We start from the raw sequence: 288,358 nt of genomic DNA on the forward strand, positions 1-288,358 counted from the left end.
ACTCCCAGTAAGCATTATAACTCTCTTACATCAGTTCATCTCAAAATAGTCAGTCCAGAAAAAGCTGAATGTGGCACTGGAATATAAAGATATCTGCCATATTGGATTTACCTTATTTGTGTATTCTCTGTATTTACAATGAAAAAAGAATTCAAATACAACCACAAAGGTAGCTTTCTAGTTCTGGCAAGTGTCTTGCCGTCTCCTTTGATGGGACTATGAATACAAGTTGACTCCAGCCATCTCATGGGGGGGGGGCAGGAATAGTCAAGAATAGTCATTTCAGACTCTGTGTAGGCTTGTTTCACTGTGTTTGTGTGTGGCTTAGAGAACACCCCCCCACACATACCAATTAACCACAAGAAGCATGTGAAACAAGCCAGATAAAGAAGTGTTACTGAGTGGTGACCTTTAAGGATGGCTGAATCCACTCATACTTGACAAATACAGAAGTCCTCAAAAACAAGCATCTTCCAGGTTAGATTACCTTTGTTCTTCCAGGAAGCCTCTTTACCTCTTTACCTCTTGTAACCCACAAGCCTCTTCCTTCTTAACTTCCATTTGCTTCTCTTTGTGTTGTGTTGCCCACAGTGCTCACTAACATATAGGTCTTGAATGTCTGTCTCACCTCCAGAATCTCACGGATAATATTTTTTGTTCAAAAACTTTTTTAACAGAACAATAGTTCTTCCTCAAACAATATTTTGTGGAAAAATAAATGTTCTTGGAATTTTGGTTTTTCATGGAAACGTTCATTTTACTTTTTTTAATCAAACTCCTTTGTAAATTATGACTCAATAATGAAATCTTCTTGTTTATCAAAAGGGGGTATTCAGTAAAGCAACCTTTTTCATTGTAATGAAAAGTTCACAACAATTATCACAAAAGTTGCAACATGTTTTTGAAAAGAAATGAAAAACAATTTCAACATTTCATTTTTTCTGCAAAATTAGTTTTTTAAATTTTGAACCAGCTCTAATATTTTTCTTGCTGTGATCTCCATGTGGAGTCATCTCTACAAATAAACCTGCATAGACTGTAGAAATTGAATAATCCTTGTTTGCTTTCATTTTCAACAAAGAACTTTGAAATACTAACTACACTTTCAATGTGTTCACTGTCTAAAGGCTTTATTTAGTTTCCAGGACATCTTTAATATAAACCACAGGGGGAAAAAGCTTTGGAAGCTGCTAAACTGGGACATTTGGAAAAGAGAAACAAGACTGGAACTGAAACAGTCATGAGAGCAGTGAAGACTGTTTCCAATTAGAAAGGGATAGCTGTGAATATCAACATTTAACAATCTAATTAAAATGGACCTCGTACAGCATTTTGTGCAAAAAAATAAACAGTCAAGTTCTGTGGAGCTCACAACAAAGGTATGGCTTTAAAAAAATGTTTCTAGTGTTTTCAATTCCAGCCCAGTGAGAAAGCTAAGTAAAACAGCCATCATATGGAGGTCTTGAGGGCCTCTTTACCTATTCACCCATGCCTTGAAAGACTTTAAGAGTCCCCACAGGACCCTGCTCGCTCAGAAAGGAAGACTCTTCCTGCCTCTAAACTCAATGAACCTTACCCTTCTTTTAACCCCTCACACTTGAAAAATACCTGATGTCTCTCAATAAAAAACTGGGTTTGTTTAATCTCTAGGATTGTCAGCTTTTTCAAACCAAGTTATTTGTAATCAGAATAAAAATAATAGTCTAATTCTTTCCTCAGTTACACTAGCGTGAATTGGAAGTAATTGTTATTACACTCGGAAGAACCTCAATGGATCTAGAAAGATTACATTTACTATATTGTTAATTACTCCATAGATTGAATAGGTTAATGGGTCTAAATTCTGTATTCCTGTAATTTTCAGAATGTTAACAAATTCTCTGTGTTTTAGTGACAGCTGCACATTCAGTAATAAACATAATGCCTATAATACCTATGTTTGGTTTTAATAAGAGAAACTTTGGCTTTACACCTCTTCTCTAAATATTGACTCCTTTCTTATTTAGTGCTGCTATAGGCAGGGGCAACCTCATGGAAAGGAGGAGTCGTAAGCCTTTAATGGCAGTGCTAAATTTGAACCAGGAGACAAGAAAAAAACAGATAATGTTGTAAATTATTTTCAGGTAAGTTGCGTGTAGTATTCATTTGGAAAGATTCGCAGATTCACAGGCCCAGAGAGCAAGGTGGTGTGTTTACCCACAAAACACAGACTGACAGAGAAAGCTTCTCTGTGCCACCCATCGGGTGAGTGTACAACTGGAAGGGTCAGTTAGGAGGTGGGAAAGTAGTTTAGTCCCCTGGCCTACTGCAGTTCTCTTGTTGGCCTCTCTACTGAAGCTGCCAGTAGAAGGTTGTTGCAGTGCAAACACTCTCCTTTAGAAACTTCATTGAGAATGCATTTGATTCTGGACAGGCTGACTGACTGAAACCAAGCTAAAACAGACTTGTATCATAGTGCAGTGCACAGCTAGTTCCCTGAGTCATTCAGCATGCAGGATGAGATATCACTGACAGCAGCAGAAACCAAGATCCTTAACAGGCAAAATTCAGTTTTCAGGATGGGAAACACAGCCATAGACACTTTTCAGATTTGATGGTGTGGGAAACTTCCTACAGACAGCTTGGCTACGTCTACACTAGAGAGTTTTGTCAACAAAACTCGTGCAGCGTCTACACACAAAATGCGTTTTGCCGACAGCATTCTGCCTCTCTGTGATGAGGAATAATGCCTTTGTAGACAGTTTATATTGACACAAAAGCTGTGTAGATGCTCTGCAAGGCCCTTTCTCAACAGACATGGGTTCCGGTTCACCAGGCAGCCCCGTCTGCTGGCTTCCGGTTGGCTGTACTGTCAAGAGAGTGGCTGGGCAGTCTGGCCACTCTGTGTCTACAAAGCAGATTGTTCTTTAGATCTGCTTTTGTGTGTGGACATGATCTGATGATAGAAGGTTTGCTGGAAGATCTCTTCCAACAGTGACTTCTATCGACAGATCACTGTAGCGTAGACATAGCCCTTGATTTTATGATCTACCTGGAATCTGGAATCTTCAAGCAGCACTCTTTCTCTATATTGTCATTGTGAAGTCATAGTGCAACTCAGGTGAGAGAAATAACTCCTACACTGCATGCAAATGCACTTTTTCATTAGAAATCTTTTACCACTTAAAGAAAATCACTTTTCTGAACTCCAGCTTACCTACCAAATAACACTGGATTAATTGCAGAATAAATGTTCTAAGGAAGTGCATACCCAATGCTTTTATTGTATACAAAAAAAAAAAAAAAAAGAGGAGCTAATACTCCGTTGGTTCCCTCCTCCTCCCTCCCCCCACTGGGGGGAGTCCTGTGGCTGGGGTTGCCGAGGTGCCGCTACTCAGTACCAGTGAGTACTAGCATAAAAAAAGCACTGACAATGCCCCATTTCATATTGCTGCCCTGCAGCTCCTGTCTACCATTTAGCAATATGGAAGGACAGGGTCAACATGGTCTCCTGGCATCTGTTCACAACCTCTCTGAAGGTTGGCACTTCCAGACTGGGAACCCATAGTTTCTGGCAATCAACAAAAAATTTTAAGACACTACAGATAGGTCATGACTAAAAGACTGTGCTTACTTCTTTCAATTAGCTCTTTTTTCAGAATTCTTTGACCATTACAGGCAAAACATTGTGCTTATCTTTTTTCCACCTCTGGATTCATGTGACCAAGAATTAAAAAAAAAAAAATCCTAAGCTATAACTGTGATGTCTTCCCTTGAGTTGTTTGTACAAAGAGTTACATTTTTCAGACTCCTTCCTATGCATGCACAAAATTTGAATGTACATTAGAGTGAGTGAACTTGGCAACTCTGGAACTAACAATCCAGTTTTTACGTTCCGCTGCCTCACTTTGACCTTGGCGAAAACAAGTTCGTTATGCACAAACAGGAAAGTTTGTCCCAAAACGTCTGTCGATAAACCAAATGTTGTTGATGCCAAATAGCCGAAAGTGAACATTTCACTTTATTTGATATCACTTTTGACGGTAAAAAAGGGGTTTTACCAATTTACCCTTTTCCCAGTAAAAGCAATAGGCATTCCTTCATTGACTTCAGTGGGAAAAGGAGTGAGACCAAGGACACCAACAGCACAACACTTCTGAGCTTTCTGGAGCTCTGTATATGCCCAAGGAGAAGACTGTGTGATCCTTGAACATGATTTCTATGCAGACATAGTAGCATTATAATAGTAATTTGTTCTAATCCTTATTATTCAAAGTTTAGAATAGCCTCCTTATCACTGAATTCACTGTATGGGAAAGGCCAGCAACCTCTCACAGAACAGAGCCCTTACTGAGGGTTTATGTTATATGTTCCATTCACAACCACAGAGTTAATTATAGTCTAGGTTCAAATATTATCATTAGTTACAGTACATAAGATGCATGAAAGGGAATTAAGCATATATATCAGCTTCCTACTCTTTTAATTGGTTAAATAAGAGAGCAAAAGGCAAAGAAATTACATGGCACACTAAGTGGGTTTGCACGATAATTTGGTTCAAACCTTTTATTTCTGTCCAGGTCAGAACATTCACAAACAAAATTCTCACTCCTTATAGCTTATTAGTCAGAGCAAAGGCCTAGGTGCCAGATGGTTCCTGAAAGGCAGCCTCTTCTGAACTTCAGAATCATTGCATGGTTTTGGGCAAGCAACTTGATTGCCTTGCGTCTCGGTCAGCTTATTGGGGCAACTGATTAAATGCATAAAAACAAGCAACTCCCCAAAAGCTAGGTCCTGCTTTTGATCAAGTGTCCAGAGGGCTGGACTGGGGCTGCAGATACCTGGGTTTGATTCCTGGCTCTCAGACACAGACATTCTGAGTGACCTTAGGCAAATCACTTATTCTCCCTCATGCCTCAGTTTCTCATGTGCAAATAGGATTAATAATACCTTAACACTGGGCAAGTGTACACACACACACACACACACACACACCACAAGCCTGCTTATCCAGAACTGGGATAACTGGAATATCTGGTTAACTGGCATGCTCATCCAGGGCTGCCAGCTATGGTCCAGTGTCCAAGCAGGGGCGGGTGGGGCTGGTGTCCTGCTGACACTAAGCTAGCTCCCCACTGCCAAACTGGGGGATTGCAGGAGGAAATAAGAATGGGGCAAGCTGCCTGTTGCCTGGGCTGGAGGTTGGGGGTCAGAGTGGGGCCAGCTACCACCCCCAGCTCTAATAACCAACATATTTTATTATCTGGCATCCCCAGGACCCCAGGGATGCCAGATAACAAAGCTTGTACTGTATATGGATAATGCACTGTAAGGAGAAGAGGTTCCTGTTTTTGTTGGGCAGTGTCTTTCTTGTCATTTGCACGCTCTTTTAAAAAGCAGAGTGCTTTTGTTATAAAATTCATCACAACATCAGGAACATGGTTCATCTGGTTTGTTAGACTTTTTTTACTTGTTTTTTTCTAATCTGTTGACGTATATAGAATTCTCTCTTAAACATCTCTTTCCACGCCATCACCAACCCCAAATGCATAAGTGTTGGGTGAAGTCCTAAGAACATAAAACAGCCATACTGGGTTAGATCAAAGGTCCATCCAGCCTAGTATCCTGTCTTCCAACAGTGGTCAATGCCAGATGTCCCAGAGGGAGTGAATAGAACAGGTAAACATCAAGTGTTCCCTCATCCATCATCCATTGCCAGCCTCTGGCAACAGAGGCTGGGATGCTATTCCTATCCATCCTGGCTAATAAGTATTGGTGGACCTATCCTCCCTGAATTTATTGAGTTATTTTACTGAAGCTTGTAAAAATCCTAGTCTTCCCAATATCCTCTGGCAAGGAGTTCCACAGATTGATTGTGCTGAGAATGAAGAAATACTTCCGTTTGTTTGTTTTAAATCTGCTACCTGTTAATTTCATTTGGTGACCTCTAGTTCTTATGTTATGGGAACAAATAAATAACTTTTCCTTACTCATGTTTTCCATACCTTTCATGATTTTATAAACCTCTACCATATCCCCCTTAGTCTCCTCTTTTCTAAACTGAAAAACCTCAGTTTTTTTAATCTCTCTTCATGCGGCACCAGGTCCAGACCACTAATAATTTTTGTTGCTCTTTTCTGAATCTTTTCCAATACCAATATATCTTTTTTTGGGATGAGGCAACCACATCTGTATGCAGTATTCAAGTTGTGGGCGTACCATGGATTTATTCAGAGGCAGTAAGATATTCTCTATCACGGATTTATTCAGAGGCAGTAAGATATTCTCTATCACTTTCTGAAATGATTCTGAACACTCTGTTTTGTCTGACTGCTGCAGCACATTGAGTGGACATTTTAAGAGAACTTTCTGCAAAGACTCCAAGATCTCGCTCTTGAGTGATAATAGCAATTAGTCCCCATGTTTTTTCCAATGTAGATTACTTTGCATTTATCAGCCTTAACATTAATTTGCCTGACCTCACTGAAGAAAATAATTTCATTATTAAAATGATTTAAAAAATTTAACTATGATTAATAATTTCTGTTGTGATTGTGCCCTGATTTTGTGCCCTCATTTTGTGTTATTCTGACACAATCCTCTGACACACTGTTTTTTACTCTGTCGCTATAACTATGTTACACATCTCTTATGAATACATATTTAGATTCTGTGCAGAGCTTAACAGTCACCAAAATTCTAGCTGAGAGCCTCAAAGCAGCCTAAAAGATTTAGACACATATCTTAATAGTTTAGCATGTGCTTCTGAACTTTGCTGAATCAGGACCCTAGTGAGTTGCAATTTTCAGTAAAAATTGACCTCATGAAATACAGAGATAAACCCAAGAATAAAGTTTGAGGGAGATCAGGCTCTACTGAACAGATTCTATTAACTTTCAGTGTTCCATTGGCGCCAAATAAATCAGAAGATAATGATACTATAAGGCCAATCTGCTATAATGCAAATCTTCAGGCTACATCTGTGTAACTAGCATCACTGAAAAACTTCTTTTTTAAAAAAAGGTAGAAAGGGATATAAAAAGGGAAACCTCCTTTCAGAAATCTCAGAAGTAAACATAAAATCATGCTGTCAGGAATAATGGAACAAACCTACTCTGGCTGAATGACTACTCCAGTTCAGTTCCATTCAATTCTCTCTGAAGTTGATAAACTTGCTGGCCTCACAGAAACACAAGAAACATTGAATAAACACAGCCTCTTGCAGAAACCCAGTAGGCATGAACCCAGCTTGACACAAACTCTCTAGTGTTGGAACTATGCCTGGGCTTTTTCCCAGTAACACAAAAAGGTGCCCTCATGCTTATGACAGGACATCAATGTTAAATGAAAGAGCCCTAAGGGTTCAAGAAGCAGTCCCACCCCAGTACCGTACATCTCATGATGAAAGACGCAGCTAAATGAAAATGACCCTCCCTAGTTGCGGCAGCATAATTCCAGCCTTGCTGGCAGTTACAGAAGAAACCAAACCTTTCAATTTCGAACCTCAGCCTTTGACAAACAACTTAAAAGGCTCACAGTGCGGATTATTTTTTGTCACAAAAAACTACATTTAAGTGTCTGTCTTAAGCAGCAAAAGTTCCTCTCACAGTTTTCTACCGTGTGTAATGACTGCAAGGAGACTGACTGAACTGTTGTCATCTCAGACTAATTTATAAAGGGAAAATGTGATACACAGTGGGTGGTCTGCAAAAGCTTTCTTGAAACTTCATTCAATTCATAAGTAAAAGCCTATGCACACATAAAAGTAGTGTTAAAATGAATCACATAATTCCCCATCAGCATCTGCCTGGTTTACTCCAAATGAGAACATTGCGCAAACTCTTCACAATATTTTCCATCCAGATATTTGCACAGTTTCTAGTAACTTTAGGAACCCTACTCCTAATTCCACTCTCACTGAAGTTAATGGAAGTTTTGCCATTGGTTTCCATAGGAGCAGTGGGAGGCAGAGTGATATTTGGATTTTTAAACTAGTTAATCTCATCTGTAATATTGTATATCAGGGAGATAATGTATCTAGCGTAATATTGTCCAAAGGGGACTAAATGCTATAAAAACATAGAAAGAAACAGTATCTGCCCTTAATGACTTAAATGGTAAAATATCTGAGGAAGGCCTTGTCTAAACAAGGAAATTAACTAGATAGTTACTGAGGAATACATTTTGTGGGAGAAGTATTTTATTCCAGAACATAGACACTTATTTGGAAGAGAGTATCCATGAAGGAATAACTATTGCAAACTAGTTTATGCAGTAATAGCTATACTGGTCAATATGCCTGCGTAGACAAGGCTACACTATTTAAGAGCCAGTCCAGGATCCCATTAAAGTAAATGAAAAGGTTTCCATTCCTGTCACTGGACTGTGGATCAGGCCCCATATACTGCTTGCATTATCAGAGTAGGTACAGTAATAATACATCACGACAACTCCTGAATCCTTCATTCAGCTAAATCTCCCATTGCAAACAATGGGAAATGTGGTTCATTAAGACCATCAGAATTTTGACTACAAAGGTAAAGAGGTGAGTTCAAATAATGCAGAAGTCAGTATTACTGATGTATGAAATAAACCTACCCCACATGTACCTGGAGTGTGCAAGCCCTGCTGCTGAAGTCAATGGATTACTTGCCCAGAGTCCTGAGTCCCATGCTAACTGACTGTACTGGAGAATACCAGTGATTAAAATGATAACATCAGGTTGGGATGACCAGAGTGCAACTTTTTAAAGGTCACTTCCAAACATATAACCATCACAGACATTCAGAAAATCATTCTACCATGATATAATAATCGGCTACTAAAGGTCATCTTGAAGCCCTAGACCCTAGCTGCATTCCCACTTTACTGTAGAACAGGGCATACGGAAAGAGCAATCGCACTGGTAACTATGGGTGAATTCTGCTTTACTATTCGAGGAAGGCAATGATAATGTATAGCTTTTCCAGTTCTTCACTGTCGACATGTAATATGGTACCCAAATTCTGCGCAGGACACCAGGTGTGGCCTCACTAGCAGTTTATAGCCCTGTATGAAATTGCTTTTAGTTTCTCTCTGGGTGGAAACAGACTTCAAAAGTACCAAACTTTCCTGGGACTATACACACATCACTCCCACTGACATTAATAAGACATTAATAGACCACACAAAAATGGAAACTATGCTCCGTACGGTTAGACTGTGTGGTTTGTACTCATCCCTTGGACAGGGATAACATCCCAACATCAAACTTAGGTTTTCTAACTTGATGGCTTCAGCTCCTTCCTCCCGCCACCCACCATCCCCAAGTATCATTCACAGACTCCTCCCCAGCCACTCCCAGTATCAGTTTACCTCCCCCAGTTCCCACTCCAGCAGCTGTCTTCTAACAAAGTCCTGCCTTTGCCCTTATGTTGAGCTATCTCAATCTTTTTGTCCCACCCTCCAGTCCTGGCTGGGTACCTGTGTACCCCCAGTTCCCCCACGCAGGCTCTTCCCCTCCCTGGGCTGTATCTCTCCCCACCTTGGGTCACATCTCCCACACAAACAGCCCTGGCCAAAATCTCCTGCTGCCCCTCTCATCCTGCCCATCCTCCCCAAGATCACTCCAGGATCCGGTAACTACACCTCCTTCTCTATGACTTCCCCCATACTTGTTCCCACACAAGCCACCATACACCTGTCCCGAACTCACACCTTTCCAATGCCCCTAGTAACTGTTCCCCCTTCTCCTGGCACCCTGTGTCCCCAGCTCCCCTATATCGTCCTAGTAACCTCTCCTCAAAATCCACCCCAGCACCTCTCTTCTCCTCCACATCCCTGCCCCTACCGACACCCCACCATTCTGGTGCCCCCTTTCTCGCCAAATCCCCCTCCTCAGCCCCACACCACCTGCCCAGCAGCACCCCTCTGTCTGCGGACCCTGTCCTCGGACCCCCGCTGCTCCTCTGCCTCCCCGCGGGGACTGGGAGCTGTGGGGGCAACGCGCAGACCGCTGCCCCCTCCCCTGGCTGCAAATTGGAGCCCACGCCCCCCGCAGCAGGCCGGCCCGGGGTAGGTGCGAGGCGGGGGAGGCCGGCCGAGCGGGGACGTGCGCATTAACTCGAGTCAATGCGGTAGAGGCTTCCTCCCAAGCCTGTGCAAGGAAGTCTCCGGCAATTAGTCGAGCCCGCAGCCAGCCTGCAGCCAGCCAGTCTGGGCTGCTGCCGCCGGCGAGCGGCTCCGAGCGTGCTCGCGACCCTGCCCTCCCCGCCCCGCTCCTCGGGCTGCCGGGAGGATGGGGTTCGAGCTGGATCGCTTCAGCGGGGAGGTGGACCCCGACTTCAAGTGCAACCTGTGCCACAAAGTGCTGGAGGACCCGCTGACCACCCCCTGCGGCCATGTGTTCTGCGCGGGCTGCGTGCTGCCCTGGGTGGTGCAGCAGGGCCGCTGCCCCGTGCAGTGCCAGCGGCTCTCGGCCAAAGAGCTCAACCACGTCCTGCCGCTCAAGAGCCTCATCCTGAAGCTGGACATCAAGTGCGAGCACCACGCCCGCGGCTGCGGCCAGGTGGTGAAGCTGCAGCAGCTGGGCGCGCACGCCGAGATGTGCGACTACTCGCCGGCCAAGTGCCGCCACAAGGGCTGCGGCGAGGTGCTCAACTTGCGCGACGTAGACGCGCACATGCGGGAGAGCTGCGAGGCCCGGCCCGTGGGCATCTGCGAGCAGGGCTGCGGCTTGGTGCTCACCCACCGCGAGCTGCAGGCCGGCGGCCACTGCTGCTTGAAGGCCCTCAAGGGCCACAACAGCTGCCTGCAGGCCAAGGTCGGCGGGCTGGAGAAGGAGCTGAAGAAGGAGGCGCTGCGGGCCGGCAAGCGGGAGAAATCGCTGCTGGCCCAGCTCTCGGCCGTGCAGCTGGAGCTGCAGATGACGGCCCTGCGCTATCAGAAGAAGTTTACCGAGTACAGCGCCCGCCTCGACTCGCTCAGCCGCAGCCTCGCCGCGCCGCCCTGCAAGGTGAGGCAGCGCCCTTGGGTGCTCCCCCCACCCCCGCTGTGCCTCCTCTTTCCTCCCGGTACCCCAGCTCGCACCTTCACCCCCAGGGACTGGGGACCCCTCCCCAGCAGCGCCCAGACCTGGGCAGCTTGGTTGAACGTGGTTGAGGCACAGCTCGGGAGCAGACCCCGGTGGGGAAAAGTCCCTTCGAAACAAGCACCCATGTGCCAGACTTTTGGGCTGGGGCAGGGAGGGGATAAGAATGTGGCTGGGGCACCCTGTTGAAAGTAGTGCCAGAGGGGTGGCTGTGTTAGTCTGTGGTTTCCCAAAACAAACAAAAAGAAAACCAAGCAGTCCTGTAGCACCTGAAAGACTCACAACGTTGTTTATTAGATAAAGAGCATTGGTGGGTAAAAGTTCATCACCTAATAAATAAAACTGGTAGCCTTTAAGGTGCTACAGGACTGCTTGGTTTTTCTCCTGTTGAAAGTAGTTTTCTCTTTCCTCATTAGGAAAGGCTGGGAAGTAAGCAGGATTTCTTTTTTTCCTTTGAGACACATTTCCTCCCCCTCCTCACCCACACGCTTGTCTGTCAGCTGTAGTCCTTGGCCAGCTGGCAGGTCTGGGTGAAGGGCAAATATTTACAGCTTAGCTGCTCACCACCAACTGAAGAAACAGGACCAGCCATAGAGAAGAAAGAGGGAGTTATCAAAATCCTGGGGGAAACATAAGTATAGTTGCTGTGTTTGTCCCAGTACTTTAAACAAAAAAAAAAAAATCCAGGCTCTTGTCTTGGATTATGTTAAGTGAAATTTATTTCTGGGATATTGCAGTTTCTTTTTAAGCCAGTTTGTTGTTTTTGATGGTCTCTGTGTTGCCTTGTGATAGGGTTTTGGGAGGTAATGCTTTTCCACTGAAAGCTGGGGAAAAACTCTGCTACTTGTGCTTGTGACTCCTAGTGCTGTTTGATGTGTTTTGCGAAACTGACTTGGGGGTGGTAGAGAGAGTGAGGAATGTTATGCTTGTCATTAAGAAGTAATTGCTCTGATAAGTGAGTGTGACAAAAAAGTAATTTGAAACATGACGTTGAGTTCTGGTCTTTAATTGCCACAGTCTGTTTCTAAGTGTGTGTTTCTAATGAGCCCATCCCTGTAGTATCTGGGCTGAAGATAGATACTGCAATAATGGTCAAGTATCCAGGTCACAATATCTTTTCTCACTCCCCTTCCCAAACAGCCCTGTAAATATCACTAATGGGATTTTCAGGAGTTACAATGCTATTAAATCACCAGAAGTCAATTTACTGGGTGTAACACTAAACAGAATCACTTTCAGAAGACTCTTGGTGACCTAGTTCTCTCCAGGTCCAGCATTTCATAACCTTACATCGTGTAGAATGACTTCCATAATATGGCTTTCCCTAGTATGAGGTCACTAGGATTATCCTTTACACAATGCAGATGCACATCAAAATAAACCCTGCAAAATTGGTAGCCACTCTCAGTGAGCTTTCCATGTTGTGAAGCCAAATGGTGTGGAGTTTCACTGTATGTCCGGGCCATCTGCTTTCAGCTTCTCTTTTTCTGAACTAATTATAATAGGGTTTTCAAACACTAGACTTCACAACTTGACTTTCAACTATCTGGAATGGCCTGCTTTATGAAATCAAGAGGACCAAAAGCAGGTTCTTCAGGAAGCAGAGCTATGTAGCACAGGGTTTCAGTGACCCTAAACCATTAATCAGAACAAGTCCTCTGTGTGAGGGGAGCACCAAGAAACCTATTAACTTCCTGATAAAAGCCCTGAAACACGTCTCAGACTTTTCCCAATTTACCACATCCACAGATGCAGCAGCAAACTTCTTAAGCTCTCTTCAGGGAGCTGCTGTGACATCTTTGCTGTGTGCACATCAGCATCATCAAACTAAACAAACCAAAAAGTGTTTTTTATAATCTTATACTTCATTAGAAATTACTGGAAAGGGAAATAAAAAGAATCAGTAGGTGTCAAATGAAAAAACCTGACAACTTCTCAGTGAGGGAAATGTTTTTTTAAGATCTAGAAATGGTATCAGAAGATAGTGCTGGCTAATAACTAAATTAAACTAATAAAAGAAATCACAGACTCCACAATCAGTTTTCGAATTCAAGTCCGGTCAAAACTGCTGTTTTTAGAGCATTCCTTGGAATGTAAAATCCCACTTGAACCCCTAACTCCTAGTTCTGTTCACCTCTCAACCCTTGTTTCTCTCATTCTGCACCCTTCCCCACCCCCTCTGCTTATTTGGTCCCCCTTCTTGCTCTGTAATTGATGTGAAGTCCTTCTCTACAGCTCTCACCATCTGGAATTGCCTCTTTGTATCTCTCTACCTTATCACCTTTATCTTAAATCTGATCCAAATATCACATCTTTGCTCCATTATGTGGATTTCTTAATTTCTCTCAATCAGCTGATCAGTTTGCTGTTGCATTATTTAGCTCTGTAAAGTGCTGTGAAATTCAGTTTTATGAAATATGCCATTACAAGAAGATGACAATGTCTATAGTATGTAATTTCCAGCCATACTCTTAATCAGATCTCTGAATACAGCTGACCAACATGACTGGATTCATTTTCAGTCCTGCTACAAAAAGGCTGTTATGCTGTTTTCTGGAGCTTTGTGTAATATGCAGAAAGCCAAAAGGTGTTGTATCACCACAAACTTGTGGTCTAGCGGTCAGTCAATTACATGTCTTTCACAGCATTTTGGGCAACTTTCCAAAGTTAACAATTTGAGTCTGCCCAGATCCAAAACAAGTACAATCAGGAAACAGGTATTTTTGTGCATTAGAGATTTTTTTTTAAAGATCATGTTGACAAGGTCATCTACAGCAAGAGATGTTGCTCCAATTTGAGGTGTGGTTTGCTTCCAGTTTTTTTTTTTTTTTAAAGCCCTGGATTATTTATTCAGACACGGATGCCAGCGTATGTTCAGCCCAGGGTGAAGGCTATAAACACCTTGCTAGGGACACGTACAGGTTGAACCTCTCTCATCTGGCAACATCTGTGGTCCCCCATGATTTTAGCTGGATGTTAGCTGTCCTTACTGAAGAACTTTGGCGGGAAAGTTTCTTTTGTCAGCTTCCCTTACTCCTTGTGATATGCGAGGAGTACAGGTGTTGACTGCTGACCCCTGACAGGCTGATTTTGCGTGTCACAGCTAGATGCGCAAAATCAAACCCCAGAAGATCGACCCTGAGTGGCTTTGTAGACATGGCCTGAGACTATGTAGAATTTAGTAGCACAACAACTTGTGTAGTAAGTAATGTGGCTGTGGGCCATCCATCCACTGAGGAAAATGGAATTCTGTTCCCCATCCTACATATAGGCCCAGCAGAGAGATCTACGTAAAGCCTTGTTAAGCAGACATTTTATTCAGGTTCTTATACCATTTGATGTACAGAATCTTTGAGTACTTTCTAGAAGTGCATTCAGTTGCATGACTTGCGTGCATTCTTCCTCCTATTTCTTCTCCTCGAGGAAAATGTGAGGGTTGTGGGTTTTTTTATAAATAAGTATTTATATATTTCTTGTCTGCTGTGTTTGTTTATTACAAAAAACAAGGTCAAAGATGTGCGCCTTGAATATGAAGAGGAAGGCAATAAGGTATGAGGTGGTGAGAGGGGAGGGTTGTCGTGTGTTTAAAGGGGAACTGATGATGTGTTTCATCCAAAATGAATATTTCATTTGATTAATAAAGTCATTCTGAATACGTCAAAGTCTGAATACATCTAAAAGAAAAACCTCAGGCTATTTAAATTGTGCTTGATCTTCGTGGAAACATATCATTATTCAAACCCATTGATAAAGTTGGTCATATTCTGCCCTTGCATGTATGCACGTGGTTTATGTTGAAATCATTGGGAAGAAATGATCAAGGATGAATTAACAAGGTGTTTTGGAGGCTGGGTTCTAGGCCCCAGAACTCCCTTCTGTGCAGAGTCTCTCCTGAAGTCTCTCTTTCTTCAGCAACCAAAATGCTGCAAACTACAGTTGAACCTTAGAGTACTGAACACCAGATTACAAACTGACCAGCCAACCACACTCCGCATTTGCAATCTGAAGTACACACACAGGCTACATCTGCACTACCGTGGAAGATCGTCCTGCTTAGGGTCAGTCTTCCGGAATTTGATTTCATGCATCTGGTATGAACACTAGTAAAAATGCTAGAAAGCACTCAGAATAGACGGGGTAGAGAGCCATGATAGCCTACACCAGTTGGCATGGCACAGAAGGAAGGAAGTACGAACTCAGGAAATCGACCTGTCAGGTGTCACAGTCAACCCCGGTAGTCCTTGCAAGATGCAGTGAGTAAGGGAGGCTGAAGGGAGAAACTCTCCTGCCAAACCTCCCATGTATAGATAGAGGAGTTAGTCGAGCACAGATACGCCTGTTTTAGCTATGTAATTGGCGTAGCTAGGATTGCATCTCTGTGGTTGACTTTCTTAGTCTAGTATAGACATAACCTCAGGAACCAACAGAGGGAAAAAAAGACCACATAACAAATACAGTACAGTACTGTGTTAAATGGAAACTACTGAAAATCAAGGGAAAGCACTATTTTTCTGCTACACAGTAAAGTTTCAAAACTGTATTAAATCAGAGTTCAGTTTTAAACTTCTGTAAAAACCACAACTTTTTTTCAGACTTACAAACATTTGAGAGTTATGAACAATCTCTATTCCGGAGATATTCAAAACTCTGAGGTTCTGTAAACGCAGATTGTTTCTCAGGCCTAGTCTACGCTAGGGATCAAAGTTGATCGCAGATACGCAATTCTAGCCACACCATTAGCATAGCTAGAATTGACATATCAGGATCGACTTTCTTCCTTGGTCTAGATCGGGGATCTTTGGGCTTCTGCTGAAGTCTCTTACTCTATGCATCAGTATGGAGTACCAGGGTCGACAGCTGAGCCTAGAGAGAGTGATTTTGCTGCATCTTTACACATGCAGCAAAATCCATCCTTGGAAGATCGATCATGGTGTGTTGACTCCCCTCCCTGTAATTATAGACACATTCTTAGAGCTGGTCTATGCAAGGGCAGAAAGTCAATCCCAGATACACACTTCTAGCTACAGCGTTAGTGTAGCTAGAATCGACATATCAAGATTGACTTTCTGCCCCTGTACAGACTGGGGTTCTTTGGGCTCATGCCGGTGTCCCTTACTTCATGTGGTAGTGTGGAGTACCAGAGTCGATGGCCAAGCCCAGAGAAGTTGATTTTTGCTGCATCTTAACATACGTGGGAAAATCAATCCACAGAAGATCAACCATGTCATGGCTGATTGGCCTGTAATCATAGATTCACCCTTAAACTATGTCTCTTAGCACAGTTCTGTTCTCCTGTATTCTTCTATAAAGAGTAATAGAGTTTCTCTGGTTAGTAAGAAATATCTTCTAAGATACTGTATCATGAAAGAAAGGAGGAAGCTTCTGGTTTATAGAATAAAACACAGGAGGTTAATCGTTAGCTCCATAATAGTCAGATGACAGGGAAGAAGAGTATGGTAACTTCCAGAATTGTTTAAGAGCTTTATTCAGCTGTGGGAATACAGCATGCCAGTATATGCTGCAGAACCAGATGATGTGGGTGGAGCTAGGATGCTGGCCATTACATCTCCAGTCATTTCATCATACAATGATTGGTTCATTGGAACATAAGACATTTAAGGGAAAAAGAGAAAGTCGCCAAGGCCTAAGTGGATCATTCTTTTTGTGGCTTCATTAATGTGCATAAGATGTTTAAAGTCCTCCCTCCCCAATACTGAGAGAGAAATCTGCAAAAGTAACAAAATATAAAAGCAATGCATTGGAAGTTCTCTTGTGCCTAGATATTTTAGCCCATGTAGCAGAAAAATCACTTTGCAATGGCATATGCAATTCTTTACTGTAATACTGTGCAGCAAAAAGGGTGGACAATATATGCAAAGCCATTAGAACTAGTCAAGAGTTCAACAACCCCTTATCTCCAAAGTGATATGCAAAAGAAGACAAATATTTGGAACATATTTTAAGAATGAAGCGGAGAACGTGGTATGGAAGGAGTGCTGTTGGGCAGCTGGAGGAAAACACTAAAGGGGCGTGCTGCAAGACTGCCTCTGTCAAACGCTACTGAGAAGGAAGAATTATGAGGCACAGCATTGACAACATGCACAGAGCAGCCTTGAGTGACAACAGGGAGGGCAGATCTTGTAAGTGATGTCAGATGAAGCAGGAGAGATTCAGATGAGAGTTGATTGTAGTTCTTTAAAAATTGCCAAGGATATTTTTCATGAAAAAGTTTGGAAAAAAATTTTACCATTTTTTTTTTTTCCTGCGTGCTCCAAAATTCCCCTATGTGCTTACCTCTAATTGTAGAAATGGCTGGAGGGGGACAACAATAGTGGATGTGTTTTCCTCTGCATATTAAAGTATAAAATCCACTCCAACTCAGGAATTTTAGTGGACATACTTGACTCAGTTTTAATTACAGCAACCATTTTGAGAGCAGCATGGGCATTGTTACTTAAGTGAACTAGGCAGTGGTGCCGACAGCCACTGTGGGCTCTGGGGCAAGGTGGGACAGGGGCCTGGCTCTGTGCGCTCAAAGGGGTGGGATTAAAAGGAAAGGGCAGGGCCAGGAGCAATCAACTTTCAGCATCACGCAGGCAGTGGCACTGATTCCCCCCAAACCCTCTCCATGCACACGCACAGCCGGAGAAGTGCCGCTGCAATACTTCAAAGGGGCCTGGAGCTCCAGCTGCCACTCCTGCCAAAGTAGCTAAAAGGCCAGGCCTGGGGCAATTACCTCTTTTGCCTTCCTCTTTCACAGGTCTAGATCTAGTTGATTTGCCATCATAAAGCAGTATAATAGGAGACGTAAACTGTTCTTATGACACTGGCATGTTGAACTTAAAAGTGGTCTCTCAGAACTCAAAGCTTTCTCCTTGAAATACTACCTGATGACTGGGTTTGAAGATTTCTGGGAAAACATCGGGTATTTCATTCCTCCCTGCAAACCTGACTCTGGTGCTGAATATGTGCAAATCCACTTGAAATCAATGGGAGCTGTGGCTGCTGAGTACCTCCTGGGATCAGTTTCAATCTATTTATGTGATCTGCAGGAAGGAAAATGAACACATGCAACTGAGGAACATTATAGGCCGCATTCTCAGCTGGTGTATGTGGAAGCAGCTCCACTAAACGGGTGTTGTTGAGCAGCTGGAGGAAAACACCAAAGCAAGAAGAAAACACCTGAGTCAGTGGAGCTTTGCCAGGTTACAGTAGCAGAAAATGTGGTCCCGTCTGTGTTTTCTGTGAGTAGTTCAGCAATATTGGATTGCTTTGACATTTAGAGTATTTGATTGCCCACTTCATATTGTTATGGGGAAAGAAATGCACAAACTACATATGTGTTGTAATTTAGGTCATTAATTGGTTATGAAAACCAGACTTCTTGAAATTCTTCTGTTTGTACCTTTTTACTTAACGCACGAAATCTGCAGATAGCAAAGTGTACGTTCTTATGAGAACTTAACCTAGATTTAGATACACGCCATATCACTTGGAATATCTTCAGTCTTATCACTGTGATCCTTAATATACAAAAGTAGGGGTGCCCCCAACCCTAAGCTGCTATTATTAGCTTCTACTTGACTGAGACTGAAATGGATCATCATGAACAGTGTCGGAATTTAATATTGCCTTCCATGTAATATGACACACCTAACATGTATCACAGTGCTTCGACTTCTCCAGGATGTTGCTTATATAAGCCAATGACATTCCGATGTTTGGGCGCAACCTTGGGACCCAGGATAGGACAAGAGATAATATTTATATAGAGTATTTCCTTCACCTGTTCTGTACTACACACTATGCATAGAATATGTTATTCCTAGTAATCTGATCAGAACACTGCTACATGGGGATTTCTATTTTTGGGAGTTGGGGGAATTCTCAGTGAAGGAGGTTTTCTACTATTGTCACTGTCAAGTCTTTTAAGATACAATCCAGCGAATCAGCATCTCAGTGGAATTGTTCTCTGTAAGCTCACTTTGAACAACAGGAGCCTGGTGCTTTTTCTCAGTTTTGTCTGCTAAAATTTGCAAGAGAATTGCTGTATCATAACGCTTGTATCTGCTGTTGCTGTGGCTCACTTGGTGGGTCTTGACAACAGAATGTAACCAGCAACACAAAGAGGGGAACATACAAAAGCCATCCCTGGGACCAATCGCAAAAGAATCAGAGAGGACAGGTATTAAACTGTAGATGACTGAAGATTTTTCCATGCCACACATCAAATATTATCACATCAGATGGCTGTAACTGCTATACAGCATATGGACATTTTTTTTATTGCATTAGACTGTGGTGGTGAACTAAGCCACATGACACAGCAAAGCGTTCTCTTTGTTCCAGCTTGCAAAATAAAGCCATGCGTACATCTTAGCTTCTGGATTTTCAGAAGAGCTCCGCATTCAGCAATTCCTGGTGAGTGCTACAGAATAGATGGAATGTGGGAAGAATGGGAGTAGTGGGTGTTGAGCACCCTTGCAAATCTGACCATAAACAGCTTCCCCTGGAAGTCATGAGCAAACTAAATATTTAGATGAAAGCATGACTCATTTAGGCATCTGCCTATATGCCCATGGTTTAAATGCTTTTTATCTGTTTTTTCCCTAGGGTGAAGAGACTAAAGCACTGACTCTCGTCCTTCACCGTGACTCTGGCTCTCTTGGATTTAATATTATTGGTGGACGGCCATGTGTGGTATGTTAAAATGTGTTTGACTTTCCTGTTCGGGAGAGCATGCAGTTTAGTGCTGGGAGGAAGAAATGCAACTGACTACACATTTGGCTCCATGGGAGATGGTTTCAATGAACATTTGCCTTATATTCAAACTGGTACGGAGTGTCTTAGCTCATTACACACTCCTGGGTCCCCATATCACTGTTTGTCATCTATGATTGCAGCTAGTTACACTTTTAAGATGTGGATGTGCTGTCACTTCTGGATTGGGTAGACAGTGCTGGAGCACATAAGGCCCATTCCTGTAGGCCACACCCCTGTCAGTAAGTAGTGTCAGTGCTGACAGGATTGGGTCCTTTAAAATCCTGTTCCAAATTGCATCTGCCATGGGGGCTTTGGAAATTTAGCATTCCTTCCATCAGACACTAGCCAGCCCACTGTACTGTTGAAAGACTAATTTAAAAAACCCACAGTCCACTCAGTTCTGAACTCCTCGATTTCAGTGGAAGTTTTGCCATTGCACATGTTCAGGACTGAACTTCTTACAGGAATGCTTATTAGCATGTTTTCACTTGATGTTGAGCAGCTGGAGCCAACATCTTGTGATGTGAATTAGGTCAGGTGGTAGATTTTTAACTTGTCCTGTTAGTTCAGAAAGGAGACAGCTGAATTTTGATTGATCAGCGTCTCAGGAATGTGACAGAAATTTGGGCTTGTTCTTGGCAGATTCACATTAATATTTTCCCTCTCAGGCCTCTGAAACTAACAGATTTTAACTACACTTCTGCATCATCGCGCTATGCTGTTAGTAGATAGGGGAGCTCATTGTGAAGGCCTACTGGAACATAAAGAATAGCTTGTTAGGGTAAAGTAAGATAATACATAGAGGCAAGCACAGCGCAGCCAGCTCTCCTGGAGCCTGGCTATTCAAAAGCACCCAAGACTCCGACCACTGCTGCTACTGCAACAGTGGCCAGAGCCCCAGGCCTTTTAACTCGCTGCCAGAGTCCTGTGCAGCACATTCTGGGCACTTCCGAGGACAGCCTGTGGAGGGATCATGGGTCACTCTGGGCTGCATAGAGGGTGGCTGCCACCTGTTCTGCTTCTGCTCAATGCCCTGCCCCTTCCAGGAGCACTCCACCTTGCCCAGAGGCTCAGCAAGTCTGGTAGGCTTCCTGTATAGGTGCTTATTTGTGGTTGCATTTTTAAATGGAAGTTGTAGGTACTCAGCACTTCAGGATCTAGCCCATAGAAACTAATTACATTAGCTTGACGCTGAGCATTTTATCACTCATGTGCTGTTCCTTGCTAAGTTTCTGCGTGAGACAAACTAGAGCTGATGTAAGGTACAACGTTATGTTTTTCTTTTTGTCCCTAAAGGACAATCAGGATGGCTCATCTAGTGAAGGAATTTTTATATCGAAAATAATTGACACTGGGCCTGCTGCCAAAGAAGGAGGGCTGCAGATTCACGACAGGATTATTGAGGTACGGGAACACGTTGTCTGGTCTCTTTTAATAGGCCGGGTTCCATCTCATGTGTTCTGCAAGATAGAATGTGTGTTGTGGGATTGGCAGAGATGTACTGTGGTGAATGTTGTCTAGAAAAGATATTTGCTGAAATATCCTTGACTAGAGTCAATGCTGACCCTTCTGGCTTTACGTAGAGCTCTTAGCTAAATATAGAAACCAGATTATGGCTGGTATGTACATGTCCAGGCTTTCTGAGGAGCTAGCATCTATTTGGTATGCTGCAGTTATTTCTTTTTAAAGCTGGTGGAGACTTGTAAGTTATTTAGTTAAAACCATATGTGAAATATCTGTTGTATAAACTGTAACTTTATTTAGCTTGGTTTCTAAGGCATTTCGTAGGGGTAGCAAAATGCTTTGAACAGACCAAGCGCAAAAGTTTTTGTTACAGAATTTTGGTACAGATGGTTAGAGGCTTGCCTAAATAATTTTTAAATGTTATTCTGGACTCCTAATGTTGTTCAGACTGCAGTCTGAATTGTTTCTCATTTTCCTGAAGTCTTGACCTCACTAAAATATCCTTTCTGTTAAAGAGGCAGTTGCTTGAAATGTTTTTCATAAGTTGCAGTGAGTGATTTTTTTTGAAAGTGGGGGAGGATAGCAGGGTTAGATTTCATGAAACAGAAAGCAGTGTACAGAGAATAAGATTTGGCCATTTATAGTTAAAAATGTACCCTTACTGTCTTTTGATTTTCATAAGAGGGGGAAAGTTTGAGAATCCATTGTTCAAAAAGATAAGTACAGCTTTAGTTGCCAAGGATATCATGGAACAGCCAGTTTCTGTAAGTAATGGAATTCCATTGCTCTTATGTTTTCCAAATGAGCAATAAACAGCTGTTAAGGATTTTCTGTTGGCAAAGTACAATGTGTATTTGCTATCTTCTTCAATGTTATGGTAAACTGCATTCACAACTGAGTAGGTATAAAATATTAATTAATATTCTACATATGAGGGCGAAGAATAGAATCATGGTAGCATGACTACTAAAAGATGATAACTTGGCTTTGGAGTGGTTTAGAAGTGCTAACCCTGATTTAAGTTATACTTATAATGTAATATAACCACAAAGCATCTATGAAACTCTGAGAAGGGCTCTGTATAAAATCTTGCCCTATAGATGCTCTCTGTAAATCATGCTATACTGCTAAAATTTCAGTCAAATTAGGATTTTTAATAATATGACATTTTAATTCCCTATTTAGATACAGTGGAACCTCAGAGTTAGAACAGTAAAGTTACAAAATGACGAGTCAACCAGACACCTCATTTAGAACCAGAAGTGTACAAACAGGCAGCCGAATGTTGGGGAGAGAGGCAAATTCTATACAGTATAGTACTGCGTTAAATGTAAAATACTATAAGGAAGGGAGAGTTTAAAAAAGAAGATTTGGCAAGGTGCGGAAAATATTTCTGTGCTTGTTTAATTTAAATTAAGGTGGCTAAAAGCGGCATTTTTCATAATAAAGTTTCAAGCTTACACATTCAAAAGGAAAAACTATTTTATTTAGAATGTGGAGTATGTTAGTTACACCAACCTCCACTCCCAAAGTGTTTGACTCTGAGGTCTTACTACGTACAGTAGGGGGAGGGATACCTCAGTGGTTTGACCAGTGGCCTGCTAAACCAAGGGTTGTGAGTTCAGCCCTTGAGGGGGCTATTTAGGAATCTTGAGCAAATTTACAGCGGGAGAGATGTAAGTTGGATATTAGGAAAAACTATCCCACTAGTAGGGTGGTGAAGCACTGGAATGCATTACCAAGAGAGGTGGTAGAACCTCCATCGCTAGAGGTTTTACAGTCACGGCTGGGATGGTTTAGTTGAGGATGATCCTGCTTTAGGCAGGGACTGAACTAGATGACCTCCTGAGGTCCCTTCCAGCCCTAGAATTCTATGATTTACACACACTGCATTTAACGAGCATTAAGGTTGCAAAATCAAATACTGAAAAGTCAAGAAATGACATTATTGTGGCTCATGCAACATTAATTGAGCCTCTTTGTGTATGTGTATTATCATATTTAATTATACGATCACATACTGGTTTTTTTACAGAACACTTTCCTCATTCATTGTACAGCATTGTCTCAGGAAGGGCAGAGGAATACAGCCATTGTGTGCCCTTTGCTGGCATGAATGTTGCCGTATCTGTTTTTCCTTTCAAGCAACTAGTTCTGCTCCTCATCCTTCTTGCTTCTCCACACCCAGTTCTGATGTTATATCTATATGGGGAAAAAAGTGTGTTCCTAACTCGGGTTAGTTAATCTGGGTTAAAATAAAGTGGAGACACAGCAACACAGTTTTTAATTCATTTCAGCCTCCCTCCCCTCCACTCCAGGCTTTCCTATTGGTTTGAACTTGAGCTGCTAACTCAATATGTTCACGGCTGTTTTAACTTGTGTTAGCAGGTAGGGGTTAGCTAAGCCAAGTTAAGGACACTTCTCTTTTGTTTATGGTATAGACCAGGCCTACGAAGTAGGGTCAGTCCAACTTTATTTCTCTAAGGCTGTGTCTACACGAGCCCCAAACTTTGAAATGGCCACGCAAATGGCCATTTCGAAGCTTACTAATGAAGCGCCATGGGAATAAGGGGACTTCGAAGTAGGCGGGCTCCTTTTGAAAAGAAGCCCCGTCTGGACGAGCCGCGCGGCAAGCCGCGTCAATTTCGAAGCACCGCAGCCGCCCGCATGCTAATGAAGCGCTGAATATGCATTTCAGCGCTTCATTAGTAAACTTCGAAATGGCCATTTCGAAGTTTGGGACTCGTGTAGACGTAGCCTAAGTGACATAGTCAGAATGACCTAAGTAGGACTGCCAGTTTTCTACTCATACAAATCCCAACACCTTTATCCTGCCTCTCTTGTGAAGCCTCACTCTTGCTCACTTGATTGTGCCCCCTGTTGCTCCCCCTGCTCAGTTGCTCATTTTCACTGGGATACAGGAGAGGGTGAGGGCTCTGGCTGCAGGGTGTGGGTTCTGGGGTAGGAGCAGAAAATAGGAGTTGATGGTGCAGTGGGAGGCCCTGGGCTGAGGTGGTGTTTGGGATGTGAAAGTCTCTGGCTGGGGGTAGAGTCTCTGGGCTGGTTGAGAGATTTGGGATGGGTGCTCTAGGCTGGGACAGAGGGGCTTGGAGGGTAAGCACCCCATGAGGGGAGAGGGCTTCAGTTGGGGCTGGGGCTGGGGTGCAGGAGGGTGCACTGGGCTAGGATCAAAGCGTTTGGAGGTTGAAAAGAGAATCGGGGCTGGAGGGTAGGCTCGGGTGCAGGCTCCAGTCAGTGCTTGCCTCGTGCATCTCTCAGAAGCAGCGGCATATTCCCCTTCTAGCTTCTGCATGGAGGAGCTACCAGGTGGCTCTCCATGCTGCCCCATTTGTAAACGCCACCCCCACAGCTTCCATTGGCAATGGTTCCCAGCCAATAGGAGCTGCAGAGCAGTCACTTAGGGTGGTGGCAATGTGCAGAGCCCCCTGGTTGTCCTTGTGCATAGAAACCAGAGGGGGGACATGGAGCTGATTTTGGGAATGGTGTGGAGGTAGGCTCCCCGCTGACCGTATCTTAGCCCTGCTGAGCCATGGACTGCACTTTTAATGGCCTGGTCATTGGTACTGACCAAGCCACCAGGATAATTATTTCAAAAATTGGAAACTTGGCAACCCTAGATCTGACCCTTGGTTTAGACCACATGAGGCCCCCAGAAGAATTCTTCTATAGATCGACTTATCACCTCTCAGGGATGGGGATTCAATACAGAGAAAGGAGAACCCAGCCTGTCAGTACAGTGAGTGTCTATGCTGTAGTGTGTTAAGTGCAGACAGAGCTTGAGTGTTTATTGTCTGGCAGGGCTAGCAGAGGCTAGAATAAGAGCTCAGATATGGTGGCAGAAGACCTGGATAGAGCAGAGAAGTAGAACAGACTTATGGGATGAGCTTCTGTTCTTTGTCTTGAAGAGGCACAGCACTGAACTCAGAGCACAGTGGGTGGATCTAACCTACATTTGGGCCTTCCTGATCCTGGGCTGCTCTTTTGTACCTGATGTAATTTAGGCAGAGTTCATCAGCCTGTCTTGGGGTAGCAGTGCTGTTTGGATTCCCCTGCCCTCATCACACACCGCCTCCCCAAACTCCACTTGCCTCCCGTCCCAGCCCTTCCCTGTGCTAAGGCTAGTGAAGGGGTGGTGGGAAAGCTCCTGACTGCCTCTTTCAGAGTTGTTGTGTAGTGCCTAGGGAGCTGCCAATGACTTCTTCTGAGGTGACACGTCATTGCGGTTTTTACTTTATATGGTACTAATAACATACCAGATACATTTCAGGAGGTTCTGGTTTTGTTCTCTGGAGGACACATTCCGAGCACCTTGTGTTACCAGTGTTCCATGGCTCCCGACACACAGATAGCAAAGCAATGCAGAATTTAAATATGTGCAGCCTGCTGAAAATGGAACCCTGAAGTCGTCCTTGTTCTTTCTCTGTTAACTTGCTCTCTGTCTCCCTCAGTAGCTCTTGTTTCACCTGACTTATTCTGGTTTTTAGGTGGGATGAGTTACTGGTGTGAACCCAAATTCTGATACAGTACTACAAGCCAAATAAAGGTATCTCACAAATAGTATTACCGACTTCTGTCTGACCCCTACTTCAGGAGCTAGGCGATACTTGAGGGAAGTAAAGATATCTGAATCTGGCCTTTGATGTCTGTGGTGCTTTGCAGAATCCATACAGAATAGATTATCCCTGCCCTTGGTGCACAGGGAATAAGGACCCCAGTCCTCCCCTGCGTGAACCCCCTCAGATTGCAACTCCAGCTGCGGTGAGGAGAGCTGTTTTCCTGATACTCGCTGCTATGAATAATGGCTCAGGAAAGGAGCCCTGATCACCCCACGCCCACAGTTTTGTGCTGGAACAGCTGTTTAGCTGCCTAAAGGGGAGCAAGCTGCTCCACAGAAATGGTGACGCAACTAAATTCCAACTTAGAGCAAAGGAAGAGCAGGAGACTTTGAGTCATAGTTCCCGCTCTGGTCTGCTCCTAGGGTGCTGCATCTGTGTGTCACCCTTCAACAGGGTAGACTATAAAACCACCACCCAGCCATTTGTTCTGTGGTCATGTCCACATTTTTGAATTAGAGACCCAGAATGGAGGAAGCATGGCTATTCATTGTATTTACCACCTACCTAGATTTCATCAGTCACCCATCTGGGAACAGCGTATCAGCTGTGCTGACAGTATGCACAAATTACTAATTCATGGGCCCTTAAGCATGTGCACACCTTTAATCAAAATGTAGCATGGAGTTTCCAAAGTACATATGTTGCTCCCTCTTCATACAGCAAAATGGTCCCTCTGCTTTATCATCTCTGTGTTCTCGGTGTGTTCAATATAAACAAATACTTGAGGCTGCAAAGCTAAGACACACTTTCTGTGGAAGCTACGTTTCATAAATATTGCATATGCCGAATACAAATGGGGAGAGGAGGAAATTCTAGGCATCTGAAGTATGTTTGTCACCTTAGTATGCACTTCATGCAATCCAAACACCCAAGATGGTCTCATCTAAAGTCCAACAGTTAAGTCATGAAACTGTTTAATTTATAGAAAACTGTGCATAGACAGTGGAAAATATAGACTTAGCAAAGCAATAGCCATTGGCATAGCTATGAGGTAATTTTCTGAAGTTATCTTCATTCATGATTCTAATAATTTTTTTGTTTGTTTGAGGCTCAATTTCACCAGCTTTGCTCACGTTACGTATAGGTTGAACCCCTCCAATCCGACACCCTTGACCTGATTGGTGCAGCAGGAGGGAGTTTGCCAGATTACGGAGGTCAGTATTTTCTGGCAGCATTACCAACACTGCCACTGCTTACTAGACTCTAAGAAGATATTTAGGGGTCAATTACATCTAAATAACAGCACAGAACACTGAGAGCCAGGATTGAGGTGGAAACAAACTTTATGGGACCCTGGGAAACTTGGCCACACTCATAAGTGATTGTCCAGCTAACTAAAACCATGCCCAATTACGGATGTTGCCCAATGAGAGAGTCCTGGATTAGAGAGGTTCAACCTGTAGTACCTTACCCTGCAGTTATGCTCATAGTCTTCATAGTGACTACTTGTGGAGTAAGGTCCAATTCCAAGTGAAGTGGCAAAAATCTCTCCCTTATGTATCATTCTTGGTTGTATATAACTATGTTTCTTAAACTTTGTTCTGTGGGCTGCTGGTTTTCTGTGAACAACTTGCAGGTGTGCTGCGAGCGAGTGACACTTTTTTTGATATCTTACACTGGTGGTATATATTTGCTGTTGTTAAAACCAGAGAACATGTTGTTACTTCATTATTATGAGACCTGTTTAAATTATTTCCTTTTGTTTTTGCTGTATATGTTGCTGTTTTGGGTTTTTTGTGGTGTTTTTGTTTTGGGCTGACAGCAATTTTTTAAGAAAAAGTTTTCATAGATGATCTGCATAAAAGTATTATTGGTTTGTGTTCAGTGGTCTCAAAAAGTTTAAGAAACGCTGGTGTATAGAAACAAAAAAGCAGTCCAGTAGCACTTTAAAGACTAACAAAATAATTTATTAGGTGATGAGCTTTTGTGGGACAGACCCACTTCGTCAGATCATAGCCATGATAGTGCACAACATGTATTGAATAAACTTGGTCAAATATGCCTGAGGAAAAATCAGTCAGTCTGCCAAAATAAAAGGTGGGGTGAGGAATAGAATCAAAAAGGGACAGCTAATGAAAACAGGATAACAAATTTGAGTTGCCCAAATACAAAGCCCTGTGGGTGACTACAGCCTGGCATTGGTACCTTTTTATAAAGAGGTAGATTTGTGGAAGGATTCTGCTAAAAGAGAGGGAACAGCAGTAGGATCTCAATGGAACCTGAGGACAGAGTGCAGACTTATGTCAGTTGGTGACATTTGCCTTGCGAGCACAGTGGGTAGAGAACTGAGGTATCTCATTTCAGTGCAGTAAACAAGCCAAAGACACAAACTGTGAAGCACAGCAGCTTCAGAATTACAGTTCCGATCATAATGAATTTGCTGTTCCATCAAACGTGAATTGTGCCCTCTGCTTTTGGAAGCTTTCCTTTCTGCGTGTCATCTGGTAAATGCGTTCTGAAGAGCCTATTAATGAAGGAGTGCCATTTTTCATTTTCAGAACTGTCAAAAAGCTTCAAATTGCTGAGCAGGGCTTATATGGTTTTTAAGATGTGCAGACATGTAGTGGTATGTATTTATAACTGATAGTAAATTATTATGTCGCTATTTCCCTTCAAATGCCATCCCATGGCAGTTTGATATCAGGAAAAACTTATGAAAACATTTCAGATCATTTAATCTTGGCTTCCTTATGTAGGTTGGCTTTGGATTTCCTCTCTCATTGGTTTTAAAAAGTTAAAGGCAAAACAAGTAATTTTTTAAAGAAGTGAATATCCCCTTATCATTTTTTCAGTAACCTTAAAAATTATTTATTAACTGCTTGTGTATCACAGACATAAACAATGTCTTAATTATTTAGTCCCCCATAGTAAAGAAACAGCATGGAAAGAGTATACACCCCTACTGATAACCTGCTACCTATCCTGTAGACCAAGGGTCAGCAACCTTTTGAGGCAGAGTGCTGAAATTTGACCCTTGCACCTCTATATACAGTCTGAGTGCTGGTGATAATTTTTAAAGTCATTGATAGTCTTATTTACAACAGCTTCATTAATAAATATATTAGGATGCAGAGCTTTACTGTTTAGCTGGTGGCTGGTAGCATTAGCTCGTCTTTTATTAATCTTTTGGCGGCATAGCTTGGAGCAAGCCCCTGGCTGCATGGGGAAGGAAGGGCAGGGCTGAGCTGCCGCCTCATGTGCTGATGAAAATTGACTTGCATGCCACTCTTGGTACCTGAGCCAGGGGTTGCTGACCCCTGCTCTAGGTGAATGTTGCATGTTTCAGGAGTTCAACGTTACACACCATAGACACATAAGGAAAATTTAGGTCTTCTCTAGTGTTCCCTGTAAGCAGAGTGCTTGAGTGACTGCCTTGAGAGAGATTCAGGCACGCCCCAGCTGATTAGCAGAGCGCCCACTGCCGGCAGCATGTATTTCTGTTAGTGGCAAACCTCTTCACATGCCTGGATGCACATAGCGAAATCTGTTCTGCACATGGGTGGAAGAAATTAGAGACAACATTGGTCTTCTCTCTCTGCAAAATCCCGTTCAGTGTTTTGTTTTACAGTATCTGTTCAAAAATAATCATGGGTGCTAATATAGTTCTTAACATCTTCAAGTTGTATTGCAAGCATTAAGAAGTTAATCATTCTCGCAGGCTACACTATAACTGCTATTTCGGGATACAAATGTATCCCAAAATAGCAACTCCATAGCTAAACACCGCACTCGAAATAGCAGCGCTATTTCAAGCATGGTAGTCTGTTTCCACTCCCTCTTGTTGTTGTGCACGTTATTTCAAATTACATCTACAGTGTAACCATAGCCTGATTGCTTCTGTAGGGGAAGTGTTATTCCCATTTTACACATGGGGGAAACAGAGGTGGAGAGGAAGATGACTCCTGGAAAAAGCCAGTGTCCTGGATGATACATCCCTCAGTGGCTCTTTGCTAAGATGATTCGGGATGCAAACTCATGCTTTGGATGTCCTGTTCATTCCTTCTGAAGCATATGGCTTTGGCTCCTGTTGGAAGACATTGTGGCTGTTCTTATGTATGTTTTCAAAGGCTGAGTTCCTAGACCCCTGTCCTGTGTTCAGTTTACCTCTGTCTAGATGTCTGTTTCTGAAGTAAATTTGAATGGCTGGTTGCTTCCCCATTTTAGTCAATAGGAATTTTGCCCTTATTGCAGGTGAAGCAGTTTGGAAGGGTGAATGAAGGCAGAGATGAAAGGCACCTTAGGAACACCTATGTTTTTGTGGGGAGGCTATCTGTAATCAGCAAACATAATTGGTTGGGGGACCAAGATGACAGCTAATTACATCTCTGAATAACAGCCTGGTCAAGTTCCATAGGTGAGTGTGTTTTCTTTCCTCAGCTAGGTGGAGGCCAAATTTCCTTCAGTTTTTCAACACATCTGCTTTGAAGGATGGCAGGTTAAATATGACATTATTTGCTGACTGTTGCTAGTGCATCAACTTATTTAGCTTCTGTGCTAGCACAGGAAGGAGACTTATTAACTATCCCATGGACAAATACTTTCCATCACCATACTTTTAAACATATGGGGCGCATTGTTAGTAGGTGTCAATTGTCAGAACCCCACTGGCTTCACTAGAGCCACAAGACTGTGTCCTGACTGAGGGTATGCCCCATGTGTCATGCTGTCTGTTGGAGAGTTTATTATTTCAGGAGCTGGGGATGTGCTTGACGTGTAGAAGTGACTTGATTGATTTGCACCCCAAAGTACACTCATTTACTATGAATTATGGGCTGCTTATGTTTCGAGTGGTTTTCATCACCAATCTTCATATAAGTATGTTCACACATTTGAGCAAAATGTCCTGTGTGTTTTGTAGCTCTAGTTGGTCATTTGTTGGTTGGTGAGGTTAGCTTCAGAGCATTCTCAGTTTGCTCTGCAGGATCTGCTCCAATAGCAGTGCCATTTCTCGTCTTACATAGAGTACGTCATAGAGTCAACTGAATTTGGCAGCTGTGTTAACTATGCAGCCTGTGGAAGAACTCCAAAGTCAAGTTAACACAGCGGAAGCCCACCCACAGATGGATCACTCACCAGAAGGAAAGGTCACAAGAGTATGATAGTCAGTTCTTCAGGAATAAAATGTATATTTTGAAGAAAGTCTATAGCTGAAGTTGGGAGACAGGTGCTCTTTTAATTTTATCGTGACCTAAGATGCAGGGGCTCTTTAGTAATGACTTGCCACCCAACCTAGGGTGTGGTTTGCTAGTTTAGATACTTGGATTAGTTGCAGGTTTTCTTGGTAATATGTATGAGATAAGATAGCTGTCGGGGGTGGGGGTCCAACAGTTTCCTCTTTCCTCCCGTTTGCCTGGAGTAGCAGATTTCTTGCTGGCATTTCTCTGTGAATGCTCTTTGATTCTGATTCATATGTCTGTAGTGGGAAGTGAGAGCTGACTAGGAGCAGGAGCCTAAAGCACTTGGGGGCCTTAGGCAGACTTTGACTCTGGGGCTTCTGTAGCTCTGAATCCAAACCACCAGCAGCTCCCTCCTTCTCCCTCTTGCCCCCTGAGAGCTGTAGCAGGAGGGTCCCCTGTACTTACCCCAGCCACTGTTGTGCACCTATTGGAGAGAGCAGCCTCATTCTGATGCACTCATTTCCCTTCTTGGGGCAGTGTGGCCAAGCCCCAGAACAGCAAATGTTGTATGTAGGGCACGGCAGATGTCTGCCTCCATTAGATTTGGTTCATGGCTTCAAGTTTTATTTGGCCATTGGGGGATAATATAAATGAAAGCTGAGATTCTGAGGTATTTCCATGTAACTTTAGGAGCCTGGGCTGTACACAACCCTATTGACTCTGTCTTACTGCAGCTCTGAATGGGAGTTGATCAGTTGGAATGTTGCTCTTCCCCTCATACTGATGAACTCCAATGAAAGATGTCATCTAAGCCTTTTGGTCAGCCAGTTTTTCACATGTGCTTCTCTATGCAAGCTCAGATCTGCTCCAAGTGCAGGCAGGAAGGGGCTATGAACCCTTCCAAATGCCATCTTCTTTATAGGGAACCAAGCCCCAGCTGTAGACTAGCTTAGGTCAACCTGTGATGGAACTCAACCCTTCTGGAGAGAGAGAGAGAGAGAGAGAGAGAGGAAGAAGGGCTTCTTGCAGCTCCTCCTTCCCTTGCTGAACTCTGTAGGGCTAACTACTAATTTATCAACCAACTGCTAACTAATCTGACTCTTATCCTCTCAGCTAAAGGGTTGAATAATCTACCAGTAGATTAAAGCTAGTGTTCAAATCCTACCAGCAACGACTAAGGGTTAGTATGGGTGACAGACTAATCCTTAGTTGTTGCTGGTAGCATTTGCACAGGATCCTCTCCAGGAGTCACATTTTTGCCACCAGTCATGGACTAAGATACTAAACAAGAGCAAGGGCATCAGAATCCACCCCTGTTTCTTTGCAAATAATTAACAGTGAATAGAATAATTTGTTAGGTAAATTTAGCCTTCAGTTTCCAAATCACCCATGAGAATTTTACTATTTTCTTGAGAGGCCGCTTTAATTTGAAATTATTCATCCGTGCCTTTTATAAACACACCTCACTCTGTAAATTATTCATGAGATGTTCATACCAAGTGTTCGCTAGTTGAAATTTAAATTTCTAGCTGGTGTTTAGTTTTGATTAAATCACATGACATTGTTTCTGTTCCATGAACGGAGGCATGCAGCTCTTTAAGCTAGATTTCCTGTGCGGCTATGTGTGCTTACAAGTCTGGTTTTTAGGCGTGTTTTCAGACTTTCACTTAAAATTGGCTGTTTCAGCAAATGTTCGTGCCAGGATACTTAAGCACACTATGCCTGGTTGGGAGGATTCAACACCAAAAAGATGTTAGCAGAAACAAAATTCAGCTTTTTGATTTGCAGGAAAGTTTCAGAGACATTTACCCTGCCCTATTAATGACGGCTCTGAAAGGAGCAGCATGTTTGTGTCTGTGCTAAAGGCAGAATGGGGCAACTTGGCAGCTGATGAAAGAGAAAAGTAACAAATTTAAAGGAAAGCTATGGAAGCCCAAATGAAAAGAGGAGGCCTTGGGTCTTACTCTACCTCCCTCTCCTGCCCCCCATGAATTTGGTCTCTAGCTATAAGGACTCAGTGCTGCAGTCTCAGTTGGGACATGGAGCCAGGGAGTCAAAGAGAGAAGCCAAGCTGAGGAGTGGTCAACATTAAAAAATGAAGCTGTAATAGAATATCTTATATTGAATATTGTACTATAGTTCTTACCTGAAATGAAAAGAAAATAATTATCTCGACATGAAGATAAAATACTGCAAAGAAAGGAAACAATGCCCTTCTGCAGGCTTTGTGTTTTTAAACTCCTCTCTGCAAGTGTACGATTGGCATTCTGTAGCTGTAAGTATATTTCACGCCGTACCTTCTGAAGCAATACCCTCCTTGGGTCCCTTTTCGGATGCCAGCAACATTCCAGTCTTTGCCCGTTTTAATAAAAACCCACAGCGTGTTGACAGTATGCACATTGTGGGCATTTTGGCTCCATAGAAGCTTATAAATATCATCCTTGTGGGTATCTTTTAAATTAAAAAGTGGTAATGAAATCATCCAAAAAGAGTTCCAACCCCAGGAATAAACCAGAGACTTGCAGTGACTGTAAGTGGGCAGCCCTTTTCAGTTCCTGGAGCACGTATGGGTTTTTTTATTTTATTTCCTTTATATTACATAGTGTTAGAAAGGACCAGATCCTCTACTAGTGTAAATTGTCATGGCTCCATGGAGCTACAGTAACCGAAGATCCTGTTTCTCCTCCTCTATATTATGCTACTCGGCAGGACGGGTCAGCAACCCCTGGCACAGGTGCTGAGTGGTGCACGAGCCGACTTCATCAGCCCGGGAGGTTGGAGTTCAGCCCTGCCCCTCTTTCCCCATGCAGCCGGGAACTTGATCAAAGCTTGTGGATTAATAAATGACCAGCTAATGCTACCAACCACCACCTAAACAATAAAGCTCTGCATCTTAATTTATTAATGAAGCTGTTGGAAGTAGGACTATTAGGGACTTTTAAAAAGTGTCACTGGCACTCAGACTGTACATAGTGATCAAAAGGCCAAATATTGGCATTCTGCCTCTGAAAGGTTGCTGACCCCTGACGAAGGGTGTAGGTTCCAGACCCATTCATAGGAGTTACTTGTAGAACAGGATCAGTGGTTTTGCTTTGGTGCCATGTAACAGAAAACAAGTAAGACTTGAGAGGAAAAAGGAAGCAGTTAGATATAATGTATTCTCTAAGGTTGATTCTCCACTGTGTCAAACCTTGTCTAGCCATTTACAGCTCTAAAGGGGGTGCAAAATGCTCTTGGTATGATGCAGTAGCATTTTGCACCTGTGTTTAAACAGTCTTTGCACTGTGTACAGGAGGTAGTGGAAAATCTTTTGAGAGTCTTGCTTCTAGTGCAGCTATTAGTCTCTATAGCAGAAGGGGTAGCTCTTTATGCCATTTGGGAAGAAAACAGGATATGCTTAGGCTTTGATAAAGTCTGTTGTATGTCTTTTTAGTAGTAGTAGTATTTCAAACAAAACTGATTAATAGCTATTTCCTATTTCAGTCTCCAGGAGAAAATAGAAACGTGTCAAACTCCACTAAAATGATAGTTTCTTTTAATATGACATATTAAATATATAACAATAAGATGGTTTAATCTCCTTTTCACCTATGGTACAACTCCTTGAGCTTTAAACCATTCCCTGTTCAGATTTCCACATTTGAAGCCAAACCGTTATGATTTTCTGTTGGAGGATTCTTTTAATAGATTTGAAGTGCTCCAAGAGGCTTTGTAGAGAAACATTCACGATCCTATCTGTTACTTTCATACAGTTTGTGCATTTTACAATAATTGGGCAATCAGGCACAATCATCCTTAATTTAGTACATGTGCAATGAATTACTATTGCAATTGTATCAAAAGATATGAATAAAAGAAGCACAAATAAACTACCAACTATCTGTATGTTCAGATCATTGCTATTCAAAATGCTCTTGAATAGAGCTTGCATGGCTTCTTTTACATGGGATTGCATGGAGATTTTCTAGAGCATGTTACTATATTGGTGGTGTCAGTGGAACACAGTATTTTAGATCAACATTTCAAAGGGTCGTTGGTACTGATCCTGTCGTTGAATCTTGGTGGCCCCTGGGGGAACTGTGTCGTCTTTAGGGTTTTGCAGCAGTACAGGGCAGGCCTGGTGAACGGTGGTTGGGAGGAGTGGACAGGGGAAGTAGGAGGCAACAATTACCATGGGACTTGGTGATTTAAAAGGGAACACAAGTCCTGGTTGATACTACAGTGGCAATGGCAGCGTGTGGGGATGTGGGCCCTTTAAATTGCCACTGAAGTTCTGGGTGGTGTGCTCCAGGTGACACTGTAGGGTTGGCTGGGGAAAGGTAGTCCCCAGCCCTATCCCTACTGCCTGAACCCCTGCACGTTCCCGGAGCCCTGAGCCAGCCCTCCCACCTTACTCAGAGCCCTGCAAAAGTCTGTTGGCAGCCCTGGTACAAGGGTATACCCCTGCAGATCTGCTTGCAGGGTTGGGTTTATGCTTACTTGGTTTTTACATTCTCATATTTCTTCTGTATCATGTACAAAATGTAGTAAGTGAAATCAGATACGGGGTCTATTCCAGTAACAAAAATAATGCAAGATTGCTTCTAATTAACATTTGAAAGTGTTTGAATCAAATAAAATTCTTTCACTCCACAACACATGTAACCAGTACAATATGCAGTTGAGTTGGTGTTTTAGAAATTGCTAATTGTTAGCATATGGCAAGAAGTGGTTTGTGTTATAGACAAAAGGGAAAAGATGGAAATAAAGATGCTTGATTAGTAACTGATCAAATTTGCTGTGTTAAACTGAGTAGCAGTAAAGTTATTAAATTCATGTTCTCTTTCCTTCATGGCGCTTTTGTGCTTAATTAACTCTTTGCACCACAAAACAATACATCTGTTCATAATTAACTGCAATTCTTTGTCTTAAATACTCAGGAGGTGATAGCTTAACAATTTTATGTAATTACATGTGGTATTGTTGTCTGCTTCTGAATGTTATGCATGATGTTCTAATAATAGTATATATTTTTATTATTTCAGGTTTCACTACTAAGAGTGGCCACAGGGCTTGTAAAGTTGTTAGACCCTCATAAATATAAATGGTACTGGGCTGACAACATTAGTAGTTCATTTTTTTTGCTTCAGCACTGGGGCTTATAAACTGAATGTATTGCTTAAATTGGTACTTCCAAATCATCTGCATGTGTTTTAGTATCCAATATAAATATAATTGTGTTATATTAGCTTTCTAAAGATTTTATGGTTTTTAATAATGGTTATAGATGTAAAACAATTCTCTCTGTAAAGAGAGAATAAAAAAGTTCACCTGTTATCGTGAAAGTTGGTATTTCCAAGACTGGTTACTTCATTGGGCTGCAAAGGAAAGAAATGCAGGATGTCATAGGGTGAAATTCCTATCCCATGATGGCTACTCCAGACTATAGATGGAAGTACTGTGTTCAGTCCTGTCATCTGTGTGGTATGAAAATATTAGATCTGTCTATTAGTATTATTTGTTGGAGTTCTAGTTAGGAACTGTGCTTCGTGGTGTGTCAGCACCCATTGCCAGTCTACATCAGCTGACTTAGGCCACGGAGCTGTGAAAGTGTGATGTACACATTTGAGCCTATTAAGGAACGGGGCACGAGCTGCATGATTTCCCTCTATCATCCTAAGCCCTGCTTGGGGTCATCTTTTCAACAAGCTTCATTTGTTTTTTCGTAAAAGGTCTTGCTTACAGAGCAGACCTTTGTCTGGCTGTCTGCCATACTAATAAAAATTAGCAGTAGCTTTATCAGTGGCCACATCACATGACCACTTAGAGTTGCATCACTTCTTTTTCTGTATCACGCACAGAGATCGTATAATCTCTAACTTTGACGAGATTATGTGAACTATATTTCAGTAACCAGTTTTTAAAAAGGTTTTTCTTTAATGCTGAAATCTGAGATATGGTGGAAGATTAAGATGCTTCGTTAGATGTGCTGTGGATGCCTGCCAAACAGCAAATGGGGCGGATTGTTTATGCTCCCTGAACTCTGTTTGCTTCATGCACACAGTGTACTTGCTCCTGTCCATGGACGCAGTCTAATTGCAGCCTAATGATATTCAAAAAGTACTTTCAGAAACGAAGTTTCATTGCCACAGTTAGGACTTCTTGGGACTGATGCAACATGTCTGAGTGTTTCACCTGCTGGTGGTAACTGGTTGAGGAATGGAAAGCGACAGACTGGGCCACTGGTTGCCTTTTTACCTATCTTCCACTTATGCAATTGGAAGAGAGCCATTGACTTTCATGGAGTAAAACTAGTTATTTTGTAGTATCACTACTATGGATAGTAGAGCAGACAGCTTCTATGGGAAGGTGGCTGTGTGCCCCGAAAGGGGAATCGCAGTGTTGCCACTCTTACTTCTGTGTTGACATCAGAGCTGGGCAGTTGGAGAGCAGCAGCTGTTTGCCCCATGCCCTGCTCTGAAAGCAGTAGCACCCTGCCAGCAACAGCTCAGAAGTAAGGGTGGCAATCCATGTCACGCCAACCTTACTTCTGCGCTGCTGCCTTACGAGCTGGGCAGCTGGCGAGTGGTATCTGCTGGCTGAGGGCCCAGCTCTGCAGGCAGCAGCACAGAAATAAGGGTTGCAGTACAATACCATGTCAACCTTCTGCATTGCTGCTGGCAGCGGTGGATCTACTGTCAGAGCTGGGCTCACCAGCAGCTGCTCTCTAGTTTCCCAGCCTTATGATAGTGTACCAGCAGCAGAGCAGAAGTAAGAGTAGCAGTACTGCGACTCTCCCCTACAGTAACCTTTGACCCCTCTCAACTTCTTTTTGGATCCAGATCCATACAGTTAACAGCACCATGACATTTCTGATTTAAATAGTTGAAATAATGAAACTTACTTTTTTTAAATACAATCCTAGGACCATGAAATTGACCAAAGTGGCCCATTTGGTAGAGTCCTACTCATAGCCATATTAATATGTGGACTAGGGTCACAGCAAGACTAATGCTATGACCCACCTCCAGAGCAGCATTCGAGGACTTGAGTCCTTGGTGTTTGATGATGTGAGGTGAGCTGATTTGTGTGTAGACACAAGCAGGGATTGGACTCCAACATGATTTGTAGCCTGGGCTTAGTGTGCAGTGTAGGCACTCCAAGTGATTGCAAGATCTGGACCTTATTTAGAAACATAAATAACGATCTTGTAGCCTAAAGTTAGGCACCTATTTTTGATAATCTTCCCCAAAGAACTCTTTATTTGAATCTGATATCTTTCAGTACTTACCCCTCTGAAACCACCCCCCCACTTGTGCATCTGATGCTCCATGCTCCAAAATATCTGTTAGCCTATAAGGTGCCACAAGACTTTTTTGTTGTTTCAGTGCTTGTGAACTTAGATTTCACTTGGAACAAACGTAGGTGGATAACGTTCAGATGGAGGTGTGGTTTCCATATTGACCATGTTCCACTAACAAGTCTTGCATTATTTTCAAGTAATTTCATACAGCTGACTCTTGCCTTGTATTTTAAGGAGTCAGCACATGCACTTGCATTTTATTAAATTTTATACAACCCTTCCCCTTGCCACTCTTCATTTTGGCCTCTCTCCTTCCTTTAAAAGCTTTGAATAGAGAGCCTGCTCTGCATCAGGGGAATTGTGGGCTGTTTCTATTATGATTTCTTTTCCAGCAACTAGACTGTTTTTCAGTATTTATTAGTGCTTACCTCAGTGAACAGTTAACATAGGGTTCCTTTTTGTCCGCTGCTTTAAGATCCCTGAAAAGTGATTTTGTTTGCCTGATTTGTGGATTATACAACTGATGGTCATTTTCTTTGCAAACTTCAGGATTAGAAATCAGTAATAAACATACCAATGGATAATGGTGCCAAAAACTATGATAGGTCTAGTGAATCTTGAAGCTTTATAGAGTATGAAAGTTACTTTCACTGAGCTGCCACTGTCAATTTCTGTTGCAGGATTCTCAGCTTATCTTGATTATTTGTTAGTTCCCTGTACTCTTTAGATTACCCAGAAATATCTTGGTAATTTATTTGTGGCTGAAGATAGGTGGGAGCTTGGGGACTGCAAGGGAGGGGGAAGTGTATTGTTTCTGTAGAGTTAAAGTGAAATTCCCTGGGTAAGTAAAGGTGCTGGAGAGACCCCGTACCCAATGTCCCTCCATATTTGGAGAAATCAACTGAGTTCTCCTTCTCAGTCTCTGATGCTTTGGATTGTGTATCATCTTCTGAGTGTTGGTGTCATAACATGAAAATAGATAAGAAAACCAAAACCCCATAACCATTATCCATACTTGGGTAATGCATTTATCCTAGACTGCCATCCTTCCTTACATCGAACAGTGTCTTCTGTAGAATAAGGTTGTGTTCCCTGCATGAGTACAAGCAACAGAATCTGGCCCTGGCTTTTATTTCTGCTATCTGTGGCTATTGCATTTCCTTCCCTTAGAACAGTTTCCCAAATCATGCGCTAGGGAACACTGGTATTCCATGAGATGTGAATAGGTGTTCTGTGAAAAAAAATTGATGCTAGCTATATTTTTCCTTCTAAAATATTAATTATGAAATTGTGTGTGTCAAAATACTAAGGTATTTGAATAGTGTTTCGATTGTAGATATAGTTATATATAACACATTCATAGTAGTATAATAATTGAGTTAGCCATGTTAGTCTGTACTCCAACAAAACAACAACAAGTGCTGTAGCATCTTACAGACTAACAGATATTTTGGAGCATAAGCTTTTGTGGGCAAAGACCCGCTTCATCAGATGCATGATTAGTGGGGTGGTGTCAGAGGGGTATTTAAAGAGTGGGGTCCAGAGCTGACAAGGTCTATTCAGTCAGGGTGGAAAAGACCCATTATCAGTAGTATGTATGTAGAGAAGAAGAAACAGGTCAGGTAAGACGGGGCGGGGGGAGCGGATATGGCCTGTTGTCAGTCTAATGTGGAGATGTTAACACCTGGGGCAGAGAAGCTCCTTTTGTAAGGTGTGAGCCACTCCCAGTCTCTGTTTACTCCTTGGTTAATGGAGTCAAATTTGCAAATAAATTGCTGCTCAGAGATTTCTCTCGGCATTTGATTTTTGAAATTTCTTTGTTTCAGGGCTACCACCCTTAAATCTGCTACTGAGTGTCCGGGGAGATTGAAGTGCTCTCCCACAGGCTTCTGTACATTACTGTTCCTGATGTTTGATTTGTGTCCATTTATTCTTTTACGTAGAGACTTTCCAGTTTGGCCAATGTGAATTGCAGCGGGGCATTGCTGGCACATGATGGCATATATTATATTAGTAGATGTGCAGGTAAAGGAGCCCCTGATGGTATGGTTGATGTTAGGTCCTGTGATGATATCGCTGGTGTGGATACGTGAGCAGAATTGGCAGCGGGGTTTGTTGCAGGGATCTACAGTGTTGATTCAGATTGTTTCGGTGCAAGTTGTATTCAGAGAAATCTTAAGATGCTGCACCTGATATGAGGATCCAACTCTCCATGATGATTCCTAATATTAATCAGATTTGTAATCAGAAGATGGAACGATGTTCTTCTCATTTAAAAAAAAGTCAAATATTACTTATTTTTATTTTTTCTGTTTAAAAAAAACCCAACCAACCTCTAAATACGCAAAACTTAAAAATATTATTTCCATACCTAATTTGTTTTGCATTGCTGTTTCATAAACATGTTTTTAAGCTTTAAGGAAGGACAGTCCTATTCTGAAAAATATTTTCCTTTCTATTTTTGTGCAGAACACCACTAACCATCCTGCTTTCATCTGTTATACTGGTGTTTTGTTTTGGGTTTGTATTTAATTTTTAATTTTTATACTTAATTATAGGGTTGCTAACTGTTCTACTATCAGGGCATTCGTTGTTCATTCAACTAATTCAATTCAGATGATTTCCTCTTGTTGTTTTTTGTTCTTTGTAAAATAAAAGACATGTAGAAAAACTCTTTTAAATCAACTTTCGAGTACTATGTGCAGCAGTTTTTTGGTATGAAACCCTACCTCCCACCCAACCTCTGAACCAACATGTATGCGTTCCATATTCTAAGGCCAAAAGTGTTCTGTGGCCAAAGTAGTTTGGGAAATGCTGCTTTAGAAAGTCCTTGAAAAAACTTTTGAGCATGTATTTTGTGTTCCCGCCTCACCCCTCCACTCCACAGTTAGAAGTTTCCATACAGCTTTCAGGAAGTAATGCCTTTATCACTGTTGCTTAATTAAAGTGAGTTGTCAATGAAGCGATAAACCATGATAGAATTTGCTTAGGCTGTCACTGCAGCAGAATGCAAATGGCCACTTAAATGGAGGTCTTGGGAAAGGTCTTCCTGCTTTTTGCCACCAGACCAATAATCACTCAAGGTCGTTCCTATTCATAAGAAACTACATGAGAGACGACAGCTTCTAAGTGAGAAAAAGACTGTGGACCTAAGCACATGTTTATACTGTTAAAGAAATGCTAACAGACTAGAAGGTCTTGTTTATGTAATTCACCCCTGCTGTTTTAGCCAACAGACTGTTAATTGTAAACCACAGCATCTTAAATCTGCATAGTTCTCACACAAACGTACATCAGAAAACACATCTCTTTAAAAAAGAAAAAGCAGTATGCAGTGAGAAAATAAATTATTCTTTCTTAAAGTTGAATAGTTTTGTTTGGTTTCATTTTCTTGACGTTGTTCATGTTGTAGGGTCAGATTCTGATATGGTGTAAATTAGCATATTTCCCTTGGTTTCAGTGGAACTATGCTGTTATGTATTATGGGTGAAATCTAGGCACCCATGGATGTCAATGACAGATCCCCCGTGGACTTCATTGGGACAGTGGGTATATTACTCCAGGTGAGGATGTGGCCCTGCATCTCTTAGCCTCTCTTTACTAAGCAGCTACCTTTACTCACTCTGGACTACCTTGTGAAATGCTTATTCACAAAGACTATAACCTCATGTTAAAAGTAGTTCTATTAAGACCTGTAACCTAGGATAAGGTGCTGCTCAATGTAAGTAAAAAATTCACATTCTGGCCCATTGGGACTATTCTAGAAGTAAGACTGATCTGTGAAGCACTTAATGCATCTTCTTAATTTAAACACATTAGTCTTCTTGAAACCAAGGGGACTGTTCATATGCCCAAAACAAGTGCATGAAGAATTGAGGCCTAAAATACTATTAGCTGTGGGTGAAAGTGGCAGAATCTAGTACAGTATTGCCTTGATTTATGTGAGGGTTGGGTTCCCATGTACCCTCGTGTAACTTGAATTTCACATAAGTCGGGGGTGGCTTTTTCCCCTGGGCAGAACACACGTTCTGCAGCCAGGGAAGCAGCAGGAGCACCTGAAGCTCCAGTTGAAAGGTAAGTCCTGGGGTTTGTGGCGGGGGGGCAGTTGGGGAGGGTTAAGCCTGGCCAATGGTTGGAGCCATGGGAGGGGGGACGGGGGGGGAGCTAAGCCAGGGTGGGGGGGAGGTTAGGGCTGTAGGGAGTGGGGCGGTGGAGTTGAGCTGGAGCTATGCTTGGGTGGTGAGCCAGGCAGCAGATGTTTGAATTGGGGCTGCTTGTGGGGGGAGGGGGGGTTGAACTGGGCCTGCAGGGCAGGGTTCAACCAGAGCCGTGAGTGAAGGGGTGTGGGGGGTTGAGCTGGAGCCCTGTTTGGAAGATGAGCTGGGCCATGGAGGGGTTGAACCAGGGTGGGGAGAGGTTAAGCCAGAGTCGCATGCAGGGGGCAGGGCGGGTGTTGAACCAGGATTGCGGGGGAGTGGGGGTGAGATTTTTGAGTTGCACTTAACTTCCGTTAATCTATTTGTCTTTTTACTATTGCTAATACTAGACTTATCTAGAGCAGTGTTTCTTAAAGTACATTCTGAGGGACACAGGTATTCCATGACCAGCTCACAGGTGTGCGTGAGCATCTGATGCTTTTTTGATATGTTACACTGATGGTACATATCTTCTGTTGTTAAAACCAGATGCAATGTTACTACTTCATTGCTATGATACATGATTAAATTACTTCATTTTGTATTTGTTGTATGTGCTGCTACTGGGGTTTTCTGGTCTGACATCAGTGTGTTTTTTTTAAAAACAATATTTTCATGTGTTCTGCATAAAAATTACTATTTTTGGTGTTCCATGGTCTCAAAAAGTTTAAGAAACACTGAGCTATAGGACCTTAAGAGGGATTTAACAATTAAAAACATGACAAGCATATTCTTTTATGTTTTGCATTGTTTCCCCATTATAATAATAATCCATCATTAGGATTCTATCATTACAATAAAAAATGTTGCCCTTAAGATTTGCAGTTCTTAATTATTTATTAGATTTATGGCCAAATAACTACACAGAACTTGGAATAATTGAGAACTGGCATACACTTTGTAGTGTACTTCTTTTTGTGACTTAATATAAGTGTAAAACTTAGCATTACTGTTGTGTTGTTTTGATTTCTTCCAGCTCAGTTAGATTTCTCAGAGTAAATATTGTTTTATTTACTGATTGATTGTAAATTTACAGATCAGTGTAATTAAATATCTCTCAATTCTATGAGCTAATGGTTCAGATCCATAGTTAAACATTTCCTTTTGGCTAGGTGAATAAAGTAAGCCAGTAAGGCCAATCCTAGTAAAAATTTGGTGGATACCTTTGATTTTGCATGATGTCTCCTGGCAAATATTTTCTGTGTTTTTCTTAGGTCTTATGTTGAAAGAACAAAGTATATCTATGAAAGCACAAATGGTCTTGATTTTTGTTTTGCTTTGTAATTTATTATGCTGCACAGAAAAGATGTTCCACCCCTGCTAGTGAAAAGAAAACTGTTGCTGGCATTATAAGGGGAAAGCATAAAACTAATGGTTGATGGTTTAATGTTACAGACCACCTAGGAAGCTGGGTCTTTGGGTCAAGTTTAAATTCTAAAGGACTTAGATCCTGCGTAGCAGATCCATAAGCAAATAATAAAAGCTGGAAGAAATTTACAAATTTACTGGAAAATGATCTGGTTTAGTTCTGTTAGCTTTCTGGTACTCTTTATGACTTCACATTTAACAATCAAAATCATATCATATGTGTGGCCAAGTTTTCCATGATCCCATAAAGCTTATTTACAGCCATCAGTCCTGGTTCTCTGCGTTCGGTGCTGTTATTTAGCTGTAATTTACCCTAAATGTTTTCTAAGAGCCCAGTAAGCAGTGGAAGTGTTAGTAATGTGCTAGACAATATTGACCTCCTGTTGTCCAAAAAATTCTCTCGTCCGGCACCAGTCAGGTCTTGAGGGTGCCAGACGAGAGAGGTTTAACCTGTATCTGCTGTCACTGTAAAGCTAACCATGGAATTAGGTTAATAATATATATGTAAAGCTTTTATTTATGGGCTTAATATTCTGTGTTTATTTTGTATGTATAATACACTGTATTAGTCCAGTAAATAAAATCTGTGTATATAGTGTATAGTGCTTTTTATACAATAGATCAGGCCTTAACTTCCTCTTTACAGTTAAACAGGAAAAAATATTATCTTGTGTATATATAGTATGGAAAAAGGAAAGACAGAAAATTCTCCCCCAAGCTAAGTCTCCTCTAGTAAGGAAGGTAGAAAAGCTGATTGCTCCAGATGCTCTCGAGGGGACTTCACCAAGCAGACATCATGTACTTTGGAAGGGCTTAGAGAGTACAGTGGTAGACAGAAAACTAATAGGAGGCTAGCTAGCTTGACTGGACAGCTGTATCACTTCTAAAGTTTTGGGACCAGAACAAGGAATAATGGTCTGAAGTTAAAGAGGGAGAGGTGTAGGTTGGATATTAGGAAAAAACTACTTCACCAGGAGGGTGGTGAAGCACTGGAATGCATTGCCTAGAGAGGTGGTGGATTCTCCATCCTTAGAGGTTTTTTCAGTTCCAGCTTGTGAAGGTCCTGGCGGGGTTGATCCTGCTTGAAGCAGGGAGCTGGACTAGATGACCTCCTGGGGTCCCTTCCAGCCTGATGATTCTATGACCAAATTTTAAGTGTATCACCCTGAGTTTCCTAGAATATTTGCCAAAGTATCATCTTTCCTATACTGGTTCTGAATTCAGTCTAGTTATTTGTGCCTGTTGTTTTCAGAGAAGATGAATAAGGCACAGAAATGCCCAACTGAGAGAGATACTGAAACATGAGTGTTTTGCATAAAAATGTGGACTATATAACTCAACATTTCCATACTTTAAAATCATTGGCTACAAATTATCTGTGGGAGCTTGATGTGCTGTTTAAAAGGATCCCTGAACTTAAAAGTTTTTATTGTCTCAAAAATGATTACCTGTGTTGTTATAACTAACACTTAAAATAGCTATAACTGAAAGAAAATTGAAGAAAAGTCAGTTTGCTTTCTATGTATAACACTCTTTGCTAACTCATATGGTCAGCCATACTCTTAGCTTCCTGTGCTGTTTCTGTGGGTCATGAACACAGTGACGCAGGGAAGAACAGAAAATTGAAAATGTGATGGCAAAACCACAGTCATCGAGACATAAACACAGCTGTGTTACCAGAAACTTACATTTTTTAATGGCTAGATTCAGTTAATAGTATGTCATTAAATGAGCATCATTTTTATTTCTGTAAGTTCATTTGGCCTCTTTTATCTCTTCTTCACTTTCCTTTACACTGCTGAGTATTGTAGGCATTCAGATCTCCTGGTAAGGGGCACAAAATAAGAAATTAAACTGAACAGACTAGAAACTTTCATCCTCAAAAACAACAAATATATACAATTTAGCTCATACTAGGTCACTTTCACTGACTGTATCAGTGCACAGGGCCATCCCACTGTTTAAAAGACAGTATCCATTTTGTACAAAGTGGTGATGAAGAAAACTAATTCTTGTGCAATAATTCTTCTGTAATTATAACTAGAAGGGCTTTGCTTATTGCAGCTATGATGTATGCAGAATATTTGTGGACAAATCTACTAACACCTTAAAACAGGGATGGCAACCATGAATAGTGAGTGGGCTGCATGAGAGTCCCTCCTTCACCTCACTGGACCACAGCAGCTCATGGTCCCCTGGGGTTCCGTCTGCATCCTTCCTGCCTGCTTCAACTCTCCCACGGGCCTCACACACACTGGACACTGGAGGACTGTACTTATCTGCTTTTCCCCCTTCCTCCCTCCCAGCACTTTTGGAGCATGTGAATCACCTGGTTCATTCTCCTCCCCCTCCTTCCCAAGCTGGAATTTCACAAACAGCTGATTCACAGTGCTCCAGCTCTGGGATAGGGAGGGGTGGGGACAGATTGCAAATTACATGATTTGCAACTCGTAAGGTACAGGAAGGGAAGAGGAAGATGAAGGAAGCATGAGGCTCCAGTGCGTGAGAGGTGCATGGAGGCGTGCAGCCAAGCGGTCTGCAGACAGCAGGTAGAGCCCCAGTGGCCCACAAGCTACCTACCACTGTCTTAAAATAAAACTGTAGACGACATAACAGTATGCAAATCAAGTCAATACATGTGCAAGATTCACAGGCTGGAAAATGACAGTGTTCCCTTAGCAGTTGACAAACAGGTGTCTGAATCGTTCCTATGTTCTCAGCTGACATGCTTAGCTATTACTCTCTGAATGCTGTTTGGTTCAGTGAAGGAAAAGAGAGGTGCTCATGGATTTTAACAGGTGTTGCAAGAAGCCTTTTCACTTCTAAACTCTTCAGCCAACCCAAGCATTTCCTACTCATGCTGAGATTGTTACTAACAGGAATGAACATGTTTCTATTACTTTACAGTTCAGACAGAATTTCACATTAGATGAGTTTGAGTATTTAAGAACATAGCAACAGTGAAATCACCAGGTGTACAGTCTTATAGTTTAAAATGCCTCTTTTCAGAACCATCCTGCAGCCTCAGGATGTGGAAAGATACAATAATCTGTTTTGATTCCTTGCAGCAGGTGGTTGGAGTCACACTGCAGTTCATAAACATTGCAGTCTTTCCAAGATTTCCATTTCAGCTACACAAAATATGTCTGCTTTAGGTAGGTGTGAGGTACTGTAAGTCAGACTTAGGGCGCCTTTTTACAGTAACCGGTTGTGAGTAAATCTCTTGTTTCTGTCATTCGTGCGTCGTAGTGCATTTGACTGCATTCTATCAGACTCATAGGGTATCATTAGTGGCACACACAGTAGCTGGGTGTCTTGTTTAGACTTTTAAGCTTTGATTCAGCTCCCACTGAAGCAACAGAAATACTCCAGTGATCTCAGTATGGGCGGGTCAAACCCTAGAGAGGAAGAGGTGGTTACTTAATTAGCTGTGTTATCACTGTGTGATTTGTTACATACATTTGTATTGCACTCACCTCTGTGTGAAATGCTTCCATGGCCTTATGCAGTCTGGTAATATTAGTAAATGTTGTTACTGACTTCAAGGGGGCCAGGATCTTGCCCTTAGACAGGGAATGTTTGATTCTGTTTAACTGGTTAACAAGTTAAAGTTTAGGTTTAACCAGTTAACTGATCAAATGGGTTGCGGGGGCTGTGGAGCGGGGCACTGGGGAACGGGGTGTGCCAGAGACTGGTGCTGTTCCAGCCTGGCTGCCATGTCCCTGCCTACAGTGCTGCCAAGGATGGAGGGTACTCCAGGGTAGCCAGAGCAGTCCCTGTCTGCAGCAGCCCAGCCCTAGTACCCATCTCTTAGCTGATTTGTGGCCTTCCTAGCTGTCCCTCACCTGCCCCGGGTTCATGGACTGGGCTACTCTGGTATGACTGGAATGCCCCAGTGCCCGGTGGCCATTTGGGACTAGAACAACCCCCTGCTTGCAGCATGAGTGGGGGGGCTGCTCTAGCCTGTATCCAGTAAACCAGTTAAACTTTAACATCCCTTGCTCAGACATTAGAGTTATTGTACACTGGAGACAGAAAGCAAAATACCTTCCAATTTCCCACCATCAAAAGAGAGAGACAAATATTTTCCGTTAAGTTTCTTGTGCTAATGTAATCCTAGTTTTTGACTGTAATGGGTAGACATGAGTGATGAACTATGAAAGTTCCATAGATGTTAGCTACTCTGTTTTTCCTGTAAATTCTGAATTTTCTGGGCATGGTTTTGCAATCCTTCCTCACAGTGAATAATTCCATTGATGATAATGTAGTTGGCATGAATAGAGGTAGAAGAAAAAGCCCTAAGATTTTAATTCACTAAGGGGCTACTAGAGGGAGGCCGTTCTAGATTTGATTATAACAGATAGGAAGGAACTTGTTGAGAATTTGAAAGTGGAAGGCACCTTGGATGAAGATGATCATGTAGTCATAGAGTTTATGATTCTAAGGAATGGTAGGCGGGAGAATAGCAAAATAAGGACAATGGATTCCTAGAAGGCAGTCTTTAGCAAACTGAAGAATTTGATAGATAGGATCCCATGAGAGGCAAGTCTGAGAGGAAGAGCCGTGGAGAGTTGGCAGTTTTTCAGGGAGACATGGTTAAGGGCACAAGTGGAAACTTACACTGCCCGGGAAAGTTAGGAAGCATGGCAAGAGATCACTAGTTTAAGTGCAAGACTAAAAAGGTCAAGGCACAAAACAAGCTCAAAATAGCTAGAGACACAAAGAGTAACAAAAAACATTCTGCAAAATCATTACAAGCAAGAGGAAGACCAGGGAAAGGGCAGGCCCTTTACTTAAAGAGGAGGAGAAAATAACAGCAGGACATGTGAAATGGCAGAGGTGCTTAGTGATTTCTTTATTTCAGTTTTGCTAAGAATGTTGGTGGTAAATCGGACATACAGGCTCTGTCTAGATTGTTGAGAACTGTCAGCAAAAGATGGCAAATTGTGCAGTGCATTTTCATCTCTCCTGCCTGATAGCTCCGTCAGCAGAGGCTTTCCCGACATTTGGCCCATCCACACCTGGCCAAATGTCAGCAAAACTCCCTCTGCCAAAATGTCCCTTCTTCGTTGTGGAATGAGGATGTCAGCAGAACGCTCCTGGATCTGTAGACTTCTTCTGTCAGGAGTATGTGTTCGATGTATTGAAGTCACCAGAGCTTGATGAAATGCACCCTAGAATATTTAAGCAGCTGACTGTGGAGATATGTGAGCTGTTAGTTATTACCTTTGAAAAGTAATGAAAGATGGGAGAGATTCCAAAAGACTGTGAAAGGGCAAATATAGCACTCATCTATAAAAAAGGGAAATAAGGACAACCCAGGGAATTAGACAATTTAGCTTAACTCCTGTACCAGAATAAATAATGTAACAAATATTTAAGGAATCCATTTGCAAACATTAGATTATAATAAAGTGCTAAGTAACAGTCAACACGGATTTGTCAGGAACAAATCATGTCAAACCAACCTGATGGCTTTCTTTGATAGGACAACAGGCCCTGTGGACAAGGGGGAAGTGATGGATGTGCTATATGTAGACTTTAGTAAGGTATTTGATAGTCTTGCAGGACCTTCTCATTAACAAACTAAGGAAATACAACCTAGATGGAGCTGCTGTAAGGCAGGTGCATAACAGGTTGGACAAGTAGTTATCGATGATTCATAATCATGCTGGAAGGGCATAATAAGTAGAGTTCTGTAGAGAGCAGTCCTAAGACAGGTTGTGCTCAGGATCTTCATCAACGATTTAGGTAATGGCATAGAGAGTAATCTGATAAAGTTTGCAGATGACATCAAGCTGGGAGGGGTTGCTAGTATTCTGTAGGAGAGGGCTATAATTCAAAGTGATCTGTGCAAGCTGAAGAAAAGGTCTGAAGTAAATAGGATAACATTCCGTAAGGACTGTTCGAAAGTACTCCATTTTGGAAGGGATAATTAAAGAGAGAAAACATTTTGGTGCTCAGGCATGAGACAGGCCTTCGTGGGTACAAATAGGGGAAAGGGATCATCAATTAAGTCAGCCTACCTGTTTTGGGAGATGTACACACTCAAGGGGTATGTAACTCCTTCAGGACTTAACTCCTCTCTTTGGTCACCTCATGCCATCAGGTAAGTTAGAAGCCTGTGCCTGCCAATAGGCAATCTTTTCTTGTAGCTCCCCCCACCCCGCACACGATAGTCTCTCATGGAAGGAAATTGTAGTAACTGAAAAGAGAGAACTTTACACAATCAAAGGCAAGTGGGTTGGGTAGCTGTATTACTAAAATAGAAAAGGCAAAGAGAAGGATAGTGCCAAATACAAGGAGACAGCCAGCCACACGCAGGCCTACCTAGCTAATCTAAACATAGGTTTATCTGATGATACAGTTTGAATGAAGTGAAATAAATACTTTAGTTTGATATATTTAAATTAATTGGCTCCTTAAAAATGATGCTGTTGTTTCAGGTACCTAAAAACAAAATAAAATGATTGCTGTTCCAGAATGTACTGATGGGATCTTCTCATTATCTACAAATTTCCCTTTTTGAATTCACAGTGTAACAATATTGATGCAACTTTTGTTGAAATTTTGTATGCGATGCTGAAAGAGAGAGCCAATGTTGGCAGTAGTGAGAACCAGGTAGTATTTGTGTATTTGCATTGCTGTAAGTCAATAGGAGACCAGCACACTGGTGTTGAGAGAAACGAATGAGGCAACATGAATGCCCCACAGACTCTAGACTTTATTTTACCTACATGTTGAATAGGGTGACAGTTCTACAACTGGCTTGTTGTCTCTAACAACTGTTGCATTAGGATAAGGAGCATTTGCGCTTTCCGATTCTGGTCTTCTCACCTCCTCAGAACCACTCATGCCTAGAGAATGTGCAAAGAAGCTGTAGCTTTACATTCCATTTATGTTGCTTAGCAGATGGATATGTCTTGTCTCTTCCATGAGCCAAAACACAGAGCAAGATTTTTTCCCCCCCGTTACATTGTGGCATCAGTGTGTGTGTTTATTTTTAAATATTTACATTTAAAATATTTTATTTATTTGTCCCAGTGTCACATTCAGTGGGTTTATTTCAATAATCATAGCCAGAAAGAACAAGAAGAAATTTTTCTGTTACCACTGGAAAGCAAAGGCAGTTTCTAACTCACTTTATCCTGGAGCTTATTTGTTATAGGGTGGGTTTGGAGTTTATGTTCCAGCATTCCCTGTAGACTCCAACTGAGATGATGGCTGCAGATTGCTCGGTGTTGGGCAACATAAAGTAAGTGGCAGTTCCTGTTCAGCGTTCCTTGTAAACTGAGAGATTAAGCGGCCTCCAAGGAGAGAGTCAGGTGCTTCCCAGCTGATTAGCAGACTGCCAGTAGCACACAAATCTGTGTTTCTGCTGGCGGTGCACATCTGTACAGGCTTGGGTGCCCATAACAAAATTTATTCTGACCACAGATAGAAAAGGTAGAGGTGCTTCTGTCTCTGTTCCCCGAATCTTAGAAGTGAAATTGTTTGGACAGACAAACGGTGGAAGGAAAGTCGAAGCGGAAGCATGGAGAGGTTAAGTGACATGGAGAGGTTAAGTTAATGAATTTCGTGACTGAACCAGGAATAGGACCAGATCTGTCAAGTTCAGTACAGTGCCCTAATTACTAAAGCAGCCCACCTTTCCCAGAGGCTGAGTAACTCCCCACAATTATAGACCCCAGTTCAAACCTGCATTCTCACTTACACTGATAAAAATCCGGAGTAACACTGCTGAAGTCTGTGTCTAGGCTGGCATTTAGAGGTAGCTCAATGGACCATGTTAATTAACACATTCTAAAACCTGAATGTAGGCAGGCTGTGTATACTTGGTGCTAAACTACTCAAGTTAAAGTCTCTGGGGAATTTAGGTTTTAATTTGACTGGTTTAGCATCTGTTCAGGTGTACACATTCTTGTCTACAATAAAGCCATGTTACTTGGCATGTGTTAACACATTCATATGACATAATGAATATGAATAATATATGAAGATATACCTGTCTCATAGAACTGGAAGGGACCATCAGAGGTCATTGAGTTCAGTCCCCTGCCCTCTTTGCAGGACCTATTGCCCTCCTAGACAGATTTTTTTTTTTTTTTTTTTTTTTTAAATCCATTTGCCCCAGAGCCCTAAATCGCCCTCTTAAGGACTGAGCTTACAACGCTGGGTTTAGCAGGCCAGTGCTCAAACCACTGAGCTATCCCTCCCCCAAACCTTTTAAATATTAGTCTAGCTAAAACTCATGGCTTTACTTCAGTGTAAAAGCAGAGTAAAGTGAGAAGAATAAAATGCTGTGTAGTAAGGAAAAGTTTTTTACTTATTTACCAGTTCATTGCTCAGCTAGTTATGTCTTTCAAAAAAAAAAAAAAAAAAAGGGGGGAAAAAGAAACAAACAAAGGGCATTTTGCATTAGGAGTGACTGTATTGTTGATTCTGTGTATATTCACAGCTAACAGAGTTATGCATTAACAAATGTTTGAACAGTTTTCTGACAATGTGAAAATTGTGTTCATTTTTTATTAATGAGAGAGAGCCATGCTAGTATATATACTATCAAAACAAAAAAAAGCAGTCAAGTAGTATTTTAAAGACTAACAAAATAATTTATTAGGTAATGAGCTTTCGTGGGACAGATCCACTTCTTCAGACCATAGCCATACCAAAACAGATGCAATATTTAAGGCACAGAGAACCAGAAATAGTAATCAAGGTGGACAAATCAGAAAAAAAACAATCAAGGTGAGCAAATCGGAGAGTGAGGAGGGGGGGTGTCAAGAATTAGATTAAGCCAAGTATGCAAACGAGCCCCTATAATGACCCAGAAATTTCCCATCCCGGTTCAAACCACGTGCTAATGTGTCAAATTCGAATATAAAAGAGAGTTCAGCAGCCTCTCTTTCAAGAGAGGTTTTGGTTTTATTTTTGGTTCTCTGTGCCTTAAATATTGAGTCCGTTCTGGTCTGGCTATGGTCTGAAGAAGTGGGTCTGTCCCATGAAAGCTCACCTAATAAGTTATTTTGTTAGTCTTTAAAGTGCTACTTACTTGACTGCTTTTTTATTATTATTATTATTGTTCAGGTAAGTTAAAAAGGCCTAATGAGATTTTACTCATGCTTTAATAATAGAAAGTAATTGTTTACCTGTAGGTTAACAACAAACATGAGAAGTTTTAGCCAAAGGAATAATTTTTTTCAGCAACACTTTAAGTGCCTGAAAACAAAGACTTCAGCTGCAATTGCTTCCTCGAGCATGACCACCACCCCGCTAGTCAGATGCTATAAAAATAATCTATACTTGTTTTTCCAAGCTGAAATAAGCAGGAGCTTCAACAATGTTTTACAGTCATTATTCAAATGTATTTACCCATGAATTTTAGCTTACACAAATATTTTGTTTGAACAATGGTAATAAATTAGCAACTAATAAATACCACTTAAAAAGCAAACCAAAAGGGAGTCCATTTAGAAGTATAGAGCCCTATTCTTTATTTCTTTGATACCTAAGACTCACAATGGGAGATTTGGATGTGCAAGGAATGTAGATTGGGTGACCTGTCAAGAGAAATTTTAGGCATAACATATATAATGTTAATGAGGTCACATCCCCTCCCATTTCACAAAAGTTACAGGCATTTGGCATGGGATGGAGGCGGGAAGTAAGATCAAGACCCTGGTCCAGTTGTCCTTCCTTTTCCCTCCTCTCATCAGCCTGTTTTTTCATTCCCTTCCCTTTGGCATGCAATATTTGAATAACCTACCACCACGGTTTCAGTGATTTTTATAGCTGTGGCTACGTACTTTTTCTGAAGTGAGGCAAGTGCCTGAAATGCATTTAGAGGTTTCTATCCCAGGGAACGACTGTGTCAGTTTGGCAGCAGTGGATTTGATGGAAAAGGTATGCTGACAGTTCAGGGCAAACTTCATAACAAATGGCTTTGGTTTCTAAAAACCGTACTTCCATGAGAACCCACCCCACGTACATGTTTACTTAAGGATTTCAACATTTTGTTATGTCTGAGGGTTGTATTGAAACGAGTTTTTTTTCAGTGTGAAAGGAAATAAGCCAAATGTGTGTTAGACAAATATGTTTAGGGATTTATCATAAAAACATAATCATTATTCACCAAGGTTTCATTACTCATATAAGCTGCAGCAGTGACACATTATTGCTTGCTTTATCTGAAGTGAGCACAGTTACTGTGACACATCACTGCTTGCTTTATCTGAAGATGGCACTGTTATTGGGACCATGGAATTATTTACGTTGGAGTGGGTGGCTTGCGGTAACTTGAGGGAGGCTAGCCAAGCACAGATGAGTTTGAGATGCCAAGTTCAGAGTTGGCATTCAGGCACTCTGGTCTGGATTTCTAGGGTAAGCACATGCTGGCAGTGGATAGATTCTAGACTAGACTTTTTGTGTGGTTTAGGTTCAACATTTTATTTTCACCTCTTCTCAGTACAATACACATTACAATGTGAGAGACCTGAATACATTATAGAAGAGATCATTTCTGAAAAATCCCCCCCCGCACCCCGACCTGATTCTTCATTTCCGTATGTGGTCATTGATAAGAGTGTAAATGGAGAGTAAAATGGTACCCTTTTGATTTGGTTGTGACTGTTGTGACTTTTCTATACATGTCAAGACAACAGAGAATGCATATTGTGTAGTAATCCACAACATGTAAAAAACGATAGAGAATGTGTATTGTTGAAAGTGACTACACGTCACAAGACAACAGAAAGTGAGACCCAAATACCTAGATACTTTTGGGTGGAAAAGAGATGCCCTTGGATTACCTATTTGCTCTCTTACATATGTTCTCTACATCACACTCTTTATTTGCCCACTAAATATACAGTATTCATACAAACAAAGTGTTCAAAAATAGGACTGTCCCGTGATACTTCTATTTAAAAAAAAAAATCCAATGGAAACACAGGGTTTATAATAACCCAGAAGCATACACATACCTGTATAGAATTCAGCACTGATTAAGGCTGGGATTTCAGTAAGATGGGGGTGGGGGAATTGGCCTGTGATATGACGGCTCAAATCAGTATTTCGACTGGTGAAACTAAAGGAGTGGTAACTGTTCCGGAGAATGAGGGTGGGATTAGGCCTGTGCGCTAGCAGCTGTGGAAGGGAGGAAATTTGAATAGAAGAGGGAATGCAAAACAGCAATTCTAACTGTGGAACAGAGTTGTATGTGCAGCTTCACAGGCAGTTGGATCCATAAGGCCATAATAATTACATGGGAAGCAATCAACTAACAACCAACATTTATTTTGCCTCAAGCCATTTTTCCCTTCAGAAAGAAATTGTACACCTTCGTTTTCTAAAATGCAGAAGACCCAAATTAACGGAAGACACAGTGTTTCCTGATTTCTCAGTTCATGGTTTGTGATTCTAGCAGAAACTGATCTAAATTGGTAGTGAAGAGAACTTTGGATGTTCCAGGTTTGGAACGTATAGGTTTGTTTTGTGTGATGCTCGGCCCTTCTTCAGGTTTTGGTGGGTTCTTTATATGTTTCTTCTTTGGACTGGTCACATGGTTCAGATGTCTGATCACTGCTTCCTAAAACAGATTCTGTTTTCCAAGTTGAAGGAAGGACGAAGATGCATTGGGAGCCACATCTAACCATTTTTTCACATTACTGCTATAGTGTAGCTAGCTGATGCAAAATGTGTTGAGAGAGTACACGGGTAGATGGAAGAAAGAGACGTGCATGCAGGCATGCCGGAACAATTTGTACAGTGGGTGTGCTAAGAGCCAAAGAACCAAACTGGAAACCCTGTATGTGATGGAAACCACTCCAAGGCTAATGGTGCAGTAGCAACCCCAGTTTCAGTAAGGTTGAATGTCTCTGGTCCAGCACCCTCAGGACCTGATAGGTGCTGAACCAGAGAATTTGCTGAACCATAATAGGTCAATATTGTCTAGCAGCATTATCAACACTTCTGCTGCTTACTGGGCTCTTAGAAGACATTTAGGGCAAATTAGAGCTCAATAACAGCACGGAACACTGAGAACCAGGACTGGTGGCTGTAAACAAACTTTATGGGACTGCGGGAAACTTGGCCATGCCCATGCTTAGTGGTCGCCCAGCTAACTAAAATCATGCCCAACCACAGATGTTGCCAGACTAGGGAGTGCTGGACTAGAGAGATTCAGCCTGTATTTTGGTGTACATATTTAAGAATTAAGACCACTGTGGTGATCCCACTTAGGCAATCCGTGTCTGTCTCTAATTAAGGATACCAGTATTGCAGTATGTGAGTGTGTCACAGTCAATAAATGTATTTATTCTTACAACAGCCTTGAAAGCTAGGAAACAACCATCACCATGATTTTAAAAATGATGAGCACCTGAGGCATGGGAGGATTCAGTGTCTGATCAGTGTTATGCAGGAAGTCTGAGTAGAGCTGGAAATTAAGTTCCTCTGGCTTCTGGTTCAGTGTTTTTACCACAGGAGCAATTTTCTCCCAGGTTTTGAGATATCAGCAGTGTCTGGTTTTTTTTTTGTGCCTGTTTTGAACCGTTTGCTTTTTAAGTGTTCTGCTTCTTGAGTTTACCTGGTTCTTTTTAACCATTTTTTTCCAGCAGTCTTCTGACCTTTATTGTGGTCATTAGGAAGACAGAGTCAATAGGTGATGACTCTAGATTTCAAATGGATCCCTGACCTTCCCCTGGCTTTCTCGAGTGTTCTTGGGGCCATATGTGTCCTTCCCATTTGTCACATACAGAGAAACAAATGGTGTCTGAAGGCACACAGAAGGAAGAGGGGCATTGTGCAAAGAGGGAAAGATGACCACTTGGTACTATGGTCCCCACTTTTGTAGGCTTCTCTTTCCCAGAAGCTGAGACTGGGCAATGGGGAATGGACCCTTTGATAATTCCTTGTTCTGTTCATTCCCACAGAAACACCTGAGGGAAGACAGGACGCAGGGCTGAATGGACGAGAGTGGAGGCACAATGCATGTTTCATTTTTTGAGGCACAGCAATGAGCAGCATAGATGAATAACAATAATTGCTTCACCCCTACACCTCTGGAGGAGGTGGGATCTAGACAATAACAGGGCAGGCTGCTGGAGCTGGGGAAGGGAAGGGTCTGTGGCTACTATATGGTTGTTCCTGAGAAGAGTTAGTCTCAGCAAGAACTGTTTGCACACCCTGTAAATAGTTCACTATGCCGCTGGTGACTCTTCAGTGCAGTGAAGCCAATGGGGCTGACAGCCTTGCTGGGCCCCTGGACAAGACAGGTGGCAGGGAGCCCTGCTCTGTGCTCCTGGGAGGGGTGGGCCCTTGGGTGCAAGGGGCGAGGCTGGAGAAGCCGGCTCACGGTGCCATCCAGACAATGGCACCCCCCCATCCCAGCTCTTGGTTCTGTCCAGAGCGCACTGTGTGGCACTCCAGCCAGTGATTTAAAGAGCCCTGGGCTTCAGGCCATTTTGTGTTGCTGGGCCCCAGGGCAACTGTCCCTCCCCTGTCAGCATGCCTGAGTAAAGCAGAGAACTGTGCCTGTCTGGAAGTCTGTGGGGAGTGGGGGAGGAAGACGGCACTACTCATAAGCTGTGAAATCCATATTATTGTGCAAAGGGTCCCTGTTTATCTCAGATAGCTATAATGGAGTGAATGAATCAAGGGAATGTGTACGCATATTGTGATCATACACAAAAAGGAGAGAGATCTGTATGCTTTATGTTGTAACGTGTGCATTCCAGGTTAAATTAACAAGCAGAAAGTGTTTATATTGTGCATGTTTGATTTCTGAAGTAGGGTGTTAGTTGATTGTCATAATACTTATGTAATTAGATTAATATCACCTGAGAGTCATTAGGAGTTTGGTAAAGATCAGTGGACAAGGATGTCAAAACTGGACTTGATTAGCTGCCAGCAAATTCCAAGTGTATGCCACATGTTGTATCAGATGGTTCACACTGAATTCTTTACTGCCTGAAATGTACAATATGTGGGCACTATTGACAGTGAAGGATAGTGTAAAGGTATAGACTATATTATAACTCATTAAGCGTGCATTGCAAGAAGATGCCAGTTGCATTTGTTGCAGATTAAATCCGCCTACTGCAGCCGTGGTGATCAAAAATCTGCTTCTCTAAGCAGAGGCAAACTGCTGTGGTGTAGGAGAAGTGCCCAAAACAGCTGGGCAGATGTTCAGCAATTTGGGGCCTTTCAACAGGAATAAAGAAAACATGTTCAGATAGTAGTCAATTGAAAGAAACACAAACTCTCACTGAAATAACAGGAAAATTAGGCAGTTATAAGGAATTTGGGATCAGATCCTGTAAGGTTAAGTTTGAGACCATAGGCACTAAATATACTGCACTTCTGTTTACTCATACTTCAGATGTACAACACTTCCATTGTTAAACATTTAGTTTCAGCTATGAATGGAGGAATGTGAATGCAAAATGGATGATATTGCTCTGTAAATTGAGTTTCTACATTAAATATGTCTGTCACTAGTTCTGGTATAGCCTAGAAAAACATTTGTGACTGAAAAATATTCTCAGTATTGCAGAATTGCGAGTCTCCAGTGTTCAAAAAGCACACCAGACCACAAAAATATAATGTTTTCCTAAAATTACAAGGTTTTTTTCAAGTCTTTTCTACTAGCTTTAAGATATCTTAAGGATTCACATTTAAAAGATTTTTACCCAAGCATGAAGGCAAGAAACATATGTTTTTTGACTGAAAACTGAGATTCCTACTTAGTAACAAGTTGAGATGTTCAGAAAGGCACCAAATGTCATGAGTGTCATGCTAAAATCAAAAAAGTTGGAAACACTGTTTATAGATAGCAGTCCCCTGCTGACTGTGTAGGCAGACAACAGATTCCCCATAGTCAAGAAGAGGCCAGATGCATTTGTCGCCCATTAAATCTGCCTAGTGCAGCCTTGCTGATCAACAATCTGCTGGTCTAAGCAGAGACCAACTGCTGTGATGTAGGGGAAGTGCCCAAACAGCTGGGCAGATGTTCAGCAATTTGGAGCCTTTCAACAGAAATAAAGAGAATGTATTCAGAGTAGTCAGTCGAAAGCAACAGCAAAGACAGCGTTCGATGTATATAACATACGATACATAGATGGTGGGTGACAACGGTTGCTTGTTGCATTCTGTTGATAAAAGGATGGATAGTCTTTTGACTCTGCACTTGGCAGGTGTGCGTTAATTCCCACCTCTGCCATAGACTTCTCGTGTGGTTTTTTGAGCTAGGGATGTTAAAGTGTAACTGATTAACCAGTACAGATGAGGCTTATTGGTTACAGTTAGCTGGTGGGTGCTGGAGCAGTCCCCTACACACCATGGACCGGTGGTTGCTCCAACCGTGTATGATCTACTCTGGCTGGGATTGTGCCAGCCTGGCTGGAGTAGCCCCTGTCCGCAGAGGGCCCAGCTCAGGAGCATCACAGGCAGGGGCGCTTCAGCACACCATCCATAGTGGGGGAACGTAGCAGACTTCTGCTCCCCTCCCCCCATTTAATCAGTTAGTTGGTAATGCTTAATATTCAACTAATTACATGGGATTTTCCATCCCTGCTTTGAGCCAGTCGCTAAAGGGTTGAAAACCCACAGCAGTGAGCCTCAGAGCCTGGGTCTTTGGGGTTGTGGGGCTCCTATTACCAAGTGAAAAGCAGCTGCGGAGGTGCTGGTGCTCAGGCTGTGGAATCCATCTCTTTCCCTAGGCTTCAGAACCTGAGTCCGAACATCTACAGCAGATATTCTGAGTGCTGTAGTGTAAGCCCTGCTGTCTCTGAGACTCCCTGCGGTGGGTTTTAAAGCATACTCTAGACATACCTGTAATCTCTTAGTGCTACAGATCTCCATCTGAAAATACAGGTAATCCACTTTAATTCCTCCCCTCCTTTGATTCCCTCACCTGCCCCCCAACAGTTTGTAATCTCAGGAGATAAATTCCTTAATATGTGAACAAACACAGTTAAGATTTTTACTCACAATGCCTAGTGAAGTGGGGCCTTGATCTTGGCTGAAGCCTTTCAGTTCCTAACACAAGCGTGTGCATGCTCTCGTGTGTTTTTGATGCACCAGTGCATTTCTCGTAGCTCAAGAAGATAGCTTTTGGCTTTCAGGACCTCAGGATTTACAGCATATGCCCTGTGGAGCTATAAAATGCTTGGAGGTTTGGGAGATAAAATCACAAAGTTGCATTCCTGAATTTTTTAATTCAATCCATTTTTATAGCTGCTAATAGATATAATGGAAAACTGCTGTAACAACATTTCTGCGCAAGTACTGTTGTTGGAGAATAGAGTTTGCTGTCTGTAAGGCTTAAATGGCTTTGCAGTCAAGTGTTGTAGTCCATTAGTGACAAGAAAAGGTATTTGTCTATCGGTTGTGGTTAACTGCGTTCTTGTATTAGAAACAATTTAAGTCTCTTACGTGAACCCAGTGCAGGAAATTGTTTAGAGAGCGTCTGGCTTCAGAGTTGGAAAAACTTACAGGACTCAGAGCTCCCTTCCCCCAGCAGCAACGTGATGTATAACTGAACAGCGACAGCTAACAACTTAACCTTTAAGAAGTCTTGCTTAGAACAGTGCTCCATGCCCTTTACTCATGATTTCAGTTGTTTCAACCAATGACTCCTGCTAAGTAAATGCAAGTGTTAGGAAATACAATTTTGACACTATTGCTTCCTGGGCTCTTATAAAATAAGCCTGTTATTTCTTTTCCTTTTGTTAAAGTAAAGTTCAAATGTTGTCCTTTGATTTAATCTTTGCTCTTTTGACACACAAATCCAAAGTCTCTGGGCAAACAGTTAGAGGAATGGTGGCAGGTTAGGGCCATATGAAAGAGAATTGTAATATCCCTGTGGAAATAAACTTCTGAATGTGGGCCAGATTCACTTTTGAATGCCAAGCCAATTGGGTTGCATTCCCCTGGGCTTAGGAGCTGTACCTGGCAAAATAGGATCTAAATGTTTTGTTAGTCCTGGACTTCATCCTAAAATGCTTTTATGTCCAATATGAGTGTGTTTTGTAATTCAGCGTTATGAAGAAATGGAGAGAGACAAGTAAGCTATCCAGTGGTTACAGGCACATAACCATGTGATCAACACATAGTAGAGTATGATGAGTATTGCATATTATGGAAGCACCAACACTTGAGATGGAAAAGATGTATTCTTTTGTCAGATCCATTTCTCTGCCATGGGGTCACTGGCACTACTTGATGTCTCTTCCATAACAAATAGAATATAGAACTAGAAAAGAGCTTATGGATATATCTTAAACAATATTTATACAATGCAAGGTTCTCTTCTAAATAACTTTTATCCTTAGGCTGTTCTAAGTTGTGTTGGGAACAGAGCAAGTGTAGACTGACTCTTTAATGCCCATCTTCAATTCCACAGCACTGAGGGAGGTTTGATGCAAAAGAGACTCTAACTCTTTTTTGTCAAGGTCATGACATTTTCCTTGACTCATATTTATTCTGTAGGACAGTTAGGTAAGCTTCAGTTTCCACTTCATGGGTGTTGGTGCTAGGATTATTATGCAGAAAGGACCTTTGGCCGTGGGAGGGGGCTTTACGGTGTCTCCCTTGTATCTTAGGAGCCCACAGACAGGACTCCTGTGAGGGTTGGAATTTGCATACACTACAAAACGGAGCTACAATGACTGAGATGATCGAAAGCCAAAGAGAAATCCAGGGGACCCTTGAGCCACAGCCAAAGTGATAGTGGTGGGATGGGACAATGCCGGATGCCATATTTAGAGGTTAAAAATCACACACACACATTGGGTGCAGTCCCACGGCCTGAAATGAGCCCTGCTTAATGTTAGGTCTGCAGTCGTCAAGAGATTTCCTGTTTGTTCAAAGATTTTGCCTGATTCAGCAAAATCACTCAAGGACCATACTTAGCAAACAAATCGTAAAATGAGTACTGCAGAAAACCAAAGCCCAATTGTCCTACCTGGTACCCAGCATATTTGGTGGAAAAGCTTCAGGTCACAGGAAATTCAAATTAAATGTCTCCTCCCCACACCTCCAAAAATAAAAACAAACAAAACAAAACAACACAAAACAAAATCTCCACTCATGGCGTATACCTAGCAAACAAATCGTAAGGTGAATTCTGCAGAAGACCGAGGCCCACTGGTACACAGCAGTTGGAGAGGAAAAACTTCAAATTGCGCTCCTCGCCCCCCAGACAAAACAAAATCAAACGAACAAACGTAGATTATATAACTAACCCAGGGGAGTGAACAGAGGGAGAAAAGGAGAGGAAAATTCAGTGCATGAGGTTTGCTTGTTTTGCATGTGCCTCACAACACATGTAGGCATTATAGTAAAACAGAAAGTGTGGTCAGGGCCCACTCATCTTCCTAAATATAGTGGGGCCTGGGGGTGATACTGTATCACAAATAGCAAATAGTAATTCTCTTTTGAGGGAAATACCGGGAAACAATGTAATACCACAAACATGAATGTCATATTGATACGAAACAGTTAATAAGTATCTGTGACTATGCATAGTGATGTATGCATGCCTGGGATATCTGCTGTGTTCTTCGAAAAGATCTGCTCGAGGAATGATTTTTCAGGAGTTCTATTGCCTGTGTTCTACAAGGGGTCAGACTAGATGCTCACAGTGGTCCCTTGTGGCCTTGGAATCTACGAATCTATGTGATGTCCAGGTGTGCATAACAGCATGGGTGGAGGCTGATGCCACACGGTCTGTCTTCTTGAGAGAGTCAGAATGCTGTTACGGGTTTGATCCCTATGGATATGACTGTGGCTCAATGGTTTTGATGATATTTAGCCACATGCTGTCTTGCATCAATGGCCAGAAAAACACCACTCTAGGGCCAGGGTGGAGATTTGCAGGTAGAATACTGCATGTGGAGTGCCATTATTTATGTGTTTTTATGTATCATCTTAGATTTATTGCATCTATCAGTCATTGCTAACCACTTACCTTTTTTTCTCCATTGCAAATCACATATGTCAAATCAAGTTCTGTCCAACAGACAGCTGAAAGTATCTCCCCCTCAAAGGGCCTCCCCAGCCCTCAGGCAAAACAAGTATCTGACAAGCCCTGCAAGCCCTAAGGACACATACAGTATATAAGATGAAAAAAATCCTTCAGGGAGCCTGGGGCCTGTGGAGTCAAATCCACATCAGCTGAGTATATCTTCATGTACACCTCTGATTTTCCTCAGGTGTTATAGGTATCTAGTCACCTAGGCCAGCAGTGAGCAAACTTTATACGTTGGGGCCCACTTTTCGGCCCTGCAATCAGCTACCCACTCCAACCCGTTGGAGAACCACAGGAAGGGATGGGGAGGGGGAGGGGTGTTCAAGAAGGGGGTGGGACACTAGGGAAGGGGATGCTGGGAGACTCCGGAGGGGGGGTCTTGTGGGGAGGACCCCTGGAAAGTACCGAGTAGGGACCCCAGGAGGGTACCTGATCAAGCCGTGAACTTGCCAGATTGACTCAGGGTCTCCGTGCATTCTGCTCAGCCCAGCACTAGACACCCCCCCCCCACACACAAGATATCGCACTCCCCCATTTTGTGCACCCCTGGCCTAGGCACAAATTCTGCATTCCCCTTATCCAACCATTTTTCTACAGCCAGCTTGTTTACCTATCTGGTTCATTCAATACCATCAGCTGCTTCTGCAGTGTGCCATACTTTATATAATGGAGGTGTGAGCAGGATGCTGTGGTTACAGATATAAATTTCGTGTCCACACAGGTTTCTGTCTGCATCTGATATGTGATCTGCAGGTGTGCTTTGAAATATCTACAGATATAAAATAGATGTCCACAAATTTTCAAGGCACTACTGTAGAGGCAGTCAGGTGCATCTGAGCCTCCAAAAGCCATACATGAAGATGCTTTTGCAGCCTTTGTCTCTTCCTGTTTTATAGCACAAATCATCAATGAATCAATACTAAGTGTTTGTCGAGAATATTGATGTTTGTAAGAATTTGATGGGGGTGCAGGTTATATATTTCTGTTTTGCATTATATTTCAGCCTTGCACACTTTAAAATTCTGGAACGGATGAGTGAGTAATTAGATTCCTCAGCACTCACCTGCTAAATAAACATACCCAAAATTACAAGTAGGAAGGCCGTTCTCTTTTAGGCTGTAAATTAAATGGCATGAAATAGTAACTATAGAAGGGTAGACTTCAGGTTCCAAACTGTAGACGCAGTCAGATATAGAAAATAGTTTCTGGATTTTATACAAGGTATTGGACTATCAAGATGTGATTCCAAGTGTGTTCGTTCTGGAAGTCTACTTATGTGCAGCCAACTACTGCTTTTGATTCATGAAGCTTGTCCCCATTTTTGTATACAATATAGTTTTAACACATAGTTAACTAACTCCCACCAGAAGTATTGAAAACATGGTTTCCATTTATAGCGAAATGGATTAAGCTGATTTTAGAAATACAGTATGTTGACAGTACTCTTTAAAAGCATGTGGGCAATTTGCTTCTTTCTTCTTCATAACAAAAGTGAGTAATAATCATGCAATGCAGTGCTTCACAATACCTCCCCTTCCTTTTTTAAAATCATTACAGTCTTTGCAAAATGAAACACAAAAGCATCCTGTTCTGTTGTCCTTGAAAGGCTCCAAGACATAAATAGAAGCCTTCGCACGCAAAGTTAGTGTAAAGCTTTAAAATGCAGTTTTAAATTACAAGCCTCTGTGAGTGCAGTAGTTCACAACACCAATTGAGGTTAAGATTTGAATTGTTTACGCCTGATTCGCCGCTATGTTACAAGACTTTTATACTAATACTACTTCACTGGCTGTAGGAGAACTACACCAACATAAAATGTGCAAGACTGAGAAGATTTAGGTGCATTTGTTTTGCTGGAGCCTGCCTGGATTCTAGCTGTACTAAATTAAGCCTGTGTCTACACTACCACCTTCCTTCGAAGGAAGGATGGTAATTAGTGTTTTGGGAGTTTACTAATGAAGTGCTGTGGTGCATAGGCAGTATTTCATTAAGCAAATTCCCCCTGTGGTAACTTTGAAGCTTTAAACTTCAAAGTACCAGCACGCATCCAGTCGCGTCGCACCTGCCGGTACTTCGAAGTGCTGGGGCAACTTCAAAGTCTCCTTACTCCTCCAAGGTAAGCGGTGTGCCAGTACTTCAAAGTTTAAAACTTCAAAGTTGCCGTGGGGGGGAATTTGCTTAATGAAGTGCTGCCTATGCACGGTAGCACTTCATTGGTAAACTCCCAACACCCTAGTTACCATCCTTCCTTTGAAGGAAAGTGGTAGTGTAGACAAGCCCTAAGTGTAGGATCTTTTTGGTTATTTTAAGAACTGTGGAAACACAATTAGTAGTTTCAGTTGTATGATGTTCTTATTAAAGCATTATTGAAAACATGATATTTCGGGTGCAAAATGTCACCAGATCTCTAATTTGTACTGAAGTTATGAAGAAGGATTTTACCAAACAGAGGGGAAAGAAATCACGAGTCTCAAATAAAAGTCATCACTGTGTATCAATACATTTGTATTCTGCAATAGAGTCATGTAAGAAATGAAACATGGAAAAGTAGGGTTTTTTTGGCCTTTGTTAGAATAATATTTTCAAGAAAAAGTGTGGCAGAAAGAACACACAAAAATAAATAAATGCTGTTGTACTTATTGCACATTAGAAAATTTTTCAAGAATAAATAATCGTTTTTCGTAGGTTATTCTCCTAGGGCCCAGTCCTGCACTGTCACTCAAGCAAAACAGTAATTGCTCAGTTGAGTAGTCATACGGCTGTTACTTGCATCAGTAGATTTATATGTATGTAGAATTTTTTAAAGGTGGGAAAGAGGTTCCTGAACTTGATTCAGATGGAGAAGAGAAGTCAGTGAAAGGTTTTGAGCATGGGAGTTGGAGTGACAATGTGAATTATATTGCACAGGCAGGTAAGCAATGTTCCCTCTAATTTTTTCAATGTATGTGCAGATTTTTTCCATTCATATGTGGAATAATTTTTATGTGCACCAAGTTGTCTGTGGATGTGAACCACCAATACAAACATAAACCTAGCTGTAAGTGCGTTTGCTACTCAGCTGGGTGGCATTTGAATTTTTCCGGAGTGGGTGTACAAGCTCTCAGCTTACTGGAAACACCACAGGTAAGGAGATGGATTTGCAGTGAGTTGTGCAGGGGTCACTGCTAAACTAGGGAGGCTTCACATTTATCTGTTTGTTTTTCTTATACATATTTATAAAGCCCATATAGTTTTGTATGTATTTAGCAAATGTTTCAGAGTTCATGAGAACTCCTAAATTGCTAACAAATGTGCATGCCTGCTGAAGGAGAAACAGATTTCAGTTTCAGGCTTCTAGTACCTATTGCTGTAAACAGCATGTAAGAGAAGACTTTTAAAAACACAGGAAGTTTTTTCCGTTTTGAATGATTCTGTTGGTGCTAAGGGAGTACCTCCTTTAAAGACAGGGTTTGTCTCTGGTAGCATGATCAGATATCCTGATTTCATAGGGACAGTCCCAATAGTTGGGGCTTTTTTAATAGGTGCCCTTTATACACCACCCTCTGTCCTGTTTTTTTCACACTTGCTGTCTGGTCACCATAGTCTCTGGAGCAAGTAAACTCTTCCCAGTTGATGGAACTTTGTAAGCGTTCCCACTCTAATATGACAAGTACCTTATGTATATAGAAAACGGTAAGCATGTCTTTTCTGTCAGGAACACGCAGTCAGATTTGGGTGTGCAAAGCAACATTTTGCCAAAGGAATTCAATTTAGATATAAAAGGGCATTTATGTGTCCCACTCCTGTTGCCGGTCAGTCAGTTTGGGTTTACAACTCCCAGCTCTGCCTTTAAAAATCCCTGCCTTTGACTAAATGAATTGAGTGACAATAGTAAAACAACGTGTTCAGTGGACTGTCAAAATAGAAAGAGACTCAGAGGAGTAGGCATGTTTAGTCTGTAGCTTCACAAATAACAAGCACTTCTGTAGCTCCCGTAGCACTTAACGGACTAACAAATTTATTAGGTCAGGAGCTTTTGTGAGTATCTAACCAAATAATCTGAAGAAGTGGGTCTTACCTACAAAAGCTCATTACCAAAGATATTTGTTAATCTTTAAGGTGCACAAGGATTTCTTGTGGAAAGCAGAGTTTGCCAGTCAACTATTTTAAGATTTGCTACAGCATCCTTAGCCACAATATCTAAGGATTTCCTCATGAAAGTTGAATCTGCTTGATGAGATCCCTGTTGGACCTGAAAGAGACTTTTGCTTTTCTCCATTTTTCTGGATGAGAATAATACTGCTTGGGGAATAAGACAGTAGAAAGAGGCTTCTTCTCCACTCCGTTTTTTGTTTTGGTTTTTGGTTTTTATCTGCTGCTGGTGTCACTTAATCATCACGGTTTAGAGACGAATTGAGCATCTCTACCAGCTGTGAAAATGCTTGTCATGGAAAGAGCAACACAAATTAGAGGGGAATCTGAACTATGAGTGTGTGTGTTTAAATTCAGTGAAGAAAGCATTGCCAGCCATCAGAAAAGCAAACATAATGTCTATTTAAATATATACTGAGCAACTGGATAGCAACCAGAAGGAATGCTATGAGTAGTGCAGAAGATTGAAGGGCTGTCCTGCAAACTGCTTTGCTTTGACTGTATTTTCCTTCAGTCCGGATCACAAGATTGATAATTCTTGCATCATTGTTTTTTGTTTTCCCGCTATTTTAGGGGTCTCTAATGGGGGCTTTTTGAGGTGCCATGTTATCCCCCAAATGGAGTGCAAATGGTGGTTTTATCAGAACTTGAAGCAAGCGTTGCTTCCTAAATAGGTTAACATGGGATGTTCTGAAGAGTGAACTTTCACTCTCTTGTGATAGAGATCTCTCTAATTGTCTAAAGGAAAACATTTATGGAATGTTGTAAAATAAACATGTAATGATCTAATATGCCATATTTTGTCTTTGAATTTAAACAGTGTCAACTAAGCTTAAACTGTTTTGCCACTGTCTATTTTAAACGTATTTGAAATTTGATTCGGGGGGGGGGAGAGGGGGGAAAAAAACCCAAGAATGTGAGTGGCAATTCCAGGTAAAACAGATTTTTACAATAGAGTTATAGGGCCCTGAAAGGGAGATTTCATGGTGGAACTTTTGGTACAGTCTGAACTATGCCCTTATGAGTGGCAGAACATACACAGTATGATCCTAATAGCATTACCAAAAAACCTGTCCATTTTCATCATGTGCAGTACTACATATGTTAGAAGCATACTATAATTTACTGAAATAACCTGAAGAATGCCATTTATATACCCACACTTGGGATATGTGCATGGAAAAAAAATGTAACAATGCTGTAGACCTTTAATTCAAAAGACAAAGTAATATAAAACCAATGTCACTCTTTAGTCCCCCTTAAAAGAGAGAGTAAAGGTAAAAATATTCAGAAGTGACTCTTCAGAAATACAGGTGTCAAAGGGAAAATTTGCATTCATTACCTGCTTGGAACATGGTAACTCAGGGAAATGTACAAGGAATGAAAAAGCCTGTAAGTAATTAAAACTAATATTTCTGAAACTCTCTTTTCCCATTAAAAAAATGAATCCTTTCCCTTATTTTAAAAGGGGAAATACATTGTGTAGGTTGAGGCAAGAGCACCACTACCATTTAAGTAGTTGCTAAGCATAAAGTTCATGTGCTTTGTGTATGTGAAGAAAGAGAATTCCTTGAAGTGGCAAGTGACCTATAAAACAGCAATGGATCCATGGGACATTAACTGTTTTTTAGTGTCTCTTTATTTGGACAACCTTGAAGTAGAAACCTATAACTTCAAGGTTAAGCATTTGTAGAAAGTTGGCTTAAAAAAAAAAAAGAGCCAAGATTCTCTGCTGGCATATATCTATTGGTGTCGGTGGAAGAGAATTTGGACCTAACAGTAGCATAAAATAGAGCAGACCAAACTCTGTAAATTATGATTTAGTGGCTTACAGAATTGTTTAATCTCTTTTGAGGAAGCATACCAGGGCACTTAACAGATATCTGTGTAATCAACCTTACCATCAAAATCCTGGAAGTGCAACTGCCTGGAAATCTGATGGGCAGCTTCTAGCAAGCTACTTGACAACCAAAGGGATAACAATATTTCTCTCTCTCAAAGTAGAAAATGAGGGTATGTCATCAGTAGTGGGAAGATCTCTGCTGGGGTTGATCTCTCGGTGTTCAATTTAGTGCACCTGGTAGGGATGCACTAAATTGATCTTACAGGGCAACTGCATTGGTGTTGGTACTCCTGCCCCCATTAGGTTAGGGGAAGTTGACCAGAGTGAATGCTTCCATCAACCTCCCTTAGTAGAGATGGTGCTGAAGCCTGGATTAAAGTATGTCAGCTCTAGCTATATAATTAACATAGCTGGAACTGTATACCTTAATTCAACCTTTCTCTATAGTGATGACCTGCCCTGAATTTATTAGAACCAGATCACCCTCGTGTGGAAGAAGGCTGTGGAAGAGGGCAACTTTCCAAAGATCTCTGGCAGATTTTCAGTACTCCCTCTCATACTGCAGATCACGGGGATCTGCAGGAAGGCGGCTACTCCAGTAGCCTCCTGGCTATCAAGGCATTAGCGTGCTGCCATTGGTTAGGTCCATCCCTTTGGGCTGCTAGGTAACAACCACGGAAGAATCCAGAACTGGGATAAAGCTTCATTGCCTGCTGCCAGTATTCCTGTGTGGAAATCCAGGAGCAAAGCAGGGGCTAATGCTGCGTAGAAAGCTGCATCACCCCTACCAAGTCCACATTTGAGCCAAAAACATCCATGCGACTTCCTCTACTTGGAGCCCAGGAGGAACAAAAATTACAGTGGCATAACCAGCAAGGCACTCTTCCTACACCCGATGGGAAGGCGAAGATCCACATGGAGTGATTTGCCTTGATATTGGAAACTGTCCTTTGAGGGGCTATGTGGATAGGCATGTTTAGTATTTATGGCAGTTACCTTAAACTGGAAAATAAATCCCCTCATGCTTGCAGCAGCAGAGGATCAGATCCTCAAACTGGTGTAACTTCTCACAGCTCAGTGTAAGTCACTGGAATTGTGACAGTTCAGTTGCAGGTCTCCAAAGACACTGTTTATCTATTTGCGGACTGTAGCTGATTTATAGTGGGCAAATAACACCATGTGCTAGAATAGTTTACAGAACATTGGCAGTATGTTTTAAGTATACCTTGCACCTATTTGCATCCCATGCATTATTGGTGCAAAAACCAAAGTAACCATTTCTCTGATTTCTGATGATTGCAATGAACCAATCTGTGCTGGGAGAGGAATATGTTTGTCGGTTACCTATGTATTTTCTTCCCTTATGACTGTTACTCTTGTGACACAGTTTGATCCCAATCCTGCAGCTGCTCCAAGATGATGAAGCATCTACTACTCTTGGCCATGCGTGATGTGTATTAAGGGTAACTGTTGGCATCAATGCAGTTATTCAGAAAATGGACCATTGTGTTTGAGAGCAGAATTTGACCCATGTGTCTGCATATTCATCCAGACAACAAGCTAGGAAGGTGGCCACATGAAACTAAACCTGTGGAGCTGGTCATCAACTAACAATCTCCCATATTGTGTACCTGATTTTTAAGCTGAACACTCATTGTTTTAATGGCAAATTTTGATTAGGAATTGGTGATACAGCATAACCCAGTGTGATGAAATCCCTGAGTTATAGTTAGGCTTTAGTACCTAAGACCATGATGATAAACAGTTGTTGTTTTTTTGTTTTGTTTTGTTTATTTTTATAACCGAGACTTTTTTGTAAGGCAAGATCTAAAAATAATTAGTATTTTGGGATGGTGTAAAATATGAATAGTAGTAGCTCTTGAGGGAAAAAAAAACAAGGAATTTCCTGTTAATAAAGTTATGTACTATAAATTATGATCATTCGCATTAGTGTCAGAAAACTGGAAACAGACACTGAATCATTAAGGCAATGAAGAAAAGGCTATGTCAGCAAGCAGAATTAATATAGACAGGTATGTGCCAACATTTTCCAGACCCAGTGTCACTAACAAGGCTCGAATGAAGCTAATTTACATTCTTGAATGTAAAGCCATTTGGTTATTCACTGTTTACTAATGACCAGTTAGAGACAGGAATGCATATCTCATGAAAAGAACCGTTGTACAAAGAGCACTCCATGAAAATATCACATGTACAGTGATAAACATTTCAGAGTTTATGCCTCATGACCCTCACAGGAACGTTGGGCTCTGTATAAATGGTTTATAGTGGTTCTTGTCATAGTTCCTGCATCCCCAATCCAGATACGTGCTTCACAGTCTCCAGATGAGCTTGCTGTTTACCTTGTTACAGTACACGAAAGTGTGTGTTGCATATTTTTTTTTCAGAGCAATGATTTTATGATTTAACATTAGCCCAAATATAGATGCTCAGAGCAGCAAACTCAAAACATCTGACCCTTCAGATAATTCACATCAATGCCTCATTAGCATCTTCTGAACTGCCTCGTTAATATGCCCCATCTGAAAGCATGGGGGGCACATGTAGACACAGCCCCAAAGAAATCTCTATGGTAGATGCACCTCTTGCTTATTGTTCACTGATTTTAAAGTATTGACTTGCCTCTCTTGTGACAGGAGAGTAGGAGAACCATCTAAAGACTGGGTGCTTTATGGCAGATGCGTTTTATGGGCTCCCTTCATGTGGAAAACCTGCTTGGGAGCTGGGGCCCAAATTTTTAAATCCCAACAACTTTCAATGGCATTTAGACTGCTAAATGTCTCCATACCTTTTGGAAAATGACATTTAGCCTCCTAAATCAGTTGGTGTTCTGATGCTGAGGACTGTAGTGGCTAAATACCTTTAAAAATCTGGAGCTAGGTTACTCCAGTGATTTGAATTTCTTCTTAATTGTTAATTCATAACAAGATGCGAGGTCAAGGGCTGTTCCTACTTCAGCTGAAACTGCATCTCAAACCCCAGGATATCCCAAGATCCCACGGAGGCAATACCCTTTTGGGAATTTCAGCTCCTTGTCTAGTCTGGGGTCTAATTCCCAGAGCATGGCATGCTTCAGGAGAAGTGAAAGAAGGTGTCACACTGAAGAACAGCAATTTACAAAGGAATATGGGCAGACTTCAGTGTGTTCAGATGTCCTGGATGGCATCTGTTTTGTTGCACTCTATGATTAGGGGCTTCATACCGAATGATTCCAAAAACTCAGTGCAGATCAGCAACTGTACTGAAACCAATGATGGAGTCCTCTACTTGTTGTGAAAGTAAGCTGGGGAGATCAGGCAGCTTCTTTGCTCCAACTGAGTCTGAGCCATCCCTTGCTGTACCAGAAAGATTGCTCTTTAAACACAGCTAAAGACTAGCACTACTTCAGTTCTCCTGGTGGGCTCCCATCTGTAAAAGCCTCTGTCAACTGGATTGGAGTTATAGATCAGGAATTTAGAAAAGTGCCTTCTTCAGATTTACCACCCACCTTTCATTTTGAAGATGCAGTTTGCTCCTGCATGCAGGGAAGTTTGGGCTGAAGATACTGGGTTAGTGCACTAAGTTCCATCACATTGTCTCATGCAGTACACCTTCAGCTAAAACTCCCCCTTTGCTTCATCACATTAACTTCCAGCTTGCATTACAATTAGTACTACCATATTACAATTAAAATGGTATCTTGAAGTTAATTGTGATGAAGTTAAGTTCTGAGCGTAAATAAAACTTATATGATTTCATGCAAGTCTTCTCCTGTGTATAAGAATTCTGAGGCTTGGAGAAGTTTACTTACTGAATCTTGCTGAATATATGGAAACTATGCTTGTTCATGGAGTCCATCATATTTATTTGTATTCTTATTATAAATAAATTAAGAGCTTGAGAGAGCACATTTAATTAGCTTAGACACTCTTCACTCTGACAGTTGTTCATTTATGTACCAGTCTAAAATGTTGTATTGTGATTAAGAAAATAACTGAAGTTCTCTGATATTATTGGGGCATCATAGAAGAACAATATTTGGTTAACCATCTCTCCTGGAACTTTGAGCATTTAAAATAAACAAGTCCAACCATGCTGAGATGCTTTTTATTAGTGCTCAGTTAGTGACTGGTGCCAGGAGAAGAAAATCTTGGAAGCACTGGTGTAGCTGGCTCTTCTGTCATATATAGTCGTAGCAGAACAATGACTTACAAAGCTGAGGTTTGAGGAATAGGAAGAGTAGGTCTTGCTTATAAGATCAGTACTTTAGTGAACATGATATTCTCAGTAAGTGCTCTTGGCAGCCCTGACATTTTTCTTGGTAGTTCACATGCTGATTCCCAGGCCTAAAGAGCACATCAGCAGTCCCATGGGCTGGGTCTACAGGGACCTGTAGTGCTGGCAGCTTCATGGAGATGAGCAATCTCGCAGTTCCAAATGGATACTTGTTAGCATAATCATGAGGCTAATTAGCATAGATGTGCAAAATCTCTCTTCCGGCAGAGGCTGATGCCGGCAGTAAACAGGTCATGTAGCTGTCCCTCTGCTGGCAAACCTCCACTCTGTCACAAGTCCTTTATGCCGTGGTGACCCAGCCATGGAGTCTAGTAAACAGGGCCCCAGTGAAGGCTCATAGATTTTTCCCATTGACCTACATGCTGTATGTGTACACAATGTAAGCAACTTGTGTAGGATATAGACCTTCATTTCAGCACCTGTAGTGTTTCCTGGTAAACGTTCTAAGGTCGTGACCCTCTATTTCCCCTTTCATACATTCAAAAGGAGAGATGGGTAAAATTTGTAACCAGAACATTTTGTTTAGCAAAAACGTAGATTCAGTGATGCTAGAACATTTAGTGACTTGTCAGTTTTGCTGAGTTGTTTTCAATTGGGAAAATAAACAAACAGTCCAGGAAAGCATCTAAGCATTTCATTTGGCTGTTTTTGAAACAATGTTTTGATTTTTTTAATTTGAGTAACTTTTCATCTGGAAAATGTCTCTAATTCTTGTGGTGGTCTCCCCATGCTTTATGAAAATTGGCTTATGAGTATAAACATGCATAACTTGGAGACGCTTTGGACAAAATCTCATATGTAACCTTTTAATGTTCTAATTTGGCGAAGCTGCATATTCTATTTTGAAAGTGAATGTGTCACTCTTCTCTATGAAGTTAGAAATATTAAGTGTACATTCATTTGTAGTTTTAGATATACTCATGAGGGCCATTACTGTTGCCCCTGGAAACCTAATGACTGTGTGATCAGTATAATGACTTATAAACACCCTTGCTTATCCTGTAAGTCTAGAAGATGGTTGGTGCTAGAAAGACATGTGACCATTGCATGTTGTACTGAGAGCCATTTTGATCCAGTGTTTTTCCATGCGGAGGGGTATTACAGAACAGAGTTTTCACACCCTATGGAAGAGTCTATTTAAGCAATGGGAAGCTATCAGTTTTTCTCTTCCATCTGCCTTGAAATCTGCCTGACATGCCCTAAGAGGAAACAAAGAACCATGAAAGGCTGTTGACCCAAATCAGAGAGAGAAAAAAAAACGCTTTGGTTTGAAGATTCTACCTGACATGAGAACAGCGATTTAGGGTAAGAATCTACATGTGGTAAGTTTCTTAGGGAGATTGGAGCTAGCTATGTGCTTTCTTTTCATTTCAGTGTAGTAACTTTTGTTTTCATCTGTCTGTTTTCACTTAGAACCATTTAAATCCTACTGCTTATGCTTAATAAAATCCTGGAGGGGGTACCACTATGCGTCTCTCCCTTTCATTGAGAAAGAGGGCTTACCTAATGAGTCCTCTCTGTGAAAATCTTTTGCGCAGAGACATTTATGTGGGGTTTTGATCCCTTTTGGGGATTAGTTTCCTGGGTACTGTGTCTCCCAGAGCTAAAGTGGGTCAATGTCTGTATGGCTATCCATGGGGGCAGTAAACCCTACTGTGTGCCATGTCTTGGGGTGGGCAACCAAAGGCTCTGACCCAGCAAGACTGGGTGATGGGGAGCCCCGGAGAGCAAGAAGGTGGGTCTCAGTGGCATGATTGGCACACCAGGGAACATCCCCAGGGGATCTTCTGTTGTTATACTCCATGACAATTCTAAAAATTCAAACATAAAAAAATATGCAGAAGAAAAATATTTTGTGACTGAAGAAAATATTTAATTGGTCTGAAACTATTTTTTTTGCCAAAACATTTAATAAAAACTTTTTGTTTGACCCCAAGCAGAGTGCGTGTGCGTGTGCGTGTATTTTTTTTCCAGAAGAGGCAGTGAACTGAAAAATCCATTATTCACCCAGCTGTACTCTCAAGACAGCAGAGGAGTGCTCTCTGAAACTTGCCTAGGGTTAGAGACAAGTTAGGAAGAGAACTCAGCTACTTTCTTATATTAGAACCCCAATTCGTAGTCCTTTGCACATACCATTAAACCACACTTATTCTGGCACAGTAAGGTTATTTAGATGTTATCTACTATTTTTTCAGCCTTAAAATAGTAATCAGTTGTTTTTACCTTTTATTGTATGGGAGTTTGTTTGCCCTTTGACAGATTAGGAAGAGAGACGGTATAAACAAATTCTGTTTTACATTGTTAAAAATTATCTGAATTCCTGCTCAAGTTGTTGACTATTCATCTTCTCAGAACCCAGTTGCTACTCCCACTAGATTCTCCAGTGATCTCATGCTGTTAAGATGTTTATCTGGTGTAATATGACATAGCTCCATTGACTTCCCTGGAGCAATGCTGATTTACATCAGATAAGGATCTGACCCATAACTCTCTGATAACATCATAATGTATTTCATTAATAATGACTGATGCTTTTAATGGGTAAAACACATAAGATATGGGAGAGAAGATGAGCATTTTGTATTATTATTTTGAAGCAAGTATCCTTAAATTGGAAAGGAGAAACTATTTGGAAGAAAGCCCTTAAAAATCAACAACAACTTTGATGCCTTTTCAATATTAGGAAAAGGGCATGGAAAATCTGTTCAGCAAAATACTGATGATTCAAAAATCGAAGTATGATGTGTTTGAAAACATTCCTAAATATAAGCTATATATTATACAATCCCTTTATATCATTGTGGGGTTATAACTAAAAATTTTTCACAAGTGACACGACATTTTATATTATTTGAACATTTCTATCATATCTAGGGGTTGACAGTCATGCCTTGAAATTTAGTGAGATAAGGTGGGTGAGGTAATAGTTTTTCAGAGGGGTTGCCATGTTAGTGTGTATTTTTAATTGGATCAGCTTCAAGTCCTAAAGAAGAGCTCTATAGCCCTAAAGCTGCCTCTTTCAGCAACAGAATTGCATCCAGTAAAAGATACTGCCTCCCCCACCTGTTTTTCTAGTATCCTGGGACCAACACAACTACAATAACACGGCTACAAAAACACTGCTACCATATCTTGAAGTCTGTCAGACAAAATCCTGCTTTCAGCATCTACCTCTGCTAACAGGAATTAAGGATAAATTATGACCACCTGCTCAGGGTTGTTATTGAAGTCAGGCTGAGGAAACATGCTAAAGGAAATCAGATGAGAAATATTTCCAAATTTTACAACCTAAGGCTGATGATCAGGTTCCAAGAAAAGATAATGCAAATTTTAAAAACTCAAACCAGCTGCTTTTCTTAAAAGCTGCATACTGTTTTCCTTCAGAAATGGGACAGAAATCGTAACATGAAGAACAACTGTCTGAGTTGTTATTTTTGAAACAGCTGCCATTTATCTGCAGTGAACTTACATTATTTTAAAAATTGAGGCTATGGCCTTAAATTGCAATCTTTTGAAATGACATTTTAAAAGCTCCATTAACTAGAGCTGTGTGCGGTGGCTAAATATTACATTTATATTCATGCACACTCTGACAAAAGCCAGCACTACTTCAACATCTCATTCAGCCTACCCTCATTACCTGGAGTATAATGGACAAGGCTGTTAAAGGCCCCAATCATTAAACATTAACTGGAACACTTGTCAATGTCCTCTTATGGTTTCTAGTGAAGAGAATGAACAAGTCATTATAAAAAGTCACTTTGTTTTGTGGAATTCACAACAGCTGGGTTTTTTTTCCCCCAATCAGAATTTTTCATGTGAATTTATTGCACTTGATTCAGGCATCAGTTTGACAAGCCTGGAAATTAAAGTCCCTTAACGAGCCACAGAGTGACTTACTTGACTTAAACCCTTGTATTCCAGGTGGAGCGTAGGTCATCTACAAGTCTCTGCCGCTTTGCTCTGTCTCAGGACAAAACTTCTAGCTGACCCCAGGAGCTCCCCAGTTTTTGTCCTTCAGTCTCAATAGATCTTCTCCACATTGTCCAGTGTCTCCCTCTTTTCCATTTTTTCCCTGCGGGTTCCATTTGACAGCTTTATGGACTATGCTGCATGGTTTTCTGAGCGCGTGGCCTCAACATCTCCATATTCTCTTGATTTGAACAAGCCACTGAATAGGATGTGAGAAATAGCACTGTTCTATGTCCTTAAACCGCCTTCTGTAGCGACCACCTCTTCATCTCGATGTTCATGTTTAACCCTTTGCCGAGTCAGTTAACGTAGTACCGTTTGTGGTGGTGTGTTTGTGATGTGAAACTCTGTTTCTGATAGAAGCCCGCACTTCATGTCGCACAGGCACAGCAGCCACGAGGATACTCATTTTGGGTCACTTACTGTTATGGGCTGCGTTTGAAGAGAGGATAAGGCTTTCTCCCGAACTAGCACCTTGTGTATCCTTCTGATCAGGGTTGTTATTCAGTTGCATTGTGGGCAGTGCTCAGAGTCCTCCAATGAGATTGGGCCCCTTTATGCTAGCCACTGCACAGACCTGTAATGTTCACTTTCCACATAGTACTGGAAGGAGGGAGGAAGGGAGCATTATTATGCTTCTCTTACTGGATGAAGAGGTGAAGCACAGAGATGGACACATCTGTGGCAGAGCCAGTCAGCAAGTCTCAATCCTGATTCTTCCTCCAGTGCATTATGCACAAGACCAGTTTCTCCCTCTGTCTCTGCTTGTCCTCGTGTCTTGTGCTTTTCCAGAAGAGACCAGGGCCATGACAAAGTGGTTGGGAGGTCGGTGTGAAACAGTTTGCAACTAGGGTTGTCAACTTTCTAATTGCACAAAACCAAAACCCATTGCCCCTCGTTTCCTTAGGCCCAACCCCTTCTGGGGTTCAGATGGCAGGCCCTGCCCCCCACTTATCCAGTCCCTTTCCCTCTGTCACTTGATCTCCACCGTCCTCGCTTGCTCATTTTTTCACCAGGCTGGGGTAGCAGGTGTGGGGGCTGCAGGGGGTAAAGGTGAGGGCATCATCTGGGAGTGTGGGCTCCAGGGTGGGGCCAGGAATGCAGGTTTTGGAGTGCAGGAAAAGCTTCTGTGCTGTGGGGTTGGGCCAAGGTGTTCGATGTGTGGAAGGGGGCTCTGGGCCGAGGTGCTGGGTTGGATTGTGAGGGCATGTGGGCACTGGGTGCACCTGGGGGTGAGGATTTAGGATCCAGGAGAGGCTCTGAGCCTGAATTGGGAGGTTCGGAGTATGTGGAGGGTTCTGGGCTGAGTTAGTGTGTGGGAGGAAGGACAGTCTCTGAGCTGGGGCCACTAGAGAGGGGTTCAGGTTGCAGGAGGAGCTCCAAGTTGGGGCCAAGAGTTTTGACCTGCAGGAAGGAGTTACAAGGTGGGGAAGGAGATTTGAAGCACAGGAAGGGTTCAGGCTTTGGGAGGGAATTTGGACATGGGACGGGGTCAGGGCTGGAGCTTGGGATGAAGGAGAGGATGAGGGCTGTGGGGGGGCCAGTGGTGCTCACTTCTGACAGCTCCCTGGAAGCGGAGTGTCATACAGATGGTTCTGTGCATTGCATCCACCCCACGGCTGCAGTTCCTGACCAATGGGAGCTGCAGAGCTTGCATTCAGAGTGGGGGTAGCTCATGGAGCCTTCGTGGCTGTTTCTAAAAGCCAGAGGGGGATGTCGCTGTTTCCAGGGAACTGCACAGACCCAGGCAGGAAGCCTGCCAGTGCTGCACCAACCTGACATTTCATGGCCCACTCAGCGGTGCTGACCAGAGTCACCAAGGTCCCTTTTCAGCTGGATGTTCCAAAAACTGGATGCCTGGGAACCTTGTTTTGTAAAGGGCTCATGAGAACTGGTGTGTGTCTTCACTTCAGGTTTAAATAAATAATGTGAAGTGAAACCATCCAAGCTTCACTAGATTTTATGTCAAAATAATATGAAGCAATGAATTCCACATGTTTTATTGTGAAGCAATGTATTGGACTAAGTTTGCGTAGAGCTAGGCCACACTCACTCCTAAGTTTGGAGATCATAACAAAGCTTTAAACAAAAAAAGTTTTGTATGATCTCAACTTTAGCTAGTTTTGTTTTTTTCCTCTAACTCATGTCTTTAACAGCATAAGTTAGTTGACAAGGGCTAAATCCAGACTCCAGATTTTGTTTTTAAACTAGTGAGAAAGAAAATACCCATGCTTGCTTTTGGGTCCCAACCTGAACTTGCAGGGATGTCAGTTAAAAAGGAAGCTATGCTTTTTGTACGGTGTAAATGTGACAGTGTCTTTGTCTGAAGATATTAAGCAACTTGCGGTTTTCATTTAATGTGTGTCCAGATGAATGATTTCTGCACAGTATCAATCAAATAAAAGCAAGGTTTATTTACGTGAAAATTATAAGAGGGAGTGGAGGAATTGGTACCACCTGTGGGACAATTTTAGCTGAATGTGTCTCCTTTCTTTATTCCCTTGGAAGATTTCATTTTGCACCCTCCATCCTGCTGCTCCACCACATGCACGAGTCATTGGATGGTGAGGAGCACTTCAGGAGTTTGTTGTAACAAAAGAAATCCTCCACCGATTTCTCTTGCCATCCAGCCTTTTACCACTAGGTGCTTTTGCATTTGAGCTGTTTATGAGAAGGAAAGTCCTATGAAGAGAAAACATTAAAGGCCTTATATGAAGTTCCTCAGGACCTCCTACTGCTTAGACCCTGAATGTTAAATTCCAGACTGAGTTGGCCACCCAGAAAGGCTCTGCTGAGGGGGTAAGGCAGAGAGAGAAACCGGATAGAAAATGTGTGGGATTTGGAGGGCTTAGGGGGTGGCGGGGGGCTATCCCCAGTGAATTAGAAAGGAGGTTGGGGAAGGAAACACTAAACACTAGCGCATGAGTATGACTTACTATAGCTTCATTTACAATATTGGCTTTGAGCCATAGTAAACAAATGCAGTCTGCAGAGAAAAGATGCATGATGATTTAGTATATTGAGACGCCTGTTATTGTTTGTACTTCAGGACCCTGTTTTGTAGCTCTGTAAAAATACCTTCTGCATGAGAATTGTGCATACAACGTTCCATCATGAAAACAAGCTGCTTTCCAGGGTGTGTGTCCATTTGTTAGTTAAAAGAGCAAAAACCAAACTGCATTTCATGGTTTTCTGACATGGTCAGTATCTCCTTGTGTTTCAGGACCGTATAATAATCTTGATTTCCTGATCTAAAGGGTTATGTAGTGTTGTGTAGCTTTTCCAGGCATGTTCTATTTCAGTGGTGCGGAAAGTAGCATGAGAAGAGAAGTGATTTAAGCTCTACACCTGGTAGGACCTACCAAATTCACATGTTGCTGCCTGTGAAATATGATCTTTTTGGTGTTTTTATTCTATGCTGTACAGATTTTGTGGAGACCAGGATGGTCCTACAGGTGTTCTGACCCAAAAGTGATTGGTGGGAGGAGGGTTGGCAAGGTTATTTTAGAGGGTTGCAGTATTGCCCCAATTACTTATGTGCTGCCTTCAGAGCTGGGCGGCTAGGGAGCAGTGACTCTTGGCCACATGCACAGATCTGAAGACAGAGCCCTGTAAGCAGCAACACAGAAGTAAGAATGGTAATAACCATGCCCTGCCATTCTTCCTTCTGTGCTGCTGTCTTCAGAGCTGGGTGGATGGGGAATGGTGGCTGCTGCCTGATGGCTGAGCCCTGCAGGCAGCAGTGAAGAAGTCAGGTGGCAATAGCATACCATAACATCCTCCTTTCTGCCCTTTGGCTGGCAGTGACTCTTCCTTCTGAGGTGGGCTCCCAGCCAGCAGCTGTCACTCTCTGGCTGCCCAGCTCTGAAGGGAGCGCCAAAGCATGTTGCTCTTCCCTGGACCTTCTCTAGTTTGTCCGCATCTGTCCTGAAATGTGGTATCCAGAACTGATTGTAGTACTCTAGTTGAGGCCTAATCAACCCAGAGTAGAGCAGAAGAATTACGTCTCATGTCTTGCATACAAGTCCTGCGAACACATACCAGAATGTTTGCTTTTCTTTGCAAGTCATAGAATCATAGAACAATAGAGCTGGAAGAGACCTAAAAAAGCCATTGAGTCCAGCCCCCTGCTCTAAGCAGGACCAAACCCATCAGATCAGCCCAGCCAGGGCTTTGTCGAGGAGAGACTTAAACACCTCCAGGGATGGAGACTCCACTACTTCCCTGGGTAGACTGTTGACTCATATTTTGCTTGCGATCCGCTAAGACCCCCAAACCCCTTTCTGCAGTATTCCTCCTTAGGCAGTGCCTAGTAGAGATGTGTGAAATCGAATTATCTGGGCTCAGCAATTGACACCTTTCCCCCCCTACATACTCCTCAATATCACAGAGAGTAAGGGAGGTTGACGGGAGAGTTTCTTCTGTCAATCTCCCTTTGTGAGGACAACCAGGTGAGTTCATTGTAGAAAAGCTGATTTCTAGCTGTGCAATTACCACAGCTAGAATTACATATTTACAATAAGCTTTAATGTCTAGAGTGGACCTAGCCTATTTCTCTAGTCTTGTCTGTCTCTCCCCAGTGTGTGGCAGACTTTCTGAAAGTCCAGTTTTGATGCCTGCAGTAGACTGGCACTCCCTGCGCAGGGGAAGCCAAAACCCAGAATCTCTTTCAGCACCTGTTCATCCTGGCCTAGAGTCAAGATGATGAATTTGTTCCTTACTTTTTTGTGAAATCAAATATATATTTGGTCCAGTGCCGCTGCTCAGACTTTCGTGGAGATAGTCCATTTCCAGGAGTGATTTCAACAGTATAGATGGCAAAATCAGGTCCATAATGGCTATCTACACTAGGAGCTAACTTTGAAGTTAACATCGAAGTTAGGCAATACTTTGAAGTAGCCAGCAGAGAGTCTACACACGTTTCCCTTACTTGGAAGTTAGCTTCCCAACTTGGAAGTCCTTACTCCATTCCTGGGCTATAATGGCAAAGAAAAAGGAGGGTCAGGGCAGAACTGGGAGGCAAGATCAAATCAGTATCTTAGGTGCCTATATACAAATGCAAGGAGTATGGGTAATAAGCAGGAAGAACTGGAAGTGCTCAGAAATAAGTACAACTATGATATTGTTGGCATCACAGAAACTTGGTGGGATAATACACGATTGGAATGTTGGTAGGGAAGGGTACAGCTTGCTCAGGAAGGATAGATGAGAAAAAGGGAGGAGGTGTTGCCTTGTATATTAAAAATGTACACACTTGGACTGAGGTGGTGATGAACATAGGAAACGTGTTGAGAGCCTCTGGATTAAGCTAAAAGGGGTAAAAAACAAAGGTGGTGTCCTGCTAGGAGTCTACTACAGGCCACCTACCCAGATGAAAGAGGTGGAGGAGGCTTTTTTTAAACCTCTAACAAAATCATCCAGGGCCCAGGAGTTGGTGGACGGTGGGGGGCGGCGGGGGACTTCAACTATCCAGATCAGATATATGTTGGGAAACTAACACAGTGACACACAGACTATCCAATAAGTTCTTGGACTGCACTGGAGACAACTTTTTATTTCAGATGGTTGAAAAACCTACCAGCTGTCCTAGATTTGATTTTAACAAATAGGGAAGAACTGATTGAGAATCTGAAAGTGGAAGGCAGCTTGGATGAAAGTGATCATGAAATCATAGCCTTCACAACTTTAAGGAAAGGTAGAAGGGAGAACAGCAAAATAGAGACAATGGATTTCAGGAAGGTGGATTTTGGTAAACTCAGAGCTGGTAGGTAGGGTCCCGTGGGAAGCAAGACCGAGGGGGAAAAACAATGGAGGAGAGTTGGCAGTTTTTCAAAGGGACATTATTAAGGCCTCAAAAGCAAGCTATTCTTCTGCGAAGGAAAGATAGAAAATATGGCGAAAGACAGTCTTGGCTTAACCAGGAGATCATGTGATCTCAAAATAAAAAAGGAATCATATGAAAAATGGAAACTAGGACAAATTATGAAGGATGAATGTAGGCAAACAACACAGGAATGCAGGGGCAAGATTAGAAAGGCAAAGGCACAAAATGAGCTCAAATTAGCTAAAGGCGTAAAGGGAAACAAGAAGGCTTTTTATAAATACACTAAAAGCCAGAGGAAGACCAAGGATAGGGTAGGCTCATTGCTTAGTGAGGAGGGCAAAACAGTAGTGGGAGACTTGGAAATGGCAGAGATGCTTAATGACTTCTTTGTTTTGGTCTTCACTGAGAAGTCTGAGGAAGGAATGCCCAACATAGTGAGTGCTAGTGGGAAAGGGGTAGGTTTAGAAGATAAAAAAAAAAGAAGTCAAAAATCACTTAGGAAAGTTACATGTCTGCAAGTCACCAGGGCCTGATGAAATGCATCCTAGAATACTCAAGGAGCTGATGGAGGAGGTATCTGAGCCATTAGCTATCATCTTTGGAAAATCGTGGGAGACAGGAGAGATTCCAGAAGACTGGAAAAAGGCAAATATAGTGCCCATCTATAAAAAGGGGAATAAGAACAATGCAGGAAACTATAGATGGGTCAGTTTAACTTCTATGCCGGGAAAGATTATGGAATACCTAATTGAGGAAATCGTCCGCAAACACTTGGAAGGTGGTAAGCTGATAGGGAACAGCCAGCATGGATTTGCAAAGAACAAATCATATCAAACCAATCTGAAAGCTTTCTTTGATAGGATAATGAGCCTTGTGGGTAAGGGAGAAGCTCTGTATGTGGTATACATAGATTTTAGTAAGGCATTTGATATGGTCTTGCATGATATTCTTATCAATACACTAGGCAAATACAACTTAGATGGGGTTACTATAAGGTGGATGCAAAATTGGCTGAATAACCATACTCAGAGAGTAGTTATTAATGGTTCTCAATCCTGCTGGAAAGGTATAACAAGTGGGGTTCCGCAGGGGTCTGTATTGGGACTGGTTCTGTTCAATATCTTCATCAACGATTTAGATATTGGCATAGACAGTACGCTTATTAAGTTTGCAGATGATACCAAGCTAGGAGGCGTTGCAACTGTTTTGGAGAATAGGGTCAAAATTCAAAATGATCTGGACAAATTGGAGAAATGGTCTGAAGTAAACAGGATGAAGATTAATAAAGACAAATACAAAGTACTCCACTTAGGAAGGAACAATCAGTTTCACACATACAGAATGGGAAGCGACTGTCTAGGAAGGAGTATGGCAGAAAGTGATCTAGGGGTTATTGTGGACCACAAGTTAAATATAAGTCAACAGTGTGATGCTGTTGCAGAAAACGCAAACATGATTCTGGGATGCATTAACAGGTGTGTTGTGAACAACACACGAGAAGTCATTCTTCCGCTCTACTCTGCGCTGGTTAGGCCCCTGTTGGAGTATTGTGTCCCGTTCTGGGCGCTGCATTTCAAGAAAGATGTGGAGAAATTGGGAAGGGTCCGGAAAAGAGCAACAAGAATGATCAAAGGTCTAGAGAACATGACTTATGAAGAAGGGCTGAAAGAATATGGGCTTGTTTAGTTTAGAAAAAAGATTAAGGGGGAACATGATAGTGGTTTTCAGGTATCTGAAAAGGTGTCATAAAGGAGGAGGGAGAAAACTTGTTCTTCTTGGCTCTGAGAATAGAACAAGAAGCAATGAGCTAAAACTGCAGCAAGGGAGGTTTAGCTTGGACATTAGGAAAAAGTTTCTAACTTTCAAGTTGGTCAAACGCTGGAATAAATTGCCTAGGGAGGTTGTGGAATCTCCATCTCTGGAGCTATTTAAGAACAGGTTAGATAAGCGTCTGTCAGGGATGGTCTACACAGTACTCGGTCCTACCATGAGGGCAGGGGGCTAGACTTGATGATCTCTCAAGGTCCCTTCCAGTCCCAGCATTCTCTGATTCTATGATTCTACTTCGAAGTTTAAGGAATCAGAGTTCCTTTCCCGATTTCCCCCTTGCTCCAAGGTGGAAGAAATCTACTGCCTCCCCAGGCCAGTAATAACCTATGTCCCCCATCCAGTTGCTTCAGCTGTTCTCCATCCATGCTGCTCCCCTGCAGCAGGACATCCCCCTATGCCTTCTTGTGCACATTGTACACAGTGGTCTTGAGAGAGCAGAGAGTTGTGCCTAATCCTCCTATATTTTCCCTGCAGTGCTATGTGGGACAAGTCAAAGGCACTGTTACTTAGTAACTTTGCTGCTATAGCTATACCATGTGGACGCAGAGACCTGCTTTTTCCATGAAAGATACATATGGGTGGCAGGGACCTTCACATTTTCTCTCTCTCGCTGTGTCATTTTAGGCATATTGTTTTTAAGTGCTTGACAAGACTGTGCCAGACACAGTGGCAAGTGTTGATTCCTGGCAAAAGTAACTTGTTTCAGTAGAAGATTTAGACTTCCTGAGTTCTGAATGTATCTTCACTCCTGAGGGTAGTTTAGAGATCTCGCTATCTTCCCACTTGCCCCATTTCCAAGAGCCAGTCCACACTAAGGGCCGTTCTAATGCCTGGCTCAAGTAAATAATGCCACTGCTTCACGGAGACTGTTTGTATGAGTAAGGGCAGCCAAGCTGGACCCTGGGCCGTAATGAACAGAAGAATATAACTCTGCTATATAGAAGAGAGAGGTTAGCTTCACTCTCCCGTTCCCTCCCCCACCAGAGGCAGCAGCCTCTCTTGCCTTGTTGGATGGCTGTAATAAGATCTCCCAGCTACTCACAGCTCTGGACTTTTGTTTTTCTTGGCATAGTGCTGCCTGAGACACTTCAACACAGAGAGTGAGTCAGAGTGCTTTTGGCTTACTTCTCTGCCTCCTCTCCCCCTTTCCCCTTCTCGAAACGGTTTGGGAATAAAATGGTGATATTATCTCTCAGATACATTTACAGCCTAGAAACAGGAATTCTGAAAGCCTCGTATGAGTGTACAAAAGCGGCAAATGTTTGCGCGAACCGTAGTGGGAAAGGGCATTCACAATCCTAACATTGGAAACCCATGGTGCAGACTCCATTTTTGGTAGCAGTATGAATCCCTGTAGATCACTTAGTGCATATTTTAATGACGTGTAAGAATATCCAGAGACAATTACTATTTGAGAGGTGAGGAAGTATTTTGAAATAGGTTGGTTTGAGAATGCTGGTTTTGTGTTTGATTTCTAGCAAAAGATTCATCAGAGTTTACTTATGCATGTGCTGAGAGCAGTTTTTGGGAAACATACAGAGCGTTCAGATCCCACACATTTTTGTCCTTTTTGCCTAAACAAACTTTTCTAAGTACCTAAATGGCTTAGGTGCTTAAGCCCCATTTTCAAAAGTTACTTAGGCACTTAGAACCAAATTTTCATTGACTTTCAGTGAGACAGACTCTTAAGTCACTTAAGGTGCTTTTAAAATTTTTACGCTATGTCTAGCCTGAAGAGGGCAAGTTCAAATGTCTGGAAATCTGCATAAATCACTGGCAGCTCCTGGAGACTCCAGCGGCCTTATCCCCAAGGCCTAACAAGCCACCTGTCACCCACGTTTCCCAGCTCATTGCAGGGACTTTCAGAAGCCTCTGGGAGAAGGCCAGAACAATTGCTAGATTTTTCTGAATCGCTGCACCAGGTATCTTCTTAAAGAGAGTCCAAATGTCAACAAATCTGCAAGTCTTCAGCACGGTTCTGCTGATTTTCAGTGACTACCTGAACTGACACTAGCTAAGACTATAATTTATAATGTGCACACCAGAATATGTGTAACTAAAGTCAGCAAGATCAAGTGAACATATTGACACCTTCTTTGGCTTGTTTTATATTAAAAAAGAACTTAAATGCAAAAGATATTGTAGCACATTAATTTAACATTCTGACTAGAGGTTTGAAATGCACCTTTCAAGAAAATCAAATTTGTGCTTCCTATGGGAACCACAGCTTAGTCACTCTGTGTGTGTGTGTGTGTGTGTGTGTGTGTTAAATCACGTGTACTATCATGCAGAATACTACATATATATGTAAGGGCTCAAATTACTGCTGCTATGGGAACAATCACTTTAAGCATATAAATGTCTTTTAGAAAACATAGAGGAAATTCTTAAGAGGTTAACAACATGTCAGAGAGAGAAAAAACATTTTTAAAAAGTTCTCACATCTGGGTAATCCTCACATGTTTCATATTCATTGCTATTATTGCCGGGCCTGTCAGTTCTTTGCCAGGTTCTTTAATTTTATCTTGCATATGGCCATAGGGAGAATGGAAAGTTGTCAGAGAAATCAAAAGGATTTCATCAAGCTGCTACTGACTTTCATAACAGAAAAAAGGTGATGCAAGGCTATGATTGCATAGGTGTATAGGGAGAAATCTTACACTGCTGGGATTTTTAAACTGGAGTCTGCATTAAGCAGAATTTGAGGAAATGCTGATCGTACACTGTTACGGACAAGAAAGGAGCATGGTACAGTGCCACATGACTAGTATTACCATCCATATTAAAACATCACCAAAGGACTGAGGACATGGGTGCAGTGTATCTGTTGTCTGGCTAATAAACTCATCTGTCATGATTTAGAGCCTTAACACTGTTTCCCAGCATGATGCCTGATTTCAAACGATACTGGTATGCCACTAAGCACTAACAGCATAGCTCCAGAAGATCAGACACCACAATGTAGATGAAGTGTGCCCAGTATATGCTTGGATAGAAGGGAATTTAAAGCCTGTTCCCAACTCTTAATTAAGAGCTGTCTTTGTGGTCACTGTGAAACAGCTGTAGACTCCAGAAAGTCTGTGCTGCAGAATTGAAGGGACAAACTTCAATAAAAATATGTGTTCTCCAAAAGTATCGTAATAGATACACACACCCAAGAGTGGAAATGTCTGTCTGTAAGCTCTGGATGCTCTGATCCAGTTAAAAGTTCTTAGTTATGAGATCAGCAGTGTGCAACCTAGACTAGGGAGTGGGCAGCTATCCAGTGCTGGTCCTGCGCAGGGAAGGGGTACGATGACCAGGTAAATGGCTTGGTAAAGGACTTAAAAGGGAGATCTTTGTTAAAGGAGCAGAATAGCAGGGAGCAGGAGTGTTTGGGGCTGCGATTATATCTGCAATGGGCAACCTAGTCTAGCATCCCTGACCTGAGCTACCCTCCTTCATCTCAGTGGGCTGCAAGAGTCTTGCAACCAAGACTGAGGGACTGAGTGGTTTTGCTAACTATGCCTGCGTACACAGGATTTGCAGGGGTGTGTGCTAGCTGAGCTGCATCCGTGCTTTGATTGGATGCAGAGGGAGTGCTTGATTCTCACCCTCAGCATGGTGTGCAGGCAACAGACACTTCACGGGTGGCAGGCTGCCCAGCACTGTATTAGACTTTTTCACCACGGAACACCAAGCCTATCACAGCAGTAGGCAATTAGGTGAAGGCTGAGGGGTTCCTGTGGCCTTACATGACAGATGCTAACTTTCCATTCTGCAGGGATTCCTCCACATGAAAGCAAATTCTCAGGTGTGTGAATTTTTGTGCCCCTTGATGTCATTATTAGCATTTCCTCTGTGTGTAAAGTTAGGCTATTTACACCATGCTTACCAGGGAGGTATCTTAGCATTCATACATTTCTTTAAGGGAACACAGGATTTCTCTTCCTTCCCTTCAACCCCCGTAGAGTTTTAGTTTGTTTTTTAGTTTAATTGGGCTCTTCCACATGGTTTGGGTGATCAAAATTCCTAAAGGTTCAGAGGGTCCTGGTCCACCCCATCAGTTTTGGGTGGTTCGGATGTGCCATCTTTTCAAAGTGTGGATCAGGGCTGCTTGTGAGAATGGTATTTGCAGTGCCTCTGGAGACATTGGATGTGGCTGCTAAGTCAGAATGGTTCCAGCCATCCTCTCCTACAGCTTGAGTCAGCCTCTAGAAGCCTTAATTTGTCCTAGCACATCTAAGCAGCAGAGGTGCCCTGCAGACAGCCATAAAGAAGTCTGACTTTGAGGGCCACTCTGGTCGAATATTGAGTGTGTTTTGCTGTCTTGTCTGTGATTCGGATTCAAGGCTATTGGTTCCCTTTGCAATTCATTGTCTAGTATAAAGCTACAAAAATAATGGTCCAACTGACTTCCTAAAATTGCTCTTACATTCTCAATGTATCCTGCTGAATTAATGTAAAATTTCTATACATGTGCATGAAATATCCATATATATGGCCAAGTAATAAGCTTTTAAATAGCTTATTAAACACAGATGTCTAGTGAATAATAATGAAAAGATGAAAATATTAGGGTATGTGCATTTATTATAGAAAGGAAATAATACTGCACTTTCAGCGTTCAAGACTATATTTTTGTTTTGTAGCTGGTGCTATGTGTGGGACAAGGATTTAGATGGTTCTTGCACAGGGACTTAGGCACTTTCCCATCAAGATCATATATTCAGTCTAGCCCAGTGGGTCTCAATTAAAGGAGTATGAAAAGGTCTTCAAGGGAGTACATCATCATCATCTAGAGGTATTTGCCTAGTTTTACAATAGGCTACATAATAAGCCCTATCAAAGTCAGTTCAACTAAAATTTCATACAATTTCATACAAAAGGTTGAAAAAGCTACCAGAGGGGAAGCTGTTCTAGATTTAATTTTAACAAATAGGGAGGAAATTATTGAGAATTTGAAAGTGGAAGGATGCTTGGGTGAAAGTGATAATGAAATCATAGAGTTCACAATTCTAAGGAAGGGTAGAAGGGAAAACAGTACAATAGAGATAATGGATTTCAGGAAGGTAGATTTTGGTAAACTCGGACAGCTGGTAGGTAAGGTCCCATGGGAAGATAAACTGAGGGGAAAAATGGCTGAGGAGAGTTGGCAGTTTTTCAAAGGGACATTATTAAGGGCCCAAAAGCAAGCTATCCCGCTGCGTAGGAAAGATAGAAAACATGGCAAAAGACTGCCTTGGCTTAACCAGGAGATCTTGCATGATCTCAAAATAAAAAAGGAATCATATAAGAAATGGAAACTAGGACAAATTACAAAGGATGAATATAGGCAAACAACACGAGCGTGCAGGAGCAAGATTAGAAAGACTAAGGCACAAAATGAGCTCAAACTAGCTACAAGCATAAAGGGAAACAAGAAGGCTTTTTACAAATACATTGGTAACAAGAGGAAGACTAAGGAGAGGGTAGGCCCCTTGGTCAGTGAGGAGGGAGGAACAGTAACAGGGAATTTGGAAATGGCAGAGATGTTTAATGATTTCTTTGTTCCGGTCTTCACTGAGAAATCTGAAGGAATGCCTGACATAGAGAATGCTAGTGAAAAAGGGGTAGGTTTAGAAGTTGAAATAAGAAAAGAACAAATTAAAATTTACTTAGAGAAATTAGATGTCTGCAAATCACCAGGGCCTGATGAAATGCATCCTAGAATCCTCGAGGAGCTGATGGTAGGGGTATCTGAGCCTTTAGCAATCATTTTTGGTAAATCGTGGGAGATGGGAGAGATTCCAGAAGACTGGAAAAGGCAAATATAGTACCCATTTATAAAAAGGGGAACAAGAATAACCCGGGAAACTACAGGCCAGTCAGCTTAACTTCTGTGCCAGGAAAGATAATGGAGCAGGTAATTAAAGAAATCATCTGCAAGCAATTGGAAGGTGGTAAGGTGATAGGGAACAGCTGGCATGGTTTTGTTGAAAACAGATCATGTCAAACCAATCTAATAGCTTTCTTTGATAGAATAACGAGTCTTGTGGATAAGGGAGAAGCGGTGGATGTGGTATACCTAGACTTCAGTAAAGCATTTGACACCGGTCTCACATAATATGCTTATCAATAAACTACGCAAATACAACTTAGATGGGACTACTATAAGGTCGGTGAACAACTGGCTGGATAACCGTACCCAGAGAGTAGTTATTAATGGTTTTAAATCCTGCTGGAAAGGTATAACTAGTGGGGTTCCGCAGGGGTCTGTTTTAGGACCGGTTCTGTTCAATATCTTCATTAACGATTTAGATATTGACATAGAAAGTACACTTATTAAGTTTGCAGATGATACCAAGCTGGGAGGGGTTGCAACTTCTTTGGAGGATAGGGTCATAATTCAAAAGGATCTGGATAAACTGGAGAAATGGGCTGAGGTAAACAGGATGAAGTTTAATAAGGACAAATGCAAAGTGCTCCACTTAGGAAGAAACAATCAGTGTCACACATACAGAATGGGAAAGGACTACCTAGGAATGAGTATAGCAGAAAGGGATCTAGGGGTTATAGTGGACCCCAAGCTAAATATGAGTCAACAGTGTGATGCTGTTGCAAATAAGGCAAACATGATTCTAGGATGCATTAACAGGTGTGTTGTGAACAAGACACGAGAAGTCATTCTTCTGCTCTACTCTGCGCTGGTTAGGCCTCAGCTGGAGTATTGTGTCCAGTTCTGGGCACCGCAGTTCAGGAAGGATGTGGAGAAATTGGAGAGGGTCCAGAGGAGAGCAACGAGAATAATCAAAGGTCTAGAGAAGATGACCTATGAAGAGAGGCTGGAAGAATTGGGCTTGTTTAGTTTAGAAAAGAGAAGATTGAGGGGGGACATGATAGCAGTTTTCAGGTATCTAAAAGGGTGTCACAAGGCAGAGGGAGGGAACTTGTTCTTCCTTGCCTCTGAGGATAGAACAAGAGGCAATGGACTGAAATTGCAGCAGGGGAGGTTCAGGTTGGACATTAGGAAAAAGTTCCTAACTGTCAGGGTGATCAAACACTGGAACAAATTGCCAAGGGAGGTGGTAGGATCTCCATCACTGGAGATATTTAAGAAGAGGTTAGATAGATGGCTTTCAGGGATGGTCTAGAAAGTGCTTGGTCCTGCCATGAGGGCAGGGGGCTGGACTCGATGGACTCTCGAGGTCCCTTCCAGTCCTACTCTTCTATGATTCTATGATACAATGACTTGTTATAGCTATGTGTATCGTAGACTGCAATATAAGTATAACGTTTATATACCAATTGATTTATTTTGTAATCATATGGTAAAAATGAGAAAATAAGCCACTTTTCAGTAATAGCATGTTATGACGCTATATTTTTATGTCTGATTTTGCAGGCAAGTAGTTTTTAAGTGATGTAAAACTTGGGGTGCACAAGACACATCAAACTCATAAAAGAGGTACAGTAGTCCGGAAATGTTGAGAGACATTAATCTAGCCAGTACTAGTAGGGACCAAATTTAGTTGCCATCTGTTTGTTAATCAGTGGCCTCTGTAAAATTAGCTACCATAGATATGTTAGGCTAGGTCCCAAAAGTCACGTGTCTACAGCAGACATAAACATGATTGGCCTCTTTGTTGAGCATCTCAGAAAAGTCAAAGGATTAACTGTGCATAGACACTGAATTAAATCAGTCCTAGGTATTCCTCCCAGGTAGGGATTGAGACAAAGTAAGGTAAATTTGTACTGCAGCTTCTGTATTGGTTCTGTAGATTGGAATTCTCTATCACTGAGGCTTTGAACCTGAAACCTTTCATCAGACCATGGCCATACGTGGTGGGGGAGAACTGAATGAAAAATGATCAGCTGATGCAGACAGGAACTATAAAAATGTTTACCAAAGTGGCAAGTTAGTTACAGAACTCCTGCCTTTTAAAAACAAATTTTAAAGGTCCATAAATCGGGGGAAATGGGAGAACTTTGAAACCCACTGGGCCATGCTCATCATTGGGAGTGACAATTAACAAAGACATTTTGTGTTTTATTAGTGAGAAAATAATATTAATGTTTTTTGCCTCTGCATAATTTAGTAAAACGTTCATATCAACGGTATGCTTGCTTTGTGGATGGTAGTTATTAAAATCAGTGTGTGCCAATGGATGGTAATTATAAAAAATTAGTGTATGCCATACTCTGTCAGAATGGCTCCCTGTGGAATGAAGTGGCATTATTAATTATTTGCGTTTCTTGAACAGAAAGAAGATAAGGCAAAAGTCAGAGTAATGTCAAATGTGTATTTCTGTGGTAACGTTAGTCTTCAGTTGCTGGAAACCACTTTTTAACTGTTTAGTAAACGTGCAATTCCATGTATTGAATCTTGAGTTTTCCTTATTCTGCAAGTTTCCAAATATGTTCTCGAAGGAATAGGCAGACCTGCATCCCTGAGAGGAAGAACTCACCTTGGAGTTCACACCCCAATATTTGTGCTGTGACCACCTGTTGGTATTTTGCATGGGAATGTTCCAGTTCTCTAAAATTCTCAACAGCTAGTCTCATTGCAAATGACAGGGGATACCTGCAGGATCCTTTGCAGAAGGGAACCCATTTCAGTCCTCACCAAATAGCAGTGTACTGATTTCTTTTATGGATCTGGCTGCTGAAACAGAACATAGCTCAGTAGAGAGGGCTGCGAAAGGGCACGTTACCTGCTGAGGCTACTAACTGTTGGCTACTGTATTATAATAGAGATATGGGAGGGAAGCAAAGAAAAAAGGGCATTTGCGGGTAAACTGGGCTGCACAGAAAACTAGAGAAGGTGCTGTTCTCCTGCCAGTTTAGAGTACAATTGTGGGGAATATGCTTATTCAAGCCACATAAGTCTGAGCTCTTGGGCTTTAATATTAAAGTTTGTAACAAGACACATAGTCCATTAGCATTTCAACTCCTTGACAAAATATGTCATCTTCAGGAAAATTATGTTTTTACATTTCTTGCCTTCAAACACCTGCCCTGTCTTCCAAGCTCATCCTTAGAAGCAGGTTCCCCTTAGACCAGGACAAACCAATTCTAAATGCACCACACTCTGCCACAACAACAGAGCCAAAAGGTGCAGACATAGCTACACTGTTAAGAAGATTAAAAAATCCTTCAACACATCTTTCAGGATTCTTGTGTCCTACACATGCCTATCACAGCATGTGGTGAACCTCATCCAATGCACTAAATGCCCTGCTAAAAGTTATGTGGGTGAAATTAGACAATCATTATGCTGTTAAATGAACTCATGGCAGCAAAATATCACCTGTGGGCAATCACTTCTCACAGAACACTCCCTCCGTATCTGACCTCTCACACCGTATCCACAAAGAAAAATTGCGAAACACCTGTGAAGTACAGACCTGGGAGCTTAAATTCTTCATGTTGCTAGCCATTAAAAATCATTGTAGAGACAAGGGATATATGGCTGAATAAAACCATCTGTAATCTACTCTTCCTCCTTTGTTGTCCTATGACAGCCAAGGCATTAACTGGCCGCTTCACATTGAATGATATCTTGCAAGATATGTTAACTCTTTGTGTGAAACAATCTGGTTTATCCTGTATTTATCTGTGACATTCTTGAGTACTTTTCCCAAACCTTAAAAAGAGCTCTGTGTAGCTCAACAGCTTGTCTCTCTCTCCAACAGAAATTTGTCCAATAAAATAAATTACCTCATCCACTTTATTGCACCATTAGTAGGCAGAATTATTTTAAATTAAGTTTTAGATCATATATAAATGGATGGGTTGAATTAATTGTTTTAAACATCTGATCTCCAGGAAGGTTTCTCAAGAACTCGTTTTAGGGCATTGGATTTTTTATGGTAGGATCTTTGGTATCTTCCATCTGGCCTTCTTAATTTTATTTCTGGAAAGTCTTTGTCATTATTGGCGTAATATCCCGTTCACAAGGGATGTCTACATCCAGCTTCATATATGAGTAATAGTGAGGTTTCAGACATAGCTGTGTTAGTTTGTCAGCAAAAACAAGGTGTCCAGTGGAACCTTAAAGGCTAACAATTTTACTGTGTCATGAGCTGTCGAGACTTGCAACTTACTTCATCAGATGCATGGAATGAAAGAAAAAGAAACCGATAATAGGGGTACAGAGATGGCAGTGTTCCATGAGAGTTAATTCAGTCAGGGCGAATGTGGATAGGATGGTGAGAATACCTAAAGTGGAAATTTACTTATGTCAATGAGAAAAATTACTTGCGGTAATGACAGCTATTCCCAGAGAGTCACTGGAGAGCCACTTGAGGATATCCCTTCTCACAGAGCCATCAAAGAACCAAGAGTGAGAGCCAAATAACACATCATGGCAGAGAGGAATATTTGCACATACAGGGCAAGATCTGGAAGGGTTTTTAGATAGATCTCTAATGGGACTTTCAAAAGCACCTTAACTGAGTGAGATGCTTTATTCCCATTGACTTGCATCCTACCTCTATTCTATCTTTAACTTTGGCTTGAATACCTTTGGAAATTTGGCCCATACAGATTTGTTAGAGCTAGTTAGCATAAATTTCTGAAGGGAAGAGATGAGGGGAATTAGTTGGAGATACAACTAAGAGTTTGAGAAGAATCACTCATCTTTGCAAACTTCCCAAATTTGACCTTCTCTGAAGTGATTTCCCTCTGTGACAGTTCGTTCTCTCCAGCATGAGTCCTTGATGTCATCTCACAGGCTTCTTCTTCTGTGTTGTATTCAATTTCCTGCCCAACACATTGCCCCCCAGAAATTAAGGCATATCTGGAAGAACAGGGAAGAATTCAACAGGTGATCAAAAATGCCCGTTAGGGAGAGTTTTCTGCTTCTGTATGTCTTTTCAGATTCAAACCTATCATCAGGCTTGTCAGTCCCAGTTCCTCATGAGGTTTCAGTCAAACACAAACATGAATAACTGTTCTGTTGTTAGAACAGGCAAAATCTACCTGCTGTATTCTGCAGTTACTCTGAGCATATATGTCTAGCATTGTGAACAAGCACCAACTTCAGAGAGCGATAAACCACTCTTGGGCTGGTTTTGGTTTTTTAGTGAGTAGCAAACAGTTAATGCTCAGTGTGGCATGCCAGCACTTAGCCACACGACTTTCAGAGATGTACATGGGAGCCACACAGCTAAATATTTACATGCAAGATTACATTTGCATACCATTTTTTAGACATATACAAAATAGCCACAGAAGTGTAAACAACTCAGAGAATTGAAAGAATTATCCTCTAAAGTGCTACTCCCTGTGGGGCTTTAAATGAAAATCAGGGAACACGCAGGAGGCTGTTCCATGGATTTGTTGCTCCCACATATTTTCATTGATACCATTTATGTCTTCTACTAAAAACATCTGCTCATTAAGTCAGACTGTCAATATAATGGCAGTACTACAGGCTTCTTGATTCCAATTATTTAGAAGAAGAAAACTAATTACCTAAAGAATAACCTGTAGAAACTAGACTTTATAAAGTATGGCAAAAAAGTTAAGTACTTTAAAATGACAGTTTGAAACACCTGTCAGAGTAGGTAAACTTTTAAAAACAAACAAACAAACAAACAAACAAACAAAAAAGGTGGGTTAATATGCTCTCCTTTTGCTTAGGCCACTGTGCATTAATTCCTGCCAAAAATATTTAGGAAAACATACACTTAATTAAGACAGAAGGATTGATGTTGGTATTGGCCATATTTTTATAAAGCCTTCATTGATGCTTCATTTAACTTTGCCAGTGAATCTTTTTTCTTTGATGTTAAGTTTATAGGATAAAAATCAACATGTTAAGAGACAATTCATTATGATCAGAATTTTATCAAATTTGCTGTGTTTTTGAAATGGCACTTTAGAGAGTTTGTAGAGCAACAAAGGGTCCTGTGGCACCTTATAGACTAACAGAAAAGTTTAGAGCATGAGCTTTCGTGAGTTAACTCACTTCTTCAGATGCTAACTCACGAAAGCTCATGCTCTAAACTTTTCTGTTAGTCTATAAGGTGCCACAGGACCCTTCGTTGCTCTACAGATCCAGACTAACACGGCTACCCCTCTGATACTTTAGAGAGTTTGTTACTCTGTTAAAGCAGAAGGAAGAAATGAAAGCTTACCTGTTTCCAGCGAGCTGCACTGAATAGCAGTTGTAATTCTATGTCTGCGTAATATGTTGTCAGTGTTGAATTGATACATTTTTGAAGAAATGAGCAATCATGCTATGTACGATTTTTATTCCGTTAAATTTGACTTTGTAAATTACCTGCATGTCCAATGCTCTCAAACTCTGCAACACTTAGGACCTCAATGGTGAGTTGCTGGAAGCTGCAGAAGTGTAACAAATGGAAGTGAATGTAACTTGTAAAATAAATAAACAAAATCACACTAGATCCTTGCATTTGAATCTTTCTTGAAAACGACATAGAAACTGCTTGCTTGAGTTAATCAGGGAAAAAAAGTCTGTTGACCAGATTTTTCATTGTTATGTAATTACGTGGTAGTGGCAGCTGTATGTACATTTAACAGATCGGCTTGCACTTTGTGCAGTAATTACAATAGGCATGTTATCAAGAGTCTACTGTAATCGTTTGGAATCTTACCTGTGATTTTCTAATGTGTGAAGTTGCCAAGTTTTATGTCATTGCCTACATTTTACAGACCCTTATGTTGGCACTAATCTTGAGGTTAGTCACATTAATAGCAAACTCTATAACACTGTTTACTGCTGCGCAGAATTGAAAAGTAAAACTAAACATAGCAGTGGCTTCGTTATTTAGTAGTAGTCCTGTGTATCAATTTTATTTTTTATTATGTGGGTATTGTAAAAATCGTCTGTACTATGAACAACAAAAATATACCATAAACCTGAGTAAAGAGGCCAGACAACCATGCATAACTTCTATGTTCTAGAGTAACATAATTGCTTAGTTTTATGACTAACACCATTCAGTTGTAGTGTCATGTATGTATATATATATATATAAAGTAAAGCAAATCATGAAAAGGCACAAAGAGGTCAGCATTACATAGCAAATTTTAAATGTTACCTCAATAGCAAATGGCCTCAAAATACACTTATATCCAGGTACTTTACTTTGCTGTGTAGATTGCTAAAGGAAAAGGTTGCTAAAACAGAAAATGAGTTATTTTTATCATCCTGAAATGTTTATTACTAGAATATTCACCTGGTGTTGCTTGGATCCTTAACTCAGTAAAGTTTTGTTTTTCTCATTTAAACCTTTGCTCTAGGGTGGGGCTGGGGCTGGGGCTGAGAAGTTCAGTGCGTGGCTGTCCTGGGTAAAGAGGACTTGGAGCCAAGTGAGAAGTGTGTCTCAGTGGCCACTGCAGCTTCAGCTGGCACAGCTGGGGGTAGGGTCTATGTCTCTGGGCTGTGGCAGCTCTAGGTTCATATGCCCTTTGCGGTCCCTAGCCACCGTGAGGCGTGCAGCAAACCGTGTACTTTCCCCTCTCTCCCGAATGAAAGGGTACAGCCAGCAACGTTCCCGTCTGACTCCCTGCCTGCCCTGTTGGGGTGTGGGGGAGGCTGGGGGCTGGGGCAGTCCTGGGTGGAGGGGGCGCATCCCAGCCGACCCCTTTCACCTGCCTGGTGATTCTCTTTTCTGTCGAGTTTAACGAGAAGCAATCCCCTTCCAGGCACATCCCATTTTCCTGGCCCAGTCAAACCCTTACCTTGCTTTAAGTTATGATACTGAATTTGGTGGTCCAAGCTCCTCTTGCACTTAGACAGACAGACAAACTCTCTCAAACTGGCAGTAGATAAATGGGACAGACTTTCCCCATAGGGCATGGAAAGTCATTGAAGTAAGAAGAAAAGTGCATCATCTTTTAGCATTTTAGAAAATAACAGTAAGCACATTAGCAGCAGCTTGGCTTATAGCTCTGGAACACTTACAAATAAATGTGAATAAGCACATTGTAAATTTCACAAGTGTACTTCAGGCTGACAGAAAGCGAGTTTTCAGGGCATACATTCCAAATAAATTTTAAATGCCACCAACCCAGTGAGCCAAGCATTCATTCCAATGTGGGTAAGTGCAGCAACATTCAAACTTTATACTATAACGTCTTAGAAAGGTCTTTAGGGGGAAAAATCCTTCAATGCTGCTAAGCAGAACTGAAATAAAACACCTTAAGTGCCAGGAAGGAGGGAAACTGCAGCAGCCCTGGACAAAGATTTCTGTTGCTTAAAATGATGATTTGTGCATATTTTTGAATTACTTAAGCTAATCAGTAAACTAAAAGCAGAAACTACCATTAAAATGCCCAGTGAACAGTTTGGTAAGGAAATAATTCCCAGCAAGCATCTCCTCAAAATATATTTTCTCCTCATACTCCTTGACAGAACCTCATGGAAGATCTTCAGAGTAAGAAATAATTTGCAGGAAGTAATGGACTATGAATGAGACATTGCAGGTAGATATTCAGAGTTTGTTAAAACAAATAATCAAAGGGAGGCAGCTTCTAACCACCTATCCCTCCTCATCACCATTCCTGAGTACTGTTGTGTAAAAAGTACATAAACACCTTGATTCTAAAGCAACTAATGACCAAATAAGATTTTATGTTATCTTGTTCTTCAGATTGGGGGAATTGGGCTGATGGAAGGTAGAAAATGAACTTCAAGGAATGGGAAATACAGGCCCAAGATTTTTATTCTGTGGTTACTTTTACCTTTGAGCCGGTTTACAATAAGCATTTAGGCTGACCAGAGGACTGAGATAGGAGAATAATGTATGTTTGTTCTAGGCATCTTATGCAATAAGTACACGGGTGACATACTTATCTTTAGAGAAAATGTGATTCCCCAGGTTAATTAAGGTAAATATAGGAAAATATCCCATTTATATGGAAAAGCAGCTGTGCAATCTCAAAGGTAATGTAATACAGAAAATTTTATGGCATATTTTGGGTGAATAGAGGTGTTTGGAGGCTGACCTAGATTCCCTTTGGAGTTTCAACAGAATATAGAATAATTTTTACATCCTGTCCTTAATTTTTGTGTAATGGTATTGTATAGGTCGGAACTCTCTTGCCCAGCAGCATCTGTAATCTGACATGATTTTAGTTAGCTGTCCTACCACTTATAGGTGTATCCAAGTTTCCCGTGGTCCCATAGTTTGTTTACAGCCGCCAGCCCTGGATCTCTGTTCTGTGCTGTTACTTATCTGTGATTTACCCCTAAATGTCTTCTAAGAGCCCAGTAAGAGTGGAAGTGTTGGTAATGCGGCTAGACTACTGACCACCTGTGGTCTGGCAGATTCTCTCGTTCAGCACCGGTCAGGTCCTGAGGGTGCTGAACTAGACAGGTTCAACCTGTGTACTGTTGAACAGTTACTTCACTTCAGCATAGACCTGGCTGTTCTTCAAATGATCCCAGAAACAGGGGGCACCTCAGCACTGTGATCCCACCTGACAGCCAGTCATAGGGACTGGATGGAAGAAGTTCCTTTTGGCTAATGAACTGAGGAGTCTTTAATAAAGACACCAATATAACATCAATACCAGGCTCCAGACCTGATGACTAGCCAGGCAGCAAGGGATCTAATAGCGAGTTCCTTTTTTTATAAATATTAGTAAATACAGGGGAAAGAAACCCACATTTTTTCAGTCAGCTCTATAAACTCACACAACGCACTTCTAATTCTTTCTAAAATCCAGAATAAAAATTGGCTTTTGCAAAGCTTCCTGACCTCATCAAAACTGAGAAATAAAATGCACAGCGTCCATGTGATTCCAGTCACATGGGTGCATGAGTGGCTACTCAGGAGAGATTCAAATGCCACCCAGCTGATTAGCAAAGTGCCACGAAGTGCCATGGCTGACAGCAGTATGTGTTTCTACTGGCAGTGCACAGCTGCACATGTCTCAGTGCACATAGTAAAATTTAGTTTACGCATGGATGGAATAAGTCAGAGGGAACCCTGCGCCTGGCCAATCCCAAGTAACCCAGCCTGAAAAATGATGAATGAAATTCCAAAAAGCACAATAAAACCTTTGTGTTAAGCATCAATTGGGGATAATTTCATGTAGCGCTTGCTTAAAATGGGTAAAACTAGTATCCTTTTGCCATATTCACTATGCTCAAATCCCAAAGTAGGTACATTTGTATAAAATTGAGTTCATTGATTAAATAGGTAACAATAAAAACAGTATTGTTTGCATAATCTCTACGATTTTAGTGAACACATTGTTTAACTTTCAGTGGATTATTCTCACCAGTGATACAAGTGGTTGACACAAGTGTGGCATTAATTTAAATGATCTAATAGGAACCTTTCTGTAACTTTCTTTGTCTCCTGCACAGACTCTTGTGTTTTTGTACAGAGGTTTAATTTTTAACTGTTTCTCTGACAGCTGTCTTACAAATGTTTTGCTCATTTTGTGATTTTTTTTTTTAAATAGCTTCTAGTACATATAAACATGAATAGTACTGCTGTGGTCAGAATTACAAATAGCACATTTAATATATAATTTAGCAGTCTGAAGTAACAGGCTTTGTTTCATGTTCTGCATTAACTGCTTTCCAGCAAAGCAATAATAATTTGTGTTGAGTATTCCTTTATAATCTGTTTAGGCATTCCAGTTTTCATTAAGGGTTTATAAAAGCTTGGCTAAAGAGAGAAAAAGCTCTGAAAAAATCAGGAGGTAATTTTCTCCTTTGCTTTTCAGTATTACTCCAATTTTATGCATCATCTGTATTGACTTTAGTTCTCCTCTATTATTTTTGTTAAATAATCACTTGAAACTTGTCTGAAAATAATAAAAGTAAAATTTCCATATTGCTCATGTAGTTGTTTCCATCTTTCTATTGTGTGCAGTTACAGGCTATAAGCTGTGTAGCTGGTTTATTGTAAACTTCAAAAAGAATGCCAGGCAGTTTTAATCTTCACAGTGTATTGAATGAAAGGAGTAGCTGTAGTGTTTGAAGGATTAACTAGCAGGCGCTTTAAACTGGTGACTCATGTAAGCTAGTGTCCCCAGTCAAGCATGAATTAAAGCAGCTGAATGAGCAGCTGGCATTAAAGAGCACTCCTACATTGCATGGTTCTTTGGTTTTTAGTGGAAGGCCCTTGACATCAGAAAGGGTTGAACTTTGACCTTGACCCTGGCAACCTTGATATCAGTAAGAGTAATTTGTTAAGGGTTATTGTGTGTGCAGACCTGAGTCTCTTGAGCATTTAGCAACTTCTAAAGCAAACAGCGAGTAGTTCTATAGTGAGCTGTTAAAAGAATCTTACCTGAGTATTCATATATATTACGAAAAAAAAATAGGTTCAAAGAACATTAACATTGCAGACCCAAGCAACAGGAAGTTAGGAGACGTGCATATGCATTATTATAAACTTATTAATTACACAAATACACCATTTTTTTCTGCAGGGTGGACTATGCTCACTGGATGAGCAGCTGTTTTATATGGAGCTTTTCATTGTTTGATGTGTGATCCAATGCCTTTACTGCACACCACTTAAACTCTACTCAGAATGCAGAATTATTTTTTCCTGTGGGTTTGTATGGTACTCATTAATGTAGCATCTGAGTTTTATTTATTTTTGTATCACACCTGTTACATTAACGGGTATAGTATCGCCATCTTACAGATGGGGGACTGAAGCACAGAAAGATCAATGTCAAAACTCTCCTCTTATTTTGGATACCCTGTGAGATACCTAGGGCCCCATATTTCAGATTACTTAGCAATATATTCCTTTGTTATGTTCAAAGTTTGTTTACAAGTTGCACTTGTGAGTGGCCGGTATTTCTGCAAATTGAAGGACAGATCTCAAGTTGGGCACCCATAAGATGAGGAACTTGTAGCGAGTGGCTGGGCACCTGTTAGAAGTTTGGTTTCAATAAGCAGTTCTGACAGCTGCTGCAGGCCCTGAGGCAAGGTTGGAGGGGGGTGCCCAGCTGCTGCCCTTGAAGAGGGTGGTGCCAAGGGTGGAAGGGGCAGGGCTTAGGGCAATCAGTCATGGTCTCTTCCTCCCCCATGCCTGGATGCCACCAGGGGAGCATTAAGAGCACAGGAGTGAAGTCTCCCTGCTCTCAGTTCCTCTGCCTTCTAGTTATTTGCCAGGAACAATGGCAGGAGAAGTCCTGTTCAGGCCTGCAGCCTGGGCTGGAGTGCGCCAAGTACAGACAGAGTCTTCAGAGATTTTAGCAGCCGAATTGCAAAGAGACTCTACTGGGTCCATGTGGACTGAGGTTATTTTTTAAGCAGACAAAATTTGGGCATGTGGGCAAAAGGCACATCCTTGACCCCAGGGTGATACCCTTTACTAATTTCCAAGCCTTTTCTGCAAAGATAGTGCTAGAGCTTTGCATTTAAATGGTGGTGAAAATTTTTCTTTGAACAAGGGATAAAACATCCCCCCGCTGCTCCACAAATGTTTTTTAAGCTTAAATATATAGTAAAATATTTCCAGCTGAAGGCAAGGTTGGAGGGGGGCCCAGCAGGTCAAACAACATGAAATGGTGGTACCATGGCATCAGGGATTGCGAGGATCTCTCTACCTACTTGGTATTGTGTATAAAAAGAGTGAAGGAAATGGACATGCTGCAGCTGTTAATTAAACCATATTAATAATGATCAGTGAATTCCAGTTGAGAATTATTGCCGTGATCAAGAATACTGGAGTTCCAGAAAGTAATTTTCCTTCTCTGGTAAACACTCCTTCCTGAACTTGTATTGATAATCTCTAATTTTAATTATGACTAACACTAGCGTTATTTAAGTTCTGATCCCCTGTGTCAGGCCAACAAAGGCCCAAATACAATAATTCCTGTTCTATTAGCAAAGAACTGTGCATTACAAGGCTGATTTTTTTTTTCCTGTTGTTTCCTTGATAATGTCAGCTAAAAATTTCACAGGGAATACTTAAACAAACAAACAAACAAAAAGATCATGTGGTGACTAGAGAGGAATCAAACTAGATGCACTAGAAATCTTCATCTGCCTCTATGAAAGTAGGACTAAATCAAATTTTGGAAACCATTTCTAACGGCAGGTAGGAGTCTGTAGTCATGAAAATATGTCCTACTACTTTGTGTCTCAGATCCCATTTAGGAAAGAGGTCATTAACATCCTTGGGAGTATTGTTTGAGTAAAGGGCGTAAATTCTGTTCCACAGCCTTCAGGTTATTGGGATTAACTTTGGATAAGTTTTCATAGGTAAAGGTTGAGGAATAATCAAATTTTGTTGCTTCATTAGCAATACTTATCAAGAAAATTTCTCTTTAATTACTGGAAACTCTATTGCCCCAGGTTTGAAGGTTTCAGTCTGTACTGACACACATGTCAACTGGAACACACTGTTCAAGGTAGTTACCTGCAAAAGTGTTTGCAAGGTCAGGACCTTCATTTTTCTCATGGAAACAAATCTAAGTTGCAAGTTTGAGCTGAAAATGCATGTACTATAGCATCATGCCTGAATGCTCTATCATATGACAGCATAGTCTCAGAAATCCATAATAAATGTGAAGTATGACACCTGCAAATTCAGTTTCCTATATTGTTTCACTGAATAGACTCTCTGTAATTGACACAGATAACCTCATGAAAGCCTCTATGTATAGCCTGCAAGACATTCTTTTTACTGTTACCCATGTGCAAGGTTGCCAGATTCCACTAGTTTCCATCCATGTAGTTTTCTTCCGACCAGTATTACTAAGTTCATAAGCACATAAAGCCAGTGCAATGAAGTGAGGTGCATGCTGATTGCACACATCATTGATTGAGAGAGCTGTGTCCACCCAATCAAAGTGCTGTTGCAGTTTAATTGGCACACCCTGCAAATACTACGTATGCCAGTGCAGTTAGCAAAACTACCCTATCCTGGCAGACCCTCTTGGTTATCACAACCTTGTGGCCCACTGAGAGACAGGAGGGGAACTCATGTTGCCCACTCACTAGCCTAGGTTGTCCTTAGTTGCTTTAAACAATTTTTCAGATTTTTTTTTTCTGAAGCTTGGGTTTTTTGGGTTTGTTTTTTTTTTTAATGATGTGGTAAGTCAGATTGTGATGACTTTAATAGCTTTATGTACACTTCCGTATATTTAGCAGCTCCTGAAATTGCATAGGGCCAGATCCTGAACTGGTTTACATCAGTAGAGGACCCATTTCTCTGTTAGGGCAGTTGCAGAAGTTGGACGTGCAGTGTGTGTGTTGAATGGACAGTGGATTCTTTGGCATTTGAAAGGTTGGTTGCACTAAAAGGGAACGTGGAATTTAAGAAGCCAAAGAAGGGGGGAAAAATACTTCTAGCAATTATTTGAGGCAGCTATTATTTAGAAATTGCATCATCTCATGCCCAGGGAAATCAATGAAAATGCTCCAGTGGACATGAGTTGAGGCCCGTACTTCACTATGTGCACATTTTCATTTTACTAATTATGGCAACTGAATTATAAATTATTCAGCATTAGCCATCGTCATACTCAACTTTATTTTTCTGCCCTGTTTGACCCTTTGAAGTATTGGTCCCTTTCCAAAAGTTTAAAACTCGACTGAATAGAAGGCTTTTCATTTTGCATTCTCAGTTAAGAGTGCCATAACAAAGCACGTTCCTTCATAAATCTGAATTAATTAAATTAGAGTGCGCCAGTGAAAGTGGCCACTCTTGAATATACAACCCAGCTTGGTGGGTCTCGTCCTTGAAAATCCCTCTGATTCAGAATAACTGATCTTACATCAAAGCAAAGTGAAGATGAAGGGCTCTTTCATTTTTTAATAAAGAGATTTTCTTCTCTAAAAGCACACCTGACATTGTTTGCATCCAGAGCAAGTGGTCTGTAATAAGTGGTCCAAAGGAGATTTAAGCCTGCTTTTAAGGGTCATTGGCTTTCCTGACTGTTACTTGATCTGTTCAGAACTGGCTAATTTGTTCATCAGAAGGTGGCTTAGCTCTTACTGAGATTGCCCCTAAATGCTATTGCACACACTTGCAACATTTTTCAAAAAGATTACAGTATCAAATTTTGATGGTCTTTGCTAAAATGGAAGCTGTGGTGGCACCGGTATAATATCATGACTTGTGCCAGATTCCTACTTTATTTAATAATGTAGACTATTTAAACTTGAGACGTGAAATTTATTTACTTTCAAATTTTGCATCAAACAACTTGCTTCTAATTACACTAAGGATGTGTACTGTGGGGGGCGTGCCCCCCAGAGGGGGCACACAATTTTGTAGGGGGGTGCCATGCTATCTGTGCCCCACCAGCTTCTGATGCCTCTCCAGTCCTCTGATTTCTTCGATTGTGGCAGGAGCATCACCAAGGGAATCCTCCCCAACCCCGGGTCAGTCAGCTTGCGCAGAAGGCTGAGTCAAGCAGTGGGGCAGCCGCTGAGTTCCTGTTTGAAAAGATATCCTTCTGGGGTCCTCCCCCCGAGCACCTCTCCCCCATGGGGTGCCCCCTGGAGCCTCCCAGCGCCCCTTCCGAAGTGTCCCCCCACATCCCTTCCTGTGGTCCTCCTACAGGTTATGGGGGCCTGGCTAACTGCAGAACTAAAAGGGGAGTGTGACCTAAAAAGTTTGCTCAACCCTGTATTAGACCCAGTTCTGATCTCATTTCCGTAATTATGCATGAAATTAGAATTAGGCCATTCATCTCTTTATGGACCACAATAGAAAGTTAGAGAGTGTAAGAGCTCAACATGGTAGAGAATCCAAAGGCTTGTTTGCAGGAGGAAGTTCCTGTGGCTTAACTCAAATCTGTTTTTGATTGAAACTGATGTGCTTTCAACTGGTACAAAAGATTGTATAGACACACATCAGTGTAAAAGTGACTTGCTTCACTGTAAGTTAGAATTCTTCCTAACAGACTTAAATGAAACTGAAATAACCCCTTTTTATAACAAAATAGCTATGCCTGTGCTGTCTTTTTCATAAGTTTACCTACGTCAGTTTAAATTCACACTGTAAGTTCTACTGATACAACTTTCTCATGTGGACCAAGTTTCCTGAGTAAACACATGCACTCTGAATTAAAAGGAAATATGAAGGGGCTCAGTCACTGCTGTTGGAAGGAGAAGTAGGAGTAGGCTGCAAATTAAGTGACCTGCTTCTGAGAATATACCTTGTGTCCTGACTCGACTTCAGGGAGAAAACTTTGACAAAACATCAGCTGTAAGCAGGATTTTTCAACCCACTGGAAATCCACATATGGTTGAGGGGCTTCTGGGAAAATGAAAGACTATATTTTGGAAAGCTTCTTGGACAGACACTTGTCCTGACATTCACCCATTGATATCTGATTTCCAGCTTAGTTAGCATGCTTAGCCTTTATGAACTGGTGAAGTAGATGTCGTTATTGTGTGCCTTACATAGCCTGGTGTGTGGCTAGTTAGCTAGAAAAATTTGAGTTAAATCTTTAATAAAAACAAATACTATTGCAGTTGCACGTGCGGGAAACCTGGTTGCTAATCTATTCTCAGACCCATTGTAAGTGGAATGTTTGTAAAGAAAGGCATAGTTAGCAGTACCTCTCGGTCCTTGATTAGAGGATTGTGTTGGCATCATGCTCCTTATGTCATTTTGAGTACATCGCAGTTAGTCTTTAAGCCTGTCTGCACTAGATGGTTTTGTCGACAACACCCAGGGAGTGTGCAGATTCCCAAGGTGTTCTGTCAACAGTAAATGGAGAGAATGCAGCACTTTTGTGGACAGCCTTATACTTTTCCCCACCAGCCATAATGCCTCTATTAACAGAGATTTGTCAACAGAAAGCCGATCTGGAGTTCCAAGGGGCCTTCTGTCAACAGAAAGGGCTTCCAACACTGGGCGACCCTGTCTGCTCTGCTTGTGGTTGGATGTTGTGTTGAGAGAGTGGCTGGGCAATCCACTTGGGCAGTCTGCTCTTGTGATCCGCTTGGCAATTTGGCTACAATCTGTTGACAGAAGTTTTGTTGGAAGAAAACTTCTGACAAAAACGTATGTTGGCAAATTGCTGTAATCTGGACATAGCCTAAGTGATTGGTGGTACTTAAACAATAACAATGAGAGTGTTCATTTTATCAGGACCAGTGGCTAAAGCCGTTACAGACACCCATCATTCCCATGAGCAGGGCAGCTTTTCAATAGCTGGAGACTTTTCTCAGCATTGCAGAGTAGAGTAGGATTGTCAGGGAAAAAAAATCAATCAAGCCCTGCACCTCAGGTAGATTAAATTCTAAAGTCAAAGGTCTGTAAGTAAGGTTCATTCATGTTTAACGCTGGACGTTCACCATAACTAGCTCTATTTGGACTGCTGAGTGCTAAGGAGTTACTTCAGAGGCTTTTTAATGGTGGTGTTACAAAATGGAAGTAAAATGGAAGCTGCATATTTTTAACTACATTAACAGTAGTCTGATGGAGACTGGAGGAACTCTTGTTTACATCATCTCCCCAGCAGTGTTCCCTGTAAGCTAAACGCTTGGACGGACACCCAGGAGAGATTAAGGTCCCATCCAGCTGATTAGCAGAGAGCCTACAATTGGCAGCATGTATTTCTGTTGGTAGTGCTCAGCTACACATGCCTGGGTGCACATAACAAAATTTATTCTGCCCAAGGATGTCAAAAATTAGAACACTGCTCTCCTGCATCACCCATTAAAGGGTGGAGCTGACCAAAAAGACAAGGAGGATGACTAGATCTATTCAGAGCAGACAAAGTCATTGTCATCTTCTCCCACTCGCTTTGTACCTATGGATGATCATCTAGCCCCCCCAAAAAAAAAGGTGCGGGGAGAGATACTGAGTGCTCAGTTAGCAAATACAATCTTTGTGTCAGATAAGCTGTTGATCTCTCTGCAAACCATATAATGTGCCTACTGCTTCACCTCAGAGGGCTTAGGAAAGTGAATTCTTGCCCAGTTAAGCAGCTTTCTCACCTCTCACTTGTCTTCTTTCATCTCCGAGGACATCCTTTTCATATTTCTCTGTGTTTTGTGTGGGGCAGCGGCGAGGTTGTTATTCTGATAAACTGGCTATGGCAGCTGATTAGACAATTTTTAGGAAGCACTAGGAATTTATTTCATAACCACCTTTTCTGGGTAATGATCCATTCATTTCATGAATATTTCCTTGTGTGTTGTGGAGATGTAACCCCTATTTTTCCTGCGGTATCCTCATATAGGGTTACCTGGATATTCAGATATTTTTCATGAGTCTCTGAATGAATGGATTTATAAAATTAATTCCGGCTTTATAGATTGATGGCCATATTCCCCATAGTCAAAATGGGAAATAACCCAAGAACCGCTAATATATGTAGCATTAGAATGTACTAAGCCTGACAGATAGTCTCAGCCCATCAATTCATTTTCATTGTTTAGGGTCACATTTTGAAAAACAGCAACTAAATATGTATGCAGAAGTGTGTGCAAAACTGCAAACACAGACTGAGGAGTTACCCCGTGTCTACCTAGTCTGTGCACAAAAGTGGGCTTTTGCAGACACAAGGCTATGGGTGTAAATGTGGATACTGGATTGGAAGCTACTTACAGAATTTGGCCCCTCATGGTTGCATATGATTATGTGTATGTTGCATAAAAAGCCTGACCCTGCAGCAGTGGAGTGCAAACTGGCAGTATATTGGTACAGTAGCAATGGCAGACAATTGCTAATATTGGCCCATACCCTGGATCATGTGGCGTGTAAGAAACTGTATGAAAGAGATGACTGAGGAAGCAGATGAGGAGGCTGTTCCAGGCATTGGGGTTGGATTATAACACTTTACAAAGTACCAGGAAAGCATAACTGAAAAAACCTACAAACAGTACCGCATAATGTTGTTGTTGTTGTTGTTCTGAAAGAAGACGATTCAAAGAAGATTTTCAAAGCAGATGTCATATGATGTTTAAGAACAGGTTAGATAAATATCTAACAGGGACCATATAGATGGTGCTTGGTCCTGTGAACTGGACTTGATGACCTCTTGAGGGACCCTTCGAGCTCTAGTATTCTGTGATTCTGTGTATTACAAATACCCTGTAACATTAAATAACTGAATCCATAGTTTGTCTATTAGAGCAATTAATTCTGCATTTAAATGTACATAATCTCTAGATTTTTATCTCCTCCTTCCCCACTGGATTCCATTCCCAGTGATCAGAGTCACAGATCCACATTCTGTATATCACTTCTTACTACTACTTACTACTTAAAAAACCCTTGTACTCTGAGTGGAACTTACGTCATCTACAAGTCTCCGACACTTCACTCTGTCTTGGGGCAAAACCTCTAGCTGACTCCAGAAGCACCCCAGTTGTTGTCCTTCAGTCTCAGTAGATCTTCTCCCCATTGTCTGAGCTCTTCCTCTTTTGCCTTTTCTTTGCGGGTTCCATTTGAGAATTTGACGACTATGCTAGATGGTAGTTTTCTGAGAGTGTCTCCTAACCAGCCCCACTTTCTTCTCTTGATTTGAACGTCAAGTGGTTCTTGTCCTGCTCTGTTCCAAAGCTCCTCTTTTGTGACAGTCTTGCCATTTGATGCAAAGGATGTATCTCAGGCATCTGTTTGTGAATGTCTGTTGCTTGTGATTTGAAGCCTTTTTAGATACCAGGTCTCTCATCCATACAAGAGCACACTTTTCACATTTGTGTTAAAGATCCACAGTTTGATCTTTGCCAATATTATTTGTGAACTCCATAGGGGATGGAGAGTCTTGAATGCAACTGTTGCTTTCGCTATCCTTGCACTAATATCCCTTATCTGTTCCTCCATCTCTGTCCATAATACTACCCAAGCAGATGAACTGCTCCACATCTCCCAGGTCATCCCCTCCCATTGTGATAGTGGTGTTTGTTGGACTGGTTGATCCTCATTGTCTTGGTCTTTCCCTTGTTAATGCTCAGTCCAGTCATTGAGCCAGTTTTGTCTGATATTGTGATGTTTTCTTCCATGCTTTCATGTCAAGACACCATCCCTGCCCCTTGAGACCACACCCCTGTTTTTTCGTCTTTCCCCCAACCTATCACTCCTTGCTTTTCCACTCTGCCCAGGTCAGGAGGGACTCACTGGTGGAGCCAGTACTGATTGTTGCAGCTGCCCAATGCAGATAGGAGGTGGTCCCAACTGTGTAGAGACTGATACAGGTGATAATCCAGTGTCTCCCCCATTTGCGGTAACTAGACTTGGGGTGTCCAGTCAGTGGAACCAGCTGGACACTGTCAGGTTACCTTTTGAGTGGACTTTCCAGTAGAAAAATCAGCCAACTGACCACCTTAGCCATATCATTTTGCATTCTGGTCAGCTCAGAGGGTTGCACCCACTGTAAAGTTCTGCCATCTGTCTGTCAGGGAGGGAGAATGTGGATTTTTTATTTTTTAAACTTTGCAGTACTTAGGCAATAAGTAACTGGAAGGGATAGGATGAAACTTTAAATAGGTATAACAAAATGTTTGAAAAATTCAGGGTACTTTATACATCATTGGTGAGGAGCTTGGGGCAAAATTCTAGCATAAAAGCCACTGTTTTTCAGTTGTTCATAAACTTCTTGACCAATTACCTCCTGGCCAGGAGTTTTACGTACCTGATTTCTTGTCAAAATCGGGTGGCTTTTTCCCCCATGTTTCAACTGGGGGTAAGTTTCAGCAAAATAAGCTCTTCCATTTTTGATATCTGGTTGCATTTGAAAAAAAAAAACCATAGAAGCAATTTTGTTCAAATATGGTTGGGGTTTTATAGGCTTGATACAAGCCAATTCTGAAGGGAACTGATTCAGTAGTTAGTTTTCAGAGATGGAAATTACTTTAGCAATTGGTGGCATGTGCAAGATGGACTTTCTTTTTTTTTTTTTTTTTTTTTCATTTTTTCTGCTCAATCAAAATCAGCTTTTCTTCCTTAGATTTTTATATCTTGTTTTCCTGAGAAGGAAAATGCATAGAAAAAGAGACTCTGATAATTTTTTTTAAAAAATCATTTTTTCTCCCCCAATAGATTTTAAGAGAAACTCAGTAGGTATACTTTCATTTAAATGAAACTATGGATCCTGTTATGCCCATGGGAATATTAGCAAGTTTCCTTTAGAAGGGTGCTAATTAAGCAAGTGGACTATTAGAAACAGCTCCCGATCAGAATTCTATGTTAAAGATTAACTTAGTTGTAAGCTTATGTTGCAGAACACATGGAGGATTTATTTATCATTACCTTTAATCACAACATTTTACAAATCGGAAAGTACTCTCAGCTGTATCTCACAGTATTTCCAGACAGAACTGTCATTAAAACTGTCACATTAGTGATGCTACTTGACAGTGGTCAATAGCTATGGTGATGGCTGCACACAGATTTTGCACAAAATCTATTGTTCGGTTGGGTATGATTATTTTACCGTATCAGTATAAGCCATAATGTGTCCCCTGTACCCACATAAAGATCCCTTTCTTACAGGAATAAGCTGTGCCAGTGTAAGCATTTTTGTAACTGCATCAACAGTAGGGAGGCAGTACGGCTGTAATTATACCCATAGCTTTAAAGAGAGCCAATTGTGCACGTAAATAAAGCCACAGGCCTTCCTGGATCTCTTCCACTTCATAGGGGCCAGACACAATTCTATTTCAGTCAGAAATAATCTAATTTTCAAAAGAAAAAGCCCTCAGAATTTTAGAGGCTGTTTTGCTCATTTGCTTCAAGGGTGGGATCTCTGAAGAGGCACTGCTAATGAATAGTGCAGACAGTTCTGTCGACTCACTTTTCCCTTAGTGGTCTGGCTCCTGTATTAATTTGTTCTCACTTGCTCTCAAAGTGCTCACAGGCCAAGCTGTCCTTTATGAACCTGGACTCTATCTCCAGCATATGCTGACATACACAAACACCAGTGGATCATGTCTCCTGCAACGACTGGCCCTCAAAAGGGACTACTCTGTCTCTGTACTATTTTAAAATCTGTTTGTTGGTGAACTTCAGCACTTTGCAGTTCATGACCTCAGTTCAGGAAAGCATTCCAGCATTCCCTAACTTTAAACATGTGCCAGTGGAACTTACCCATGGGCTCAAGTTCTTTTCTGAGGAGGGCAGCTGTCTTGAATTGGGAAAGAAGTACCCAGGTTAACCTGAGAAAACAAATGTCTTTACGTTCAGATACTTTTTAAAGCGGTGTTTTAAGCTTCAGGTTCAGAATAACGCCTTGACCCATTCGTTGCTTTTAAGGCAAAACTATTAATGATCTCTGCTACAGTAGAACTTTCCCAGCATTACATATAGACTTTTACTATCCAGCCTCTTTGCCAGATGAGTTTATAACTGCTCATGGGCACAAAAAGTTCAAGTTGAAGTTTCACCCTCAACTCAAAATTGATTTGTTTCAATTAATTGAAATCTGATGCTAGTTGATGGCCCAATCCGCAAACTTTATTCCCATAGGCAGTCTCCCAAAGTTCAGTAGGAATAGATGTGTGTACTAGTTCTACCCATATGGACAAGGGTTTTTGGATCTGCACTGTTTAATTTAATTAGTGGCACATACAGGGTTTGCTTTCTAAATCAAGGTCACCAGGCAGTGGAATTCCTAAGTGCTTGTTTGTAAAGTAGAGTCTCTTCTCAGAAAACAAAACAAAATCAAGAAGTCTTGTCTTTATTTTAGTTTTTCAGTGAACAATGAAACATCATTGAAAAATCAGAGAAGAGAGTGAGCTACTAAGGTGTAACTATATCAGCATCTGAAATATTTAATTGATATATCTTATGGAACCACCATATGCCTTCCATGGGTTTTAAATTTCAAGTGTATTGTGAAAAATTCATTATGAATTTTAGGGGGAAATCTCACTGAGTAGAATTGCGTGTATTTAGTCCTGCCATACCAATGTTTATAAAACTGGTCAGAGAGTGTTTTACTGAAACAAGATGAATATTTATTAACAATTCAAAATGATCTGTTCCAAAACGTACAGTACACTCACAAAGATGTTTTACCACAGAAGTCCAGGTGTTTCCTGTCTGAAGTTTGGAATGGCTACTAGCATATGATAGGTTTACTAAGCAGTGCTTTTATAGCTTTAATATTCAGGAACAAAGTATTTTACTTTGTGTCCAACCCTTCAAAACTCAAATGGCTAAAGTCACTGAATGCAGATGTGCCATATTTAATAAAAAGGTGCATTTCAGAACAGGATGCATCATATATGCTATGAACTGTTACATTAATTACTTCTTCCAAGATCTTTGCTATGGTTTTCTAAAGGAGCGTGCTAACCCTTGCCAAGAACACATAAGCTATGGTTTCAAATATAGCTGCTAGTAAAAGGTTTACTTTCTGGTTCAGAAAGCAGTTGTGGTGTTAACCCCTCTTGTTTCTCTGAAATAGAAGTGTTAAGCATATAACTGGATGATTACAAGATGTGATTATAAATAGAGCCAGAATTGATTTAGCCAAGATAGGCACAATTTCCTCAAGGTTTGATTTAAAATGAGTATAATGAGGGGTTAGTTTTAAGTGTAATGTATTTGGATCCATTTATATGTATTTAAGACATACTTTTGATGTGATAAATCTGAGGAACTGTCCCAGATTGAGGTGTGATTAGAGGAGGTTTTGGAACAAATTGATAAATTAAACAGTAATAAGTCACCAAGACCATATGGCATTCATCCAAGAGCTCTGAAGGAACTCAAATATGAAATTGCAAAACTCCTAACTATCATGTAAGGGGGTGAGACTCACTGCCATGGGCTTCCTGCTGGTCACATGGGAATTAACTCCTCAGCCTCTGGAGTGCCCTCTTCTGCCCAGTGTCTTGCTCACTGTCACCGGTCTCCTGTTCTCCACCAACTTATGTCAGGACCCACATCCCTCCCAAGACCCAGGTGCCCTTCCCCAGGGTACTGCACTGCCACAGTGCCCCCTTTCTCTCTGGGATCCTCACTTCCAAGGGAAGCCCAAACTCTAATACCCACCTTGCCTCAGTGTCCCACTGCCTGTTATCATCTAGCCCCTTACCTCAGGGGCAAACTACACTCTCAATTGGCCACTCATCATTGGCAAAAGGTTTTGGACCTGCTGCCCTGGCTGACTCCCTGAAGCCTGAGTACCCTCAGGCCTTGTGTCAGGCCCTGCAGTCTGTGAGCTTGTCTGGCCAGAGCTCCGCAGCCCTGCTGTGTGTTAGGAAACCCACATAGCTTCCCTAGCAGCGAGGTTGCTCCTGTTCCACAGGTGGGGCAGGAGTCTTCTCTCCTCAGCTAGAGCCCTTGTACGCCTCCAGCAAGGCTGTAATTGGAAGCTAATTGCAGCAGTTGTTGGCACCTCAGTCCCCCCCTCTCCCAGGGCAGGTACCCCATTACATATAGTGGGTAACCTGTTGATTTAAATCAGCTTCTGTTCCCAATGACTGGAAGCTAATGTGACATCAACATTTGAAAAGGGTTTCAGAGGTGATCCTGGCCCTTAGGGACCAGTTAGTTAGATTTCAGTACCAGACAAACTGGTCAAAACTAGAAAAGAAAAATATTGTCAGACATATAGAGGAATGTAATTTGTTGGGGGAGGAAGAGTCAACATGGTTTTTGTAAAGGGAAATTGTGCCTCTCAGATCTACTAGAATTCTCTGAGGGAGTCAACAGACATGTGAACGAGGAGGAGCCAGCAGGTGTGGTGTACTTGGATTTTCAGAAGGCCTTTGGCAAGGTCTCTTCTCAGACTCTTAAGCAAAGTAAGTATTGGGGGTAACCATGTTAGTCTGTAGTCTTTGTCAGAAGCTCCAATAAATCTGTCATTCTCTAAGGTACCATAGGACGACTTGTTGTTTAAGCAAAGTCAGATGTCATGGGATCACAGAGGCAGCCCTCTCATGGATTGATAACTGGTTAAAAGATAGCAAGGGGATGAAAAAGCGTTAGTTTTCAGAATGTAGAGAACTAAATAAATGTGTCCTTCAGGGGTCTGTACTGGGACAAATCCTATTCACAGAATCCTAGAAGTTTAGGCTTAGAAGAAACTTCAGGAGGTCATCTAGTTCAACCCTCTGCTCAGAGCAGGACCAACCCAAACTAAACCATTCAACATACTTAAAAATTACTTGGAAAAAGGGGTAAACAGTGAGGTGGCAAAATTTACAGATGATCTAAAGCTACTCACGATAATTAAGTTGCAATCAGATTGCAAAGAGCTATGAAAGGATCTCTCAAAACTGGGTGACTGGGCAACAAAATGGCAGATAAAGTTTTAATGTTGATAACTGCAAAGTATGCACAGTGGAAAACATAATCCCAACTATACAAATGAAATGATGGTGTCTAAATGAGCTGTTGTCACTCAAGAAAAAATGTCTTGAAGTCATTGTGAATATTTTTCTGAAAACATGCACACAATGTGCAGTGGCAGTCAAAAAGTGAACAGCATGTTGGAAATCATTAAAAACAGAGGTAGATAAGACAGAAAATATCATATTGCCTCTATTTCAATCCATGGTACACTCACATCTTGAATACTGAATGGATTTGTGGTTGCCTTAGCTCAAAAGGATATATTGGAAAGAGTTCAGAAAAAGGCGACAAAAATGATCAGGAGTATGGAGCAGCTTCTGTATCAGGAAAAATTACTAAGACTGGAACTTTTCAGCTCAGAAAAGAGACAATTAATGGAATGCGTGGAGGGGTGTGGTTGAGGTCAATAGATTCATGACTGGTCTGAGGAACGTAAATAAAGAAGTGTCATTTACTTCTCAGCACAAAATCTTGGTGTTACCATAAGAAACTCATAGGCAGCAAGAACAAAGAAAAGGAAGTATTTCTTCACATGGGGCCCAGTCAGCCTGTGGAACTCCTTGCCAGAGGGTGCTGTGAAGGCCAAGACTATAACAGGGTTACAAAAAGAACTAGATAAATTCATCATTGATAGGTCCATCAGTGGCTATTGGCTAGAATGGGGAGAAGTCATGCCCTTAGTCTCTGTTAGCCTGAAGCTGGGCATGGGTTATAGAAGATGGATCACCTGATGATTACCTGTTTTGTTCATTCCTTCTGGAGTACCTGGCATCGGCCACTGTTTGAAGACAGGATACTGGGTTAGATGGACCTTTAGTCTGACCTAGTGTGGATGTTTTATGTTCTTACAGTCATCATTCAAAAACAGACCACTTTGTTACTCCGAGGGTAGGTTGCCACAGCTCTTACACAATCATGCGAGAGTACAGTCTTCATCTTGGTTCAGATTGCATTCCAGCCATGCAGGGGAGAGTAGGGGTTGCTCATCTGATATTCTCCCTGCCTCCAGCAGTTGCGTAAGGGCAGTGAGGGGTTCCTTCCCCTACTAGCCAGCCAGACCCATGGGAAGGCAAGCTGCTCAGTGGTAAGTGGTGAAGGGCTTAATGCCAGAGCAGTCAGGGAGCAGGAAAAGAAATGGGACTGTCTTAATGAGCAAAAAGGGTGGGAGTTTCCAGTCACAGTAGCTCAACATGGCTGAAAAGTCACTTAAGATGCAAATTACACTTCTTCAACTTATGCTACACAATATGTCCAGCTCACACAGCTACAGACGTGTTTGTCTGCATCCTGCCAGGACCTTTCAACAGCCTTAAGGTAACCTGATTGAAAAACAGCATTTTTCCTTATCTAGACAGGGCCTCAGTTACAATTCATTCTCTGGTCTGCTTCTGGAACAGTGCAGTTTAATGTCACCCCATACTGAGAGAGAATTGTAAAATCACAATCTAACCCTTATTCAGAACAGAGCCGCACCATTCTTCTTAACTTCAAATTTCGATGAGCCATTTTTGTATTCAGGGTTATAAATATCCATAAAATTTGATTTGTATCAGAAAACTGATAATACAAAGATTTGACTCTGGAACAAATCACCAACTTTTTCAGACAACAAAAATATGCAGTGGCCTTCGTTGTGACTTACGTTACTGTGGCCTGGACCCCAGCTGGAAAGTTTTACTTTAGGATTGCAACCACGTGATATGGTGAAATAATATGGACTTCTAAGAGGAAGTTAGGTTTTTGTTTATTTCTCGGTATCACAGATGGAGTCAATAAAACTCCCAGTCTTCGGAGTGTCTCACTCAGGGCCAGATTTTCATGTCTTCAGCACTCACAATGAGAGCCATATTTCCAAGAGTGCTCAGCACCAGTCATGCCCAATTCTGACACAATCCAAAGACCTTGGCTCTTTTGAAAATCTGGTGGTTGATTGTGGCTGCTGAGTTTCCCTGAAAATTCTGGTCTAAATGATTAGAAGAGTAATGGAAAGCAAGAATTTTGGTACATTGTTTATACCTGACGTTGATGTCACTGGGAATTCTACAGAAGATGATGGATAATATATTGAATCTTCATTTGATGCCCCTTCCCTCTAGCTAACAGATTGCATTGTTGATGGGATATAACCAAGAGCCCCAGTTCAGGATGGTGGGGGAAGGCAGTAGGCATGTGTACCAGGGCACTGCTTGCTTTTGTTCCTGTTCCCCTGACTATCAGGGAGTGAGGGGAAAGCACACAGATCATGTTAAATGTTCCTCTTGCCCCTCCTACCACCAGCCAGTAGTGAGCAGACTTCGCACGAGTTATGTAATTTCCCCTTTCTCTCTGATAGGGGAACAGGAAGAAGAACAAGCAGTGTCCCCATAAATGGCTGCTGTGCCATCCCAAAAACCTCCCAAAATGGCAACCTTGGATATACCCGCACCATGTAATGCACCCTGCTGTTCATTCTACATGTATTAATAATGAAAATATGCACTACCAAAAGAAAATCTAAAAAATATTATAATATAAATAGTAGTATTCATAGAACTGTAGAACCATCTTAGGGTTCGAAGAGACCTCAAGAGGTCTTGAAGACCCAACCCCCTGCTGGAAACAGAGCCAATTAAATCATCCCCGTCAGGGTGTGTCAAGCTAGAACTTAAAAACCTCTAGGAACAGAAATTCCACCACTTCCCTAGATAACACATTTCAGTGCTTCACCACCTTCATAGACCTCTTCATAGACCTCTCCCACTGCAACTTGAGACCATTGCTCCTCATTCTGTCACCACTAAGAATGGCCTCTCCCCATTCTGTTTGGAACCCCCCTTCATGCTGCTGTCAAATCCCCCTCTCTTCTGTGGACCAGTCCCCCACATTTAATCTCCAAAATTCTGTATGTCGCAATCAGTCAAGTTCACCTGACAATCCCTGCCAGCATCACAAGTGAGCCCTCTTTCTTCTCTTATTCATTACAGGTTATTTGTGTAACATTGTGACCTGTTACAGCAAGGCCTAGGGAGAGGGTAATTTTAGAGGCCTCTGTTTCAACAGTAGAAAAACACAAGGTTATAATCAAGTCATGGATGGCCATTAGTAGAGAGATCTATCACTCAGAGGCATTCTGCTTCACAGCCACCTAGAAGTGCATTTACCCCAGAGGGCAGATTAGCATATCAGGTGTCTTGCTTTAACAGCATAAGCATGCCCCAGACACAAACCAAAAAGGAAATAGTCACCCAAGGCAAGGGTGTTGTAAGGGAATAGGAGGAAGGCTGGGCAAGACAGGAGTTAAACAGCCTGTTTGCCCAGTTAGTCCCACCCCAGTTCACCTGCAGCCGGTGTCAGGCTTGGGGGGAATATAAAAGAGGAGGAGCCAGCCCAGTTTGGGTCTGATCAGCCAAGAGGCAGGAAATGTCCCTGGTGCATGCAGGGCTGGAGGCAGAGCTGCCAACAGGTCAGCCATCAGGGGAAGGAGCCTCTGAACCCTTCCCCAGGCAGAGAGAAGGAGGAACCCCAGAGAACCAACCCCCTTGCAGAGGGGAAGCTAGACTCTCGGGGCCATGCCCCAAACTAAGACCACAGCCCTTAGGAGTGGGCTGCAGACCTACAGCCCAGGCCTCTAGGCTCTGCAAGAGACCTAGCCACCAGGTACCCTGCCATCAGGGGGGAACCGCTTACAGGTGTACTGTACTCTTCATGTTCCTAACTGATAATATCCAATGTCCCAGTGACCCCTGCTCTGTGATTTTAGCCAAACCCTAAGATAGTACTGAAAGCTGGCTGTGAAAAATCATCCATTTTTGTGGATTCCAGAATTGAGCAATGGCGTCATTTTCAGCTGCACCAGTGCCATCAGGAGAAAGATCCCAAGTAACACTTACCTCAGCACTGTTCTCATCTTAGGCCTTGTCTACACTAATCTTTACCACCAGTCTACTTCAGCTACACGTATTACATAGCAGAGGTTGGCATACCTACCATGGTACATTCTACTCAATAAGGTCAGCAGGAGCTGCTCTCCCATCGACACCGGGTACTCTTCTCATTTTGCTGGAGTAGCAGCAACAACAGAAGCGCTTTCAAAGATTGATTTGTTGCATCTTCAGTGGTGCAGTGAATAGACACCCAGTGGATTGATTTCTGCTAGATCAATCCCCTGCATAAAGTTTGATTTCACTATCTTATCACTCACATGAGAGGTGCCAGCTCCTTCTGACGTGGCAGATTAGGTATACAACATGCAACATCACTAGATCACCCCATGTGCCCAGCTGGTGATACACACGTAATTGTTCTTTCACCACCACCGTCCGTCCAGGTGTTTGTTGCACAAACAAATCTGGAGGCCGCATCCTTAATAAAGCAATACATGTGGGTGACTAGTTTTCCACTATGTATACATGTCATTGAAGTGCTAAACCCTAATCCTTTTCACTGACAGACTTGCCAAAGCTCATGGAATGGAGATTGAGCATCTTGACCTTGGCTTACCTACATTACACAATTTTTTTAATATCTTTGTTTACCCATGCGATAACAAAAACAAGAACTCCCACAGCAAATCCATCTCCTTCACCTCATAAGAGCTACCAAATCCTATGCCAGCTTTCTCCCCAAACAACCATCCCTTGTGTGGGAAGTGTTCAGTCCCAGGAATGGTGAAGCATTTTATTTACTGTTCATGAGGATTAATAGAGAGTAGATAGGTCTCTTTCATTTCTCTCATCCGATATTGTACAAGGATGAACTCACAAGATGAATAAAACAGAACAAAAGAGTTCAGTGGAATTCAGCTTGCATGCACCTAATAAGATTACCATCTTTAAGCTCTCTGTGCTTCTTCAAAGGGGTTCTCTATCACACAACCCAATCAACATTGATAGGTTGCACATATTCATGCATAATACAAGGATTTATATTAGAAAGATGGTCATTTTGTTTCACTGTGCTTTCCATAAATGTAGTCTCTCTGCATTCTTTTGCTGAAATGCTGTCTAGCAACCCCTTACTGCAAAACTAATCCCAGCAAATATCTTCAGGGCTCCTAGAGTAATGTGTCGCTACAGAGCAGCAGGGTCAACAGCCAGTTTTGGCCCAGGGCAAGATGGGAGGTGGAGCCAGTTCCATATCCCTGGAAGGGGCAAGACCAGTGGGAGAAGGGGCAGGGCCAAGAGTAGTCAGCTCTTAGAGCTGCTTGAACCATGGTGCTGCCCACCCTAACCATCCCCTGTAGCCACTTGGAGCAGCACTGCTGCGGCAGTTCAAAGGGGCCTGGACCTGCTATTTTGGCAGTGGCAGCTGCTGGATCTCTGGGCCCCTTTGGAATGCCAGGCCTCTGTGCAACTGTCCTTTGCCCCCAGGCCCTGTTGCCAGGTCTGCTACAGGGTCTAATTTGCCCACCTCTCCAGCTCACCACAGTGGTAAAGAGCCCTCTCTCTAGTAAGATCTTCAGACTCAGTTCCAGAGATGTGGCTGCAGGCCTGATCTTTTCACCATACTCCAGCAGGAAGTTCCTCTGTAGTCAACCTTGATCATAGATAGCAGCCACTCTGTCGAGAAAATCGAGAAGTCAAAATTGGTGCTACTACCGTGGCAGTGACCTCTATATTTTATTTGCTTGTTGTACCATGCTGGACATGAAATAGGGGACGGGGCTTAAAAAAATCAAGATAACAATGAGAATGATGTGATTTTTAAGCCTTTCAAATGACCAGAGCTAGAAATCCCAGTATAAATTCCTTCTGGGTTAATACTTAAGTGCCCATTATGGGTCAGTGATATGAAAGAAAATAATTTGATTTTTGGTGTAAGGTTGGTTGTTAGGAAGACAAAAGGTCCCTCCTCTGTCTTCCACCCACTGAATTTCCCTATGGGAAGAGAGTCGCAGAAAAAGTGAGAAACATTCTGATCTATTGAGTTGCTCCTGTTGCAGCCACTGATCAAAAATGGCTTACCCAGCTTTAACGTGTGCTTCAGCTGTGGGTTCTACCGTAAGTGTGCCATCTGTCTTTTGTTTCAGAAGTCTTAGCCAAAACAAGAGGCTGCTGTGCCATGGAGTTTTTGAAGTAAGTGTAGTGGGTGGTAATAAATAAAGGAGTCTCAGGGAATTTCCTCAGAAACAAAAATGAAATGAACGTAAACAATGCGAAATTGGAAATTTGTAAGGTGTCATCCAGCGAAGAATTATTTTGATCAACATCAAAAGTTGTTGCCCCTGGAGACCAAGCAACAGTCAGCCTGACTGAAGGCCTCTTGAGTCAATGGAAATGCAATGAACTTTGGATCTGACTCATAGTAAGCGTTCAGGTGCCATATGGAGGAGGGAAAGCAGGAGTGTCTGTTGTTCTTTGCCTGAGTACTGTAAAATGTAATTCCATCAAATCTCAGGCAAATGGTTTCAGCTCAGGTTCAGAGCTGCTTTAAGGCAGCTCTCACGAATAAAACCCTCATTATTTCAAAGATTTACCAATTGTTGCCTGGATTTTGAACCCTGGAAATGAGAACACATTTTTCTCTTTTTGCTGACTCCAGTGTTTTTTGGCTTATGTGCTCTATGGGTGAAGTGGTGATTTGGTTGTCCGATCATGTAACAGCACAGGACTTAATGAATAACACATTTGTACTTTCCATACTCCATCTGAGAGAAGGCCCTATAAATAAAGTATATTGACCCTTACATCAAGAAACTGTTACATATAAAATTACTGCTAAGAATGTTAAACACTGTATAACCTAACCAGATGACCTAAGTTAATATCATTTTATAAATGCTTCAATTCAGTGAAATAAACTTTTATGTAATTTTTAAAATATTTGCTTGGTTTTCCCTAGCTTTCACAGTAAGTTGCTATGAGCCAAACTGAATTACAGAGGTCTTAGAATAGATCTCATACACTTCTAGTTGAATCACTGGTCACTCACAGTTAGTACTGGGCAGAAGCCACTGAATTAAATAATTGCAGGCTAATAAATATATTTTAGACAATTGTAAAACTGAATGTTAAACATGTGGTGAATTAAATGTTTGTTGCAGAAAAAAAAAATACATTAGCTGTTTTGACCTAGGTGCATTGTCATGGAAACAGAAGCCTTTCTTGTGCTGTAAAAATGTGCTTGTCCTCTGATTTGAGCCAGTTATTTGCAGAGGTGGTTTTCCTACCACACAAGTACTTAGTGAAAACAAATCTATTCTTCTTCAATAGTTCCATTGTGTGTTTCTATTACAATGTGTGTCATTTCTCTACCTGTATAATGAATGATCCATTATCAACTAATTAAATCACAATTAGGTTTTATACAAGCTCATCTGTCAAATAACACTTGTTTGCCTATCCTGTTTTCTAGGAGTGTTTAACCTCAGAATATTTTAAATTAATAGTGAAAATTAGGAACAATAGGTAGCATGGCACTCCACACAGGCTAGTGGAGATGTGTAAGTATATCCAATAGTAGTTCAATACCAATTTCCTTAAACTAAATAAAGCAGCCATAGGAATAATTGAAATCAGATTTCCAGTGTCTGTAAACTGGTATAAAATATTATGTGTTGCTGTCCCAAAAAAACTGAAACTTCAACTTCCAAAATGTCATCCAAAGGGAAATTCGCACTCTGTTGAGAGAGACTTTAATTTCATGCCTGATCCAAAGCCCACTCATGTCAGTGGAAGTATTTACATTTTTTTTCAAGGGACTCTGGATCAGAGACATGAGATGGCAATAGATTTTGATAAAAGCTTATAGACAAGTTTTCCTTTCTGATCATGAAACCTCTAGCCTTAAAAGTAATCATTTTAGCAATAGCAAAAAGAAAAAATATAGAAGTAGGATCTTTTTGATGGTGCTAATAGCTTGTCTTTAAGAGCAGGGTATCATTAAAAGCTGTGCTCCTTTTTTTGAACAAATTCTGTAATCAAATAAGACCAGGTTTATGCATTTTTCATTTCTCACTGAAACTGACTAATGGATAGCAGTGCCACTTAGGCTGTGTCTACACTGCAGAGATCTCTCAGAATAAGCCCTTCCAGAATATGTCTTCTGAAAGAGCTTCTTTCAAAAAAGTGCATCCACACACAAAAAAGCAGGTCAGTAGAGTGATCTGCTCTTTCAAAAGAGAACATCCACAGAGCCCCTGCTCTGTGGAAAGAATGGGCCAGGGATTGAAAAATCAGGCCCCATGAGCACTACTCTTTCAGGAAAAAAAGGCCCGTGGAGTGTCTACACATTTTCTTTGGAAAGAAGCTTTCGAAAGGGGACACTGTTCCTGAAATGGGAAAGAAAGGGTGATTTCGCAAGGAGCACCACATTCTTTCGATTTACTTTCAAAAGAACACTTTTTGCGTGTAGACGCTGCATGGTATCTTTGAAAAGAGCCCCCTTCTTTCAAAAAATCTTTCAAAAGATTTTGCTAGTGTAGATGCAGCCTTAGAGTAAAGGACAAGTATGCAGGACTACTAATTAATTTAAACTGAAAGACGTTTCAATAGCCCTTTAAAACCTAGCAGTAGTACATCATACTTCCTTAAGGTTTAAAAACGTGAAATCACCAATTAAAACCCAAGGAATCCTGCTCTGCATTTCCAGCTGTTTTAACCATCTGTTACAAATGAGAACTGGTGCCAGTTTATGACCTTAAAAAAGCAATTTCAGGTAAATAAGTCCCTTACACATCTGCTTATAAGCATAATAAATAATGTAAACAGCTGATTATACAAGCTGTAGGTTAGTCTACAAAATGGTTAAAATTAAATAAGGCTCTTTTGTTTCTGCTTGGAATAGTCTTAACAAAGACTTTAAGAACGAGGCTTTTTATTTGCAGTGGTATGTTAAGTCACGTACAGTTAGACCACCATAGGAAACCAAACATCATTCTAGGGAAGAAGCTGTAGCATAACATAAAATGAATCAAGAAGTTTCTTATTTGTGCTTTTACATGGGTCAGAGAAGGTTTTGTTTTGTTTTTTCTAATCAGCAACTGAAGTTTACACAGATACACAAAGAAAGCATGAACATCACTGAAAGATGATATATAACACATTCATGGTTATGCTTTTTGAAATTAATATTGTGCAGTTTAATAACATGGGAATAAATGTCTTCCTTGGACTGTTATAAAATGTATCTGCTGTGAATACAGTGTTACACTAGATGGCACTAGAGTACCATAAACCTTTTGAGCATACCATACAATGGAGTAGATCAGTTCTAACCAGTAACAGGTACAGTGTAGTTTAGTTGTGTAACATTGTGTTTCTCAACCAGAGATATGTGTTTCCCTGGGGATACACAGATGTCTTCCATGGGGTGCGTCAGTTCATCTAGATATTTGCATAGTTTTACAGTTGGCTGCATAAAAAGCTCTGGCCAGGTCTGTACAAAGCGACTTGGTTATACCGTTCTATATACAATTATAATGTAAATATAATATTTATATTTAAATCAATTTATTAAGTGGTAAAAATAAGCAGGTATGCCCAGTTTTCAGTAACAGTGTGCTGTCACATTTTAGTATTTCTATGGCCGTGTCTACGCTAGCCCCAAACTTCGAAATGGCCACACAAATGGACATTTCGAAGTTTACTAATGAAGCGCTGAAATGCATATTCAGTGCTTCATTAGCATGCGGGCGGCCGCGGCACTTCAAAATTGACGCGGCTCGCCGCCGCGTGGCTCATCCCGACAGGGCTCCTTTTCGAAAGGACCCTGCCTACTTCGAAGTCCCCTTATTCCCATCTGCTCATTTGCGTGGCCATTTCGAAGATTGGGGCTAGTGTAGATGTAGCCTACATCTCATTTTGTAAGCAACTAGTGAGACAAATCAAACTCCTGAAGGGGGTACAGCAGTTTGGAAAGGTTGAGTATACTGGTGTACTATAGATGAGATTCTGTTGTGACTAGTAATGTAAAAAATTAATCATGTTGTAATCTACATAAACACAAAGAGAGACAGAGAGAGAGCTCAAGCATCTCTCATCTTTGACAGAGACAGTTGCACAGGGACCCAACATTTCATGGGTGCCCAGAGCTCCAGCCACTACTGCTGCGACTTTGACAGTGGCCTGAGCGCCACACCCCTTTCAACTGCTACAGCAGTGGTGTGTGCTGTGGGAGCCAGCACCATGGTCTGAACAGCATTAAGGGCTGACTGCTCTAGCCCCACCTCTTATGCTCTTGGCCCTGCTGCTTCCAGGGTGCACAGCCAGGCCTTCCTCACAACTTGCCCCAGGGCCCATGGTGGCTGTCAGCCGCGCTGCCAATATGTAAAGCGCAGTGATAAGATTGAGGGAAAGTTTCAAACGGGCAGAAATTCAGCTCATAGGAAAAAGGAGAGAAGAGAGTTCAAGGAAGACTAGATGGGTCAGCAAAGGCATAAGAACTATTGCCTGTAAATGATCTAGGAAGAGAGAGGGGGCCAAGACTGGGGGATCGGACAAAATGGATGAAAAAGTAACTAAATGTAATCCCAGCGAGATTCTAAATGCATCAAGCAAAAACTCTACAGAGCTATAACAACCAGGGAGGAATTTTCCAATTGAATTTGGGGGTGCCTAGAAAGCCAGAGAAGGTGATATACGCTGGGGTATTGTATGTCTTCCTCCTAGAGTAAGTGAGTGGTCTGGCCACAATCCCTGAAATTTAGAAAATAAATTCTAGAGCCAGATCTTCCTCTGGTGTAATTTGTCATAGCCTCACTGATTTCAGTGCGTTTCACTGGAATATACCAGATGAAACTCTGGCCCCTAAATCTTAGAAGTGTTTACTAAGCAAGTATATTTAGTGGTAGCATAAATCTTTCTCTGAAGAATTCTGTTGAGCAACATGGATTTCCTCTAAACTGTATTAACAATGCAAAATGAGGTATTTGTGGGAAAGGACTCAGATATTCCTATTGCCGAGATTTTCTGCATTTTCTGAAACTGTTCAAGGCTATGCCATTTAGGCAGTCAATATTATGCAATTCCAAACAAATAAATGAATAATCCTGTTATAAGGCTGGTGAAACCCAGATTGTCGGCAGGAGAGAATGAACCTGTGACCTTAGGGGCTAAAGTCATGTGCTCTGCTGCATGAGCTAAAAGTCAGGTACCCTTTAGCCAAGGATGTAGAGCAGAGACTTCACTCTCCCTGGCCAGTGGTCTCTGGGATTACAGAGACAATTACGTGCAAAAAGAGGGCAACCCTATCTCTCTGTCCCACATACAGGACAGGGAGATATTCAGTGGAGGGATGGCTCCTCCTGGCTCCACCAAGGCCCAGGGAGCCGGGAAGGAGGCAGCAGTCACTGGTGCTCCCCAGAAGCCCCAGGGAAACTGCAGCTGCCAGCACTCCCTGGGAGCCTTGGGAAGCCAACAGCCACCGTCCCTGTCCTGTAGCCCCAGCAAAGCCGCAGTTGCCAGCGCTCCTCAAGCTCCCTGGAAGCTGCAGCCACAGGCCTTCCCCCTGCTTCCCCGAGGCTCCGGGAATCGGGGAAGTGACTGCTGCCAGCAGCTGCACCTGCGCAGCTACTGGAGAAAAAGGACAGCGGGAGGTGGGGACAGCCCACATGCGGGACAATTTGTCCCTTTTAAAAAATAAGGCGGGACGCCTCTTTGGTGTCCCAAATATGGGACCATCCTGCCCAATATGGGATGGATGGTCACCTTAAGCAAAAATGAAGCTCAGTGTGTAATACATAGAGTACTAAGACCTTCGTATGACACAGCACTTAAGTGCATGCTTAAGTCTGTCCCTGTTCAAGAAAGCATGTAGGCATGCACATAAGACTTCCTGACTTCTTCACGGGCCTTACTACCTGAGCCAAAGCCCAGGGAAGCCAATAGACAGCACTCATTGGCTGTGTCTACACTAGCAAGTTCTTTCAGAAAATCAGGCCCTTTTTCAAAAAGAACCCGCAGAGCCTCCACACACTGAATGTGCTCTTCCCACCCAAAATCTAAAGAAAGTGGCTTTTCTTGCAGAAGTCCTCTTCCACTCCCAGATCAGGGAGAGTGCCGCCTCCTTCTTTTGAAAGCTGCCTTTTTGTGTGTGTGTGTGTGTGTGTGTGTGTGTGTGTAGATGCTCCACGGGCCGTTTTTTGAAAGAGCAGTCCTCATGCTGTCGGATTTTTCGATCTCTGGTCCATGCTTTCGAAAGAGTGGGGACTGTGTGGACATGCTCTATTGAAAGAGCAGATTGAAAGATTGATCAGCTTTTTTGTGCGTGGACATGCTCTTCGGAAAGAAGGTTTTTTGGAAAAGCTCTTCCAGAAGATCATCTTATGAGAGATCTCTGTAGTAGAGATGCAGCCATTGACTTCAGCTCAAAGTAACAGTTAGAATTCATTTTAAGCTACCTGTTTTATATCAGTGAAAGTTTTTGTACATTTGCTTCTAGACATCTCCTGCTGGAAAGTACTATATTGAACCCAGGTTAATACAATTGCAAGTTTGACAGATTAAAACTTGTCCTATCAAGGCTTTTCTTTGGTTCAGGGTTGGCTTACAGAATAAACCATTATTTTAGAAAAGTACAACCCACCTATAAACTTCCCATCTTTTGGGGTGGGAAGGTAGCTGTGTTAGTCTGTGTCTGCAGAAACAATTAAGAGTCCTATGATGCCTTAAGACTAACAGATTTATTTGGGCATAAGTTTTCATAGATAAAACCTACTTCATAATCTTTTTCTTTTTTTGCTGGAAAAAGTATCAACCCTTTCCATAAAACTAAAGTTTTATCTCATAAGTACATCTCCAGTATACAGGGCTTTGCCTTCTTGACTTATCATTTTCAGGACTGTTGCATTTCTCAGTAATAGATATTTCCATTCAAATGAAGTTTCACTTACAGAACTTACTATGAAAATTATACAGCTGTTAGCACATCTGATTTTAGTCATGGAGAAGTTTAAAATAGCAGAAAAGATGCCAAAACTCCCAAATCTTTTGGCCTCAGAACCATCTTCCTTCTTCCTCTGACCCCAATTTCCCAATGAACCGTAATAACTGGCATAATGGGTCAGGCCAGTGGTCCAACTAGTCCAGTATCGTGTCTTCTGACAGTAGGCAGTACCAGATGCTTCAGAAGGAATTAACTGAACAAGGCAAATTTGAGTGAGGAAAGGGCAATTTCAATCCAAGGGCATCTTCAGAGTTAGAGGTCATATCCTTTCTTTCAGCCACCAAACCCCAGCCACCATAAGGAAGGAAGTAACATGAACTTGAAAACACTTCAAGTTCGTAGAGCTTCCTGATCGGGGCCCTCCCTTGACTTTTGACATAAGAGGGCACCATTTGGCCCATCGTTTATAAGACACTGCATGGTAAGTACAAAGGTCACCTGCAAGTTCAATTATGAGATTTTTTTCCTCATTTCCTATTGGCAGAAAATTCCCATTTCTAGCTCTGCACGTTCACAAAGTGCAACCAAATTTAAGGTCTGATATTTTTACACTTGGAATGCATGTTACTGTTCCAAGTCTGACAGCTGCTCCCACTCTGGGCCATGTGCCTAGGGGAAAGAGGAGGAAACTGGTCTTTGCAAGGCTGAAAGAGACAGCTTAGATGTTTGGAATGTTGACTATAGTCTCCTGGAAGATGGATTCATGAGGAGCAGGCAGGGGAGGCTCACAAAGATAAATGGATGACAGGGCATCACCATTTATGACTGGTAGGAATTTCAAAAGCACTTAGTGTAGCCTATTCGGGCATCAGTTGAAATCAACAGGATTTTTACCATTGACTACCTTGGAAACAGAGCCAAACAGAGCCTGAGCACTTCTGCATTAATATCATCTGCATGTCTGTGGTATCTATTACATACATTTACACATACAGACTGAGAGAAAACTGAACTCTTCAGCTGACACATGACCAAGTTTCACTGAACTATACAAATTCTTGGGACTGTGCAGTATTACATGGCTAAGATGTAGTCATTTTTACTGCTCATTACTAAATACCTAAACAGTGAAGGAAAGCCCCACTAATCAGTTCATAAGCATTGTGATTCCAAAAAGTTGCACTGGCAGCACAGTTCACCACTCTGTTTTTAAAAGCGGTGCACTTCTTAAAGTGTTCTTTATACAGTCAGCTAATTAACTAATCACATTTCCAAACGAACAGTGCAGAGGTTGTGTCTCCTCTGTATAAATATATCTAGTCCTCTCATTTTACTGGAGATTTTTCTTTGTAATCTCATTTAAAAGTGTGCAGTGAACACAAAACCATAATTTACCTGGTGTTGCAGTTTCATTAAACATCAAAAGGGTACTTGATGGAGTAGAATAATCCTATTCTGCACCCTTCATTGAATGTCTTTTCAAAATAATTTTATTCATTTAATTAGGTTTCTCTAAGTGAAGATTGCACTGGCTTTTTTTACAGTATCAGAATTTGCATTTGTTATCCAAAGCACCCACTATTTCACTGTACTTGCGATAAGTATGTTAGAGCACATGCTGGAAAATACTGGGCACATTTATTTAACGCTAACTCAAAAGAGAAGGAGCAAAGAAGCTCCATTACACCTTTAAGTGGAATTTCTCCTTCAAATCCTTGGATTAGTTATGGCAAACAATAAAATGTTTAACTCAACATTAAATAGGATTACAAAATATCTTTTCAAACTGGAAGATCATATACATTATTAAAGTCCCAATACAAAAGGACAGTGAATTACTTTTTCTCTGCAGTCTGCATGAAACAATGAATGTTACCGTGGCTGCTATTTTACTCCAAGGAGTTTGCTGACTCTCATGCCCAGAAAATGGGTTTAGATCATTTTAATGTGAAGGTGACATTCTTTCTATGATTAAAACATGCAGTTGTTGTAATGATGGTGTTGGAGAAGTTGGAATGGAGTAAATCTCTGTGGTCCTGTGAGACCAGCAATTTTGCAACCTCTGACTTAGGTTTGGAATATAGCTGTGGTTGTTGCTTTGCAGTTCAGCCACCATGATGACAAAAACTCTGTCGTTCCTGGTTTCTCTTCTTTTACCAGTTTCATTGGGCCTGACCTGACTGCCACTGAAATCAGTGGGAGTTTTGCTATTAGTTTTGATTTGAGCAGGATCTGACCCTTTATGTAAAACCGCATAAAGAATCTCCAGATGCAACCAAACTGAACTAACACAGGACCAAAGATCAGTTGTCCAGTCCCAGTATCTCATCCAGAAGGACAGGCCAGATTGTGCTGCATGGAATACTGTCATAAGAACATAAGAATGGCCATACTGGATCAGACCAAACATCCATCTAGCCCAGTGTCCTGTCTGCCGACAGTGGCCGATACCAGGGGCCCCAGATGGAGTGAACCAAACAGGTAATGATCTCTCTCCTGCCATCCATCTCCAGCCTCTGACAAACAGAGGCTTGGGACACCATTCCTTACCCATCCTGGTCAGCCACTTACTGCAAGGCCCTGTGAATTGCTCCTCCACCTGGAGAGCGCCCCTCAAAACTCCGTCCTGTTTGCAATCACTCTGGTTGCTTGCTAGCAGGCTGTATATAGCTCTGGCCTTCCTGATTGGTAGCTCCACATCTGGCTATGGCTCAACCCATGAGCAGACAATTGTAGATTTCGAATCCTGCCAGTCTTTCAGACAAGCAAACAACTTTGGCATCTTTCTCCTAACCATGCCACTGGCTACTGCACTACAGCTGTGTAACTGGGTTGACATGCACGAGGAGTGGGTAACCTGAAGACTGTTGCACTAGCTTGATATCAACTGTAAGCAGTGGAAAGGAGACAGAAGTAGAAACTAGGATCCAATAACTCCAGTCAAGGGCAATAACTTTTGAACATTCATACATTCAAGCCTGTGTGTGGGATAGGAGCACATGTAGGGCAAGTACTTAGTTCCATGACATTTAAGCTTCCTCTTGCTTTGGTGTGAAGATATGGTCACTTCATTTCATGGCCCATGCCAAAGAAATTGCCTGGTTTCCCTTAAGTAAGGTATATTTTTTCTTGAGAACTGTGGTAACTCACATCATAATCCCAAGCAAATGTACATAAATCGTAGATTTTTTTACTGGGAGATACAGTTCCAATTCTCCCCATTGGGTAAGGCAGAGAATGAAGGAAGAAACTGTGGTCCATCTGTATAGGGAGGTTCATCATTTTAATTCTGAATGAAGGAAAAATATTAGGGGGAAATGGTGCCAAACTAACAGGCTGCTGTGCCTTGCTGCAAGTAATTGAAGGTCTTTGGGAAGTGGGGGTTGGTTTATGAGGTCACTGGTAGTATTTTTAATTGACTTTCCAAGTTGTTGGCAATCCCACCGGAATGCAGAAGGTGCCAATCATTCACCTTTCTTGTCCCATTTCATATCAAGCAATGACAAGGGTGACTGAACGTTATTCTTTGGAGACTGCTGTAGAGAAGATTAAGTAAAATGCAGTTAGTAGCTCCTCTTGACATGTCACATTTTCTGGTGGACTCTTAATCAGATGACTCCTTCTGCCACATAAGTGCCTGTAACAGTTCCTTGCAGTCAGTAGCACCCAGATTGATTGTTGATTGAGTGAAGTATTTCTGGTTTTCCTCATCAACAGTTGTTTTATAGCATTGAAATACTTATGGGGAGGGCACCCAGTGTGGACACATCTCACCACTGCTTCACCATGTCTGGTGGTTTGACCATTTAAATATTGGCAGCTGTACTGTGGTTAACGCAGGGTAACACTTGTCAACAACAGATAACCATGCAGACAGGTGAATTCTGGACATTTGATTCCTTTATTAGTAATATCATCATGGAGGAATATTAGTGAAGAAAAGAAGATTTATTAATGTCAACCCATTAATCCTATACCTGGCAAACAGAAAACTGTACTCTCCATGAGTAGCCTAAACTCCATTTAAATCTTGCTTATGCCTTTAAAGTAGAAGTTGGAAGTGACGCTTAGGCCCAGTGCCAGGCTTTTACACACATGTGGATTTCCCACTGTCAGGTTTTGGAGGCCTCTCAGTCACTTGGTGCGATAAAAAAAATCTTTGTACCTACAGAGATGCTTCTACCTAGCACAACATGTAAAGACAGTGGATGGAGAAGAAACAGTGAACCTAAGGCTTTGTCGGTATTTACAGAGGCATGTAGATTGCCCCTAACGGGTATAAATAACAGCTGGGAGAGTGGGGCCCTTCTTAGGCGAGAGATTATATGTCAGTACTCAGGGTATTTACCCTACACAGCTCTCTACACACCCAACCAGTGTCTTTTCCATCTATGCTGCTGTTTTTAGTATCCAGCTGCCTCCCCACTACCAGAGCCTTTCCCTGCTGCTTCCCCGTCAGAGCTTTCCACTGTCACATGTTGTATTACATCACAGTGTGTCTGTCACGTAGGTAGAGTCATGTCTGTTACACCAGAACTTTAACCCGGGTTTGGCAAGCTGAGCATTTGCTAGTTTCTTGAGATGGGTCTTAACTGTAGTGTTAGTAATGCCAGCATCTCTCCACCAAAGAATATCCTCCCATAAACTACCACTTTGTGCGTCCTTGGAGGGGTGGGGTCCACTGGATCTGCACCCAGAAGGGTGCAGCATCACAGATAGACAATGGTTTGGGATATGATGGCTCAGTATGAACATTATATGCCATCTGCAGATGGGCCATTTGACTCCCTCCCTTCAGGTTACACAGACTCAGTGAGGCTAGGCTACAGATAATCTTTCCAGCACAGCTCTGGGCTTCAGTCTGCAATCCTGGGCAGTGTGGCCCTCCTGGACACAGATGGACTACAGGTTGAACCTCTCTACTCTGGAACGCTCGCGTCCAGCAACATCCGTAATCCAGCATGATTTCAGTTAGCCAGGTGACCATTTATCATGGGTGTGGTCAAGTTTCCTACAGTCCCATAAAGTTTGTGTGCAACCACCAGTCCTGGCTCTCAGTGTTTTGTGCTGTCATTTAGCTGTAATTTACCCCAATGTCTTCGAAGAGCCCGATAAGGAGTGGAAGTGTTGATAATGCTGCTAGAAAATATTACCATCCTGTAATCAAGCAAATTCTCTCATCCAGAAGTTGTCAGGGCCCAAGGGTGCCAAATTAGAGAGGTTCAGCCTGTACTAGGTTTCCCCAAATCATTCAGCAGCTTCTGGGAGGTGGTTTCCCTTCCCCTGGATGTTGTGTCTTGGCTTGAGCCCAGTTCCTGTACTCTGATCACTTTCCATTCCTATTAGGTTTTTCTCTCCAACCCAGGCCTACTGTCCACACAGTGGTCTGCCAGTTTCCCAGGTAGGGTTGCTTCTCTAGGCTCTTTGACACTTGAAAAATATCTTAGGTTGGAGCAATGGAGTTGGCAGAATTGTTTAGAATCTGTCAATTCATAACCTCCTCAAAAGTGATGACTCCCCAACCAGTTCCCTGTTTTATTACATAACCCCTAATTTGGGTTGACATGTATGTCATATCCCCTCTTTTTTTTAAGTCTGTGAAACTCTGCCCTATATTCTTCAGTGGGCAGTTTAACCTTTTGCATCAAAGCCTATGATCTTTATAGTATACTCCATCCACCTGAGTGAAAATGTCTGTGATGTTTGTCCTTGACAACGGTGGAGTCAGGTACCTGACCACGTCCTGCTGTCACATTTGCATTAACTCATGCCCTGTTTGAAAACCGTGTAGAAACACACCATGGAAATAATGCATGGAGCACTATGTGGTGCATGGAAAGCATGGAAATAATTTGGTGTCTATGCTACCTACTGGACAGGAACCGGGGGCTGACTCCACCTACCAGACTAGAATTTTGTCTTTCCATATCAAGCTGATCTTCTCTTCTTGTTGGGGCTGCTCCTCCCAGTCTTCCCTCTCTTGCTCCTGCAACCGCTCTTGTGTCTTCAACAACTAGGTTTCCAAACACAGTCTGTCCCTCAACTGTCGATCTGTCCATAATACTTGCTGCAGCTGTGCAGTTGGTCTGGATGGAACGCTGTTTCTCTGTCAGCCTTTTCCCTTCTTCCTTTTAGAAAGGTATATCAAAGATTTCCCCCAACTGTAGGATTCTCTGCTAGTGGGTTGATTGTTCCCTGCTGCCCTAGACCATCATTCCTTTTCTGGGCCTCTGAGGATGACAAGTGAATGAGCTATGCCTCTGTTGGCTCCTCAGTATTGAGTTGCTTTTCTCTGCATATCATAACCAGCTGACCTGGCTTCAGCTGATCATAACTCATTTTCCCCATCTCTGATCGCTGTTCCTTTCCCCCAAGAGGCAACTTTTCTCTGTGCTTTTCTCTTCCACCGTACTTGCTTTCACTCCTATTGGCATTTTACTGGCAGTTCCTCACTGTCATAGATCCCCTACACCCTGCCACCATAGTATTTATTTGCACTTTTCTCTCACTTGATTCATATACCAATCTTTGTGTAGCATTATGGCTAATGAAATTAGAGAGGGTGCAAAATTATGCCAAAAATCATACTCAGCCTCCCAGGCTCAGCACGGGTTGTAGACTGAGTCAGCATCTCATGGGTCAGGGTGTTTTTCCAGAGGTGGGCCATCACGTGTTCCAGAATCTAAGCTTTTGTTTATTAAGACAGTAATAATGTTTCCATTGTCTATAATGAGACCAGGATTTGCATGCAAGTCTCTGGGCTTTGTATGGTATGTGTTATGTCTCACATGCCACGTTCTTGCATGTCAATGTTCCCTTGTTTCCTGTGGCTTCCTTTGATATGACAAATGTGGCTTTATGTTATACATCCTTTTGTTTTTTCCCATTTTTTCCTGTATGAAATAAAAACATTAAAACAATATTCCATCTCTTCTGGCTACAAAGAAAATCTTCGGTACCTGTTTTGAAGGGCAGCTGTGATGAAGTGTTGTCTAAGAGAGGACAATGTGAAATAGCTCCCAGAGGAATGCGAATTGGCACCATTCATTGGAAATGGGTATTGATGCTGAAGAACAGTGGTAATTTAAATGTCAGCATTGTTAACTATTTCATTGCTGTCAAAGAGCATGAGAAAGAATGCCTATTGTATTATGAAGAGCTACACAATCTAATGTGAGCAGCCTTTCATTTCTGCATCACGCGTGAGTCTGTTTGTAGATGGAGATTTAGAAAATAATGGCTTGCTTACCCCTCCCCTCATCACCCTTCTCCCAGTACTTCTTGAAAGAACATCCATGTCTGAACATTTTTATTGAGATGGTCATGAAGAAGTTTCCTCTTTTTCCATAAGATCTATTTTCTCTGCCTCCAGTTGAAACCCTGCTTGAAAATGTTTGGTTTTGTTCAACAACCAAGTGGTTGCTTATAAGCTTGGAGGTGAGGTGTTGGAATGCATACTATGGTTTAATTCAAGAGTGTAGGTTGCACCAAGGCATCCTGTCTAACACGTTTATCGTTTAACGGCCTGCTTTTCTGTTATTTTGCAAAAGAAAAAAGCATTCCGCTATTCACAGCACAAATCCAATCCTAAATGAGCGGTGGGGACTGACGTTCATGACTATAGGAAAGGTTCATGGCCTGGGAGCTGCACGTCTAAGAGGCTGACAGTGTATTTGTTTGTATGCTTAGACGCATCCAATTTGGAAGTAGCTTTGTGCTGCATCTTTGGGTATGTCTAGACTACACAGCAGATTGACCTGGTCTGGGGTCAGCAGTTGACCCCTGTGCTCCTTGATATTGTGAGGATTAAGGGAGGTTGATGGGAGAATTTCTCCTGTCAACCTTCCTCTGTGAAGACAGACAGTAAGTTGATTGCAGGTAAATCGATTCTAGCTACGCAACTGCTATAGCTGGAATTGCTGTCTGCAATCAACTTACCTCCTAGTGTAGACTAAGCCTTTGTTTCTACTACAGTATGCCCAATGACTGTCAGATCTCCTTCCATTGGGCAGTCAGTCCTGGTGAACTATATCTGATCCTTCCATTTCTTATATAAATAATCTTTACTGGGGTTCTCATAATCAGTAGTCACAGGTCATTGCTGGGGCAATGCAGAGTTCAGTACAAAGACGTCAGGGGATTGGTCTGTCTCAGGCAAGCAAAATGTCTCTCAGAGTTCCTTGGGGCAAAGGGAGAAAGTGTCCTTTGCTACAGTAGAATATAAGGCCTGGTCTACACTAGAAAACAAAGTTGATCCCTGATATGCAATTCTAGCTATGCCATTAGGGATAGTGTGGAGCACCAGGGTCAGCAGCTGAATCCAGAGTGATCGATTTTGCCACGTCTTCACACACACAGCAAAATTGAACTCCCAAAGATTGATTGCAATGCATCAAAACGCCGAGTAAGTATAGACATACTGTAAGGTACAGCCTGTTCCCAGGAGCTTTCTCACAGGGTTCATTCCTACACCCCTTCTGAGCCATTCTGCTCCCTGTGAATGGACGGTGAGAGCTGACCATTGCCATAGAGAAGACCGCAACACACTGTGGTCCTGTTTCTTGTCCCCTGCCCTCCATCTGCAGCAGGGCTGCTCAAAAGAAGTGTAGCTGTGGATGTCCCATAGATGTCCCAGCAAACTATCTCCACGCTCCCAGTCAAGGACTGAAATTCTGCTAGGCCTTGCACACAGCAGCTATGTGTGTGCTATTGCTTGCCTGTTTCACCTCTCTTCTGGCACAGCCTCTTCAGATCATGAGTAAGATTTGCAAGATCAGAGTCTAAGGGATAATGAAGGCAGAAAAGGGGATAAAGGTAAACACAATGGCAGCTTCACCATTTACACAGTTGTTTCTAACAAACCCATTTTTGTCTCCAAAGCTCTGCAAAGCTTACCAAGCAATGAGACAACTGTTCTTGAATTATACAGTTTAAATTAATCATGGTCCAATGTTAAGGAAGTAAAACAAACACACAAAAAGCAAGCACTCTGTTGTGTTGTTTGGTTTATTATGAAGTTTGGAAAATTGGACCAACTGTGTCTTATTACCCACATCATAACGTGGCAGCAACTGTACTATTTAGTTTGTAACTCTTGTATATACTTGTGGTTGTTAAAATCTTGCCAGTTGTTTTATTTATTGGTCATTTTGACGAATGTCATGGTAAAATGAAACGCTTGGACTTAACTTGTGGTGCCAAAATACTCTTTTCTGCATGATTATTTTTAAGAGCCAGTTCAGTTTAATAAGCAGTTGGCCTAGTGTGTGGTTGTGAAATTAAAGATTCTTAGTGGTTATAATTTGCTTCTTGCATCATCTTCAGATTTTTAGGTAAATAATGTGCTTCAATTGGCAGTTGTAAACTCCAGTCTGTTTGCTGTCTTTTCCATTATCATTGCTTGATGGGTTTGATCACAGGGAGCCCCTTGAGACTGTCATGCCACTGAGACTGCCTATCTGCCTTCTGGGGGTGCCCCACTACCCTGCCCTGCTGGGAGAGAAGCTCTAGTCTGCCCCAGCTAAGGCACAAAGCTGGGGAAGCAGGGCCCCAGCAGAGCAACACACACACACTGATAACACCTGAACCCTGGGAGAGCTGCTTTAGAGTGAATGGCAGAAGAGAGAGACAGGCAGATTGACTGGATGAAAATGAACGAAAAGAAATTTAGAGTTTCCTTTTTTATGTAGGATGCTGCATTGCACATGAGGCTGAGATACATTTCTTGTTTACGTTACCCAAGATTCTCATTAAGGTGATGCTGCTTTGACCTGTGCCATTATAAAACAGACTCAAAAATAAGCAAACTTATACTAATGAGGCACAAGCACATCCTCACCTCTCTCAATTAGAACAAATTCAGTAGCAAAGCCAGATGGGGACCTTTTAAAGGTTTGCACAAATATACACTGGCTATAGATAATGGTAAAGAGTCCACAGTGGTGAATTTCAAGCACCAAATAAATGAACACAATAGCAGGGGATTTTTAGTGGGGGAAGGGCACATGAAGATGCTTTACAAGTGTCTTGTTTTGTTTTTTTAAAAATAAGTTTATTCTGCCATTGAACAAAAGCAGGTAACGTTGGTGCCTCTATCCTGCTAAAAGGAGCAGGTTACTTGCTTCTGCTGCATCTCCACTGCCCATCTCTGCATACGCATCTGCTTGCAGTCCCTCATTCTTCTCTTCTTGATCCTTTTACTTCTCCTGAGCCTAACTCCCATTGAATCCAGGAGCTTGTCTGGCCTCAGAGACATCTGCAAAGTAAGGGCAGAGAACAGAACTTGCGTCTCTAAAGTTACAGGCTAGTATTCTAGCTACTGGCTCATCCTTTTTCTTCCAAGTTGGTGAACTAACACTTGCAGATCAGGCTTTGAATCAAAGCCTTATTCCCAGGGTCAGCAACCTTTCCAATGCAGAGTGCTGAAATTTGACCTTTTGACCTCCTGTGTATCATCTGGGTGCCGGTGATAATTCTTAAAGTCTCCAATAGTTCTACTTACAGAAGCTTCATTAATAAGTGAATTCAGATGCAGAGCTTCACCATTTAGGTGGTGGTTGGTAGCATTAGATTGTCTTTTGTTACTCCACATGCAGCATTGCTTTGAGCAAGCTCCCTGCTGCGTGGGAGTGGAGGAGTGGAGCTGAGCTCCTGCCTCATGTGCCAATGAAAATATACTTACATGCCACTCTTGGCACTCATGCCAGTGGTTGCTGACCCCTTCCTTAGTATTTTTTAACTTTTAAAGAACTATTAAGGACAGTTTGTGACAGTTGCAGATTCCAGGCTGTGTCATGCAGCACCCATGCTAGTGGTTAATTTTTTGTCTAATAATGTGCATAAGGAACAGTGTACACAACACACAGACACTCCTGAGTGCCTGCTGGATGCCAGATGATAACAGGCACCAAATACGTATGAATTTTCCTCAGCCATCTTGCTAAAAAATGAGAAATAGTTTGAAGAGTTGGTATTCAGTTATTAATGTTGATTAATAGTAAGAACGGCCATACTGAGTCAGACCATCAGCCCAATGTCCTGTCTTCTCTCATTGACCAATGCCAGATACCCCAGGGGAAATGAACAGAACAGGTGATTCTTGTCTTGTTGCCCATTCCCAGCTTCTGGTAAAAGGCATCTCTGTGTAGAACCCGACCTGTGATGTAGTTTGGTCACCAAACTTGAAACATCTGTCTCTTTACCTGGGATGATGGAAGCTCTCAGTTACTTCATTTTCTGGGTGTTATTTAGCCACACACTGGGTTAATTAATGGTTATTTTCCCCCAGTTGATTTTAAATAAAATGAATCTACAGGGATGTGTTGCACTGGAACTAGAAAGCATGACAAACTCATGCAGTATTTGTCGGTAGACTAATTCAGCATTGGGACCCTCACCTCTACCATCCTGCCCATTGTGATCAGTGGGTTAGTAAAAAAGTAGTCTAGCTGCCACACCTACTCAGTCTTACACTTTCCTGTGAAGAATGCCAGTCAAGTCCAATAAGATTGTAAAATGCTGATATTGTTCATGATGTGCATCCCCTATGTGATAGGAAATGAACTGAGGCCATCTTTCTCATTTCACATAAGTCACCATGTAGCTTCAGTTGACAATAATGTTCAGAGTATAGTCCAGCTGAGAGTAAAGCACTCTGTAGAAGCATGTTTTGCAAACTCTTTTGGAAGCATCAGTGGCATCAACATCACATATCAACTTAGACTAAGATGTCAATCTGTCAGGTGGCAGTGATGTCTGTCCTTCTGCATGGCTCTGACACTTGGGCCGCCACAAAGGTGTAGATTTGCCAGCTGGACAATACATTGAACGTGAAATAGCAACACTGCATTGAAGGCATATGGTGGTTTTATTGCATTATGAATGAGGATGTAAAGTGTTGAACCAGCAGGCCTCCAGTGTCTTCCCGAATGACTCAGCAATGGCTCAAGTGACTTATGTTGGCTATATGTTGACCTCCAAGCCAATCCACCATATTTATGCATTTGACGCAACAAAACCTGGATGGAGAAGACCTCTCAGATGACTCATATGCACCAGATGGGTGTCATGGCTTCTGAGCATGCCTAGCTCACACCTTATATAGGCAGGCTCTAATACTGGCCAGACACCAGACTCTCTAGAAACAGGTGATCTAAAGCATGCACTCTATGGCCTGGGGACAGGAAAATTAGTGCATAAGACTGAAACTGTTGGCTTAGAGTGCAAAGTGTCATGTGTCATTACCAGTCGTTTTAGACATTCCTTTTAATGTATGTTTTCTCAGCGATAAGACAACTCCATCCATTTAACTTGTTTTCTTTGTTGCTGTCCATATCCAATGATTAAGATAAAAGTCTTATGGAGAAAAACTGCTAAGCAGTATCTCATGCGGTTTATTGGTGAGGGAATATTTTATAGCTTTTAAATTCATTTAAAGAAAATGGGAATGGTGAGTCACATGTAATTATTCCCAGATAGATCATTAATTATGAGATAAAGTTTCTACATAATGCTGCCTTTTGCGTCTTTTGCCATAATGACGGGTTATCTCTCACTTATCTCAGTTTGCCTGTCAGTTTTTCCAGTTCCCCTTCATTGCCTTTCTGTGAAATGTATGTAAATATTACAGATTGAGATTGATAAAGGTTAAAAAAACAGCGGTTGCTTTATTGGATTATGAACCAATTTATATGAAACTCATTTGATTATGGTGTCAGAATAGCATCATTTGTACCAGTACAATTAAAGCTATGTTGGTACCTACAGTCTTATTTTCTTAGGTTTATAGCTCAGCATCAGAAATATGCTCTTGCCTAAGAGGTGACATACAAAGACCTTGGCCAGGCAATGTCTTTAAAAATAAATGAAATTGATTTGATTTTTGTTAAGTCATTAAAAAAATCTCACCTGGTTAATTTCTGTTTGTTTGCTTTTGCATTTGTTGCTTCTCATGAGGAAGTAAAAATAACTGTAATGTGCATTGTACAAGGAATGTTAAAGTAGCAAGAACATTTGAAACCTATTGTCCTGTTGAGGAATAATCTGTGCAGGGAAAACCCCTTCCAAACAGAGCTTTAAATCTGTTTCCCACCCTCCTCTGAATTGTGATGTCCAGCCATACTAACAGTTCAGGAAGAAAGAAGAGGCATAGAACTGCTGGACAGGTTGCAAAAGTGCTGGGTTCACTGAGGTGGATGGAGTGCACTCCCTGTTCTGTGGAATTTACCAAAACTGTGTCTTCAAACATCTGTCAGCTTATAAATTACTGTGTGACAGCAGGTGTAAAAGAGGGCCAGCATCCAAAGGGTTATATTTATCACCAATGACAGACATCCCAGTTATGCCTCTGATGTTCCAAAAAGGCAATCAGAATATAGGAGGGTGACATGAAGATGTTCTGGTTGTTATCAAGTGACTGCTGAGAGAGATCCTCTGCACTATTCACGTCTATGTACATGATGGGTACTGAGCCTTAAAACTGGCTGAAAACAGTACTGGGCCACTTAGATTGCTAACAGTTGATGCTTGTTGCAGCTGCCTCACGTTATCCTAATCTGTGCAGCCTGATGTGCCCACATGATGAACTGCCATGCTAGGCACCCGCAATAAATGCCTAGAGAAAACATTAAACAGAATAGTGATAATTTGCTCAGTAGCTTCTTGTGAACCCAGGAAATAAATTTATCCTGCTCCATAAGCATTTGGATGTTTATGAGCACAAGTTGTGATACACCCAAAACCACTGTGGAATTATTGCTAAGATGTCATTACCTCAGCTCACTAAAATACAGGTGAAACACTGCAGTTCAGCTTTACTGTTCCGCATGCCACTCCGTCATTCTCCACATAAACAAATAACCTGACCAAAACACGGACTTTTGGAGAGCTGATCTCAAATATCTTTACTCTGAGTCCTAGTTGTTACTGTTCTCCAAAGATTATGTTCTTTCCCCTACAATAGAGGAGTATCACATTGCTAGCATGAGTAATATGTTGCTGTAATATTAATTACAAAGGTGATTTCCTCAAAGAAGATAGAACAGATTGTCTACTGTCTCAGTAGCTGATAACAAGACAGTCATGTTTGTTGCATATTACCCTACATCTGCTTTCAATTATTCTGCAGTTAATTTTAGGGATATACGACAGTAGCAAGTCTTAAAACTAAACAAGCCTTAGAGTTAAACGTGAGAAAAGATGTGCTGCTGTTTACTCTTCTTGATAGGTAGGCATAAGCTGTACATCTCAGACTTCAATAATGCTGTGCTAATATTCAGGATAGGCAATGATTCATTGATAAACCAGGTTTAAATTGGACAGCTTAGGTAGATAAGGTAAATACTATTCATAATCTGGAAAAAAAACACAATAGACATGGAGTTTGGATCAAATGTTGATCTGCTGGTGTTTGCACTGATTCTCTGCAATATCAACTAAACAAGAAACTATTTCCTTCTGCCTGATCTTTTCCTTATCTTTATGTGGATGCCACACTAACTTGTGATTTATCATAAAGCAAGTCTTGTAAACACTGTAAATGTGTGTGGAGTATCAAGGTAAGGTCCCAGGCTTAGAGTAATTTCCCTCTCTATTATGAATTTTCTAATGGGGTGGCAGGGGACAGCGTAGATTTCTTAACTCTGGGCTTGGCACCTAATGCAAATAAATACCCCTTTTATGTATGTGCTGGAGCACCACAGCATTCAGCACAAGGTGGCACGTTTAGCATTTCTTTTTCAAGAGACGTTCTGGAATGGAACTGCTGGTCACAGCTGGGGAGCACCAAAAGCAGTAAATTAAAAAGCCTGTAGTAGTGTTTGCAATGCTGTGCTCAACTGAGGTTCTGCCAGTGCTATCAAACCTTCTCTTCCACAATTATTTCCATGGCCTGTAAAATTAAAACAAGAACAGTTCCACAGTAGTTTGCTGAAATACAGTACCACCGCCTTAGATCAAAGTGATGTTCTTCACTGTCACAACACTATCCAGACAGAATAATGTATTTCAAGTACCAAAAAGGTTGTTACCAGGAGGAGGGGGAAAATAGTCTCCTTGACTTCTGAGGATAGGACAAGAAGCAATGGGCTTAAACTGCAACAAGGGAGGTTTGTTGGACTTTACAAAAAAAATCTTCCTAACTGGCAGGGTGATTAAGCACTGGAATAAATTGCCTGAGGAGGATATGGAATCTCCATCAGTGGAGATATTTAAGAACAGGTTAGATAAACATCTGTCAGGGATGGTTCTGATTGTTCTTGGTCCTGCCATGAATGCAGGGGACTAGACTTGATAACCTCTTAAAGTTCCTTCCAGTTCTAGTAGTCTATGATTCTATGATTATGTATATAAAAATGGCAGTGGCATTTTGGGTACAGTTGTTACAATGCCATACATTGATAATCTGATTGTGATGTACGCTGTGCTTGGTTATAAAACAATCCTGGCCTGAGCACTTCAGGGGTCTGTTACAGGAGTGGATGGGTGACAATCTGTGGCCTATGTCTGCAGGTGGTCAGACTAAGTAATCACGATGCTCCCTTCTGGCCTTGAAGTCTATGAATCCTTCAGGGAAGCTGTTGAAATTTCTAAGATGTACTTTGGATACTGTGGCCTGGTCCCAAGCCATTTGAAATCAATGGGAGTCTTTCAATTGCCTTAATTGACTTTAGGTTAGGCCCTAAGGACAGGAGTGGAGAAAACATGTTACATACCAGTGCATAAATGTTACAGGCTTTCCTGTCCTTACAACAAGAGTGTTTGTGTTTTTAGACGTCTCTAGTATCATGTGACCGTGATAGGGCAAACTTTGCAGTAAGAGGCAACTCCCTTCACCAGGCCACTTCAATAGTTATTTTCTCAGATGCATATCAGGAGTGCCAGTTGTGATGAGATTTTAATTACATTCACTAGCTACTGGTCTGAGCCCACTGAGTAACCTCACATAGACCATTGAACAGCTGTCAGGTGGTAATGACTTTCAGTCACTGGGATAAATTCAACCCAGTCATCTTGAGATAAAAGTCTCTTTTGTGATCTCATGGGGTAGCCAGTCTGCAGCCAACTCATGGTTTTTCATAATGGTGTGCTTAACATATGGCAATTTGGGGATGATCAACAGAACCCACTTGTGGGATTAATGCTGTTATATCAAAGTTGTACAGATAAAAGATGTACATGGTACACAGGGAATACATGGGGATGTGTGGTACACAGGCTCTGTCGGTATGAGTTTTGACAGCTGCTGTATCATACAAATGACTTACGTTGATAGTCCCAACTCCAAAACTTTAAACAATGACTCACCTTCGTGTATTCTGCATATGCCACATACTTTACAGGAAAAACAAAAAAATATTCAGGGAATGATTTTTATTATGATTTTTCATATCCATCAGCTTTAGACCCAGGTGTCTTAGGAGTGTTTGTGTCTACTGACGTGAATGGAAAGATTCACAGTGTCTTGAGTAGGGCCAGGATTTCACCTCCAGTCTGTGTCAAAGAACTGAATTTTTGACACACTCTCTTTCATTAAACAACACCTGTTTGTTTGAAATTGCTTTTAAAATATGAAATATAGAATTCCTACAACTTAGGGAGCTGGAGGAAACCCTCACATCATGCTTTGTGTTTCTTCACATCTTAATTTGCATCAAATTACTCTGAAATCATGGAGCTTTTATGTTACTTTTTTTTTTAAAGTATACATGAAATTATTGCTGGGAATGGTACATCTTTCAATCAGTTCTATAAGCATATCAGCCATATTTGTATTTTGTTACAAAAACCGTCTGGTGGCAGTAAATTGGAATTCAGTCAGAGTTCCCAGTGTTTTCCTGGACTTTTTGAGTTATAGTTCCCTGAGAATCTCTTGTCTTTTTCAGTTTTCTATTCAGCACATTAAAGGATATTTTTAATGTACCAGCCTGGTAGGTTTTGTCGTGTGAGATGGGGTATGGATGACAAAAAATCTTTCCAATGACTAGACACCAAAAATTCAAACCGGAGGTCAGGACCTTAAGAAAGTTCACATGTAAGTATCTGAGCCCAATAGTGCTACCTATATACATGAAGATGCTAGGTGGAAATAAAGATTAAAACATTATCCCCAAAATTTATTAATTAAACAGATCATAACTGGGTATTTAACCTTATGACCTATGCTTTAATAATGGTACACTTTTGCATTCAAGCCTTAAATATGTCATCATTTGTTATCCTGGGACAGTAGGCGTGTGTGCTGTAACTCTATAGTTCCAACAGCCACACTGTCTACTCTGGGCTCACTTCACAGCTTGCTCCCTTCATTCTCCCAGAAGATTTATCTTCTTTTTGCCATTCACTTGGCAAAAGTGAGTTTAAATAAATAAATAAATAAACAGCCTAGAATGAGTCGACCCCTTGCTGACTTGCTTTTGTTTAAGGGGAGCTGTTCCTTCAGCTTTTAAAAAAAAAAAAAAAAAAAAAAAAAAAAAAAAGACCATACACATAATGCTGCCAGAATTTGCTGAATGTTTTTATCATGAGTAAAGTTGGGATTGGAAGAAAATTATAGACCTACAACATTTTAATGCAGTCACCCTTTCTCCCAACTTAGTTTTAAAAATGAAGCAAGAGGATTTATGATCAGCAATAACATTTGTTTTATTATAGCTATACTGCAGTATAAAAAACCAGTATTTGGTTCAATGCAAAATATTACGTCACTCACCTTGTGTCTCTAATATTAGGTAACTAATTCATATTGCCAGTTTTAGCAACATGGAGAGTTTTGAACCTTGTGGTCAAGGGCAAATGTATTTTTCCCACTGGTCTGTTAAGGGTTGCTTGTTTTGGAAGTATTTCTGTGTTTGTATAACTTTTTCTAAAGCATATAAAAACATTGATAAATACTTTTAAAAAAACTTTTTTATTAGTCCACTTTTGCATTCACTTTACTAATTATTCATGAACAGGAATATGCTGGGGATCTCCTGAATGTAAGTGTTCAGTTTCTTTACGTGACGGTAGAGGAAGAAGTAGAAAAGTTTTTTAATTTTGCTGTCTGAGTGTTAAGGTAAAATAGTGAGCAGTTCTGGCAGGCTGGAGAAGGCAGACCATCAGTCTACTATCAAAGTGTGGAGTGGTAAATCAAACAGAAGGGGCCAGAGAGCTGGCTGTGGCACTTACAATTTTCCTTCAATAAATTAACTTATATTACCAATTTATTAATTCTTAAGTATAAGCTAATGTATTAATGCATAGAATGACTTTCTTTTTTTTTTCTGGACCTGTTTGCTCTTCTCTAATCATCAGGATTCAGCTGAATTTAAGGCAAATGCGTGACCCAAATACAACTTTTTTAATGGAAATATTTCAGTCTTCGATGCGATGATGCTCCTTTTTTGGCCTTTCAAATGGGAAACACTTTTGAATCTTGGTGTTTGCAACCCAGCACATATTTCTGTCAGACCATCTGTGTTGAACACAATTCTAATATTTTAGCTTTCAGTTATGAGATTGTTTCCAGCTACTGTCAATTTATTTTACACAGCCATGATGTAATCATTAAGGAGTTGTAATGAAGATTGAAGGTTTAATAATGCCAAGTGTTACAAATTTCTATTTAATCATTCCTAAATTGATTAGTTACCTTTACCCAAATGCCTCACCATTGAAATACAGGGAGCTAAAGATACAAACTGCTGTGGCCAGTTTTTGATAAATGTTACTTTGGCACAGTGGTAATTGAGTTATTGAATTTACTCATCTTCCAAATGAGGTTTGCATTGTCTCAGCCATATGTGTTTAGGGCCAGGGGAAGGTCATAAGGAGCGTCAGACCAGGGGCATGTTTGGGTTAAAGTGATTTTGAACAGCCAGTATTGAGCTTAGTCAATTAAAAGAAATAGCACAGTGAGATGGTACAGAGGGGCATGTTGTAGGCTGGTCAATTGTGAGATCCCAAAGGCCTATTTAAAATAGTCTGAAGATACTGTAAGTAAATGTCTACTCCTTGCCTCCGGCTGTGTAGTCATTGACACATTGCAGCTGGAAGCCTATTTTAAGTGAAGGGCACCTCTAAACAAATTCCACGCTTTTATAGCTTTATATCGCATAAGGCTGTAAGATGGCTAGGCTTCAACATTCAATAACAATACTTCCCAGATTTCATAACAAAAATGTATGAGAGATTTACAATAAGATTATCTCAATGATAGAAATATTTCTGTCATTAAGTCTGAGTATTATCAACAGATCTTTCTTTAGAAATGAAGTGACTAAGGCAAATGGTGCCAAATGTTGTGGAATGTGCTTACAGGAGATTCACAGTCTCATTCTCCTCTTGTGAAGCCGTCGGTTCCACCTCAAAGCCCCACAGACCACTTAAGCACACGGTCAAGCAATCCCTGTTCAGGCAAGCTCTTCAGCATGGTTGTAAATGCATATTTCTGAGGCCAAAGGCTGGTGCTATGACCCACTGAAAATATGTCCAATGTAATTGAAATAAAATTAGTAAATACTCTAGTAACTGAAAATCAGGCAACTTCTTGCAGAAGTTAAGTTGGTTAGATTTGGCAGGTACGGCTGAACTGCTGAGAATTGTCCCAAAGTACACATTTACTCTTTAAGGGAACTATTAGTATGAATGCTTAAGCTTTCTTACAGACCCTACCAAGATCGAAAGACCCACGTTTCAACCTATAACCTCCCCTTAGTTTATTATCTCTGTCTGGGGCAAGACATTTACATGCTTTGTTCCCCAAAACAATTCTTCACTGCCACTTACCTTTTAAATACATAGCTGTGAACCGTGAGTGCTAGCGTCTGAGCCAGCTCTTACTGAACTCAGTGGAAAGACTCCAGCAATCAGGTTATCACAGAGCAACCCAGCACCACAACCTGATGGAGGAAAATATATAAGATAGAAAAGTCCTGAATATCCACTGTTCCGTATGAAATCAGCTGGAACAGCCGGGGTTCAACCTCTGAAAATCCATCCCCTTTTATTATTAAATAATTAGCAGGTTGTATTTTCTTGGGAGCAAATTCCACTCCAGAAAATTCAGGGAAGTTCTTGTTTTCCAACAATTCCGTTGGTTGCTCTCTACTTCTTGGTATTTGATTTCTGTCTTCCACACACTATTTAAGTTGGAAGTGATATTTTCTAATTCCATAAAAGAAAACCAGGCTTAAATCAATAAATGTTTGATGAATACATAGCCTGAAGATATAACATCAACTGATAAATGAGAATTGTGCAAGTACCTGGCAGCTTTTGTGGTTAAACCTTTGTTTTTATGCAATTAAATGGCTGACTCTTTCAAGTACTGGCTAACTCTTAATGGTAATTGCACAGTGAGTACACAGCTTTAGCAGACTGTGCTGTGGACAAGTAAAACCAAAGACCTTTCCCTCAGAGCTAGTCAATGATTGCTTAAAACACTAGCATTGTTAGGCTTTGCATGGGACCTCACCTGCACACTCTTAGGGTGCAGGGTCAGATTCCCTGACCCCCAGGGCCTAGACAATGAAACTGAGCTGTCACCAGACCACTGTAAGTTGTGCTGCTGACCTCAGGGCCTTATTGGTTGTATGCCGCTAGAGGATTGCCATGGCAACATGGAGCTCCACTTTCCCCCTCCTTGTATTCTAGATGTACCTCTACACCGCGGGTGAGGTTGTGGGAATGAAGCAGAGGCACAGAGCTGGAACGAGTACTCTTGTACCAAGAAGACAGTTCTATGAGGCCAGAGAATTCTCTACTGGGCATTTGGGCACAATTTACTGATCCTTTTGTCAACTGAATCATATAAAAGGGGCAACTTGAACACCAGAGGGTCTGGTTCAGTGAAACTGCTGGAGCCAGGATTTGAATTCTTAGCCTCTAGTCCTTTGTTCAGGCCACTCTGCCCATCTGACCACATTGCTTCTCTAAAAAGGTCTCTCCTTTTTCCTCTCTGCACACATTCACCTCACTAGCCCTGTGATTGTCTTCTATGAGCCATATCTCTTACCGACTAGCTGCAGACATATTTCAATTTTCCCACTATTACAATAAATCTGTACAAAAGAGCCTTCCTCATTGAGCATTCTCCAAAGAGAATACCAGCAAGGTATCTCTACTCGCATTCAGTTTACTTCTTTTCCACACTTAGTAAAAACTTCATTACATCAAGTGTATTTTGTCAACTAAGTGTGGTTTCAAAAGAGAGATTTCACTTTATGTAATATTGTTCCCTGTTGTCTTTATTTTGAAGCAGCTAGGTCATTTGCATTCATTTCTGTTAGGGTATCATATGCCAAAGTTGTAAAATCTTGCTCAACATTGGTGGTGTTTGAGTTCCTCCCTGCCCCCATCAGAGAATTGCTCTTTAGAAGAGAAAAACAGAACTACTAATTACACAGCTTCCTGCTGTGAATAGACTGTTAATACATTCCCAGCCATCGGGCTTTACAGGCAAATGCAAATCTCTTTAGCCTTTCTCCCCATAGTAGATGGAGTTACATTATAGGTGCAGTCAAATGGGAAGTAAAAGTGAAAAATTAAACATTGAAAAGTGATCATAGTTTTATGCAATGCTGTTCTTAATATGTAGTCGTGTGTGTGTGTGTGTGTGTACTCAGGCAAAAGAGATGGACAACAGCTATGGACGGACAGGTAGAAGTGAAGGCAAAATTATTTTTATATTTATTCTTAATGGCTATTGAACAAATAAATAGAGCATTTTGGGATTCTGGTATATCTAAGATTCTGCGTATTTATTTTCTCTGTTGCTGTAGCCACAATTTCACCCAGGACTTTGTTTCAGATGACAGCTAGGCAATTAAGAAAAAATGTGTCCAGGTTATGCTCCCTGCCAGACTGAATCATGACCCTTCTTTTGGCAGCCCCATGCATGAATCCCTCTCCTTGGGGAACTCCAGACAGTGGCTGACTTACCAATTGACATATGTACTTTTTTGTGCATGTGTGTCATGATAGTGATATGATGCACTCATTGGAAACAGACCTTATATTTCTGCAACAATGCACTTCTTGAAATACTAATTTTTTTAGTGACTGAGGTCCAAGAAGAGAGAATATGGGCTGGATGCTTGATTGCTCTATTCCATGCCAGACTCCTTGGCAATTTGATATTTTTTATTAAAAATAATTATAAAAATCTATTTAGCTACAAAGCACATCAAATTATCTAGTTTGAATATAAACAACTGAGGACACAGAAGCCGAAAGCACCTGGGGAGTTGAAATCTACGGGCAGTTTATTCAATTAAAGTGTGAAATGTGCCTAAATAGTTACTTGAAGGGTTTCTGTTCACCTATGCCATTTCTGCTGTCCGCTGCCTGTTTTTTGTTTTTTTTTGTATCCAACCCCCATGGGCACACAGCTCAAGAAAGGATTGACAGTAAAATAAAATTTAAAAAAACTGCCCTGTGCTGCAGAAGGAGTTTTCCAGACGCACTCAAAAACACACATGGTCATTTGTGACTTCTCCAATGTACAGAGCAGATTGGAGCCATTTCGTGTTAAATATAGGACAGCTACTTACTAGGATTTAACCTTCTACATTTTTCCTGGGTAGCGAATATTTTCTGTTGTTTCATTAAGACATGGAAGCTATAGGAGTGATGTATGGGTTACAATTAAACAACATAATGAGAGAGAGAGAGAGAGAGTTTATTTATTTGCACACACCCATGTATTTCATTTCTCAAGACTCTGGCAATTGGATTCCACTAATCAACTGGCTAATAGCACTTATTCAGTAGTGTACTTCATTGTGTAATTACACACATGCAAAAAGACAAAACATTGGATGTATGGACATGAAAACTCCCGCAGAATGGGAATAAGGCTGCTAACTGTGCTCTTACTATAGAGAATCCATGTGCTGCATTGAAATAATTATCATTCTATATCAACATTTCCCAATCTTAAATACTTTTAAACTTGGAATAATTTTTTGGAACCCCATTCCCAGGCTTTACTCCCCTCAGCCCTCAAACCTACCCTCCATTTCCAGGCTTTACCCGCCTCAGCCACCAAACCCGCCCCCTACCACTAAGCTTCCCCCCGCTACATCCTACAAACCCACCCCCTATTCCCAGCCTGAACCACTCTCTGCCCCAAACCAGACTCCCAGGACTAACCCATCCATGGTGCTGGCTGGGGAACATATGTGCCCAGCGGAAGGAAGGCTGGTGTGGAGGTGTTGCATGGGGGGTGGGGGTGAGCCGAGCCACACCCACCCAAAGAAGTGTGGCCACTCAGGTAGCAGGCGAGTGAGGGGGTCTCAGCTGCTCTCAGCCCAGCCACCTCTGAAATAATGGAACTAAATTCAGTTGGTTTAATGGCTGAATCTCTCCCACCACCCTGCCATCCGTTAAGCCAATTAATTTTAGTTCTACTGTTTCAGCAGTGACAGAGCAGGGAACCACAGGGCAGTCAGCTACTGTAATGGAATTTTCTCGCAGAACCCTTATTTTCACTTTGCACAACCCCGGGGTTCAGCAGAACACCATTTGGCAACCACTGTTTGTTCTGCATCGATCACAGCCCCCCAACCACTGAAACTTTGAGACTAGAATCTGGGTTCTTTAGCTCCAAAATCACAAGTCTTGACACTCATGCTGGTCTGTCCTTAGCCGACACTAAAAGTCATCCTTTATTTTTGTGGACCAGCAATTGAAGATGACATCAGTTGCCAAGCCACTGCACGAAAGCCATCTCCTTTCTCTTACCATAATCACACACCGAAGAGAGAGCTCTCAAGATTGATCCAGTTTCTGTTAGAAAGTTCATGGTATTGCTGCGGTGTACCGGTACAATTGTCTAAGAAATTTGATGACAACAATAAGGCATCTTTATACTATGCCACCAACCAAAATAACCAGTGTGTTTGCAGATGTACTAGGTCATTTTAGAAAGTGACAGGCATCAGTCGACTAACTAATCTAGGTCCCCTGCATAGGTTGGAATTTGTAACACTGATTCAGTCTTCATGTAGATAACTGAATTCACCTGGTTTCCTATTCATATAAAACCTTATGACAACAGCAATAAACCCCTCCTTTTCGCAGGGAGATCTGAATTACACAATGCAGTAGCCTGTGGAACCAGCAAACCTGACACACAAATGCTACCCTGATGGTGCTATGCTGGTTTATACCTGCAAAGGGTCCAGCCCTTAATATTTGTCTTTTCTAAAGATCATCTCAAATTGCTATGTCCAAACATCTTGTCTTACCTTTACATACTGATGCCTTTATTACCCTGTGAAACTCTACCTGAAATCCAATTTACACCACCACCAAGTAGCTGTGCATTTCTTTTCCCTTCTCCCCTCCCCACACCACTCAAGAGTAATTGCAAGAGAATGTGACAAAAGGTCTGTCATTAACCACATACTCCAGTGTTTGAAAATGCACTTTATACAAGAAAGGAATTGTGACATTATTTCCACATATATAATTTGTGACTACAGTTGTTAAAACCCAGATATGGTGCCTTTAATCTAATCCACACCTATTGCCACTTCATCTTTTTTAATGAACTGTATTTGCAGAAGATGCAGTAATTAGACAGGATGAAACTGTGATCAAATGAAACCTCTTACTGGTGATTAGCGAAGTGTTTACACTGGAATGGATAGTTTACTTGAGAATACATTATTACTCAACGGTACAACAGCTGTTTGGGAAATTTCATAATATTTCAGTAGCACTTTTTATCTTAGTAGCGAGAGGCTGTTGCTCTGACTTTGTAGGGTATTATGTAGGGTTACCATGTAAAAAAGAGGACATCCCTGAGACGGAGTGTGTCTGTATCAGTATCTACCAACTCACTTTGTGTCATCGTGACTTGGTAGATACAGGTACAGATGACATCCCTGAGAGGGAGTGTGTCTTTTTTGAAAGGTCAAATATGGTAACCGTAGTATGATCATACTGGTGAGGGATAATATTCAAATAGTTAAAAAATTTCTAGACTCCCAGTATTGTTGTTACTTGTATTACAGTAGTTCATGTTGTACCTCCCTGGGTCCAGCACCTTCGGAGCCTGACAGGTCCCAAACCAGGAAATCTGCCAGACCAGAGGAGGTCAATGTTGGCTCCTCTGCTGCTACCAGCTACAGGTGTCTGCTCTGACAGCAGGAGCAGGCCATATGAACTGTGTAGGAGGAATGGGATGGGAGCACTTGGGGAAAGAAGCAGAATGGATGCTGGGGGCCACACAGGAACACTCTGAGCCCCATAGCACCCAAGCTGCTCTCCTGTGGAGCTACACAGAAACCCTGCCTCTGCCCTTGAGCATTTCCCATCTCTGTTCCTTCCTCGCCTCCCCTGAGCTTGAGTGCCACAAATGAGCTATTTGCAGCAGCCTGGGAGGACGGTGGAGGAGTTCCTGAGCCCAGGGCCCAGCTTTTCCCTGGGAGTGCTCCAGGTTGGGAGCACCTATGGAAATGCTGGGCATAGATGATGCCAGATTATTGAAGTCCAGACTATAAAAGTCAAACCAGTAGATAGGTGGTCTAATCGTGGGCCAGGATCCCATTGTGCTAGTGCTATATACACATGGAAAAAAAAAGTCTCTGTCCCAGAAATGTTAATCCCTAAAGCCAGAGGACAAAACTTTCTAGGCAAAGGGTGAATACAAAGCATAAGCGTGACTGGTTTCGTCAACAAGGACTAGAGGCAGCCCTCTGGTGAGACATCCAGCCTGCCTGCAATATCCAGGTGCTGAAAAGGATGATGGTACTAAGATTCTGTGTAGGTGTGGTCCCTGGATCTTACATGTAGGCTCCATCTTTCGTATCAGCCTCTGCGTCATTAGTGCTATATAATTTTTAAGCTGCTGGAAGGTAAAAGGAAATTTATTCTCCCCACTTCTCAGGCTCTTAGCTGCTCGAAGAAGAGAGGATCACCAATATGCAACCTCTCACTCAGCATGGGATAGAAATGCTCTTATGTCCCCTCTGCCTCTCCCCTGACTCCATTTTGTGGGTCATCTTCACCCCTAAAAATAACTCCATGCCTATCTCTGTTTACCACATGTATGAGCAGCTTTTTCATCTGCATTGCTCATAATCAGAACCAGATCACAATCAGGAATCTCATTGACAGTATTGGCCAGCTTTAGAGAAAATCCATCCTTCTCTTCTCTTCCTGCTGCTTTTGTTGATATGTAACAGCAGATCAAAGGAATGCCCAGTTTATTGGAGGCAGTAGTAAACCTTGCTACAGGAACCTGCTCAGACATTGGTTTCCAGCTGTTCATTGAAGTAAATCTCGTGCCCACTGCTGTATCAACCCTATCTCTATGCTTCTTTTGTCCACTTGAGCATCCAGAGTAAACACAAGTAATTTCCAGCTGTCAGCTCTCCTGTGCCAAACCAGTATGTCTCCTGCATGGCAGAAAGAGAAACTTTTAATGCCTTTACTACTAGCACAGTCTGAACTGGGGCAAGCAGGGATCTAACATTCCAGCTCTCAATGTGTGTAGTGCTGTTCCTCCAGAACCCATGACCATTTCTACTTGTTACTTCATAGTAACAGAGAGAAAGCTGTGCTAGTCTATATACTATCAAAACAAAAATGCAGTAAAGTAGCACTTTAAAGACTAACAAAATAATTTATTAGGTGAGCTTTCGTGGGACAGACACACTTCACTTTATTTGCTCTGTCCCACGAAAGGTCACCTAATAAATTATTTTGTTAGTCTTTGAAGTGCTACTTTACTGCTTTTTAGTTTTGTTACTTTATAGGTCTGAGTCGAACTCCAAAAAAATTAGTTTGTTTGATGACTGGCTCTATAACAAGCAAGTTTCAAATATACTCATTCGTTCGGCCAAGTCACGCTATCCAGCTTGTGGGAATACCAGGTCATCACCTGCTAGAACTGCCAGGTTCCTCGTTAATCTGTTTTCCTGCCAAAGGTAATTAGCTTGGACTTCTCAGATTTAAAATCTTTCTCCTAGACCAATGGTTCTCTCCAAGGCATATGCACGCCATTGGAGGTCTCCCAGGGATATACCAGAGATATCTGCACAGCTCTAGACTCTAGAACCCTGCAGTGAGGCTGAGATCTGGTGGGTCCCACAGGCGCTGCTATCACAATAGCAGGAGCAAGATAAAAATGCATCAAACAATGCTTGTGGGAGTGGGCATTACAGGACGGAGTGGGAGCAGGATTAAAAAAATAGTCCTTTTGCCTACAAACAACATGAGTGCGCCATGCAGCAGCCACCAGTCTCTAGCCAGAAAGCAGCAGCACTGAAAAGAGCAGCGCTGAAGGAAGGGTGGCAAAATCCCACCATTCCACCTTTACTTGTGCACTGCTGCTGGGAGTGGTGCTGCTTTCTGAGCTGTGCGCCTGGCCAGCAGCCACCATTCTCCAGCTGCTGAATGCCAAGGCTCACAAGTAAAAAAAACAGGCTCAGGGAGTCACAATGAAACATAAACACAATATTTATATTCCAATCAATTATTGTATAATTCAGTAGTTTAAAAAAAAGAGAGAAAGTAAGCCATTTTTAGTAATAGTGTGCTGTGACAGTTTTGTGTTTTTATGTCTGAATTTGTAAGCAGTTTTAAGTGTGGTGAAACTCTGAAGGTACTCAAGACAAATCCAGACTCCTGAAAGGAGTCCAGTCATCTGCAATGGTTGAGAACCTCAGTCTTAGACTTCCTGAAGAAGTTCGGAGAGTAGGATGTGAAATCAGGATACCAACTGGCAGCTATCAAAAAACATTATGATGTTGACAATGCTGCAGGAGACAAACTGATAATAGGGTGTCAAAGAAAATAATGCAAGGATAGTAAGGGGCAGTTTAACCTGCCTAGGATGGCTGTTGGAAACATATCAGAAACAAACACAAAATTTGGCCAGGGGTGGAGGAGGAACTGGGCCCAGGTTGGAAATGGAGTCCTGCCTGCGAAGGTGAAGGAATGCCTGCAATTTTAAGATGCAAGCAAGAGCAGTTTGTCCTCAATAAATTCTGCAACTGCTTAAAATAACAGTTAAGGTGCGATATTACTAATTGTAGCCCATTTCTTTAGTGCATTAAGCTTGGTTTGCATGTTTGTTTATTTGCTCAGTAATTTGCTTTGGTCTGTCTTCTGTCCCTTATAATCATTTAAAATCTACCTTTAATGGTTAATAAACTTTTTTTTGTTTATTCTAATACCAATTTGTGGAATTCCTAACGGGGTAGGGAGGGAAGCTGAGTGTTTCTTCCTCCACATGGAGGGAGGAGGTGGATTTCATGCACTTATGTGGCACAGATTTTATGCACTTATGTTGGGTTTCCATTCCAGAAGGGTGTCCACCTGAGCACTTGGCAGTTCCCAGTTGAGTCTTCCCTTGCAGAGCTGATCTCCATGTCTGTGCCACTCTGCAGCTGGGTATAGCTCTACCTGTTGTCACAGGGTCAGGCCAGAGCGCTGCTACAACAGGGGGCAAAGGAGCCCCAAAAGGAAGAGAAGGGCCAACTCCCTGGTTAATGACAGGTGGATTGCTGCAGCGAAAATCAGTAGCAGCTGGCAGGGAGCTGGCCCACGTAGACAAGGGCCAGCTGGCTCCACTCAGAGATCAGTTGAAGTTCTGTGGCAGACCTGTTACAAGCTGCCCCAGTTAGACGATGGCTGGAGAGCGAGCGACCAACACAAACAGCACTAGCCACTGTGAGTGGAGGGTAGCCAGGAGTGAGAGCTCAGAAGGAGTAGTCAGGTGTCTGCCCCAGAAAATAGCTGCTAGTCTGACCCCTGATGATGGGAGAAGGCTGCTGACCCAAAGACTGGTCGGGGAAAGGGGGCTCCTTGCCACACTGTGTGTGTGCTAGAGGAGACTTGAAGGCCTGGCTTAGCAGGACAGGGTGAGGCAGCTCAGGCTGGTGGAATGGGAGGATTCAGCAGATCCCCAATTTATCAGGTGGCACCCCAGTGTGGGGAGGTTAACCCACCATAGTGGGTCCTCTGACTTGCAAGAACAATGTGGTGCTCACAAGAAATAATTACTTTTTCTGAACCCTCATAAGAAGTGGTTGTTTAATTTATCATCTGTTAGAGCTCTGGCATGGCTAATAAAATTAATAAATAGGCACCTCGTGGCAAGCAGGGTGAAATTATTTTTTTTCTAATTAGTCTTCAGACAATGTTATATTGTGCAGTTAAGGGAAAAGGCGGTCTGCCTCAAATTTTAAAGTGGTGAATCTCAGTTTACTTCTGCTAATGGCAGTTATCACAGATGGCTAAAAAGAGCAATTCTCTTTTTTAGTTTTCTGCCACCTGTCACAAGTGAACTGTTTTCTTTAATTGTTCAAAATTACTCTTAATCACACCAAACAGATACTTAAATCCTAGTCACATACTGAAACTCGAGATCAAGATTTCGACCCCTGCATTATGGGACCTAAGGAACTATCATCATGGTTAAAGATAATATGCTCGCCATGTGCTCTGAGAGTTACAACTACATATCTTCCATCAACCAGATCTGAGCAGTGCTTGTACACTGAGCTGAGCAAATCCTATAGCCTAATCTGAGTAATTATGAGGGTAACAAGGAGGATATCTCCCTAGTTCCCAAAAGATGATAAAGACATTGCTGAGGGCAATGAAAATTATTAGGGGCTAGAGCACACAACCTATGAGGAAAGGCCGAGGGTCTTGGGCTTATTTAGTTTGCAGAAGAGAAGAGTGAGGGGCAATTTGATAGCAGCCTTCTACTTTCCTAAAGCAGGACGGCTGACAGAACAAGGAGCAATGGCCTGGAGTTACAGAGGGAGGGGTGTAGGTTGGAGATTAGGAAAAACTGTTTCACCAGAAGGGTGGTGAAGCATTGGAATGAGTGACCTAGAGAGGTGGTGGAATCTCCATCTATAGAGGTTTTGAAGTCCTGGGTTGACAAAGTCCTGGCTAGGATGATGTAATTAGGGTTGATCCTGCTTCAAGCAGGGGGCTGAACTAGATGTCCTTCTAAGGTCTCTTCCAGCCCCAGGATTCTTTGATTCTGTGTGCTCTTTCCTTCCTCAAGTTTACATTTTGACAAGGAACATTGTCAAATACGATTTAACAGAATGACCTGACTTACAGCTCCATTATGACATAATGGTATCTATTCCTGGATGAACCCAGTGGGAGCTTTCTGCATGTACCCAGGACAGTATTTGCATAGCTGTCATAATTTTGGTTGGGACTGTCTCAGGTTCTGTAAACTTTTGCTGGATGTTTATTGTCCCCACCAGTGTTGTAGAGACTCTGGTAGCTAGTGTTTTTATTACTTTTTATAAAAGCAGTTCTTGGCTCCCATCTCTAGGATATGTATGTTTGGTGGACAGAAGATCAGCCGATAATTCTTCCCATCACTCCCTTGGGTATTTGAATTTACAGTGGAGGAGAGTCTTTTGGAAGTGCACTCACAGACAGTAATATGAAGAATCTTGCACTTCCTCACCATGATGCTGAAAACAAGGAACCAAGATATGATTTGGTCACTGACTTAAACATAAACTTCACAGATGCATTTATGGACCTTGCACCCTTTTTGAACACCATAGCTATGTGAATACTCTTGTATACAAAATCTTAGAACAGGGTTCCAAGTTATTGGAAATTTCCCTTTTGCAAAATCCTATTATGGGGCTATAAAATGTCTATAAGTAGGTGTAAAAAAAAGTACAGAAACGTCCCCAATTACATCTGCATCAACATGTGCCTTTTCCCATAAGAGGAAGGTTAGATTAATAATAGTATTCACCTTCAATACTTAGTAAATAATAAAGTATTTCTGGATAAACAGCTGTATTGAAGGTGGATATCTAATAGTTCATTTTAATAGCTTTTTACGTGCTTTGCTGAGTTTTAGATCAGATGTACTAATAAGTTATTTTGAGAGAAAATAGCCTGATAAACGAAACATTTTAATGTATAAAAACCTATGAAACTGCGTAAATTTCATATTAAAACTGAGAATATTTCATTGGAGCATGTTAATATAGTCTTATTACTTGGCCACCAATTTCATATGTACTTGCAAAAATAGTAATACAAGCTCATATGATATGGACATGTTCTTTTAGTTTTTTCCAACAAACAGTAGGATTTTTAAATTGTTTGTTTATATTGGCCAGTCACCACACTCTGCTGCTCAGCATTCTGTTGTTGATGTTATACGGTGATAACAGGAGATGAAGTGTCAGAAGGGGGAAAAGATTAAACAAAATCAGTACATTATTGTGTGATAAGTAACAGGCTATCATAATTCAACTAAATAATGTAATATATTTTGTTTGAGTGACTCAGCTTTTTCATAGGAATTGTTTTCCCCTTTCTTCTTCAACAGATATGTATTTTGTTAATGCTATCAGCAATGCACAAATTGGCTCACGATTAATACAGACCCTGATCTCGTAGAGCTTACTCTAGCAAAATTTCAAATGACTTTAATTAGTTTTCCCTGAATAAGGATGTAACTTGTTCCATCACTATAACTTGAATCCTGTTACTTTTTGGCTTTGTTATACATTCAAAGTACTGTGTTAGCATTATTTCCTCTGAACAATTCTCAGGGTGTATTTTAGCAATATATTGCTTCCGAAGAGCCAGCTTGCAATCACCATGTTACTTGATCAAGCAAGTAACACAATGGGAATTCACCACCACCTTCTCACTCGTGATTCCTCAAAGGAGGAATGGCATAAACAAGCACTATAATGGCTCATAAATTTTTTATATATATTTTTAACCTTCACTCAGGACCTTGATCCCACTTTTGAATTCCAAAAGAAATTACAACTACTTAAGTAACTCCCTGGTGCTACTCGGGACTTTATTCACGCAGACATACCATCTGAGCCCCATCCTGGATTATTCTATTTACTTGCCAGAATCCACAAACCTGGGAACCCTGAACAACTTATCATTTCAGGTATTGGCACCCTTACGACCGGACTATCCAGTTATCTGAACTCTCTTCTCAAGCCCTATGCCCCCAACACTCCCAGCTGTCACCGAGATACCACTGACCTGCTGAGGAAATTACAAAACATCAAAAAAGTTCCTGACAACACCATCCTTGCCACCATGGATGTAGAGGCTCTGTATGCTAACATTCCACATGAAGACGGATTACAAGCAATCAGGAACACCATCCCTGATGTCATCACAGCCAATCTGGTGTCTGATCTCTGTAACTTTGTTCTCACTCACAATTATTTCTGATTTGGGGACAATTTATACCTCCAGATTAGTGGGACTGCTATGGGCACCCGCATGGCCCCACAATATGCTAATATATTTATGGCTTACCTGGAACAACGATTCCTCAGCTCTGGTCCCCTATTACCCCTCCTCTACTTAAGATACATTGATGACATCTTTATGATTTGGACCCATGGTATAGAGACTCTAGAAGAATTCCACAGAGACTTTAACAATCTGCACCCCACCATCAACTTATGCCTTGATTACTCCATGCAAGAGATACATTTCCTGGATACTACAGTACAAACCAAGGATGGCCTGATCAGTACCACACTCTACTGGCAACTCACTGATCGCTATACTTACCTACATGCTTCTAGCTTCCATCTTGCACACATAACTAGATCCATTGTTTAGAGTCAAGCCCTTAGGTACAATCACATTTGCTCTGATCCTACTGACAGAGACCAAAAACAACAAGATCTTTACCAAATGTTCATAAACCTGAATTACCCACTAGGAGAAATAAAAAAACAAATCAACAGGGCTAAACGAATACCCAGAGACCAGCTACTCCAAGATAGGCCCAAAAAAGCCAAGAACAGAACACCACTGGTTATTACCTACAGACCCCAACTCAAACCACTGCAACGCATTATTAAAGACCTACAACCTATCCTTAATCAGGATGCCACACTCCAGAAGGCCCTCTGTGACAGGCCTGTTCTCTCCTCCAGACAACATCCCAACCTTAAGAGGATTCTCACCAACAGCCACAGTCTATACCGCAGGAACACCAGTCCTGGGACTTTTCCTTGCAACAAAGCCCGCTGCCAGCTTTGTCCACATATCTATTCTGGGGATGCCATCACTGGACCTGACTAGGTTAGTCACAGAATCATGGGCACATTCTCACCTAACATCATATATGCCATCATGTGCCAACAATGCCCAGATCCTTGTGTATTGGACAGACTTCAAACTCTTAGACAAAGAGTTAATGGGCACAAAACAGATATAAAAACACTCCTGATCCACCAACCGGTCAGCCTACATTTTAATGGAGTGGGCCATTCTGTTAATGACTTAAGAGTTTGCATTTTACTGAAGAGACATTTTCACACTACTTTGGAAAGAGAGGCTGCTGAACTCTTTTATATTCAAATTTGACACATTTACATGTGGTTTGAACTGGGATGCGAATTTTCTGGGTCATTATAGCGGCTCTTTTGCATACATGGCTTAATCTAATTCTTGACTCCCGCCCCCACTTCTGCCCCTCTACTCTCTGATTTGCTCACCTTGATCATTTTTTTTTCTGATTTGTCGACCTTGATTACTATTTTTGGTTCTCTGTGCCTTAAATATTGAGTCTGTTCTGGTATGGCTATGGTCTGAAGAAGTGGGTCTGTCCCACGAAAGCTCACCTAATAAATTATTTTGTTAGTCTTTAAAGTGCTACTTTACTGCTTTTTTGTTTTGATTGTATATAGACTAGCACGGCTTCCTCTCTCTGTTACTAATCAGTGTGTTCAGTGCAGGTCATGTCCAGTTAGAGCACCTCTGGCCAAGCTAGTAGCACCTTTTGCTCTTTCTGAAGTCAATGGCAGTGGCAATTGCTCAAGACATGTAGTTTTGGGCCCTGTATGCAACAATGTTTACCACTGTAAACATATCAGATTTGAGATAGGACAGCATGTTGGTCGGCCAGATGTCTATTAAATTATTAGAAGGATTTTGTGGAGAACAAATACAGCTAACTGGCCATTATAAAAACAACAGATTGGCAGCTTGTTAAAGGAATCCAAGCAGAGTAGTACCAATTCAGTAATTCCCCAGCAAAAGGACAAAAAGCATCGTCAGCTTTATTTTATGGTAAATAAAATACATGTATTTGTGCATAGATACATACCACATATGACATATTATATATGCCAGAAAATACCTATTTTATACAGCATAGAAAATACACATAGGTACACAGTGGCTATGGTTACACTATTGAGTTTTGCCAGCAAAGCCAGTGGAATGTCCACACACAAAATGGGTTTTGTTCACAAAACTCAGCACTTTCACCATCAGCGTTCTGGCTCACAGCCATGACACACAATGCTACTGTTGACAGATTCTGTCAACAAAAAAGGTGTGTGGACACTCTGAGGGTGCCTTCTCTCCACAGACAGGACATCCAGAACCATGGGCAGCCCTGTCCGCTGTGCTTTTTGGCTGCCTGTGTTGTTGAGAGAACTGCCAGGCTTTCCAGATGCTCTGTTGACAGAGCAGAGCGCTCTTCCGATTGGCTTTTGTTTGTGGCCATGCTGTTGTCAGAAGTTTTGTCAGGAAATCTTTTCCGACAGTGACTTCTGTTGACAGAGTGCTGTAATGTAACCATAGCCAATGTGCATTACAGATAGAGAGATTTTCAAAAGTGCCCAGCGTTGGCCTAATTTGGTCCTCATTGAAATCAGTGGTACAAAGAACTTCAACGAGAGCCGAAGTTGGCTATCAGTGAGCATTTTTAACCATTCTCATTTCTAATTTATCAGTTCAAGTCAGCAGCTAAGTAGGCGTACATTTTGCAAAAAGTTATATTCTTGCAAGAGATGTATATATATATGAAATGCATGGTACACAAAGTAAAACATTCTTCGGAGAGGTAGATGGGAGAGCTTATCCTTTACATAGCTAAATAGACTAGCTCTCAGGGATGTTGAAAAGGCCAATGATATAATGACTCCCTCCCCCTGCTCTCCCCACTAGTCCCTCAGAATTCACTGTGCTGGATCTTTTTTCTTGAGTAGCCATCTCAAAGTTTACAAATGTGAGCCACCACTGTGCACTGTGTCATGTACTTTTTCAAGGCACAGGAGCTATTTTTAATATTGAAACTTGGCTTGCAACAAAGGCTTACCATTCACAGTCTTCCATGTTTCTTGCTCATTAGAAAACAAATAACATCAATTGCATAAGAAGAAAGAAATGGAAAATGAAGTACAGAGATGATGTAGAGTAGCAGAAATATTTGAAACTTGTAAGTATTCCTGAAATTTACATATGCTAAGGGCTTTGGAAGGAATCACTAATTAGAGAAAAAAAGGTGTACCAGGCAACATAAGGAAAAAAATGTTCATGAAGATACTTATTACAGTACCTTATTAGGAACCTAGCTTCTGGAAAAATAAAATATTTAGCATGAGTTTTTTTCCAGTGAGTTTTTCAAAACCTTTAAAGATTCATATTATGTAACTACTTCCAAAGAACAGTTGATGGATTTCACAGGTGGAAATGTCAAAGGAGTGAGGTTGAGCTCAGCATTTCATTTCCCAAATGAATATAGTGTACAAGGAAATGTTTGTTTCTGCTACTATAGGCACTTAACAGTAGAAACCAAAGACAGACTCGATATTCCAAAATACTCAGCCCCCAGCAATCCCATTTAGATACTTTTTCAGGAGAGTAAATGGGGCTGCCTAGCTGTTCCCTGTAAGCTGAACACTTGGGCAGCTGCCCAGGAGAGATTCAGCAGCCACCTAGGTGATTAGCAGAGTGCCCACAGCCAGTAGCATGTGTTTCTATCGGTAGCACATGTCCGCCCATGCCTTGGCGCAAATAAAATTTATTTGCCTGTCGATAGGAAAAATTAGAGGGAACACTGGTCTACAGCTCGTTGGAAAATCTGAGACTCCAGTCTTAATTTAACAAAACGATTGTGCACATTTCACAGTATAAATGAAATGGTGCTACTGACCTCTTGTATAATCTAGCTGCTTAAAACTTTCCTGTTGTAAATGCAAAAATGGTACCATGCTGTGTTCCAAATCTGGGACCCCACTTGAGAGGGGGTGGGCACTCTGGCAGATGGAAATGGTAGGAATATTCCCTCAAGGCCACACACCTCAATAGTACAGTACCCTCAGGAGGCCCTTGCAGCACTGGAGAAACCCAGAAGTATCTCTAATGCCCTGCTTTTAGATAGGAGGGCTAGAACTGACCCTCATATTTAACTCCCATGTGCAGGTGGTTTCTTGCTTATAAGGCAAATCGATTTTCTATGTTTCTACTGACATCCTGGTGAATATTTCAATGGATTTGCTCTTGAAAATGCAAAGTGTATTCCACGCCTCGTGATGTCCTTAGGAGTGGAGGGTGTTCCTTCCTCACCTTAGTTTAATAAAATTCTGTATAATTATAGGGTTTCAAACAAAATACATATATAATAAAACACTGCTGCAATCCCAAATCCTTTGCAGTTCCCTGTGAGTACATTTGATGGTTTATACAATTAAATCTAGCCAGATTTTACAATAAAAATTAGAAATACGCAATTTGATTACAGACACCCTATTGCTTTGCTTTAGTCTATAATTACTTTTAGAAAAAAAAGGTATGACTAAAGATGGGCATTGAGAAAATAATAAATATAAAAGTATGTATTGATGAAAATATATTTGAACTTGTAAAAACAGTATTTTAGAACACAGCCTCTCCTGATTGCTAATTTTCCACCAGGATTTGCTTTCTTTTTATTTATTTCCTTAGAACACTGGTGCTATCATACCACCATGACCAAAGTGACAGGCTTTTGTCTCTGTTGGATTAATCAGTGTGTTCTTTGATCCATAACATATGCTCTCCATAGAAATTTAAAGTCAACAAATTCAACATTCGTGGTCTGGCGCTTCAGCATCTGAAGTTAACCTAGTTGATAGACAGTTTATGTATGTGAATGTGTTTCATTAAGCCTCTCTCTCACACCCAATAGGTCATATTCAAAGTGTGCAACGTGTGTGTAGGGTTATATAGTTGGATTAACAACTGAGAATATCTACGTATTTTATCTGGATAACAGGACACAGAGAGGCCACCCATTGTTGTTAGAATACCAGGTTTCTGAAATACATCTGTATGCATATTCACCGTTGTATACATACACTTACTTACAAGCTTGGCCAGTATTGAAATCGTGAGTTCTCTGTGGCATCTGTCTATTGGCAAATAAAGCTAGTTCTCATGGAAGAGAATAGAGGCCTCTGGGTAGCACGAGTAATGACCCTAGAAATGACACCAAAGGGTGTTCCAAACCATTTAAGGGGCAGAGAATACACTACCCTGGAAGTTTAACCCACTCACAGTTGATTTTCCGGGCTTCAATTTTGCACATCTGATAGAGATGCACGAAATTGACCCATCAGAGGTTGGCATCAACCCCTGCACTCTTCGCGAGATGTGAGGAGTAAGAGAGGTCAACAGGAGAAGCTCCCTCATCAACCTTCTTTAGTGAGGATGGCCAGGTAAGTCAACTGCAGATACAGCAGACCCCCAAGATATGCCAGTTCAACCTGTACATTTCTCATTTTAACGCAAGTAGAGGGGGCCCCCAGCAGCAGCTGCAGCCGCAGGGAGCTGCCGAGGCCTGGGATTCCCCGGCCCCAGCGGCTCCTTGAGGGTGGAGCTGGTGTGTCCCCCCACCCCCGCCAACTTGCACAAAATTTGAATTATACCTGGTTCCCCAGGAATATATAATTTGCATGAAAGTGGGGATCTACTGTAGGTTGATTCTAGGTACGCAATTGCTATACCTAGACTGGTGTATCTGCAGTCAACTTACTTTCCCTAATGTAGACAAAGCATAAGTTACTACAGAATCTCAGCTAACACACATGCTTTAGTGGCCTGTGGGCTTGAGGAGAAGGGAGTTGAGAGGGACCTGCTGTGAAGCCCCCGGAGAGCACATCCAGGGGAAGAAGAAAAGTGAGATACAAGAAAGTAGGACTCCATCCCTCTTTCCTCCTCCCGCTGCCCCAGCAGGTATGCAGGTGCACCTGATCCCATCCCCAGATGGACATGGTGATGAAAAGGAGCTAAACTTACACTTCCCATTGTGGCAAATATTGAATAGATTGAAAATTGGATTTCCTAAAGCAGCACATTGACACCTGCAGAAGAGCTATGGCTGAGGAAGCTGAAGAGAGAGAACACTTGGCAAATGGGAGTTGGAAGCCCATTTTTCTTTGTAAGTGTATCGTTAAGGTCATTAATGATATTCAAACAATTTAATTATTGTTGCAATGAGCAGCATTATGCATGTGGCTGTGATTTATATCTTGGCTGCCCCTTTTGCTGAACATACTGCTGTAGAGCACAATGTAATATACTGTGAAGTATGGAGATATGAATTGCAAGTGTAAAATGAGATTAACTGTTCTCAGCCTCTCGGGGTCAGAGCCAACTGCTGCTGAAGTTAATGTTAAAATGACTTACTCATGAAGGATCAAGCTCTAATTCCACCCTTAGTTGCACACGTGCAGGTCCCAATGAGCAGGATATGTGTATGCAAAACTGTACCCAAAGAGAATACAGACATTGAAGATTTGGCACAGACGGTTTTTAAGCATGCCATCTTTTCGATTATAAAACTGCAAATGTCAGCTGTTCCCTTAGACTTTAGGACAGAGGAAAGTCTCCTGAGTTCAAGAGGAACCAGCAGATTGAAATGTAAGAGAATAACTGTGTTATCATCCCCTAAAGATTCCTTTTCTTGTGGGACTCAGATTTTTGCAGATGTGGCCCTAGGTTGCAACCTACAAACTAAAATGAGTTAATCCAGTCCGATGTAAGACAGGGTATTATTAAATTGCATATGCATGTGTGTGTGTGAAATTTAAAGCAGGATTGTTTTACAGAACGTCACGGGCGTCTTTCTTTTATTTGACAACACAGAGCTCAATGTGATTAACTACATGGCTGTTCGCAGCAACAAGAAAAATAATTGTTTGTTCAATATACAAGCTCCTTTAATAATTCAGAAATCAATATGCATCCTCAGAGAATTTTCCCCAGCAGTGGATTATAGAATTCAGGGTGGCCTGCCCTCATTTCCCTATGAATGTGAAGCTGTTGAGACCTTGGTTAGCCAGGAATTTAAAAGAGAAAATGTTTTAAGTATAACCACTGGGATTGAAGTCATAGCTTCCAGTGCCCTAATATGAATATTAATAGGAAACCAGGCCACGAAGTTCCTTGCTGAGTTTGACGGTTTAAAGGATCAGTTAGCTAATTAGAAGATAACATGGCACGTTGCATCCCTTGGCTGTGTCCTGCCTTCTGTCTGCTCTTTTCATTTTTGTTTTTGACATGTTAGATTACATCATTACTTGCAGTTTCACTTGTTAGCCACACCATGAAATGAGAATATTTTAAGCTTTAATTGTCCGTGATTTCTTCCCTTTTCTGCTATGACCTGACTTAACGCAAAATTCAAAAGGAAGCGCAGAAGAATCAGAGCTATAAAAGCCCGTGAATGTCAGCTTGATAGTTTGTAACATATCACATGCTGCATTTGAACAGCAAATAAAGAAAGAAAGAAAGAAAGAAATATTTTTAGACAGCACAGAAAACTGGGTTGATAAACATAACAGTGACTTGGTTTAAATATCAATTTGCCCCTTCCTCTCTTTTGTGCAATCTCTACTGATTTTTCCATGGATCTTTCTAGTGTTCAAGTTCCAGTAATTGAAAGAGCTCTTCCTCACTGCCCGTTAAACGAACCTGCTTCCTGAAACATGTAAATACAATAGGTACATTCATCGTCTAGTACTGTGTACAGAAAACATCCAGGGTATTCAGTATCATCTTGATAGAGTTGGACAAAAAGCATTTGAATACACAATGTTGTATGCTATAATGACAATCGCAGTTTGAGGGTAATGCAAGAGGAAACTCTGTGAACTAATGGGCAGTGGCTATTAAAACCTTCTCAAAACATTAACATAGTCCTTAATTTATGCTGTTACATGTCATTCCCAAAAGTTACACAAGTTGCTTCTTAAAATCTTTCAATAAGTACAAAAAGTTAGTATTAGAAGTTACAACCAGGTCGTAACACCTGTAACTTTTTCTGAAAGGCTCTATCAGTCTTTCATCACAGTTTTCCATCGACTTTAACTGAACTTGGATATGGACTAATACCATGGATTAGTGTTTCCTCTAATTTTTTCCATCGATGGGCGGAGTGTGCTTTGCTATACGCATGAACACCACCAATACAAGCGCACGCTGCCCTCTGTGAATGGCTGTGGGAGCTCTGCTAATCAGCCAGGTGGGACTTGACTCTCTCCTGGGCTGTCACCCAAGTGCTCAGCCTACAGGGAGCACTACCATGGATAGAAAACCATATTTTGCCAGTGGTCAAAAACCATTCCTTCCCCCTACGTCTGACAAATGGATAGAAACTATCTCCCATTTTTCATAGTACCTATGCTCTGAATAGTACATGTGCATATGGAGAAGACAATGTGCATTACTAACCTCTTATTGATCTTGAAAATAGCCTGTTTCTAAAAATGTAGATTTTATAATAAACTGAGTGAAGTGTTCAGCTACAAGGTGTCTAAGAGAGCGTCTGGCTGTAAAATAGTACTGCAAAAGGACAAAACCAAGGATTACGGGCTATATTTGCACCAATAGTAAAGATAATTATCCTTTAAAGGAGTTTTTAATGCTCATCCCCATAGCATCTGATTACCTGTGTACTTTCACATTTCTATCAACAGTTAGGCAGTGTTTTTGTATTCAGTTCAAATCTTGCCGGTCAATACTGACTATCAATATATATTTGGAGGAAGGTTGGGAAATTGTCTAGAAAATGTATCTACCTAATAAAGTTTCATAGTAAACTAATACAATAGACTGGTGAGGTAATTTATTATTTTTCATTAAGATAAATCTATTAACTGACATATTGATTCTCAGTGTTTCAGACACACACCATGCTGATAAAAACAAATGGACAGGGGAGCAATAGTTACTCTAGCTATACAAGACTGAGCTGGATAATGTCATCAGTAAAGAGAATAATGTTATGTCATCTCAGAAACCTGGAATTCCATTTTCAAAGTGATCAAGCTAGGCAGAAGGAGTGTACCTCCTGTGCTAAAAAATATTATTGCATTAGAGTATATTCTGTTTCATCATTATCACCACATGAATATTGATTTCATAATGAAACGTGAAAGGACCTGGTATAATTACAATTTCATATATTGATATGATTACACTGTAAACACGAGAGGGAAACCAAATGCACCATTTGTATTGAACTTGTTCTTTGATACACAAATGATGGAATATTGTGAATGCAAAAGAAAAATGAATAAAAAGTTAGCTTTCCTTTGCCTTGGAGAGAATGGATGATCTTGTGATTGAGGTACTGGCATAGTCCTTAAAAATTCTTGGTTCAGTTCCTACCTCTTCCACAGATTTCAGAACAGTGATTTAATCTCTCTGTGCCTCAGTTCCCCATCTGTAAAAAAGGTGTGATGTTCCCTTTCTCCCAGTATGTCTGTCTTGTCTACTTACATATCTGAAGCAGGGACTGCTTCTTATTGGGTGTTTGTACAGCACCTGGGCATGTTTGATGGGCTGTCTGTGTATTACTATAATAAAACAAAGCATGTGAAAAGGAAATAGGAGGAGCAATAATCTGAAGTTACAGAAGGAGAGGAGTAGGTTGGATATTAGGAAAAACTACTTCACCAGAAGAGTAGTGAAGCACTGGAATGCGTTGCCTAGAGAGGTGGTGGATTCTCCATCCCTAGAGGTTTTTAAGTCCTGGCTTGACATGGTCCTGGCTGGGATGACTTAGTTGGGGATGATCTTGCTTGAAGCAGGGGGCTGGACTAGATGACCTCCTTTGGTCGCTTCCAGCCCTATAATTCTAAAATTCTATGAAATACAAATTCCAAATTGCAAAGGGAGCAGCTTGCGCTTACACTTTCTGTTGCACTGAGAGGCCTTACTAAGTTCTAATAAATTTCCACTCCATCTTCTGAATCTTCTCAGAGTTTCTGGAACAGAATTAGCAGATTAATCACTGCTCAATAAGATCTAGAAATGACTACAAATATATGTTTAGTAACAGTGTTTGTTTCCTATTGGCCATTATTTACCATTAATCATTTACATTGATGCTCCATGAACACACTTCACCCTATATTGAAAAGTGCTACTAAGAGAAAGCTTTATTAGCATTTATTTTGCCCTCTATTTAAAGAGATAGGGAGGAAGTTGGCAGTTAATATCTTCCAAGATAGAAATGGCTCCACAAAGTCCTACGACATTGCCTCAGCATGGCATGAAGGTGACCCTAGACTCTTGAAGTCTATGCCAGTGGAGCATAGGCTCTAGTCCAATACACTTGCCACATGAGGTGACCAGGACACCGTGCTGTGGTGGTTCCTGGGCTCTGGAGCGGCATGTGGCTCCTCGGAGCCTTTAAATCTGGCTCCTCAGAGCCACAGGTGTGGCATGCCATCTGCACGCGCACCCCACTGCTTGGTAGAACAAGCGCATGGCGGCAGAACACCTGAAGCTCTGGCCCCAGCACAGCTCTTGTGTGGTTCTAGCAGCTACAGCTCCAGTGGCCCTGGTGGCCCTAGCATGGTTCTACCGGCCATGGCTCCAGCAGCCCTGGTGCAGCTCCAATGGCCCCAGCTCCTGCCTCTACAGCTCCAGCAGTGGTGGCTCTGCTGAGTTGCCAGCATTTACTTGGCAGGCAGGGGCTGGGGATACCTGGCTCTGGGGGAGTGGGAGGACATTTTTAGAATGGAGGGCTGTGGTAAATCTGCTAAGATGGTAACCACAGGTGTGAACAGTACCAGAGGGGTGGCCGTGTTAGTCTGCACTCCAACAAAACAAAGCAGCAGAAATATAGCACTTTTCAGACGAACAAAATGATTTCTTGGGTGATGAGCTTTTATGGGACAGACCCACGTGATGAAGTGGGTCTGTCCCACAAAAGCTCATCACCCAAGAAATCATTTTGTTTGCCTGGAAAGTGCTACATTTCTGCTGCTTTGGACTCCATGCTCTAGTAGGTTCTACCAAGCTGGAAAGGTTTCAAGTATGGTCCTGGTAGCAGACTGTGTGTCTGCCCTACAAGGACCAGGCTAGCAAAGTACCGAGAGGTTCGTCACCAGAAGGCTGGCCACCAGGTGACGATTTTGCCATAACAGCTATGAATACTATGAACATACAGCATGACCCTTGATCCTGCGCAGTCCCTGTTTGCTTCCATAGTGATGACAGTGGAGTGGTAGCTATGGAGGCAGAGGGTGCTAAGAATCTTGCAATATTGAGACTGTCCATTTGTATTAATTTATATGTTGCTGCACTTAATGTGGGATCCTTCTCAAGCAATGAGCAGGTCAATACACTGCTGGAAGAATTGCATCTCATTCGCATTGATAGTCTTTCCATAAGTGAAAACATAGGAAAAAGGAACTTGTGGCAGTGGAAGGATGGATCATGAGTTCTCCTGGGAGCAGCAGAAGGAAAAGTCAGTGGAGTTGGATTTATTGTGCACCCAAAGATTTCATGGATAATCTTATCACCCATGTTAGAGTGCTCACAATGAGCATAGGCAGGTGGGCCACCATGAAAATAATCATAGCCTTTGCACCTTTGCAGAAGATGAAGAAAATGAAAGGTTCTATAAAGAACTTGATAGGCTCCTCTAGATAAAAACAATATATACAGTGGTTCTTGATGACTTCAGTACCTTCTGATAATGCTGTGTGGCTGTGAAAAGTGGAATATAATGCTTACAGAAGAATCAAAGCTGCAAACCACCCAACGAGCAATCTAAAGATGCATGGTGGTTGTGAGTAGTTTGCATCATGTTACTATTGATGATTTACTTGCAGGAAGTGGTGTCAATGATATCATTCAAGTTATGTATGTCTGGAAAGGGAAATGGGTTGGTCATGTTGCAAGACAGAGAGATAACAGATGTGCAGCACATATACTCCATAGGTATCCACAAGAGGTGAAAAGAACAAGAGGAAGGTCTTCAGTATGTTGGGAAGATCTTTTATGGAGGATTCATGGAAGGGCATGGACGATAGTTGCACAAAACAGGACAGTGCGGAACAGTTGCGTTCTAAATCGGTGACAAGACTATTCACTTGGATGAAATCACAGGTATTTCCAGGTATTCCAAGGTAGAAATGTCTCAATTTTTTTTACATAAATATAACAGCTAAAGCACATAGACATTGAAAGAGTCTAGTCAGTTGTAATATAGTGTCAACTGGCTGTGGCTTTTTATTATTAAGCACTATTGTGCTGACCCTAAGGGGAGTTCACCTTAAGACATTAGAGTCAAAGAGTAGAAGCATGTGGACACAGTTAAATGGATTTTACACCTTCGTATCTTCCTGACATTACTGTTTTGCTTCAGCAAACTGGTTAATATCAGATATAGCCTAGTGGGTTCCATGCTAAATCACTTCAATTGTCTTTATCCCTTGGCTGCGGTCATATGATCATGATCTAAAGCTATCATAGGTTGTGATCTACTATTTTACTTGCTTATTTGTATTATAGTGAACTTTATTAGCTTTTGGGCACACGTCTATCTGTTTTAAAGATTAAGTATTATGTCGATAATTCTTACACAGCATTGAAGTACACTGAATCATTTTGTTTGCCCTCAGATTGTTAAAGCAATATTATTGCCTTTCCTGAAAACATTTTTATTTTTAAGTGAACAATCATTCATAACAGTCTTTGCTTACCACCAGCAGCTCTCTAAAGCAATATTTCATAGAGGAAGCACAACAGTATGAGAGAGTCTGTAAGTAATTTCAGACTTGATAACACATGAACCTTACAGGTACAGTAGAAGAGAGTTTCTTAAATTTGACTTTGCAGTGCTGCTCTTTCATAATTTGCTTTCCTTTGCTGAGCAGTTTAAATATCCCTAATTTTCTTTTTAAAATTATTATAACTCTGTCAAAATACAAAGTGTTACCATTCAGTTCCTCCATCAGATCCCTGAGATTATATTGTGCATATGTGTAGACATTTCTTTCACTGTAATGAGACAAGGTGCATGAGGTAATATTTTTCACTGGACCACCTTCTGTTGATGAGGGATGAACAATGACACAAGTTGATTAGTAAAGATAACAAACCTCTGTAATGTCCTGAATCCAGCATAGCTATAACATTATTGTCATTTTAACACAGTTATCTAATCAGTAGAAATGTTGACTCTATGGCAGGGAAGTTCAGTAAGTGGTCCACAGATTACAGTCTTTTGTGTTTGTATTCTGTGTGGGAGTGTCTGTGTGTGTGTGTATGTTTTCAGTATATATGAATGTGTGTGTGTATATATATATATATATAGAGAGAGAGAGAGAGAGAGAGAGTATTAATTTCAGCACTCGCTCAGTGGCATGATTAAAATACTGGCTTGCTTTCAAATGCTCAAAAGTGAACAAAGGACTTGGGGTGGAATCTCCATCACTGGATATTTTAAGAGTAGGTTAGACGGACACCTATTGGGGATGGTCTAGATGGTGCTTGGTCCTACTGAGAGGGCAGGGGACTGGACTCGATGATCTCTCGAGGTCCCTTCCAGTTCTAGTGTTCTATGATTCTACAAAAAACAATTGTTTAACAAGAGCTGCATTAATGTAATAATAATCAAACACATAGGGATTTATCAGTGGTTCATAATGTTGAAAATTCACATGCAAATAGACCCGCTGAACATGAATGCTGATAGAATTCACTCTGTGCATAAGTACAGCAACACTGGTGGATCTGACTGATTGGCTAAGCTTTAATGTGTACTGCCTACATTTTAAAAATGTCAGGTGTTTTTAAAGTGCTATTTTTTTGAAAGAACAGTGTTCTCTCCCACTCCTCCTTGTGGTCATCCTTCCTTTTTCATTGCCTGTGAATGTAAGATTTATTATAAGGTGGCAACTGTTCTCTGTCTGTCTTTCACTTGAGTCTTAAAAATTTGTAACATTAACTTTAATTAGATGGTTGATACATCAGGCAAAAATGGCTCCACCAGATCCTGCTTAAATAGGAATTACTTATTTTAAACAGAATCTGATAAGTATACTTACAGTCATATAGCTCTTAAATGGTTTTTACACACAAAAAGGTGTATTAAAAGCACAGTCGCATAGTTGCCAGGTCAAGCACTCCACGTTAGTCATGCCAGAATTACGGTTCCTTAGGGGAGTGTGCTCTTTGGCATCATGTTGCTATCCACACGGTTCATCAGCGGGCTTTGAAACCTTTAGATATGCTGCATTAGACCTGGTCCACATGAGCTAGAAGAGTGACTGGCAGCTGTAGCAAGGTCTCCTCCTCTATGGGGATCAGTAGTGCAGGAGGATGGGAAGTTTTTCTGGATATTGTCTGATAAAGGTGATTTGTTTGGGGATTCCAGGTGGGCACTGGCCACATACCCTTGCCATGGCCCCACTCCACCCACGTCCCATCTTCTCCTCACCCATATTTTGCCTATGCCCCTCCCCCTCTGACCCCTGCTTCGCCATGTCCCATCCTCTCCCTTCCCATGCCTGGCCCTTCCCAGCTGCGTCCCAGCCTACCGTGTCAGGCTGGTGCAGTCTGAAATCAGGGCAATCCAGAAGGCTATGCCACTCCTTGGGAGACCGCTTCTGGTGTGTGCAGGGGCAGTGTGGCACTCACAGTGAGTGCGGGGGAGGGCAGTGCTGGGAGTGCCTGTGCACCTCTGCGGGCTGACATCAGAGGAATGGTCAGACCCAGGAAGTTGGGTTCCAGTCAGGGCATGTGTTCTAATGGACTCAGCCGCATTGCCTCCAGCCTGTTCCTGATCAAGTCCCATCTCTTCCCCACATCCAGTTCCTTGCCCCAGTCCTGTTCTCCTCCCCTTGGCAATCCTAGTATCCACTGTGCAAGTGTCTCCTCCCCAGCACAGTTTCCTTGCCCGGACATTGCCAGTTCCTTTTACAGCTTTTCGTCCAGAGTGAATCTCCCCATTCACACAGCCACTGGCTTTTGGGTCTCCGCCCCCGCATTTCCTTCCCTGCTTTCCTGCCAGCGAGCATAAGTCTCTTCTCCCACTTCCCCATCTTCTTCTCCAGCCAGTCTCCCCTTCCAGCTCCCAGTCTCCCCCCACCCCCCCCCCCGCACATCCGACCACCACCTCCAAGCTACTGCTTTCCCCAGAGTAGATCTTGTTCTTGTCCCTCTGCATTCAGTCCACATGGTTCCTGCTCCAGGCTGCCTTGGCTCAGTAGACAGGGTCACTGATAGGACCCTCGTTTCATTTCCAGTGCCTGGATTCAGACTTAGCACTTCCTGGAGCAGCGGAGAACTATGACTGCAGCGGAAATTGTGTTCAGTCCTCTAGTCCCAGCTGGAACATATTTTGCATTGACTAAATCTCTAAAGATTCTAACTGGAAAAATCTAGTGAGTCTCCACTGAGCATACGTACACGGCAGTTTTTCAAAGACTTAGGCTTTGTCTGGTATGTCTACACTAGACACAGCAGTCGATGGCTTGTATGTGATTTTAACTGTGCCAATTGTGTAGCTAAAATTGACTTTTCAGCTGTCAGCTTCTGTGTCTGTCTTCACCAGAAGAAGGTTGAAAGAAGTGCTCCTCCTGTTAACCTTCCTTAATCCTTGCAGCTCACGAGGAGTTACGTGGTCGACACTGACCCCAGAATCCACAGTTTCACACAATGCCCTGGAAGATAGACCCTGAGTGGGTCGATCTTCCACAGTCACATAGATGTAGCCTTATAATAAACCTTTGCTGAATCTGAGCAAATTTTCACTGGGCCAGCAAAAAGACATTTCAGGTCCCAGTGTGAAAGAATGGGGGTTCTAGAGCCTCTCAGGGGACAGGATGCTGGGTAAAGGGGAGTACTCAAAAGAATGCACGGCACAATTGATAGGTCCCTAGTCTCAAAAAGCTGAACTATTTAAACAATATTTTCCAGAAATATTTCACTTGAGACAGATGCCATGCATGGAATATTTCAGCTCAAACATTTAAAGTTTAGAAAAGTTAGAAGAAACTGAAAACATGGTCTTATAGTCAGAAGTGCTGGGAATATCTCCCAATAGGCTGCCCTACCACCCCTGCCTATAACAGCAACAGAATAATATGAAGTGGGTTCAGATGATGGAAGACATCTGAATTTAGATCAACATTTCTGCTTGAATATCAGGATTACTTAGCAGAGCTCACAGCCCAGCCAACTTCACCTATTAAACCATATTGTTTGCTACTGAGTAGTATGTTTAATCTGTTAGCCAAGGACCCAAGAGGCGAGGTTTATCTGAGAGCTTTGCTGATCATTTGAAAAGCTTCATGCTTTATTGAAGTTACTCTTCTGGCCTACTTTCTGGGTTCTTTTTTTTAATTTTAATGTGCTCTTATATTCTAATGCAATCTGGCCCTGAGGGCATTTGTTGCATCTGATTAGATGTCAGCTCTGAAAGCCCATTGTACCAGGATGAAAAAATAGTAAAATGATGTTTTGCTACAGGGACTCCAGCTAAAATATATCATGCAATAAACTAACTTCTGGTTCCTTCGTCTCCCCCACCGCCTCCTTTTCTTCCATTTCTGGTTACATGGAGTTGCTGAAAATTTTCTCAAGGTGACAAGTGAAGTGTAACTTGTAAAGAGCAACTAATGTTTAAGGAGACACTGGTAACCTTTTCAGGAGCCAACATTTACATTCCATAATGGAAGGTACATTTGCATATGTATCTTTTTGGAAGAGGTAATATTAAATTGTCCCTTACCTTAAAATAACTCAAATATATGTATTTAAAGCCAATATGTATTTAAAGCTATATTGTTACAGTATGTTTAGGCCTTGTTCTTAAAAGCCATTCAGGTTTATCATCTCAAGCATTTTCAGAACCAAATCAAGCAGACTTCACTCTCCCTTTTCACTAGTCTTAGTTCCTCTGGGTTACACATACCATTATACAAGATCACATAGGTATGCATGTTAGGGCCAGAGAAATTAATTGTTTCCCTGCCGTTGCAGGGGACTTAAGCACTGGTGTCTCTTGGTTCCTCCAGTTTTCGTGCTGTGGCTCATAATAATCTAGTCTCTTGTGGGCTGTCACGCTTTCATCTAAATGTGCTTTATATGTAGGTGGTGGGGTGGGGTGGATGGCTGTCATGTACACAGCAGTGCTGACAACTACTGTGGGCCCTGGAGCAAGGTGGGAAGGGGTCCAGCTCCACGTCCCGGAAGGGGCGGGGCCAAGAGCAGAAGGGGTAAGGCAATGGCAGTTAGCTGGAGAGATAGCTGAGTGGTTAGAGCATTGGTCTTGTAAACTGAGGCTCATGAGTTTAGTCCTTGAGAGGACCTTTCAGAGTGCTGGGGCAGGTTAGATTTAAAAAAAAAAAAATCCATCAGGGATGCTGATAGGTCCTGCTGTGAGTGCAGGGGACTGGACTTCATGACATCTCAAGGTCTCTTCCATCTCTGAGATATGACACCTGGAACACAGCACTGCTTACACGCACATTCCCTCACAGCTACGCGCAGCTGGAGCACCACTGCCATGGCATTTCAAAGGAACCTGGAGCTCCAGCTGCCACTGCTGCTGAAGTAGAAGTGGCAGTGGTTGGAGTTCCACTTGGAAATGCTGGGCCTGGGGGCAACTGCCCCCTTCCTCTCCTCCCACGCCCTCCCCACAACCCACCATTAGAGGGCCTAGATGTACGAGAGGTCAGACTAGAAATGATCTGGTGGTCCCTTCTGGCCTAACAGTCTATGTCTAGATCCAAATCTCATTAAAGTCAACTGAACTTTTTGCATTGACTTTAAAGAGCTTTGGGTTAGTGCCACATTATTCTAAAATAGAGAAATACACCTAAAGTGGGATATTTTAAGGATTCCTCAACTTGGTCAGCACATAAGAAGATACAAGGACACAAAGCAATTTGACCCCTGAAGTTCTACTACCATCCTACATGGAAATTATCCAAAGTATCTCTCAAAGAAAATGAATCACCTGAAGGTTTATATCACAACCTTTCTATCCTGTGCCCCAGCATCTTTTTGAAGAAAGCATCTCTGCAACCATCACAGGGTTCACTGCAACTTTCCAAGTCTCCTTTCTGATTTCTCTGAATATACCTTGTCAGTTGTTCAGCAACTATTGGAAAGTGTTCCACTGTTTCACTACTTGAGTAGCATCTGCTACCAAGATAGACACCCTAGGTAAAATATCCATACCTACACATAGTACAGAAATGCCGTACTAGTAACAGTAGTAATCACTACTGAAGAGCACCACTTGGTTATTACAGAGTAAAGGAATGGGGTATGTCACCACTGCTGTTCAGGAAGGCACTTAAGCTCAGGGAAGGTACTTCTGAGTGACCAGAAATCAAGTGCTGTGACTCTAGTGCTTGGAAGACTCAGCAACTAGCACCCACAGCTGGCCCATGCCAGCTGACATGGGCTTACCAGGCTCAGGCTGTGGGGCTGTCTCATTGCTTTGAAGATGACAATGGCACAGAGTACGCGAATGGCATAGAGAGCATGCTTATCAACTCTGAGAATGATACCAAGCTGGGAGGGGTTGCAAGTGCTTTGGAGGATAGAGTCAGAGTTCAAAATGATCTGGACAAACTGGAGAAATCATCTGAGGCAAATAGAATGAAGTTCAATAAGGACAAATGTGAAGTACTCCATTTAGGGAAGAACCATCAGTTTCACATATACACAATGGGAAGTGACTTCCTAGTAAGGAATTCTGCAGAAAGGAATGTAGGGACCATAATGGACCACAAGCTAAGTATGAGTCAACAGTGCAACACTTGCAAAAAAAGCAAACATGATTCTGGTATGTAACAGGAGCGTTGTGAGCAAAATACAAGAAGTAATTCTTCTACTCTACTCTGTGCTGATTAAGCCTCAGTTGGAGTATTGTGTCCAGTTGTGGATACCACATTTCAGGAAAGATGTGGAGAAACTGGACAGGGTCTGGAGAAGAGCAACTAAAATGACTGAAAGTCTAGCAAATATTATCTATGATAGAAGATTAAAAGAATTTGGTTTGTTTAGATTGGAAAAGAGAATGCTTGGAGGGGACATGATTACAGCTTTTAAGTACCTAAAAGGGTGTGAAAGGAAGAGGGAGAATAATTATTCTGCTTGGCCTCTGATAATAGGACAAGAAGCAATAGATTTAAATTGCAACAAGAGAAGTTTAGGTGAGACATTAGGAAAAAATTTCCTAACTGTCAAAGTGGTTAAGCACTGGAATAAATTGCCTGGGTTGGTTGTAGAATTTCCATCATTGGAGATACTTAAGAACAGGTTGAATAAATATCTAACAGGGACGATATAGATGGTGCTTGGTCTTGCCGTGAGGGCAAGGGACTGGACCTGATGATCTCTCGAGGTCCCTTCCAGTTCTAGTATTCTGTGATTCCATGTCTAGGCTTGAGCTGGAGCCAGGGTTCTAGAACCTTGTAAAAAGAGAGGATCCAAGAGCTCCAACTCTAGTCTAAGCCTGGAAGCTTATATCTCAGTGAAACAGCCTGAGCACCACAAGCCTAAATCAGCTGCCATGGATGGGCCAGCTGTGGGCTTTTGTTTGCCACGTAGACATATTCAAAGAAAGAAGATCATGGGCTATTTGAAGCAAAGCAGATATTTCATGGTTCCAGAGTCCCTGCTTAGTGATCGGATAATTGGTTTATAGATGGAGGCACTAAATCATTTCAGAGTTCTTAACAGTGTTGTTTTAGCTGGATTGGTTCCAGCATATTAGTGAAACCAGGTAGTTGCAGTAATTATGTTTGACCAACTACTGTTGGTGTAAGACACAAGAGAACCTAAGAGTAGTCTTACTGTGTCAAGACCAATGGTCTGTCTAGCCTAATGTCCTCTTTTGACAATGGCTGGTGCCAGGTGCTTCAGTGGAAATGAACAAAACAGAGCAACTTACTGAGTGACCCATCCTGGCATTGAATCCCAGGTTCTGGCAGTCAGAGGTTTAGAAACACCCAGAGCACATGGTAGTATTCCTGATTGTCTTAGCTAATGACCATAGATGGAGCTAGTCCATGAATGTACCTTCTTATTTTTTGAATACAGCTATATTTTTGGCCTTCATAACATCCCTCAACAGGCTGTTCCACACGTTGACTACACATTGTGTGCAGGAATACCTCCTTATGTTTGTTTTAAGCCTGCTGCCTATTAATTTCCTGTGCTAACCCCTGATTCTTGTGTTAAATGAAGGGGTAAATAACAGTTCTTTGCTCACTTTCTTCAACTCATTTAGGATTTTCTAGACTATTATCATATCTCCCCTTAATTATCTAAGATGAAGAGTCCTGTTCTTTTTAGTCTCTCCTTAAATGGAAGCTGTTTCATACCTTTCATCGTTATTGTTGCCCTTCTTTGTACTTTTTTCAATTATAATATCTCTTATGAAACGGAGCGACCAGAACTACAGGTAGTATTCAAGGTATAGGCGTACCGTGGTTTAAGATAGTGGCATTATGATGTTTTCTGTCTTATTAGCTAGCCTTTTCCTAATGGTTCCTAATATTCTGTTAGCATTTTTGATTGATGTTGCACAGAGTTGATGTTTTCAGAGAATTATTCATGATGACTTCAAGATGTCTTTGTTGAGTGGTGACAGCTAATTTAGACCCCAGCAGTTTGTATATATAGGTGGAATTATATTTTCCAATATGCATGATTTTGCATTTATCAACATAGAATTTAATCTGCCATTTTACTGCCTTATCATCCAGTTTTTTGAGATTCCTTTGTATCTCTTCACAGTCAGCTTTTGGCTGAACTCAGGGGAAGGCAAAATATGACCTGTCAACTGGACCTGGCCTGGCAAGCTGTCAGATCTGTCCTGCAGACCACCTCACTGGGACTCTCAGGCACAGAACAGGAAGGTCCTTAAAGCAGCGTGGGGCTGCCCCTTGCTTCATTAAGCAGCTTCCTGATCCATGTAGCTCTTTGTTCCAAACCCTGGGGGAGGGGGAGGCTTCGCACACTGCCCGCATCCCCCTGCAAAAAATCTCTCAGTTCCCATTGGCTGATTTCTGACTTCAGGCCAATAGGAGCTCAGAGATTTTGCTGGGGAATGGAAGCAGCCCACAAAGCATCCCCTTCCCCTCAGCATCTGGAGCAGAGAACCACATGGAGCAAGCAGCAGTTTTGACTGGTATGGGGCTGCAGCAGACAGGGATCCTGCCACAGAGGGCTGATGGCCAGCAGCCACCTCTGTAAGCGCCTGGCACCCTCACCCCTCCCTCACCCCAGTTCCCTCCCCCACTTCACCACCCAAACCTCTGCATACTCCCCCCACCCCGGTCACATCTCCTTCCCAGACCCAGCACCCTCTCCCTTATCCCAGGCTGGAAACCTCTCCTGCACCCATACCCCTCCCAGACCCTGCCTCCCAATCCTCTGCCTGAAGTCACAACCCCCCTTCACCCAAAATCCCTCTGTCTCCCCACTGTCTCCTGCATCCCAGCCCCCTAACCTGAACTCTCTTCTGCACCCAACCTTCATCCTATGCCCCACACTCGTTCTGTAGAAAAGTGCAGCCTTTGACCACTTTCAAAATCTTGGAGTGCCTCCCCCAATCAAAAATTATTGCCCACCCCGGCTTAACTTGAGAGCTGTGTGTAAACTTGACTCTATCACCAACAGAAGTTGTCCCAATGAAACATAGTACTTCACCCACATTTTCTTTCAAAGATTTTAAAATAAAGTCAGTGAAATATGAATTATATGTCTCTAAAACTGGTTGGAAAATCTCACCATCTGCTCTGCAGTGCCACTCTAACCCACAGTGTAGATAGCTTCAACTTACGTAGTCTGCACTTGATCCCTGCACAAATTCACATTCATCCACCAAAGACTTGCACTTGCTGAGTGAGTGTGGCCCACGAGGAAGAACCCAGTACATCTACCTTTAAACACTGTTATCAAAGTGATTATATTTTCCTGCTTGAATTGAGGTTCCATTCACCTGTGTCTGTTATAACATAATGAAGGACTGACTAGAACAACTTGCAACTGGAAAGTGCTAATCATTTTTGGAGGGGTAATTATCTATTTATGGACAGAGTACTTGATCTAGATTCATTGTGCCTGGTAATTCAGTGACATGGAGTCCAAAGTATCTTTCACAAAGCTGTGAAATCTACGTATCACTGACAGCTTAAATAATTTTCATAGTTAGTTTGGCAGATCTTTGATTTGTTATTGTTATATACATATACTATGTCTAATATACACAGTTAGATGCACATCAAAATTGTGTAGCTATAAATATACCCCAAACATATTTTATATTTGGTCATCTCAATAGCAGGTAACATTACATAATAAGAGCAAGTAGCCATGTTCCAAAAGTTGCAGCTAGTAAATCTAAAACATTTAATTTGAAAATTGTAAACATGCCATTTTTCTAAACACCAACTATGCTTTATACCTTTTTAAGGGAATGTATTTTTGTATGTTTGTACAGCACCTAGCACAGTGAGCTTTTGGTCCATGCTTGCAGATGGTACATGCAGTTATAAAATAAATAATAACAGAGGATGTGACTTATCCATATTTAATGCTGAGCATGAGAGTTTTGTTGTGACTTACATTAAAATGTATTTCTATTCTGCTTAAATATGCTAAGAATTATCCTGAGGGACCATGGTAAAATGTAGTCATGTTTATTTGTAATTGCTACAAAATGGTTTACAAAATTGTTAGTGCCTTTTATTATGCCCTGCTACTGAAGCACTTGCTTGTTAATTAGAGAAATTTCAGCTGTCATAGCTGGCAATTATAGCTTCTGTATCAATGTCTGATATGAATAGTCAATGAGAATTGATTAATATGCATGAGTAGCAGTATATAGCATGTGCAGTGGACCACAGTACAGCAGCTTGACTAAAGCAGTAGAGGGAGTGTTGTGTACTGTGAGTGAAGAGGGGGAAAGACTAAAGAAACAGGCATAGTTGCTTTCCAACGTTCAGTATAATACCAATGTGAATCGTTTCAGTCCAGCAGACTCACCTAGGATATCTGTGTATATGCTTGTTAACAAATATTTCTGTGGCTCTGCTGGTGCATAAGGAAGATTTTCTCTGACAAGTAAATATGGGATGCAGTTTGTGCACGCTACAGAAGCAAGAAGAGCAGTACAAATTACTGTATGAAGTTTGTCAGGTAATATCATTGGATTTCATTTCTAAGACCAAATGTTCTCATCTAGTTTAGCAGTAATTGTTGTTGTAGGACAAAAGGAATGCAGAGACTGTTTGCAATAGTGGAAATCAAAGGGTTTGTCACCTTTTTTGATTCATGTGTAATTTTGACTCTGTTCTTATTCTGTGCCTTACCAGCTGTGCTTGTGGAAGATCAAATATTTAAATTCAGATTGGTACACAATTAAACTTGCTATGACTCTGCATCTCACAACCCAGTGTGCCAGAGTCATTTTCTCCAGCATATGTTAAGTAAAATGTCCCAAGAAGGGTCATAGCTTGGTCATGCACTCTCTGAACAAGTAAGAAAGACATGTGCAATGATTGATGCTTATAAAGGTTTTGTCTCTTTTTACAAATAGTTACAAGATACTTTTCTGAGAAATGTGTATTTACTTCTCACTTCAGTTTTTAAAGCAACTGTTCATACAAGTACTTTAAATCAAGTTTATGTTTAACTCTTACGGTTTCTGCTCCTGTGTGTGTGGAAATAAATGCATCAACTAACCAATGGCTGGACCTGGCAGAAAACTAGCAGTTGGCTCTCAATTTCCTTCAGAATTATTTATTCCCATCAAATTTCAGACGGCGCTAACATATTGATGTACTCTCTCCTGTTTTAAAATAAGTGCTACATTACATGTCCCTATTCAGAGTTTTGTCTGTACGCGTATCTGAAACTTGCTACTCTGTGTGCCCAAGTGAAATGTTCTGAGGCTTGGAAGAGTGGGTCTGCATTATGTAAAATGTTGGAAGGATACTGTGGGGGAGTTGCAGGTGTTTGTTTATTTTAGACCTCAAAAACAAAAGCGGTTTAATTTTTTTAGCATCTGAAAAATGTGACTTTTTGAAGCAGCATTGCATCAAGTACTCAATACTTGGAAATTATAATTATAGGAATGTGTATTATTAATTATTATTAACAGCCCATTTTAAGAACGTGCAACAATCGCAAACCACCACATAAACAGTATCAGATCCATTGACATATAAAATGTAATTTTCTGTGCTCACCAGCAGAGGGTGCTGAGTAGCACTTTGAAAGAGGTAACAGAGTAAAATCTTGTGGCCTTTGTTATGATGCTACCTGGATTTGATCACAGGATATAGTGTGATGTCCTTGACAGCATAGTGAATAAAATGTATCCTGTGTGCTCTGAAAGCAGGGGAGTGACTCCTTTTTAAACCCAGTTTTGATGTCATTTGGGTCAGCCCCATCTGGACAACATTGCATTGTAGAAAAAATACTTTGTTAAAACTAACAGAAGACATTGACTGTCATTTTTATTTATTCCAACTTACTCCTCCTTTTTTAAGCCGCAGTTATGCATGTCACAGTGGGAAGTATTTTCAAGCAAGATAACAAGATTTCTTGAACATCATTCCCCACTGAGCGCTAGCTTCTGAGGGTGCCTGCAACAGCAGGCCTGATGTTAATATTGTTTGTGTGAACCCTTCTGTTAAGATCAGGCAGTGTCTGTCCTAATAGTTCGTCTTACAGTGTCGCCAAGGTTTCATGCAGCCTGGGTATGATGCCTGTCGGTGCATTACATAGTCAGAAGTGCAATAAGCAGAACAAACTGAGACAGCAGCAAATTATGAATATTTTTAGTTGTTTGGGCCACCTGCCGAACATGCATGGGATCGGGAAGAGACAGTCTTTTCGGCATAGACTCATAGAAGAGGAAGGGTCCTCAAGAGATCATCTGGTCTAGTCCCCTGCGTTCATGACAACACTACGTATCATCTAGACAAAATGACATATCAGATACATGTCCCCTTTCTGCAATCACTCAAGGCACGTGTTTAAGGTTTGTCAGAGGGAGCTGTCGGTTGGACTACTCGCTCGCCTAATGTTAAAGCTGATCCTAGGTATTCGCAGGACCTGGAGTCCAGTGATAAATGGGGGCATAAGCCTGTAAGGTACAGAGGCCATGGTTCGACCAGAATTTAAACAGATTTGTAGCAGGTGATGACTGGTGACATGTGCCCCTACCCCACCAGTCCCTGCTCTGCCCATAGCCCAGCCCCTCCCCACCCAGGCACCGGCCCTCCCCTCCTCTGCCCTGCTTGGCCTTTTCCTTCATAATCGCCGTCCTGCTTCCAGCGAACGTGGGGTCAGTCTGCCCCTTCCCCAGAATGACACAGCCTGAGAGCAGCGTGAGGTAGGACTCTTGTGCTGTTCAAGGGCAACGTTGCTCTGGGGGAGGAGCAGAATGGCCCCTTGCATTCTCCAGAAGCAGTACAGTGCTGATGATGCGGGGCAGGATGTGGTGGAGCATGTGATCCCTGTGCACCCCATACACATCACCTCTGATTGCACATGCACATACACATCACATCAGCTCTGACTGCAGCCAGCATATTTAGATCCTTTAATGTCCTAGGCTTCCCCCTTATTCATAAGGAAGCAGTAATGATGTATTTATGCATGTTGTTGCGCACAATTAGTTTAGAGCTCAAAAAGCTTTACTATGATTTTATTTTAAGACAATCGGACTTATTATGCATACTGTTGCATCCTGGTAAGAGTACAGTTCCCACATGTGCAAGGACAGTGAGGTTAACTTTAAGAAATGTCAAAACAAAAAAGCAGTCAAGTCGCATTTTAAAGACTAACATAATATTTTGTTAGTCTTTAAAGTGTTACTTGACTGCTTTTTTCTTTTGATAGTATATAGACTAGCACGGCTCCCTCTCTGTTATTATTTAAGAGATGTATGTAGCAAGCTCTTATTTACGAACCCACATCCTTTTATTCAGCCAGTCTGATTTAGCAGCTAGTGAGCCATACACAGTCACTTGAATTTAAAATAATAAAATGAGGGAAAAAACTTGTTACTAATATAGCTCCTATAATAATATAACATTTAACTTGGTAACATTCATGTAAATCTAGTAATGAAACTAAAGGAAACATTCTTTTAAAAAAGCTTTGTCTGATAAAGTTTGCATAATTCAGTTTCATGAAATACTAAGTATTAGTTTAGATAAATCCCTTAACTTATTTGTAAGAGGTCAGCAGTTTGGCACACAGGAAGTCAGAAAACACTTGCAGCCATTAATAATAGTCCATAACTGCACTTGCTCTATTAGAACGAAAGCTTTAATGTGGCTGGGAAATTAGTGCTTCAGTAAATTACAATTCCAGAAGGTCCAGTATGTCTGGCTCTGTAAGTCCTCATAACAGGGAAAACAAAGAGGATCAAATATATCAGGGCTCGGGCTTTATCCCCTCCTTATCCACAGATAATTCAAAGAGATCTTCTTCATTAAGGGCTTTGGCACATTGCCTACAATTTCTTTTTGGGCGTCTGTGAGCTTAATGATGCAGAACAATGGGCTTCCCTCTTGTTGAACACATACCTTATTGTACCTTTAATCACACAATAAAAAGCAAATTAAGACACCTAGTCATTAAAGTGCATTGTGGATGTTGTGCATATCAGTGCTTTGTATTATGAATTTAAAGTGGACGGTGGCAACTTAAAATTTCAATCATCTATAATGGCACAGTTGTCACTGAAGACAGCTAAGCTTGTAGTAAGCAGCCAGTGCATGATTCTTTTTAGTCTTCTAATACCCATAACAGAAAATTTTACTCAGTCCACTATCTGCATAAGTCCTGGCACTTCCAAAGTAGTTCTGTATCTGCAGCGATTTCATTATCGTGTGCAGCATTGGAGATAAAGAATTATCTTCTGTTTGATGTTGTCTCCCAGCTGAATGATGCTTTTCAATAATATCACGGAGGGGAAGGGAGGGGAGAGTGGAAGAGTAGCTTTGTCCTGCAGGGGTATAATCAGAAAGCTCTTTTTCAGACCATTTTTCTCACTCAACGTCTTCAGCTCCCATTGAAGCTAATTGCGAGATAAAACTGTAAGCAAACCCTACTGCAGAATCATTATAGAAATACATTGTCTGAGGTGGATCTTAGTCTTGTTATGTCTGGTTAGAAATATACAAAGGCCCTAAGTGAGGAAGGCACTTTAAGTACATGATTAACTTTAAGCGCATGTAGAAGTCCTATGAGCTTCAGTGGGACTAAAGCACTTGCTGATGTGCTTTCCTGAACTCGGGATTAAATATTTCAGGGTTGGGAACACACAGTCTTTCAGCTCTAAGTGACAGGTTTATATTTGACCTAGGTGGCAGTAGCTGACAGCTCTTCCCCTGTGATTAGCTCTTCCTACTATGATTCTGGGTGGTCGAGCTCACACCAATGCCTCTAAGTGACAGGTGTCCATATCACACGAGCTACCCATCACAGTTGATGCTCTCAGCCCAGAGATCCAAGGCTGAATGAGCCTAAAGACTGTATATTTCATCTCACCAATCTGGAACATCCTTCTGGAACAGAACTGAAATGCCTTGGTAGCGTACCAGCGTACATTGCCACTGCCTTACTGTGTTTGATCTGGAGCTGGCATCTTTTAAGAGCACTGAAGTTCCCATATAAATAAATAATTGACATAATGACCTTTTTGTGGGAATAAATCAAACATGGCCTCAGACACTACTGATAGAAGTAAAAATCATGGTATTCAAATTGGACTCGTGATTTAAACTAGAATTAGCTGCTAAAGGGTCAGTGCTATATAAACTCTAAGGTCAATGTACAAATTCCTGTGACAGTGAGAAAATCGTAGTGATAAGGAGTTAACTACAGTATTCCTATGTTTTGTTGGCGACTTTCAGCAACACATTTACAGGAATTGTGAAGAGTCATTGCCTTCCTCATGCTTTAACTACAAAAACAATTATAAAGAAAATATTCAGACAAGTGTATTTTCCCATTAGGATCCCATATTTTCATGTACTTATAGTTGCTACAGTTAGGCAAGTTTAAATAATGAGGCATATAGTCACTGCAGTTAGGCAATTTTAAATAATGAGCCATAAAGAAAGACCCTCTTTTTGTTAAACACTTCCACCATGTGCTTAAGTCAATTTGACTTTCAGCTAAAAGTCAAATTTAGGTATATTCTTTCTGAATAGTGATACTTCCTTACATTGGGGTCAAAGTGCAGATTGAGAAAATAAGTATATAAACATCTATATTTAAAAAGAAATTAAAAGGATTAATTTGGAGAACGTAAGAAACGGATTAATTGTATGGTGGGGGTAGCCCAACATTTAATTAGGCAGAAACACTATGAAATTAGGTTAGATTTCAGTAGTTTTCAAAGTTTAGCTTCAAAGTGATGTGCTAACCATATTAAACTGACCTACTTGAAATATGTTCCCTGATCAAAAAATTATCACAATCAGACTCTATACATACAAATTTCAACTGAGATTCAGAACTAAGAACAGTGTTGAAGTTAATGGTAGTTAAGTCACAGAATGTAAACTTGACCTCAATAACACTGGTGAACCTGTCACACTTAGTTCAAAGTAGGCGTGTTTGCTTAAACAAGATGTTAATTCTGAAGGCTTTGTTCTAGGCAATTGTGTGCTGCTGAATTAGTTCAGCTGTAGGGAAAAGTCAAAAAAAAAAAAAAAAACCTCTGCTTGACAAACTGGACACCTGTACTCTTCAGAAAACTGCCCTGTAATGATTGTGGTGCCTGTCTGTGGCTCAGAAGTCCCCTTTCTTAATTAGACATTTACCAGAAACAGGCAATTGAAATTTTCCTCTTCACTTGACGATGAATAATGCAATGTCTGTGTTAGAATCTCTGTGGAAAATACTCTTTATTCCATGCTGCAGGAATATTGTGGTTGTTAAAGCAGCATAAACAAGAAGCAATATGCAAGACACCGAATGCCTTATGGTCGCTTGTGACACAAATGGATAATGTGACCTACTGCGTGGCTGAAATATTGTATTGTTCCTCATTGACTCTTTGTGGTTTTGCCCTTTAGTTCAAACAAGTAAAAATGCTGACCCAGGCACAGCTTTGTTTGGACAGTTGGGCTTGTTGTTTTGTGGTTTTTTTAATGATCAATGATTGAAATGACAGGTTTTGCGATGCCTTACACTTACACATCTGTTTGTTGCTACCAAGCAGGTGGCGAGGAGTTGCAAAGGATGAGGCACTAGGGACGATCGCTCAGTGCTTTACTGTCACTTGTCAGACATGGGCAAGCAAAAAGGAAACATATGGAACAATGAAAAAGTGCAGGTTTAATCACAGAGTTTTGTTGTGTTCATTAATAATGAAATGAAAGGTCATGGTTCATTTCAGTAGCGCAAGAGAATGCTACATTGAGCCAATCCCAGGTTATACCAATGGAAGCTAGTGGGGTAAAGGCAGATAAGGGTGTCCCTATTCAGACTCTCTGAACTGGTTAGCTAGTCCAGGATTGTGGAAGGGAAGGGGGACTGGAAAATATACACCTCCGTTGAGCAGCATTACAGCAGATTATGAACATGATTGTGGATGGTGCTTTTTTATAATTCTGGTACTTGCCAGTACCAAGTAAGAGCACCTTGGCAGACTCAGCCATGGGATTGGCTGGGGAGGGGAGGGGGCAGGGAGCCAGCTAAGTACCAGCACCTCTTTTACAGAAAAGGCACTGATTATCAGATCTGAGCTTTCAGGCTGATGCAATATTTGTTGAGCTAAAAGCAAGAAGTCATTTGTTGTTTGGTCAGCAAAAAATTATTAGAACAGTGTTTTCTCACCAGTCTCAGAGAAATGCTGATTCTCTAGTGGAATGTTTGAGGGACAAGGGGCCAAATGCTCTGTTTGCTTAAGGAACTCCAACATTGTTCTCAAACTGGAGTCACTGGCATTTCTGTGGGGTTTTGACTGAGTGAAATCGTACCTGTGTTGAGTAGCACTTTACTTCTCATATGTTCCCATTGGGAACACTTGACAAGCAAGGTACTGCACAGCCTGAGTGACAGCCAGAACTGAACCACAAACAGAATTTGTACTGTTGGCTTTGACTGTCCTTGTGGTGATTAGATCCCAGATATCACACACACAATGTTATCTCAGAAGAACTTAGTACTCAGACCTCAGATTTTGCTGTCAGTCAGGAAGCCATTCAGAGTTTGACTACTTACTGCCACACAACCCAGTAGCCATTGCTCTTTGTAGCAGGCTACATAGAATCTTAGATGATCAGAACTGGAACGGACCTCCAAAAGTCACAAGGTTCAGTCACCTGCTCTAATGGCAGGACCAAAGACCATATAGACCATTCTTGACAGATATTTATCTCACCTGATCTTAAAAATCTCCACTAATGGAGATTCCTCAAGATCCCTAGGCTATTTATACCACAGTTTAACTAGCCTGACAATTAGGAGGCTTTTCCTAATGTTCAACCTAAACTTCCCTTGCTGCAATTCAAGCCCATTGCTTCTTGTCCTATTATCAGAGGGTAAGGAGACTAAATTTTCACCCTCCCCCATGTATACTTTTAGGTACTTGAAAGCTGTTGTTGTGTCTGCGCTGTCTTCTCTTTTCTAGACTAACCAAACCCAGTTCTTTCAACCTTCCCTCATAGTTCATGTTTTCTAGCCCTGTAATCATTTTTATTGCTCTTCTCTGGACCCCAGAACCAGACACGTTACTCCAGTTGAGTCTTAATTAGTGCAGGGTAGAATGGAAGAATTACTTTTTGTGTCTTGCTTAAAATACCCCTGTTAATACCTCACAGAATGATGTTTCCTTTTTTGCAACAATGTCACACTTTTGACTCATATTTAGTTATGGTCACTATGACCACTAGGTCCCTTTCTGTGGTACTCCTTCCTAGACATTCATTTCCCATTTTGGATATGTGAAACTGATTAGTAGTAGTAGGCATCCTTCGATCCTGAGGGAACATGGGTTTGCGCCCCAGTTGGACTGATTCGAGCAGCATCTTCTGTGGCTGTGCAATCCAATCCAGGCGTGGCAGTCCTTTCCACACTGTGAGCAGCAGTAGGCAGATATTGCTCTGGTATCATGGGCACAGATCTTCCTGAGGGCTCTCCTGTCTTCCACTTCCTTCACCAAGGTAGTTTCATACATAGCAAGAGCTTCCTTCACTCCCTGTTTCCAGGCATGCATGTCTGAGGCGAGCGAATGCCAGGCGTTCACACTGATAGAGACAGCGCTGAGGTCATGCTTTCACGTGTCCTTGTAGCGCAATTTAAGTCGCCCTTTTGGCCTCTTTCTAGACTCCAGTTCGCCAAAGAGGAGGTCCTTTGGTATTCGGTCATGCATGAGACATGGCCCAGCCAGTGCATACGCCTCTGTTTGAGAAGGGTGAACATGGAGGCGGTGCCTGCCCTCTCAAGCACTGCGCTTTTGGGTACCATGTTCCTGCCATGAGATACCGAGTATGCGCCTAAGGCAGCGCATGTGGAATGTGTTGAGCTGCTGCTCTTGTTTTGAGCGCAAAGTCCATGTTTCACTGGCATACAGCAGTGTGCTCAAAACACAGGCTGTGTAGACCTGTACCTTGATGTGTACAGTGAGCTTATTGTTAGCCCATACTCTCTTCGTCAGCCTGGAGAACGTTGTGGTGGCTTTTCCAATGCACTTGTTGATCTCGCTATAAAGTGACAAGTTGTCCGAGATCGTCGAGCCTAGGTACACAAACTCATGGACGACTTCCAGTTCGTAGTCTAGCACGTTGATAGATGGCTCGTTACCCATGTTTTGGCTCATCACCTGGGTCTTCTTTAAGCTGATTGTGAAACTGATTACTCCTTCCTAAATGTAATACTTTGCTTTTGTCCCCAATTACCTTCATCCTATTTACTTCAGATCATTACTCTAGTTTGTCCAGATCATTCTAAATGATGATCCTATCCTCCAAACTACTTGCAACGTCTCCCAACTTGATATCATCTGCAAACTTTATATGTGACTTGCATTCCATTATCTGAATTATTGATGAAGATATTGAACAGAACCAGTTCCAAAACTGAATCCTGCAGATCCCCACTTGTTATCCCCTTCCAGCATGACTGTGAACCATTGAGAACTACTGTCTGGGAATGGTTATTTAACCAGTTACGCACTCACCTTATAGTAGTCCTGTCTAGTTTATTTCCCTAGTTTATTTATAAGAAGTTTGTGTAAGACTCTATTGAGTACTTTACTAATGTCTAGATATACCACGCCTACCAGTTCCCCCTTATCCACAAAACTAGTTATCCTACCACGAAAACTGTCAGGTTAGTTTGACATGGTTTGTTCTTGACAAATCCATGCTGACTGTTACTTACCATTTTATTAGCCTCTAGAAGTTTGCAAATAAATTCCTTAATTATTTGCTCCTTTATCTTTCCTGGTACAGAAGTTAAGCTGAATGATGCGTAGTTTCCTGAGTTGCCCTTATCTCCCTTTTTATAGATGGGTACCATTTTTGCCCATTTCCAGTCTTCTGGAATCCTTCCCATCTTCCATGACTTCTCAAAGACGTTAGCTAATGGCACACATATCTCCTCTCTCAGGCCCTTAAGTATTCTAGGATGCATTAGATCAAGCCCTGATGACTTTGAAACATCTAACTTTTCTATGCAATTTTTAACTTCTCCTTTTTAACTTCTGAACATACCTCATTTTTTTCTCCAGTATTAGCTATGCTATGTGTCCAATCACCACCACATCTTGGTGAAACCAAAACAAAAAAAGTCATTAAGCACCTCTGCCAGTTCCTCGTTTTCTGCTATTGTTTTTCCCTCTTTGTTAACTAATCAGCTTACCTGTCCTTGGTCTTCCTCTTGCATCTAATGTATTTGTAGAATGTTTTATTGTACCCTTTTTGTCTTTAGCTAGTTTGAAATTTTTTTGTGCCTTCACCTTTCTTATTTTGCCCTTACATTCTTTTGTTGTTTATATTTATCCTTTGTAATTTGACCTAGATTCCACTTTTTGTAAGACCCCTTGATTTTTAGATAATTCAAGATCTCCCGCTGACTGTCTCTTTGAAAAACTGACAGCTGTCTTCAATTGTTTTTCCTCTTTGGGAAAGTCTACACTTATCAGAAGATCGACCCACTGGCGGTCAACCTTCTGGGGTTTAGTTTAGTGCACCTAGTGGGGATACATTAAATTGAACTGTCATAGCACCGCTCTCAACCCTGGTACTCCTGGCAGTCATAATGTGTAAAGGGAGTTGAGGGCAGAGTTTCTCCTGTTGACCTTCTGCTGTGTGGACAATGGCAAAAATCAATGTTAGATACTTTGACTTCAGCTACACAATTTTCATAGCTGGATTTGCATATCTAAAATCGATTTTACCGCCGAGTTTAGACCTGGCCTTAGACTCACTTCCCATGGGACCTTACCTACCAACTCCCAGAGTTTGTTAAAGTCTGCCTCCTTGAAATCCATTGTCTTTATGTTACTGTTCTCCTGCCTACTTTCTTAGAATCATGTGATGCTTAAATTCATAAACTCCATTATTTCATGATCACTTGAACCCAAGCTTCCTTCCACTTTCAGATTCTCAGCCAGCACCTCCCTATTTGTTAAAATCAAATCTAGAAGATCCTCTTCTACAGGAGTTTTCTCCATCTTCTAAAATAAAAAATTGTCTCCAATACATTCCAAGAATTTGTTGGATAATCTACATCCTGCTGTGTTACTTTCTCAACAGGTGTCCAGATGGTTGAAGTCACTCATGATTTCCAAGTCCTGCATTTTGGATGATTTTTTAATTGTTTTTAAAAAAGCCTCATCCACCTCTTCTTCCTGGTTAGGCAGTCTGCAGTGAACCCCTACCATGACATCACCCTTAATTTTTTATCCCTTTTCTCCTTACAGAGACTCTCAACAAGTCTGTCTTCAATATCCATCTCAATCTCAGTCTAAGTGAATACACTTGTAGTATGTAAGACAACATCCCCTCTTTTTTTCCTGCCTATCCTTCCTGAGCAAGCTGTCCCCTTCTATACCAATATTCCAGTTATACATGCTATCCCACCAAGTCTCTGTGATACCAACTATATTGCAGCATTTCAAGTTCTTTCTACTTATTCCCCATACTTCTCACATTAGTATAGAAAAAAATAAGATACTGATTTGATTTTGTCCCCTAGTTCTGTCTTGTTTCTCCTTCAGCCTTGCTATTAAAGCGCATGCTCTCTCCAATTTCTGACCCACCTCCTAGGTGTCTGTGTTTATGACTTACCTGTGGGCTTTGGTCACCTGCCCCCATCAAACATAATTTAAACCCCTCCTCACTAGGTTAGCAAGTCTTGGCTGTGCCAACAGGATTGTCATAAATTGCAAGACCTGAAAACAGTCGGGGAGAGAAAGGGGTATTTACATGTGTTTACATTTTTCAATTATCAGTGTAGATGTCATCTCTTTGTCATGAAATGCTCGAAAATAAAAGAACATAAGAAAAGCTAGATTGGGTCAGATGAAAGAGCCATCTAGCCCCATGTCCTGTCTTCCAACAATGGCCAATGCCAGATGCCCCAGAGGGAGAGAACAGAATGGGGAATCATCAAGTGATCTCTCTCCTGTCATCCATTTCTAGTCTCTGACCAAGGCCGTGTCTACACTAGCCCCAAACTTCGAAATTGTCATGTAAATGGCCATTTCAAAGTTTACTAATGAAGCGCTGAAACACATATTAGCATGCGGGCGGCCGCGGCACTTCGAAATCAACGTGGCTTGCCGCCGCGTGGCTCGTCTCGATGGGGCTCCTTTTTGAAAGGACCCCGCATACTTCGAAGTCCCCTTACTCCCGTCTGCTTTACATGGCCATTTCGAAGTTTGGGGCTAGTGTAGACATAGCCAAACAGGGACTAAAGATACCATTCCTACCCATCCTGGCTAATAGCCATTGATGCACCTACCCTCCAGCACTTTATTAAGCAAATCATCCCCCCCCCACCCCGCTGTGGCAACTTTGAAGTTGCCCCGGCACTTCGAAGTACTGGCAGGTGCGCCGTGGCTAGACGCGTGCTGGGGGGGAATTTGCTTAATGAAGTGCTGCCTATGCAGGGCAGCACTTCATTAGTAAACTCCCAACACCCTAATTACCATCCTTCCTTGGAAGGAAGGTGGTAGTGTAGACCAGCCCCTAGTTAAGTCTCTTGTAAGAGCCCCTTCATAAAAAGCACCTTATACACACTTCTTGCCTCTTCCGTTATGTGCTTGGGATGGAGCAGTGAATTACAACACAGCACGCTGAGAGAGAGCTCTACAGGGTCCATCATCTGCAGCTCTTCTCATGAGGTGAAGAAATTGGGTTAATTGTCATTGCAGAATTCTGTTTGTGAGCAATTCAGCTGCCATTTATTTCTCACACGTAAATGTGGCTGATTGGCTTTCTCTAGGTCATGCTCATTAAAATGGTAGAAAGATCCATTAAAGAGGAGGGCCTGTAAACTTGTATCTGTATTTTATATGGACCAGACAGTTGTTAGCCTATTAAGCAAATACTCCAGAGATTACCTGATAGAATCTGGTAGATGGAATCTGCAGTTATTTTCATCTGCCATGTCACATGATAAACAGGCCACACAAAACCAAATATCTGCTTTTCAAACTAATGACTCTCTCACAGCATTGGCTTCCATTAAAGTCTGTGGTAAAACTCTCATTTAAGCAATTTGACACCGAGTCTGCGACTGCCACCAAAAATGTATAATTTCCAATATGCTGTGATGGTCCATGCACTGCATTGTTACTGATTAAGACATCTGAATGTTAACAGAGGTAGACTTTATTTTCTTCTCCCAAGCTTTTCCGTTTGCAAGCTACATTTTTTAGAAAACAAATGGATTGTGTCCTAAGTAAAGAATTTCCCTTTAGTCTTAACTTTTTGTTATGAATGACTCACAGGGAAAAGGGAAATGCACACACATGGAAATGGTCTATTACTAAACAATACGAATCTGTTTTTCTAAAAGCGAAAGTCCATCCATACTAGTGAAATAAAAGGAGGATTAGACTGAGCTGCATGAAGAATTAACCTATATTTTGAACCTTCTTTCTCCAATGCTTGAGGAAGAGGCGATTTAGAAAATAGGCTTTTTTGCTGTTACACTTTCTATAAAATCTTTAAAGTTGTGCTGCTTTTTTCTTAAAATGCAGACTTCTTAAGAACTTTCTAAAGAAGTGTATCAGACCATAAAGAGGGCTTTAAATGAGACACAGACATTTGTAGCCTGACAAAACTAGCATTTTTGTAGTGTTTCCCAAGGAGTTGCATGGTTTTCTACAAAGAAAAGCTGCCTACTCATTCTTTAGCAAAAAAGTTTTCCTCCCTGACATTTGTGAATTATGGAACAACCAACAAACCATATAATGCAGACAAATGTTGACTATTCGTGACATAAAACTAATGTATAGCCAACCTAATCTGACAACTGGGAAAATAACAATTTTCTTTCAATACTTTGTAGATTTACTGTAGCTGAAACAATATATTGTTTTTTCAGTTGTCTCCTAAAGTTTTTTTCTATAGCCAAAACAAACTTTGCAATCAAACAAAAACATAATATAAAACAAGTACTAAAATATTTTTCAAGAAATATATGTTCCCAGAACCATCTCTGCCTCTCCATATTTTTGTCATTCACTGATTCTAATGGCTACATATATGCATTGTGCAAATTCCTCCTTCTAAAAGGTAGGATGCACTTATAGCATCACACTCCTGAAAAAAATTGCCCCATATTACCTAAGCAGTTGCCCATTATCCCTCTCTCCCTGGCCAGAAAAGCTGCAAACAGTTTTTTACACTACTACACTTATCTAATAATTTAAATTCTTGCACAATGGATATTGGTAAATCAATTATAATATTATACTAAAAATTCTTCCCTCTCACAAGTTGTTTTATATCAAATTAAGGCCAACTTCTACCATGCTGATATTGTGTGCACTTATAATTGGCAACGTCTATAAGAATTATGTCCCAATGTTTCAAAGTTTGGCACTTATTTCGAAGCGCCTGCATCTATACAGCCAGTCTGCATTTTGAAAGCACTTTTGAAGTGCAACTGGCTTCCATTATGGTAATGAGGCACCAAATATGCACGTCAGCATCTCACTAACCTGTTCTGAAGTGCTTCCTTAACATGCCCATTCTGAAAGGGAGGGGCATGTGTAGACATGGCCTTTATGTATATCTCACTGATGAAAGAGAGAAGATATCTGAAAAGGGTAGATAGAGTCCCACAGGTAAATACAAGGTGGAACAGATTTTAACAGGTTAACACATGGCATGATATGTGATGTAGACCACATTCTGACAGCAATCTTTCCAGCACCCACTCTCTGTCCTTTGAATAATCCCCCCTGCATCAGAAGCAAGTTTCTCACAGACCAGAACAAACCAACTCAGTGCAGCACCGGAAAACCTGCAGACATGTCTCCACTGTTACCATCATCAGTGCACTCCACAACACACCTTTCCAGATCCATGGGTACTGTGCAACGCATTGTGTACCTCATCTAGTGCATCAGATGGCCCCAGAACAACTCTGTGTTCAAGACAATCACTGCTTGAATGAATTCACACAGAACAACGATAAAAGACAAAAGTATCCTATCACCTGTGAATGAACACTTTTCACTGAATGATCACTCCATATCTAACCATTGAAGCCTCAACCTCTAAGAGAACCTGAGCCTGGGAACTTAAATTCATAACTCTGCTAGATTTAATACACTGAGTTTATGGTTTATAACAGTCTTTAATCCACTAACGCTTCTCTCCCTCCTTTTTTTGTCCCATGACTGTAGAAGTGTTAAGTGGCCACTTCATTTTAAGTGGTCTCAGTTGTAATTATTTGAGGACAGCCAATATTGGTTCCAGTGTCAGTGACAACCAGGAGCTTACAGTTCATGGGAGGAATCTGTATTGATGCAAGTTTTCTTGGGCTTGTTCCTTTGTGCAATATACATTTCTGGTGGAGTGCCCTTGTTGAGCAAAGGCAATTTTAAATGTGTTAAAGTGTGTATGCCAGACTTTCTGCTCACAGCATGTTTTGTGGTATCCAAACGTCTGGCTATAGATAATAGATTTCCTGGTATGTCTAAGGAGGTTATTTGAGTTGTGAAGATAAGTGTGGTGTAGTTCTGTGTCTGTAGTCTGTAGGAATTTGTTGCTGAAACTGAGTGTGGCATCCAGGGCATGTAGGAGAGTTCTAGAGAGAGTATGATGGATGGAAGTGGTGGTTTACGTTGTGTTGCGAATGTATAAAGGAGTTTGTCATTTTTCCAGTGACCTATCATTGATGCAGCTCAGGTATATTATTGGTTTCATGGTACATTTTTTCTAGAAACTCTCTCTCAGGGGGCCCAAGAGAAGATTGGCATATTAGGAGCCATTCTCTCACCCCATCACTGTCCCCATGGTTTGGGCTCAGAATTTGTGTTAAATGCTAAGCTGCGTTGACTGAGGATGAATTGGAGGAGCTTGGCCGTGTGTTTGGAGAGGATATCTGAGCACTATCCATATCGTACTAACTCAAGTCCACATGTCCTGCCTTGCTTAGTCTATTCTCTATTCCTATAATCAAATGCTGTCATCCTTTCCTTTTCCTCATTTATTATGTTCTATTTCCTTTTTTCTTTTTCTTGGGAAGAAGAATTAATGAAAGCCATGTGACTTAGATGTCAGTTTAATGGATCATTTCCATTCACTTGGTTCAAAGGATTTTCCAGCTGGATTTGTGTGTTGCTCTCTCCTTCCACCCTCCAACCCCCTCCACTTATTTTATCATATTTTCTTGATTAGAAACATGTGTAAGTTCTCACTTAATAGACTGTTGTGTCATTTCATAGCCCTTCCTTGGTTTCCATTGTCAGACTCTGCCAGTGTTTCCATTGCAGGCTGATGGCTCAGTTTGTTTCATAACACCTTGCCTTGTTTTTTCTCTGTTGTGGGTATCTTTTTGTCTCATCGGGACCTAAGCAAAGGGCCACTGAGTCTCTTTGATTTCAGTACAGGTTGCACCTCTCAAATCCAGTACTCTCTCATCTGGCAACATCTGTTATCCAGCATGACCACTGATGCAGGAGCTCCAGCATGGCTGGGAACCGGAGCCCCCCAGCAGTGGGAGATGAGAGCTGGAGCTCCTGCCTGCTCTGCAGCAGTGGTGGCTGACATACTGGCACAGGCTGGGAACCAGGGCCCTGGCAGCAGGAGCCGGGAGCTGGAGCCCCCACCTGCCCTGCAGCAGCAGGAGCCAAGAGGCTGCTGTGGGGCAGCAATTGGAACCCTCACCTGCCCTGGAGGTGGGCAGGGATGGCTGGAGCCATGTGGCAGCCCCCAGGAGTTTGGGCGGGCCCCAGAACCCTAGGGGAAGGAGGCTGGTTCTCCAGCAGTCCCTCTCACCTTTTCTTATTCAACCAATTCTCTTGTTCAGGACCTGTTGGGTCCTGAACATGCCAGATAAGGGAAGTGCAACCTGTAGGTGTTGGAAGTGACCCAAACTACCATTGGAACTCCGACTACTTTAAAAAAACAAGAAAGGGGAAGTGCAAACTTCCTGCAAAGGATTGTACCTTGACTACTCAGTGTTTGTCTTTTCAATGTAGCCTTACCTCTTTCCCTTTATTGCATACCATTATAGCTCCAGCAGTACCATGTATATTGAAAGATAATTATATTGTACAATATTGCAGATTCTGAAACAAAGAAAAAAAAACTTGTTACTTAGTCACCCTGCTGCATTTCTAGTTTATTGTAGGTTCAGGCTTCATATAATGACGCGTCTCTCTGTCTCTTGTTTATTTACATTGTTTAGCAACATCATGGAGTTCATTGAGGCCTAATCTGCCTACTAATTTAATTGTAGCCACCTCCAAACCCAATATATTTCTAGTACATAAAGTACTAAAATTGTGGAATTTAAGCAATTGCATATTTTCGTCATGCTCATCTGTCTTTTTGCCATGAAAAAGTATTTTCTCTCTGCTACATGGTAAGCAAGTTTGTTAAGGAATTATGCTAGTTGTAATTATTATTTCAGACATAAGTATTTATTTTAAAAAAAGAATTTTGCTCCATACTGTTTACAAACGCTATAAATAAAATAAGCAGTCCTGTAGCACCTTAAAGACCTGGGGCTTAACAGAGATTTTCTTACGCATTATAAAGACATTTTCCACGCCTTTGGTATTCACAGGAATGGCGCACATCCCACTTAACTTAATGCACCTCTTCCACAGGTCCTATTAATGTACCTCCCCTACCCCTGCTCTTCACCCCTTCTTTCTCCCCCCAATGCCCGCCCCACTACAGACACACACACACACACACAGATATATCCTGTATTTTTATTTTTGTTCCAGATCTGATGAAGTGCATCCTTCCAAAGAAAGCTCACTACCTAACAAATAAAACAGTTAGTCTTTAAGGTGCTACAGGACTGTTTGCTCTTTTGTGAAGTTAGAGACTAACATGGCTACCCTTCCGAAAGCATAAATAACACGTATGTTTCTACAGCAAAAGGTAAATGTAGTTGTGTTTGTCTAAATTCGGCTTTTTCTACACTTCCAAAATTAAAGCACAGCCATGGCAGGAGCACTGAGTGAGAGGTTTTCCAGACCCCAATCTAAACCACAGTCCATGAGGAGAACAGCTGAGACCTGGGAGCCCATTTAGAGCGCTCTAACTTGCTGCATGGTGGTAAATGGAAATACTGATATTTGTCTTGTGACTCATGTTTTCCATTCAGATTTGATCAACACAAATGTGCCACTGTTATCTAATGTAGTTGAGGAAGGCCTTAAGCTCCTCTGCGAAAATTAATTTGATACGGAAACCAAAAAAGCACATTCCTGATATCAGCACAAATATATTCCCCGTGAACATTTTGTGATCTTTGTTTACAGTGCTAGGAATCATAGAAATTAAACACCAACACCAGCTACCCTCCTATAGAAGAATGGTTGAGCTAGCCCCCTGCAGACCTGAGTTTGGCAATTTTCATCAAAATGAGCCGCGAGCAGGTTTCTGGAATAATTTTAAGAGTAATCTGAAAATATTCCTGATATACTGACCTTAAACTGGGTATTGATGCCATGCAGTTCAGCTTTGGAACTCTGCCTGTCCCAGTACAGTATTAGAGAGAGAGTGTGTGTGTGTACACAATCCCTGTCCCAGCACAGTATTAGAGAGAGAGTGTGTGTGTGTGTATATGTACAATCCCTGACCCAGCTACAATATTATATTCCTGTAGGCTTGCTCTGAAGTGCTTTCTAAGCTGATCAATTAAGGACTCTTAGAATAATGAAACTTGCCTCTTAAATTAAAAGTTGTTTGGATAGGGCTTCATTTAATAGTAATAGTTATTATTATTATGTTTGTACAGTACTTAGTACAAAGGGGACCAGGTTCACAAGCAGAGCTCCTAAGTGTTGTAGCATAACAAAGAATATATAATAGAATTCTCTCACATCATGTACTGCGCTAGCTCTATGGTGAATGTCTTATCCTGAAGCACTTGTTGAAGTGACTTGTGAAAATTCAATGTCAATTGGAGGTGCTTGTATTGCAGCCTTGTTTAAACATTCTGCCAGTTAACGCGAGTCCTCAAGCTCGTGGTCTAACACAGTGAAATTTTCCTGTCTAGAAAAGTGTCTAGAACAGTGGTGTCCAAACTTTTCCTGTCATGCCTTCCCGCTTATCAGTAATGCCATCTGTCTGTGCCTCCTCCCACCCCCATTACTGCACAGTTGGCTCAGCAGCAGAGCTGGGGGCAGACCAGAGGATGAGGCAAGCGCTAGGGCTAGAGACAGAGAGAACGAGGGTAGAGCTGGCTGAGGGGCTTAGCAGCAGGAAGAATAAAACTGCTGCAGGGGATGCAGCTGGGTTGGGGGTGGTGGGCAGAGCTAGTTTGGGATTGGCCCAGGCCTTCTTCAAACATTACTCCACACTCTCCAGTTTGGAAGCCACTGGTCTAGAGTGAAGATTGGATCAGCACTTATATTACAATCCCTTGTTTCACGTCTGTCTGGAACGGAAACAATGCTAATGTAAAAGGCCACAACTGTGCTCTCACACAGAACTGAATTAATCAGAGTGGGCAAGAGATGAGTATCCACAGTAGTCTGGTTTAATTGCCTGTGACCAAACTGTCTGATCTCCTGTATAATACAGGCCATAAGAGTTCCCTGAATTAATTCCTGTTCCTTCAATAAATGTTTTCAGGAAAGATTAGTAGGCTGCAGCTGGGGCAGAGAAAGCAAAGGTCTGGGTCACCAGGATTCACCCATATCTCTGGCCCTTCACAACTCTGCCCAAGGCAAACTCTACAGCTCTCTCTAATGTGTACATCCATATGCGGAAAGAAAAATTTGTTATACACCAATATGGAGGAGATTTATGGTGGGGCTAGGGCCGAGGGCTTTGCAGTGTGGGAGTGGGGCCCAGACTGGGGCAGGGGGTTGGGGTTCAGGGAGACTGAGGACTCTGGTTGGGGGTGCTGGCTGTGGGGTAGAGCCAAGGATGAGGGGTTTGGGGTATTTGAGGGGCCTCAAGACTAGGGCAGGGGGTTAGGATGGAATGTGGGGGGGGGTGAAGGCTTTGATTGGGTAAGGCTGTGTCGTGGGACCAGGGATGAGGGGTTTGGGGTGCAGACTGCCCAGAGCCTGTGACAAGGAGAGAGGTCTGAGGGGAGTCCTGCATGCCCCAGTGTGCTCCCTGCCCATCCCCTCCCTCTCTGCTCTCCAGGCCCCATGCCTACATGGGTCTTGAGAGCCTGCTTTGTGGCTGCACAGCTTAGATGGAACTTGGCTCCCAGGCCTGGTGACACTGGCCTTAGGGATGTACTACATCAGTGGAGTAATACCAAGAGGATTTATTGTGGGCCAAAAAAATAACCCACGGATGTTCAAATCTTGCACTTGGCTTCTCAGATCAGCACGTAGGCACTGAAATGGTAAGTTGAGACACAAAGGGCCAAAGTGGGTGTTTTGATGTCTGCCTGAGTGCCCAAATTTGCAAACTGGGCCTATACCATCTGCTTTTTCCCAAAAGAATTTTCTAGAAAATATTCTGTATGGTCCCTTCGGTTTTATGAACTCTGTTGAAATTAATGGAGATCAGCTTAAAATCAATAACATAATTCAGACCCTTGTTACTATCATAATGTTCAACATTTTAAATTTATGTTTCCATTGATTTTAGTTTTGTTCCATAATAAAAGCAGTAGGGAATATCAGTTAGTACACCAGAATTATTTTCAAAATGTTCACTGAGTAAATCAGTGTAATCACCTTTCACAAGAAGGCTGTCTTTATAGACTATCACTACACATTTATTTGTAATTCGCTAGTTAAATACAAATCGAGTTTACATCTTAATAGATAAGAGGAAAACAGGATGTCTTAAATGTATCTATTACGCATGGATACTTGGATGAGTGTCTCCACAGAGACTAACTACTATAAATCACTTTATCCATATTGTCCTAATCAGCACAGCTGCACACACCCACGTCATCTTTGGTTTTCCTGTTAACGCAGCTCTCCTAGTGAACTATTAAGCAGGATTTCTGAGTGACATGGCCACCATCTTGAACAACTCTGAGAACTGAACTGGTGACATTCAGAGCTAAGAAAGTGAGTCTCTACACTTTTGAGCAAAGAAGCAGCTTCTGTAACAGGGAGATTAACCAACTCTCATCCTTTGTGGACCAAGCACAGATGGGAAACATAGCGTTCACTGAGCAATGATTTATATTACCCATTGATCTTATCCGTACTTCCTAACTATAGTTTATTGGCTTCTTGGGGAAAAAAACCAGTCAGCCCATTTCAGTACTTCATTCCCACTTAGCTGTGTTCGGCATGCCCTCGTTTTGACAGTTTGGAATCAGATTCTGACCTCAGCAACACTGAGGTAAATGGAAAGTGACTTCCTGACATTCACTTTTGTTGAACAAATGTTAACCCAGAGAAGCTAAAAGCAGAGTCTGGTACATGATCCCAAACAGCTTCTTTATCTAAGAAAGTATTTTCAAATTTTGAAATTTATTTTCTCCTAGGAAGAGAAGCATACTTTTAAACCAATTTGGACTACATTTATATCTTTATCTGTCTATCAACGTCCTAATCACATACTTAGTGCCAGCATCTGTATTTTTCAAAATATGCTTCTCTTAGGAGTAAATGCATATATATCACTACTAATTACTGTGGTTACTCAGTAGTTATCACAGTAATCAGGGTCTCATACCTTTAAAGGGGTATTGCAATGAAAAGATATCTAAGAAGGCTTTCTCCTTGACTGATGTACCACTTACACATCCACTGATTACACTGATTGAGCAGATAGTTGGATAGGTTAAGTGGACTATTAGTCACAGAATTACTACCTAGTATAAATTATCTGTGTGCTGCCATAAATATCGTCTTTCCTTGAACATCCAAAGACCAAAGATCATCTCCAAAGACCAAAATCTCAAGCTTGTTTTTGCATAGAACTAGGTTGCACCTCCCTGCTCCAGCATGGTCTGAACCTGGCTAGTCTCAAACAAGAGAATTGGTTGAACCAGAGGAAGTCCAGGGCTTCTGCCCCCAGACAGCCCATGCTCCCTGGGTTGCTGTGGCTCCAGCCTCCCTCCCCCAGGATTTTGGCCCCAGTCTGATATCCTGGGGACTGACACAGGGCTCCAGACCCAACTCCCGTCTGCTGTGGGGCTGCCAGGGGATTGCAGCCAATCCCACATTGCCACAGGACAGCCAAGGGCCTCCAGCTCTGGCCCCTGGCCCCACAAGGCAGGCAGGAACTCTGGCTCTGGCCCCTGTACTGCCACAGGGAAGGCAGGGTCTCCAGCTCCATCCACTAGCCCAATAGGAGAGGGACAGGCTGGGGCACTGGACCCAGCTGAGCTGCTGGTTGCCACTCTGGACTTAGCCTGATCCATGGACCCTCAGATACTGGTAGCCGCCGCTCTAGTACACTCTCATCCTGGCAGTGGAAATGTTGGTAATGTGCTAGAAAATATTGATCTCCCATCATCTGGCAAATTCTCTCAGCCGGCACCCACCAGGTCTCGAGGGTGCTGGACAAGAGAAGTTCAACCTGTAGTAACTATTTGTGAGAGTACAAAGAGTTAAGATTCAGGTGAGGAAATTGACCTTATATTTTGTTGAAATAAGTTATGCAGCAAACTAGAAATGCAAAGCCTCTGGTTCACATATTTAACATAAAAGAATTAGCTATATTTCTGGGGAGAAAACTGATCACGGAGGATTGAGCCAGTGAGCGCAGTTGGATAGTTTTACTACCTTTTTGTAGTATTAAGTTTGGAGCACATAAAGTTTGCCTGGGTGATTTCAGCCCAGAGCTCTCAAATGAAATACTTGATATAACTTGGGATTGCTTTTAATTTTGATTGCTTATTCAGCTTAATTGTTCACAAATTATTTTTAAAATCAATTTTAGGCTTTACACGGTGAACATCTGCAACATTTACTTTATAGTAAATAGTAAAACTAAGAACTTAATCAGCATTTCTTTAAACAGAAAACATTACATTGGACTTAATTTTACAATTTACAAATTATTTTAAAGTAATATGCTCAGCTGGGTGAGTTAAAGATGTTTAGTTTGACCAGGGCAAACTTTACATATCTTTCATTATTTTGAGCAATTAAAGTCAGTGTAACTGTTAGTGTAATATAAATGTAGTGTTAGCATATAATAAATGGTCCCATTCTCAGCTGGCTGATCAAAAAAGAACTGGAGTCATCACCTTTCTACATTTCTCAGTGATGAGCCTAAGCTGACAGTGTAATAAGTATGTGCACAAGATAATGTAAATGGAATGGGTATGTGAACTGACAATAACCTGCTCTCTAATGCTTTTTGCTATAGGCTATATGTTAACTATGGGACAGAAAAAGATATCATTGTCATGTGAAGTTACACCTTACTCTATATATAAGGCTAAGATTTTGTCATGGGTATTTTTAGGAAAAAGTCACCGACAGGTAATGGGCAATATAGAAGAATTCACAGATGCTCACGTCCTGTCTCTGACTTTTACTGAAAATATCCATGACAAAATGGGGAGCTCAGCTGCAGGGTCCCCATGCTGCCCACAGTGGTTGGGCATCTGTGCAGCCTGCTCAGAGCTCTAGGGCCTCCACCACCCATGGGGGCTCGAAGCTTTGGGGTTCTCATAGAGAGTTCTGGGGGCTCCTTGCAGAGTTGGTGCCCAGGAACTCAGGGAGGATACAACTGCAGGCAACAGGAGGACTCTGTCTGTTGTGAACAGAAGTTACTGAGGTTGCAAGAACTCATGCATTCCTTCATGGGGGGAAAAAAAAAAATCATAGCCTTATCTATAAGTAGTCCATTTGCATCATTGGGACAATTTGTGGAGTAAAGAAACTCTCCCATTGACTTCCCTTACTCCTTGGGACCCTGTGGAGTACTGGGCTTGAGGGGAGCACAAGCAGCAGTTGATTAAGCATGTCCCTCGTATACCTCCTGAATTGACCCCTGGGAGATCAATCTCCGTAGCATCCATCTCCCAGTAAGTGTAGAGAAGCCCTCAGGGTTTTGCACAGCAATTGTCACCACTGTATCTAAGCTGTTTGAAAAATAGGTTTAAATAACAGGGCATCAAGATGGAGAGCAGACTTTTCGCTCAGGGTTTTTCATGGGTATTTTAAACGAATAAGTAGAGAAAGGATGGAAGTTATCTCCTGTTATGTTCTAATTGTTTCCTTTGCACTCTGCCCACAGGTAAATGGGAAAGATTTATCTAAAGCAACACATGACCAGGCAGTGGAAGCATTCAAAACAGCCAAAGAGCCCATCGTGGTGCAGGTCCTGAGAAGAACCCCACGCACAAAGGCCTTCAATCCTTCTCATGAGTCTCATCTGGTAGATATGGGCACCCAGACCGAGATAACCTTTGAACATATCATGGCTCTCACCAAAATGGGATCCCCTCCTCCAGCAGTCTCAGTGCTAGATCCATACCTCTTACCTGAGGAGTAAGTAGCAGTTTTTGGTAAAGAATCACAAAAACACTGTTTCTCTCAACTTACCACATTAAGGGTGAGATTTTGAACCCTTCACACACACTGATGAGCAGTTACTCACATGAGTAGTCCCAATGAGTTCACAATCAGGCCCTATAAATCTTTTTTGTTTGTAGTTGTTTTAAAGGAAAAGGTTAATGTTGCTTGTAATTCCCCTCACTACCTCTTTTGGTTTGCTTATGTTTTAACTTTATTTTTTATGGCTGCCATAAATTGCATACTGCTAAGAACAGCTGCTTTCTGTTCCAGTGTATTAATTACTATATTATAGCCCTGCAGCAATGTTACTCACATAAATTATATTCTAGGACTGAAATTACTTACCGATGCTGTCAAGGATGTTTTAGAATCCAAATGTAATTATTGTTAATGGTAGTTTGATTCTTTTGTACTTACAAATAAAAAACTGTAATTATCTTCATACACACATGCATGATCCCCCACACACATTGTTTGAAGGGAAAACAGTTCTGTATAAAATCCACGCTAAGTGCCTCCACTCACTGCATATTTGCCCCCGTGGGCACAGAAGACACAAAAGCTTCTAACGATGTCAACTGTTGTAACATCCTTAAAAGAAGTGCATGGATATTATGCAAAGCAGTATTTATGTGCACCCTCAGGGAAGGTCTGCATTAGGGGATATAGTCAATTTAAGGTATGCAACTTCAGCTATGAGAATAACGTAGCTGGAGTTGGCACAGCGTATGTCAATCTTCTCCGCCATCCCCACAGTGGGAGGTCAACAGGAGAAGTTCTCTCATTGACTTTCTTTACTCCTTGCAACTCCAAAAAGTACTGCGATCAACAGGGATGACCTCAGTGTTTGACTTAACATGTCCCTACCTGATGGGCTGTATTGAACCCCAGAAGATCGACATGCATATGTGTAGACGTGCGCTTATTCTGGCTGTACAGCATAGGAGCCCATGGAAAGACATGAACAGAAGGTTTAGAGCTTTTCTACTCTTAAACCGGTATGGCTGAACCGGTACAGTACCGCTGTAGCAGTTAATGAAGATGCAAACTCCATCTACAGGAGAGCATCTCTTGTTTTGGTGCAGGCTGTCCACTTCCCCAAAAGGTAGTAACTTCGCAAGCGAAGCCCTCTTGTGAACATAGTGCTGCCTGCACCAGGTGGTAGGTCAGTATAATTCTAGATTTGCCACACCCCTAGGTGACTTAGTTATACCAACACAAGTTCCTGGCGTAGATCATGTCTGAGCAAGGCCAGGTTGGCTATGCACATAAAATTAAGAAACATGCCACTGTGCTGTGCCCCCAAACTCCTTTCAGAGGGTTCCCATAGAGGGGAAAGCTAGGGTGGGAATACACATCAGTGCTGTGCTACTCCTTGTGGGTTTTGTGGCATATGATCATGTATAAACTGAGCCAAAAATTGGACATGTGTCTGTAAGTGCATGGTGTTCTGAATGTTTCAGTGCTTAAGTGAGAGGGGCAGACCCACCGACCCAGTGGCAGCGGGAGGGAAATATAGGTCAGCTGCCCCAGGGTCTGGTGATTCAAGAGGGCTCGGGGTCCCTGCTGCCACCAGAGCTCTGGGTGCCAGCAGCTTTCAAGGGTTTGTGGGTGGGGAAGGAATCGTAAGCTGGGCAGCTCTGAGGGCTGGTGGCCCCAGCTCTAGCCCTTTCCCTCAAAGCTCTGCCTCTTCCAGGAGCCTGGCAATTCTATTAGTCCCTCTGGGGTCAGACATTTTTCTATTAACTGTCAGTTAGGAAGTCACTGCACTGCCTCCTTGTTTCCAGGCCACATTTTAGTTCTGCGCTGAGGGCTACTTTTGAAGCACACCAACAGTCAACTGGCTGTGAAGCTTAGAGCTCCTCTTCTTCTTCTTAGCTAAGTTACATTCCATGGAAACATACCCATGGAGGTGATGTCAACATCATTACAGTCTGTGAAGTGACATCTGCATGAATTTCCAGCTGTTAGGCCAACCAGTGTGATGCAGCTACTACACTATACACAGGGTAAAGAAGAGGAATTCATGGTAGAAGTAATTTAGGTTACAGTGTGCTTGCATAACAAGAGGCCCAGCAATAAGACTGGTCCTAACCCTGTCACTCACATTAGACATTGATTAGAACTCTGAGCACCATCAAAGGCTGGGTTTTGAGCTGCATCTGAACAGCTGTGTGTGTAGAATTCCTATTCAGCCAGATAGGAGCATTTGTGCTTGCAGAAAGCTATTTATACACCCCAGTAACCTAACTGTGCATGCAAATGACAAAATCTACCAATGGTTTTCATGCTTTTTTTTTTTAAAGTACAGGTTTAAAATCGATCCTTTATGTATAACTTCTCTTACTACCTGTTTCAAAATCCACTGCAATCAGTCTGACCCTTGAAGAATAACACAGGCATTTCAGCACAATAGCAGATACTGTTATTTAAATGGCCTCTCACTTACATAGAACCGTGCATCTAGTTAAAGAATCAAATGGAGTTCACGTCAATCTTAGAAGTAAATAAAGTTGCTGCATCTTCATTGGCGACCACCAAAGCATTCCCCTGTTGAAAATCCCCAAAGTGCAAGTAGTGTAGCTGTCTGTGGAGAGCTGGAATTTAAAAACATGCCAATAATGACTGGCAATTCAAAGAGAGTGGAGTGTGTTTTAATTGCTAATCATTAAATACAGCCCATTATGTTTCAATTGCCAATCACTAATAGCCTATTGTTTTAATCCTAAATAGATGGCAACCAAATAATAATACTTGGCATTTTGATAGTACTTTACATCAGCTAAACAAAGTGCAAATATTAATTAAGGTGGCAAAGGTAGCTTCACCTCTGCATACCATGGGCTGCAGTCCAACTCTGTGTATAAATAAAAACAAATCTAGCATTTTCATCATGCTCCCCAGTGAACAATTGGAAGTATCTGCTTAGCAGAAATCAGGAAAAAAAACAGCAGGAGTTTTGCAACCAAGAGCCAAACTGCCTTTGCAAAACTGTGAGTCTCCCAATATCCTTAGCTGCATCCTGTTGATCTCTCCCTTTGTGCTTAACCTTTCACACTCCAGCTTTTCTTGTGCAAAACTGTCAAAATTCTGATCTCCATAATCTCAGCCATATTGCATCTTTTCCTCAAACTGCCACTTCTAATCCTTTCTCAGCTATACTCACTGTGACCCCTTTGGCAAGTTATTTAACCTCTTTGTGCCTCAATATCCCCATCTATAAACTGCACCCCTCAGAGGTATTCCATGTTTTAGTGTATCCCAAGCACTCGGATGCTCTGTGTAATCAGATGCAAACCTGCTACTCTGCTGTGAAGGATATGTGCACTATAAGAGCTTTTCTGAAAAACTTAGCACTTTGCAGCCCTGTGTTTTTATTCAGAAATTCTAAACACTTATCTCTGCATGTAACATCTGTCAATCTATCAGCAGAGTGATGGTTTCATTTATCATACAATTTTGCCCTAACTTTACCAGTCCATCATTCAGCTCCCTTTCCCCCTTACCAACTCTTATTTGTTTTATGGGATTGGCTTCGCATTTGACGGGGAGGGGGGAGGAGGAAGGCAGTCGAAAATTTAAAATTTGCAATTATGAAACACTTTACAGGTCTTTTACTTTTGTCTTTATATTTATCATGTTCAAGGTACAGTAGAGTTTTTATATTTGTATAGTTTTAACTTTGTGTCTGTATTATTGTAAACAGAACACGCTACACCCTACTTGTTGGTCTGATTGTAAGTCTGTCATATTACAGATATCCTGCAATAAGATTGGATGGATTAGTGTGCTAATTAGAAAAAAGCATAATATCTTAAAACCTATTTTATTCTTCCAGTCATTCATCGGTGCATGAATACTATGACCCAAATGACTACATGGGAGGCATTCATCAAGAAATGGACAGAGACGAGTTAGAATTAGAGGTATTTAATAACAATTAAAAAATTTAAAATTCAAAATATTTAATATATTGTCACATGTCAAGGTCTTATTCAGCATTAAACTACAATTACACATGTAGACTGTCAAAAGGCGGTTCTAAGGATTATGCATAAGCATATTACTTTCCAATTGCTCTGCAGTCTGCAAATATTAAAGCCTGTATTGTTATGTCATGTAATTACAATTTAGATCCTCAGCTGCCGTAAACTGGCATTGTTCTATTGGAACTGTGCTGTTGTGCAGTAGCTGAGAGTCTGTCTATATGTAATTACATCATGTAAAAAAAAGTGATTTTGTAGATGAAATAACTTGTACCACAAATTCCTAATAGATCGATTTTCACACTTCAGTGTTTCAGTGGTATTATTTTTTTTTAAATATCTGTGGGACTGGAAACAAAGATTGCGAATTTTAATCATGTAAAGTTATTTTAAAACTGTAGGAGGAGATCAAAGTATACATACCTAATTACTAAGCTGCTCCATGCTCATCACTGAAAAGTTACAGCAGTATATGTATAGAATCAGACATTAAAAGCAGAACTGACATATGAGCGCATCTCAATCCTCCTTTCTATTTCTGTCTTTTTCCATCATTTTTAAAATGTCTTTAAGCAGTGAACCTTCCATGCTTTCACTGGGAATATTTTGCACATCCCAACTAGAAGTTTATTTTTCAATTTTCCTTTTATGAATTTCATTACAGGTTGAACCTCTTTAATCCAAAACTCTCTCGTCCGGTAACATCTGTAGTCCAGCATGAGTTCAGTTAGCCAGAAAGCCACTTATGAGTGTGGCCAAGTTTCCCATGGTCCCATAAAGTTTATTTACAACCACCAGTCCTGGCTCTCAGTGTTTTATGCTGTTATTTAGCTTTAATGTATCCCTATCTTCTAAGAGCCCAGTAAGCAGTGGAAGTGTTGGTAATATGCAGTCCAGCAAATTCTCTCATTCGGCACTGGTCAGCTCCCCAGGGTGCCAGATTAGGGAGGTTCAACCTGTATATCACTCCCAATCTTCTTGCTATTAAGAGTGTAATTTATATACATGGGGCATGATTCAGCAAGGTACCTAAGCATGTATCTAGCATTATGTTCATGTTTATGAGTAGCTCCATGGAGGATACTATTTTTACTTCAATATTTATTCTGGTAGTACATGTCGTAATATTTCTAGCCAGTGGCCACAATGTCTTTGTCACTGAAGTCTGACCTAGTTAATATATGCTTGGTTGTCCATGTGCTGATGTAACACAAGAGGTTACTCTCAATTTGTATGCACTACAGTTTTCTTACATCTCAGGCTGTGCCTATACTAGACATAGAAGTCAACTGCCGATACGCAATTGTAGCTATGCCAATTAGGTGGCTAAAATCAACTTATCAATGGTCAACTTCAGTGTCTGTCTATATGGAAGAAGGTCAACAGGAGCATTTCTCCCATCGACCTTCCTTAATCCTCTCCACTCACAAAAAGTCCAAGGTTGACTTTGACCCCGGAAAGCGTGGTTTTGTGCATGTATGAAACAAAACCACAGAAGATCGACCCTGAACAGGTCAGTCTTCTGCCATAGCATAGACCTAGCTTCAGTTCTACTAACACTTCACTTTCCAAAAAGATCAGTGCTGTCCAAGCTCTGTCACTGTTTAAATCAGTGCAAGTTTTACTGTAGAAATCAATGGAAGCAGAGTTAAGCCAGCACTGAGAACTTTTTGATAATCTCACTCCATGAGAAGTTGATCACCTACATTAGTGTTTGCAGGATCAAGGCCTTAATCCATACACAAAATTTACAAGATGACTAAAAACTACAGGTCTGGCTGTAATTGGTCTGTGTGCACAAATTCAAATAGAAATCAGATGAGAATCAAGAGATCAGTGAAATAAATTTCCTCAGCAGCTATCAACTTTTCTTTTGTTGCGATGTCTCTGTACAGTATCTTTTATACAAGACAGATTTCAGTTTTAAAGGCAAATGTTCTGCACCTGCATTTTCAAAATAGTGTCTTTAAAATCTAATATGGTGGATAAATTATATTACTCCCATTAGAAGATCAACCCATTGAGTTGAAAAATGTTTAATCATGTGCATTTCAGTAGCTGGTTGTTAAGGTGGTTTAAACCCCAACATTAATAATTTTGACATTGATATAGTACTTGGTGGCAAAAGGTGATCAGCTCAGTAACACAAGCAGCTGAACATTAGAAGCATCTCTGTAGCCTAATAGTATTTCTTAATACCCACCGACTATTCTTTTTCAAATCTTGGAAACCAAGATCAATGGAAGAGTCAAAGTGCTACCACAAAGACTCAACTAGCTAGATGCTTTTTTTGTTTGCCTATTGATAGATGCGCTTTTACAGACTACAAAGGCACTTGTTTCATTGACTGTAGTGGGAATGTCTAAAGCAAAAAAAAAAAAAAAAACATCAAGTCACCCTTCTGGGCTTTTATGTCCATAAAATGTGATCTGAATTTCAATCAGAGCTCCTTGTCTAAACTTTTATGACCTATAACTGTCTAGTTATTGACTTGTAACAAGTAAACAAGGTCAATCAGAGAAACAGTTTGGCAACATTCTGTAAATGTCTATAGAGTATAGCTTATGCTGGATTCATTTAAAAGACACCAACATTGTGTACCCACTTCATTTTCCTAAAGTTTCTCTCAAAAATTGATTGGTCTAAATTAAACTATTGCATGTTTAATTCAGTAAAAATACATAAACTAAAGGCATCTTTAACTGTTCTTACACAAGGGCCCCACTGAAAAAAATACGGAATTAATATTTCATTTTAAGTTAGCAAATACGTTTGACTTTGTAAAGAGACCCAGACAGAATTTATGTCAGGTTTAAAGGAAAACAATATATCACTGCAGAATTTCCCTGGATGTCATGGGTTAAATGTTCATTCACACCAAGTCAGCCCAGCTGCCAGACAGGTACTATAAACAGTTCCCCCAGTACATTAATTCCCTTGGACTATAAAGGAAAAAAAATCTGGATTGAGGGTATGTGCATTTGTGTACTCAGCATTTATTATGTTATTTCCCTTTCCAACTTCCCTGATTGTCCAAGCAAATGTCTTGTTCTCAGTTAAATTGTTATGATGGGTAAAGGGGACAGAAGACTGGTTTGTCTGTTTACTTAGAGCTAACAGCTCTCTGCTTGCTCACTCTCCAAGACCTTCAAAACAAAAAGCAGTCAAGTAGCACTTTAAAGACTAGCAAAATAGTTTGTTAGGTGAGCTTTCGTGGGACAGACCCACTTCTTCAGACCATGAAAGCTCACCTAATAAACTATTTTGCTAGTCTTTAAAGTGCTACTTGACTGCTTTTTGTTTTGATAGTGTATAGACTAGCACGGCTCCTCTCTGTTACTATTCTCCAAGACCTTTTAGACATGGAATGGGGCAATTGAATCAGGCAAAACCTGTTGGATGGCTTAACATCATCTCAGATGGAAAAATCTGATGCAGTTCCTGTAGCCTCTGATATAAAATCCCATCACTTTGGAATAGGCTAAGTAACTGCTCTCTGAAGCAATGGATGAATGCCCCTGGGAAAGCAGAGGTGACCCTTAAAAGATTTGAAGGACTTTTACCCTGGCAGGTCTCTGGTAAAAAAAATAAAATAAAATAAGGTTAACAAAACCTTAATTGAAAGGAAGACATTATGCATCAATTTATTCTCTCTCGTTTTAGAATTGATGGTGATTGTTCCCTGCAAAGCCATGTGTTTTTTATAACAATGTAGCCCTAGTGCCTGCTTACCTGTGAGTCTGCATTCCAGTGCCACCCTTATATAAAAAGCTGGTTTGGTCATTTTCCCTGACAAGAGAAAATTCCTTCTCTCCAACCTCCAGCCCAAGAGGACCAGGTTCAGGTATTAATATCTGCTTGGCAAGGGCCATCCTTACATGAGGTTCCTCGGCATGAAGAGGCATCTGTCTCTGACACCCACCCTCTCACAAAGCTCTATTCCCCCCATCTAATCATTGGTGACAGACACTTCAGTTACTGAAATCCACTCTGAGAAGCCTGAAGTGGGTCCTTAGTTGCTTTAGTGTCCACTTAGCAATCCGTATTTGAAAACTGGTATTTCAGCTTACAGTCTGTACAATCCAGTGTGCATTTATTCCTGGGTGAGGTCCCTCCACCTTCAGTTCTTCACTTCAAAGCAAGACAAGACACAGCTATTTGTCAGGGGTGGGGGAGGCAGTATGCTCAGACTCATACAGTTGTGTTTTGTAGTCCCCACGTGTATTGTAGGTTTTACTGTATTCTAAATTTATAGTGCCTTAATCCAGGTGTCTTTCTTCCAGAGGAGGAACGTCTGCTCTGAGATCAGATCAACCTAGAGGTTGTGTGCCATTGGCGTGTGCCTACCCAGTTGCCTAGCCATTTTGTGTTCTACTGGGGAGGCACTGGTAGCTCAGAAACCTCTCTTTTCCTAGTGCCTAGCATACCTGATTCATTCGCTCTGGGCATGGCCGCTGTGGTATGTCTGATCAGTGGGGGCATCTCATCATCCACCCACTTCTGGATGGCATGGCTGAAGACAGTGAGAGCACTGATGCACTTTTTTGTAGCTTAATGCATGGCTGAACAGCTGAACCAAGATTTCTTCCCGCTTCCTAGAAATATGTCTGCTCAAGAGCCACTTCTTCATGTGGCTTCTTCATCTTTGCACAGATGCACAGAGACACTCCGCTATCCATAGGCATGTTCTGGCTGTGCCTAACTGAATAGTTAAATAAGAGATTAGTTGTTAAAACTGAAAAAGCGAAGTATCAGAGAGGTAGCCTTGTTAGTCTGTATCTTCGAGAACAACAAGACGTCCTGTGGCATTTTATAGACTAACATATTTTGGAGCATAAGCTTTCATGGGCAAGACCTGCTTCAGCGCTTTCTTTGCCCACGAAAGCTTATGCTCCAAAATATCTGTTAGTCTATAAGGTACCACAGGACTTCTTGTGGTTCTCAAAGTCATCTAAATGAATATGTTGTCATTCTTCCAGTATAACACATCCAGAAATAGTTAATTTTTGCAGCTGACTGACAAATTTACTCTAGGGGGAAACTCTGTCTGGCACATGCTGCCTTTGGGACCCAGGTGAATAATGTCCGAGTCTTTCCATGGTCTTTCTAACTGCTTTCCTACTGATCATCTGCTTAGCTAGGGGAGTGACCAATCTGCAGGTTGTTTTGCAGAGGGATCCCAATGCTGCTTTTTATCTGGACAAGATGGTGCCTTTCTCTGGTCTGGTCAAGCTGAACAATTCACTTAACATTCTGGCTTTTATAGTGCATCTGAAAGGAATCCCGACCCTCTCCCCCAGAGGCCATGTTGGCACCCAAGCTGAAAGCGGCAGCAAAATACTTACATGTGTTTTAGCTTTCAAAACACAAAGCAGCTTTTTCTTTGCCACACATTGAGAAGGGAAAGAGGGAAAGATCAGCTTCCTTGTTAGGCACAAATGGGAAATCCTCATCAGCACAAAGCAGGGGAAACCATCTTATGCACCTCATGCAAATATAGGGACCCTGACATGTGCTAAACCAGTGTTCCCTCTAATCTGTGCATTTGTGCAGATGCATGAGAGAAATTCAGATGCCATCCATCTGATTAGCAGAGCATGCATGGCTAAGTTTTTGTTTCTCCTGGTGCTGCATATTCACACATGCCTTGGTGCACATAAAAATTTATTCTGCACGTGGATGGAAAAGACTAAAGGCATCATTGCTGTTTGCTCAAGAGAGAGCCCACAAAAGCTTTCTCCTCTTGCTGACTAAAACAACAACTATAGCCAGGTGGTCAGTAAGCACCTTACACTCTGTAGGTCTACTAACACTGTGGAAATAGGCAGAATAGGAGAACGCCTGTTGGTTCACTAGCTCAAAACTTGGCATACAAAAAGCCTCATTTTAAAAAAATGTGTTTTACTTCCAGCTTTGGCTAGACATCCAAATTGAATCTCTGAACTTTCAGTCACCACTAGCCATTTGTTTCCGAGGTCTAATGCTTATATTTTGCCTATTTTAGCAAAGGTCTGGGTTTTTTATAAATGTGCCAACTGGACATAATTTCATATCATCTGTAAAGCAATTCAATAATCTGTTGAGAATTAATGTCCTTTTGGATATAGAGATTAATTTACTGTTACCACTAATTCTGAATCTATTAGTACAAGTGAATGGAGGCTTAATTGTATCATGGTACATGTTCATTCTTTTTGCCTTGCTATAAATGTCAAACAGGTTTCAGCAACCCACTTTTTGAGCTCCCCTTGTCCTTACGCCAACAATTCTTTTTAGTAGTTTTCATACTGAATGAGAATATTCTAACATTTCTATTAAACATATATATAAATTCCACTTTTACCTGACATATCCAAGCAAAGGATAAGAGGTCATTTTGTTTATGTCTGTAAAGGTTATTCAGGATGTCTTAACATGCATGGTTCACGGTTTTCTTACTCTTGGTTTGCCACTTTTTGCTGTGCCACACCATCCCACACCGTCCCAAGCCTGTGACTAAGCGTGCTCACACTTTCTCAGAGCTCCCTCACCAACACATTGTGTTTGTGTTCACTACCTGGAAGATGGACCCTGTGAGGGTCGATCTTCTGGGGTTCAATTTTGCGTGCCTGGTAGGGACCTGTGCAATTGAACTATCTGGGCTCAGCAGTCAACCCTTGTACTCCTCAATCTCCCAAGGAGTAAGGGAGGTTGATGAGTTTCTTCTGTTGACCTCCCTCTGTGGCGAAGGCCAGGTAGACCAATTGTAGATAAGTCAATTCTAGCTACACAGTTGCCATAGCTAGAATTGCGTATCTACGCTTGATTTTAAGGCTGCTAAAGGTATAGCCAGCCTTAATTCAGTTTGCTCATGCTTTCTCAGAGCTCCCTCACACCTTGCCTTAATTATGGCATGCAAAAGAAAAGCGAGTGATGCACACAGTGGTCAACAGGCTAGGAAGCGAAAGGAGGCAATGGCATTAAGCCAGAAAGTTGAATTACAGGATAAGATGGTAAGTGCTCACATTGCAGCCTCAGTAGCTAGACATGATGGCATTAACAAGTCAACTATGAGTTATTTAAAACAAAACAAAAAAAAAGGAGCAAAGCATAGGGGGCAGTGTTGCTGCGAGGGCACCAACTTGTGTGAAAGTTTCATGTGTGAGTGGTGATCCCATAACTGAAAAAATGGAAGAGGTGTGTTGAGCATTTGGATTGAGGGCATGGCACAGAGATGAGCACCTGTAAGTGGTGCTGTGAATCAAGAAAAGGCTTTCAGATTGTGTAAGTATTTTGCACAAGCATCAGGTGATGAGGGGGGAAGTCAAGGCAATGCAGCATCACTTGTCACAAGCAGGGTGTGGTTTCACACATTGAAAAAGAGGTGCTGTTTGCATAATATGAAGTTGAAACTGATCAGCAGACCATAATGCAGCATGGGATTATCTCCTGCAACTTCTTAAAATCATTGAAGAAGAGGGTAATGTGTCCCAATCAGTTTACAGTGCCGATGAAACTGGCTTGTTCTGGAAAAACACGCCCACAAGAATGTAACCTTTCCAAGGAGGAAAAGCCAGTGCCACGCTACAAGACCGCAAAAGACAGACTGACCCTTCTCCACTGTGCTAATGGCCTCTGGAGACTGGATGGTGAAACCTACGTTACTGCACTGCACACTACACCCCAGGGTACTGAAGACAGAGAAAAAGACCAGTTTGCCAGGTTTTTGGAGGTCTGACAAAAGGGCTGATCTGTTTTTTGACTGGATCAACAGCTGTTTTGTCCCTGTGGTAGTAAAATGCCTACAGCTGGAAAGGCTGTCCTTCCAAGTGCTACTCCTCTTGAACAGTGACCCAGGCCACCACCATAGAGACACACTGGCACTCCACAATTTGCCCGTCCTGAAGTGCAAGTGGTTTTCCTGATATCCAGCCTCTCGACCAGGGTGTGATTGCTCCTTTTAGTGCTCAGATTCATAATTCACAGGAAGGTGATAAAACACTTGATCTCAGACAGCGCTGGAAGGACTACAGCATTGCTCCCTGTGTCACTAGTATCAAGGAGTCCATTGATGAAATAAAATAATCAGCCATCAATGTTTGTTGGCAAAAATTGTGGAAGGACTCTGTCAGTGAAATGTCTGATGCTCCACCTATCCATGTAGAGATTACAAGGATTGTCAGAATGATCCATGATGTGTGAGGGGAGGAGTCTGAGGACACAGAAGAATTGGAGGTTGAAGTACCAATTAAGTCACATTTAGAGGAATTGACTGATGAGGAACTAGCAGCACTCATGACAAATATTAGTGAGGATAAAGAAGATGGGGAAGATGAAACAGAAAAACCCTATTTAAATTTGGAAACACTAGCTAATTTCTTCAGCTGCAGTAAACAGCTCGCTGACAAAATGTTTGCGTATGATGCTTTGATGGAATAAAGCCTGAAAGCTAAAAGGGACATTGAAGCTGCAATGCTGCAGTAGCAGGAAATTTTAAAGGATTTAAAGAGCAGGATTAAAGAGCTTCCCATCACAGTGTTCCATTGTAAACCCACCCAGTTAACTCTCCTCTTCCAGAGTGAATTCAAAGAACTGTTTTAGATGATTAAGGTTGAAGTAGATTGTATTATCTGTGTGTTTTAGTTTTGACTGCTGTTAAGTTAAACCTGCTTTTTGACTGTTAAACAGTGGACAATAAAATGGTCTTTACAGACGTGTTGTTTTTGTGCCACAAAAACCTCTCCCTCTCCCTCTCCCCATGTGTGGTTTTTGCCATTTGCAGCTTTCTCTGGAGTATAACATACACACACACTCCTCTCCCTGCTGTTATGAAAGTTGAGGCCATCCTCTATTACAGCAATATACCTAGTATGTAATTCTGATTTGTATCATATGAACACACTCCTGACGTTACGAAACACCATTGTCCTATTTCTAATGTCTGTGTTTCAGATGTCATACGCATGCATGAGCTCATATTCCCCAGTGTAGGTAGTTGATGGGTTTGACAATATATGATTTAAATGGGGTTCCTCACCACAATGTCTGAGCACCTTTCCAAACTAAAATAACCCTCCGTCCCAGTTCTGTTGCAGAGTACCACACTAAACTAAAAAAAAATGCCTGCACGTCAGGGAGCCACAGAGCAATCCAGCAATCCCTCACATGAAACGAGTCAGCTGAACAGATTTCGGACAGAGCAGGATAGAGCCGTTTACCTGTCCTGCAGTATGGTAACTCTGAAGTGATAGGGAGGAGATACAGAATACGCAGGGGAGTCAAGTTTCAATTTATCCTTTCCAAAAAAAATCTACTTGCCAATATTAATTCCTAGACTTCAACATTCTCAGTACAAATGGACCACAGGACTTTGCAGATAATGACGTTTTCATATAACAAAATTGAGGCAATAAACAAAATGGAGGCTGAATATTGAAAATAGCCTTAGCTTTGAAGAACTTGGATTTGTGTAGTTAGACCTATAAAAATCCTTCAGTGGTTTATGATTACATTAAAACTTAAATGAAAAAGAGGCACATCAAAAACAGTTGTGTATTTTTAAGTACACAACATTAGCATATTTAGAGTCACGAGTCACATGAAATCCCATTTATTCTACTATTTTCCAGGGCTGGAGGGACTACCCCAAGGTAAGTCTATCAATTAATTAACTGTAAGAAAATCAGGTACTAAACACCTGCTCTGAGTCTCTTTTTGCAGGATTTCTTTTCCAAAAGGCCACCTGTCTAAAGATTGGTTACCTGATAAATAGTTCAAAATTCCCTGGGGTGATTTATCACCTTCCAAATATGTCACATGAGCTCTCCTGCGTCTCTATTAAAATGTACAATTACATAAAATGTATTGAAACAAATGAGCATCATTATTCAATATAAGCTACAAGCAAGAGTGGACAAATCCCTTGCCTCCCTCCCAAAAAAATAACAAAGTTTTAATCATCAAATAGGATCCATCTAACAAGGCTGAAGAGTGACACACTTTGTTGTATTCTTTCATTGCAGATATAACAGAGTGTATGATCCTGTGGAGCAGCTAAATATTATTTCTTATTCTTTTCTTCACAGTCCCTGATGTGTAGAGGGCATAAAGCGCTCTTAAAGACGTGAAGCCCCTTTAAAGTACACAGAAAAATGAATAACTGTGTTAAACCTAATATAGCGGCATAATGCCTGGTTCTCCCCCCACCCCCCATCCCTCTAAAATCAGAAATAAATCCATTGACATCAAAAGAAATACCTTGGATTTACACGAGCAGAACTGAGATCAGAATCAGCCCTGCTTTTATCTAATAATTCTTAGTGAATCATTTCAGTTTCCTCTCTAGAAATGGCAAAGCTTTAGAAATATGGGAAAATTCTGCAATTAGAGCAAGGTGCTCAACCTTTTTGTAACTGAAGAGGGGGGAAGCTGTAGTTCACCACGGATACTATTGATTGAAACCATTTAAATATCATCTCAAATGTCATTGACATTTACTGCTATGGTTTAAAAAAAAACAAATTACAGATGTTGACAAGTAAATAACAAGAGACTGCTGATCTTGGCAGCTGTCATCTAGGCAAGCCAATAAATTATTCATATCGGCTTGTTTTCATTTGCTTTCCCTTTGTGAATGGCACCACAGGTTGAAATTGAGAGATGTTCAGAAATAATGAATTGTGTTATCAAGACTTTTACGTTAGAATGGGCAAGAAGAAGCAAAAGTTGCTAGGAGAGGGAGGGTTTCTTCATGTCTTGTCGTGGGAAAGTTCAGGAATTCATACATGGGCTCACACCCTTATTCAGCTCCATTTTGCCCAGTTTTTCAGCTCCCTCTAATCCCATTTCCAACAGTCGTCAGTTTCCATCACAGTGTCTTTGCTTTGCATCCAGCCTGGAGCAGGCTGTGAAGAACATATGGCCCCTTTAAGGGCTGCACGCCATTCATCAGCTGTCAGAGCTTTCTAAAAACAGTTTGCATACCTGTCTTTTCCACCCATGTCCTTATTTTTTCCATCCATGTGCAGAATGATTTTTATGCACACTGAGGCATGTATGAATGTGCACCACCAGTGGAAACAAAACCTAGCTGTGGGTGCTCTGCTAATTAGCTGGGTGGCATTTGACTCTCTCCTAAGCAGCTGCACAAGAGCATAGCTTACAGTTCTGTATGTTTTGTACCCATTCCATTGCCTACCTACTTGTGAGGGGGTGGGATGGGAAGGAGGAAGGAAGTGTATAGAAAGGGCATCCTGCCTCTGTAATTAGTGGAAGCTATCTCAGGAATGAGGAAACAGAATCACAGATTAGCTACAACTAGCATTTAACACCAGGCAAAGGCCTACATCCAAGAACTGTGAGCGCCTGATTCTCAGCACACCACTCCTGAGACTGAAGCAGTGGGAGAAGGCAACAATGCAGACTGCGTCAGCTGGGGATTCGTACACTATGGAAAACCTCCACTAGGCATACTAACTGGCTTTACAACCCTTGGTTCTGACAGAGTGGTGCAGAGGTCCATGAAAATAGGGACAGTAACAGAGAATGGGTTCTTCACAGCAAATGTCTAGAATCTTAATTTTCTTTAAATTAAATCTTATGTTCCTCCCGGACGGAGTGTGCCACCAGAGCATGCTGACATGGTGTCCAGTGTTCCCTTTAAACTGAGCACTTGGGCAGCCAGCGGGCAGCTATTCAGGTGCCACCCAGCTGATTAGCTAAGCACACAGTCTCCTGCAGCTGGCAGCACGTTTCTACTGGTGGCACACATCTGCACATGCCTTGGTGTACACCACAAAATTTATTCTGACCATGGATAGAAAAAAATTAGAGGAAACAGCAGCAGCGTCATGTGACCTCCCTGCTCAATCCACACTCTGGCAAAGCTAAAACATATTTTTTACAAACAATGTGACACCCACTGCTGAAAATATATTGATTTTGCAGCTTTTTGTCCTTGTCTTAACAACTTATTAAGTCATTCCTCTTTGAAAGTTATGAAACGATGAAGACAAATGCACTATGGCAGGCGGCACTCTTCCAAATAAATCAGAAAGTACTGTCAAATGTTGCACTGTTCGTAGGAAAATATATTCAACCTATGGCAAATATTGAGATAATACTTTCTAAAATATTTTAGCATTGGAATTCTTGCCACCACATGAAATATAGGTAATTTTTCTTCTTTAAGATCAATAAAAGGTCCGTTTTCAAAATGACTTTATATTGATTGAAGGGTCAGAAATGCCCTAGGTATTGATTGTTTGCACATAATCCACTTTTCACTCAGTAAGTTAACATGGTCTTCACAGCCAAATGAAAAGAGATCCAGTATATCATTGAAGCAAAATATTTTCATTGCATTTAAAAAATGGCTTTCATCATTCACTGATGTCTCATTCAGAACTTCCTTTTCTTGGCCTAGGAAGTGGACTTGCATAGAGTGAACAGCCAGGACAAGCTTGGCCTTACTGTGTGTTATAGAACTGATGATGAAGATGACATTGGTATTTATGTTAGCGAGGTAAGACTGAGCTGTTTTACATATGGTACAATCTGTCTTTTAAACTGTAGTCTTGGGAATAAGAAAAATGTCAGCCCTGGTCCAATTCTGTCATGTCTGGTAATGTTCCAGAAAAGTTTGGGAATGGAATAATTAGAAGATTGGTGAAATAATGGGATCTTATTTTCTTTTCCACAATTAATAGGTAAAAATCCGTGTACCTTGAAGTCAATGGCAAAATTCCTATTAACTTTAGTGGGGCCAAGATTTCACCCAATATTTCAATTTAGTGCACAACCAAAGACAAGATTGTAAAACAGAAAACTATTTCCTTCTGGCGTTTCCTATCTGTGTTTCTTCTTCTGCATTCATGTCTCTAAGAGTTACATCTATTTATATTTCTACAATTTAAGACCCGTGCATTTGTTTTAGATCCACCAACCATGGAACTTCCTAATCTCCTTTAAAACCAGGTATTGTCCATCATCAATTAATTTGGCAGCAATTCACATTTACCCAACTTACAGTTGTGTTGATGAGGCTTCCATATAATCTGATCCTTCCCTGTGTACCCCCCAGTGCAACTACCCTTACCCACCCATGTAGTCAGAGGGTAACACAATGTGTGGCCCCCAGATGAGCTGCACCAACCCAGCCTTTTTTATATGCCATACCCCATGTTAATAACTTGGAGTGCAGTACATGTATGGACAGAGTATGTAAGTCTATGATAAAAAGTTTCACCTCAAGCTCCAGTGATTGGACTTTTGTTCTGTCCCATGGAACAACATTGTTCAGAGAAGCACCAACCATTGCAAAATCCCACAGTCACATGACATGCATGAAAAATGGGAAGGAGTCAACAGTATCTATACAAAAAGCCTGAGTCTGATATCCCTAACGTAAATCCCACAGAAATCTGTCCTTGGCTTCCCAAGGGAAGTTTATGTTCATTTTTTGTCAAAAAATTGCTTTTTCCTGTCAACATGGAAATTGCCACTGAAACTGGTTGATTTTCATGAAACTTTTCAGGTTTTCAATAAAAATCCAAACATTTTTCATGGAAAAAGTGCCGAGCAAAATGGAACATTGTTCATTTTCTTAGAAATTGTTCTCAGTAACAAAAATGTCTCAAGCACCTCTAGATGAGCCCCACAACATAACCTGGAGACAACGTCAGAGGGCAAAGCAGATGCTTTGTACTCTAGCCTTTTTTCACCTTCAGAGTTACTCCAGAACTGTTGCATAAGAACATAGGGTGAAGAGAATGGATCAGCACAATGGTCCTTCTAGCCTAGTATCCTGTTCTCCAGCAGAAGCCAATGTCATATGCTTCAGAGGGAATGAGCAGAACAGGGTAGTTATCAATTGATCCACCATCTATCACCCACTCCCAGCTTCTGGAAGTCAAGAGGCTGGGGACACCCAGAATGTGGTTAGGTCCCTGACTATCTTGACCAATAATAATTGACAAACTCCTTGAAGCTACCTAGTTCTCTTTTAAGCATCAGTTTAGTTCAGGCTTTCACAACATCCCAAGGCAGTGAGTTCCAGAGTTTGACTGTGGATTGTGTGAATTAGTAATTTTTTTGTTTGATTTAAACCTCCCGCCTATTGATTTTAGCTGGTGGTACCCCAGCTCTTGTGTTACTTGAAGGAGTAAATATTACCTTGTCTCTTTCTTCACACCATTCATGATTTTATAGACTTCTATCTTATCCCCCCCATTAAATGATTGTGCCAACCAACATGAAATACCACATCCTCTCTACCAGGAAATAAAAATACATCTATTTAGTAAAACAAAAAGCAGTCAAGTAGCACTTTAAAGACTAGCAAAATAGTTTATTAGGTGAGCTTTCGTGGGACAGACCCACTTAGTAGTGTCAGATCATAAGCTCCTAAAAATGCTGTCATTGAACATCACGATCATGACATTGACACCTAATGCTTATGTTTACTGTAATAGATCTATATAGTGTATTTAACTCCAGATTAAATTTGCCAAGAATTTGTAATGTTCTCTGCATCTGTTGTCTATTTATAATTGTTCTGACAGCCAAAATAAAAAGAACAAAATTGCAAGTGTTTTCATTAGGTTGCAACTGAATATTTCGTGCCTACTTGACATTCTGTGCTTCCTTTCATCCAACAGTCATTTATACACGGACTTAGCTAACCTTTTACCATTCATTTCAAATAAAATAGCTATTTAGGGAAAAACAAGCTTAAATTTAACACATTCCTCCTCTACAATATATCAAGTAGGGCCTAACCCTTCCGTTCTGGAAAAGATTTGCAAACATAGATCAGACAACTGCATTTGAAAATGAAAATGTTAATTATGAAAGCGCAAATGAGAAGACTTTTCTAGTATGTAACACAAGTCTGTCTTCTGTGGAGGCTCATGTCAGGAAGAAAACATTATACATTTAACCCAGTCATTTTAATTTCTGGTTCACCCTGTCTTATGAAAGCAAGGGAGCCTGCTAATAATTATGTATGAAGTTAGAAACCCTGAACCCAGCACTGAATACTGTCATCTCCATTCAGCCCACATTGCTTGCATTGCAGATTATCATGTGTAAATGGGAAGTGATTGAAATCTCTTTTTAAACTTCCATAGCATTTACAAGCAGGATTTTATTTGTGCCAGGCTGAGCCCTGGCACCTGTAGGCTGGGCAGTTAAGATGCATCAGTTATGAATGTCAAAAAAATTACTTGTACCCAAGCACTGGTTTTCATTACAAAATAAGCACTGTTTACCCTTTTTCTCGCTTGCAGATTGATCCCAACAGCATCGCCGCAAGAGATGGTCGCCTACGAGAGGGAGATCGCATTATTCAAGTATGTGTGCAAATAATTCAGAAATAACTTGCTTTCCAAGGTGTACAGTAGGCACTTGAACATACCTATCAAATTGGTTCACGCACTTTATTTTAAGATTGCTGCCATGAATCATTCCATTATAACCCTAATAATTTGGCACTCCCTTGTAATTTTCTTCAAAGATTTTCCTTTGAGCTACCATTTTTCAGATTTATGGCCTGTCTAGACAGAGCATCAAGATGGGATATAACTGATTATGCAGAACTCTGATGCTGTGCACTGAGAGTTCCCTTTAGTGCATGATAGCAGGTCCACAGTTAATACGTGGCAGGTTAGTGAATGATTGATTTACAGCTCACCTTGCTGCATAGTTTTCCCATTTGGACATGTCCTCAGTGCAAACTCTTATGGGTCACTTTTTGGTTGCATTGAAGTTGCAGTTGTAGTGTACTAGCCCAAACGGTTCTATTTTGAAAGACTGAGTAAAACCAGATATGCCATTTTTGAGTTGTGTGGCAGTGAAAAGTTAGCCAATATTCTCCACCTCTTTTTTCCATCTCTTTAACATACCTTCTGGCCTAGTCTACATTAGAATATTTTACTAGCAATACCTGGGTGTTTTTCAGCCCAGCCTGCAACACATCCTTGCTTAATTTTGTCTGCTGCCAAGGAAACCCTCCATTTTTTCCAACAATTATTCTCCTCTGTGGAGCATCATACAAACCATTCCTACTGCTGGTGGAACAACGTGGTGGCACAGATACTTGTACCACTGTAAGCAGTTCTCCCACAACACAACATCTACTGCAGGAGTGATTTATCTAGTAGTACTTTAGAACTCAAGCTCATACTGACTAGAAGGGTACTCCCATTTTAATTGCTGGTGTGGTCTTCACTGGGAAATTCTGTCCCTCTTAGCCATATCCACAGTTATTAAATTATTTTGGTTCCCCATTGTTGTGGTTCTGCTCATGTCTTACCCCTCCTCTCTGGTTCTAGCTCTGTGGTAAGACTCCTTCCATATACCTACACATATATAAAAACTATGAAAAACATAGGGCAGACACTAGGCTCAGGTTTTCTCCACCAAAATGTCTGCCATGGCCCTCTACATGCTCTGCTCTCACAGATGTGTTCAGAGACGATATGCATCATGTCTAAGATGAGACACTGTCCAGCCATACAGCACCGTGGATCCCACCACAATGGAACTGGAGCATCCGGATGGCAACATTAGTTCAGATTTTTCTCATGCATTTGTTTTTTTGCTATGTATATAATTTTAGATTAATGGCATAGCAGTACAGAACCGAGAAGAGGCTGTAGCACTCCTAACCAGTGAAGAGAGCAAGAATGTCTCCTTACTTGTAGCAAGACCAGAAATTCAGGTACCAAAAGACTATTATATACTTACTATGTGATTTTGAGGAGAATTGTTTAATTTGTTAAAAAACTAATATGCAGCTTGACTGGAGACACCCACAGCAAGTGAAATAAGTTCATGAACATTCACTATGATATTTTTGTCACACTTATATTAAGGTTCAATTTATAAAGGGTTTATAAATAATTAGCTGTGTAACTATATTACACATATGAGGAATATCTGTTACAGATGGTTATAGATACATCAGTAGAAAGTGTGAATAGTTGCATGCCATAGTTACAAATAATCTGTTGGTCTCTATGATATGCTATAGCAATTGATTAACCAGCACTTACTAATCATTTGTGAGCTCTGTGTGCACCATCTATAAATGGAGCCTTTATGTGAAGTGTGACTGATATTTTGGTCAGGTCTAACATAGACGGCTTTGTCCTCTCAGCTGCGAGACCTATTCGAAACTGAATGCTACCCTGCTTGCTCCCTGGGTGGGATTTGAGTGTCACACACATTCAGCAGTATTAGTAGAACTATAGTTGTCCTATGGATATGTCTCCGTTGCTCAAAACTGTATTGTGATAGTGAATAGGGAGGTGGGGGACATGGAATAAGGGTCAGGCTGGAGAATTTACAGCTACCTGGACACTTCTCTTCTTTCCTTGGAAAGCGGGGGAGGAGGGATATGTGGCTTCTTTCACATCCCTAGAATACAGAACATTACATCACATCCAAGAATGGCATCTACCTAGCCTGACCACCAAGGGGTTCAAGATTTGAGTCTAGAATTAAGATAGAGAGAGAGAAAGAGAAAGATTGATTGATTGTAGCCACATACAGAAAAACAGTAACCCACCTGAGAAGTAAATAAGTATATTCCCAGAAACAGCATGAGATTGGGGGCGTGCAGTAGTATGGGGGGGACTTTTGAGGAAACACAAGGAAAGATTTATTTTGTTTTGTTTTTTAGAATAGATTTGTATTCCAAACTGAGTGAATAGCAAAAATCTCTGATTACAGGCCTGATCCTGGTACTGGAATCTAATCAGCCACATGCCAAAAAGGGATTGATCCCAAAAGTTTGTCTTTGTGGCAGGTCATTGTTTGTACTTAGAGTAGCACATATGGAATGGCTGCATGTTCATTCCCATGTGTGCAGTGTAGTGGTAACTGTTTCAGTCCTGTGGTATTAGGGACAAGGTGGGGAAAGTAATACCATTTTTGGACCATCTTCTGTTGGTGAGAGAAACAAGCTTTGTAGCCATAGAGGTCCAGTCTGGGAAAGGTTCTCCAGCATCATGGCTAAATGCAGGGTGCAACAGATTCTTTAACATCGGTAGTTAGCGTAAGTAATAAGGGGCCATTCAAGTAAGAGTGGTTCATTAACAACTTTTATCTCATAAGACAACAAGGGGGTTAATGGGTGACATTGTAAAAGCTATAAATCCAGTGTCTCTGTCCAGTCCCTGCTTTTCAGTGTCTCACAGAGTAAGCAATTTATACTCCCAAGCTCATCACTGAATGTGTGTAACTGGAACCATCCCATCCACAAGGCGATTTGGCCCATTCCCCTCGCCTTTGGGGGCGCAACATCAGCTACCCCCGCTGTCCTATGGACAGGATGGGGGAGTATTACTTGGGGGCAGGTAGTGGCAGTAGCAGCAGCAGGTCTCATCCCCACCACCTTGCACTCATTACACGGGTGGCGCCAGCAGCAGCCAGCTCCGCTTGGCCATGCCCTTCCGGCCCCCTGAACTCCGCTTCTCTGTGGCAGCAGGAGGCGGCTCCCCTCCCTGTTGCCCATGTAGAAGCAGGTCTCAGCAGGCTGGGAGGACGCAGTTCTGAGCAGGCTGCTGCTCATGCTGCATGGTGAGTCTGGGGGGTAGCGGAGCCAAGGGGGGGGCGACCCCCTGCTGTGCCTCTGCTGCCCACCTCTGAGCCCTGCCCCCAGATAATCCCCGGTCTGGTTAGTCAGAGAGGGAGTAAGGGGGTGAAGTGGGGGAGGGGCAGGGCCCATGGCATGAGGAGGCTGTCCAGTGCCACACGCCTTCAGCACTGGGCAAAGTTGCCTAGGCCTTCCCCCTGCTGCTGGCCAGGACATACCCATGTGCAGGTTTCCTTTGAGGATGAGGACTAAAAGGTCAGGCATGGAGTGATATACAACAAGGCTGCAGAAAGTCACTTGCCTGATTCTCCTGATCATTTCCCACAAAGAGGGAGCATATATTTATGTCCCTTTTCACCCTTATGACAGCACTTGCTGGGTGGGTTTTTTTTATTTATTCCTTTTCATGTAGCTGGATGAAGGATGGCTGGATGATGACAGAAATGATTTTCTGGATGACTTACACATGGACATGCTAGAGGAACAGCACCACCAGGCAATGCAGTTTACTGCCAGCATGCTTCAGCAGGTAACACCACTCCGTTGTGCAGCGTTGTCAAAACGTCACACTGCCCTTCATGCACAGATACTGAACTCGACTGAACGAACTAACCAGTAGCTTTAAGGACAACTGAAGCAAAAAGGGGCTCTGCGTGATGCAGACACATTGCAGGACTATATCTGTAAACTGCAGAGAAGACTTCTGCTAAATAACGTAAATTTTCAGGTCTGCTACTGCCTATTTCAGTAGCCTTTTCCATAGGAATCCAGCATTCTGGTCATCATCACTGAGGTGAATAGAAATAGCTACATTATAGCTAGCAAGATGGACTGGAGGCAAAATAATAAACATAAATCTGTTCTGGAAAGAAAATTCTGGGTGTTTGAATTTTAAGTCAGGTTTAACACACTTGGGTGTGAAGTGGACAGAGAATGTCAGAGATATTATCACAGTAGTACCTAGACCCTTCTGCCTATAGTGCTATTCATTGTACTTACCTGTAGTACAAAACAATCTATTCCCTGATGTGCTTACAATCTTAGTGCACTGTAGAGGCAAAAAGGTGGGGAAAGGGGAGTATTTCTTTACAGATGGGGAAGTGAGGCAGAGAACAAGTGACTTACCCCAAGTCACACAAAAAGTATGTGGCAGAGCCAAAAATTTAATCCAGATCTCCCGGGTCTCAGCCTAGAATTTAACCACAACACCATCTTACTTCTCTGACCTACATATTTAGAATGCATTTGCAATTATGCTAATTCACATATAATTCTGCAATTCCAGGCCAGAATATTCAACACCAGTTCATTATCTACACTTGGTACAGGATTTTCAAGAAAGTTCTGCTCCTATTTCAGCCCCAGAAATAAGAAATCAAGTTCTGAAAAAGAGCATAGCACATTGTTGGCTCATAAGCCTCACAGTGGGAACTGCTAAATGAAGAGCGACATTTAAAATTTGGTCCTAATTTCAGCAACTGACTGAGATTGAGGATCTTTTGGCAATCTAGCCCCTAGCATAGAGGTTGCACAACTGAAATTCTGCCCAAGCTCCACTGAAAATCCAGCTTCTGGGAAGGTTTCCTAAACTCACTGGCTATGCCTACACTAGCCCCAAACTTCAAAATGACCATGTAAATGGCCATTTCGAAGTATACTAATGAAGCACAGAAATACATATTCAGCACCTCATTAGCATGCGGGCGGCCGCAGCACTTCGAAATTGATGCGGCTCACCGCCGCGTGGCTTGTCCCGACCGGGCTCCTTTTCGAAAGGACCCCACCTACTTCAAAGTCCCCTTATTCCCATCTGCTCACAGGAATAAGAGGACTTCGAAATTGATGCAGCTCACCGCCGCGTGGCTTGTCCCGACCGGGCTCCTTTTCGAAAGGACCCCACCTACTTCGAAGTCCTCTTATTCCTGTGAGCAGATGGGAATAAGGGGACTTTGAAGTAGGTGGGGTCCTTTCGAAAAGGAGCCCCGTCGGGACAAGCCGCGTGGTGGCGAGCCACGTCAATTTCGAAGTGCTGCGGCTGCTCACATGCTAATGAGGTGCTGAATATTTATTTCAGCGCTTCATTAGTAAACTTCGAAATGGCCATTTACATGGCCATTTCGAAGTTTGGGGCTAGTGTAGACATGGCCACTGGGTAATAAAGGACCATGCAGTGACTGACAGATTCAGAAAACTTAGAATGCATCAGGACTTTTATCATTTAAACTTGCAAATAGTTTATCTTCAGTGTTTACATTTATATATTTTAATTTTTGATCCTAGAAGAAGCACGAAGAAGATGGGGGCACAACAGATACTGCCACTATTTTATCTAACCAGCACGAAAAAGACAGCGGGGTGGGACGCACAGATGAGAGCACACGGAACGATGAAAGCTCCGAGCAGGAGAACAATGCCGATGACCACACCACTGCCTCCAACACTCTGGGAAGCCAGAAGAAGCTGATGTACGGTCATGACACCCTAAGAAGTGGTGACATGCCATTCAGCAATGAGTCATTTATATCTGCTGATGGCACAGACACAGACTTCCTCAGCATCCCGGTGGATGAGTGCGAGAGATTCCGTGAACTGCTGGAGCTGAAGTGCCAAGTCAAATCTTCCAATCCATACAGTCTCTATTATCATAACAGTACACTGGATATGAGTAAGAGTGACCATGAAAGCGTTGATAGGGAGTTGGAGATGCTGAACGAGGAGCTGCGGAACATTGAGCTAGAATGTCTGAATATCGTCAGAGCTCACAAAATGCAACAGCTGAAGGATCAATACCGGGAGCCCTGGATGCTCCACAACAGTGGGTTCCGTAACTACAACACAAGCATTGATGCGCGCAGGCATGAGCTCTCCGACATTACAGAACTGCCAGAGAAATCTGACAAGGACAGCTCGAGTGCCTATAATACTGGTGAGAGCTGTCGGAGCACACCCCTCACCCTGCAGATTTCTCCTGACAATTCCCTGCGGAGAACGATGGAAAGCCTCAGCGGTCAAGGTAGCGAGGGGGCAGTGGCATATAACGCCTCCCAGAAGAATCTGCTGCCTGGCTCAGAAAGTCACGAATCCAGCTCTGCTAAATCTCTCTCATCACCTAAAGAGCCGGACCTTGGCAAGCAGCTAGATGGCAAAGAGAGAAAAGCCAGTGATGGAAGCAAAAGCCCAGCTCAGAAACTGACTGGCTCCTACCTCTCTCCGTATCATCACTCTCCCTATAAACACGCTCATATCCCAGCCCACGCTCAGCACTATCAGAGCTACATGCAGCTGATCCAACAGAAATCAGCTGTGGAATACGCACAGAGCCAAATGAGCCTAGTGAGCATGTGCAAAGACTTCAATTCGTCGAGCCAGGGTGAGCCCAGGATGGAATGGAAAGTCAAGGTCCGGAGTGATGGAACTCGCTACATCACCAAGAGGCCAGTCAGGGACAGGCTGCTGAGAGAACGTGCCATCAAGATTAAGGAAGAGCGCAGTGGTATGACGACTGACGACGACGCGATAAGTGAGATGAAGATGGGTCGCTACTGGAGCAAGGAGGAACGAAAGCAGCATTTGGTGAAAGCGAAGGAGCAGAGGAGGCGGCGTGAATTTATGATGCAGAGCAGGTTGGATTGTTTAAAGGAACAGCAAGGTGTAGACGAAAAGAAAGAGATGAACATCATTGAACTGAGCCACAAAAAAATGATGAAGAAAAGGAATAAAAAAATCTTTGACAACTGGATGACAATCCAAGAACTCTTAACCCACGGCACAAAGTCCCCCGATGGCACAAGGGTGTATAATTCTTTCCTGTCAGTAACTACTGTATAATTGCCATTGCTGAATTATGTACATAAAACGCTACCATTGGGGTAGAAATCCCTGCCTCGTTCAATGTGGCAAGTTTTTTTGTATATAAGATACAGTCATCAACTTTATAATTAAAGTATTGAATTCTACAACTTTGGGTGCCAACATACTATTGGAAAGTGAAGGCAGAGTCTGCCCATCCCCTTTGAAGGCAATATTAACACAACTTTTTGGAATACCAAGTGTACTTTTTTATTCATTACCTTTTACCTGAAGTGTTTAAATATCGGAAAACATATTAACCATACTTAAGCACATAATTCATCGAACCTGTATTCATATAAAAAGTTACACATGCTTTTCTGTGCCTAAAAACACAAAAGCAACAGCAAATATGTATTTTTATGAAAGCATATTTTGTGATATTACTTTGCTGTGGTGCACTCTGCCCACACCGCTGTTTATCAACATTTAGCTCAAGGTTAATTGCAAAAGTATTGAACTCCTGATAGTCATTCTCCTGTAATATTTAACATTTATCATACCAGCAGGCTTTAGAGTTATGATCAGCATTTAAACATTTTTCTTTTTAAAGGTATCTAAAGGAAATATATAGGTTTCAGCTGAAAGGCCTGAGGCAAGGTACACTATACTGCAGCTTAAAGGATTTTAAAGCATGTTTGCAAATATTGCAACCTGTTGAAAGAATGTGCATGTACAGCTAAGTTGTTTACACAAAAGAGTTTGTGTAATTTGAAATGCCCATTGTAGTAACTGTTTTGCTTTGTAGATTTGAATGTACTGAATTATAAAAGCAGTTCCATGAAATCATTAGTTATGAACATTAACAAGTAAATAAATTATTGTTTTATATTTCATATGTTTTGAATTGTTTCTTTAACCCAAAGTCTTACTGAAGTTATATTGTACAATAGACGAGTCCTATGGTAAAGGACCAGTTGGATGAACGACTTGAGTCATCATGACAAAAAGGCATTGCAAATGTTTTACCTTCTTTGTATAAATCAACTACTGTTGATAACTTCACAGAACTAGGACTATAGTCATTATAGCGTTATTGGAAACTGAGGTCTGGGCTAGGCCAGAATACTCCACAAATATTAGAGACCTACTGAAATGGTGACATCAAATTTGATAAGAAAGGAACCAGGGAAAATGAATAGCAAAGGGAACAGAGGGTGGTTCAAAACTGGTTTGTTAATTATTTAACTTTACATTCCTGATACTTTAAAGGTTAAAAAGCAGAAAAAAAGTGAGTGAGCAAAGGAGTTAAGCAACCTTTCAAGGTCTATTTTGTCCCTAATCAAAGGACACGTACAAGTCCATTTTTAATCCTGTGAAAGTCATCTTGAAATGCAATAGTAAGTATATTGTTTGCTATGCCCTCAGCAAGTTACCCTAGGTATTATGAAGCAGATCCTCAGTTATTATAAATTGTCCTAGATCCATTAAAGACAATAGTTATGACAATTTACACCAGGTAAGGATTTGCCCAAAGGCTTCGTCCTACATGTTTGAAACAATTAACACCCCAGAAGCTACACAGTAGAATAAAACACCTTATTTTTATAACACTGTGTCCTCAGTAGAAGATTCCTACAACTGATTTCAAGCTGCTCTAATTTTGCTTCTCAAAGAGGAGCCAGGGAATTATAGACAGCCAGCCTAACTTTGATACCAGGAAACATTCTGGAACAAGTTATTAAATAATCAGTTTTTAAGGGCCTAGAGGAAAATAAGGGTATAAGGAATAGCCAGCATGGATTTGTCAAGAACAAATTACACCAAAGCAATTTCCTTCTTTGACAGGTTACTGGCCTAGTGGATAGGGGAAGACAGTAGCTATATTTTGATTATCATAAGGCCTTTGCCACAGTTCTACATGACAGTCTCATAAGCAAACTACAGAGAGGTTGTCCAGATGAAATTAATATAGAGTAGGTGCAAAACTGACTGAAAGCCTATTCTCAAGAAGTAATCATCAGTGGTTTGCTCTCAAACTGGGCAGGCATATCTCCGCACATCATCCTGGCTCTGGTACTCGTCAGTATTTTCATTTATGACTTGGATGATGGAGCAGAGAGTAGACATAAAATTTGTGGATAACTCCAAGCTGGGAAGGCTTGCAAGCATTTTGAAAGACGGGGTTAGAATTCAGAACAAACTATACAATAGGAGAATTGATCTGAAAGCCACAAGATGAAATTCAATAAAGACAAGTACAAAGTATTGCTCTTCAGCAGGAAAAATCAGAGATACATCTACAAAATGGGGAATAACTGGCCAGGCACTCATACTGCTGAAAACAGTCTGGAGGTTATAGCAGATCACACACTGAATATATATGAGTATAATGCAGTTTCATAAAAAGCAAATATCATTGAGATGGATTAATGAGATCGTGGTTAAATTTGAACATGGGAGGTAATTGTCCAACTGTATTCAGTACTGTGGTGATCTCAGTCTAGAGTACCATGTCCAACTCTGGGCACCACACTTTAGGAAAGAGTTGGGTAAACTGGACAAAGTCCAAAGAAAAGCAACAAAAATGATAAAAGGTTTAGAAAACCTGGCCTATGAGGAAAGGCTAAAAACAGGCATATTTAGTCTTAGGAAAAGACAACAGGCAGGAAACTGACAACAGTCCAGATATGATAAGGGTGGTTGTAATGGGGACAGTCCATTGGAATCTGTCCACTGAAGGTACGGTGGTGAGTATTAATGAGTTTAATCTGCAACAAAGGAGATTCAGGCTAGATATTAGGAAATATTTTGTAACTATAAGGATCATTAACCATTTGAATAGTAGTTGGAATCTCCAACAACAGAGGTTTTTAAGAACAGGTTAAACAAGTACTTGTCATGGGTGGTCTGGGTATACTTGATCCTGTCTCAGCACAGGGGGTTGGATCTGATGACCTCTTGAGGTCCTTTCCTCCCATTTTCTACGTAAACCGAATTATAACAACTACATCATCATATTGCTTGTTATAAAGTTCAGAGCTCTAGGTGGAAGGACAGAGCTATAATTACAGCAGAACCTCAATGAATAAGCCAGGCACAAGAAGATACTTAAACCCAGTTTTGTTTTGGTTTTTTTTCCTGCTCTGACCACTCTCTCAGTACTGTACCAGTGTGTGTTTGTGACCACAGTGTAATTCCTGAGTGGGACTTTTTGCTTATCATGGGACAAAAATGAAATTGAGATACATCCCATTAAAAAAAGCCTCAGAAAACATTCACACGTGATTTCTTTTGTCCTCAGTTGCACTAGTGCCAAGTATGATAATATGCAATAATAATAATTAAACAGCAAGAAAAAATATTTTGTTTGGGAGAAAAGATTTAAATACAGAAATAATAAATTAACCCAAATTGTAACAAATACAAGTTTCTCACTCTAAAATTCTTAAATCCCAGATTTCCTCTGTCTCCAATGCCTTTCTTGAATCTTTTTTCTACTAAACACAACCATGGTTTCTAAATCACATTTATCTACTGGAGCTATAATTTACATATTGATTGCAATCTACAAAAAAAGAGCAAAAAAATCAAATTTTCAGATTAATCATCTTTTCCAAAGTTCTCTAAACTATGGATTATGTAGCTCTTTAAATTTTCATTCCTCAGCTAGTTATAAAAATGTTTATTACCACCCTCTTTTTTTCTGGGTTTATCAAAGTCCTTACTGTAATGGACAAAGAGTGAATCCAGTCATTTCTATTGGTTAGAATGGGAATTTTGGGGATTACACCAATCTTGACCTCATTTACAAACGAGCTCAGCATTCCATCTATTATGCATACAGAAAGTAATGTTTACAGCAAGGATCTTCCCAGGAATCACATAAATTTGCATAGGACATTTGCTCTTGTTCTTGAAACACATTCCTACAAGAAAATCCAGGTGGTGGGAATGGAACCTCAGACGATACTGTTTTTCTACCCAAGCTGAAGTTATCTCTAAAAGCCAAAGGAGGGCACCTTGGCAGGCAGTCTAAGTGGTCAAGGGCAATGATCCAAATATCCTTGGGCATACAGAAATGATGGCAATGACAAACAGCTGCTTCTTCTCAATATGACCTGTTCATGCTCAGGGTAGAAGGAATCTCTGCATCAGAGAGATGTCACTGCAACCAGTGAAGCTGACTTTGTGCACCAGCTAAGTGAAGAGGTAGAACTTCTTTCTGGGTAAAATTTGTATAATTCATTTTGCCTGTTTTGCTAATGCCATGTTCACCTGTATGAATTAAGTGTTTGCAGATTATCACCAAATTTTGTCCACTTTATGCCCCCAAACCAACCCCCGCCAATAAAAAAGCTTTTTTAAGGGCTATTAAGAGTTAAAGTGTGTATTATTATATTAGAACATGGCTTCCCAAACTGGGGGTCATGAAAAAATTCCAGGGTAGGGGGGTGCTGCAACCCAGCTCCCTGGCACTCATTCCCCCCACCCAAAGAAAAAGCCAGCCCTTGCTTCAGACTCTCAGCCTCTGCCATTTCACATAGGTGACCCAGTACGCCGCTATAAAAAGTGAGCAGCCAGCGAAGGCCCATGTGGAGCTAGCTGCCGCCTGCAAAAGTGAGTGTGGGTGGGTTGCGGGGGGAGGAGGAGGATGGGTTAGATGAGGGGCTGGTGGTGCCTGGCTTGGGCTGGGGGGGGGGCCTCAGGCAGGTGGCTCACAGGCGACTGGGGTGGCTGACCTGTGGTAAAAAAAAAAGAGGTGCAGGGGGGCACGAGGGTTTCTCAAAAAGCAAAAGTGGGTGGGGGTGATGCCAAAACATTTGGAACCACTGTACTGGAAGTGGTATCTGACATCATTCAGGTCCTTAACTATAGTAATTTGTTAGGTTTTTTTTTTCTTTTAATTGAAAAGAAAATGTACATGCTGTATTTAAATGATTGTATACAGCGGGGTGTTAGCATGTGGGGCGCTCAGGATAGGGGTTGGGGGATGCAGGAGTCAGGAGAGGACTTGTGGGGCTCAGGGCAGGTAGTGGAGGGTGGCAGAAGTGAGGGCAGGCATTGGGTGCTCCTGGTAGCAGGTGGAGAACTGGAGGTGTGGTGGGGCTCAGGCAGGGGTGGGTGCAGTGAGGGAGGAAGCCAGCCTACCAGAGCCACTCACACTGGTGAAGGTGGAGCTAGACCTGGGGGAAGAAGGATCCACTGCTCAGCCCTAGCCTATCCTGAGGGGGTATGGGGAGAAGGGAGAGAGCAGCAGCTCCAAGCCCCGACATCTCTTCCGACACAGGGACCAGGCCACAGTCCTTTGCCCCTTTTTCTCCTCAGGTGTGGGGTGCCAGGCCACTGTTCCCCACCCTACCAGTGTCTACTCCTAGGGGGAGGTAGGCTCTGATTTTGGCCCTGGCAACTCTGGGGGTGGTCCCAGCAGGCTCTATGGCTGGGTGGCCACAGGGGTGGAGTCAGTGGCACTCCCCTCCATCTAGCAGTGCAGCCGAGGGCAAGGGCAGAGATTTGGAGCAGGGAGGCACTTACTGGTCTGGCAGTTAGCAGTGTGGAAAGACCCATCCGCCGCTGGCCACTGTCTTGGTGTGTCCATCCCTTTCTGTTCAGTCTGCAGTATCACTGTCCCCAGTGGTCACTCTGCAGTATAACTCTGCCTCCTGTCAAGCCTCCCACCCTCTCCGCAGGACAGAAAAAATCACCAGATTCCAGGCACATCCCATTGTCCTGCCATACCCAAACCCTGGCTTTGTGTTAAGGTAGGACAAGAGGAAGCCGCATACCAAATTTGGTGGTCCTAGCTCTTGAGGTGTTCTTGAGCAAATGGATAAACTCAGATGTATTCTAAAACAAGGGGAGAGACACCCTCAATACATAGTGCTGGTTACCAGCTAATATGCTTCCTTCCCCCCTAAAATGAATAAATAAATAAATCCCACATATGTGAAAACTATCCTACAAAAAAACCACAGTCAAGATGTTCGGAAATGGATGAACTTTTTCCAAGCGCTGATTTACACTGGGTGCCCAATCTTAAATTCGGCTCCTTGTTTTCTTTCTGCTGATGTATATGTACTGATTTTTAGGTTTAATTTAGTTTATGTTCACAAGATTTTAGTCCCAAGGTATGTCACAGTTCTAAACATTTAATATGAGTTTTTGAATAAAGGTGGAAGGAGTGATTGAGTTGGTAAGGGGAAAAGACCCTCTGTGGAGCTGAGCATGGGAGGGGCTGAGCGTACACTTATTGCTTACCCCAAAAAATGGACACAGAAGCACCTATGTTATTTTTTTCTATATCTGGCCTAGTTCCTCATCCCTGGACAATGAACAACAGTGAGGACATGAGTTAACCCAGGGTTTAAGGCCAGGAGGAGGCTTGGGGGAAGCCTAAGGGCATAGGTCCTCCTTATGGAAGGGGCTCAGACCCTTTACATGGAGAAGCAACACCACTTTTTAGAACAAAAGAAATGGAGAGCCTCTGCCATGTGAGAAATTCAAGATTTCCTCTCCCTGCTGCCCTCAGTTCCCCCTCCACACACACCCAGTAGAGGTGGCTGATTATTCCTCCTGCACTCACCTACCCCCATTGTTTGCCATGGTGGCATTGTAACCCTTACTGGGACAGACCAAGAGTTCTCAAACGTCATTGCACTGCAACCTCCTTCTATACAACCAAAATTACTACATGACAGTGGATCAAAGCCTGAGCCTGCCCAACCCCCAACACCCAGATAGCAGAGGTTGGGGGGGAATGTCTCAAACCCACTGCCCCAACAAAAGAGCCAAAGGCCAAGTCCTTCACCTACAGGCAGACGGCTCTAACTTGATCACCGCTGCACAGGACTGAAACCTTTTGGCTTCAGTTTTCATCCCTGGATGGTAGGGGTCAGGCTTTGGCCCTGGGCTCCAGCAAGTCTAAGCCTGCCCTGGTGAACCTCTTTAACTCCAATCTGAGGATCGGTAGGACAGACCAAACAGCTTGGGCCAAATTCTCCATCATGCGTACCCCATGCAGCCCCCAGTGACTACCTCACTGCATTAATGCATAACTTCTGGGGGTTGTGTAGAGGAAAGCTGGTGATGTTTAAAGGGACCTCACATATGTTTGAGACTGTGATTATTTATTTTAACATGTTGGACCAAATTCCAATTGGATCATGGACGCATGCTCTATGAAGCCCTATTGAAGTGGGGAAACAGCTCTTGGTCACAGTGTAAAGGATGAGCTATAATACTAGATATTCATTTGAATTGCTGTACAATCACAGAGATCAGATGCACATTGAAATGGAAATGCTTTGAAGCAAACCTAACAGCATTTTATTTTTATAAATTAAAACAAGAGATCTTGCCCATTAAAGATCACAAATAAGATGAGGCAGGACTATGAATCGCCTAGGGACTACTAGTTGGAGAACTAATTAGGATTATAAACTGGAAGTATGTAAATTAGCTGAAATATAATTATCTGCTAGTGGCCTTTGGAAGTAGGTTACAGGATACTTGTTAGCAAAATTGCTCAAATGCCTGGAAGCCATACAATGCAAGCCATAAGCAATTTAAAGTCCTCTTCTTTATTTTGTTTTCAATACAGTCCATACGTTAAGGGCTTATGTGGACTATAAGCTAATTAAAAGAAGTCAGGAAACAAAGGTAAGACACCAGAATTGTCACAGCAGATGCTGTAACTTGATGCAGAGGTTCCCTGTCTTTGATTAAATTCCTCATTGCCGCCAAAACGAGCTTCTCTTTGGGGTTCCATCAGGGCTGGATTTTAATTCTTAGCTGGCATGTTTTTCTTAAGCTTCCAATCAGTGTTAATCCTAATGAGAGATGTTTCTTGCTGAACACAAATTCCCAGGAATCTGGAGTTTACCTTTCATTGGCTAACAATTACAAAGGTGGCGTCCTTTTAAAAGGAAACGTGCGGCACTAACAGCACTCCAAAGAAATGTGTCTTTCAGGATGCAGAGTAGTGCTGCAGTCAGGTGCTTCCATAAGGAAACTTGTCTCATGCTCTGGCTTCAGCCATTTTCCAGGAGATGGGCAGCTGTGGGTGTGGGTGTGGGTGTGGGTGTGTGAGAACCATCAATACCTCGCTCCATTAATGCATAACTTCTGTGGGTGGTATAGAGGAAGGCTAGTGATTGTGACCTTGTGCTAGGGGTTCCTAATGTAGCTTCTCTAGAGCATTCATATCCCACAGCTGGAGAGATGAGGCAACTACAACAATGTAGTAGTTTAGCTTGGTTTTGAAGTAGACTCCACCCATCCTCCATACTGGTCTTTGCTGTGACCAGGGCTTTTTTTCGCAGCAGAACTGCATTCCACCCCCTTTTTCCCCAGCACCATTTTTAAAAGGGGCTGCTGATGCGCTGCCTCCCTGCTGCAGAGCAAAGAGCAGGACAACTGAATTGGCTTACAGGCCAGCTGGCCAATTAAACCAATTCAATTGATTCCTGCTCTTTCAGCACCGCAGGTCAGGGAGCTACTCCTGCGGCTGTAGGTGGGGGGAGCTATGCAGCCAGGGAAGCATCAGGAACAGGTGGAGCACCTTTTGAAATGTAAGCCCTGGGTTGAGGGGGGGCGACAGTTGGGAAGGGGTGTTAAACCTGGGTTAAGTGGGTTAGGACTGTGGGGAGTGGAGGGGGGTCAGGTGTTGAGATGAGCCAGGATCACTCAACTGTGCAGGGGTTTAAGCCAAGGGAGGGGGCCTGAGCTGCAGCTTCACAGGGAATTGCGCAAGGGTCCTGCAGCGTGGGTTGAGCTAGGGCCATGGAGGGGAGGTGATATTGAGCTGGGAAGGGGATGAGTTTAGGAAGTGTTGAGTTGGGGTCATGCTACCATGCAGGATGTTGAGCCAGGGCCATGTGGGGGGTGGGGAGGGGAGTTGAGCTGGGGCTGCATGTGGACAGTGGTTAAGTGGGGGATGATATGAACCAGGGCCATTGGAGTCGGGGGCTTGAGCTGGGGCAGGGCGTGGGTTGGGGGCATGTTGAGTGAGGGCCACATAGGGGCTTTTGTTCTAGCACCTTTTTGTGTAGGAAAAAAATCACCAGCCGGGACTGAATGACCTCATCATCCAACATGGCATTGCTGGACTGCCAAGAAGCAGAACTTGCTGACCAGGCGTATTAGCACTTGTGATGATGGGATCCTGGTGCTTGTACTGTTGACGCTCTGGGGGGTAGGGTGGTGCCTCATCTCCATCTTTTTCAGCTTGACTGTGAAACCAAAACATTTTAAGGTGGAGGTAAAGCTGTCCAGGGTTCACAGACAGCTCCTCCAGCACAGGATGCTGCAGGCATGAGTCCCTGGCTTCATCAGTCACAGTGGATTGACCGTTCAGGGTATTGTCAGATTTCTGCCCAGCAAAAGAATACATCACTTTTGCATATAAGCAGCCAGTGCCCATCTTCTTTGAGGACCTGGCCTGGATTTGGGGACATAGGAAGCACAGAGACCTTTACAGAAGGCCTTCACGTTGTGCAGGCTTCTGCTCCAACCACTGACTCTTCATTAGCCTCAATCAGGCACCACACACAGTCTGTAACGGTGGTTCTCAACCGGGCACACACATACCACTCATGGGGATACACCACTCAGCTAGACAGTTGTCTTTTTTTTTACATCAGGATACACAAGAAGCACTGGCAAAGTCAGTATAACTAAAATTTCATATCACAACTTGGTTATACTGCTCTATAAAGTACACACCAAGTGTCCAGTGACCTGCCCGGGGCTAACTTTGGTGAACTATGTCGAGCCTGTGGGCTGTTTGTTGCCCAACTCTGCTATATGTGCTGAAACGCAAGTACAATACGTATAGTCCAAGTTACTTATTTTATAATTACATTTAAAAATAAGAACAGACCATTTTTTTCAGTAATAGCATGAGGTGACTTATTTTTTGGTCTGATTGTTGTAAGCAAGTAGTTTTTAGTGAGGTGACACCTGTGAGAACACAAGTCAGCCAAAGGGCTAGGGAAGGCTGATCTGTAATATTAATAAAGGTTTTCATTCATTGATTTGTACTGAATATTATGCAATTCTAACTCCAACATTCTAGCGAAATGTTGCATTATAGCGCTGAGATTGTCGTCTCAGGTGACCAGAGGTCCCATTTTAAAGGACAGTTCTGTTTTTAAGCCTGTCTGCAAGTGTTGCAACTTCTTTAAAATGGTCAAACTGTCCCATACTTTGTCTCCTTCCCACTAGTACTGGTGTGCAGCACTTCTGGCTGGATCCCTGCTCACCAGCCACCTGCCCATAGGCTGTAAGCAATGTGCAAGGCTCGTGGCAAGACAAAGATACCATGTGTTGGCCTGGCCTCTCCTCTCTGCTGGTCTGTCAGCAGAGCCCTCACCCTTGGCCAGCAGAGCCCTGGCACTGGCTGTGCACAGCAACTGAGTGTGACCATGTGCCAGGCAGCAGCTGGTTACATGTCATTTCTGCTGCCCTCCCATCAGATGCTCCCTCTCCCTGCATTGCCCCTTCACTCCCTCCACCTTGCTGCTCCTCCATCTCCCCATGAGTTGCATCCTGTGCCCAGTGCTATACAGACAACCATCTACTGGTCACACCACTCAGCTCACCAGCAGCCTGGTCAACAGGCTCCTTCCTTCTCCCACTGTCTCTGGCTGGGCCAGCGCCCAGGAAAGCACAAGACCCTCCAAGAACTGGAGCGCTGGCTAGGAAGAGCCAAGCCTGGCATGTGTCAAAGCCCCTGGCAGCACAGGTACAGGGAAGCCTCCCCATTCCTCAGCTAAGCTCTGACGTGGCAGGGAATAAGCAGTTGCCAGCGTGTTCCCATCTTGCCCCGCCAGCTCCACAGCAGCCCCCAGGGTAGGGGCTTAGCATATGCTTCACCTGCCCACCCACCACTCCCCTCCACCTTGAGTCCTGCCATCCCCTGCTGAATCTCCTCTCTGGTTGTGTTTGCTGAAGCTCCTGCAGTGAGGGTGCCTGATCCCTGGTGCACAACGCATCCTCAGGGCTGAACCTCTTCCTGACTCCTCCGTGTCCATGGGGACAGGAGGCTGCCGGGTTATATCAGTGGCCAGCAGCAGCCTACAGCTATTAGTTGCCTTTTGACATTGTGTGGGCAGCAAAGGACAAGCTGCTTCTAGTCAGCAATCGGGGGACTCTGACACTGCATGCCCCCCTCCCCAAGTTCTTCACACAGTACTGAGAGTGGGATGCAACCCGCAGGGGGTGGGGCATATCGGGAGAAGCAAGGCTGGGGGTGTGAAGGGACAAAGCAGGGAGAATGCCCCAGAAGGGGGAGCCTGTAGAAGGCCAGTGGGTGGGCAGCAGAGGTGACATGTAACTACAAGTTGCTTCAGGAAGATGTGGCATGAGGTAACAGGAGAGAAGTCCATCTGGGGACCCAGCCAGCTATGCAGGGCAGAAGGCTCCAGGCAAGGAACATCACATCCCTCCGCAAGAGAGGAGCGAATGAGAGAGAGAGAGAGAGAGACCTCTCCCCATGTGCCCCTCCAGCTTTAAAGAGATGAAGGTGAATTAAAAGAATCCAACCCTGCAGCATGTCTTTTTAATAGTAATTGTAATGTTCCTTTTCAGTATTTTCTAACTGAGGTGAAATCTGGGGCACCCAAGACAAATCAACTTGATGTTAATTTGAATGTTTGTACTGCATAGTTCTGACTGATTGTTTGAATACAAATAATTTTACCAAGTGTCCCATGCTCAGTGTAGAGAAGGATGGTCACCCTAATTATGGCGGCATATCAAACATAAGAGCATAACTGCAAGACCTGTATTGACAAGTCCCAAACTGAAAAGAAATTCTACCATTTCTCTGTGAGAACCATCATTTTAATAATCATTTTAGACCAAGACAAATAAAAATGAAAACAAAATAAATACTGGTAACACCTTGCTTGGAATTTATATTTACAAATTTGCAAAGTCAAATGCTGAGATGACAGTTATTGGTGTAGCTCCATTTGAGTCAGTAGCCGGATTATAATCTAGGCCAGCAGCTCTAAATAACTCTTATCGTACCCCAATTTTGTTTGAAATATAACCAAGTTTTTCTAGTGACTTCTTCAGACACCTGTATTTGTAAAGAAAAGATCAAACTCCAGTCAGCCCAAACAGCTGGGATCTATCGCTCCCCTGCAGCTGAGGATGCTGGCCTCAGGCCAAAGGTTTCCAAAGATTTGCCCCAGCCTTGTTTTCCATACAAAAGTCAATCAATTTAATTTGAAAGAGCCCATACAGAATCAGCTCCAAAACTCTTTGGTTTCAATGAATGCAGTGGTGATCTGGGATCACTCATATTTGTAGGAAATAATTTCACGAGCTCCCTCCCACTCACGAATGCCAAAACAGGCTCTGCATTTTAAATTTAGGTTCGTTCTGAGGTACTAAACTAAAGTCTTAGTCTCTAGTAAACAGAGGGCTGGCAGAATACAAAATTTCAGTTTAAAATACAAACCCACTTTTTGATGGCTAGCAGCTGTTATTTTGAAATAACTGCTGTGTAGACCTACCCTAACAGTCACTTTGTAAAAGTGAACTCTTGGAGTCCTTCAGTCCAGTAAAAAACTCTCTCAGATTGGTAAGAGAGCCTCCTGGGTGTCACAGCAGAGCTTGGATTGGACAAGATACTATTGTCCCTTTGATTTTTGATAATCCATCCTTCAGTTTAGCACATATTGGTTAGTATCAAAGGCCATAAACAAGGGCAAAAGGCAAATCCAACTACAATTGTTTAATAAAAGTAAAATTGAAACAACGAATCAAATCTCTGTGTAGCTGCAAATAAGCATAAGTATCAAACACATACCAGGTTCCTGGGTTTGAGCAAAACAGCTCAAAGTGAAAGCAGGAAGATGGCAGCCAGCTGAGCTCCACAAGAAGCAAAAAGGCTCCAGCGTGTATGGATGTCAAATTAACAAAAGATCAAGCCAACTCTGCTAAACTATTCAAGAGCAAATTGTTCTGCTCTCTCACATGTGAAGTGCCTTCCAAAGAAATCACAAACTTCTCCCCTTCCATCTACTCAAAAAGAGAACCAGCACTGTGGTGCTTTCCTGGTAGATTCCATCATTCCCTTCCCAACATTTTTGTCCCAAATTCATCAGACTACTCTGTTTTGGAGGAACTGGTCCTTCTCCTATGCAGCATCTAACCTCTCTCCTGCTTCAGTGTTTTTCATCAGATCTACTAAATTTGCTGGGCTTTCTTACTCCCTGCAAATGGTATAAAATTCTCTCCGTACATTTGTATAACAGTAGTGCTCGGGGCAGAAAACACTAGAAAATATGAAAATAGTTCCTGCCCCAGGAGCTCGTAATCCAGCAGATAGACAAAACAGACATTACAATAAGCCTGTGTTGCACAATAGGCAATCGGTTCAACTTGCTACCTGCCCGACCACTTTCTCTAGGACTATTTTTCTAGCAGGTGGAGAACTAAAAATGGTTTTCTGCTAGTGTTCTCATCTTGTGTTAGTTTTCTGTGTACATGCGCTTGCAACTTTGGCCCACACCCAAAATAATTACTACCTCAAGAATATATGTGATGTAACAAGGTGACACTAAGGTTGCAAAAAAGACTCAGCGCTATTCAGACCAAGAAATCACATCAGAAACCTGCATCGTTGTCTTTTCTTGGTTCACTGTGTAGTCTCCGGGTCCTCTGCAGAAGAGTGGAGGGCAGGTCTCTGGGTCTGAGCCTGTTTCTTTTACTCGGTGGAAGCAGAATTAGTCCCCACGACTCCACAACCTTTAGAGTCCACACATCAAACTCCCTCACAAATTGCAACCAGATCCAAAACACACAAAAATCCTTTCCCTGTGTTTTCCAGTAACATAGACTCTGTTGACTTCAAAATTAAGTCAACAGTCAATATGGCATTGCCAGTTGCCTGCATATGGTGCTCACAAGCATTTCAGAAATATTTCCAAATTAAGTGGATGAACATCACTGTGCCGGATTAGTGCAAGGAGGAGTGGGCACAGCTGGTACTCTGTCTCCCAGCGTGGGCATTAGTGGCCTCATGAGGGGCATAGCATCCAAAGTCGCAGCCATTCTATTAACAGATTCATCACTAATTGTGCCTGCCAAAGAAGTGTGCACATTCCCAGCAGAGCTTTAGACATCAAGTCATCAACATCTTGCATAACCAGTTTATAATGTGAACTGTTTCATGCCTTGGAAACTGGACTCTAATTTTCCCTTGTCCCACAGACCTGACTTGCAGCTCTGGATCTGGAAGATTCGCTTGTAAGAGGTGAGTTGGTTGCTGTTGTATTAGGAACAGCCTTACAATAGACTGCAGGCTTATCTCCTCACAACACGGCCACACACATCAGCGACTGCAAATTAGCCTGTCGTGTTCTGTCATTTTGGTCTAACTACTTGGACAATTCCTCAAATGTCTCTCTTCATGTAGCACTTTGCTCCAAGCAACTGACTTGAGCCCGGGGTTCTCAGATTTCATGGCAGCATGACTCCTTTCTGACAACAAAAATTACCATACAATTGGTGTTCCCTATAAGCTGCGTGCATGGCCGCCCATCCAAGAGATGCCATCCAGCTAATTCCCACAGCCCTCGCAGCTGGCAGCATGTGCTTCTATTGGCGGTGCACACCCCCACATGGCTTGGGGCAAATAACATTTATTCTCCACATGGATGGAAAAAAAGAGGGAACATTGCACACAATCGGGGGGTGACCAATCCTTGAACTCTCCCGAGTCTTGCTGCTGCAAGTGGGGCAGACCAAAACCAAAGCCTGAACCTCCCTCCCCCACCCCAAAATACACACATCCCCAGGCAGAGGATCAAAGCCAAAACCCAAGACTTCGGCTCCATGTCTCAGGAATTCTAAAGCCCGCCCTGGCAAACTCATTAAAATGACATCTCAACCCACTTTGGGGTCCTAAGCCACAGTTTGAGAACCACTGATTTAGCCTAACATGGACCTTAAAACAACCATGTGTTTACTGGCTTTAAAAATGCAGGGACAAGGTTTATCTGCCCCCATATTTCCAAGGGAAGGGAAGACAACACGAGCGAACTTACACAAGAGGCGCCTTTCTTAGAACAGGCAGCTGAGCCAAACCTTGGAGTCCTCTGTCAGGCAGAGCTCCCACTGACACCACCTCCAGGACAAGTCTAACATGACTGTAATGAGGGTAGCCAACATGCTCTGATTAGACAATAGATTGAATCTAAACCTAACTATGTCACAGCCAAAGTGAAAGGCTGAACTTCAACCTGGTCCCAGATTTCACAACAGGGAACTTCAAGAAGTCTTGTGGCGCCTTATAGACTAAGATAATTTGGAACATAAGCTTTCATGGGCAAAGACCTGCTTCATCAGATGCGCAATCCATTGTTTACAGCCAGGCACTAAGGTACAACTGTATTTGCTCTGATCCATCAGACAGAGACAAACATCTACAATATATTTACCAATCTTTCTTCAAACTACAATACCCACCTAAGGAAGTGAGGAAACAGATTGACAGAGCCAGATGGGTACCCAGAAGACACCTGCTACAAGACAGGCCTTGCAAGGAAAACAAGAGAACACCACTGACCATCACATACGGCCCCCACCTAAGGCCTCTGCAATGCATCATCAGTGATCTGCAACCCATCCTGAACAACGATCTTTCACTCTCACACACCTTGGGAGGCAGGCCTGTCCTTGCCCACCGACAGCCCGCCAACCTTAAACAAATCCTCACTAGCCACTACAAATCACAAACCAGGGGCTCTAGGCCTGGAACCAACCCCTACAATAGTCCTCGCTGCCAACTCTGCTCACATAGCTACATCAGTGACATCATCACAGGACCTAACATCAACCATACCATCAGGGGCTCCTTTACCTGCACATCTACTAATATAATATATGCCATCATGTGCCAGCAATGCCCCACTGCAATTTACATTGGCCAAACTGGACAGTCTCTACTTAAAAGAATAAATGGACATAATCAGACACCAGGAACAGTAATGTGCAGAAGCCTGTGAGGGAACACGTCAATCTCCCTGGACACTCAGTAGCAGATTTAGGGGTGGCAATCCTGAAACAAAGAAATTTCAAAAATCAAATGCAGAGAGAAATCTCTGAGATGCAATTTATTTGCAAATTTGACTCCATTAACCAAGGATTAAACAGAGACTGGGAGTGGCTCACAGCTTACAAAAACAGCTTCTCTGCCCTGGGTATCAATAGCTCCCTGGGTGTTGGTATTAGACTCTGACAACGGCTCATATTCCCCGTCTGATCTGACTTGTTTTTTCCTCTTTTGATATGTACAATTGCTAATGGGCCATTTCCACCTTGCTGAATAAAACTTGTCAGCTCTGGCCCTCCCTTTTACTGGGACACCATTCTTTAAATACCCCTCTGAAACTACCCCCCCATGCGTCTGATGAAGCAGGTCCTTTTCCCATGAAAGCTTATGCTCCAAAATATGTATTCGTCTATAAGGTGCCACAAGACTTCTTGTTGTTCCCAGGACAAGAGAATCCCAAGGGTGGAGCTACCAGTATCCATGGGTCTGCAGGGGCAGCTTGGCTGAGTCCCAAGCCCCTGCATGACCCGCAGCAGCATAGGGGCTGGAGCTGGAGTCAGGGCCAGGGTTAGAGAGTCCCCTGGCTGCCTTGTGGCAGTGCTGGGCCAGCCCTGGAGGTTCCCCCTGCAAAGCTCTGGAAGCCCAGGCTGCAGTCCTCGGGTAAGTGGGAGGCTGGGGCAATGACAGCTCCTAGGATCAGGAGCCCTGGACCTTCCCTAGTCCAGCAATTCTCTTGTTTGGGACCTGTCAGGTCCCAACCAAGCCAGACCAGGGAGGAGCAACTTGTACCAGAAGCAAATACCTCCCCACATATTGCTGTTGCAGGCGATTGTGGCTTTTCTGAGGAGAGCTCTAAGGAAGGCGCACAGGCATTTGAACTGTCTTTGTATCATCATGCTGTGGTGAAAATCATAAATATTGTGGCACATTTCACCACCTCACAACACAATAGTGGCCATTATATTTTGTATCTGGGCAAGGTAGCTTTGATTTAAAGTGTCGAAGGCAAAGCTAAGAGTAAAAACAGAAGTGACATGACAAAAAGCACCACATGTCAACAACTGGTAGGGCTCAGCCATGGAAAAAATACTGTATTCACAAGAAGCGGGTGAGACACTTAGACTTTAAGATGGGATTTTGAGTCAGAAAAATAAGAGTGTCAGAGTATTTTCAGTCACCCAGGATAGACCAGAGATGACCATTCTTTGGAAACAGAAGTAGACAAATGGACAATAAGATGACTCTGGGAAAAGGGATGAGCAAAAGTGGATGGGAGTGAAAGAAGAAATGTAGAAAGGACAAAATATAAGAATTAGACTCTTACAGCAACAGTGCAGATTACCAGAAAACCAGTGAAGTTATGAAAAGAGAAAGGGGAGTTGTGAAACAAATACAGTCTGAAATTAGACAAAATGGATTGTATTTGTCTGTCTGGATTATATTTGGCTGAGGAGAAAATTTTGAAAGACCAACATAAGCAGAACCGATTTATATATCTCAAATGGAAACTGAAATCAAGTCCTTTGGTTGTTTTCCTTGGTTGTCTTTAATTGATGAGCTCTTAATATTCCATTGTCATCATTCTTCCACACTAGACCAAATTGTTACAAGCCTGGGCATCTCTAGGGCTGTGTCTACACAGGCAGTTTCTGACAACAAAACTGGGCTTTTGTTGATAAAACTCGCCAAGTGTCTACATGGTTAGAGCTCTCTGTTGAGAATTTGTTGACAAAACCCAGCTGTTCAGCTGGCAGCATTATACCTCTCCCCAGTCAGGTATAACACTTCTGTCGACAGTGTTGGGTTGACGGAGTGCCCACGTCGACACTTCTGTTGAAAAAGACGGCTTCTGGTTTCCCAGGCAGCCCTGTTTGCAGAGCTTCTCGTCAGCCATTCTGTTGAGAGAGGGCAGGGCAGTCTGGCTGCTCTCTGTCGCCAGAGCAGCTTGCTCTTTCGAGCTGCTTTTATGCATAGACGTGATCTGTTGACAGAAGTACTGCTGAAGTGTCTCTGTCAACAGTGACCTCTGTCAACAGAGGCTGCCTGTGTACATATAGCCCAGGAGAAGAGTCAGCTCATGGAAGACTCCTACTAGACAGTTTTCCCAAACATCTGAATCTGAAGAGATGGAAAGTGCTTCTGGAAATTTTTTTCCTGCGGGAAACTGCAAAAAAACTAAACCCAGGAGAGAACCTTATTGTCACAGTCTGACTTTGAAGTCATGTTTATGAAGCGCGGGCACGCACGCACGCGCACACACACACACGCACACAAACTTGAAGACGTCAATTTGAGCTGAACATTTCCTGCTCCTTTTGTTGAAATGGACAATGGCCTTTTCACACTTAACAGCAATCAGAGAGAAAAACAGTTTCCTGCCCTTGCAAAGGCACATAAAATCAGCTGAAGTAGAGGAATTTGATCATGGAGGAAATAAAAAAGGAAGGTTAAAGACACAGGCACCAAGGTTAGGCTTGACTTCGAGGGAATCATGAGAAAATGACCAATGGTGGCTTACAGTTTTATCTCAGTCTCGGTGGTTTTTCGCCTTTATGACTGTCTCAGTATGCCTGATGCTGAGGTGAGCACCACAGTATAGCCTTAATAGCTTCCGAAGAGTTATGATAACCTCAGATGTTGTGGATGATGAGCAAAAAACAGTGAAAATGTAATGAAAAGTATATATTTATGTCTGTGCTATTAAAGCTAAAGCTATAAACACAGGCGGCACTAAGAGTAGCGATTGCTATTGTCATTGATTAATGCCTTGTTTTGAAGACCAGAGAAAAGGATAACACAAGGATGGGGAAAAGAAAAATGTTTTTCTCCCCCCGTCCTCTGCCTTAAAAACAAAATTGCCTATTCTGGATAACACTGACACATCTGGTGCCATTTCACTCTTTGTGATGTGTCTATAAGGGGGGGTAGTCAAAGAGATCTTGTCTGGTCTAGAGTTTTTTTGCTCAGGTTGCCTAGCACATGTTAATTGCTCATGAAGTAGCATATGTTAAGGAAGAAGATTGTGCTTGCTACTGTGGACACTTCACAAATGTACAGGTCATGGCCTCCCTGTACATAACAGCTAAAACTTGATGTAAAATCCCAAGAGAGGCAAGGTATGTAGTTTTTCCCCCTGTAGTAATGAACTAAGTCAACCCAATAGTTCCTAACTATATTGAGGTAAAAACTTCAGTGCCCAGCATTTTACATGAGGTACTTATCTCAGGTTCGCAATCAATGTGAACACATTTTGTGAGGCAGGAACTGACTGTAGCCTCAGATTTATTCTGAATGTAGGATTCTAGGAACAGATTACAGCTTCAAAGAGTCATCAGAAAAGAAAGCCCTCACCAAACCCCAATTTTCATAGCTACCCTTCTCTGGAAGGCAGTGGCTCAAGATCTTTTACATTAAACATAATTCCATCCATCTCTCATTACACATGTGCATATTGTGGGCTTGTGTATTGCTCTCACTTTCTCCCACAAAACTACCGAACTCAGAAGAGCACATTTTTTCCAATGGAAGCTCTATCCCATTTCTGTTCCTGGGATAAATATGAAAAAAGTCACTCTCCTAATAAAGCTTTGTAAAATGCTCTCATTCCCCCAATTCTTTAGGACAGAAGTTTTGATTTAGAAGTTTCTGTTTGGATGAACTATTTTGTAAAATGTGTAGAGCTCAAAAAAAGCACATTGGATTTTCCTGATTGGAAACATCATCATATGAAAGATTTGCACTGTTCCACTCTAAGGCTCTGCCTACAGTAGAGCTATTTGTCGACAGAAGTTACAGTTGGAAGGTATCTCCCAACAAAACTTCTGTCAACAGATTGTGGCCAGACTGTAAAGTGGATAGACAGAGTGATCCACTATCGACAGAGAGGTGCCAGACTGCCCAGCCGCTCTCTCAATAAAAAGGCCAACCAGAAGCACAGCAAACAAAGCTGCCCGGTGTCCCAGATGCCCTGTATGTTACACAGAAGGTGCGTCCACCCCACCTGGAACCTCCAGACCGGCTTTCTGTCAACAGATCTCTGTCAGAGGAGTTCTGCCTCATGAGGGAGCAGCAGAATGCTGTTGACAAAAATGACGCATTATGTTGATTTATTGTCACCAGGACACCTTGGGAATGTGGATGTTCTGTGGTTCTGAGGAAAATATTGCCTTTTGACAAAGGAATCTTCATACTCTTGCTCAGATGGCAGTTTTGTCAATGAACCTCTCTACTGTGGACATACCTTAAGGCATTGATCCATTTCCCTCTGAACGTTTGCATCCCAATCTGATAACCACCTAGCAAAACCAGGATTACCGCTTATGTTTTCCAACAAAGACCCAACCCAACTGTGATCATCGATTGACGGATAAAGAGAAAGAATAGAACAAAGTCTATATAAGAGAGTACAGGGTGTGGTATTTACTCCTGAAAAATAGGCACCATGGACTGCCACAGAGGGAGAACCACTGTGTGGAGTTTGGGGGTACTGTGCTCTTCAAATCTAAAAAAAGTCACAGACAGCACATGATACCATCCACATTTCCCTGACAGACCCTTAACCTTTCTCCCAGTGCAAATCCATCAGCTGGCCCCACCCTGACCCTTGATTCCAAAAGAGCAGACTTCAACTCCCTGAGAGAACTGATGAGCAGGATCTCTTGGGAAATGAAGATGAAGGGGAAAAGAGTGCAAGAGAACTAGCAGTATTTTAAAGAAGTCTTACTGAAAGCACAGGAACAAGCCATCCCGCTGATTAGTAAGAAATGCAAACATGGCAGGCAACCAGCTTGGCTTAACAGGGAAATCCTTAGGCAGCTTAAACTCAAAAAGGATGCAAACAAGAAATGGAAATGTGGACAGTTGACTAAGGAGGAGTATAAACATAGGGCTAGAGAATGCCAGGGATTAAATCAGGAAGGTGAAAGCACAATTGGAACTGAAGCTGGCAAGGAATGTGAAGAGTAACAAGAAGGGTTTCTACAGGCATTTTAACAATAAACGGGTTATCAAAGAAGGTGTGGGACCATTACTGGATGAGGGAGATAACCTAGTGACAGATGATGTTGGAAAAGCTGAAGTACTCTATGCTTTTTTTGCCTCTGTCTTCATGGACAAAGTCAACTTCCACATGATGGTACTAGACAATGCAGTATGGGAAGGTGGGGGGCAGCCATCTGTGGGGAAGGAACAAGTTCTGAGCTATCTAGAGAAACTAGATGTATACAAATCCACGGGTCTGGATTTAATGCACCCGAGTGTACTGAGGGAATTGGCAGAGGTCATTGCTGAACCTTTGGCCATTATCATTGAAGACTCTTGGAGATCAAGGGAGATACCAGATGACTGGAAAAAGGCATACATAGTGCCCATCTTTAAAAAAGGAAAGGAGGACAATCCAGCTTTACTTCAATCCCTGGGAAAATAATGGAGGGAATCCTCAAGGAATCCATTTTGGAGCACTTGAAAGAGAGGAAAGTGATCAAAAAGTAGTCAACATGGATTCCCCAGGGGAAAGTCCTGCCTGACCAATCTAATTAGCTTCTATGACAAGGTAGAAGGCTCTGTGGACCTGGGGAAGTCAGTGGATGTGATATACCGTGACTTCAGCAAAGCTTTTGATACGGTCTCCCACAACATTCTAGTCCATAAGTTAAGGAAATATGGTTTGGATCCTTGGACTGTAAAATGGATAGAAAATTGGCTTGATGGTCAAGCCCAACGGGTAGTGGTCAATGGCTCAGTATCTCATTGGTGGTTGGTTTCAAGTGGAGTGGCTCAAGGCTCAGTTCTGGGGCCGGTGTTATTCAACATCTTTATTAATGACCTGGATGAGGGACTGGTTTGCACCCTCAGCAAGTTTGCAGATGACACACAACTAGGGGGAGAGGTAAATAAGTTGGAGGGTAGAAAGAGAATCCAGAGTGACCTGGATAAATTGGAGGACTGGACCAAAAGAAATGTGATGTAGTTTAACAAGGAGAAGTGTAGAGTCCTGCACCTGGAGCAGAAGACTCCCAAGCATTGTTATAGGCTGGGGACTGACTGGCTGAGCAGCAGTACGATGGAAAGGAACCTAGGGGTTACGGTGGATGAAAAGCTGGATATGAGTAAACAGTGTGCCCTTGTAGCCAAGAAGGCTAACAGCATACTGGGGTGCATTATGAGGAGCATTTCAGGTAGAGCTAGAGAAGTAGTTATTCTCCTCTATTCAGTCCTGGTGAGGCCACGTTTGGAACAGTGTGTCCAGTTTTGGACCCCCCTGTATAAAGTGGATGTGGATTTGCTGGAGCAGGTTCAGCGGAGGGCAACAAAACAATTAAGGGGCTGGAGCACAAGACCTAGGAGGATAGGCTGAGAGATTTGGGCTTATTTAATTTATAGAAGAGAAGACTTAGGGGTGATTTAATAGCATCCTTCAGCTTCTTGAAGGGGAGCTCTAAAGAGGAGGGTGAGAAACTGTTCTCAGTAGAGTCAGATGGCAGAACACGGAGTAATGGTCTGAAGTTGAAGAGGGAGAGGTGTAGCTTAGATATTAGGAAAAACTACTTCCCCAGGAGGGTGCCTAGAGACATGGTGGATTCTCCATCCCTCAAGGTTTTTAAGTCCCAGCTTGACAAGGTCCTGGCTGGGATGACTTAGTGGAGGTTGATCCTGCTTGAAGCAGGGGGCTGGACTAGATGACCTCCTGAGGTCCCTTCCAGACCTATGATTCTGTGATTCTCCCAGTATATCACATTTATCTTACTGTCAGAGCTTCCCAGCTCCTGTGGCAAAACCAGCACCTTCTTCCAAGTTGTCACACTGACCCAGGCCCTGACATCACTCATAGGATTTTCACCAGCTTTCCTCAGCAAGTGAAAATAAACCTTCACATCAAGAGTATGAAGATGCCTTTGTCAAAAGCCAACACTTTCCTCAGACCATAAAAAACGGTATTTTCCTCATCGGCAAAAGTGATCGTTCTACCTAATGCAGAGTAATAGGTACAGTAAGCCCTCAGTTTAACAGACCTTGACTTAACGGACTTTAGAAATAACAGACAGTGGCTACGTCTGCACGTGAAGCCTACATCGAAGTAGCTTATTTCGATGTAGCGACATCGAAATAGGCTATTTCGATGAATAAAGTCTACACGTCCTCCAGGGCTGGCAACGTCGACGTTCAACATCGATGTTGCACAGCACCACATCGAAATAGGCGCTGCAAGGGAACGTCTACACGCCAAAGTAGCACACATCGAAATAAGGGTGCCAGGCACAGCTGCAGACAGGGTCACAGGGCAGACTCAACAGCAAGCCGCTCCCTTAAAGGGCCCCTCCCAGACACAGTTGCACTAAACAACACAAGATCCACAGAGCTGACAACTGGCTGCAGACCCTGTGCATGCAGCATGGATCCCCAGCTGCAGCAGCAACAGCCAGAAGCCCTGGGCTAAGGGCTGCTGCACATGGTGACCATAGAGCCCCGCAGGGCCTGGAGAGAGGGCGTCTCTCAACCCCTCAGCTGATGGCCGCCATGGCGGACCCCGCTATTTCGATGTTGCGGGATGCGGATCGGCTACACGTGCCCTACTTCGATGTTCAACTTCGAAGTAGGGCGCTATTCCCATCCCCTCATGGGGTTAGCGGCTTTGACGTCTCACCGCCTAACGTCGATTTCAACTTCGAAATAGCGCCCAACACATGTAGCCGTGACGGGCGCTATTTCGAAGTTAGTGCCGCTACTTCGAAGTAGCGTGCACGTGTAGATGCGGCTAGTGACTGCCAGCCCTCTCCTATCCCCAAATATATGCTGGTGACTCCCCAGAACCTCCGGAGCCGCTGCTGCCACTGGAGTTGCTGGGGTTGGACAAGCAACTGCCACAGCTGGGGCCACCGGAATGGATTGGACCACCACTGTCACTGGGGCCACCAGAGCTGGAGGAACCACCAGAGTGGCTGGATCCAACAGGGCCTCCATGGCAGCTGGGGCCACCCCAGCAGCTGCGGTCATCAGGGTGAGAGGAGCCATCGGGCCTGCTGCAGCAGCTGAGGCCTGCTGTGTTTTTCCCTGTCTCAGATGAAGTGCTACCTAGAGGGCATTGCAAGGTGCCTCCAGTCTTGCGGATTTGGATTTAACCGACTTTTGGCATTAACGGACACCCCTTCCCCTCATTCATCCATTAAATTGCGGGTTTACTGTATAGCTTGTATTTAGTGTAAGCTACTCTCAATATCAGTGTGGGAGGGAATGTGTCCAGACGAAATAGCTTGGGGACTCAGGACACAGCTTTCCATTGCTGCTCTAGGGAAGAATAGAGCAAGGGATGTCCCCCCCGCCCCTTTAATAACTTGTATTGTTGTTGTTATTGCTGCTGCTGTTAAAGAGCTCTAGGGGGAGATGCGGAAATGGTAAGCTCCCCTGTGTAATGCCTGATATCAAAGCTGGAATACATCAGCTCAACATTGACTGCCTGTTACTGCCTTAAAGCTAGTTATTAAAAAACAAACAAACAAATAAATCACATCCCCACACAAGATTCATTACAGAGAAGGAACAGAGGGGAATTTAACCTAGTGGCGTGAGCAGTAGGCTGGGAATTAGAACTCCAGGATTCTAGTCCCAGCTTCCCAAAGATCTGGGCAAAGCCAGTGAGAACTGTTTACAATAGAGCATAATTCTGTTTAGATTCTGCACTCTTTTGGGAAGTGCATCCATAAGTGCAAAGTATTCTCATCCCATCTCCAACATCAGATCCACCCCTCTAGTGTGTGCAAGTTGACTTCCCAGTGTGGGATAAATCAATGGCAGAGATTGGACATGCGCTAAGTGTAGCATACTTTATTTACATGCACACAGAATCCCGAAACAGAGGGGTTCAAACAGCATACAGGAAGTCCCTTTATGCAGGCTCTCTAAAAACAGAGAAAGTGAGGAAAAAAGATTCACATTTCCTCACACACACACACACTAAAATTTCTGATATTTCCTCACTCTGTTCTCCATCACTTTTTAAAGCAAAATCCCTTCCTCACCTCCCACCCCCCCACACACTTTTTTTTTTAAACACACTTCAGCGGATAAAGGGCAGGATTTATGAAGAGGAAGGTGAGAGGAAGAAACAAAAATTCAAAATGAATGGGAGGGAGGGAAGTTACGCTAAATTATTCCACTTTCAATCTAATAACTCCTACCAGGATCCATTGACGCAGGCCCTTCAGCACCAGAGACCGAACATGGACTGCTTTACTTAGCGCACAAAGGCCATTAGCTAGTAGCATTAGCAGCATCTATTATTTATATTGCTATAGGGCTAGCAATGAACCAGGACTGCATTGTGATAAGGCCTCTACAAACACAGAAAAAACAAAAGGACAATACCTGTCTCAAGGGACTTACAATGTGCCTTCATGGACCAGCCACAGAAAGAGACACACAATGTTTCTAATATTGATTATATCACTGCTGAGGCATGCAGCATCTCTGAATACGAGGAGGCACATGCGTGGTGGATCACAATTCCCCCAACCTTGACTATCTGATGTTTTTCTTCAGAATTGAATTTAAAGCACACGCCAGAAAGAGAAAACACCAAGAAAACAAAAAAAGTCGAACGTAAAATGAAGTACACACACGTGTTTCAGCACAAAAAAAAAAATCAATCAAGAAGAAAGCTATCTTACAATACTTTGAGATTCCTGAGCATGTGATAAAGCTAGTCTGGAAATAAAGGAAAGGAACACTGAGCAGTTAGGATAGTAAAGAGCTGAACACAAATCTCTGCAAACCTTAGAATGAGATGGCTGCCTCTGAAACATTTTTAAAGACACAGAGCTCATCAGTCATTTCATGGACAATCCTGTGAAATGAGGGATTAGAGAAGGCTGGTATCTGGAGAAAAATGCAAAATTTCCTTGGATTTTTACAAATTTATGAAAGCAGCAGCTGGATTTTTGCTTTAATTCATTTATGTAAGGAAAAAACTTCTTGGAAATGTTACTCTGTTACCAACAGTAAATTTTGGAGGAAAAAAAAATCACCCAGAAAACAAAACGTCTAAAATGGAAGCTCTTTGCACATTTTGTCCATGTGATTAAATTTATTTTATTGTGTGATATTCAGCAGAAAAAATGCATAACTTAGATGTACAGCTTGCCATACAGATGAGTCCAAAATAAACCCCAAGATCCACACTGTTACCAAAATCAAGCCATTGGACAGTCTTCAAAATTGTATTTACTGGCAGATCTGGGCAAAATTAGTCATTTGTGGTCTCTGTATAACTGGATCAATCAATTAAATGGGAGACCCACGTTCTGATCATTCGTGGGCTTGTTTAGTGTAGAAAGGAGAAGACTGAGAGGGGACATGATTTACAAGTACCTAAAAGAGGGTTACAAGGAGGATAGGCCAAGAAGCAATGGACTTAAACTGCAGCAAGGGAGGTTTAGATTGATTATTATGAAAATTTTCTGTCCAGATGGTGAAACATTGGAATAAATTGCCTAGGGAGGTTGTGGAATCTCCATCACTGGAGATACTTAAGAGCAGGTTACATAGACATCTATCAGAGATGGTCTAGATGGTACTTGGTCCTGCTGTGAGGGTGAGGGCAGGGGATTGGATTTGATGACCTCTCCAGGTCTTTTCCAGTTCTAGTGTTCTATGACTCTATGATTCTACCTTAGATGTTTTAAAGGTATCTACCAAGTCCTCTTTCCCTGACAGAGCTGCTTTCTCACAAAAATGACACAGAGTAACTTGTTTATTGGGTCCAAGCTTCAACATTCAGCATATTCACAGCCTTGAGACACACTACCAAGTTACAAAGAGCCCAGAAAGCCTCACTACTACAGAAAACAGAAGAATTTTACATCTGGAGCTGATTGAAATGTTCCTGTCACACGTTCTTCAGTGGAAAATCAGGTTTTCGACTAAATGAAATTATTCACAAGCACAAAGCACTGAGTATTTTAAGGGATTTGCAGTATATACTGTTGAGTGAGTCTGGATACTAGAGAGACAATGTAGGTGAGTAATATCTTTTATTGGGCCAATTTCTGCTGGTGAGAGAGACAAGCTTTAGTGCTTATACGGAGTTCTTCTGCTCTGGACAGCCTTTTATACCATATGGTTATTTGCATTCATCATACAGTTTCATCATAGATTGGATGATGAATGTAAATAACTATACTGCACAAAATATTCCTCTGTCTAAACTCAAAAGCAGGTCCCTCATCATTTGTCTCTCTAATATCCTTGGACAAACTAGCTACAACAATACTGATTTTGGATGCACATGCATTCTCAGCACAACTACAAATGAGCAAAGGTCACTAATAATTTCTAAAGCTAGCTACTGCTCCTGTCTGGATTGGCCAACGATGAGATGGTCACTCTGGCTGAATCATCTTCAAAGTGCATCCATTCTATTAAAGTAACAATGGCTACAACATCAACTGGAGAATGTTGTTCTCAAATTGTCATGTGTGAACAATCAAAAGCATCCTGTTTGATTTTCACTTTTCTTCCCTTAATATTGACAGCAGGATAGGGTATGAAGTGAGCCTCATTTTTTCCCTGATTAATTCCTAGGGCTCTTCTGCATTCAGCTTTGCGGTTGTGATTCAGGGTATGTTTTTAAGACGTCAGCTTCTATATGAATCAGATCTTCTAGATTGTGAAGATTTAATGATGCATCTTGGGATAGAAATCCACAGGAATTAACACAGGGGATATTCAGAGGCCTAGATTTCCAAAGATGACTAAGATTTTCACGGCAAAGGTCCATCTTGGACTTACATTGCTCTGTCAGAGCACTCAGGGGTATACTTAGCTGAACAAAAGAAAGAGTAAGTTAGCCCTTCTCCAGCAGTATATCCCAAACTTACTCTTCATTCAACTGTTGAAGCAATATCCTCATTCCTGATAGTGTAGCTGGGGTAGGAACCTATCTCATATTATAAACCTCTTTGCATTTGTAATTCATTTACACTGTAAGGCTGTGTCTACATTTGCATTCTTCTTTCAAAAGAGCCATACAAATGAGGTGCATATTTCCATATCTAGCACCTCATTTGAATATTCTTATTTCAAAATAGCTTCTTTCGAAGGAAGAAACCCAGTGTAGACACTGCTCTTTTGAAAGTAAACCCCATCTTCAAAAGAATCCTTCTTCCCTTTTTTTATGGGCAGAAAAATTATTTCGAAAAAGCAGCATCTACACTGGTCTTCTTTCAAAAGAAGCTATTTCAAAATAATAAGCAAATGAGGTGCCAGATATGGAAATGTGCACCGCATCTGCATTTTTAATTTCTCTCATTTGCATGCCACTTTCAAAAGAGGAATGCAAGTGTAGATACAGCCTATATGTCTTGAGGGCAGAGCCTTGTTTTCATGCTGCTAATAACTGTACTAATAGCAATTGTTGACCAGGTGAGGAATTTAGGCAGGAATATCAATTTGGTGAATGGCTTGTCAATCCGACCTAAGACTCTCAAGGTTCTCCGTCCACCCTGGACTACAGCTGTTAAGAACTAAAAGAGCTCTTTGTCTGGAGGTAGGTCTTGGGACCTGCAGTCATCACACAACATCTGTAGACAACATCACAGCAGCACAATTTTCTTATAGACAATATCACAGCAGCACACTTTCCTTATAGTCAGTAGTGGAATTTCACACAATCAAATGTTTGAAATTATATTCACATACAGATTAGATTGCTCTGGTTAGTTACGTACATGTAGTTTGAGTATAAAATCATATAAACGCCTAGTATAACACCATACTCACTCTCCCTCCTGAGAGCACGAGGAGTTGAAGGACATGCTCCACTCCACTGTTGGTGAGAGTATTATTGTAGAGGAAACGTCAAAGATTTAAATTGGAACTAGTACTAGTAGGAGAAAAGAAGAATTTTAGAGAGGTCTCAGGAGATCTTTAGAAACCCTTGGAGAAATGCATTCCTCGTGCTAACCACCATGGGGTCTTATAGGCCCCCTTTGTGTCAATGTGACCCAACCTCCCAAAACCAAAACCAGACTTCCACGCCTTAATATTTTGAGGGTACACACATCTGATTGTGGATTAAGCTAACTCATCCTCTGAACATGCATAAATTATCTCTTCGCAACCTTATGAACAAATTCCTAAAATGGGCATCTATGGTTCAAGTACCAAGAAATACCACCTGATGACTTTAGTGACCCTTGCTTCTACTTTACAGTAAACAGGATGTCTGGTTTGCCCAGGACATTGTATTTTTGGCACTGAACAATACCACACAAGATTAATGCCACCTTTTACGTCAGCATACCGATCCTTTTGTAGGTAAAATAGCCAAGCTAGAAAGTTTACACTTACTAAGATTATCTCTGTAAATTTCTACATATGGTAAACTTTCAGATCTGGCAGCCCTGGGACCGGGAGGTTGATGGCTATTCAAATATTCTAGACCATGGTTTCCCAAACTGGGGGGCACGAAGAAATTCCAGGGGCACAAGACAACCCAGCTCCCGCCACCACAAGCATTCCGAAAACCCAGCCTTTGCTTCCGGCTCTCAGCCCCTACCATTTCATGTGGGCAACCTGGCCAAGCTGCTATAAAAAGCAGGCAGGCAGCGAAGGCCACATGGAGCTAGCTGCCTCGTGCAAAGGTGAGTGAGTGTGGGTTGTAGGGGAGGAGGCAGATTGAGTTAAATGAGGGGCTGGTGGTGCCTGGCTTTGGGGGAGGGGAGGGGCTCAGGCAGGCAGCTCACATGTGGCTGGTCTGTGGGTAAAAAAAAAAAAGAGGTGGGCGGGGGCGTGAGGGTTTCTCAAAAATCAAAAGGGGGGCATGATGCCAAAAAGTTTGGGAACCACTTATCTAGATAATAGAGGGGCATACCTAGCAATGCCTAACACTAAAGGAAAACACGATTAGATATTGAGAAACAAAAATATATACACTTTCTTTACCAACAACGGTAGTATCGTACACTGCATCTGCTGTATTTTTTTTTTATTTACTTTCACTATACTGTATTTCTGGAAAACGGAACTAGAATTTATTTATGGTTAAAATGCTGGTTATGTGAGTGTTCCAGATGATAGAATGCTGGTTAAGACAGAGTTTACTGTACTAACCCCTACTTAAAGGTTTTTAAAAAAAAGCAAAAGCTAACCTCTTACAGAGTATGATCCCTGTAGGTCCTTTGCATTACTGCCGAGATAGAATAAAACAAGAAAATTAAGGAAAAATAGACCAACCATGTTTAGGCTTGCAAGCCATAAATCTAATACACGTATCCTTACAGGCTACACAATGATAGCATCAGCTCTATACTACACTGTCATTATCTCTAGCACAGACAGGCTTGTAAAATATCCTTCCATTTTCCATTTTTTGTAGGTTATAATCTATTACTTTATATTTGCATTCTTGTTCTGAATATTTGCTGCTGTTGGCACTGCAAAGTATTCAAAATGCATTTTAATAATAGCAATTTCTCAGTAGGAACCTACAGAACATTTGCTAATATGCGATGCAGGTTAAGTGATATCTAAGCAATTAACATGAGACAACATGAGCATTTTGCACAGCAGTTCAGTAGCCAGAATAATGTAGACATGATTTTGAAGCTTTGTAACGTCGAAGCAGCACTGCTCATTTGAAATCCTTCCCCCGCGGAACAGCAGCTGAACCCCAATTTTGTACAACGTGTTATAAACATTTAAGGATACGCTGGGCAGGGGATGTACATCCAAAGCCCGATGGTGCAATTATTCGTACGCCATTTAGAAAATGATATGCTTTCACCCATTTACCATATGTGCATTTTTTTCAGTACAATACCTCTTGCCGTTAGCACAAAGATGACACTGTATGTGCAGCTTCTTGCTATATTTTGGCTGCCCTCACGTGTTTCTCAGCATACATGGGAAAAACTAAATGATCAATGATCAAAATTACTACCTCTGGACGCAACTCCAGAATTTGGTTTCCTAGGAGGAATATTTTCTTTGAATCATATATTTTCCCTTGGTGCTTGCACATTTGCTGTTGTTTGCAGCAGAGTGCAGGAAGCTCAACCACCAGCTCTATACATTTGTGCAAGACTGTCTATTTTAACGCAGCTTGGGAAAGGAACTGCAACTGGCTAATGAGAATTCTAAATTAATCATTGTGAATCACCACCTCAGCAGCAACTGCTGTTCAATATTCTTAACTGCCAGTACCAAAAATATACGTTTGCTCCACAATCAACACTTTTTATAATACCAGTAAGGCCACTCCAGGGAGTGTTATCATGAAATAATCATACCCCTGTGGGATGTGAGCGTTTGGTTGTGCTTTATGTCTTATAATGCTGGTGGGACTATGATTATATCAGAATAACAGCACTCCCCTGTTGTGCCTTTTTGCTTAAAGATTTTTTCTAAAGATTTAGGCACCTTGATTGAGAACATGTGCATAAGAATTGTAAGGGAAGCAGCAGCTGTGACTTACTTTCTTACAGCCATCTGTATTCATGTATTTTTAATGGATCACTCTGGCTGTTAATTCTCACACGCAAAAGTCTTAGGTTTGGTGCTTTTCTGTTCTGTCCTTACCAGAGTTGACAGCCCTGTTACAATAGTTAGTCTAAGTCCATATCTACACTAAGAGATAAAATTGACTTTATATACGCTACTCCTGCTACGAGAATTACCTAGAGTAGACATATCTAAAAATCGATTTTTGCTGCCATCCCCACAGTGGGAGGTCAACAGGAGAAATGCTCCTGTCGACTTCCCTTGTTCCTCATGACTGCCAGGAGAACCAAGGTCGATGGCTGCACCATAACAGTTGGATATAGCACAGCCCACAAGAGCTATGTCTACACGTGAATGCGACATCGAAATAAGCTATTTCGATGAATAACGTCTACACGTCCTCCAGGGCTGATGCCGTCGACGTTGGGCAGCACCACATCGAAGTACGCGCTGCAGGGGAGCATCTACACACCAAAGCAGCCCACATCAAAATAAGGGTGCCAGAAACAGCTGCAGACAGGGTCACAGGGCGGACTCAACAGCAAGCCGCTCCCTTAAAGGGCCTCTCCCAGACACACTTGCACTAAACGGCACAAGATCCGCAGAGCCGACAACTGGTTGCAGACCCTGTGCATGCAGCATGGATCCCCAGCTGAAGCAGCAGCAGCCAGAAGCCCTGGGCTAAGGGCTGCTGCACAAGGTGACCATAGAGCCCCGCAGGGGCTGGAGAGAGCGCGTCTCAACCCCTCAGCTGATGGCCGCCATGGCGGACCCCGCTATTTCGATGTTGCAGGACGTGGATCGGCTACATGTGCCCTATTTCGACATTCAACGTCGAAGTAGGGCGCTATTCCCATCTCTTCATGAGGATAGCAACTTCAATGTCTCGCCACCTTACGTCGATGTCAACTTCGAAATAGCGCTCACCACGTGTAGACGTGGTGGGCACTATTTCGAAGTTGGTGCGGCTACTTCGAAGTAGCTGGCACGTGTAGACGTGGCTTAGGTGTGATAAATTGAATCCTGGAAGATTGACCATCAGCACATCAATCTTCTAAGAAGTATAGATGTTTCATAAGTAGTAAGATAGAGGTTAATGCAGCAGGAACTGGACTAGAATTTGCAATGTTAATTTGACATGTTAAGGGACTGCTCCCACTGAATTCAGAGAGACAGCTGGTATTGACACCAATGGGAAGAAAGGATCAGGACCTTAACAGTAATAAAATCCTTTCTAACCATTTTGTTTCAGAGATAGACAGATAAATTAAATCCTACAGGGACCAGACTTGTATGATTCAAGAGAGCAAATTAAATAGAGACAATTAAATGTCCTGTTTGCTTTCATAGATTTTTAGGTTTCTACCCAAAGAAATCATTCATGTGTTATACAGTGATAAATATTGTGCAACACTGTTCATTGGCAATAAAAAAATTTACAGAAAATAGCACTGAAAGACTCTTGGAAATGGGGTGTAAGCTAGAGAACATATTATATATATATATATATATATATATATATATATAAAAACCAATAATTGAATAGAAACACTGCTTTAAAGAGACATGCATCAAGGAGGTGAAGTTTAGATCTGTATTAGTCAGAGATGGGTTCAAGGGCTGAGGGCAAATTTAGGCTAGGACTCAGATGTAACAAAGCTGAGACATCACCACCAGTATCCACGAGATTCCAGTCATAAATGGTGTAAACGAGACCATCAAAGCCAGTGGACAGCTCTACAAGTGTCAGAATCAGAGGTCCTTTCCTTGGGGCCGAATTTATTAACATAAAAGATGCAGGAACGTGGCAAAGCAGCTCAGAATGCTTGGCTCCAGGCACTGGGGGACTATCTAATGTTCAACAAGCTAGGATGAAAAGGACATTTCCCCCTCTGGCAGCTGTCCCTGCAACTGCTTCCTTGGGCTTTTATAACTCCACCTACATTACTGAAGCAGTAGGCAAAGAACTTCAGTCCTCCTTGGACCTGTTAAGGTTTAAGAAGTGCCTTCATGCCTTGTCACAGAATAGTACATCCAATATGAAATTCCTCATATTCTGAATGGTCAAAATCCCACAGTGTTTTTCAAAGATTTCACTCCATTGCAAACAACATTGCAAAAGAATGGCAATTTCTGCAAGATTTTGCCCATGCTCCAAAGGAATCTGACTCCTCCTTATTCTGTAATTGACCCAAACGCAAACCTAGAGGACAAATTTAGCTAGAAAGCCAAACTGATCCACAGCATAACCCCACTTATTTCTGTAGAGTTGAATTATTAATACATTTGAATCCTTTAGCCTCAAACAATACAGGGTAATGACTACTGTATCTTCATCACCATGACCCTTCACCTCATTGATAGCAAGCTTTCAGATGGCATCAAGATTGTCTATAGAAAGAACCAGGAATCTTTTCAATCTCAGGAGACTGAAGGCTAAAAGCAAGACCTCCATGACCTCTATCAGGAAGCTCCAGTACGTGAGTGACAATATGGTGTTTCTCCTGGAGCCCTTCAGACCATCTTAAGCACCCTCATCAAAGCATACGAGAATCTTGGCCTCACACTGAATACAAAAAAAACAAACAAAAAACAAAAAACCAAAGGTGCTCCACACCAACCCTCACCAATGCAACAATCTCATGCACTTCCTATTGAAGTCAATGGAGAACTGCTGGAAAATATGGATAATGTCCCATACCCTGGAAATCAACTTTCCACTAAAATTGACATTGACACAGAAATCCAGCATCATCTGAGAGGTGCAAGCTCTGTTTTCACCCACCTGAGACAAAGGGTCTTCAAAAACCAGGACATCTATTCCCAAGCCTATATATAAAGTGTTCTTTGGAGGCACTTCAACAATATCATCAATACTGCCTCAGGAGAAGCCGATCTCTCTCTTGGGAGGATAGGCGCATGAACACTAGCATCCTGGAAGAGTCGAACATGACAAGCACTGAAGCCATTATCCTACACCAACAACTTTCTTGGGCTGGTCACATGGTCTGATCAGTGCCTCCCAAAACAGATTCTGTTTTCCAAGTTGAAGGAAGGATGGAGGAGTGTGGGGCCAGAGGAAATGATATACGGACATGCTGAAGGCACATGCGAAAAAGTGCAGCATCATTGGGAGATGGTCCTTGGAAGAACCTTGCCCAGGACCATCCCCAATGAAGAGCGGTAATCTGTGAAGGGGTGGCACAATTTGGGAGGTCTGCAGCAGTGCAGATGGGAAGAGTTGGAGAAGAGGAAAAGATTGGCAAACCTGCCCTGTGCTCCTTCAACAGCTACCAACACCGGTCCGTTCTGTGAAAAGACCCGAGGCTCCAGAATCAGGCTTATCAGCCATCAATGTACTCACAAATAGGAGAGTAACATGAAGACATCCTACTCGTTATCAAGAGAGATACTGAGTTTGGCCCTTTTTTTAATTCTGCCAGCTCCTGCAGTCACAAACATGTAACACCATTTCATGAAAAGGCTGCACAGGTAGAAATGAGAGTTGAATTCCTTAAAAATAAGCCATGCACCCTGAGGAAGCTTTGGTATATTTACCTATTTATGGTTAGCACAGAAATGAACAAACAGGATGCTCATGTGTTTTCAAACTACCGGGCATTTTTGTTTGCTGTCTCCTAACAGCTGAAAACTTTAGTGACTGGAAATGGACAGAAGTGTAACAAAGTTCACCAGAGCTAATGTGGTAGAAAAAGGTTGACTGGTTCAGAGAAATGCACTGCCTTAAAACTAAACATACACACAAACCCCAATCATCATAAATGAAACAGGTACATTTGAATCTTGTAAACGCCATGGAAATCAGGGCTAACTTCACTAAACTTAACAAAATGCCCATGATGTAGAAAGAAGAATCAGGTCCTATAGCTCTATATATGCAGCATTTACTAGACGTAAAACAGAACTTAAATCTGTTTTTCTTCTATGAAGGTTAGATTTGTACCTCTTTACCTGGCAAACAGCTGTTACAAATATATTTAAGGAAAGTTCTGTACCCTGGCAAGAAAGAAAACAACCTGATCTACTTTAATCAATTCTGTTTTTGTAGTCTACCCAAGTGATAGATTTTAATTTAATTCAGGAGAAATTACCGTGTAATGTCTTCAACCTCCATTTTGATCATGAATTCTCAGGAAGGAGCAAAATGGGAAACATCAGCAGGACACTTCGCTATCAAAATGTATCTTTGCTAATGTAATAATGGCTATAGGTTTATGAACCATTGGATGAAACAGCCAACAGAGAAATTAGTTCATTGGGCTCTGGCTGCTGCAATGTAATAGATGTCTCTTCAGTTCAGGTGACTGAGCACAGACCTCAGTGATTAATGTGAGAAGCCAGCATGTGCAAAGACGGTTTAACAGACAAGAGCAATATGGCATGCAAACCAAACTAAAACAACCATAAATATTTTAGGCACTTTTATAAAGATTCGAGAATATTTATTTCACAAATAAATCCTCTTTTGCTGTAATATCAGCAAATATCCTGCATTGCTTTGGCTATTGCCTAGTTAATTTATGTGGAACATAATGGAAATACCACTCTGGGAAGGTAAACACTCTCTCCATTTCTCAAAATGTCATATGACATCTTAGTTAAAAACCTCCCAGAGTTTGCATCCCAAATAAAGCAGTGCTCCTAAGTGCTGTTAGAGTTGTAGAGTCAAAATCTGGTTATGGGCCTCTGCACAGCATAAGACTGGAGCAGGGACAAGAAAGAGTGAGTACAGCTCCTGGATTCTGTGATGGAGCTCGTGTCAAGACAGAGAGTAGGTATGGGGCTGCTCTAATTTATGCCCCACAGAGAGAGCGAGCTTAACAGACCACATTCCAGTGGGGGAGAAGCAGAATGGACTGGAGCTCTGCCACACCCCTGCCTATCCCACTCCGCCTCCAATTTCTCCTGCCAGATACTCCCCTAACTGGGAACTACTGGCTCAGTAACTGCATCTATCAGCTTTAAGCCAGTGGAGAATTCTTCTGCAAGGCAAGCATCCAGCCTATTTCCATGACATGGACGGTGCACACAAGCCAGGTCTTAGATTAGAATCTAGCCATTGTTTATTCTTTGTATTGCTGTGACGATGTGGAACTGGGGCATTTCTCCAGGAAAAAGCCACGAGATGAACAGCTCTTGCATGAGGGGGTGAGAGGATCAGCTGTGTTCTCCGGCTTTCCCAAAGTGTGCTGTCAGATCACTGAGCAGGAGTGTTGCCAAACTGCAGTGGATCATTGGGGGGCAGAGTGGAGAGTCCTCTAGGCCCTGCTGGTATGTCATCTGTTATTTGTAGTGTGAGCAGGCAGGGGATATCTTGCACTCTCTCACTCACCAGTACCTGGTCATGAAGGGCACAGTACAATCCAGCCCCTATTCTCTAACTGCCACGCAAAAGTGTGAAAGGACTTGAGCCTCCTTCAGTGCATCACACCAGGGAAATAAGTGAAGAGGGATTGGTGAAGTCAGCTGTGACACCCATTCTTACCTAAGGTGGCCAGGTGCCCAGTTTTCAACCAGAAAGTCTAGTTGAAAAGGAGACTTAGTAACTGGACATGCAAAGTCTGGTTACTCTGGGCAGGTGCTGGATCAGCTCACACACCAGCCCCTATTCAGCCTGTCAGGGGCCTGCACCAAGTCCCTCCTAATTCAGGCAGGGGAGAGGCGAATACTAGCAAGCGACAGTGGAAGGAGGTAAAATGGAGCAAACAAGATGGGGTCTTGGGGGATAGAAGATACAGGGCAGGACATGGCCTCAGGTGGAGAGTCTGGCATTGCTGCTGGAGTATCTACATTTTAAAGATTACCCACATGGCAGCCCTCTTCTCACCCTTACACACGAGGGCACCCCGGTGGTTTCCCACATTCGGCTGAGTTCCCATCCGCTTCTGAAGTCAGCACCGTTGGAAGCAGGAAAGTATGGTTCACAAACAGGAGAGCGCCTCAGGATTTTTGCCCTTTTTACGGATCCAAATGCCAGGCATGTTTAAAATTAATAGCAGCCAGCGTTAAAGGAAAAAGGAAATAAAAGAAACATTTATTGCTTCAGAAACAGCCCCATGCCCCTGACATTTCCATATCAGGGCAGCGTTTCTCGGTTTTAGTACCAAGCAAGCATAAAACATGCTCTTATTGCAAACACCATGAATTTTTCTGTCCTTTTAAACATAGCAGTGTAAGGTTTCCAGTACTATAAAATGAGAGCAAGAGAATGGAGGATTTTTATTCTACATAAAGCAATTTCCACTGCTGTCAGCAGAAGCCAAATTTACTACCGCAGGAAAGAGTAAGGAGCAAGGGAGATGCAAAGCAGTTCTGAAAGAATGAGGACCTAATTGAACACTCCCTGAACCAAACTGGAACCTCAAACACTGCTGAGGTCCCCCACATTTTAGAGCCAGCTACTAATGTCCTTATTCCTGGTGTGCAGTGTAAGAGTTTCCATAGACGTCACTATGGCTACTTGTGGAATAAGGTGCTTTCAGAACCTGGCCCTATAATTGGTTTTCGTTGGCCTCCACTCTCTGGTGCCTATGTCACAATGACATGAGACAGAATAGGGACCACCTATTGCTATTCTGCAACCACTGCTCCAAAAGAAGTCCCCACAGACAGACTGCACAGCTCTCACCCCTCCATGACAAAGGGCCCGATGATCTAGCCAGCTTTTTGACAGGTATCAGAGGGGTAGCCATGTTAGTTTGTATCTGCACAAACAACAAGAAGTCCTGTGGCACCTTATAGACAGATTTATCGGAGCATAAGCTTTTGTGCGCAAAGACCCAGATTCATCTGACAAAGCTGCCCACAAAAGCTTATGCTCTGGTGAACCTTAGTCTATAAGGTGCCACAGGACTTCTCATTGGTTTAGCCAGCTTTCTATCCACCTTAACAGTCTATTTATCCAAGCCATACTTCTTTAACTTGCTGGCAAGTATACTGTGGAAGACCGTATCAAAAGCTTTACTAAAGTCAAGGTATATTATGTCCACCACCTTTCCCATACCTATAGATCCAGTTACTGCATCACAGAAGGCAATCAGGTCGGTCAGGCATGACTTGCCCTTGGTGAATATATGTTGACTATTCCTGATCACTTCCTCTCCTCCAAATGCTTCAAAATAGATTGCTTGAGGATCTCCACTGCGACCTTTCCAGGGACTGAGGTGAGGATGACCAGACTATAGTCCCCCAGATTCTCCTTCTTCCCTGCCCCCCGCCACGTTTTTTTTTAAAAAGACGAGCACTACAATTTGCCTTTTTCCAGTCATCCAGTACCTCCCCAAATCACCACAAGTTTTCAAAGATAATGGCTAATAGTTCTGCAATCACATTAACCAACTCCCTCAGCACCCTTGGATGCATTTGATCTGGCCCCATGGTTTTGTGTACATCCAACTTTTCTAAGTACTTCTTAACCTGTTCTTTCTCCACTGCCCTCCTCCTTCCCCTTCTGTTCTGCATCGTGCTGCACTCTGCGAGAACCTAGTTTGTGAAGACAGAGGAAGAAAAAACACTGAGTACTTCAGCTTTTCCCACATCATCTGTCACTGGGTTACTTCCCTCATTCAGAAAGGGTCCCACACCTTTCTTGCCCATCCTTTTATTGCTAATATATCTGTACAAACCTTTCTTGGTCTCTTTCACATCCCTTGGAAGCTGCAACTCCAACTGCGCTTTGGACTTCCTGATACAACCCTGCATGCTCAAGCAATATATTGATACTCTTCCCTAGTCATCTGTCCACGTTCCCACTTCTTATTAGCTTCCTTTTTGTGTTTAAGCTAACCAAACAGCTTACCAAAACTTTAAAAACCCCAAGCAGTCCTGTAGCACCTTAAAGACTGACCAATTTATTTATTAGGGAAAAGATTTCTCTGTTAAGCCAGGCTGGTCACCTACCATGTTTGCCTTTTTTCTCTGCAAATTGGGATGGTGTATTCTTGTGCCTTTAGTAAGGTTTCTTTAAAACACCGCTAACTCTCCTGGACTCCTATCTCCCTCATGTTAGCATCCCAGGGGACCCTGCCCATCAGCTCCCTGATAGAGTCAAAGTTTGCTTTTCTGAAGTCCAGAGTCTGTATTTTGCTGCTCTCCTTTCTTCCTTTGGTCAGGAACCCGAACTCAATCATCTTATGTCCAGGTTGCCACTCACATTTACTTCCCCTACCAATTCCTCCCTGTTTGTGAGCAGCAGGTTGAGCTGAGCATGGCCCTTGGTTGGCTTCTTTAGCACTTGCACCAGGAAGTTGTCTCCAACATTCCCCAAAAACTTCCCGGCTTGTCTACGTTCTGCTGTACTGGTCTCCCAGTGGATATCCAGGTGAAGAAAACAGATAAATGCTTATTACACCAACCATATTCTGTGTGTGTAATGCCAATAGGCAGAACCTAACTTGGGAGCTCAGAAGCTTCATATATGAGCCCCAGTGAATAACTCCCAGGAGCCCACAATGAGCTAATGACCAGCTGGCTCATACCCCAGTGACAAGTGCAGTGCAGGCACTCATGCAGAATAGATAGGATTTCCTTGGCAGGTACAAACAGTCTGTATTAAAAGCAACTTGGTTTCAGTAAACTCAGGAGAAAGTTAGGGGAGTTAAGTTGGAATAATTTTTAAAATTGCCAACCCATTGTTATGCAGAGTCATACATAAATATTAATTCTAGTGCTAAGCACTTGCATTTCATATTCCAGCTTGGAGCAAGTTTTTATTGCTGAGTTGTAAATGCTTGAAATTAACACCCTTTCCTGAAAACACTGACGGATCGCTCGTTGTAACAGTGCTAGCAGGCACAAAACAGAGCTCTCACTCTAATACTCATCTATTTAAACAAGGACACAAAGCAAAAAGAACGCTCAGGAAGCTAATAATCAGTCAGCCAACCTCACAGCAGCCTGGCCACTTTAGACCCCTACACACATCTCAAGAGATAGCTGCTCAGCTGCCAGAAGAGAAGGGCAGAGAGCGCTCCAGCTGCCATGGCTTGAAAAATATCTGCCACAGCTTGGCACTGCCACCTCCTATCTATTGTATGTATCTGGTCATAGATGCTGACCTTGCTGCTGGGAGAATGTTAAGGCCAGCTTTCAGCTGGATGCCTGTAAGGAACAGAAAACCTTTCAAGAACAATCTCACCTTGATTGTTTTGATTCTTCATGATCACTGATTATGCTACTTTTTAAAAGAGATCATTTCCTTTTCCTACTGTGTTTCTGCACCAGGAAGGCAGCAGAATTTGGACATGACACAAGCCCCAAAGGACTTGAACTCAGAGTGTTGAAAGTTGAAGGGTTTGTTTTTTTTAAAGCTCTTCCATCGCTACATGCATTCCACCCACATATAGACCCACAGTTGATTAATTGATGCCCCCTCTCCATTTCAATCCTTTTATGATTTTTTAAAATAATAAAAAAACATCTTGATGGGAAAAACAAAAGCATAGTGTCAACTCACAGGACCAAGGATGGATGGGGACAGGATTATGGGATTTGCCTCAACACAGAGCTGATTAGGGATAATGTACTTTATTAAGCTTACTACTCCAGGCTACTACAATTTCACAGGAACACATTAGCAAGCAAAAACACAGAAGGACAACACACTTAATGGAAACAAGCAGCTCTCTGGGATGCTTACACCCCTTTCTGCCATATGGAGTCCCCTTCCCGGCATGTTTTACACCAGGGCCATGGGGGGGTGTGACTCCCTCTGGGGGAATCCAGGGTACCGCCAAGGATAAAAGTCCCCAGTGAGATGCACCAGGGCTGTGATCGCCCAAGGTTTTATCCGTTAGTTGTTTACTGGGTGTGTGCGCACTGGCTTAATACCACTTTTAGCATTTTCACAAGACCAAAGCCAAGATTACCCTTGTCTGTTGGTTCCCAGCTCAAGTGCAGGTATCAGGGCTGATATGGCTATCTGGTGTTTATGTTTGCAGTGTCTAAAGCTGTTACAGGCTCTCTGTGTCTGCACTGCCTTTCCCTTTCAAAAGGGGCATGCAAACATAGCCAATTAAAAAATGCAAATGAGACAGTGGTTTCAATGTTCAGTGCCTCATTTGCATAATACCTTTATGGAAGTGCTGTTTTCAAAAGCCAAAAGAGCCATGCAGACATCGTTCCTTCAAAAGGAAGCCCCCCTTTTGAAAGCACCCTTCATCCTGAAAAAAAGCGAGGAAGAAGGATGCTTTTGAAAGCAGGGCTTTCTTTCAAAGGAACCCCGTCTGCACAGCTGTTTTGGCTTTCAAAAATAGCACTCCCGGAACAGAGAGTGGCTGCTATTATGCAAATGAGGTGCTGGGTATGCAAATTAGAGCCTCATTTGCATTTTGATCAGATGCATTTGCATGCCCCCTTTTAAAAGGAAAGGGCCAGTGTAGACACAGACTCTGTGACATAGGGATGGGAACTTGGCTGTACAACAGGAATGGCACTTTTGCTCTCTGAGTCCTGCAGGCTGCTCCTTAAAGCCTGCAGACAGTCCTGCTGGCATGTTACATGACACGTGGGCAAAAGTTCAAAGCCATGTCTTATAAAAAGTAAGATATTAGAAAATGTTTATTTGTAAAGATTTCTGAGTAGCTGTCTCATAGGTACATGTTACCCATATCCAGAGGCAGCTTTTTCCAGCTGTCTTTGGAAGTTGCAACTCCCCAGCACAATCTGAATTTTTCAGATTGAACCCAGGTGAAACTGGCCCAGTAACAGGTTTCACTGTCAGCCACGAACTGCACAGAGATTTACTCACTCTCCCTCCACCCCACGGCCCATCAATTACTGCTGCCTCCTTGCCTTCACTGATCTCTTAGACAGGGCTCTCATGCCCTGTGTCCCAATGCAATCAGAGAGATGGTGAATGATCCCACCTTCCCTCTCCTCTAACTCCAAAGAATTTCTTGAGGGGAACTGGTGCTTAACTTCTCCTGGGTGAAACCCTGACATGGATCTCTCCCTAACATTGACAAGAATGGCAAAGCTCCCAACAATGTGAACAGGGCTGAGTTCTGCCAGGCTTCACACCAAGATATGTTTCCAAGTCAGCAATGGAAACATCATTCAGATCATGGGCCTGATAACACATGTGGCAAGAGATACTTTGTCCTTCTGCAGGATCACTATGATGCCATCTTTCCATTCCCTTGGTATTTTGCCTGATGCCCACACTTTTCAGAACTGTTGATATAGGCCATTGTTCAGTGGTTTCAAGGCATCTATGAACAAGAAGAGTGGAAGTGGATCTCTGTTTGCAAGCTGCCTGTTCCCCAGCAGTGAGTTGGGGAGGGATGTCCAGGGGTCAACAACGGATGTGGATGTGTGAGCCTGGTGGTGGGGAGCACAAGCAGGGCTGGTCACTCCCCATGCCCCCCCTTGCTATCCTCTCCCCTTGTTTTGCCTCTTCAGCCCTACTGCTCCCCCACAGCCCTGCCTCTGCTGACAGGTGCCTCCTACTGCTAGCACTGCTCAGACAACCGGCCGCTGGTTGCGGTGCTGAGCTCATCCAGAGCCTAGCCAACAGGCTTCTCTGCCCCACATCTCTGGCAGGGCTGTCACCCTTGAAAAACCCAAGATGCTCTGGCCCTGGGTGCTGATCAGAAAGAGCCAAGCTCTGCGTCTGCCAAAGCTCCGAAGGGCACTAGCATAGGGAACCCTCTCTTCCCCTCAGCTAAGCTCTGGCTTGGGAGGGGAGAAGGAATGATTTCTAGCCTGTTCCTGTCCCAAAGCTGCAGGGTCCACTGTAGCTCTGCCCTGAGTCTTGCTCTCAGAGAGCACAGGTCTGCTCCCTCCCCGGGGCACCCTCCCCTTGTGAGCGATCTCTCTGGCCAGGTTTGCTGGAGTGCCTTTAGTCAGTCTTCCTGAGTTATGATGTACAGTGCACCGTCAGGGCTTAGCTCCTTCCTGCCAGTAGCTAGGGATAAAGAAGATGGTTGGGTTATGTTAGTGACCAGCTGCAGCCTGGAGATGTTAGCTGCCTTTTGACACTGCATGGGCAGGATGGGACAAGCTGCTTCCAGCCATGTGGGGATGGAGGTATGGAGAAGGAGAAATGAGCTCTGCAAAGAGATAGGCCAGCTCATCACTTCCTCTCCTCTCCACACAGCCCCTCTTAGATGGCAGTCAGACCATGAAGCTACATCCTGGGTAGCAGCTGTGTCACCTTCCTTGCACCACCATGTAGCAAAATGCCTGACCTAGGATAACCCTGTTTAGAGGCAAGCCTGTAACTTGTTAAAATCCCTGAAAACTAGGCTTTTAAACACCTGGGGTGGTCTCTTTCCAATTCATCCACAGGGGACTGGAATGAGAGTGCCTCATGCCCATCATGTTAAGGCTGTCCTCTTTTGTTCCTGCTAATCAACTTTCCCTTCCCTGCTTCTGTAAATATCCCAAGCCCTCACACCTTTACACCAGGTTTAGTAAAAGAAGCTAGTCAAAGGGAGATAGCCATGTTAGTCTGTATCTTCACAAAACCAAAAAGCAATCCTGTCACACTTCAAAAGCTAACAAAATGATTTATTAGGTGATGAGCTTTTGTGGGACAGACCCACTTCTTCAGATATTGACATTCTGAAGTGCATTTGTCCATGAAAGCTCGTGACCTAATAAATCATTTTGTTAGCCTTTGAAGTGCGACGGGACTGTTTTCTTGCTTTGTAAAAGAAGGTGGGCATCCCAAGGGCATACCTCGTTTCCTTGCTTCAGTCACCTGCCCTGATACTGCATTTTGTGTGTACTGCTGTTGCCATGAAGTTACTCTGACCTCAGTTTTGTTAACACTGTTTCCACAAATCTGTCCCAGTCTCTCATGACAAATGTTTGGTAGATTTTACAACTGTTCCTTTAAAAAAAATCAATTTTAGCCAATAAACTCCCCATATACTGTGCATAATTATTGATCTCTGTCACTTCCTACCCTCCTGACCTTTTGGAGGAACGGTGTTACAAACACTTCACATCACTTAATCAATTGCTGTATTTCACTCCTTACAAGTGAATCACTTTGGTTAATCTGTCTTCAATCCATGCTCACAACATCACAACTTCCTGCACATGCATTCAGACCCCACTGAGCGCAAAGAGCAGGATTCACACACTGCACAGGCCTTGACTTAAGCAAAACAGAATGCGAAGTGCAGTCCACATGTGACTGTGTGAACTTGAATCACTTTCAAGTGCTCCATGTGTTTTGAAATTTGACTTGCAACACCCTAACCACACCCTTTTTAATCTTGTCAAATTCATGGCAGCGGAGGCATTTTTAAGCAAACACTTCTCTTTTCTTTTCCTTGCAGTCCTGACTTCCTTTCTCCCTCCTATGCATTTTGCCAACCTTTCATTTGAAACCTCTTCCAGGCAAACACACCAGGATGGTGATTTCCAGAGTTCCAGCATCCTTGTCCACTCAGCATCGATGGAGCTGTTTGGACCTACACTTCCATTGTGACAGTCACAAATATGACTTGTCTAGATAATGGGCCAGAACAGAACACTTTAGATTTTCACCCTCACTACTGACACCCATTTCACTCCCTCTGCACCTCCAACAGCAAATACCAGAATACACAACCAAGTTCACAACAGCACCCTGTGAATTCCTCACTCACAACTTTCCAACCTTTTTTATTATCTCTCCTTATTGCCCAAAGAATCTAGTTAAGTTGTATACACAACAGGAACTCAATATCTAACCAGAAAAGCTTCAAGAAGCTTGCCTGTTTTGAGTGATGCATTAGCATGAATTTATGGCATAATACGGGTGACCATCTTTCCCTATGCTGAATATGAGACACCTGGTAAAGTTACTTGTATTCAAGTAAGTTCAGATGCAATCAGATCTATAGAAACATTCAAATTAACATCAAGTTGACTGACAGACTGTCAAAAAAATACCATGAGGTTGGATTCTTTTTATTTACCTTCTTATCATTCAGGCTTTAGCCATTTCAAAATAGGTGCTATTTCTCGGAGAATGAGGTTTACCAATTTTGAAATAAGCCAACCACTATTTCAAAATCATTTCGAAATAGTGGCTGTGGTATGTAGATGCAAGGACAGTTATTTAGAAATAATGGATGTTATTCTGAAGTGACTTTGCTGAGTAAACCTGCCCTTAAATTTGAACATTGAGCCAAATTCAAAAATGATGCTCATGATGGAGGAAAGTATATGAACGTAGAGGGAAGCAACATTATAATACCCAAGGTAGAGAATGAACAATGTTCTTGCTATCCCATCTATGAATTTGGCCTAAAAGGTCAGAACACAGAAGTTACACCAGGTTCTCCTCATCCTTATGTTATGTAAATAATTTAGCAGTTGGCTAATGCCATGTACAGCTGTGCAGGACAATAAAGAGGAACTTTGTCAGGTTCCAAAGAATATGTTTAAAAATACAAATCCAACATCAAGATTTTTTTGTACCTAAAGGTGTCACTACAAACAAGTTTAGGTTACATGCAATGTTCCCTGTAGTGTTTATAATCCAAATGTGGCTGAACCTTCCAAGTATTTGAGAACCTGATGAGGGACGACTTTGCACTACAACGTTGGATCCAGTTTTTTTAGAAATCCCACAAGCTTTGCAGATGGGGTGGATCAATGATCTTGGCTTGTGAGTGGTCATGGCTGAGCAATTGTTCCAACCACCTAATGCGCCTGGCAGGTGGTCAGGGTAATGATGATCAGTTCTGGTAGTATTTTTCCAGGACCAGCACCAGCAATGCTTCAGATTCCTGACACCACTCGGGATACAGAGCAATGCATGCAGTGAACCAGGGCTTTGTTACCTCATTAGGAGAGGGAATAAATTGCCTATGAATGCATTTTTCCATTATAGTGATTCTGGCTGGGCATACAATGAAGCATGAATTTCCTTACAAATGCCACACTGTAGGACATACTATGCTATAGTGTCAACCCAGCAATGCCCAAATACTTTTCAGAAAAGCAGCATTTAACAGAGTGGTCCAAACAGTTGCAAAGGATTTGGGGAAGATGCAAATAGTTACAAAGAAAACTGACTTCCTCCCCAAATAAACAAGGCTAAAGGGTAAATCAGATGCCCAAGTTCCCACAAAGACAAAAAAAAGACATTTGTAAATCTGTCAGGCTTCCCCAGTAGCAGAATGGAAACAATCAGACTCGACAGACATGCAGTGAGGTCACCATGGCAGTTGTAAGAGTGGTAGCAAACATTCTTATAGTGCTGTGGTTTTATGTTTTATTAAAAATTTCCAAATTATTTACCACTTTTTGCTGGAAACCCTGCCAAAGCTGCCACCAAACAAAGAGCACGGAGCTATTCAAATGAGATAACCAGCACCGCATTTGTAAAGTCAACGTACAGAGAATGTACGCCAGCGAGATGTGTCTAATTATGCCCATCAGCAGGTATTTAGCTACAGTGGGTGTTTTACTGCCCTTACAGCTCTGCTCCAGATCTTGGATGGAAATCAAACTTGTCTGAACAATCAATGCTCATTCAGACATGACTTGCCAGCACTCATCCTCTGTTTTTGCTTGTGCTGAATTACAATGTTGTTTGTTGGACACTAAATGGATCACCACAGAGCTGCTCTAAAACTTTTACATCACTTTTTGTTTGGGGGGCTGTGAGTACGATCCTGCTTATATTTTCAGCATCATCTGCTTTGTTCTGTCTTGACTTTTCTCTCCTCCGTTTTTTGGCAGCCTCTATCGCAACTTAGTTTTGGCCAACGCAGCCAGATGCATGTGGTCTCCACAATTAATGTCACTCCATTGATTGATATGGGAAAGTTAAAAAGAGAAATAGGAGCTTTAACTGTAGTAATTTCATTACAGATCACTTGGATAATCTTGAGCTTCTCTGATTCCTGGGATATATTGGGGAAGTCTCCATAGCAGACAATGTTGATAGATACATAGATTATAAAACCAAAAGGGAGCATTATAGTAACCTATTTTTGCCTACTTGGTAACTTTCCCACAAACATTTTGGAAGGGTGAAAGGATATGTGTGGCTGGACACAGGCTCACATAATACAATGTAAACACTGGAGCTACAAGCCAGGACTCATGGTTCAACAGTTCCTAACTTGGAATAAGTGTAGATGTTCAAGCCATATATTAACAAAACAGGATCTGCTCACTTGAGTTCTGTCTCACCTCTTTCTTTGCACTGCAGTGTGAACATACCCTTAAAGTCTTTAAATCAAGACTGGATATCTTCCTAAAAAATATACTTGAACAAAACAAGATGTTGCAGGCTTAAATAAATAATATTGTTATGATTTTAAATGCATAACTTTTTAAAGAATATGGTTGTGTCTATGCTAGCAAGTTTATGCTATGCTAGTAGATAAAACTGGGGTTTTGTTGACAAAACTTGTGGAGCATTTATACATAGAAGGTGTTTTGTCAACAGAAGCTCTCAACAAAGAAGCTGTGTAGACACTCCAGGGCGCCCTTTTGTCAACAGAGGGGGTCAAAAGATTATCTGCTTTTATGTGCAGGTATGATCTGTCAACAAAAGTTTTGTTAGAACATCTCTTCCAACAGTAACTTCTGTAGACAGATGCTTCTAGTGTAGATGTAGCCAATATGTATCTAAATGGAATGCAATAAAAATTTGCCTCCAATGAAGATTATCATGTATATTTTACAGTTCTGACACATTTTTCTTTCTGTCTGTGCTGTAGAAGATACATGTGAACAATATATTCAAAGACTACAAAATATGTCACTTCTTGATGGGGAATTGTATGAGGAATTCCCTTTATCTGTCCTGAATAATATACACATTCAGCTGACTGATGCACTTTGAAGGAATAGCGTTTGTTGAATAAGTTGAAAATCAACAAGCAATGATCGCATTACAATTATCTGGGAATGTTAAATCCTTGAGTTTAATTGCACCAGGAAACCAAATGAGATTTGTGAGGCACCAGCTCCAGGTTAATAGCCAAGAGCATGCAGACCTCTATTACATTTGTCCAGAATGGATGGGGCATGCATGCCTGGAATCTGACTTGTGCTTTCATGGTACACATATGGTAAACCTCTCTTCCGAGCAGCAGCTAATTTGATCTACTGATAAAAGGATCCCGAGTGTTTAGAATCTTTTACTGAACTAATGGATGCCTGTAACGTCCGCCTTCTGTCTCCCCTCCCCGCTCAATCCTCACTCCCCAATTCTTTTTGCTAGGAGTAAATACATATTAAAAAGATAACAAGTCCTGTTGCACTGCATAGACTAACAGATATTTTGAAGCATAAGCTTTCATGGGCAAAGACCTGCTTCATCAGATGCATGCTCCAAAATATGTTAGTCTATAAGGTGCCACAGGACTTCTTGTTGTTTTTGAAGATACAGACTAACTCGGCTACTCCTCCGATACCTAAAAAAAGATAGTCAATGTGTAGCAGCTGGATACTTTTCGCAGGACAGTTTTAAAAAACAGGAGCCTTGCTGATCTTTAGACTTGAGGGTTAGTGAATTGCAGATGGTTCAGATCAGTTCCTGATAAACATCTGGATGATTCGATAGCTGGTTGAACTCTTTGACCCAGACTTCTGAGATTCTCAGACTGGGGAATGAAACCAAAGGTTCTGGCTGTTGCACTAGCAATGATCCTGTTGTGAAATATTCATAATCATTGGACAACTCTACAGCTGGGTCTGAACCAAAATTCTTGATCTGACAATCTCCAAATTGGGTATGATCTGGTTCCAAAAAAATAATGTATCAGACCAAAACCCCTTTGTTAATAAGTACCAATCCTTTGATATTTGGCTTTTAAATCCAGTTACAGATTTAATGGAGACACTCCATTGTTTTCTCTAGGTCAAACTGTGGCCCTGGACACAAAAAAAGCCCAGGATTTGTGCGTGTTCAGATTTCAGCTTTGTTGTTGTGAGCCCTTCTTGGCACTACAGCTGGCAAAACTGGATAGAAATCTCCTGAGAACAGTCTCTCTTATGAACTTCTCAGGCCTGGGAAGAGCAGCTTTTTAGTAGAATTTTGGCATTCTACTGTGGAATCTTTTGGGAACCTTAATGTGCAAAGGTTACAAAATCCATCATTGGGGCACTGCAAAAAGGCAACCAAGTTTTGGTTCAGATACGAGAACTGCTTTAAAGGGGTCTTGTGCCAAATAGTTTAGCCCACTGCTGCTTTTAAGTACTGCCTGTGGCAGAGGTAGAGACAACCAGCGTGCTGTTTGACTATCCTGGTGCTTCTGTTCAAGTTGAGGGATAGCAGTTAGTGCTTTTCAAAGCCTCATGCTGTTAACCCAGTGCCTGCCAAAGCCTAGTTCTGCACTTCAAAGGATTAGACCACTGCAGAAACTACTGACTGAGACAATTCAGAGTGGATCTCAGAGGAGATGCAGTGGCCAGTCTTTTCTGAGGGGTTCCCTTCGCACTGCAGGTGATGATGTTAATGATAAATTCAGCAATTGCACAATTGCATTAGTAGTAAGCTTGGTGATGACATCTCATGGGGGCAAAAAGATAATTTGGGCAAAAGATTCATATTTTTCTTTTCTAAAGCTTAGATGCAGAAGATACAGTGGAAATAAAGTGTGAGACAAATTTGGGGGATAAAATAAGTGTTATGACTCTGGCTCTAGCAGTGGGCCTGTTGTAAAGAGTTAGTGACATTAGACAACTCTTCATATGAAACTCACTGTAGAACATAATCCACCTACCCACCACTTCCTTCCTTCCAAAAGGAAAAAAATCTGTCTGCTGTGTGGGAAGCTAGCAGAGACCGCATGGACCGCCTGTGAGCCAGATAGACAAAGCTGTCCATATGCATAACATTGGCATCTGTCAGCTACTTGACTTGGGATGTTGTTGAAGGTGAAGATACTGAGGTGGAAAAAAATAAGCACATCACAGATAACGATCCATTTAGTTCTACATAATACTCATTTCCTCTACTTTTATGATTCCCTGGGGTTCCATATATAGCTTTGAATTTCAGAACTGGCCTCTAATATTCTGCATGTCATTTTAGTGCACATAACCATTTGCACAAACAAATTACATTTTGGGGTAAATGTGTTTTATATGCACAGGTCTGTTAGCCCAGTGACTTAACTGGCGAATCCTACTGCAGACGATTTCAACATTTTGAATGGTTATTTGATCTTCAATGATTTTGGTGAGCAGTGTTCATCAATAAGTGGGCTGAAAAAAAATCAGGAGCAAAGCAAACCAGTGGCTAGGCTGGCACTGAAGGGCAGCAGATTACCTTTGTACATTTCATCTTGATTCTATGCAATACAGAAGCAAAGAATGTGTAAGTTGGCTGCAAAGCATCGTCCTAGCTCTGCTCATTCGGAAGTCACTGGAACTACTTACATGTTTAAAGTCAAGCATCCCACTGTAGATTGGGGGTCTAGGTCTTGGGTTTGAGTCTCCTTTTGTAAAGTAGCCATGAAGAAGTCCTTCATTCTATGGCAGTGCTCCTGAAAATGATAGGACATTCTTGTATGAACTTCCAAATACCCACCCCATGTGTTTCCAGCTACAACATGGTATTTACACAAACTAAATCAGCGGTTTCTTGTAAATTCATTTAAGTTGGGGAAACTCCACTTATTTTCCTCAGGAGTGAGAAACATCTGCACTAGACCGACAGGTATGAACACCTCAGGAACAGAAGTTGTTCATAACTCTGAAACATTTGTAACTCTGAACAAAATGTCATGGTTCTTTCACATTCACAACTGAACATTGACTTAATCCAGTGGATGATTACAATAACAGGAGTCGAAATCGTGAGTGGCGGGGAACCAGGAAGTGGGCAGCAGCTACTGACCCCTCCCAGGAGCCTGGAAACTGATCCATGCTGCTGCTGCCGCCCGATTCCTGGCTCCCCACCACTCGCTGGAGGCAGGAAACTGACCAGTGTGCTGCACCTGGCTCTGACCTCCTCGCCGCTCATGGGAGCAGGGAGCCAGGAACAGCCAGGACCAGGAGACCCAAAGACAGCACTGCCACTCCTCCCCCTGCCCCAACTTACATGAAACTTGACTTACGCAAGGTTGCCCAGGAACACAACCTACACATAAGTCAGGGGTCTACTGTACAGCTATGCAACTTCACCTTGTAGAAGGCAAATGCAATTTTTACCATCGTAATATAAATTAAACAGACAAATTTCTTAAATCATTTTTTAAATTTTCCTTTATTTTTGCAGTAATTGACATTTAACGGCACTATTCTGCATTGCCTTTTTTCCATCACCGCAACTGTTGGTTACATACTTCTGGTTCCTAATGAAGTGTGCAGATGACCAGTCAGTACATAAAAACTCTGGTGTTAGTAACTTGGAGGGTCTACTGTGCCAAATTTGGGCCTCATCCCCCATTTTATACGCAGCAAGTACAAAATGCGTTCTCTTGGATGTGAAAAAAGCAAAGAGATTAAAAATCTCTTTACATTTTTAAAAACAAATGTCTTATTAGTATCATAAGTGATATAATATCACTGAGATCTTAAAGCTGAAAAAAACTTAAATGTTCTAATTTATTTTTCACAATAAAGGTTTGCTGTTTACTTTTTGTCTTTTAACTCACTCTCAGTGATGACAATCAATGGGTCATTTTCACTTTTGTTTATGTATTCAGCTGCACTTTTTTGCTCTCAAGAACTAGCAGTGTCTGTACTATATGGGTTGCAACCCTGCAGAGGAATGCTTAAATCCAGTGAAAAACAGTTTCCAATGTAATTTTTAAAAGAAACATAAAAACGCTTTTATTAGGATTGGATTCTATAAAAACTTTTAAAAATGAACAAACTCACAAATGGCAGGCTACAAAAATTGTATCAGGCAATGTTGTATAATATTGCTTTAATAGCATAGTTCCTCAAAAGACATGAGAAATCCCCAAACCCACTTTTTATAACTTAAAAAAACATGAATATTCCCACAAAGTTGTATTTATTGTAGCAAATCAGATTCCCTTGTATTGACAGTTATATTTTTCTTTAGAAAAATAAAGAAATTTTTAATTGGGGAATTAAGAAGTTTTTAACTGGGGAAACCTGTATATTTCTCTCCAAACAAACAACTTCAAAAAGTCATCTTGATTACAAAGAGCTGAACATGCTGCTCAGCAAAATCCAATGGATGTGTTTAATGAGGGGTGAAGACAATATGGAGACAGACTTGTGGACAGTTGCTTTTTCACAGTTGGTAGGCTGTGTTGCAGGTGCGTTTTTTTAATGAGGGTTAATTTGTCTCATATTTTAATCTGACAGTACTTGGCATTGTTATTATGTCACTTTTTGAGGTAAGTTGGAACTCTTCCTGTGCAAAATAGTCTATGTCCTGGCTCTTGTTTTCAAGCAGTCTGTTAATTCTTGATATTTGTGTCTGACATGACACAAATATCCTATTATTAATTTAGCCATATGTTGACTTTTTTAAAATAAAACCATTTTGACTGCTTTGACAAAATAAACCAATGAAAAGAGGCCAAATTCTGCTCTCAGTTATGTTGTTGTAAATTGAGAAGAAGGGAGATAGATTTGATATATTTGAAATGACTGGAGTTTATCCAAATTGGCACTGGAAAAATCATGACCAGAACTAGGCTCTTAACGTATGAGGAGAGAATGCAGAATAATCTTGTGAATATGTTCTTCTCTGATTCACTCAATATAGCATAAAAAGATCTGTCCTGGTCAAAATATTAAAAGTTTCTGACTGAGGCTCACCTTCCCTTGCATATTTCAAATAGTGTTTTTTGGCTATTCATCAGGTACTTTTTGCTATGTCTGTTTAGGAGAGAAAGATACAAACCCTAGAAGAAACACAGAAAATTAATAGAAGGAAAGAAATGGGCAATTCCTTGAAAAGGCAAAAACAAACCATTCCATTTTTGCCTGCTAATTCTCTGCCAGGAACCTTAGGACTGGCTAATACGAACAATTAAAACTCTCTTGAAAGAAGCATGCTGGCCTGTTAGGTACCCTGCAGTCTCAGCAAGCTTGGAATTACCTGAATGAATAAGAGCTATTCACCTGGCGAAGGCCAGCAGGAGCAAACCATAAAAGTTTACCTGATCACCATAAAGAAAAAAAAAATATATATATATATATGTTTTATAGTGGAAAGAGACTGAAATAAGGCTAACAGTCATACAGTTTTTCATTAAATATTGTGTATAAACTATCCTTTGTTAGCCTGCTGTGTAATTCATAGCCTTTGATACTTCATATTACCTTTTGTACTGGGTCTTTTTCATCAAACATCAGCTCCCATGAATGTAGGATGCTGAAGTGTCTGGCTTGGAAATCAATTCCATCCTTCTAAAATATTACCTCCCTGCTGGTGACTTCTGCTCCAGGGAATCTAGTTCAATATCTACCTTTCCTGCCTACAGATTACAATGGTGGGGACCATCCCTTCACGTTTCATATATTAGGAAACAAAAGAGGTAAAGTAAATAATACAAAAGCTATTTATGAAAGGGAG

The 288,358-nt window shown here is 42.0% G+C and overlaps 1 protein-coding gene across 2 annotated transcripts; it reads left to right on the plus strand.

Annotated features, from left to right (window-relative positions):
• Window positions 1-10,146: 10,146 nt before the first annotated feature.
• Window positions 10,147-235,216, plus strand: PDZRN3 (PDZ domain containing ring finger 3). Of its 2 annotated transcripts, XM_075005353.1 has the most exons (10): window positions 10,147-10,972; window positions 19,661-19,747; window positions 21,107-21,214; window positions 207,676-207,929; window positions 211,795-211,882; window positions 224,346-224,444; window positions 227,209-227,271; window positions 228,540-228,641; window positions 230,932-231,048; window positions 232,800-235,216. In XM_075005353.1, the coding sequence occupies exons 1-10, from the start codon at window positions 10,256-10,258 to the stop codon at window positions 234,345-234,347; spliced, it is 3,183 nt and encodes a 1,060-aa protein (XP_074861454.1). In that variant the 5' UTR covers window positions 10,147-10,255; the 3' UTR covers window positions 234,348-235,216. The 2 variants fall into 2 exon arrangements, with proteins under 2 accessions (XP_074861454.1, XP_074861455.1); XM_075005354.1 differs by lacking the exons at window positions 10,147-10,972; window positions 19,661-19,747; window positions 21,107-21,214 and adding an exon at window positions 21,424-21,512 and having other exon boundaries at window positions 232,800-235,214.
• Window positions 235,217-288,358: the final 53,142 nt, after the last annotated feature.

Source organism: Carettochelys insculpta, chromosome 11 (assembly GCF_033958435.1).
Source record: "Carettochelys insculpta isolate YL-2023 chromosome 11, ASM3395843v1, whole genome shotgun sequence".
NCBI lineage: Eukaryota > Metazoa > Chordata > Testudines > Carettochelyidae > Carettochelys > Carettochelys insculpta.

What these genes read in the sequence shown, in the direction of transcription:
- PDZRN3 (XM_075005353.1), top strand. Translation starts at nt 10,256, where the DNA reads ATGGGGTTCGAGCTGGATCGCTTCAGCGGGGAGGTGGACCCCGACTTC. An exon ending in TTGGTATTTATGTTAGCGAG is followed by an intron (nt 224,445 to 227,208) that starts GTAAGACTGAGC and finishes TCTCGCTTGCAG; the next exon opens with ATTGATCCCAACAGCATCGC. An exon ending in CTGCCAGCATGCTTCAGCAG is followed by an intron (nt 231,049 to 232,799) that starts GTAACACCACTC and finishes TTTTGATCCTAG; the next exon opens with AAGAAGCACGAAGAAGATGG.